Below are 220601 nucleotides of genomic sequence, written 5' to 3' on the forward strand. Positions count from 1 at the left end.
GGACGGAGACACCAGGGCTTGGCACAATAGCTTGGGGGGGGGACGAGGGGCGAGAGGCTTTTTTTGTTTGAGCAGAGGGACTTTTGTATGGTCACAGAACTGAGCATGCTCGGTAACATCTGCTGAAGCGGCTGCCCTTATCAGCCCTGGAACTCTGCTGCCTGCTATTTACTGGGGCTAAAAGGGGGCGGATCGGAGCAGGCCCTGCCCTGGGGCGGAAATTGACAGGTCTGGGGGGTCAGGCAGCTGGAGGCAGCATTAGGAGAGGGGCTGGGGGGAGGAGCAGGAGTTAAGCCCAGGAGGGAGGTGTTTGCAGAGGGCAAAACCCAGCACAGGCTGGGGCACAGGGGGTAGCAGTTAAGCCAGTGGCACTGAGACACCAGTGTTTGCTTTTTTATTTCCCCTCTCACAGCCAGCACCTCTCAGCATCCTCTTCCCAGGGCTGGGTTCTTAAAGACACAGGCATCCCAATGTCTAGTCACTGCATCTACTCTTTGTCTGATCTAACCTACTGCGGTTATGTCTACACTACAAATCTCAAAGCGTAGTCGTGGGTGCTAGTGCTCCTGGTAATCCACTGCAACAAGGGGATTAGCTCTGAGCACTGGGAGCCGAGCCTGTCCACACTAATGCTTTAAAGCACTCAAACTTGCTGCGCTGTGGCAGGAGGGGGGGGGGGGATTTTTCACACCCCTGAGTCGGCAAGTTAGAGCACTGTAACTTGCCAATGCCAGTGTAGATAATCCCTGAGGGTTTGGCTACTCTTGCAGGTGTGCAGCGCTGGGAGTTAAAGCTCTCTTCGTACAGCTGTGTAGGGAAAGCGCTGGAGTGTGGCCACACTGACAGCTACCAGCGCTGCAGTGTGGCCACATTTGCAGCATTTGCAGTGGTGTTGGGAGTGGTGCATTATGGGCAGCTATCCCACGGAGCACTTCAACCCATTTTGGCGCCATTTTGGCACCGTGGGTTGTGGGAAGGGTGCAGAGGGTGCGGGTCATTCTGCTTCCTGTCCCAACGCCCCATGATGCATCGCTTCACATCCCAGCAATCCCTGTTTTTCCGTCCACGTTTAGCACCATCTTGACTCTCTCAACGGTTTCTAGTATCAGAGGGGTAGCCGTGTTAGTCTGGATCTGTAAAAGCAGCAAAGAATCCTGTGGCACCTTATAGACTAACAGACGTTTTGGAGCATGAGCTTTCATGGATAAATACCCACTTCATCAGAGACATGTAGTGGAAATTTCCAGGGGCAGGTATATATATGCAGACAAGCTAGAGATAATGAGATAGTTCAATCAGGGAGGATGAGGCCCTGTTCTAGCAGTTGAGGTGTGAAAACCAAGGGAGGAGAAACTGGTTCTGTAATTGGCAAGCCATTCACAGTCTTTGTTTAATCCTGAGCTGATGGTGTCAAATTTGCAGATGAACTGAAGCTCAGCAGTTTCTCTTTGAAGTCTGGTCCTGAAGTTTTTTTGCTGCAGGATGGCCACCTTAAGGTCTGCTATAGAGTGGCCAGGGAGGTTGAAGTGTTCTCCTACAGGTTTTTGTATATTGCCATTCCTAATATCTGATTTGTGTCCGTTTATCCTTTTCCGTAGTGACTGTCCAGTTTGGCCGATGTACATAGCAGAGGGGCATTGCTGGCATATGATGGCGTATATTACATTGGTGGACGTGCAGGTGAATGAACCGGTGATGGTGTGGCTGATCTGGTTAGGTCCTGTGATGATGTCGCTGGTGTAGATATGTGGGCAGAGTTGGCACCGAGGTTTGTTGCATGGATTGGTTCCTGAGCTAGAGTTACTATGGTGCGGTGTGCAGTTACTGGTGAGAATATGTTTCAGGTTGGCAGGTTGCCTGTGGGCAAGGACTGGCCTGCCACCCAAGACCTGTGAAAGTGTGGGATCATTGTCCAGGATAGGTTGTAGGTCCCTGATGATGCCTTGGAGAGGTTTTAGCTGGGGACTGTATGTGATGGCAAGTGGAGTCCTGTTGGTTTCTTTCTTGGGTTTGTCTTGCAGTAGGAGGCTTCTGGGTACACGTCTGGCTCTGTTGATCTGTTTCCTTATTTCCTCGTGCGGATATTGTAGTTTTGAGAATGCTTGGTGGAGATTTTGTAGGTGTTGGTCTCTGGCTGAGGGGTTAGAGCAGATGCGGTTGTACCTCAGTGCTTGGCTGTAGACAATGGATCGTGTGATGTGCCCAGGATGGAAGCTGGAGGCATGAAGGTAGGCATAGCGGTCGATAGGCTTTCGGTATAGGGTGGTGGTAATGTGACCATCACTTATTTGCACCGTGATATCTAGGAAGTAGACCTCCCATGTAGATTGGTCCAGGCTGAGGTTGATGGCAGGGTGGAAACTGTTGAAATCGTGGTGGAATTTTTCCAGAGTCTCCTTCCCATGGGTCCAGATGATGAAGATGTCATCAATGTAGTGTAGGTAGAGAAGGGGCGTGAGTGGACGAGAGCTGAGGAAGCGTTGTTCCAGGTCAGTCATAAAAATATTGGCATATTGTGGGGCCATGCGGGTGCCCATAGTGGTGCCACTGATCTGGAGATATATATTGTCATCAAATTGGAAATAGTTGTGTGTGAGGATAAAGGCACAGAGCTCAGCAGCCAGTTGTGCTGTGGCATCATCAGGGATACTGTTCCTGACAGCTTGTATTCCATCTGTGTGTGGGATGTTCGTGTAGAGAGCCTCTACATCCATGGTGGCTAGGATGGTGTTTTCTGGAAGGTCACCAGTGCATTGTAGTTTCCTCAGGAAATCAGTGGTGTCACGGAGATAGCTAGGAGTGCTGGTGGCACAGGGTCTGAGTAGAGAGTCTACATATCCAGACAGTCCTTCAGTGAGAGTGCCAATGCCCGAGATGATGGGGCATCCAGGATTTCCGGGTTTGTGGATCTTGGGTAGTAGATAGAATAACCCTGGTTGGGGCTCTAAAGGTATGTTGATTTGTTCTGGTGTTAGTGTAGGGAGTGTCCTGAGTAGATGTTGCAGTTTCTTAGTGTATTCCTCAGTGGGATCAGAGGCAAGTGGTCTGTAGAATTTGGTGTTGGAGAGTTGTCTGGCAGCCTCCTTTTGGTAGTCAGACCTGTTCATGATGACAACAGCACCTCCTTTATCAGCCGCTTTGATGAGGATAAACGGATTTTGCTACGGAAAAGGATAAACGGACACAAATCAGATACTAAGAATGGCAATATACAAAAACCTGTGGGAGAACACTTCAACCTCCCTGGCCACACTATAGCAGACCTTAAGATGGCCATCTTGCAGCAAAAAAACTTCAGGACCAGACTTCATAGAGAAACTGCTGACCTTCAGTTCATCTGCCATTTTGACACCATCAACTCAGGATTAAACAAAGACTGTGAATGGCTTGCCAATTACAAAACCAGTTTCTCCTCCCTTGGTTTTCACACCTCAGCTGCTAGAACAGGGCCTCATCCTCCCTGATTGAACTACCTCATTATCTCTAGCTTGCCTGCATATATATACCTGCCCCTGGAAATTTCCACTACATGCATCTGACGAAGTGGGTATTCACCCACGAAAGCTCATGCTCCAAAACGTCTGTTAGTCTATAAGGTGCCACAGGATTCAACAGTTTCTGTGCAGCAACATTTCTGTGGGAAATGGAGCCCAAACTGCTGAGGAATATGCTGACGAGTCTCACCAGCACATCACATTTGGCAGTTGAGCTATTCCTTAAGGTACAAAGTGATGAGGAGTCTGACGATGATAGCGAGTCGCCTGACGCGTATGACACTAAATTGCTTCTGGCATTCACGGAAATGCTCAGCACTGTGGAATGCCGCTTTTGGGCTCAGGAAACAAGCACTGAGTGGTGGAATCACATCATCATGGAATTCTGAGATGACGAGCAGTGGCTGCAGAACTTTCGGATGAGAAAAGCCACTTTCATGGGACTGTGTGCTGAGTCGCCCCCACCCTGCAGCGCAAGGACACGAGATTGAGAGCTGCCCTGCCGGTGGAGAAGCGGGTAGCTATTGCAGTCTGGACAACTCCAGACAGCTACCGATCGGTTGGGAACCAGTTTGGAGTGGGAAAGTCGACTGTTGGAATCGTGTTGATGCAAGTTTGCAGGGCCACTAATTGCATCCTGCTAAGAAGAACCATGACTCTGGGGAACGTGCAGGACATTGTGGATGGCTTTGCACAAATGGGTTTCCCCTAACTGTGAAGGGGCGATAGATGGGCCGCATATTCCTATTCTGGCACCACCCCACCTAGCATCCGAGTACGTTAATCGGAAGGAGTATTTCTCTATGGTTCTCCAGGCGCTTGTGGATCACCGTGGGCGTTTCATTGACATTAACGCAGGCTGGCCTGGAAAGGTGCATGATGCACGCATCTTTCGGAACACTGGACTGTTCAGGAAGCTGCAGGCAGTGACTTTTTTCCCAGACTGGAAGATCACAGTAGGGGACGTTGAAATGCCCATTGTGATCCTTGGGGACCCCGCTTACCCATTAATGCCTTGGCTCATGATACCGTATTCAGGGAAGCTTGACAGGAGCAAGGACTGGTTCAACTACAGGCTGAGCCGGTGCCGAATGACTGTGGAGTGTGCTTTTGGCCGTTTAAAGGGGCGCTGGTGATCTCTGTATGGGAAGCTAGACTTGGGGGAAAGCAGCATCCCCACAGTTATATCCACGTGCTGTACCCTCCATAATATTTGTGAAGGGAAGGGTGAAAGATTCAGTCAGGCATGGACCTCCGAGGTGCAACGCCTGAAGGCTGAAGTTGCACAGCCAGAGAGCAGGGCTACTAGAGAGGCCCAGCACAGGGCTACAAGGATCAGGGATGCCTTGAGGGAGGAATTTGAGGCTGAAAACCAACAGTAATGTTTGGTGCCTTGCATGGGAGTGAAGTGCAGTGGTTACAATGTTAGTAGGAATCTGTTTTTCCTAAGCTGATTTATAGTGCCTGTTTCTTTCCTGGGCTAAGGTATCTTTGACTTTCTGCAATAATAAAGACTGTTTTCAAGGCCAAGAATTCATTTACTGAAAAGAAAATAACTTTATTGACAGACTCCTAACATTTTGGGAACCTAAAAGGGCAGGGGGGTGGGGTGGGGAACTGTACAGTCACAGGTTTGAATATGTCCTGTCTGGAGTGCTGTGCAATGACTGCTGCACTTCAGGATGCCTCTACTGCATGGTGATGGGGGTTGAGTGCAGAGGGTAAGGGTCGTAGTTCTCAGGGCTGGTTGGTGAACGTACAGGTGTTGGGGGCAGCTGGTGGAGATAAGAACCAGGATCCTGGGGAAGGGGGTTCTGAGCTGACATTGGGGCAGAAGGGAAAGAGCTTTGGGACGGGGAGGGGGGCGGCACGGTAGTGCTCTGCCTGCATGGCTACAAGCGCCTGGATAGAGTCCGCTTGGCGTGCCAGGATGCTTATCAGCTGCTTTGTGCTTTTCTTCCTGGCCGCTACGTTTTTCTGATGGATCCTGCCTTCCCTTTCCCTCCAGTCCTGTACTTTTTGATTCTCTCTGGCAGAGTGATCCATAACTGCTTGCAGCAGGTCGTCTTTGCTTTTTTGCAGCTTCTTCCGGAGGTTTTGGAGTCTTTGAGCTGTTAATAACACAGGCAGCCGAGAACTCAAGGTTGCTTGTGGAAAGGCAAAAAAGGCAACACTTAACAGAGGCAGCATTGTTTATATCAGACAGTTATTCCCACACAGTGAAGGAGTAACATTCTTCACAATAGCATAATTTTCCTATACCAAAAAGAGCGCACATAACCCACAGGAGCCCCGAAATGGTGAGTAAGGGGGACTGATTGCTTCAGGGCTGTACTGTCCTTGAGGTTTCTGTGCATTGGGGAAAGCAAACTGCTGCAGGGGGCACCTATACTGAACACTCTCCCAACATTTTCCACAGGAGTTAATCCTGGAAGATATCTCGCTGCTGCGGGTCACCTGGGAAGAGCAGGACGGTCTTCTACAGCAATGCGGATTCCGCCTTGGCCCCTATGCAGCTTGCCTGTGTGCAGCAATGATCCCCCCACCCCTCACTATTCCACATCTAGGCATGCATGCATGCAGAACCCTCCCTCCTCTCCCGAAAAATTTCCATCCTGAAAATAAAAGCTGCTTACCGGGAACTCGTTCCTCTGTTTGTCCTCCACCAAGTACCGGCTGCTGTACCTGGCTACCTTCCTCCTGCTTGAGAAGAGCTCCTGCCTGCATGTCTCCAGGAACTCTGGGGTGTCTCCCCCCACCCCAGGACCCTCAGTCTCGGTTTCCTCCTCCCCCCCTCCTCCTCCTCACCCCCCCCCGCTCTGAAGTCTCCATCATGGTCCTCAGATTGGCAGTGGGGTCACCCCCAAGTATTGCACCCAGCTCTTTGTAAAAACGGCAGGTCGTGGGAGCAGCGCCGGAGCGGCGGTTTCCCTCACGGGCTTTGCAATAGGCACTCTGCGGCTCCTTCACTTTAACCCTGCACTGCAGCGTGTCCCGGTCATGGCCCCTTTCCAGAATGGCCTTTGATACCTGCCCAAAGGTATTGTAATTCCTACAGCTGGAGCGCAGCTGTGACTGCACAGCTTCCTCTCCCCAAACACTGATGAGGTCCAGCAACTTGCCATTGCTCCATGCTGGGGCTCGTTTGACACGTGGAGGCATGGTCACCTAGAAGGATTCACTGATTGCACTCCACACCTGGCTGAGCAAACAGGAAGGGGATTTTTAAAATTCCCAGGGCATTTAAAGGGCGGGTCACCTGAGGCCAGGGAAGTAGAGTTCGAACTGATGAGCAGAGTGGCTGAAAAGGCATTCTGGGATACCTCTGAATACCTCTGGAGGCCAATAACAGCGCTTTTGGTGGCCACACTGGCGGAGCAGCACTGCATCACCAGCGCTGCAGTCGTTATTCCCCAGGCCGAGGTGGAGTACAGCCAGCGCTGTAGCCGGGGAGATACAGCGCTGTATGTGCCTTGCAAGTGTGGATGGTGAGTGAGTTGTAGCACTGTAAAGCCACCACCAGCGCTGCAACTCTCCAGTGTAGCCAAGCCCTGAGACTTAATTCAGTGAAACATTTACATCTATCCCCTCAGAAACAAAGAATCCCCCATCACTGTATCTGAGTGCATAGAGTCTCCGAACACTTTCCCAAGTTGTCTTATCTGCTGCTGGGATTCCCTGAATTTTTAATTCTATTTTTTTCTTCTCATTTTTAGAGCAGATGTTTATTCTGTTGGATCATCTGACTTCCACTCTGACTGAATTTCTGGCCTATTGTTTTGAGTCAATCCACCACTGGTGTAAATATTGGTGATCAGACCAATAGGCTGCCTAATCTAGTATCCTGTCTTGTGACAGTGGCCAATGCCAAATGCTTCTAAGGGAATGATCAGACCAGGCAATGACTCACTGAACCATCCCATTGTCCACTCCCAGCATCCCTGAATATCTTGGCTAATAGCCAATCTACTAATCCTGAGGGACTGATCTAATTCTTTGTTCAACCCATTCATAGTTTTTCCTTTCAAAATATAATGAAACACATCTACAACCCCGAGATACCTTTACAACCACAAGAATTCTAAAATCATGAGTTACACACCCTCGAGCCAAGTAATTTTAATAAATAAATGAGATCTTTTTTGTGCCTCTTTGTTCCTGAGCCTGTAGGGTGGGTGCAATAAGGCCAGATCCAATGCCTTGAGCCTAAACACCTGAATGAATCTTAGTCTGCCCTCATACTCCCAAACATTTAATATACCTAAGGCCATATCTACAGTTTGAGTGTGGGTTAACTCAAGTTATGTCAGCATGGAGTCACTACAGTTACTATGTCACTGCTGTACATGCCTCCTGGACTCCTTGCCTTAGCAGTCAAGGTACTCACCAGAAGCACTTGTATCAATTCAGAGTGAGGTACACCATGAATAGATATCCCACTGTATTTTGGGAAGCTTTGGTTTGGCAGTATATGCTGGGTACCAAGCAGGTCAGAAAGGGGTGGTTTTGGACATGGGATCAAACTTCTTATAATGCATTGTTAACCATCCACTGAACTAAGTGAGGTTACAGCAGGATTTTGCAAAATGGAGTAAGCATTTTAAAATGGGGTTTTAGTTACAATATAGAATCTTATTAAAACAAGTGTAATGAACAATTTAAAATGTTGGGAGGCAAACAGGAGTTACAATGTTAGAGCAGTGAAGTTTGGTTTGTTCATTTGATTCAAACTAAAGTAATATTAATAATAGTAATTAAAGAAAAGAAATAATTTCATTCTTCAGCTCTACATTGACTTACGAATGACCCTTCAATCCAGAGGTGTTGAATGGGTCACACTTCATGTAATTGTCTCAAGGCTATAGAATTTTTTTGAAACAATCTGAGCTGGTGGTTTCAGCATCCAACAGAACATACCACACATTACAATTAACATTAAACTTATCAGAATAAAGAAAAGAATAATTGGGGCCCATCCTTTAAGAATAGCTTACCAATGGTGTGTTATAATTTGTTCTGCTTGTGCAGATATTCTTTACATTTCTGATCCCTGATGTAAAATAGCCAAACTGCGTGTCTGAACCTGGGCCTGTGTGATTTCAGTCAGTTGGATAATTTGGTTATTTTGTACAGACTTGTCCAATTGACCCACAAAAAAAAGTTAAAGTGTAGAATATTACCGGTATCCAGTGCGTTAGTTCTTTTATCCTCATGAGTTGGGAAGTAAGAGGTTAAGGTAGGAGTTTTTAACATACAGTAACTCTTCACTTAACGTTGTAGTTATGTTCCTGAAAAATGCGATTTTAAGTGAAACGATGTTAAGCGAATCCAATTTCCCCATAAGAATTAATGTAAATGGGGGGGGTTAGGTTCCAGGGCAGCTTCCCCTACTCTGCAAGCACCAGAGGCAGGGGTTCAACCTTCAGCCCGCTCACTCCACTCCTTCCCCCAAGCTCCCACCCTTGATCTGCCTCTTCTCGCCCCCACCTCCTCCCCCTTTACTTCGCTTGCTGTATCCTGGCCCCTCCCTTCTCCCTCCCCTCCTTTCTAAATGCCAAGCCAGCTGATTGCCAGGTAGGGAAGGAAGAGAGAGCCTACACCCCGAGTCCTCGCTCCTCCCCGCTCCCTCCTGCCCCGGAGCAATCAGCTGGCTTGCCCGTTCGGGAGGCAGGGGAGGGAGGGGGAGACTGTGCGCTGAGTTCTCGCTCCTCCCCCCTCCCTTCTGCCTCCAAAACACCACAAGCCAGCTGATTGCCGCAGGCAGGAGGCGGGGGGAGGAGGGGAAAGGAACTGATCTGCAGAATCTGCTGGCAGGCGGGAGGCACTGGGGGGAGGGGACTGTAGGGAGGCTGCCAGCTGTGGAGAAAGCAGGCAGCCAAACAACGTAAGAGCGGAGCATTGCACAACTTTAAATGAGCATGTTCCCTAATTGTTCAGCAACGTTAAGCGGGACAACTTTAAATGAGGAGTTACTGTACATTGCTCTACTGGTGGTTCTTGCCACAAAAGCTCCTTTAATCCAATGGCACTGTAGCAAGGCTGAGACTCACCAGCGCAGTGCCTCCTGCTGTTCATCTCAGGAATTAGTTCTCCAGTGTACAGAGTGCCTCCTACTGGCCAGTGTCTCACCTGCCGCTGAACTCGTGCCCCTGCCAGACCCCCGTGGCCTTTACCTTGGGGTGCAGCCTCCACAGTAACCCCTTATTCTGGGTTTCCCCTCCCAAGGGAACCACTAACCCTCTAAACCCACCTTGCCTCAGTGGCTACTGCCAGTCATCTTCTTGCCCCCGCTCACTGGAGCAGACTGTGGTGTAATGGCCACTCATCATTGGCAAGGGGTTAGGACCTGCTGCCATTGTAGCAGTCTCACATACCAGTGGAGTGAAAAACTATGCCTGTGGGAATTAGCTTAATTATGTTGCAGTTTTACAGGGAGCACATCCCTATAGTTTGAAGTTTCATACACATACGTGTTGTGAAAATGCTCCCTGTAGGACTGTGCTGCCCACAGCAGCGAAAGGTCCAACTTTGCTAAAAAAAGGTATTTCAAGCAGTCTCACATGTAAAACCAACCTGATCGCTTTCTTTAACAGTGTAACAAGCCTACAAGCAGTACATGTGGCATATCTTGCCCTTAGTAAGGCTTTTGACCTTCCATGACCTTCTCATAAACAAACTATGGAAATGAAACCTAGATGGGCATAACAAGTGGGGTTCTCCAGGGATCAGTTCTGGATATGTTTCTATTCAAAATCTTAATGATTGAGATCATGGCAGAAATATAACCGTTTTCAAGCATGTACAAATAAAGTAGCATCTTTTTACAGAAGCTGTTTCTCACCATCTATACGTATCACTAACTGCTGCAGATAGCACATTTCTACACGTAGCATGTCTCATATACTATAGTACAAGAAACTGCTGCCTATAGGCATTTGCTACGTCAGGTAGCAGTTTAATACAATAGCCCCTTCGAACAATCTATAAATATCAGAAAGTGCTACTGGTAGCACATTCCTACGAGGAGCAGTATCCTTCACTACACGCAACCCAGGCTTGCTCCCCTGGGTGTCCTGCCCACTGCCCCACCCAGCACACTCCCCTGGGTCCTGCCCAGGCTCACTCCTCTGAGTGTCCTGCCCATGGCCCCATCCCACCCAGGCTCGCTCTGCTGAGTCCTGCCCATGGCCCCATCCCACCCAGGCTCGCTCTGCTGAGTCCTGACCATGGCCGGGCCTGGGCTCGCTCCCCTGGGTGTCCTGCCCACCGCCCACCCTTCCTCCCCCGCACCCAGCAGCCACCAACAGGACCTGGAGAGAGCACACAGGCAGACAAGGTAGATAACGTCATCCAGCTCCTCAAGCCGCTCTCACAGTTCTGATCTGTAGTTGCTCAACCTGCGGAAGTGGGAACACTGCAGCGTCTCCAGCTGGACACAGAAACTTTCGCCAGGCACCATCCCAGTGTATTGGGAGAACAATGCAAATCTTTAGACCCACGTAAAAACCCAGCAGATTAAATTGTTGGTTTTTGGCAACTGGCAAATCCCTGAATAAACTGGCCAGACTGGTCAAATCCCAGCCAGGTGGGAACCCTGCGGCTCCCAGGCCTATCATCGCCATGTTACCACTGAACACAAGCTTGGAAAGCAGCTTTCCCAGCTCTAAGGCCCGGGTGTATTGTTGTTCCTTGCAGTGCCTGAGTGACATGATTTTAAATCTTTAGCTGTTTACGCCAAATGAGTGAGATTAGTTTAGGAATGTGTGTGAGTGAGACAGCGTGCTAAGGTGTGAGTCTCCCACCCTCTGAGTGCCACTTGACACGTCTGCACTCACCTGGGGGGGTCTGTGCAGCCCCATTAGGCCCTATCTTGCTCTTGCTCATCTGGGAGGAAAGTGGGATCCCGCTGAGTCTGATTCCACTCCCGCTTGCTTGGAGCGTCCATGTGGCCCTGCTGGCCTGAGCCTGCTCTCACTTGCCCAGGGTGTCTGTGCAGCCTGGCTGGGTCTGATCCCGCTCTCACTTGCCCAGGGTGTCTGTGCAGCCTGGCTGGGTCTGATCTCACTTTTGCTCACCTGGGACATACATGGGGCTCCACTGCTCCTGATCCCGCTCTTGCTCTCTTGGGTCATCCCTGGGGCCCTGCTGGGCCTGATCCCGCTCTCACTTGCCCAGGGTGTTTGTGCTGCCTTGCTGGGCCTGATCCTGCTCTCATTCACCAGAGCGTTTGTGCCAAGCCAATGGTCCTGCCTTTCCACTCTGATCTGGTGAGTCAGATTAGGTCCCTGCAGTGCCCAGCTGGCATGGCAGCGTGCAGAGACCAGCCCAATGGGGCCAGATGGCTGTGACACTAGGATGTGATTGCAGTATCTGGCTGCTTGTGAGAGAGATGAATGGGCACAAAGGGACAAAGTCCCTCACAGTCTTGTCAACCCTTAGAATATCGGGGTTAATACAGACTGGCCCAGCCAGCTCAGCCAAAGCTGGGGAGCGTCACCACGGAACACAATAAGCACCCTGTACTAGTACAGAGCTAGCAGTAGTTCATAGCACATTCAATAGCCTAGTGACTCTGTTGGCCTGTAAGTAAACACAGAGAATTTGATATTAACTGTTGTATGCATCTGTTGGGTGCTGACTATTCAACACTGAAGCATGCAAGTTTATTTCCCAGGCAGTACAAATTAGATTTGTATAGACAAGGAACCATCAATGAGAATACAAAATGTTTGAGATTCTGAGTGGGGAGTTCCCTGCATCCCTACATTACACTGGTATTGGGAGGTTTAACTTGAGTTTGTAGAGCATTCAAAGATCCTTAGGTGAACAGTGCTATCAAAATGCACAATGACATGTCTCCATTCTCCCCGAAATGGCTGGAGATAGAACAGAGCTGCTAAGAAGGCACACAAATGAAAGTTACACAGCTACTTACAGGGACCGCTTCCATTCTGGCCTGGTTACTTTAGTGGATTGAAACCCACAACTGGAAGTATCAGAGGGGTAGCCGTGTTAGTCTTGATCTGTAAAAGCAGCAAAGAATCCTGTGGCACCTTATAGACTAACAGATGTTTTGGAGCATGAGCTTTCGTGGGTGAATACCCACTTCGTCAGATGCATGTAGTGGAAATTTCCAGGGGCAGGTATATATATGCAGGCAAGCTAGAGATAATGAGGTAGTTCAGTCAGAGAGGATGAGGCCCTGTTCTAGCAGTTGAGGTGTGAAAACCAAGGGAGAAGAAACTGCCAATTACAAAACCAATTTCTCCTCCCTTGGTTTTCAAACCTCAACTGCTAGAACAAGGCCTCATCCTCCCTGATTGAACTAACCTCATTATCTCTAGCTTGCCTGCATATATATACCTGCCCCTGGAAATTTCCACTACATGCATCTGAGGAAGTGGGTATTCACCCACGAAAGCTCATGCTCCAAAACGTCTGTTAGTCTAGAAGGTGCCACAGGACTCTTTGCTGCTTCCACAACTGGAAGAAATTCTAGGCCAGATCCTCAGTTGGTGTAGATCAACATAGCTCCATTGAAGTCAACTGAGTGACCCTAGCTGAAGCTCTAGCCCTAGAATTCTTATAACCGAGTACAAAACAGCTGCCACACCTCTACCCATTCCTGCTGTGATGCCTGTGTAATGACACAAACAGCTCCCACTCCCGATTCCCTACTTTGGGTGACTCTGGGTGCACTGAGCATTCTCACCCGAATTGCGCATGCCCAGTAACCTTTGCTGTTGCCGCTGCCCTCTCTCTGCCCTCACTTCTACTTACGATTTGCTGCCTCCTCTTTGGAGGGGTTTAAAAGCATTAAGGGGGCAAATCGCGGGGGGGGGGGGCTGTCAGGGCCTGAGCAGGGGGCAGAAATTTACTGGCCAGGGGGGATCAAGCAACTGTAGGTAGCAGCAGGAGAGGGGCTGAAGGGGAAAAATTGGGGGTGGGGGGTGGGAGCCAGGGTTAAACCCAGGGGGGCAGACACTGCCAGACTCCGTGCGGGGACAAAACCCCTGTTTAGGGAGGGGGAGAGGGGGGAACAGTGACCCCATGGGCTGAACCACCTGCTGTGCTTGCAAATCTGGGGGAGTGGGGGCAGAGGCTGTTTTCATTCTGCTCACAGGACACTGCATGTCAGCCCCGGAGCAGGGGGCGGGTTCCTGGGGCTGGGGTCTTAGAGGCACTCGCAGCCCAGCTCCTAGACTGTCAACGCTTAGACATCGCAGCTCCTCTCTATCCTATACAAGTGTTTCAGGGCTGTTACTGCTCCAGCCAGGAGACTGAATGCGGTGAAATATTGTACAGATGCCCTCTTCCTCCCTCAAACTCTGCCTCTCACATTTTGAATATGTAAAAGTGTCTTCTATCAGTTTCTATGTCTATATGAAACCACTGCAGCCTCTTTCTCTTATATAACGTGCTCAGTTGCTAACTCCGTCCCAGATCCCACGTCTGCACCCCCTCCTGTACCCCAATCCCCTGCCCCAGGGTCAGAGCCTGCACCCCTCACCCAAACTCCCCATAGCCTGCACCCTCCTGCACCCTAACTCCATCCCTGAGCCTGCACCCCAAAAAGGGCCGGATTAACCTTTTGTGGGCCCTCATGGGGGAAATGGGCACATGGGGCAGGAGGGCAGAGTCCTCAGAGCTAGGGGCTGGCCGGGGGCAATGGGAGATCGGTCATGGCACGGCAGGGACAGCCCCGCTTCACCCAGCCCAGTACAAGGGCACTGTTTACAACCCGGGAGCTGCCAGACACACACTGTCCAGCCCAGCCCTGCGCTGCCATCGTGCTTCCCGCCCCCCGGGGGTGGGCCCATGCTGCACCATGCTATCCCCCCTGCCCAGCACCCCTCTGACTCCTTACGTCCAGTGACACACTACCCAGAGACCCCCACAAACCTCAATGCCCTCCCAGACCACTCCCCCACCCACTCAAAACCCCCCACAGATCCTCTCACTGCCCAGTGCCCCCCTAGCTGAAGACCTCCCCACAGCCCTCCCACAACTGCACAGTGCCCTGCACCTCCCCACCCAGAGCCTCCCCACAGATCCCCTCACTGCCCAGTGCCTCCCACCACCTCAACTACACAGTGCCCCACACAGACCGCCCCACACTTCCCAGCGCCCCGACACACACAGATCTCCCCCACTGCACAGCCCCCCAACACACAGGAACTTTTCCACAGTTCATTGCAGTTAGGAAGTGTGATTATTATACCTTGTCTTACAAACCCCAAACACTATTACATATGCACAAGGTCAATAACCCCCCTGAGCCCCATATACAGAGTTGTGCTTCTGCACATAGTATCTATCTGAGATGAATATGGAGCTCCGAGCTCTTCAGGAAGCAGTAATGAGTCAGCAGCCAAGCCACATGTTGAATCTTATTGCAAACGGTATGGGTGATGCACGAGGCATTCTGAAGCAAGAGATGACTGGAAAACTTTAAATAAGACACAGAAAAACAAAGTTCCCTAGGTTTTGTTTCTGTCAGATTTATTGTATTATGTATAGTAAGTGTTTAATATAAAAATCAGGTAGTGGGGTTTACAATGTTATAACAAAAGATTAGGCTATTACCATTATCCAGTCAACTTGCACCCTACTATTTTGAATTAGTGATAATTCACAGAGCGAGAAAGAAGAAAGCTGAATTTAGAGAACAATTATTAACCAGATTCTTGGTTATTCACCAGCCACTTTGCTCCAGTCCATAGCACAAAGCACCATAAACCCAGTACAATCTGGTCAAGAGACTATTCTCCTCAAATTGGCATCTGCTACACTCCCTCCCCACCCACCCCCTGCCCCTCCCCACCCCCCGTTCCCTGGATATAGCTAAGTGAAAAGGTGGCATGGCTGAAGCATTTAGCAGGCAGCTGAAAACTAGTATAGAGCACTGTACAGTCCCTGAGAAGACTGCTTAATTCTGAGCACTGGGTCTGCAGCTAGTCAGCAGGGATACTGAGGAGACATAACTGGTACCTTAAAGCACCTTTACCCCTCCTTCCTTCACATGCTGAACTAAGCACAGTTTAGATGCAGCCCTGTATCTGATCCACCTTTTATCCTTTGTGTATAAAAGAGTGCACTAAAGTATTTCCCTCTTTAAAAAAAAAACGTCTTTAACATTCTGTCCTAAATTTTTGCACAAAACCAGTGATGTCCATGACAGTTCTACATATGGGTCAATACCAGTATACTGTAGCCTCCAACTTTTTTACAGCTTTCCAGTGTTCTGTAGTGAGACATTCTCTCGCCTAGACCAGTTTCATAATTCTCTACAGATTTGTCACCAAGCTCAAGGACTGCAGTGAAAAGACAGCAAGGCCTGTGTGCTGGACTGCCCCAGACGAAGGGCCAGACCTGGCTATGTAAATGGGTTAGAGGGATCTGTAATGGGTCCCTTCCCGGGGTGGGCCTGGTGCCACGGCGCCATTGGCACCATTGTACACCCGGCACTGATCCCAAGCTCCCTCCCACAGCAAAACTCCCTTGGACTTTTTCTGGATGCCACCAAAAAATATAAAACCCTGCTCCCCCGGTGCTACTTTACTGCTACAGGAGACTTGATGCAGTGAAATAATTTCCCCACATTCCCTCAAACTCTGCATCACACATTTTGAGTATTTAAAAGAGTCTCTCATAACTATTTGTCTATGTGAAGTCTCATAACAGTTCACAAATTTTAGGATTGCCTTTTGCTGCATTTATCTTGCCTGTGAATCCAGCCCTTACAGTCCCATGTTCATATGTCACTGCTTGTGTGTAGCAGCTGATTCACAAATATTCAGTAAGTGTGTTATATGGTGTCATCTTACATCCTTCCCAATGGCAAAAATCTTCTGCAACAATGAAGGCTTGGGCTCATGACCAGTGACTGCAGAATTTATGGATGGTCCACATTTCTGCATCTTTGTGCAAAACTCACCAAAATAAAAGCTGCACTGACAATGGAGAAGAAAAAATAATTGCACTATGGGGATCTGCAACACCAGATTATTATTGGTCAATCAGGGGTCTCTCTCCTAAACCAAGGTGGAATGGATTTCTTTAATGTAAGTAGTCACAACATATGATTAAAGTCACAGATAATACCTGTCTTCTTGGGAAACCAAGGCACAGTATCCAGTCACACACACACACACCCCCCCAAAACTGATCAGAGAAAAAACTTGCATAGAGCAGTTAATGGAGGTGTGAGACTCACCTGGATCCCTGGTGACAAGTTTCAGGCAACTCTCCTATCCCATCCACACCCAGTTTAGCAGTTAGACAAATTCTAGTAGTGAAACTCTGATTGATATCTGATTGCTATCCAAAATACTGAAGCAGACGAATGTCATTGTCAGCCCCCTGAAGGAACATCAGCCATAGTAAGAAGTGATCAGCTCCTATTGTGTAGCCTAAAGAAATTCCTTGAGTCATCAGTTTACCCGTAAACAAATCTAGTGTCTTCCCTTCAGCCAATTGCATATTTTCTCTACAAAACCATTTACTCACTCTCTAGTAAGAATTCTTATGCATGCATAGACCCAAATTCTGCCTGAGTTCCGCTGAGGTTTCATCTACTCCTGACTGATCCAAGATCATCTGTGAAGCCTCACGTGGGTGAGATCCCTCATTTTCCCTCTCTGTTTCCTTTTCTACCTCAGGTATTAACCTTTAATAATGTAACTCATTTTGTTTAGGTTGTCCTTGAGGAGTTATCACTATCAGTCCATAAATAACTTTACTCTTGTGTTTGCATCTTTCACATTTATTCTGCAGCAATGCTTCTTTTACCTAAGCTACAGATCCTTGTAGCACCCCAAAATACTCTGGAGTTTGCTCATCCAGTGGGTTACTACCAGTACAATTGTGATGTAAGAGTGGGGATAGGGACATGCTAAATCTGGGACAAATAAGGATGTCAACTTGAAAGTGCTGTTTGACTCATTCCACTGGGCACACAAGCAGTACATTGACAGACCATTATCCAGTGATGAGCTGCTAAAATCTTAACTGGTTCCCTATAAAAAGTTCTGATTTAAGGGATGTGCCACAGTATGTGGTTTTTTGTACCAATAGGGTTACCATACGTCCGTATTTTCCCAGACAGTGATTTAAGAACCTAAAAGCCAGACATCTCCGGGACAATACAGATGTATGTTAACCCTACCTGAAGTTCTTTTTTAAAAAGATAGGTCTGAACTAGAACTGAGCTCCGTTTCACATGTGTGGGTCCCCGCCACTCCCTGGGGTTGTACTAGGGTGACCAGATGTCCCGATTTTATAAGGACAGTCTCGATTTTTGGGTCTTTTTCTTACATAGGCTCCTATTACCCCCCACCCCGTCTCGATTTTTCATACTTGCTGTCTGGTTACCCTAGGGTGTGCACATGTGTGGGTCCCAGCTGCTCCCTGCCCCCCCATTGAAGCAGGTGTGCAAGGTTACTGCCCTGGGAACTGCAGGGCACCAGTGGATCTGGGGCTGGCTGCAGACAGGAGCGTGGGGCAGGGCTAGCTGGAGGCAGGGGGTGTGACATGGGCTGGCTGCAGCAGGGGTGGCTGTGGGTAGGGGCTGACTGTGGACAGGGGTGTGTGGCAGAAGGCGGCTGGGGCAGACGGTGGCTGAGGCAGGGGTTGGCTGCAACGGGGGGCGCAGGGGATGCAGGCAGGGAGGCTGTGGGGAGGGGTTGAGGACGGGCAGGGGCTGGCTGCAAAGGGGGGCAGGGGGTGGCTGCAGGGGGGCAGGCAGGGAGGCTGTGGGCAGGCGGGTGAAGACAGAGAGGTGAAGATGGGCAGGGGCTGGCTGGGGCAGGGGGGTGCGGTAGAAAGTGGCTAGGGCAGACGGTGGCTGAGGCAGGGGCTGGCTGCAACGGGGGGCGCAGGGGATGCAGGCAGGGAGGCTGTGGGGAGGGGTTGAGGACGGGCAGGGGCTGGCTGCAACGGGGGGCAGGGGGTGGCTGCAGGGGGGCAGGCAGGGAGGCTGTGGGCAGGCGGGTGAAGACGGAGGGGTGAAGATGGGCAGGGGCTGGCTGGGGCAGGGGCTGGCTGTGGGGAGGGGCTGGCTGGAATGGGGGGCAGGGGGTGGCTGCAGGGGGGGCAGGCAGGAAGGCTGTGGGCAGGGGGTGAAGAAGGGGGTGAAGATGGGCAGGGGCTGGCTGGGGCAGGGGGGTGCGGTAGAAAGTGGCTAGGGCAGACAGTGGCTGAGGCAGGGGCTGGCTGCGGGGAGGGGCTGGCTGCAGCGGGGGGCGCAGGGGCTGGCTGCAGGGAGGAGCTGGCTGTGACGGGGGGGCAGAGGGTGGCTGAAGGGGGGGCAGGCAGGGCGGCTGTGGGCAGGGGGCTGAAGACGGGCAGGGGCTGACTGTGGGCAGGGGGGATGCGGCAGACGGTGACTGAGGCAGGGGCTGGCTGCAGCGGGGGGCACAGGGGATGCAGGCAGGGTGGCTGTGGGGAGGGGGTGAAGATGGGCATGGAGGTGCAGGCAGACAGGGGCTGGCTGCAGGCAGGGGGATACAGCAGACAGTGGCTGGGGCAGGGGCTCGTTGTGGGGAGGGGCTGGCTGCAGCAGGGGGCTCAGGGGGGGCAGGCAGGGCGGCTGTGGGGAGGGGGTGAAGACAGGCAGAAGGGTGCTGCAGGGAGGTGCAGGCAGGGGGTGAAGACGGGCAGGGGCTGACTGCGGGCAGGGGGTAAAGACAGGCAGGGAGTGGCTGCAGCGGGGGGTTGGGGGTGGCAGGGGCTGCAAGCAGGGGGATGGGGCAGGGGGTGAAGACGGGCAGGGGCTGACTGCGGGCAGGGGGTAAAGACAGGCAGGGAGTGGCTGCAGCGGGGGGTTGGGGGTGGCAGGGGCTGCAAGCAGGGGGATGGGGCAGGGGGTGAAGACGGGCAGGGGCTGACTGCGGGCAGGGGATGTAACATGGGCTGGCTGCAGCAGGGGCTGGCTGGGGCAGTGGGGTGTGGCAGGGGGTGAAGCTGGCTGCGACGGGCAGTGGCAGGGGCTGGCTCGGGCAGGGGGTTGCAGCAGACGGTGGCTGGGGTAGGGGCTGGCTGTGGGGAGGGACTCAGGGGATGCAGGCAGGGGCTGGCTGTGGGGGAGGTGGTGAAGATGGGCAGGGAGGTGCAGGCAGGCAGGGGCTGGCTGGGGCAGGGGGGTGCGGCAGACGATGGCTGGGGCATACGGTGGCTGGGGCATACGATGGCTGGGGCAGAGGCTGGCTGCGGGGAGGGGCTGGCTGCGATGGGGGGCACAGGGGGTGGCTGCAGGGAGGGGGTGAACTCAGGAGGGGAGTGCGGCAGACGGTGGCTGGGGCAGGGGCTGGCTGTGGGGAGGCGCTGGCTGCAGCGGGGGGCGCAGGGGATGCAGGCAGGGCGGTTGTGGGGAGGGGGTGAAAATAGGCAGGGAGGTGCAGGCAGGGAGGGGCTGGCTGGGGCTGGGAGGTGCAGCAGACGGTGCCTGGGGCAGGGGCTGGCTGAGGCAGGGGCTGGGTGCGACAAGGGGCAGGGGGTGGCTGCAGGGGGGGCATGCAGAGCAGCTGTGGGGAGGGGGTGAAGATGGGCAGGGGGTGAAGACGGGCAGGGGCTGGCTGGGGCGGGGGTGAAGCAGGGATGGGGGGTGCGGCAGACTGTGGCTGGGGCAGGGGCTGGCTGTGGGGAGGGGCTGGCTGCAGCACTTTTCATGTACACATGGCATTCAGTGTGTCTTCATTTTACAAATACAAGCCCTTCTCCATTTGTTTACAAAGATCCCAGATCTGACTACAGTCGGGGAAGATTTCTGCAAAGAGTACAGCATAAATATGAAATTGAGACATGACGCTGACATTGCACTGGCCCTAAGTAACGTTTCTAAAGCACAAGAAAAACAACAAAGACATTATGCTAAAAGGAAGAATTCTAAATATGGGGAAATAACATTTGAAGTTGGGGACTGTAAGGAGGCGCCCTGGCTCCCTGCCGAGCCTGAGAGGGACGAGCCAGAGCAGGTGTCTCAGTGGACGGAGTCAGCACTGCCTGTCTCCGCCCCCCGGAAGTCAAGGGGCGGGACAGGAAGTATAAAAGCCCAGCCCCAGCGCTCAGTTGGCAGCAGGCTGCCGGAGAGGACAGGCGCTGGTGCCTGGGCTCCTGCTGGGCCCAGCCTGCCCCACGCCCGCTACCCGGAGGAGCGCCGGCCGGACCTGCCCCGCGCCCGGTACCCGGAGGAGCGCCGGCTGGACCTGCCCCAGACCCGGTACCCGGAGGAACGTCGGCCTGACCTGCCGTGTGCCCGATACCCCGAGGAGCGGCCTGAGCTTCCCCATGACCAGTACCCGGAGGAGCCCATGGTCTGGGACCCCCCAGACGACGCCGGCAAGGACCAGGTACCCAGAGAGGGGGAGGTTGGAAGTGGCCCGGGGGTAGCCGACCCTGGTTCGGCTCCTGAAGAGCCCGAACCCATGTCAGTGTGTTGCGGCCAGGATCCCCACTGACCGCAGCGTGCCTTTGCCGCTGCTAGGGCCCCGGGCTGGAACGCAGTGGAGTGGGAGGGCCTGCGTTCCCCCTGCCACCCGTAACCGGGTGGCAGACTCCCCCTCTTCCTGCCTATTGCCACTGCTCTGTCCTGATCCAGAGGGCCAGAGCTAACTATACTTGTGTTTGGTGCCCCGCCCAAACCAAGGGCTGGGCCCCTTTGACTTTGCCACTGCTCTGCCCTGATCCAGAAGGCCAGAGCTAACTAGACTGGTGTTTGGTGCCCCGCCCGAACCAAGGGCTGGGGCTTATTTACTTTGAGAGCCCCGGCTAGAGGGCCGGGGCTCTACCTTGTTTGCAGACCCTGTACCCCCCTCAACACCTGCGGAGGGGCTAAGCCTACCCGGACTGCGGCGTGCTAGGAGGCGCCCTGGCTCCCCGCCGCGCCTGAGAGGGACGAGTCTTGACACGACCAGCTTACAGGGACTCTGTTCTGTTACTGAAAGCTAGAAGGAGAACAAGAAAAGGAGGAGTAATGGAATCTAACTATCGGGGACCATACAAAATTACGACTGTTGAGAGTAAGAGTGAAATTACAAACCATCTCAGGGGAAACAGTTAGGAACCATGTACAGTATCGCACACTTAAAACCATTACAAGAGCCACTAACATTAGCTGCTGAAAGCGCATCAGAGGGAAAAATCGCAACTGAAATTGGAGTTGGTGACACTGAGCCAAAAACACCCACAGAAGAGATTAGAAAAGTGGGTGACAGTGTATCTCACGACAGCACAGTGAAAAACATAGAGGTCACAGCAATGGAAGAAGAGAGTATATAGGGCAAGATGTGTCAAACAATGGTACAAGTGATGCTGATGACAATTTTGATGACATGGTTACGGAGGAGGTGGAAGACAAGCAGTGGATTCTGAAAGGTAATTGGTTACTGCACCTTTCTTAGACAGACTAACATACATCATAAATGGAACCATGTTAAAGATTTTCATGTACAAAGTGGCGGCATTCACAGTAGTAAAACAGAGAAAAAGGAAACTGTATTACCATGCATGTAATATGTGTTAATATTTTTTTCCTAGTCAAATTTCTAATGATCGGCAAACACACAGAGACTGGAGGCCAAAGTGAGAAACATAAAGTTGTATGGCTCTTCATTTCATTGCCTGAAACCGAGAAGCTGGATAAGTGATGAGGTACATGTAAGTACAACTAAACATGTATTTGTTAATGGGATTGATTCATCAAATATTGAAAGTGTGCCTTTTCTTTCATTATGTGTTGTAGGTTATTGGTGCGTATTTGAGCTGTGTGGTCGAGAAAGCAGATGGAAAGGTAGGCTAGTTCCTGTGATGGTACATGACACAATACATTGATTCAATAAGTAAACAATCACGTGAACATGTGGCACAACATATTTAAGTCCAAATACCCTTGAAATATCAACATAAACCTGAAATTGCAACATTTCTGTGTATTTACTGCTGCCGAACGTTTACTGAAATGTATTTGGAGGTGCATATCGGACATACAATAGAGGGCCATGTTAGTTTTGCTGTACAGTTCAGTGGGTCCATTAATTGAATACAAGTATGCGAACAGCTTAGTCAGTTTTTACGTTAAGTAAGATAGCAAAGAGTCCTGTGGCACCTTATAGACTAACAGACGTATTGGAGCATGAGCTTTCGTGGGTGAATACCCACTTCGTCGAATGCCTGTTTTTACAGATCCAGACTAACACGGGTACCCCTCTGATACCATTAAGTAAGACAGAGCACATTGATTACAAATCATTTTGTTTTTGTAGGACTCTTACATATACATATCTGATTTGTAACACTAAGGATCCCTTGCATGTCTGTCTATATTAAATTCATTATGTTCTTGACGTGCCACAATTATTAAAGCATTAATAACTTTGTTGACTGTTAACAGGTACAAGCCATCTCATCAGTAGTTTCCACTGTCATTCTCTCAGGCAGAGCTCTACAAATGAAAGTGAAGGTAAATGCTAACACACTTTCATGCATAGCATGAGAAAAGCACAATTTCATTCAGTGAGTTAAACAGTGTGAAACAGCAAATACAATGGTATGTTTGTGGAGGAGTACTGTAACAGTAATACATGTAATGAAATTGGGAAATACAGTATAATGTACATTTCATGGTTTGCTTCACTGGAAACTGCAATTCTAATTCTAATTTTATTTTAAATACAGAGTGAATTACTTCAAACTGATTATTGCTTCCTTACCACACACCAGGTCATTGGGTTCTTGCGGTAAGATGTCTTGTATTGTACTGCTGGATTATGGGCAATAAATGTGGTAATAAATAAGACTTGTAACACAACTATGGCAGTGATGATATAATTTCCCGTGTTGTGGGTTTTCAATGAGTTCAGTGCATGCAAAGGAAAGTGGAATGTGAATGTTAAAAATAAAATGCTACTGTCAAGTTACGTTATTAATGTAACTTGGAAGAATCCATTCTGTAATGAATTGATCAGTGATTTCACAATATGCTTTTCCCTTGTGTGTTACTGAGACATTACAAATGAGAATGTTAATTGCATAACAATTGTTGATAAATCATATAAAATGTTTGAAATACATTACCAATATCATTTGTGAATATATTTAAACTTACAGATAGCCTTGTTGGGAAAAAAAAGGAACTGTTAATAATTGACCCCTTGTGTGATGAGATGAGATATGAAAGAACATGCCTGAGGAATTGGAGGTGGTTTATTAGATACTTACTTTTACAGTGGACATTAACTGTTCCACTGACATTTTCTTAAAGGGAATGTAACAATAGTGAGACTAATGTCTTCCTGTTAGCTACAAATAAAAATTGAAACAGCATGTACTTGTGCTGAATGTGTGCTTAATAATGGACTTTGAGTGAACTTGTGTAACGTGATTCTGGGGAATGACTTCACGGAATGTGGACACGAAACAGTAGCGTGTTGCATGATTGAGAATGTGTCATTATCAACATGGGGCACAGCAACTCAGGTGACACACTGTGTAAGTGTGAGACAATAATATGAAAACAAGTGTGTCTATGTGAGCAATGAGTCATTTCAATCATTAACTAAAAAGAGAGAATGGATTTTTATCTATGTCCAGAAACCAGAGTGGGGAAAAAAAGGAAAGCAAAGCTCATTTATGCAGGCAGCTAATGTACTCTCTAAATTTCAGAATCTTCATCAAACGATTAACTAGCAAATCCTCATCTGATTGGAACAGTAAAATTGTTCAGCATCCCAGACAAAGTGATGGCCACAACTGTGGACCACTCATCTTAAAGGTACTGAATACCAAATTGCCATTATTATTTATGTATGTGTAATTATCCAGGCTGAAAGTAAATGCCAGCGATTACCAGTGGCACTGCCACCGGTGTCCTTGCCAAGGTGTGCAGGGTGGGCTTGTGACCCCAAGAAGGGATGGGATCTCTGGCGGAAGGTGCGGTGCTGGGGGGCCAGATTCCACCAGCCAGCCCTTCCTGACAGCTGCTGCTGCTGCAGTGCCCAGGAGCACCAGGCCTTTGTAAATCACTGTAACCCAGAGCCCCTTTCAGTCCCCCACTGTCGGCAGCCTTGCCAGGAGCATCCAACAGCATTGCCGAATCCTATGGCAGGGCAGCTGGTGTGTGTGTGTGTGTGGGGGGGGGAGTGGGATAAAGGGGGCAGCAATGTTAAAGCATAAAGCACTGCCACAGCAGAAGTGTAACGTCAGCCATGTATGGGCCGGAACCAGTGGCCGGTTCTTACCAGTATGCTGAACCAGCCCACTTTCACCTCTAGTAATTATTATGCTTATTCTAAATATCAGTGTTTTGCAGAAATGTATTTGCAGCACAGACTCAGTATGGTAGAAACAACACAAGAGGCTAATACTGCATTTAGAAGACATATAGCAATTCTTCTAATGAAGGAGTCAGGTAATTTCTTTCTACTATGTACTGTGGACTCATTAGACACATGTGAAGATAACATGAAGAGTGGAATTATGTCACATAACAGACAGTTATCTTAATACCCCTAAAGTGGGATATCTCACAGGTTTGGTTCTGTAATGGAGACTATGAATCAATAATATCTTTAAGTACACAAAAATTTGAATGGGGTGAATGATTGCTATTGATTGACCAGTTAAATGAAATTGGCATTTTTAGATACAGGTGCAATAAAGTAAATTGAGAAAATATGACTCACAAAAAAGAAAAAGATGTTCAAACCATTGACTGGATTAAAATATTGACAATTAATAAAGATTTGCCTTTTCAGTGTTGGTCGTAACGTATTCATCATTTCATAACGCTATATTTATTTTTAAGAAAGCATGGAGGACTACTGCATATACTGCAACCTTGTCAACTGTGAAAAGGAAAGTGAGGATTGCATGATGGTAAGAAACATAGAATTGTATGAGAAATAAATGCCATAAACTGCTTAAGGATCATGATTCTTGTAAAAATTCCACATCAGTAAACATTTTCTTCATACTGATAGGCATATGTTAGGTAATGCTCACATGTGGAAGGAATAGCATGAGTGAATGCAAAGTATGTGTAACATTATAACTTCTATGATTTCATTTCTTAATTGTTACTTATCAAAGGTCCAGTGTGATTCTTGCAAGAGGTGGGCACATATGCCCTGCATTACAGAAGGAACCAATCAAGAAAACCTGACAGATGAGAAGAGAGCACAACTGCAAAAAATGTGCATAGGTCACTTCTTTACCAAAAAAAAAAAACTATAAAAAGTTGTTTAAATGCCTCTTGTTCAAAACATAATGCAACCAAAGAAATTTATTTATGTATATTTTTTTATTTGAAAAAAATTTCTCTGTATGTGTGTCTATGTATATAATGCAAATTATAAAATTATAACAGTAAATTTAAAAAATGTAAATGGAATCGTCATAGTGTGACAAAGTTCCTCCTCCACCATGGTGGGTCCTGCACTTATTGGCGGATTTGTTCACCTCAGTGATCCTCCCCTCTTGTGGAACCCACAGTCTGGGTCAACTCCTCCTGTGTCTGATCAGGAGTTGGGCCCACCCTCTGCTCTGGGTTCCAGCCCAGGGCCCTGTGGATTGCAACTGTCTATAGTGCCTCCTGTAACAGCTGCATGACAGCTACAACTCCCTGAGCTACTTCCTCATGGCCTCCTCCAAACACCTTTATCCTCACCACGGAACCTTCCTCCTGGTGTCTGATAACGCTTGTACTCCTCAATCCTCCAGCAGCACACCCTCTCACTCTCTCTCACTCTCAGCTCCTTGCACCTCTTGCTCCCAGCTCCTCACACGTGCACCTCACTGACTAACTGGGAGGCTTTTAACTAGTTCCAACCAGCCCTTGATTGGCTTCAGGTGTCACAATCAATGTAGCTATCTCCACTGCCTTCTAGAAAGATCTTAATTGGCCCCAGCTGTCTTGATTAACCTGGAGCAACTGCCATTTGGTTACCATGGTACCAGGGATTTGTGTAGCCTGGGGCTAACAAACCCATTCCTCACTACTTTACTGTAGCCATCTGGCCTTGCCCTATCACAATGGGCCTGCTCCGTACCCCCTATCTTTACTTCGCTTTTCACGTAATCACATGCAAAAAAGTGAAAGAGAGCGCCTCCATCATCCAATAGATCAGTTTGGCACATTAGCCAGGAGGAAAAAGATTGTGAGTGTTTTCGACCACAAACCCCATCCCTCCCGATTCACAACCCCATGGACAAGGCAGCAGCAAGTCCAGCCCAGATGGTCACACTGCGTGGCAGAAACTGCACCTAGTTGCAAAACAAGAGAGTTGCTAAACCTGTCGTCACACCTGCAAGGTACTGCAGTGAAAGAAGAACATCTAATACAGGCCCCAGAGCCCAGGGGGCAAACTGAGCCATGGGGCTAGGTTGTGAGGCCATTTCAGCTCTCATGGAGGACAGGGCTTTGGGATGCAGAGACATTCAGATACCATGAGGGATGAGCATGGCAGAGAAAGCCAGAGAACAGACTGATAGGGATGATAACCTCACAGAGAGACCATTTCAAAATGAGAGCCAGCATGCAATTCATGGCACATGATAGGATTGCATCAAGGCCTGGTGCTCCTTCTAATAAGCCTAGATTAGTAGCTGGCAGCTTCTAAATGATAAACATGCCAACATCGAAATGAAATTTCTTCCCTTTCAATGGAAGTGGCCCTCTCATCGAAAACCCTGTGCTGTGGGTTCATAAGCAATACTGACATGATCCATCATGCAGAACGGATTGTTTGCATTTCTCTGGATCACCTGGGAATTTGAAGCTGAAGGTCTGTGTTTAAACATGCTACCCTCAGCTAGGGTCTCCTGCCTTATTTGGGGACATGCACACTGGGTTCATAACCAATGTCAGGAGCTGGACAGACACTGGGCTGGCCTACCGGGCTTGAACCCCAGTGGTGTGCATGGGTGCTGCCTCCTGGAGTTTCATGCAGAGTGTGATGGCACTTTGCCATCCCTTGAGTGCTGGGATCCCACCACTGTGCCTCTCTGCTCACACAGCAACAGTGTGCATTTGCCATGGGGACAGGCATGTGTAACGCAATCCTCTGGACATCAGCCTCAGTCTAGAGGTTCCCATTTGGAATGAGCACCTAGAAATGTTTGTTTTTCCCAGGCAATTGTTCGAATGGCAGCTCTTGCTCCCTGGATTGCCCAGGAAGGGGTCCCTACACCAGGCTTCTGGCCTGAGGGGTTGATTTAGTGCAGGGGTTCTCAAACTTAACTGCACTGTGACCCCTTTCTGACAACAAAAATTACTTCATGACCCCAGGAGGGGAGGCCAAAGCCTGAGCCCGCCCGAGTCCCACTACCCTGGATGGGGAGGCCAAATCCTGAGCCTCACCACTATGGGCAGGGTGGGCCAGAGCTGTAGCTCAAGGGCTTCATCCCCAGGCAGGGGGGCCTGCAACCTGACCCCTGCCCCCAGGCTCAGGCCCTGGGCAGAGGTCCTCAGGCTGGAGCCCTGATCCCCAGCAAATGTCAGCCAGTTCCAGCGACCCATTCAAAGGGACCCTCCTACCCACTTTGGGGTCCCAACTGAGTTTGAGATCTGCTGATTTAGTGCTATAAATGTGAGACTGCCATGTTTTGGAGGGTGAGGCAATGGAGTCATTTTGGGGGCTAGTTAGCAGGAACATAACTCAGTTTATTCAGTGCAGTCTGTAAATCACTGCAGAGAATTCATATATATGCTAATGGCATCCATCTAAGAAGCATGACAAAGAGCTGAAGGATGCCTGCAAGGCCCAAACTTCAAGTATTCCGAGAAACACTACATCTGCCAGCAAAGCCGTGTTACAAGGATAATTGGTCATGCATATTATAGGTCAGGGCAGCTGGACAGCTTTCCAAATAGCCCTGTTATCATCAGAAACATGTACAGGTCTGGATTCCCTCATTGGCATGTCTGAGTCTATACTCATTAGCCAAAGTGCCTTTCCTGGCACTTTTTAAGAATGATGTTGTCTGCAGTTTTCTTCTGTGTCTCCAGTGAACATCGACAGCACAGGACATTCAGCACAAAGCATGTGCCCCAGTTGGGGGGCACCATTTAACTAGGCCCCCAAGAACTAGCAGAGATTACTGTTCTGATTTAATCCCTGCTTCTGCGATTGCATCCGCTAGCACAGCCCCCTGCAGCTGTGTGGAGCTCATTAACGCCAATGGGGTTCGGCACAGGCTTACTGGTCTGTGCGCGATGTTCCCACTTAGGACGGCTGCGTCTTTGGGACACAATCTGGCCCTAAATGCACACAGCAGCAGAGACTGTAGTGAGGACAGGCAGATTGTCTTTTTCTGAGTTCTCATCTTTTCTATTTCTTTGTTCTGTTCCCTCCCTGAAGGTGGCTGAATAAGGCAGCAAGCAGCAGAGGACTGGTATGTGCCATCCATGTCCATGCAGCCGCCTTTGGATACACAGAGAAGCGTACCCTGCCCCAAACATACAGCTGATTCCAACCAAAACCTTCCTCTGAGTATTGCCTGGGCAGGGGCGTTTCCTCTAGTGTGTCTCAGTCAGCAGGCTGAGTGAGCTGTAATTAATTAATAATTACTCATAAATGTGCAGCATTTAACTCCCTCATGGGCACCCTCTGAAAAGAGCGGCGACAGCAGCCATTGAGTGAGGGGAATATCGTTAGTTAGGTTACAGAGTAGCAGCTTGTCAGTCTGTATCTGCAAAAAGAACAGGAGTACTTGTGGCACCTTAGAGACTAACAAAATCTCTCAGTGCAGGAAGAGGCTAGATCCCACTCCCTGCACACACCCACAACACCATACCGGAGTGTGTTCTCCAACCCTACGGCAGGACAAATAGCAATGCTCAGTGATCCATGGCAAGTGGAGAGAAGCATCTTATTAGCTGCACCCAGGGTCTCATTTAATACTACCTCTCCCACTGGCTCTTGGTTGTTTTGGCAACATTATTTGCAAGTAGCGAAGTCCACATGGAGAAGTGAATGATTAATGCATGGTAGCAGGACTGGTGTGCTCCCTGTTGAGGAACTATCAGCTTCATAGCCTTGGGTCCAGGAGTGTCTGGGCGTGACCTTCCTCTCACCCCTAGGCAGGTCAGGAGAAAGGACACACAAATCACTGAGATGACTCTGATGTAAAGCTGGTGCAAGGGGGAGGAGAAGCAGGGCCTTTGTGCAGGGTTACAAATCAAAGTAAAAATATGCTTTCCAATGGCTAGGACTGAGTAACAAGTGACAGTGCTTGTTCAAGGTAATTTCCTTCCCCATCTCCCTTTTCCAGCAGTGGCTGACTAGCTTAGAGTCCAAGGGTGACGTTGCACTCTATATGATTTTATGAAAGATGCTAATGAGTGTGAATACAATGTAACTGGAAAAGGCTTCATGCAAAAGATCTGTTGTGAAGGATCGTTACAAAGTTTATAATCTACTGAGTGTGTTCATCTGAGGGTGTGTCTGCACTACGAAATTAGGTTGAATTTATAGAAGTAGCCTTTTTAGAAATCGTTTTTATACAGTCGATTGTGTGTGTCCCCATACAAAACGCTCAAAGAGCATTAACTCGGTGGACAGTACCAAGGCTAACGTTAACATCCGAAGCCTTGCACTGTGAGTACCTATCCCACAGTTCCTGCAGTCTCCACCACTCATTGGAATTCTGGGTTGAGATCCCAATGCCTGATGGGGCAAAAACAGTGTCATGGGTGGTTCCGGGTACATGTCGTCAGGCCCCCCTCTCCCTCCCTCTGTGAAAGAAACGGCAGACAATCATTTTGTGCCTTTTTTCCTGGGTTACCTGTGCGGACGCCATACCATGGCAAGTCTGGAGCCCGCTCAGCTCACCGTCACCGTACGTCTGCTGGGTGCCGGCAGCCGTGGGACCGTTGCTACACAGCAGCAGCTCATTGCCTTTTGGCAGCAGACAGTGCATTATGATTGGTAGCCATCATCATTGTTTTCCTGGGTGCTCTTTTACCTGACCTCAGTGAGGTTGGTCAGTGGTACCTGGGCAGACATGGGAGTGACTCAGCCAGGTCATTCCCCAGTCATACTGCACTGTCTTCTGACAAGCACCCAGGAGATGACGATGGTGAGCAGTCATACTGCACTGTCTGCTGCCAGCCTAAAGATGTATAAGATAGATGGAGTGGCTCAAAACAAGAAATAGACCAGATTTGTTTTGTATTCATTTGCTCCCCTCTCCCTCCATGAAATCAACAGCCTGCTAAATCCAGGGTTTTGAGTTCAGTCCTTGAGGGGGCCATTCTGTGTGATAGTTGTTTGTGTTTCTCCTTGATGTAAAGTCACCCCCTTTGTTGATTTTAATTCCGTGTAAGCCATGCCATCAGTCGCCCCTCCCTCTGTCAGAGCAACGGCAGATCGCGCCTTTTTTCAGCGCAGACACCAAAGCACTGGGAACATGGAGCCCGCTCAGATCACCGTGGCAATTATAAGCACTGTAAACACCACGTGCATTATCCTGAAGTATATGCAGAACCAGAACCTGCAAAAGTGAAACCAGGCGAGGAGGCGAAGGCAGCGCGGTGACGAGAATGATGAGGACATAGACGTGGACATAGACTTCTCACAAAGTAAGGGCCCTGGCAATGTGCACATCATGATGTTAATGGGGAAGGTTCATGGCATGGAACGCTGATTCTGGGCCCGGGAAACAAGCACAGACTGGTGGGACCGCTTAGTGTTGCAGGTCTGGGACAATTCCCAGTGGCTGTGAAACTTTTGCATGCGTAAGGGCACTTCCATGGAACTTTGTGACTTGCTTTCCCCTGCCCTGAAGCACCAGAATACCAAGATGAGAGCAGCCCTCACAGTTGAGAAGCGAGTGGTAATAGGCCTGTGGAAGCTTGCATTGCCAGACAGCTACCGGTCAGTAGGGCATCAATTTGGAGTGGGCAAATCTACTGTGGGGGCTGCTGTGATCCAAGTAGCCAATGCAATCAGAGAGTTGCTGATATCAAGGGTCGTGACTCTGGGAAATGTGCAGGTCATAGTGGATGGCTTTGCTGCAATGGGATTCCCTAACTGTGGTGGGGCGATAGACAGAACCCATATCCCTATCTTGGCACCGGAGCACCAAGCCAGAGAGTACATAAACTGCAAGGGGTACTTTTCAATGCTGCAGCAAGCACTGGTGGATCACAAGGGACATTTCACAAACATCAACGTGGGATGGCCAGGAAAGGTACATGACGCTTGCATCTTCAGGAACTCTGGTCTGTTTCAAAAGCTGCAGGAAGGAAGGGACTTTCTTCCCAGACCAGAAAATAACCACTGGGAATGTTGAAATGCCTATAGTTATCCTTGGGGACCCAGCCTACCCCTTAATGCCATGACTCATGAAGCCATACACAGGCAGCCTGGACAGTAGGTAGCAGCTGTTCAACTCTAGGCTGAGCAAGTGCAGAATGGTAGTAGAATGTGCATTTGGACATTTAAAAGTGCGCTGGTGCAGTTTACTAACTCGGTTAGACCTCAGTGAAACCAATATTCCCATTGTTATTACTGCTTGCTGTGCGCTCCACAATAGCTGTGAGAGTAAGGAGAAGACGTTTATGGCAGGGTGGGAGGTTGAGGCAAATTGCTTGGCCACTGATTACACACAGCCAGACACCGGGGCAGTTAGAAGAGTACGGGAGGGTGCGGTGCGCATCAGAGAAGCTTTGAAAACCAGTTTCAGACTGGCCAGGCTACAGTGTGAAAGTTGTTTGCTTCTCCTTGATAAACCTCCCCACCTTGGTTCACTCTACTTCCCTGTAAGCTAGCCACTCTCCCTTGCCCCCTTTGATCACTGCTTGCAGAGGCAACAAAGTCATTGTTGCTTCACATTCATGCATTCTTTATTAATTCATAACACAAATAGAGGGATAATTGCCCAGATAGCCTGGGAGGGGTGGGGAAGGAGGGAAGCACTGGGTGGGGGAGGAGGGAAGGACAAGGCCACACTGTACTTTAAAACTTATTGAATGCCATCCTTCTGTTGCTTGGGCAATCATCTGGGGTGGAGTGGCTGGGTGGCTGGAGGTTCCCCCACTGCGTTCTTGGGCATCTGGGTGAGGAGGCTATGGAACTTGGGGAGAAGGGTGGTTGGTTACACAGAGGCTTCAGCGGCAGTCTGTGCTCCTGCTGCCTTTCCTGCAGCTCAACCATATGCTGGAGCATATGAGTTTGATCTTCCAGCAGCCTGAGCATTGACTCCTGCCTTCTGTCAGCAAGATGACGCCACCGATCATCTTCAGCCTGCCACTTACTCTCTTCAGCCTGCCACACTCCTCGCGTTCATATTGTGCTTTTCTGCACTCTGACATTGTCTGCCTCCACACATTCTGCTGTGCTCTGTCAGTGTGGGAGGACAGCAGGATCTCAGAGAACATTTCATCCTGAGTGCATTTCTTTTGCCTTCTAATCTTCGCTAGCCTCTGCGAAGGAGAAACATATGCAGCTGGTGGAGGGAAAAAAGTGAGAGTGGTAGTTAGACACATTTTATAGAACAATGGGTACACTCTTTCATGGTAAATCTTGCTGTTAACATTACATAGTACAAGTGCTTTCGTTACAAGGTCACATTTTGATGGCTTCACCCATGTGGCTAACAGCGGGGAACATTTCTGTTCAGCCACAGGCAAACAGCCCAGTAGGAACGGGCACCTCTGAAAGTCCATTTAATAAAACCACCCTATTTCAACCAGGTGACGATGAATGATATCACTCTCCTGAGGATAACACAGAGAGATAAAGAACGGATGTTGTTTGAATGCCAGCAAACACCAGGACCATACGCTGCCATGCTTTATTATGCAATGATTCCTGACTACGTGCTACTGGTCTGGCGTAGTAAAGTGTCCTACTATGAAGGACGGAATAAGGCTTCCCTCCCCAGAAACCTTTTGCTAAGGCTTTGGGAGTACATCCAGGAAAGCTTCATGGAGATGTCCCTGGAGGATTTTCACTCCATCCCCAGACATGTTAACAGACTTTTCCAGTAGCTGTACTGGCTGTGAATGCCAGGGCAAATTAATCATTAAACACGCTTGCTTTTAAACCATATTTAATATTTACCAAGGTACACTCACCAGAGGTCCCTTCTCCGCCTTCAGGGTCCGGAAGCCCACCTTAGGTGGGTTTGGGGATTACTGGCTCCAGGTCCAGGGTGAGAAACAGATCCTGGCTGTTGGGAAAACCAGTTTCTCCGCTTCCTTGCTGTGAGCTATCTTCAACCTCCTCCTCATTCCCAAAACCCGCTTCCGTGCTACATCCTACTCTATTGACGCACAGGGTTGGGGTACTGGTGGCTGCACCCCCTAGAATGGCATGCAGCTCATCATAGAAGCGGCATGTTTGGGTCCTTGACCCAGAGCGGCCATTTGCCTCTCTCGTTTTTTGGTAGGCTTGCCTGAGCTCCTTCAGTTTCACATGGCACTGCTGTGGATCCCTGTTATAGCCTCTGTCCTTCTTGCCCTTGGACATTTTTTCAAATGTTTTGGCATTTCGTTTACTGGAACAGAGTTCAGCTAGCAAGGATTCGTCTCCCCATACAGCGATCAGATCCCATATCTCCCCTTCAGTCCAAGCTGGAGCTTTTTGCCATTCTGGGACTCCATGGTCACCTCTGCTGATGAGCTCTGCATGGTCACCTGTGCTGATCTGCTCGCAACGCTGGCCAAATAGGAAACAAAATTCGAAAGTTTGCGGGACTTTTCCTGTCTACCTGGCCAGTGCATCTGAGTTGAGAGCCCTGTCCAGAGCAGTCACAATGGAGCACTGTGACGCGGCTCAGCCGCTGTTTGTCCCTCAGTGGGGCTGTGGGGTATTTCACCGCTCGCTACCAATATTCTTAAGCCCGGCCCTAGGTCAGGGCGGGGCAACAAACGCTGAGTCCAAATGCTCAGGCCCTCAGGCAGGGCTGAGCAGCAGTAGTAGGTTTCGGCCTCCTCAGGCCAGGGAAAGGTGGAGTCTGCCACCCTTGGACGGGTGGCAGGGGGGACGCAGGCCCTCCCACTCCACTGCATCCCAGCCCAGGGCCCTAGCAGTGGCAGGGAGTCGCTGCTGTCAGTGGGATCCTGGCCACAACACACTGACATTGGCTCTGGCAGTGCTGCAGCCAGACTGGGATCGGCTGCCCCCGGGCTACTTCCACTCTCCCTCTCGTCAGGTATCTGAGTCCTCATAGCGTCACCAGAGGTCTCGAATACCATCAGTTCCTCTGGGTAAGTGTGCGAGGGTGGGCTCAACGGCTCCTTGGAGTAGCTGGCGCGGGGCAGCCTCGGCCCTTCCTCGGGGTAGCGGGCGCGGGGCAGGCTCAGCCAGTTGTCGTCGGGGTAGCGAGCATGGGGCAGGCTCAGCTGGCCGGGTGTGAGCTCCAGCTGGCAGTGGCCACAGACGTCTGGTCCCAGCGGTGGCTGGGCTCCTACTGAGCTCTGCAGGTCAGCTTTTATACTTCCGGGTCTGCACCATGACCTCTGAGGGGTGGGCGCAGGACCCGGCGGCTCCGCCCACCGCTGGGCTGGGGGAGGGTTGTCCCTCAGCGGGGCTGTGGAGTATCCCACCGCCTCGCTACAAGCACTCTGAGATAACTCCCGGAGGCCAATACCGTTGAATTGCGTCCACACTACCCCAAATTCGACCCATCAAGACTGATTTGAGCACTAATCCCCTCGTCAGAGGTGAAGTAAAGAAATCGATTTTAAGAACCCTTCAAGTTGAAAAAAAGGGCTTCATCGTGTGGACAGGCACAGGGTTAAGTCAAGGTAACACTGCTAAATTTCACCTAAAATCATAGTGTAGACCAGGCCTTATTTGTATCTATGTATCATTCTTGTATCTGAAACTAGAAATAGGAAATATAACTCTGAGGGCCTATTGTAAGTATGCAAAATGGGGGCCATTAATGGTGGTTTGGAATCTTGATGGCTCCCATCAATCAGAACAATGAACTGTGGATGGCTCTGTTTGCTTGCAGGCCTTCCTGTGAGTTAGTCTGGGAGCAGGGCTGGCTCTAGGCACCAGCCCTCCAAGCATGTGCTTGGGGCTGCACTTTCTAAGGGGCAGCACTCCACCCCCCCCCTTTTTTTTTTTTGCTTGGGGTGGCATTGCCGGGAGCCGGCCCTGGCTCAGCCACTCGCCAGAGCCAGGATCCACACCCCCTGCCCAGCCCGGCGGCGGCCTGCACAGCCCACTCCGGCAGGGAAATGCAGCGCCACCCCGGGGAGACTCGGAGCAGCAGCAGCAGCAGGACCCCTCCTCCCTCCCTGCATCCCGGGCCCCACTTCCCTCCCTCCCTGGATCCTCACACTTTCCGGGAGCTCCTCTCGCAGCCGCCCAGAGTGTGCGAGGAGCTGGGGAGGGAGGGAGGCGGGGTCCCCTGGAGCCGAGCCCGGGCTGCAGCAGCAGCAAGAAGGGCTCCCAGAGTCAGCGCCGCCCAGGGGTGGAAAGAGGGACAATTTTCCCCAGGCCCTGGGCCCCGCAGGGGCCCCCACCGAGTATGTCAGAGGCTCCCCCCGCCTCCGGCTTCCCCCATCCCCCGGTGTCTCAGCTGGTAAGGGAGCGGGGCTGCGAGCTGCAGCCAAGCGGCAGGAACTCAGGCCCTGCTGGAGACACCTCACGGCTGCAGCGCTGTCCGGGAGAGGGGGCTGACTCGACTCCATCTCCCCAGCCCTGACCCCCAGCTCCGAGCCCAGACCCGCTGAGCCGGGCACCCCCAGACCCCATCCCCCCGAGCCCTGAACCCCAGCTCTGAGCCCAGCCCCTCTGAGCTGGACACCCCCAGACCCCATCCCCATGCCCCCCAGCCCTGACCCCCAGCTCCGAGCCCAGCCCTTCTGAGCTGGGCACCCCTAGTCCCCATCCCCAACAGCTCTGAGCCCAGCCCCTCTGAGCCGGGCACCCCCCCAACCCCATCCCCCCGACCCCATCCCTGACCCCCAGGTCTGAGCCCAGCCCCTCTGAGCTGGGCACCCCCGACCCCATCCCCCCCAGCCCTTACCCCCAGCTCCAAGCCCAGCCACTCTGAGCCGGGCACCCCCAGACCCCATCCCCCTCAGCCCTGACCCCCAGCTCCGAGCACAGCCCCTCTGAGTCAGACACGCCCTAACCCCATCCCCCCCAGCCGTGACCCCCAGCTCTGAGCCCAGCCCCTCTGAGCTGGACACCCCCAGACCCCATCCCCATGCCCCCCAGCTCTGACCCCCAGCTCCGAGCCCAGCCCCTCTGAGCTGGGCACCCCTAGTCCCCATCCCCAACAGCTCTGAGCCCAGCCCCTCTGAGCCGGGCACCCCCCCAACCCCATCCCCCCGACCCCATCCCTGACCCCCAGGTCTGAGCCCAGCCCCTCTGAGCCGGGCACCCCCCCGACCCCATCCCCCCGACCCCATCCCTGACCCCCAGGTCTGAGCCCAGCCCCTCTGAGCTGGGCACCCCTAGTCCCCATCCCCCCCAGCCCTGACCCCCAGGTCTAAGCCCAGCCCCTCTGAGCCGGGCACCCCCGACCCCATCCCCCCCAGCCCTTACCCCCAGCTCCAAGCCCAGCCACTCTGAGCCGGGCACCCCCAGACCCCATCCCCCCCAGCCCTGACCCCCAGCTCCGAGCACAGCCCCTCTGAGTCAGACACGCCCTAACCCCATCCCCCCCAGCCGTGACCCCCAGCTCTGAGCCCAGCCCCTCTGAGGTGGGCACTCCGCCGACCCCATCCCCCCCAGCCCTGACCCCCAGCTCTGAGCCCAGCCCCTCTGAGCCGGGCACCCCCAGACCCCATCCCCCCGAGCCCTGACCCCCAGCTCTGAGCCCAGCCCCTCTGAGCCGGACACCCCTTGACCCCATCCCCATCCCCCTCAGCCCTGACCCCCAGCTCTGAGACCAGCCCCTCTGAGCCGGACACCCCCCCAAAGCCCATCTCCCCACAGTCCTGAGGCCAGCCTTTGTGAGCTAGGCACCCCCTAACCCAGAGCCCAGCTCCCCACCCAGCCCTGGGCAACAGCAGCACCACCTCCAGGCAGCGACAGCTCATTGGCACCAACCATCACCATCACCCAGCAACAGCCCATTATGTAATTGCAAATGTAGACATACCAGTAAAGCATTTAATGTTTTTAAATAATGTATTTGGTGTATTTTCAAATTATTACAAATTAATTTTTGAATGTATTTCACTAGTTATTTTTTACATTTCCAAATACATGTTATTATTGTATTGCAACTTTTTTTAGGGAAGGGGCCTCCGAAATTGCTTTGCCCCAGGCCCCCGGAATCCTCTGGGCGGCCCTGCCCAGAGTGTGTGAGTAGCTGGGCAGGGAGGGAAGTGGGGTCCCCTGGAGCCGAGCCCTGGCTGCGGCTGCAGCGAGAGGGGCTCCCAGAGTGTGTGAGGAGGTGAGCGGCCGGCTGGGCTCATCACTGCTGAGCAGGTAGCCCTGCAGCCGAAGATCCTTGCCTTCCCGCCCGCCAGGGCTGGGCCAGGGCACCATGAGGCTGAAAAGCAGCAGGTCCGGCGGACTCTCCAGGTCCTCGGCTGCCAACATGTCGGGGGTGAGGGCAGTGAGCACGAACTGATCCACCTCAGCCACCAGCAGTGCCGCGAAGCCCAGGGAGGGGGCCGTGTTCTCCACTCCGCTCCGCAGCCGCACTGCCACCTGGAAGTACTCTCGCTCCACTCCACCCGCATGGGGACAGAGTCAGCTGCCATGTGCTGGTAGCGGATCCCATGTTTGCGGGGGAGCCCAGTGCTAGGGCGGCAGGGGGTGTGAGTGGGTGGACACTGGTGGTGGTGGGGGAGCTCAGGTTGCGGGGGTGGGGAAGGCAAAATTTTTTTTGCTTGGGGTGGCAAAAAACCTAGAGTCGGCCCTGTCTGGGAGGAATGAAGGCTTGGGGTCTCACAGTACATGTGACCATGTCACCTGGTACTAAAATCCATCTTAAACCTGATGCTTTTCCATTTATAAGGAGGGGTGGGGTGTGATGTTGCAGTCTATATGATTTTATTAAAATTTGATAATGAGTAAATATAATGTAACTGGAATATGCTCCATGTAAAAGGTCTATTGTAAGGTATTATTACAAAGCTTATTATCTACTGAGTGTGATCATCCTATTTGTATAAATGTACCACTCTTGTATCTGAAACTAGAAATATGAACTATAACTCTGAGGTTCTACTGTAATTATGCAAAATGTGGGCCATTAATGGTGGTTTGGAATCTTGAAGACTCCCATTGACCAGGACAATTGTCTGCAGATGGATGTGTTTTACCTGTAAGTCTTCCTGTACACGTGTGTGCTGGCAAGTGGGCAATGAAGTCTTGCAGTGACATGTGATCATGTCACCTGAACTGGAATCCACCTTTAACCTGGTGCCTTTTCATTGAGAAAGAGGAGTAGGAACCCAGAGAGGGACAAAGGATTCCAGCCTTATGCAAAAGCCATATGAAGGGGTGGAACAGAACAAAGAGTGGAGAGACCCATCATGAAGAATCCCCTAGCTACTACCTAAGCTGGAACAAGGGCTGTGCTAGGGGAAAGAATTGTGCCCAGGCCTGGAAGGTGTCCAGTCTGAGGAAAAAAACTTACTGAAGCATCTCTGAGGGTGAGATTATCTATATTCCGTTTGATTAGACATAGATTTGCACATTTTATTTTATTTTGCTTGGTGACTTACTTTGTTCTGTCTGTTACTACTTGGAACCACTTAAATCCTACTTTCTGTATTTAATAAAATCACTTTTTACTTATTAATTGACCCAGAGTATGCATTAATACCTGGGGGAGCAAACAACTGTGCATATCTCTCTATCACTGTTATAGAGGGTGAACAATTTATGAGTTTACCCTGCATAAGCTTTATACAGGGTAAAATGGATTTATTTGTGTTTAGATCCCATTGGGAGTTGGGCATCTAAGTGTTAAAAACAGGAACACTTCTGTGAGCTGCTTTCAGGTAAACCTGCAGCTTTGGGGCAAGTAATTCAGACCCTGGGTCTTTGTTGGAGCAGATGGGAGTGCCTGGCTCAGCATATGAACATAAGAACATAAGAACAGTCGTACTGGGTCAGACCAAGGGTCCATCCAGCCCAGCATCTGTCCACTGACAGTGGCCAATGTCAGGCGCTCCAGAGGGAGTGAACCCAACAGGCAATGATCAAGTGATCACTCTCCTGCCATCCATCTCCATCCTCTGACAAACAGAGGCTAGGGACACAATTCCTTACCCATCCTGGCTAATAGCCATTTATGGACTTAGCCACCATGAATTTATCCAGTTTTCTTTTAAACACTGTTATAGTCCTAGTCTTCACAACCTCCTCAGGTAAGGAGTTCCACAGGTTGACTGTGCGCTGTGTGAAGAAGAACTTCCTTTTATTTGTTTTAAACCTGCTGCCTATTAATTTCATTTGGTGACCCTTAGTTCTTGTATTATGGGAATAAGTAAATATCTTTTTCTTATCCCTTTCTCAACATCACTCATGATTTTATATACCTCTATCATATCCCCCCTTAGTCTCCTCTTTTCCAAGCTGAAGAGTCCTAGCCTCTTTAATCTTTCCTCATATGGGACCCTCTCCAAACCCCTGATCATTTTAGTTGCCCTATTCTGAACCTTTTCTAATGCCAGTATATCTTTTTTGAGATGAGGAGACCACATCTGTACACAGTATTCAAGATGTGGGTGTACCATGGATTTATATAAGGGAAATAAAATATTCTGTCTCTTATTCTCTGTCCCTTTTTAAATGATTCCTAACATCCTGTTGGCTTTTTTGACTGCTGCTGCACACTGTGTGGACGTTTTCAGAGAACTATCCACGATGACTCCAAGATCTCTTTCCTGATTAGTTGTAGCTAAATTAATCCCCATCATATTGTATGTATAGTTGGGGTTATTTTTTCCAATGTGCATTACTTTACATTTATCCACATTAAATTTCATTTGCCATTTTGTTGCCCAATCACTTAGTTTTGTGAGATCTTTTTGAAGTTCTTCACAGTCTGCTTTGGTCTTAACTATCTTGAGCAGTTTAGTATCGTCTGTGAACTTTGCCACCTCACTGTTTACCCCTTTCTCCAGATCACTTATGAATAAATTGAATGGGATAAGTCCTAGGACTGACCCCTGGGGAACACCACTAGTTACCCCTCTCCATTCTGAGAATTTACTATTAATTCCTACCCTTTGTTCCCTGTCTTTTAACCAGTTCTCAATCCATGAAAGGACCTTCCCTTTTATCCCATGACAGCTTAATTTACATAACAGCCTTTGGTGAGGGACCTTGTCAAAGACTTTCTGGAAATCTAAGTACACTATGTCCACTGGATCCCCCTTGTCCACATGTTTGTTGACCCCTTCAAAGAACTCTAATAGATTAGTAAGACATGATTTCCCTTTACAGAAACCATGTTGACTATTGCTCAACAGTTTACGTTTTTCTATGTGTCTGACAATTTTATTCTTTACTATTGTTTCGACTAATTTGCCCGGTACCGACGTTAGACTTACCTGTCTGTAATTGCCTGGATCACCTCTAGAGCCCTTTTTAAATACTGGTGTTACATTAGCTATCTTCCAGTCATTGGGTACCGAAGCTGATTTAAAGGACAGGTTACAAACCTTAGTTAATAGTTCCGCAACTTCACATTTGAGTTCTTTCAGAACTCTTGGGTGAATGCCATCTGGTCCCAGTGACTTCTTACTGTTGAGTTTATCAATTAATTCCAAAACCTCCTCTAGTGACACTTCAATCTGTGACAGTTCCTCAGATTTGTCATCTACAAAAGCCAGCTCAGGTTTGGGAATCTCCCTAACATCCTCAGCCGTGAAGACTGAAGCAAAGAATCCATTTAGTTTCTCCGCAAAGACTTTATTGTCTTTAAGAGCTCCTTTCGTATCTCTGTCATCAAGGGGCCCCATTGATTGTTTAGCAGGCTTCCTGCTTCTGATGTACTTAAAAAACATTTTGTTATTACCTTTGGAGTTTTTGGCTAGCCGTTCTTCAAACTCCTCTTTGTCTTTTCTTATTATACTCTTGCACTTAATTTGGTAGTGTTTATGCTCCTTTCTATTTGCCTCACTAGGATTTGACTTCCACTTTTTAAAGGAAGTCTTTTTATCTTCTATCACAGGGTACTGGAGTCCTGAGCTGGCAGGAGTAGAAGTAGTCTTAGCATATCAAGCAGCAGCTCCCAAGGGGGTTTCTGTGATCCAACCCATCACATGGGGACCCAAAGAGACAAAGGGTTCACACCTTGTGCCAAAGCCATATAAGGGGATGGAACAGAACAAAGGGGGCTGCAGTCATGAGAAATCCCCTAGCTACCAACTGAGCTGGAACAAGGGCTGTACTGGGGAAAGGATTGGGCCCTGACTAGGAAGGTATCCAGTCTGTGATAGCTTATTGGAACATCTGCGGGTGAGATTTCATCTGTAATCACTTTCTTGCTGTATTAGGTTTAGGCTTGCATGTTTTATTTTATTTTGCTTGGTAATTCGCTTTGTTCTATCTGTTATTATTTGGAACCACTTAAATCCTACTTTCTGTATTTAATAAAATCACTTTTTACTTATTAATTAACCCAGAGTATGTATTAATGCCCCCCCGGGGGGGGGCAAACAGCTGTGCATACCCCTCTATCAGAGTTATAGAGGGAGAACAAATTGATGAGTTTAGTCTGTATAAGTTGGTACATCTATTTTTTTATTTGGGGTTTGGACCCATTGGGAACTGGGTATCTGAGTGTTGGAGACAGGAACACGTCTCAAGATGTTTTCAGTTAAGCCTGCAGCATTTAGGGGATGTAACTCAGATCTGGGTTTTCAGTTAAGCCTGCAGCATTTAGGGGATGTAACTCAGACCTGGGTCTGGGGTTGTAGTAGGCAAGCATGTCTGGCTCAAACAAGGCAGGGTTCTGGAGTCCCAAGTAGGGAAAACAGGCTCAGAGGTAGTCTCAGCACATCAGTTGACAGTCCCAAGGGGATTTCTGTAATCCAACCCGTCACACAAGGCACTGGTTTTCCTTTTCCCCTCAGAAGAAGGGTAACTTAGGGGGTGTGATGAAGCGGGGACATTCCCTTGTTATGTTGTATGTGAGCCTATGTGAGTCTTACTGTTGAGCCTATGTGAGTTTTACTGTTTTGCATGAATACTATGTGTGCCTCTGTTTCCCTGTGTGCTGTACCAGTGCCTAGTTTGTGGGAATAGAGGTACGTGAATTTGACTGAGACCCTCGAGCAGGTGAGGGTGCTCCAGCTGCCTGCACATATGCTATGGCCGGTGCCCTTCGTAACCCAAGACCCAGGAGGGGATCAGCCAGGTGATGACCAGGTGACACTTTGCCTGGGAAGCGAGACAAAGACCAGGAGAAGGAGCACTGGGCGTGTTGGAGGTCGGGTCGCTGGAAGCTGGGCAATCTATGGTAGGGGACTGAAAGAGGGAGAGTCCAGGGCGTCTTGGCTGAAGGTCACTGATTTCTGTGCTAACAAGTTCTGTTCTATGCTGTGTCCTGTTGACTACTGAACCTTCCGTTTTATGCTGGCTGAGTCACGTCTGACTGCGGAGTTGGGGTGCAGGGCCCTCTGGCTTCCCCAGGAGCCCTGCATGGATGGACTCGCTGTGGGAAGTGCATGGTGGGGCAGGGGATGCTGAATGCCCTGAGGTCAGACCCAGGAAGGTCAAAGCTGTGCAGCTTCTTGCCCTGGCAACAGTCTGCTCAGAGCGAGGAGGCTCCCCCAGAGTCCCTGACTGGCCTCATATGGAGTAGTTCCAGAGCATCGCCCCGGTGACTCCATGACAGGGGGTCGCTGCACCTCTCCTGATAGTCCAGTATAATCCTTTGTGGGTTGACCCTACAAAGAGAGGCGCTGACTTTCTAATGTGTGGAGGGTTGCTTGACCCCTGCTCTGCCCCAGGCCCTGCCCCCACCCCGCCTCTTCCTGACCCGTTCCGCCCCCTCTCCCAGCGTGCTCTGCCCTCACGCCTCCCTTTCCCCCAGAGCTTCCTGCATGCCGCTGAACAGCTGATCACTGGTGTGGAGGAGGTGCTGAGAGGAGGAGATGCTGATCGGCGGGGCTGCTGGGGGATGAGAGATGCTGGGGGGAGGAGGAGGAGCTGATCGGAGGGGGCGGGGGGAGCTGCTGGTGGGTGAGAACCTACCATATTTTTTCCATGTGTGCTCCACCCCTGGAGCACCCAGAGAGTTGGCACCAATGCATACAAACATCATGCCAGAATATCAAATGATCAGGTTTTGGTTTTCCAGTGGCATATGACACGACACTTTTTAGATACAGAATATATCCATCGTGAGTTGGGTTACATGGAGCAGTCAAGCCAGCTGAAACTCACTGCTAGGTACCAGGGACCCCTTGAGTTCTGCATAGGGATGCTCTTAGGGTCACAATTGCCAACACCAGAAGTTCAAAATTCAAGATTTCAATCCCTCCACAATCTTGAGATTTAATCAATTTTTTTGTTTTGATTCAACTGCTGAAAACTGAAAAATTTTCAATATTTCAAAATTTGGGGGATTGGCTTTTTCCTATTTCTCCCAATTTTTCCTTTTTTTGCTTGAGTGCAATAGATGAACATCTACATTTATTCTGTTGCCCTTTCCTCTCTCTTTTTTTGACTAACTTTTCAAAATTTCTCCACAATTTCTCCCACTTTGAGAAATTGGCATTACAGTGCTCCAATCTTCTTTTTACTGTACTGTCACTTTTTCAAAGTTGGAAAAGTTAGAGGGCAAAAAAGAAGAAGTATGTGAGAGCAGGGGAACATTGTACATCATTCATTTTTTGCATTTAGTGGTAAAAGAGGAGAAGAGACAAAAAGGGGGCTAATGAAGATTTAAAATGTTGAAAATTTGCCAGTTTGAAAAAAAAAAAGGTTTTTCTTTCATTTGAATGTTTCCATTGAAAAAATGGTGCCAAAGCAACAATCTCCCATGAAAAAATTCATTTTTAAGAAAATCTCATTTTTTGACAGAAAATGTTTCTGGTGAAAACATTTTGACCAGTTCTTTTGAGTATATAGAGCCAAGTGTCTGAAAAGGTTGCCTCACACTGCTTGGAAAGCATGCAAAAAACTCAAAGGGAAAACTGCCATCCTGGCTTATGCAGATACATAATGAACTTGCTAAAGAATTAGTTTTGAAATGAAAATTCAGGTAAAAAGCAAATAAAATACTGACCAAGCTGCCAGGATTTCAGAAGCAGGTGTGAGGCTATTGTCAGGCCACGGTGGTGCAAGCGGAATTAGTTAATACAAACACTCAACACACTCTGACATAGCTTTGATGTTATTTGAATTCTCTCTGGAAATTAGGCAAGGTGCCATTACAGCTGTTTGGGTGAATGTCCATTAGCCAGGCCCTGCTGCTACCAGGCAGAACTCTTCCTTTTGGTTACTGACATATTTTCCTTTTTCAAAAACCACATTCTTTGGTAAGTTTGAGGTGTAAAAAAGCCAACTCCACACTCAAGTGTAGCCTAGTGGTTGGAGCGCTGGCTGGGAACTCAGGAGACCTGGGTTCTAGTTTTGCCACTGTCTTGCTGGATGACCTTGGGCAAGTCACTGTGCTGTAGCTCAGAGGCGAAGTCCAACTCATGGATCTCTGCCTGTCTCTCTGTATGACCTGCTGAGGCCATGGTCCAGAGCCTGAGGTTGATATCACAGCCACCATTCTAGGAACGCCAGTCTCAGTTGCAGCTGGAATACCACGGCGGGTGGGGCTGGGAACCCCACTCTGGCGGATGCCTTAGCTCAGGCTGGCCAGATGCTGGGATGGAGGGGTTTCGCTGTTACCCAACATCAAAGCAGGGCTTTTCCTAAACCCTGGGGAGAAATGGCTTTATTGAAAAGCTGTTCTGGCCCCTAACCTGGGCAAGCCCCTCTCCCGCTGGGCTAACTCAGCCCTGGATAAGGGCCAGTGTGGAGCCCCACAGCCAGAGAGGACCTTGGGAGGGACTGTGCTGTGGGGATGGTGCAGTCTGCTTCCCCTTATGGGCTGGGGCGGAGGAAGCAGCACCATGGTCCACCACCACCCCACCCCCTATGGGGCTGTGTGTGCCCCAGGGGGGCTTGGAAAGGGTAGACCTTGCAGCCCCCCTACTCCGCAGCCAGTGTCTGCCCCTTGGCTCACTGCACCTTCCCATCAGCTCTCCGAGTATACAGCAACAGGGATCAGATGTGGAGGAGGGAGAGGGAGAGAAAGGTCCGAGTTATTTAAGGACCTGATCCTGCAGTCCTTACTCCCATGCACAATGATGAGGTCCATATTAGCTGTTACCACTCAAGGAAGAGATCTTGGAGTCATTGTGGATAGTTCTCTGAAAACATCCACTCAATGTGCAGCGACAGTCAAAGTGAACAGATTGTTAGGAACCACTAGGAAAGGGATAGATAATAAGATAGAAAATAATCCTAATGCCACCCTATAAATCCAGGGTATGGTTACACCTTGAAGAGTGCCTGCAGTTCTGGTCATCCCAGCTGAAAAAAGATAGATTAGCATTGGAAAAGGTACAGAGAAGGGCAACAAAAATGAAGAGTATGAGAAAGCTTCCATATGAGGAGAGATTAAAAAGACTGGGACTTGCCAGCTTCGAAGAGAGACGACTAAGCAGGGATATGATAGATGTCTATAAAGTTATGAATGGTGTGGAGAAAGTGAATAAGGAAATGTTATTTAATCTTTCACATAACACAAGAAAGGGGGGGGCATCACCCAATGAAATTGATAGGCAGCAGGTTTAAAACAAACCAAAGGAAGTATTTATTCACCCAATGCACAGTCCACCTGTGGAACTCATTGCCAGAGGATGTTGTGAAGGCCAAGACTATAGCAGGGTTCAAAAAAGAACTAGATAAGTTCATGGAGGACAAGTCCATCAATGGCTATTAGCCAAGATGGTCCGGGCTGGACTACAGCTGGCAGCCACAGGCTCTGAGGCCCACACCCAAGGACTAATCAGCTGATAGTGTCAGTCCCCCCTTACCTTTGCTCTGGGTGTCCCTAGCCTCTGATTGCCAGAAGCTGGGACTGGACAGCAGGGGATGGATCACTCAATTATTGCCATGTTCTATTCATTCCCTCTGAAGCACCTGGCACTGGCCACTGTTGGCTAGATGAACCCAGTATGGCCGTTCTTATGTTCTTGTCACTGGAGTCGGCATGAGCCCAGCGCTGGAGGCGTCATGCAGGTGAGAGGCCCATTGGTTTAGATACCGTCCAGCACCGTCCCCGTCCCCATACTGCTCTGCATTCCAGCCTTTGCACTTGTGGATGCTGTCTGAGGGTGGATGGCCATGGCACTGGGCAGAAGGGGCACCCAGCTGTCCAATCACCACGCAGCTCCTTTCCCCAGCAGTTAGATTTTACTAAGAAGCCAGCAGCACCCACAAGTGGTTCTAGCTATTCCTTTCTCGTTGCAATGCCTGTCATTTGTCTGGGCTGTCACGTTGTGCACTGCCCCGGCTGGGTTAAGTACGGTACAATCTTCTGTGGTCTTGCCTCACCTCTGTCCTTTTGTGCCATCTGTACATTTTACCACCGCCTGCTCATTAATGGATGTATTCAGCCCCAGTCCCAGTCCAGACTCTACTTGTAACCATCTGCTGTGATTATTACATCAGCTCTATTATTATCTACAGCAGAATGGGAACTCACTAAGCAGAGGGTAACAATTCGTCTGCAAGGAAGTGCCCACTGACCAGCTCAGTAAGTAGGAGGTCAGCTCTGGCCTCAGGGGTATCACTGCACAGCCCCAGGGAGCATAGTTTAATTGGGTTAACCCCGAGCATGCTTAAACATCAAACATGTGACCTCCTGGCAAACTACTGTAACTCCTCGCTTAACGTTGTAGTTATGTTCCTGAAAAATGTGACTTTAAGTGAAACAATGTTAAGCAAATCCAATTTCCCCATAAGAATTAATGTAAATAGGGGGGTTAGGTTCCAGGGAAATTTTTTTCACCAGACAAAAGAGAGAGAGAGAGAGAGAGAGAGAGAGACACACACACACACACACACACACACACACACACACACACACACTATAAGTTTAAACAAACAATTTAATATTGTACACAGCAATGATGACTGTGAAGCTTGGTTGAGGTGGAGGAGTCAGAGGGTGGGATATTTCCCAAGGAATACCTCACTGCTAAATGATGAACTAGAACAGCTGAGCCCTCACGGGTAAACACGTTGTTAATGTAGCCTCACACTCTACAAGGCAGCACAAATGGAGGGAGGGGAGACAGCATGGCAGACAGAGACAGAGAGAGACATCCTGTGTGTGTGTGTGAGAGAGAGATGTGCATTGCCCCTTTAAGTACACTACCTTTTTAAGTAGATCAGCAAGTTGAGACAGCCCCTGCTGCCAGCAAGCTCCCTCCGTCCTGAGCCCTGTCATGTCCCCGTTCCCTCCACTCTATGGAAATGGGGTAAGCGAGGGGCAGGAGCAGGGGGACACCCTGACATTAGCCCTCCCTTGCCCCCCCCCCAGCACAGGAAGCAGGAGGCTCCTGGGAGCAGCTCCAAGGCAGAGGGCAGAAGCAGCACATGGCAGTGGGGCGAGGGACACCTGAACTGCTGGAAATTGAAAGCCTGATGGGCAGCTGCCGCACAGGGAACTCAGGAGAGCGGGGAGCTGATAGGGAGAGCTGATGAGGGGGTGCCGGTCCACCCTGGTTCCAAGCCCCCACCAGCTAGCTCTAAGGGGCTGCTCTTCCTACAAGCAGTGGACAAAGCAGGTGGCTACCAAACAACGTTATAAGGGAGCATTGGGCAACTTTAAAAGAGCAGTTTCCTAATTGATCAGCAACATAACAATGTTAACCGGGATGATGTTAAGTGAGGAGTTACTGGAGCTGCAGAAAGATGCCATGGTAGCTTCAAGAGTTCCATCAGGCCTCTCTCCTTCACTAACTCAGGGGCTTCACACGCTAACTCTCAAACAAGTACTTTTGTCTTAATACTTGCTATGATTATACACCCCCCACTTTACATTGCCAGCAGAGCACACTCAAAGACACCGGAAGGCTTTCTGGATCACATGTGCCTCATCAGCCTCCGATACGGTGCATACAATTAAAGTCACCTGTGATCAATCAACAAGCATCCCGTGACACTCGCTTTCCCAACCTTATTACACAGAAGGGCCACATGAACCTAAGCACGACCTGGAGAGGGCCAAACAGAGTCTGTTTTGTAGGTGTTTAGATAGGTTAGTATCTACAGTATTGTCTATTTAAAAAGAAATAAAGAAATCAGTGCATAAAATGTGAATAAGAATTATAGAAAACAAAAAAAACCCCATACAGAACTCATAACTAAACTAAACTGATATAAACATGATGACAAAACGCTAATGAATCGGCTGTTAGTATATTGTGTTGAAGCTGCTGCGGGCCTTACGAAATGCTCTGGTGGGCTGTGTACAGCCTGCGGGCCATAGGCTGGGCACCTCATTTAGTGCGGCTGCAGCAAGATGGTGGGGAGGAATGGACAGGATGGTTCAGAGAGAGAGACAGGACCTGTGTTGGCCCTGAGCCCGCAGCTGTGTGCTGAGCGGACAGTGAGCCAGGAGGTCTGGGCAGGACACAGTCCTCCCAGCTAAGCACCTCCAAAACGCTGTGCCTATCCTCTGCGCTGGCCCTGCTGGCCTCAGCATTGTCCATCTCTCTTAGAAAGGAGAGTGATGCTGTTGCAGAGCTCCAGGGCCAGGGATGCAGGCGCAGGACGCAGCCACTTCTCTGGCTACATCTCCTCCTCCTCTTCGCTAACGGCTCCGTCCAGGTGCCAGGCCACCTGCTCTGCTTGCTCTTTCACGTACTGCACCTTGATCCGCTCCAGCTCACTCAGCTCCGCCTCCAGCTCCTCCCGGTGTGTCGCTCGCCGGTTCCGCAGCACCTTCATTGGGAAGGGATTCATGTCATTGAAAGCGATGCTCATCAGCTTCCTACCGGGAGAAGACAGGGTGCACGGGTGAGCTAATCAGCTGAACACCCTGGTCCTAGTGTGTGAGTGCTGTCCCCTCCTGCCGGGGCAGCACTGCCCTTGCATTGTAACAAAGTGACCAACTTGTAGCCAGGGCTGGACTACAGCTGGCAGCCACAGGCTCTGAGGCCCACACCCAAGGACTAATCAGCTGATAGTGTCAGTCCCCCCTTACCCCAGTGTAAAGTGGTTCAGCTTCAGCAGCCAACCTTTCTCTGCCCCAGCCCAGAAAAGAAGCCTCTAAGCTTGGCAGGGCAAGCCATCAACACCCAGGGGGACCTTCCTCCAGGCAGACACATGCTCCTCATCTACTGCTAGGATGGATCCTGCTCCTGTGAGAGGCTGGGCCCTTGTCCCCTTAGCAGGCTCAGTGGTATGTCCCAGGACTCCCTTGCGGTGGGATTAGTCTGAGGGGCTATGTTTCCCAGGGAAGAGATTCGCTGGCCAAATCTTGCCTTTCATCCCATGCCCACGGTGCACATTCAACTTTGAGAAGAGCAGGATCCTTCTTCTCCAGCAGAACAAAAGCAAACCCCAGCCCCAGCGCAGCTGTCCCATCAATGGCCTTAGTGGCTGTGAATCCTGGATGTGTCAACCTAACTGCTTGTTCTGTTTTGGGCACAAACTCAATTGCACAGGCAACAATTTCTAGGCTTAACCAGAGATCAGTGACCATCACTGAACAAAGGCACACGGCCAACTCTTGTTCCTTCCCCAAACTGCAAGCACAAGTCCTAGGCCTTGTCATTATTTCATCTAGTTTACATGCCTGCACAAGGGACTGGCCAAAGAAGAAGCTGAGAGCAGCTCTTCTCTCACCTGCCGTCTCCAATCATGTGGGTGAAAAAGCGAAGGTACTGATAAACCTCCAGGCTGTCATGGATCCGCAGAATCTCCTCTTCGTTATACTTAAAGATGGCAAGAGCATAGCGGAAAATCACCTAGGACAAGTTAAAATGTGTTTAGAGGGCACAGGGCCCCCAGAATCTCCCCACGGAAAGCTCAGGGTGTGGAGCACTCTGGCATTGGTGCACTATGGGACGAGGTGGGACAGCAGGTGTCTGTGCTGCACACCAGAGGGGCCTTCAGAAGCCAACGCACGTCTCCTCTCACTCTTTGTCAATTTGCATTGTTCATTCTCTGCGCTCCCCTTGGAGAGTGAATGCGCTACAAGAGCAGATGCTAAAGTGGGAGTTAAATGCACAGCGCTAATGAAAACACTGTAAGAGGCTCTCCCTCCCTGAGGGGGTAGGGAATGGAGAACAGAGTTCAGGACTGGCCCGCTCCCCAAGCAGTGGTACCTGGCACCAAGGAACAGGCACTGGTGGCTGCCCACATCCTCATGCTCTCTCCTGGCCACTTCATGGTCCAGCAGCAGCTGCAGTGGCATCCATTGTGTCTGCCCAGCTCCAACTGCTCTGAGATCTCCCTACCGAGGGCCAAGACTGTACCCTCCTCAACTCTGGCTGGCTGAAGCCAGGCCCAGAACATGCCTGGTCTGCTGCCCTCCAGCCAGCTCTCCAGGCTGAGGAAGGAGAAGAGAAGATCCCCTCCCAGCTCCTTTCCCCAAGCCGAGAACGTCCCAAGACCCCTGCAGCTCCAGCACCCCCTCTAGAAGCAGGAGAAGAGATGCAGCAGGTCCCCAGGCCTTCCTCAGGGCAGTGATGTAGGGCTGCAGTGGGAGAAGCTGGGAAGGCCAGGAGAGGGCGTGAGGCCCAGCTGAGGGAGGTCTGGGCCCGGCTGCCCCACCACTAACAAGCTGATGCCAGGGTAGTAGAACGGGAGGCAGAGGAGGGACCTGATGAGCTGGGGTATGTGTCCTCAAGCCAGGGAGGTGAGAAATGGCTGTGTGGTGTGTGTGTGCCTGGTAATGGGGTGAATGCTGCCCTGTCTACGCATGTGGGGGCCATTTGTGTGAGAGAAACAGGATGGGGGTGTCTGTCAGGTCAATGTGTGTATGTGGGCACACGTGTGCCGGGGGGAGGGAGGGAGGTTGTGCTAAGGGTGGATCAGTAGATTTTGATGGAGCTTGTCAGTTTTCTAACTGTTTTTGTGGGGCACAGTGAGGGAGGGGGAGCTGCTCCTCAGGGCATAGCTGGGGTGGTATTCCCATCTCAGAGAGGCGTTCGCAGGAGCGCTCATTGAGTTAGCATGCTTGGAATAGGACGGAGCCGTGGCAACGTGAACAGCGGGAGAACTAGCCGCCGCAAGCGTTTGCCTGTTCGAGAGCCTAGATACGTGCTTGTGTGGCTAGCCCTGTGCCCGCTCTGGGTAGCACGCTAGCTCTGTGAGAGTTAGTGTGGGTTTGTCTCCCCGGGCTGGGCTCAATCCTTCCATTCCAGCCCCATTACAGACAGAGCTGGAAGCCACAGGCCCACCATCATTGCCAGAGACATGCAGAGAGGCTGAGCAGCTCATCCAGGAGTTGTGGGACCAAAATGACGACGACACCGGTCTGCTGCCCAGCTCAGGGTGGAGTGTGTCCCCCTTGGGTCCGAGTGTCCAAGAACACACAGCTCTGAGAGCCTGGCACAGCTAGGGCCAGGGGTGGCTCCCTACCTTTGTTCCTTCGTACAGGAAGGCGTCCCAGACCCGGAGGAGGATGTCGCTGACCAGGCTGTCTACAAAGGCCACCAGGAACCAGTTGAAGGTATCAGTGAGACGTCAATCCTGTGCTGCTCAAAGTGAGCTGTAAGCCTGGGGAGCTTTTCTGACAAGAAGTCTTTAAAGACTCTTTGATCCACCTGGGTTTGACAAAGCGGGAATCCATGAGATACAAAGGCAGGTGCACATGAAATGATGAGCTCTAAATTAGCTGTTACCACTCAAGAAAGAGTCATTGTGGATAGTTCTCTGAAAACATCCAATCAATGTGTAGTAGCAGTCACAAAAGCAAGCAATGTTGGGAATCATTAAGAAAGGGATAGATAATAAGACAGAAAATATCATATTGCCTCTAAATAAATCCATGGTACGCTCACATCTTTATATATATATATATATATATATATATATATATAGGAATTGGACAAGGTTCAGAAAAGGGCAACAAAAATGATTAGGGATATGGAAAGGTTCCGTATGAGGAGAGATTAATAAGACTGGGACTTTTAAGCTTGGAAAAGAATGACTAAGGGGGGATATGATCGAGGTCTATAAAATCATGACTGGTGTGGAGAAAGTAAATAAGGAAGTGTTATTTACTCCTTCTCATAACACAAGAACTAGGGACAACCAAATGAAATTAACAGGCAGCAGATTTAAAACAAACAAAAGGAAGCATTTCTTCAAACAACACAGAGTTAATCTGTGGAACTCCTTGCCAGAGGATGTTGTGAAGGCCAAGACTCTAACAGAGTTCAAAAAAGAACTAGATACATTCATGGAGGATAGGTCCATCAATGGCTATTAGCCAGGCTGGGCAGGAATGGTGTCCCTAGCTTCTGTTTGCCAGAAGCAGGGAATGGGCGACAGGGGATGGATCACTTGATGATTCCCTGTTCTGTTCATTCCCTCTGGGGAACCTGGCATTGGCCACTGTTGGAAGAAAGGACACTGGGCTAGATCGACCTTTGGTCTGACCCAGTGTGGTCATTCTTATGTTCTCCCTAGTTAACTGGAAGAAGAGTGCTGCAGTGCGAAGGCTGGTACTGCAGCAGCATGTGCCTGGAAAGTCAGTGCTATATTAGAGGTGGGGTGGGGGTATGGCCTGGGACAGAGCTGGGGGGCTGAGCACCCTCCTGCAGATTAGAAAGTCAGCGCCACTAGGCCAAGAGAGCACATTCTGTAACATATACCCCTGCCCTGACTGTGACACACACACAACAGCTCTTCCTCCTCCTGCTGGCTGCCCATCAACAACAAATGCAATGGAATGGCACCAGCAGCTGTGATTTCTGCTGCAAGCATGCTGCAGGATCAGAAAGTCTGGCAGACCTGCCCTAGACTCCGATGAACCAGACAGACAGAGGAACCCTGTGTCCATGGGGGAGATTTTAAGAGTCTACACACTCTTACTGAGTTGCAACTGGGCTCCAACTCAGACGAGTCTTGGCGGTCTCTCTTTTTGGAGCAGGGGAGACATATATGATGGGCCTAACTCTCCCACACCTACCAGTATCACAGCAAGGTCAGGCCCTTCCTGTGTGATTTGACTGTTTCAGGCTCGGCTGTGCCACTGAGGCCCAGTCCTGGGCAAGGTGCTCTGTGGGTTTGCCCCACCCTAGCAGAAGCATTGGACGATGGTGATTTCTGTGAAGTTACTCCAGCTTACACTGTGTAACCGAGGCCCCATGATGGTCTGTTTGCAGGACATCTGGGTGCAGGCAAAACATGTGACAGGTTGAAGCAAAATTTCTACTGGTCTTATCTTTTTGAAACAGTGAGAGATTATTCCAGGCACTGTGATTTGTGCCAGAAGTGCAAAGCGTTCAAGGGACCTAGTGAGGCACCCTTCCAGCCTTTAACCCATTATTGGGAAGGCATTTGCCAAAGCATCTGTGGATATTGTAGGACCGCTCCCTAAACCTTCCAGGAATGGGAAGAAGTATATTTCTGTGTTGGTAGATTTTGCTACCAGCATTGTCTAATATTGAGGCAGAGATAGTGGCAACAGGTCGTTTGCTATTTTTAGCAGAGTGGGTTTTCCCAGAGCAATATTGTCAGACCATGGGTCTAATTTTATGTCTTGTTTTTAAGCAGTTATGGGAAATGTATGGAGTAAAACACCTAAAAGCTGCTCCCTACCACCCACCAATGGTCTGCTGGAAAGGTTCAATGGGACCTTGAAATGTGTGATGAAAATGTATGTGGACAGGTGGCAGAATGATGGGGATGTTCGGCTGCCATATCTGTTGTATGTGTACAGGAGTGTACCCTAAGAATCTACTAGGTTTGCTCCCTTTGAACTGCTCCATGTAAGGCAGGTTAGGGGACCCCTAGATCTGATTCATGACTCTTGGGAAGGTAATGTTGAGGAGACAGAGTAGCCAGTGATGGAGTATGTGTCTCATTTTAATGAAAAATTGCAAGGTATGATGGAGTTGTTTCAGCAAAATCTAAAGAAAAGCCAGGAGGTTTGAAAGGCGTGGCATGATAGACATGCCGAAGAAAGAGCATTTGAAATAGGAGATATGGTGCTTGTGCTGGATCCTGTGAGAAAGAATAAAATGCAAGACATTTAGAATGTACACTTTGAAGTAGTGGAAAGAGTTAATGAAATTACCTATGATGTGAGGAAACCCCCTGGATTCAGACAATGCTGAGTGATTGTGCAGTTAATAAAAGTGTCTCCTCTCCAACCTGCCTGACTTCCGAGGACTGGCTGGACAGCATGGGCCTGATTCTCATGGGCCCTGCTCCGGGCCCTGCAAAGTAATCCTAAAATTGGCTTATGCAGAAGGGCTGCACAGAGTCCAGAGGCTGGGCTGCAGGAGTCGACCATGTCCCTTTAACATCTCTGTGCAGCAGGTACCCTGCTGTCTTTCACCCCTGTGACGGAGCCGGATTCTCGTGCTCACCTGTGATGCTATTAACGTGTTGCTGTAGTAATCCGCCGGCATCAGGTTTTCCACAATGTGAACCAGACACCAGAATGCGCTTTCCTCCTCTTCTAGGACCAGGAGAGCAATGGCCGCCAACCTGCAATGGGCAGGACACCATGAAACAAAGCAGACACTCTCTATTACCTGCTGAGCAGACACTGACCTGCAAGAGCACTGGTGGGAAATCAGAGATTCTGGTTGGCATTGGTCTTCTAGTTTCAGGTTTTACATTAAATCTTTGTGTGTCTCTGGTGTAGGCAGCACAGGCTGCTGGGCAGTGACAGGTCAGCCAACGAGTGCGCTTTGCCAGGGCCTCAAAGATCTCCCTGTATCTCCAGGAGTAACCAGGCTGGCTGGAGCTCATTGCCATGTCTGGCAGCACTGCCAGAGCACTAGAGAGTAGGCAGGACTAAGCAATGAAGTTAGACTCATGGGGCCAACGCCCCAGCTTGGGTACTTGGGTGGGGCTCTATTGAAGCCAGTGGAGGTGTGCTGATTTACACCACCAGGGAGCCAGCCTCACGGCACTCTGAGATGGAGGCGGCTCTACCCTGATAGATCCATGTGACACAGATTACTTCCCTTCCCCCCGCAGCCAGTCATCCATTCATCACCATAGTCCTGAGCCCCTCCGCTGTGATCAGCTCAGAGGAGCAGAGGGTGCCTTGTGCTGGACAGGATGAGCTCTCTGGGCCAGGGAACTTGTCTGCAGAGCCCCAGGCATGTCCTAGGTGCCAGATAATATACACAACATCCCAGCCTGCTCCCAGAACCGGATGGGAGGGAGGGTCCTAGGCAGCCTTTGGGTAACCTCACACAAACAGCTGGGGAGAAAAAGGGCCCACGTGGCTGCCAGGTGACTCTGCATAGAGCAGAAGGCACTGGGGGGCAGAGGGGCCCACATGGCTGCTGGGCAATGCCCCGCAGAGAGCTGGGCAGGGACAGGGGACCACGTAGCTGCTGGGTGACACCATGCAGAGAGCAGGCTCTGAAGAGTAAAGGCGGCTTCCCAATATCTACATCAAGTCTTCTCCACTAAGTGGAGTGTCACTAGGACAGTCGTGTGCTATGCGCGCCAAACCTCAATTACTGCACACCAATTCAGACCTTGCCTTTTCCCATTGCTTAGAAAGCAGAGGCTGACAGGCAGCAGCACGCACATCGTTCTGCTTGGGCAGCTCCCGGAAAAGCGACGTGCTTGTTACTGCCAGCAAGCCAATTCCAGAGGCTGCTGCACTCACACGCCCAAGTGCTTCTGGAGCGACTGAGGGTGCCGAGCAGCTCCCAGGATTTGGCCAATGTGATACAAGTGACTGAGGTACATGTCACGTTAATATACATCAGAGCAATGCTCCAGGCGTCCTAAATCACGGCATGAGGGCTAAGAATAGTGAGTGAGGATACAAGAAGTCTTTTGAAAAAGTCACTTTATTCTGCCTCTCTACTATTCCCTGAATCTGATCCCATTGTTCTTTAGATGCTCAACAGTCACTGATGAGCTATAATGATAATATAATATCTGGAGATGTACCTATCTCATAGAACTGGAAGGGACCCTGAAAGGTCATTGAGTCCAGTCCCCTGCCTTCACTAGCAGGGCCAAGTACTGATTTTACCCCAGAACCCTCAGTAGCCCCCTCAAGGATTGAACTCACAACCCTGGGATTAGCAGGCTAATGCTCAAACCACTGAGCTATCCCTCCCCTGCCCCAGAGGAAAGTGCCTGTTTGGGAGATGGCTGTGTACCTTTCCCTCAGCGGAGGAGTGACAGCATTTCTCTTGTCACGGGACCGATCACCTGACTTTGGAAGTTTGTTCCTGGCTGGAGGTTAGTAGGTGGGTTTGCAGCCCATGAACGAAGGGCATGGTGAATGCTGGGCACCCTGCCTCTCTTAGCTCTGAACAGGGGACAGGGAAAGCACAGGGCTGGCGGAGGAAGAGGTGTCAGACTCTCAAAACACAAACAAGTCTTCATTCAGGACATTGATCGCCAGTGTGTGCGGGCCACAGGGCATTTGCCTCCTTGCCAACTCTGCTATGAGCAGCATTGTGACAAATGGGCCTACAAATCCACCCAACTTGGGAGCGCAGCTGTAAAAAGCATGTAAAAATTACAAGTTGTTCCAGTAACCTATAACAACAAACGCTGATGGGAACAGGCACGGAAGGGAGACAACTGAAGGGAGACTAACTGAATTACTCTGAGAAAAAAAAGCCCAAGTCACTATGACTCAAGGACTGCAGTGAAATTACGCTCGTTAAAAAGAGGAAATGTGGCGCTGAAAGTTCATGAGCCAAAACTGGTGTGTTGGATAATAGGCCTTTTTGGTGGACATAATAATGAGGGGATGGGCTATTCCACCCACCACTCCCTATTGGGGTCCTTAAAGAGAGATTTTGTGGGGAAAGATTGAAAGAACAAACAAAAAGAATAGATAGAATAGGCAGAGGCTACTGGAGTGAGCTTCACCATCATGGTTGCCAAGCCCGCCATTTCCTGTCACCTCCGGCTTTCACCACCCTCATCCTGAGAGGTGTTGTGTGACCAGAACGGGCCAGAGAGGGACCCAGATGACATTGCCACTCCTGCTGGCTGCAACTGAATGTCAACTGCCACCTGGGACGACAATTACTACCACCTTTGGTACCATCTAAGGCGGGATGGGCAAACTATGGCCCAGAGGCCGCATCCGGCCCTTCAGACATTTTAATCCGGCCCTTGAGCTCCCGCCGGGGAGCAGAGTCCGTGGGCTTACCCTGCTCCGTGCGTATCGTGGCTCTGCGTGGCTCCTGAAAGCAGCAGCATGTCCCCCCTCTGGCTCCTACATGCAGGGGCGGCCAAGGGGCTCCACATGCTGCCCTGACCCCACATGCTGCCCCCGCAGCTCCCATTGGCTGAGAACCAGTGGCCAGCGGGGGCAGCGCCCGTGGACAGGGCAGCGTGCAGAGCTGCCTGGCCGTGCCTCTGCATAGGAGCCAGAGGAGGGACATGCCGCTGCTTCTGGGAGCTGCTTGAGGTAAGCGCCACCTGGAGCTTGTACCCCCCCCCATACCCCAACCCCCTGCCCTAGCCCTGATCCCCATCCTGCCCTCTGATCCCCTTGGTCCCAGCCCAGAGCACCCTCCTGCACCTCAAACCCTCACCCTAGCCCCACCCCAGAGCCCACCCCCCCAGCCAGAGGCCTCACCTCCCCCACACCCCACACCCCAATTTCATGAGCATTCATGGCCTGTCACACAATTTCCATATCTGATGTGGCCCTCAGTTCCAGAAAGTTTGCCCACTCTGATCTAAGGCCTGTCAAACAAGGGAGATTTTCCTTCTAAAACACTCTCCAGCTGAGAAGGGATGTTGTATAAGGAAGCCTTAGTTAATACTTTACATTTCAAAGGCTTTCGCTGTTTTTCCTTCTTTTCTGTATCTCTAATAAAAGTTTAAAAGGCTCTTTAATGGTGTGTTTGTCATGGCATTAAAACAAGCCGAGGTCTCTGTACGCCAAGCCCTGGCCCTTGTTTAACACCGTTTAATGTTGAAAAGTGACTGGGTGATGTGAACACCTTTAACTCACACATTCCATCTAAATTACTGCAAAAGCGGCCATCCCAGCTCCCCCACCGGGGGAATCCTGAAGAACCGACACCATCACTCTAATAGGAAATGTCCACTTGTTTCCCTCTCCTTGCGGTACTCCTCTGCCCCCTCGCTGGAGTATCTGAGCACCTTGTTCTGCGACTGATTCTCCAGGAGCCCCCAGGACTCAGGGGCAGCTCTTATCCCCTGGTACAGAGACAGCCTAGCAGTGAGCGGCCTTCCCTGCTGTTCTGACAGTGGCACCTCCGTGTCTCACCTGTTTAGCCCCTGGCAGTAGCCGATGGCAGGATTCTGCCAGGAGAAGGCCAGCAGCACCCTTCGGAGCTTGGGGACCAGCTGGGAGGTGGGAGATGTGAAATGCCTGTTGTTGGTCAGGGTGCGGGGCAGGTCCAGCTCGATCTGCCGGGAGGCGGGGTGCTCCGTGCGCTCACACTGCTGCAGCAGGCTCTCGTAGTGGTTGGCGGCATGGTGGTGGGACAGGCGCTGGGTCACTATCCATTTCCAGACCCTTTGGCGGTGCTCCACAGGGATGCCGCAACGGATCAAGCCTTTCAGCTCTGCAGAGGGGCTCAACTCAGCCACGCTGGCCCATCTCTCACCAAGAGGCTTCTCTACCGCTGTGTGGCTCAGCAGGTTGTTGGACTTGATCTCTAGGGCTTGGATTTTAGCCAGAAGCTTCCAGTCCTCAACCTCGTATTTGGGAATGGTCATAAACCCGTAGTCATCATACTCTCTGGAGAAGGCAGAGCAGAGCAGGGGCTGAAACCCAGGTGCTAGGTGCTGGACAGTTTGCCCAGCGAGATACTGGTACGCAGGGTAAACTGAGTCAGAGGCAGCTACGGTGCCCAGCCCCACTCCTGCTGCTCTAGGCACAGCGTCTGTTTCCCTGCACACGCGGTCCTACCCCAGCCGCTGACAAGCTGAACAACCAGACAGACCTTTGCCAGAGGTATGGTACAGATTTCCCTCGCCTGACTCCAGGGTTTGTCTTCTCTGCAGCTACCCACCCCCCACACCCCCAGTATTGTCCTAACCCCTCCCATCCACACCCATAACCCTCTCACCCCACTGCGCTGGTGCTTGACACCCGGGTGGGCTAGAGTGCAGGAGTCGCTTTCACTCAGGCTGGTAACCTGTTCACTCTGCAGTATCAGAGGGGTAGCCGTGTTAGTCTGGATCTGTAAAAGCAGCAAAGAGTCTTGTGGTACCTTATAGAGCATGCTCCAAAACGTCTGTTAGTCTATAAGGTGCCACAGGACTCTTTGCCACTTTGCAGTGAGGTTGCAGACAAATCCATCCAAGTGCTGATGGCTTTCCCATGCCTTCCCACAATTTCCCTGTGCTCTCAGGACAGACAAGTTCTGCCACAGTTCACTGAGACTCTCAGAGCCGCTCGGCTCATTGCAGCACCAAGCCCCAGAAGTCTGAGTGATACACCTGGCCCCAGTGAGGTCCCAGTAACTCGAGTGTGGGTTTGCAATGCAGTTGATCACACCCAGGTTAGGCTAACCCGCTGCTCACCTCCAGGTGACCCTGAAGAGAAGACAGACCAGCCTCACACTTCCTCCCGTCTCTGCTTATCCCCAGTATCCCGTCCGCTGTGGAAAACACTTAGCTCCAGCTCATGGGAGATGTGTGCACAGAAACCCCAAACTGCCTGCATGTGACGGCTGCTCAGTCACTTCCCCTTCCCTGTGCTCACCCTAGGCTGACTGCACCGCCTGGCTAAGCAGAGCGCCCCAGCTCAGGGAGGGCAAGGAACAGCAAATTCAGCAGTGAGGTGTGTACTGAAAACGTTATTGCTGATGGCACCTTGTCTGGCTAAATGCACAGAACAGGCTCCATCGCAGGGGCCAGGGAGTGCTTCGTTTTAGGGATGCATCTTCCCATTCCAGAATCTGTAACCCACGCGTGACTGGGCTGTGGGAGACATGCAGATCCATCCCCCAGGTTGCTGGCAGAGATCCTGGAGTTGGGCTACGCACACTCTGTGCAGGACAGCAAGCCTGTCCGCCTCAGCACGGCACAGCTGGGAACCTGGCAGACAGAGCTGCCCCAGGACTGTTCTGAGCCGAGGGCCCATCCTGTGACAGAGAGCCCTTCTGCACTTGCCACATCCCTGCCACAAAGCAGTGATGCACGCTCCTCGCCCACATGCCCCTTACCTGACAGGGTTCAGCTGAAGAGCCTCTGCTGCTTCCTCCTTCACATCCCACTGCAGCGCCTCCTGGATCAGGCTCTTCACCAGCTCGGCCTCACCGCTGGCCAGGTCAGGGGAGGCCTCCTGCAGCCTCCGCAGCATCATCAGGTATTTGCTCTCCACCTGGCAGCTGCGGGCTTGCAGGCGGGCACACTGGAAGAGAGTGTTGGGGGTGCCGTCAGAGTGACTGTGCTGCAGATGCACAAGACTGACAGCCCCCGACACGTGTGTCAGCCATAAGCAAAGCCCAGATTACCTGCTCTTGCCCCTGGAAACTCCCACACAGAGGCACCCAGAGCCAGGTGTCTGCCCCAGCAGCTGCCTGCATCTCTCGTGTTCATGGGCAAGCAATTACTGAGTCAACCGCACGCCATGGAGCGCAATGGAGGGTGGAAGGAGCAGCCACAGCAAGGCTGCTGCAGCAGGAAAGAGCCAGAGCAATGCAGGGGCAAGGAGAGCAGCTCGGGTGCTGGCAGTGGGTCACTGCTGTGCAGCAAGGAGGGTGTTAGAGGGTAAAGCAGGAATCCACGGGAGTGTGTGTGTGTGTGTGTGTGTACAGGACACTGCATGGGGAATTTTCTTGCGGGGCGGGAGGGGGTCAGAATTGCCCAGAGTGAAATTTGGCAAGGACACCTGGGTTCATACCTTGACCATTTTGAAGAGGCATCTAAAGCCTTACCCTGTCTCATCTATTCCAACTGCTCCTCTGCGGCTTCCCAGCCAGGCAGTGCTACTCCTCTACTGGCCAGGAACAGTACTAGTGACCAGCAGAAGACTCAGCTGAGTCTGAGACTGGCCACTGCCCAGACCAATAGTGAGAGACAGGCCTGCCCCAGAAAGCTCAGGGCCAGGCCAAAGAAGGGGTGGGAGAAAGGAAGCGTTGTTCTCCCAGATACACAGGTGGAGAACTGAGGCCCTGAGAGGCTGAGGGACTCGCTCAAGGACATGCCACGCTAGGAGCTCACTGGAGACATCTGCACATCGGCTGCCGCAGTTAGGAAAGCAAACAAGGTGTTAGGGTGCATTGGGATGGAGAACAACATGGAACTAAAACGGTGCCATTATACACAGCCCTGCCTCGCCTCTGTCTGATTCGTGTGGGCAGGACTGCACCCCACTTCAGCAGAGTCACTGCAGAACTAGAGGGGACCATAGCGGGGGAGGAGGAGAACGAAGGGCTCTGAAGACAGATTAACAGACTAACTGGGACTGTTTACTGTAAAGAGGAGATGAATAGGAGGGAGCATGACAAGAGTACAATCATGAATGGAACAGCAAAGATAGGACCAAGGGCAGTGCCCGCTCCATCCCACAATACAATAACATGGAGAAACTCAGTCAAATCAAATGGTGCCAAATTCTGACAAAACAGAGAGGGAAACACTTTTTCATACAGCACACCATTAGTCTGCAGAACTCACTGCCACATGAGGTGTTGAGACCAAGAGCTGAGCATCACACAAAAAAGGACTGAATGTTTCTGTGGCTGAGTATCCGGAGTTATGATAGCAGAGATTAAAATGCAAACAAGTGCTTCAGAAGGGACAAACTACAAGTGTTGAGTGTCAGCCGACCTCTGACTCCTCGGGGCTGAAGGGAACTTGCCCTGTGGGCATCTTAGCTTCAGTGCTGCATCCTTCTGGCACTGGCCCTTGTCGGCGACAGGCTACTGAACCAGATGAGCCTGTTCCTATGTAAACCCCGGAGCCTCACGTGGCTCTAAGTTTGTGTCTGGCCTGGAGCTGAAATTCGTAGAGAAGCAGAAACTTGATTTTGCAAGACCCCAACTCTACTAATGCTTCATCATCCCTTGAGACCTGAACAAAAATTAGAGTTTGCCTGTATGTTATTTGGGAAACTCTTGAGGGAAGATGATCAGAGATCCCACATCAGGGTCACCAAAATACAGAGTGAAGGGGTGGATGGGAGTCTACTGGGAGCAAGACCCTTGTTGGTTTACTGTGCATCTGGGACCGGGGCTGGGTAGAAAGGGAAACTTCTGCATTGGTGCTCACTTCACAATGGCTAAATGAACAGCTGCCATCTCTCTCCACAGCTCAGCTCACCTTCATCAGCAGGAATTTCTCCTTCTCGGCAACGCTTCTCCAGAGCTTCGTGACCTGGTCGATCTCTGAATTGAGGAACCGGTTCTGAGTTCTGTAGGCATCTAGATCATCCTGCCAGAAAGCAGAGCAGGTGCTCACACCAGGCAGCCAGCAGGCAGCCAGCAGGCAGGCTTTTGCTATTCTCCTCTCTGTTTTAAATCCTCACAGAGAAACTAAGGAATGAGAGGATGACTCCATAATTTAAGGTAAAATACATTACAGGGAGGGCATAATTCTCCCAAACAACATCAGAGACACAGGAAATTTAGACATAAGGCTCAATTTAAAAGAAATTCAGGCATGTTCAGGTCTAGAATATACAGGTAGGGCACCCAAACCACCTTACCTCTGCCCTGTAATAGTGCATAATGCTTGGGAGATGCTGCAAGGAGACAGACAGAGAGATCTGGATTTGGTTCATTTTTAAAATCCAGGCCTGAGGCATTCCAGGCACCAAGAAACCCCACCTCACTGCAGACAACAAAACCCCACTGTGCCTGCAGCGCTTCTCTGCTGAGAGACACAAATGTCCATTCTAACTGCACAGAGGAGGCTGGGAACGGCACGTTGGGCAGGTTGTCTGAGGGGAAATGTGGTTTACACAGAGGACACACCTGGACAGACTGAGTGAAGGCAGCAACAGAGGAGGAGCTAAGGGTTGAATGGTGGATGACTCAGCTGAGTCTGGCAAAACAAGCTCTAGGCTACCACTTCCCCATTCAAACCCTTCAAAGCACAGGACTGATATCAGCCCAGCCCTCGGCAAGTGCCTGCACTTTGGACAGCAAAGGAGCGGCACAAACCAGTCCCAGGCTCCTGCTGTACCATATACTAACGAGCCCTCCAGCTGCTGTTTTGGCTGTGCCTGCCTCACAGACCTTCAAATGCTCAATCTCCTCCTGCTGCTTGTACAAGGTATCCGCGGCAACAGCATCAGCCTCTTGCACCGGCTCAGAGAGATCCAGGGCAATCTGCTCCGTGAGCTTCAGGATGACTTGCTGCTTGGCCTGGTTCTTGTCCATCAGGAGCTGCACGTGCTTCTGCAGCTCCTCCACACGGCTGTCCCTCAGAGCCAGGCTCTGCTCCAGCTCCCTCCTGTCACTCTCCAGGGCTTCCACCCGATTGCTGAGCTCCACAATTTGCCTCACTTTGTGCCGCACCAGCTCCAGCCGGTCTCTGTCTTCTGCAGCTGTCAGGTACGTGCTGGATGCTCTCTTCTCCTGCTGCGCAGCCTCCAGAGCCTTGTGAAGAAGCTTAACCAGCTCCTGCGGGGACATGGAGTGATGGTCACAGCACACGAACCACAGGCAATACAGCACCGCCTCTGAATGAGGGCGCAGCAGGCCTGGGGGTTCTAGTTATGGACAGGGCACTATCTAAGGGGATCTGGGGGAGACATCCCCTGGGCAGGACACCCCATAGCTGCCTTTTGCTGAGATGTGGGCACTAGCCAGTCGGAGAACGACTACAACAGCAGAGCTGTGCTGCCAGCCTGCCCTGGGAGCACCCAGCACGGAGGGGTCTCCATGCTCCATAGCCTGTGCCACCCAGAGGTGCTGTGCTGTTTGCAAGGGGATGCTGTGCATCCCACCTGGCCCCGGGCTGTCCACAAGCACCTTCCTGAGGGCTGATTGGATGCAGAGAGCCAGGGCAGGGGCGGTGCGCGCTGGCTCCAGGAATCCCCTTGTCCTGACAACACTTTCCCGGTCACCTCCCCTCCCTGGAGCAGGCTTGGACTCATGGCCACAGAGGAAACTTGCACGGACTGGGAGAAGGCCATCGCCTGCAGGAAGTAAACTAAGGACGGAACCAACTGCTCATCATGGGCCTGCTTCCTCTCCTACTGACATGGGTGCGAGCCCAGTGACCCCACCCCCCGACCTGAGCGGGGTCAAACCGTTGTGAGCCCACTGATCCCCCCGCCCCTAGTCACACCAGTGTGAGCCCACTGACCCCCCCAGCCCCAGCGGGAGTGGGGCGCTCAATGGGCTCACACCAGTGTGACTATGGGCGGGGGGGGGTGAGTGGGCTCACACCGGAGTGAGCCCATTGACTGCCCCTCTCCAGCCCCGAGTCACACCAGCGTAAGCCCACTGACTCCCCTGCCCCTACTCACACCAGCGTGAGCCCGACTCCCCTACTCCAATTCACACCGGTGTGAGCCCACTGACCCCCCCGCCACAAGTCACACCAGCGTGAGCCCACTGACCCCTCCGCCCCTAGTCACACTGGTATGAGCCCACTGACCCTCCCACCCCGAGTCACACTGGTGTGAGCCCACTGACTGCCCCCCCCACCCCGAGTCACACCGGTGTGAGCCCACTGACCCCTCCGCCCCTAGTCACACCGGTGTGAGCCCACTGACTGCCCCCCCCCACCCCGAGTCACACCGGTGTGAGCCCACTGACCCCTCCGCCCCTAGTCACACCAGTGTGAGCCCACTGACCCCCCTGCACTGAGTCACACCAGTGTGAGCCCACTGACCCGCCCGCCCCTAGTCACACCGGTGTGAGCCCACTGACCCCTCCGCCCCTAGTCACACCGGTGTGAGCCCACTGACTGCCCCCCCCACCCCGAGTCACACCGGTGTGAGCCCACTGACTGCCCCCCCCACCCCGAGTCACACCGGTGTGAGCCCACTGACCCCTCCGCCCCTAGTCACACCGGTGTGAGCCCACTGGCCCCCCTCACCCCGAGTCACACCGGTGTGAGACCACTGACTGCCCCCCCCACCCCGAGTCACACCGGTGTGAGCCCACTGACTGCCCCCCCCACCCCGAGTCACACCGGTGTGAGCCCACTGACCCCACCCGTCCCTGCCCCGAGTCACACCGGTGTGAGCCCACTGACCGCCCCACTCCCGTCCCGAGTCACACCTGTGTGAGCTCACTGACCCGCCCGCCCCTAGTCACACCAGTGAGCCCACTGACCGCCCTGCCCCGAGTCACACCGGTGTGAGCCCACTGACCCCCCCCAACTCCTAGTCACACCAGTGTGAGCTCACTGACCCTGTTATAAGCAGATTGTTAAGGGTTAATGTCTCTTCTACCTGTAAAGGGTTACAAGCAGGGAAATGGACACCTGACCAGAAGACCAATCAGGAGACAAGATACTTTTAAATTTGGGCGGAGGGAAGCTTTTGTGTGTGTTCTTTGTCCGTTGTGTGTTCTTCTCTCGGAGGGTCTGAGAGAGACCAGACATTACTACAGGCTCTCTAAGTTTCTTTTCAAATAGTAAGTAAAAACAGGCTGTTTAGGCTTTTTGATTGTTTTACTCTATTTGCAATTGTGGATCTGGCTGGTTAACTTTTATATGTGTAGTTGCTGGGAATATTTTCATTTGTATTGGTAGTGGGGGGAAAGTCTCTTTCTGGTGTCTGTAAGCTACAGGACCCTGTAATACTTACATCTTGAAGTTACAGAGATAATTCTTTACTTTTTCCTTTCTTTTATTAAAAGATTTCTTTTTAGAGAACCTGATTGATTTTTTTTTCTTGTTTCTCTTGTTTTATTCCAGGGGATTGGGATAACTCACCAGGACGGGTGGGGGAGACGGGAGGGGGGAGAGAGAGAGAATCTTTCTCTGTTTTCCTTGCATCTGTTTGCCTCTTTGTGGAAGGGAAGGGAGATGCTTCTCTGTATGGTGATTTAAGAGGTTGGATCAGTATCTCTCAGGATAGCCCAGGGAGGGAAATTCTGGGAGGGGGAAAGGTGGGGGAATGGTTTATTTCTCCTTGTTTTAAGAACCCAAGGGATCTGGGTTCTTGAGGTCCCCAGGGAAGGTTGGGGAAGTCAGAGTGCCCCAAAACACTATATTTTTGGGTAGTGGCAGTGCTATCAGATCTAAGCTGGTAATTAAGCTTAGAGGATTCAGGTGCTAGTATCTCATTTTTTGAACTCTAAGGTTCAGATCTGAGAGGGAATGCTATAACAGACCCCCCTGCACCGAGTCACACCAATGTGAGCCCACTGACCCCCCCACCCCGAGTCACACCGCTTTGTGAGCCCAGTGACCCCCCCGCCCCGAGTCACACCAGTGTGAGCCCACTGACTGTCCCACTCCCGTCCCAAGTCACACCAGTGTGAGCCCATTGACCCCCCTGCACCGAATCACATCGGTGTGAGCCCACTGACCCCTCTGCACCGAATCACACCAGTGTGAGCCCACTGACCTCCTTGCCCCGAGTCACACCGGTGTGAGCCCACTGACCCCCCTGCACCGAATCACACCAGTGTGAGCCCACTGACCCCCTTGCCCCTAGTCACACCGGTGTGAGCCCACTGACCCCCCTGCCCCGAGTCACACCAGTGTGAGCCCACTGACCCCCTGCACTGAGTCACACCAGTGTGAGCCCACTGACCCCCCTGCACTGAGTCACACCGGTGTGAGCCCACTGACCGCCCTGCCCCTGCCCCGAGTCACGCTGGCATAAGCCCAGTGACCCCTCTCCTGCCCCAATTGAGAACAGCTCCAAGAACATCATTGGAGAACCAAGCACTACACACTAGCAAATGGTACGCCAAGTTGTGCTCATGCTAGCACCTAGGGGCTTGATCCAAAGCTCTCTGTGGTCTTTAGAACCACCCCAATGGCTTTGCTGGGCTCTGGAGCAATGGTCCGCAGAGCAGCCTTACCTTCTGAGACTTGACTTCCTCTGTCAGCGTGAGGACCTGCTGCTGCAGAACAGCCAAATTGTCAGGGGAGCTTCTCTCACGTGCCAACCCTTCAGTGAAGGCAGGGAAACTGCTGGTCAGCCACTTCGCTTTCCTAGGCCAGTGTGACTTGGGCCCAGCCCGTGTCTCCTCTCGGGCCTGCTCCCTGCCTGAGGGAGACAAGTGAGAGGAGAGGAGTCACTTCTCCTGTGGGAAACCAGCCCCAAACTGAATGAGCAGCTGGAGAATGACGGGGACACAGTGCCAGCTGAAGTGCTGTATCTAATGTAGATACACAGGGCCCGGCCCCAGCCGAGCTCCATTGGCTGGAGCTCCGCTGGAGTCAATGGGGCTATGCTGAGTTGCGCCACTTGAGGAGCGCCAGTAATGGCCATTTGGAGGGAAGACTGGCTGCCAAGTGAAGCCTGACCGCTCTGGTGGAAGGATTTGCTGCTCAGAACAGAGAACAAAGAGGCAGGAGTGGCTGCTCTAAACTCCAGCCATTGGGAAAGTGCTGTCAAAGCCCATGCACGCTGCCAAGGTACCCCACTGCTGCAGGCACCAAAACAAAAACAGGGCCAGGTCCCCAGCTTCTGCAAAGTGGTTTCAAGGAAGCTACGCCAATCAGTGCCAGCTGGGGAAGCAGCCCTGCGATGTTCCATAGCAATGAGAGGGAGCTTCTCCGGAGCCCTGGAGAGCAGAGCACTAGGGTTCAATGTCCCCAGAGGACATCGCAACCCTCCCTAAGGCCTTGGCTACACTTGTGAGTTACAGCGCAATAAAGCAGCCCCGGGCGCCCTAGCTCAATCCCCATCCACGCTGGCAAGGCACGTAGAGCGCTCTGACTCCGCAACTATAGTGCTGCTGGTTCTCCACCTGGGCGAGTAGAATAGCGTTTGCTGCACCCTCGCTGGAGCGCCGTGGCGCCAGTGTGAACGAGATGTTGCATTACTGTGCTCTGATCAGTCTCCGGGAACATCACATAATCCCCTTAAGTCAAGTGGCCAGTCTTGTCATTGTTGTGAAATTGGCTGCAGGAATGTGGAAATGCCCTTTCAAAGCTCTGTTTCGGAGAAGCTGGGTGCTTATCAGCTCCAAGAAAAAGCAAACATTTACTGTTTGCTTTGAGTGAGTAAGAGAGAGGTGTATGTGTGTGGGGGGTGTTCTGAACTTACAAGACAGCATGCTGACACTCCCAGCACCCCAAAAACCCACTCCCTCTCCCCCTACATACACACAACATACTCCCTGTCACACTTCACTCCACTCCCACTCATCTGAAAAGCACACTGCAGTCACTTGCATGCTGGGATAGCTGCCCATAATGCACCGCTCCCAATGCCACTGCAAGTGCTGCAAATGTGGCCACGCCAGCATGCTTGAAGCTGTCAGTGTGGACAGACTGCAGCGCTTTCCCTACCGCGCTCTCTGAAGGCGGGTTTAACTCACAGTGCTCTACATCTGCCAGTGTAGCCAAGCTCAGAGAAACCCCCGTCTCCTTCAACAGGCGGTAGGGCTGCTGCACAGTGATTTCAAGATACCAGGCTGGGATACAGGCCACAAAGGGCAGTGAGGAGAAAGTACCTGGACATTCTGCCTCCCCTTCCACCTCTTGTTCTTCTGCTGGAGTCCCAGGGTGCTCCAGGAATCCCTCAACACCCGAGATGCTTCTGCCATTCCCTGGGAGCTGCCTGGTGCCACAGATATTGTAGATTGTATTTCTGAAAAGACAAAGAAACCCAGGGAGCCCAAGAGCCAGGAGTGCCGTGGTCACTGAGGCCAGCCTGATCACTGGCTCCCCTGAATCGCCACGCAGGAGTGCTGCTCCTCACTTTGTTATGCAGGAAGGAAAAAGTAAGGCAGAGGGGAGGAGTTGCGAGAGGGGTCATTGGGAGGTACCATCGCTTGGCATAAGAAAATCCAGAAAAACATCCATCATAAGAACATAAGAACGGCCATACTGGGTCAGACCAAAGGTCCATCTAGCTCAGTATCCTGTCTTCTGAATGTAGCCAATGCCAGGTGCCCCAGAGGGAATAAACAGAACAGGTAATCACTGAGTGAGCCATCTCCTGTCAGTGATCATTGGTCCATTTTGGTCAATTTCATGGTCATAGGATTTTAAACGTTGTAAGTTTCTTGATTTCAGCTATTTAAATGTGAATTGTCACAGTGTTGGGTCCAGACCCAAAAAGGAGTTGTTGAGGGTTTGCAAGGTTATTGTGTAGGGGGCTGTGGGACTGCTACCTTTACTTCTGAGGAGCTGGAGAGCAGTGGCTGCTGGCCGGGAGCCCAGCGCTGAAGGCAGAGTCGCTGCCAGCTGCAGTGCAGAAGGAAGGATGGCCTGGTCTGGCATTGCCACCCTGACTTCTGCACTGCAGCCTGCAGAGCTGGTGCCTGGCCAACAGCTGCCGCTCTCTGGACGCCCAGCTCTGAAGTCAGCATCACAGAAGTAAGGGTGGCAATACCGTGGCCACCCTAAAATAACCTTGTGACCCCCCCTGCAACTCTCTTTTCGGTCAGGACCTCAATTTGAGAAACGCTGGTCTCCTCTGTGAAATCTGTACAGTACACGGTAAAAGCACACAAAAGACCAGATTTCATGGTGGGAGATCGGATGTCCCAGTTCGTGACGCATTTTTCATGACCCTGAATTTGGTAGGGCCCTACTCATCACTGATCACTAAAAAACAGATAAAAAACAGATAAAAAACAGGCCAGATCCCAGCTGGTGTCAATCAGCCATAGCTCCACTGGTGTCAGTGGGGCCAGTTCTCAGCTGGTGTCAATCGGCCGTAGCTCCACTGGTGTCAGTGGGGCCAGATCCCAGCTGGTGTCAATGGGCCGTAGCTCCACTGGCGTCAGTGGGGCCAGATCCCAGCTGGTGTCAATCAGCCATAGCTCCACTGGTGTCAGTGGGGCCAGATCCCAGCTGGTGGAATTAAGCAGAGCGCCCCATAAGCTCTGACCATTCACCACAGCTGAGGATCTGGCCCCAAGTCCTTCCTGTAGGTGAACGTTGTGCTAGTGATGGTGGCAGAAGAGACTGGTACAGCATACACAGTAGGCAAAGCCAGCTCTTTCTTTCTTTGTCTCTCTTGCATCGCACTTGCACGTTCCCTTATTTGCGTCAATTTGTCTTGGTTACAGTAAGTACAATCTACAGGGTCCGCTGGACATAGCCAAACTAGACTCCTAACAAAACCGGTACCTGGCTATGACAGAGATAGGTGCTTTGGAAATACTGAGAGGAGAGAAACAAACCACGCAGCAGAGGCTGGATCTGAAGATAGGGGATGCAAGGACACGCTTATATCCTCAGGCTCCTAACAGAGTGTCTGTTTCTGCTGCCCACCTGACCCACAGATAAGAGCCCTAGCTAAACTACCATGCTGTGGGAAACAATTCAGCCTGTCCTACCCCACCCGAGATGTTCTCCAGTCCCCACGGAGCCTGAATTTGTGGCATTTTCCTCCTAGGAAAACACAGCGTGTGGTCCCAATGGGCTGGCTGGCAGTGTTAGCCACCAGGACTGTCAACAGAGTTAGCTGTCGACATTAGTAGCTTTTCCCCTGACTAGTATTAGAGGCTCTAGTTTCCATGATCTGGTGCTTGTGCCAACGGTGAATGCTAGGGCTCCAATCTCCAAAGCACTTACATACAGCCAAAATTTGGGCACGCACAGGCTTAGGCACTCTGCTGGATCAGAACTCGAGAGGTCAGGGCCTGATCCGGCTCCCACCTTAGTCAGTGAGAGCTTTCCATTGACTTTGATGGGAGCTGCATCAGGCCCTTGGAGAGGCTGGAAGTCCATGTGCATGTGGGGCCTGATCCTGCAAAGGGCTGAGCACTCTGTCCTTGATCCACTTCAGCATAAGCTTAACTTTAAGCACTGAGCAGTGCCACTGACGGCAACGGAACTGCTCACACGCTGGGAGTTAAGCACTTGCTGAATCGGTTCTAGAGCGCTCAGCGCCTTGCAAGGTCAGCTGCTTTGGGCCAACACCACATGACTACTTCTGTGCCTGCCCAATGCACCTGATCAACACCCACTGGAATCAGCAGCAAGAGTCCCATTGACTTCAGTGGGCTGTGGCTCACGCTCTACTGCGTGAACTCAGACCCGACTGTGAGCACACTTACGAGATTGTGCACATCACCAAAAGTGCTCGTGCAAACGGTGTATGGACACCGGCATTTAAAAAAATCCAGGCTGTAGATCTGCTGCTGAGATTTACTGGTCAGAGAGCCAGAGAGGGGACAAGGAAACACTGCAGAGAGCTTGCATTTCCTCCTGTGTGGTATTCACTCTATTGCGCTTGAATTCCCACGTCTGCATGAAGGGCTTACCCGCACGACACATTTCTTGTCTTGTGCTATAGTAATGCTCAAGAACGCCACAAGGCAGCAACCCAACGCACCAGCCACACCTCCACCGCCACTTACTGTATTTCAGTCCAAGGGTGTTTGAGGGAGATGTTCTGGAGGGCAGCAGACAGCTGGGGAGCGGGCAGAGAGGCTGCCTTTAAACCTACCACATCTGTAGGGGTTTTCACAGGGGGCAAGAACCCCTCGCCTTCAGTGTGCACTAGAAAACCAGGAGAGAAATTAGATGAGCTCCCAAACCTTTGATTAAACTCTACCTCTTTACATTAGGCATTAAGCCTTGTCATATTCTTTCAGCTCAGTCTGTGTATCTGTTCAAGGTAGACCAGAGGAAGCCATCCAACCTTCCATGTAGTTTTCTAGTGAGACAAGGTAGGTGAGGTATGCGAGAGACCCGCTTTCGAGCTACACAGAGCTCTTCTTCAGGTCTGGGCAAGGTATTACCAGTGTCACAGCTAAATATGAGATTGAACAGATAGTTTAGCACAGAGATGGATTAGGGGTTTGTGGGGCCCTGGCCAGAGCAAGTAGGGGCCCTTTCCCACCTCTTCTGCCTGCCGTCCCCCCCGCATGAGGCCTGACCTCGCTCCCTGGCTGGAGAGCTGGGGGGTGGGAGGAGTCGGTCAGGGTATGGGGTGCCCATTTTTCCTCGGGGCCCCAATTGGCCAGGGCCCCTGGGCAGAGGCCCCATTGGCCCAGTGGCTAATCCACCACTGGTTTAGCATAAGTAAGTAGCACATAATCTATCTGTTTGATCTCATATTTAGCTGTGACACTTGTAGCACCTTTCCCAGACCTGAAGAGCAACTCCGTGTGGCTCAAAAGCTTGTCTCTCTCACCAGCAGAAGCTGGCCTAGTAAAGATATTGCCTCACCCACCTTGTCTCTCTAATAGCCTGGGCTACAACACTCCATCCAACAATTGTAGTTTGCTACACAGATAAGAGCCCAGAGGCCTGCAGATGCAAAAATCTTTATATTCATCCACTGCTAAGGTAATCTAAATTGACTTTAACTGTTTACATTTTAAAGTGTACAATGCAGTAACCCTGAGTAAGGTCCACATAGAAGCCAAACAAGGGAAAAACAGAACTGTGCTGGCATCATTTTCCCCCGCAGACGGTATCATTTGTATGTATTTATACTCATAATGAACTGATGCAACAGAGCCTGGGTTACTGGAAAAGACAGTAATAGCTGTCAAGTAAAAAAGAGACCAGCACACATCTATGCCTCTTTTAAACAGAGCTACAGCATTTGCTGCCAAATGTTACCTTTTTTTTTTTTTTTAAAGCAGGAAAGTCTGCACTTGGTGACAGCTAAGCAACAGACTAGCCCCGAGCAGCACCCTGCACCAGTCACATGGGTGTAACTGTGTGATCATGTCCTGACACAGATTGCAAATGGAACAAAAGGTAGGCCCTTCGCTGCAGGCCCTAGAGCCCCCTCAGGAGTTCCTAAGAACCGTACGGGATTCACTCCAGGGAAAAAACAAGAGCAACTGTAGACATAACTCTGAATGCCTTTGACCCCACCAACCCGGCTGCCCCCAGACAGCCCCAGCTAGACACAGAGCCCTGGCTGTGTATGAAAGTCAGTCCTTTTACTGCAGATGAGCTAGCATTGCTCTCATGACAAAGGCCAAACGTTTCAAGCTTGGGGCCCTCCACGTTGGCACTTCAGTACCACCTTGAAGTCAGTGGGAGCTCCAGGAGCTCAGCACCTCTGAGACCTGGCACTTGTTTAGATGCCTTGTTTGAAAATGCTGGCCCAAAATCTCTGTACACAGATCAGATAAGGTGGAAATAGTTAACTCTTTAATACCTACTGGTTTCATTTGCAGGCAGGGCTGCCATGGTGACGCTGTCCACAGGAAGCCCAGTCTGGGTATTGCAAAATGCCCAACGCTTCATCTGCAGCTGCTGCAGCCAGTACATCATGGCCTCTCTGCTGACTGCCTAACATTACAAAAAACAGTTTGACGTGGCTCTCTGAAGAGCCAGTTGCAGTCTGCTGTGAGGTCCCTGAAGAGCTGATCACCACCCCCCTGCTCCAATCCAGCTGACGTTGGCCAGGCAGGAGACACCTGCTCCCAGTTGTAACCCTGATTCAAGAGGCATGGGGTAAATCCCGAACCCTGGTCTCCCAGCATACTGCCAATTGCCTACTACATTAGACGGCTGGTCTCCTTGTTCTAAAGGAAAAGCCTGTCACAGCTGGAGATTTCTGGCCCTGCTGCATTGGGCAGAGAGTGATACAGAGGGAGTCGAAAGCTGTAGGAGCTAGTTTGCAAAGGCTCCATCCTCAGTAGCTCTCGTTGCTAGTGATCCTTTGCTCTTTGCCAGAGGAGTCCCACAGAGATTGGGATTTGACCACAGGGCTCTGCAGGTGAGTCAGGTCAGGCTTGGTGTCCTCAAGTCCCCAAGCACCAAGGAATCCTTTACTAAATCTAGGTGGGGAAAGAGAGGCTTGCGACCGCTGCATCTGACTGTAACTAGAGGTAAATGTATATGTTTTACAGGGGAAGTTCTAGGCACTTTGGGCAAAATTCAGGCAGACATAAACCCCAGCCAGTGCTACTGACTTTAACGGTACTGAATAGGGCTTTTAATTAGTAACCACATGCCTCTCTCCCACCCAAATCACCCCAGTGAGCTTCCAAGTTCACCCAGCACTCGTCCCCAAGCCAGGAAAGCTCAGCATTGTATTAGAACGGTTACATCCTGGAGCTCAACTGCTCCTGACTTAACTTGCCTTTTAAACTCCATGTCTGATTCTGCTCCCATTGAAGCCAGTGGAGTTATCCTGGTTTTACAACAGCATCAATCAGTGAGAGAATCAGGCCCAAAAGGTGAAGGCCTGCATGCTGTCATGGTAGTGCTTAAACCTTGCTATTGAACTTTTACCTGGACCATTTTAATGCTGGCCCATTCATACTGACAGCTGCAATACTAGCTCCTACATTTCACAATAGCCAGCAGCAGCAGTTGCCTAGAAGACATTGTGCTCACCTTAAGGATAAACACTCTGCTTGGAGTTCTGATTTCAAAAACCCCTTCATCTGCTTCCACCTTGCAATCAAAACCAGCGCTGGAGAGATCAATGCTCCCCAAAGGGTTAACATCTTGAGCTGTCCTGCAGTACAGCAAGTGACATTTATTTTCATCATAAAAGAACCAACGAGACTTCCAGGCCTTGATTGGCCCCTTGACCCCAAGTTTATTTAAATAGCCACAGAGTTTTTTCCTGGGTTCTTCTCTGCTGGGATTGAGCTGTGCATTTCCCAAGTTCCTATGAGGCGACGACACAGCTCCCTCTTTCGCTGAGCCTGTATTACCGCTGTTATCATCTGAATTTGACTCAACTGGCTTGCCTGGAATCTCTCCACTTTCAGGTCTCTTTTCCATCTCTTCCAGGGAAGATCTCCTAACCCTGGAATTAGAATTGCAACAGGAAACTTACTAGGTAAAGTATAATGGCAACTCATAAATACTGTTGAGAATTCATTTGTAATGGCCCAATATGTTCAAAACAATGTGTTAAAGTTTGGCTCTTACGTCCATACGCCTAAAGTAGCATAAGAACGGGCATACTGGGTCATACCCAAGGTCCATCTAGCCCAGTATCCTGTCTTCCAACAATGGCCAATGCCAGGTGCTTCAGAGGGAATGAACAGAACAGGTAATTATCAAGTGACTCATTCCCTGTTGCCCATTCCCAGCTTCTGGCAAAACCAAGGATAGGGACACCATTTCTGTCCATCCTGGCTAACAGCCACTGATAGACCTATCCTCCATGAATTTATCTTGTTATTTTTTTAGCCTTGTTATAGTCTTGGCGTTCACAACATCCTTTGGCAAACGGTTCCACAGGTTGACGGTGCTGTGTGAAGAAATACTTCTTTTTGTTTGGTTTAAACCTGCTGCCTATTCATTTCATTGGGTGACCCCTGGGTCTTGTGTTAGGAGAAGGAGTAAATAACACTTCCTTATTTGCTTTCTGCACACCAGTCATGATTTTATAGAGGTCGATCACATCCCCCCTTAGTCGTCTCTTTCCAAAGCTAAAAAGTCCCCATCTTATTAATCTCTCCTCACATGGAAGCTGTTCCGTGCTCCTAATCATTTGTCTGACTTCCAAAGGTGCTGACCTTAACCTGACTTCCCTGACATAGCTCTCACCTTCCCCATGCCTTTCCTCTAGCATCCATTCATCTTGCCATTCCCTTTTCCATTCTGAAGTCAGAGTGGGCTGACAGGAGAGAAGTGACATCACGACACTGTGCGCTTTAGAAGTGAACATGCTAGACATAGTATCTTGGCAAGTCAAAGCAGAAATGTGGCAGATGTGGCAATTTCCTGTCATATTCTTGACAAACCTTACTAGGTTCAGTTTAAGAATCTCTGACAGTGTGAATTGCCTAAAGGCCAACAACAGGGTTCATTGTTGTATAACAGCAATTCCTAACAGGCCTGACAAACTCACTACATCTAGCACACCACTTTTGCGAAAACAAAAGCAAGTACTGTAAAAGGGAGAAGCACCGAGTAAAATCTCTCTGCAGAGTAGGCAGCTAAACATCAAGAACTGGTCAGAGACACAGCTAGTAGATCTGCTGTATTCTCAGGAACAGAAAGGGAATGATGGTTCAGGTTTGCAGGGAACATCCAGCCCACTGGAAGACAGTCCAGCAGGCAGGGGAAATTGTGAAGCCAATTCCATGGAAGGAGGCTGACAAAAGCAGTAATCATGTTCCATCCAGCCCAATTGCATCACTGCAGGTGGGACAGTCAACAGGTGGACTGTGACCCTAAAAATTCCCCAATGCCAACCATCAAAGGGTTCACTGTTGTATTACAGCAACTCCTAACAGGCCTGACAAACTCACTACATCTAAAACACCACTTCTGTGGAATTTATCCGTAAATGAGGTCAAGTAGAGGTCTCTAAAAAAGCTTATATCATACTGCTCCTCAAATCATTGTGAGATGCATATACAAATTACATTTAAGGCCTTGGTATATATACTGAAAATATGTTTTAAAATTAGTCTCCAACCAAAGAGAAAAACAGGTTTCGTCCAGACAGGAGGTAAGATATGTATCTCTCCAAATGTAAACTAAGCATTGTAAGCCAACCCAATGGAAGCCTGATTTACACACTGAGTCACCAGGAATTAGCTATAGGAGTAGCTTAGGTACAAGCGATCATGACTTGATTACATTTATAATGTGCAAGCAGAATAAAATCCAGATCACTAATATATATAGTTGGTGCTTTAATAGGACCTATTTCACAAAACTAAAAACAATTATGAACCAAAGCAGGTGGGAGGAAGAATTTAAACAGAAAAATGTGAATGACAATTGGTAACTATTTAAGAATACCTTCCTAGATGCCCAAAAAGCCAAAACTGAGGAAAGAGACCATAAAACCAACCTGCATTAGAGGGGAAGTTAATGCACAAGGCAGCTATATATATGAAAGGAACAGTAGAAAATTCATAAAAGAAGCAAAGGGACACAAGGAGAAATCTATGGCCAGCAAAGTTAACGGCAATAAGGAGTTTTTTTAAATATACTAGGAACAGAAAGAATTCTGACAATGGTATTGGTCCATTAGTATACGGAAATGGTAGAATTAACAATAATCATACTGAAAACGCAGAAGCATTCAATAACTATTTCTGTTCTGTATTTGGAGAAAAGCAGATGATATAGTCTCATCAAATGGTGATAACGCTCTTTCCATTCCACCAGTATCTTGGGAGGATGTTAAACAGAAGCCATTTAAGTTAGGCATTTTTAAATTAGAATGTTTTAAGAAGAGCTGGCTGACAAGCTTACTGGACCATTAATGTTAATTTTCAATGAGTCTTGGAGCATTGGGGAAGTTCCAGAAGATCGGAAGCTAATGTTGTGTCAAATTTTTAAAAAGGGTAAATGTGATGACCTGGATAATTAGAGGCCTGTCAGCCTGACATTGATCCTGGGCAAGATAACGGAGTGGCTGATATGGAACATCATTAATAAAGAATTAAAGAATTAATTTAGTTAATGGAAATCAACATGGATTTATGGAAAACAGATCATGCCAAACTAACTTGATATCTTATTTTTATGAAATTACAAGTTGCATTGATAAAGGTAATAGTACTGAAGTAATAAAGACTTCTATGTGATTAAAAACCAGAATATAAAATTAACATGCTACGCATTAAATGGATTAAAATTTATTAACAGATAGATCTCAAAATGTAACTGTAAATGGGGAATCATTACCAAGTGGGTGTGCTTCAAATGGGGACCAGCAGGGATTGGTTGTTGGCCCTACACTGTTTTACATTTTTATCAATGACCTTGATGGAAGAAAGCATACAATCATCACTGATAAAGTTAGCAGATGTCACAAAAATTGGGGGAATGGTAAATAATGAGGAGGACAGGTTACTGATTCACAATGATCTACATTTCTTGGTAAACTGGGTGCAGGCAAACAATATGCATTTTAATATGGCTAAATGTCAATGTATATGTATACATCTAGGAACAAAGAATGCAGGTCATACTTACAGGATGGGGGACTCTATCCTGGGAAGCAGTGACTCTGGAAAAGATTTGGGGGTCATGGTGGATAACCAGCTGAACATGAGTTCCTAGTGGGACCTTGACCAAAAGGGATAATGTGATCCTGGGATGCATAAACAGGGGAATCTCAAGTAAGAGAATAGAGATTATTTTACCTCTGTATTTGGCACTGGTTCAACCATTGCTCCAATACTGTGTCCACTCTGGTGCTCACAATTCAAGAAGGATGTTGATAAATTGGGAGAGGTTCAGAGCAGAGCCATGAGAACGATTAAAGGATTAGAAGACATGCTATCTAGTGAGAGACACAAAGAGCTCCAGCTATTTAGCCTAAAAAAGAGAAGGTTAAGAGTAACTTGATTACAGTCCATCAGTATCTAAATGGAAAACAAATATTTAATAAGGGGCTCTTCAATCTAGCAGAGAAAGGTGTATGATGACAATAGATTGAACCTGAAGCTAGATAAATTCAGAGAGAAATAAGGGTGTACCTTTTCAATGGTGAGAGGGATCCACCTGTGACAGATGGCAATATCCTGGGCATATTTTAGGAGCGCCCATTGTATTAAAAATGCAAGTGCCTATTGTGACGATGTACCCCATAATGCTTTATGGGAATATGACGTAACTGGAATATATTTTGTGCTGCCTGTGCCATGTAACATATCTCTGTAAAGGTTATGGTCTACTATATCTATTCACCCTATTTGTACACATATATCATTTTGTACTTGAGGTTAAGAATATTGGCGGTAAACTTGCTTGATTTCTAAGTAAGTTTTGTGAAGCATTGGTCAGTTTCTTGAGGAAGGAATTTGCAAGGTTAAGTACCCGATCAGGAAGCACATGGGGGACAAATGCATCTTGGAATGCTCTAGTCCACATCAGAAGTCTTCCTGGAGACATGCAAGATACCATGTGGACAATGGCTTCTGCCTGTAAAGACTGAGTCATGCATGGACATGACTTGCCCAGGTGACTCCAGAACTCCATCTTGGAGCTGGACTATGCATAGGAGAGAGGAGGGGGTCTCCACCCACAAGAGAAAGTCTATTTAATCCCCTGGGAGACCCCTTCGTTTTGTCTTCAGCTGGCTAAAGAGGGAGCCTCTCCACCCCCCAGGATACTTGGAAGAAACTGGAACAAAGGGGTGTGAGTGATTGCAGGACCCAGGCTAAAAGGAGATTAGCCTGTAACAGGGAGCATTCTGGAACCGGTGAGGATCTTACCTGTATTCAGTTTGATTAGACAGAGATTTGCGCATTTTATTTTATTTTGCTTGGTGACTTACTTTTTTCTGTCTGTTACTACTTGGAACCACTTAAATCCTACTTTCTGTATTTAATAAAATCACTTTTTACTTATTAATCGACTCAGAGTACGTATTAATACCTGGGGGAGCAAACAACTGTCCATATCTCTCTATCACTGTTATAGAGGGTGAACAATTTATGAGTTTACCCTGCATAAGCTTTATACAGGGGAAAATGGATTTATTTGGGTTCAGACTCCATTGGGAGTTGGGCATCTGAGTGCTAAAGACAAGAACACTTCTGTGAGCTGCTTTCAGGTAAACCTGGAGCTTTGGGGCAAGTAATTCAGACCCTGGGTCTGTGTTGGAGCAGATGGGAGCATCTGGCTCAGCAAGACAGGGTGCTGGGGTCCTGAGCTGGCAGGGAAAGCAGGGGGAGTAGTAGTCTTGGCACATCAGGTGGCAGCTCCCAAGGGGGTTTCTGTGATCCATCCCATCACACCTATGTAATATTGTAGGATTTTTCTGGAATTTCTTCAGCGGGAAGACAGGATTACAGCAATACTGGGGAAAAGGGAATTGCAAATGCCCACCTAAGGACTCAGCTTTTCAAGGTTTGCCCTGCAGGGGGATCTTTTGTCTGCTGATCCCTTGTTACCTGAGGACAGCTCGGAGTGCATTCTCCAGGGACAAAACAGGCAGAGAAAGGACTTGTGAATAAATAGCCTGAGTTTAAGCTGACTCAGGGCCTTCTGTCTGATTCAGCAAACAGACTGGCCCTCTGGTTCTTATAACTGGGCAGCTACACTGTGATCGGTCTCTGAAGAGAACGTCAGCAGGCCTTCTCGGGCAAGCTGTGTTTTGCTGGCAATGACTGAGGGCTGGTCTACACTAGGGGAGGGGATCGATCTAAGACACGCAGCTGAAGTCGAAGTATCTTAGATCGAGTTACCTCCCATCCTCATGGTGCAGGATCAATGTCCGCAGCTCCCCGTTGACTCCACTACCACCACTTGCTCCAGTGGAGTTGCGGAGTCGACAGGAGCGCGTTTGGGGAATCGATATATCGTGTCTAGATGAGACACAATATATCGATCTCGAGAAATCGATTGCTACCCGCCAGTACGGCCGGTAGTGAAGATGTAGCCTAAGTGTGGGCAAGGAACTGTGCAGCCTGGAAATACCTTGGTCAGGTGGGAGAGAGACAGGTGTCTCGTCACCTAAGAGACACTGGCTGGGGAGCCAGAAGCCTGGGAGTGGATGCCCTTGCTGGATCACTGAGGGGAAAAGCCAGGTGTGGTTGCCATGAACTGGGATACAATCTACTGTTGAATATTCCATTTGCCGACATGAACATGTAGATTTCACGAAGGCAGGTGCTGTATGGAATTTCACACCATCAGTAAACGTTAGCTCCTGGACTACTTTTTCCTCTGTAACAAAGTCACACAGGCAGGTCTAGCACATTCTAGTGAGTAGGGAGCCACACTCAGATCCGCTGACACCAAATGGTACCGCATGCCACAAGTGGTGACTTTGATAGAACCGCTTGTGGAGCAAGGTGCTATTTAGTATGAGCAAGTGGATTGGAATCTGCTCTTACATTACAGGCAATTTTCTCTCTTTGCCCAGTGTCCATGGAGCTTTAAGTCTATCGGGTCCATCAGCAGGCTCCATTCATTCAGTTCTCACCTTTATGCTGTCACTCCATTTCCCACATTAGGGGTGTAACACTGGCAGGCCAGACCCACTGCTGCCCAGGCTGCAGGCATTAGACAAAGCATTGACACACTTATAATTGGAAACCCCAGATCAGTTCATCAGAATGTTAGTATTGCTCAGAAAAGGTATTAGTCTCATAAGAATATATTTAGCGTTTAGACTCTATGAAATGCTTGTAAATTGCTGCATGCATTAATCTCATTTACAATGTCTGTATTCCATGCTATAAGGAAATATGTAAATTTTACTTTATAATTTTGAAAATGTTTGCTCTGAATTTGTAAGCTCAGGCATGGGAACCACACATCCCCCTGCCCATCCAAACGGATTATCAAAATCAGATGTGCCATCAAGGAACATCACAATGCAAAGGGCTGGTTAATGGCACTATCTCATCTGGGCAATGCTACATGCAAGAAAGCTCATCCTGTGGGCTTAGAGGCCAAGTGAAGGAAATAAAACAAAGCTACAGGACAGTGTGACACTGCACCCCATATTTTTCACAGTGGTATTATTATGATATGGTTAAGATATAATCATAATGTATTTTATGTAAGATAAGTCATGTGAGGTGTCATTGGAAAGGTTATGATTTACTGAATATGATTACCCTATTTGTATGCATGTATCATTTTTATATCTGAAGTTAGGAAGATTGACTATATATCTGTATTACAAATGTGTTTACACCTGGGGAATGCCCACTAGGCAAAAGGCACTCAGTCTAGATGGCTGTCTGAGAAGGATCCATTCAGGTTGAAGAGCCATTAGGGGGAAACAATAGGCTTTAGAAGCAGCTTATTTCCCACCTTGGGGCCTTCCTGAGGACGCTGCAGACAGCCTCCGACTCATGGCTGCTGTGACACTACACTAGGTCACCTGGTGCTGGACGCCATCTTGGGATACCAGTGTTTTTCCACTGACTGGGTAGGAACCAAGCTTTGAAACAAAGGGTTCCAGCCATATGCAAAAGCTATTTAAGGCAGGGGAGTGACATCATTGTGGTTCTCCTCTCACTCCCCGCTCAAAAAGACTCCTGAAAACACCTGAGGAACAAAGATTGAACTGGAGGAAGTGCTGGACCCATGCTAGAGGGATTTTTAGCATGTGAATGGAACACCTGGGGATTCCAAGCTGTGAGCTAGTGCAGCTTGTCCCTTAAGAATCCGCAGCCTGCTTGCATCATCATTTAGGGTGAGAATTTGCTATTCGTACCCAATCTATGTAGTATATTAAATTTAGTTGACGGTTTTGTTTATTTGCTAGGTAATCTGCTTTGATCTGTTTGCTATCCCTTATAATCACTTAAAATCTGTCTTTTGTAGTTAATAAACTTGTTTTTGCTTTGTCTAAAACCAGTGTGTGGGAGTCCTAACTTGGGGCAGAAAGCCATTGTATATTCTTTTCCACATTGAGGGGGTGAATTTCATGAGCTTATGCTGTACAGTTCCCTGTGCAGCCCAAAATGGTATAATGTTGGGTTTGCACTCCAGAGGGGAGTGTGTGCCTGAGTAGCTGGGAAGTTCCTCAGCTGGAGACTTCTCAGGCAGAGCTGACTACAGTGTCTGCATGTAACTGCAGCTGGGTGTGTCCCTATCTGTATGTGTGCTGGTGAAAGTGCAGGCTGGACACAGCAGTGCAGTGTAAAGGGAGCCCAGGCTGGTGGGTCAAGGAGGCTCAGTGGTACCCCAGTTCCAGGTGGCACCCTGGGGGGAAACCTGTCAGAGACATTTTTTCATCTTTTTGACAGTTTGAACTCTAAAGTGCCAGAGACTCTAAACTGAAGCCCGAGATTCCCAGGGACTGCCTTCTGGGTCTGCCTGCAGAGTTTGAATTGACAGATCACCACAACTCTATCACTTTTAGGATTTACATGGTAACTTGTTTGTGTGTATGTGTTTGTTTGCTTTAACCTGTAAACAGCTCTCATTTCTTTTTTCTAGTTAATAAACCTTTAGATAGTTTATTACATGATTGGCTATAAAGGTTGTCTTTGTTGTCAGATCTAGGCTACCACTTGATCTAGGGTAAGCGACTGGTCTCTTGGGACTGGAAGCAACCTGGATGTGGAGTGATTTTTGGTGTAAGTGACCATTTATCACTAAGTCCAGTTTGTCTAAGTGGTCAGATAGACTAAGAGGACTGTCTTTGATTCCACAGTAAGACTATTACAGTGATCCGGGAGTTCACATTTGTTATTGGCTTGGAGAAATCTAATGATAAAACACATCACCAGTTTGGGCTGTCTGCACGGTTTTTGACAGTCTGCCCTCAGGCAGGCACTCACTGTCGTAAGCCACTCCAGACAGCGTGACAATGGGTGTAGTCGTAGCAGGATTCACATGCCACAGGTCAACTGGGTTTATAGATCATGACCCCAGTGCTGTCAAAAGTGTAATGTAATACCGAGAGTTTTTACAGATTAGTCACAATGAGTGACTCACAGTCATAGGAAGGTCTTCACAAAAAGACCGTGAAAAATTACACAGAAATAGGAGAACAGCCCATAAAAAGAGAGCCTCAGATCAGGAACAGAGCGCTTTGCTGATAGACTTTGACCAAGGAGCAGGGTTTGAGCATTCCCTTACACGCCAGATGCCAGAGAGACCGCTGCAGCAGAACTGTTCGGCTGAAGCTCCTGGAAGCCCAGAAAGAACGTGAGCACCAGATGGTGGAACTCCGAGGCAGGGAGAAGAAAGAAACTAACGAGGCCGAGGAGAGAGCCTACCAAAGATGCAAAGCCTCTCACTGAAATCAAGGAGGAAGATCATCAGAGACACCTAGAGCAACCAGAAGGCGAGGAAAAAGCACATCAAAAACAGATGGAAGCTCACACACTGCATCTCGAAGTCCTGCAGCACAAAAGCAGTAGGCTCAATCTCTGAGTACATCCCCTCCCAACAACAGGGAGTGGGAGAAAGCCTGCCCAATTTACCCAGAGACTGACTGCACCGAGGAGTTCCTGTCGACCTTTGAGAGACTGTGTGGGATCCATAAGAATTCAGAGGCTAAGTGGACGCCTATCCTCTTAACCAGATTAACGGGGAAAGAAAGACAAGTTTTAAATGACGGAGGGTGATGCTACGGTGTATAAGGGTAGCGATCGATGTATCGGGGACTGATTTACCGCATCTAGTGTAGACACGATATATTGATCACCGATCGCTCTGCCATGGACTCTGGAACTCCACCAGGGCGAGAGGCAGAAGTGGAGTCGATAAGGGAGTGGTGGCCATCGATCCCACGCCGCGAGGACGCGAAGTGATTCTAAATTGATCTAAGATACATCGACTTCAGCTACGCTATTCTCGTAGCTGAAGTTGCTTATCTTAGAACGATCTCTCCCTCATCCCCCTGTGTAGACCAGGCCTGAGATTTAAAGAAAATGTATTGAAAAAGTTTAAGATCACTCCTGAGTCCAATCGATTAAAGTAAAATCTTAAAATGTTTGACAATATCATCCACGTGGAATAGGTGCGTAAGATGTGTAATTATATGAAAAAATGGGTTGAACTGCTGCTAGCCATGAGGCTTCTCTAGCTGTGAGCAAGCTAAAGGACACTGCTCAAATACCATGGTTTTGCCATGTATCTTTAACCTGGGAGTTGCCAATATAAGTTTTAAGTCTGATTCAGAAAGAAAAACTGAAGAAAGGCCAGGAAGACACACATCTCACCCTGATTGTTTGGGCAGGGCAGACACACACCTCGCCCCGACTGTATGTTATATCACACTCACTTTTACAGGAGGAAGTTCCTGTTACACTGACACCAGGTAACCCTCACATTGGAAGTTACCTCAGAAGCTGCAGGAGAGCCATGGAACATGGAGCCTAACTATATATTTCTATGTTAAATGCAGGAAAAGGTAGATGTGGCAAGAAGAAAATGCTGGATTAGGGCAAGGACCAAAGTGACTGTACCCACTACCTTAATCTTGCCTGTGTTAGAGAGGGAGCTCCTCCTGCCTTGGCAAATGCCCACCATACGCAGGTATTTAACATGTGGACTTGGAACCAGAGGTGAAAGTAAGCCAGTCCAGTCCAGTATGGTGTACTGGCAAGAGCCAGTACGCCGTGCTGGACCGCATCGACTTCCACGGCAGGAATTGAAAGGGCTCTGGGCTGCCCGCGGCTGCGGGCAGCCCAGAGCCCTTTAAATCCTGGCCACAGCTCTAGCAGCCAGGCTGGGGCTGGGATTGAAAGGGCTCAGAGCTCCCCGTGGCTGCAGGCAGCCCAGAGCCCTTTCAATCCCGGCCGCGGCTCCGGCAGCAGGGCTGGGGCCGGGATTTAAAGGGCTCAGCGCTCCCCATGGCTGCGGGCAGCCCAGAGCTCTTTGAAACCTGGCCACGGCTCTGGCGGCCGGGCTGGGGCCAGGATTTAAAGGGCTCCGAGCTTCCCTCAGTGGCAGGAGCTCTGGGCCCTTTAAATCCCTGCCCCAGCCCTGCAAAGCTCGGGATTCCCCCTGGTGGCCAGAGCCCCGAGCCCTTTAATTTTCCCCGAGGGGCTCCTGCCACCTCTGCAGCTGAGAGCCCCTGGTTGATTTAAAGGCTCTGGGTCTCCTAGCCACAGCTGGTTCCCCAGGGCCTTTAAATCTTGAGAGCCCAGGTCTCTTCTGGATGAGGCCACACCCCCCTCAGGACTCCAGCAGTACCGGTAAGTCCTGTAAGTTACTTTCACCCCTGCTTGGAACACTGACAACACTGTAAGGCCTGCCGAATAGTGACTGAAAAAATCAAACCCAGGCCGCAATCACCCAGGGGCACCATTCAGCCCACCCATTACCAGGGATAAACAACTGGAGGCTGAGAAAACTAGAAATCTTCCTGGCTGCAGGAGCCAAGTCTGCCTGTCACTGAGGGGCCAGAGGGAATTTACCTCCCCCTTGGACTGGTTATTCCACAACTGTCCACTATGGGGTCTCTGCCATCTTCCTTGAAGCAGCTGGCGCTGGCCACTGCCAAGCTATAGCTACACTACACACCACGTTCAGCAGCATGTTGTGTACGTGTACCTATACATTGCAGTGAAAAGCAGGTTGTGTCCACACTACAGTGTCTAGCTTCACATATCAGTGAAAGGCTCTGGTGGGGGACAGACAATGGGGAGAAACTTCAGCAGCTTCCCACTGTCAGCGCATTTTCCCACTGTCTCCTCATTGCCAGAGACTCTCCCTGTGGCAGGGCAGGGCAGGGCAGGGCTCCAGCAGGATGGAGCCTTTCTACATGGCCAGAGCCCTTCCCAGCTGCAGGAAAGACATGGGCAGCAGGACACTGCACTGCTAGAAATAGCAGTATAGATAGGGAGGTATGGCTTGGGCGAGTAGAGAGCATGCAGGGTATGTACTCAGCGGCATACCCACACCCTTCTGGCATCTTTGCTTCCCTAAAACATGCCTCACCAGCTACACTGCTATTTATACCTGTGCTCTGGGTACGTGTGTATGTATGGGACAAGCCACCAAAGCAGCGGGTACTGTCAACGTAGCTCCAGAGACAGGGATCTGGGCTGAGCAGACCTGAGCTGACCCGGGGCAGTTCCAGGGTCCTGTGAGTGACAGATAAGAAGCTACATTGACAGTGGGGAAGGGGTCACTCAGCGGGGAACAGAGCATGCAGGGGTCAGCAGCAGCCCCTTGATGACATCGAACTGACTCAGGACAAGTTCCTGGCAAGGCTGTACCCTGTCTGGGCTCAAGGACCCACAGTGGGAGCTGGGAAAGCCTTGGCGGAGTTGTGCCAATTGCAGAGATCAACTCGCTGTGGGGCACATCGGCCAGAGGAGGTCCACAGTCCAGGCCTGCTGCCCCCTCTGGCCCGTGGTGCGGTGTGTGTGTGGGGGGTAACCCCAGGATACTCGCTGCCCCATCTGCCCTGTGTGCCGGAGACACCACACTGCCAGGGTGGGGGGTAACCCCAGGACGCTGCTGCCGCCCCCTGTGCCCCATGGGACGGTGTGCGTGGGGAGTAATCCCAGGAGATCGCAACTGCCCCCTGTGGCGGTGCGGGGTAACCCCAAAACACTCACTGCCCCGTCTGCTGGAGGCAGCGCACTGCCGGGGTGGGGGGTAACCCCAGGACACTCACTGCCCCTGGTGCCCATGGCACTGCACTGCTGGGGTTGGGGGCAACCCCAGGACGCCGCTGCCCCGTCTGTTGGAGGCAGCGCACTGCCGGGGTGGCGGGTAACCCCAGGACACCGCTGCCCTGTGTGCCGGAGGCAGCACACTGCCGGGTGGGGGGGGGGACCCCAGGACACCGCTGCCCCGTGTGCCAAGACACCGCACTGCCGGGTAGGGGGGGACCCCAGGACACCGCTGCCCCGTGTTCCGGACGCACCGCACTGCCAGGTGGGGGGGGACCCCAGGAGACCGCTGCCCCGTGTGCCAAGGCACCGCACTGCCGGGTGGGGGGGGGACCCCAGGACACCGCTGCCCCGTGTTCTGGACGCACCGCACTGCCGGGTGGGGGGGTAACCCCAGGACAGCGCTGCCCCATGTGCCAAGGCACCGCACTGCCGGGTGGGGGGGACCCCAGGACACCGCTGCCCCGTGTGCCAAGGCACCGCACTGCCGGGTGGGGGGGGACCCCAGGACACCGCTGCCCCGTGTTCCGGACGCACCGCACTGCCGGGTGGGGGGGGGACCCCAGGACACCGCTGCCCCATGTGCCAAGGCACCGCACTGCCGGGTGGGGGGGGACCCCAGGACACCGCTGCCCCGTGTTCCGGATGCACCGCACTGCCGGGTGGGGGGGGACGCCAGGACACCGCTGCCCCGTGTGCCAAGGCACCGCACTGCCGGGTGGGGGGGGGGGAGCCCAGGACACCGCTGCCCCGTGTGCCAAGGCACCGCACTGCCGGGTGGGGGGGACCCCAGGACAGCGCTGCCCCGTGTGCCAAGGCACCGCACTGCCGGGTGGGGGGGACCCCAGGACAGCGCTGCCCCGTGTGCCAAGGCACCGCACTGCCGGGTGGGGGGGGGACCCCAGGACACCGCTGCTGCCCCCACGGCGAGCCTCCTGCCATGCTCGCGGCGCAGCGCCGGAGGGTTGCGGGGAGCCCAGGGCGGGCTGAGCCGCTCCCGCCGGGATCCGCACGCTCTGGGTGCGGCCCTGCACCCCCTGTCCGCCCGGGCCCGCGCTGCCCTTACCCGGCTCGCAGCGCCCGGCCGGTCTCCCCGCCGCTTGCTGCGCACGGGCCGTGCCAGCCGGGGTGCAGCGCGTCCGCCTGCTGGGGGATTGGCCGGGAGCGGCGAGACCGACGGCAGCCGGCGGTGAGAGGCGGGGTGCGCAGCGCCCTCCGCCGGCCCGAGCGGCCCCTTCCCGGCACTGGCCGCTGGCTCTGGGCAGCTGAAGTCCGCAGCACCGGCACACGCAGACACTGCTCCGCCCTGCCCCGTGCCAGCGCCTCCCCCGCTGCAGCGGGCTGGGGCGGGAGAGGCGACACGTCCCGCCGGGGCTCGCTAGCTCCAGCCACCCCGGCACGCGGGTCCCCCCCCCCCCCCCGCTGGGCGGGAGAAGAACATTTTTGCCGGTATAACCGGGAGTTAAATTCAGCCGGAGCCGCCCGGGGCGCAGCGCTGGGAAACGTTTCCAATCCCACAGGGCCAAAGCCCCCACCCTGGGCAGACCCAGCGCCTCCGCAGCGGGGAAGGCCGGTTCCCCGAGCCCCGGCGGGATGTGGGGGGTGCCCGGGAAATCCGGCCTCGCTGGGTGGCAGGAGCAAGGTGCCGCAGCCCGAGCCCGGACCCAGCGGCTCGCGGGTGTGGCCGCACTGACAGCCAGGCCTTGGGTGCTTCCGGCCGGCAGCCCCGTCCCGGGACCGCAAAGTGACAGTGGGACGGAGCCGCTTGCACCCGCGGAGCACGCGCCCCGCGCCAGGGTCTCTACTGCGCATGCTCCTCCCGTGACTGGCGGTTTCAATATGGCCGCGCCCGTCTCCTGAGTCGTGGGGCAGGCGCGCGGTGAGGGGCGCCCCGGGCCCGGGCGGGGAGGAGGGAGGGTCTGGGCGGCGGCGGCGGCTCGCGGCCCCGCGTGTGTCTGCCCGGGGTCTCTCCCCTTGTCCGGCCCGGGCCTCTCGCCGCTTGTTCCCAGGCAGAGTTTGAACCCGGGGCGGGGGGGCTGTTCACACCCCCCCGAGAGCCGCAGCGGCTCTGCCCCGCCCCCCGTGGGGCTCCCCTGACAGGCGGGGCCCTCTAGTGACCCTGCCTCCACCAGCGGCGCGGCCCTGCTCGGAGCGGCCGGTCTCCGTGCTACTCTCGGGACAGCGAGTGCCCACCTGAGACAAACAGGAGATGAACAAAACTCCTTCTCTTGGCTGTAATCTGGTCCCTTTTCAGGGTCCCGGCGAGCCCCTTTCTCGTGTCAGCCTCAGGGTGAATAGGAGTGGCTGCCTTGCCTTCCTGAGCCCATTCATCATTTTGTGAGCTTTCCTCAGTTTCCCCCCTGCTCACCTTCTCTGTGGAGTAAGTAGTCCCCATCCTTCCTCGGACGCTCTCTTTCCTCTCAAGGCAGTCACATACCTCTTTTCTCAGGTTCAGTTTACAGCTCCCTCTATGCAGTTGTTTAATAACTCTTTGGGGGATTGTATTTCTCCAGTTCCTGTGTTGCTGATACAATGAGAAATTTGAAGTTACTGCACAGTCGAGAGCATGGGCCTGTCCAGGCTTTGGGGAGTCCTCAGTGTTTCTGCCTCCGTGCAGACCAAGGGACGCTGCTCATTGGTTCAGAATATGGGATCCTGGAGCTCGACCCAGCCATTCGAGGGGTGAGTTACTGGTGGAAGTTCCAAAACTTTGTTTAGGGCTGTTTTCCTGATGCTAATTCTGGGTTCATGCTTGCAGGATGGTAAATGTTTTCATGCCCATTGACTTTACTGGTCATTCAGAGCACTCTGAGTGTTACGGGGTTGGACCTGGTGACAATACTTTGTGATCAATCTCTCTCTCTCACTCTCATGCACACGCGCACAGTAGGTTGGCTGTGCATAGCTGGAAATGCGTTTTACTGCCAATAGTCGTGTTGTGGTGCGGCTGCAGTGTCTTGTGTTCTATCCACCTATAAAGATCATATAATCTCTTTGGATTGTAAACTCCTTAGTTTGTCATTGTCCCCACTGGGTTCTATATAGCAGTAAGCATGCTCTAGGCCCTTCACGTGGATTTTGTTTAGTGCCAGCATTATGTCTGCAGCACTGTAGGGTACACCTGCAAAAGTCTCTGCTCTGAAGAAAGCTTGCAGTCTGGAAGGCAGACAAATCTACATTTTAATTATTCTGGTCATGTCCTGGTAAAGTTACATGCCCTGTCCAATTCAGTTCTTTCTGCTACTGCATTCTGAAGGTGCTAAAACAGGAAAGCCAGAGAACTCTCACTGAATTAATAATGGAGGCCTTTAGATTGGTGTCTGGTGAAGTTCCCTTCTACTGTACAGGAATAATAGGAGTCAACCGAGCTGAATAGACATCAATGCAAAGCATGTTATGAGCCATTATTTTTAACTGTTTAACTGAGGTTCCTAAGCAAAGAACTGCCATAGACATGAGCTTATCCATGAGTGAACTCTGTAGCCTTGTTCTGCAGTGCGCAGGAGCTCCTCAAAAGCTCCACTCTAACCCTGCACAGCTCAGTTGCTCCTCAGAAGGCTGGATCTTCATTAAAAAGGGGCTATACTAAGAGTCTGTAACGGGGGCCCAGAGAGACCAAGTACCTTGCCCACAGACACAGTGAGTCAGTGCAAGAGCTGAGGTCAGACCCAGAATTCTAACTGTAACCATTAGACACGTTGTCTTGTAACTAGCGCACCAAGTTCTCTTGGCTTTTAAAGCTCTCAGATGCCTAAGGGGTAAAGCATCTGAGGTGTGTTATCAGGTTCAGTCAGGCTTTATTTGACTGCTGCTTCATTCTCGCCCCTTGTTTCCGACACTCGTGCTCAGCTTCTTGGCTCTGCCACAGGCAGATATGCCTTCCCTCTCCCATTTTTTTCATAGCTTTCAAGGACAAGAGGAGCCTTAATTATATAAAGGGACATAGCTGAGTACTTAAATTCTGACACTGAATCTAGTTTGGGACTATTTCATTATGGAGGTGTGATGGAGTGTACTTGCCCTGCACTGGACAAGGAGGCATTACCCATGACTCTGGGCAGAGGAAGCCACACACCCCTTCACCCCTGCTGTCCATTTTCCAACTGGAGTATCAATATAAAAGGGAGCAGCCCAGCTCAGTCAGGGTGGACCACAGAGGAGAGAGGACGCACATTGCAGGCTCCTGCCCGAGAGCCCCAGATTGGGGAGGCCAGCCATGCTGAGACACTGGTGGATACTTGTCTACCTGCAGTCGCCCGAGAGACGTTGGAACTGTCGGGAACTTCACAGGCCTAAGACCTCAGACACCCATGGACCAAGTCACTGGAAGACTGAGTAGGAAGCAGCCCAGAGAGACTAGCTGTTGATCCAATTGTAGAACCGAGCAATAAGTCAGTGTGTTTCAGTCGGATCCCTACTGACCCAGTGATGAGTGCACTCGCCGCTGACAAGGGCCTGAGCTGGGACCTCATGGACTAGGGAGGCCTGGGTCCCCCTACCACTAGCCACCATCTCCAGCTATCAGGCCACACTGCCTGGCTAATGAGAACAGCCATATTAGCACTGGCCTGGCTAATGAGGACAGCCATATTGACTCTGTATCTGGCCCATGCAACCCTGTGAGGAAGGGCAGTTGTGTTGACTCTGGCCACTAGGCCACACAGCCTTCGAGTGAGGGCCACCATATTGATTCTGGTCACTAGGCTAAGGGTGGGCAGGTGGACTCAATTATGGGGCTATAACACCCGTTTCCCTGCTTCAAAGGGGGACGGAGGGGGGGCAGATTATCTCAGGTACAGGTCTCTCGCAACTTACGTGCATTTAACATGTGCGATTTCAACTTTATGCGTAAGGCAGGAGTGCGGGCGGGGGAGTGTCAAGATTTAAAGGTCCTGGGGCACCAGCTGTGGCTGGGAGTCCCAGGGCCTTTAAACTACACAGGGGGCTCCCAGCTGCAGAGGTGGCTGGTAGCCCCTGTGGCAAACTAAAGGGCCTGAGACTCCAGCCACCATGGAGCTCCGAGCTGTTTAAATGCCAGCCCCAGCCCGGCTGCCAAAGCTGCGGGCGGGATTTAAAGGGCTTCACCGGGTTCCCCACCGTGTGGTTTTACCCAGGGATGTGTTTGGCCAGTGTTTTGCAAAACTTGTACAAGCAATGTTGCGTGCTCTTCCTTCTGGCTGCAGCAGCCATGAACTCATAGGTAGGGTTTCAAAAGGTACAGAAGTTGCCTTCCAGATGAAGATGTAACCCGAATATGGTGTAAATTTCAGTTCCACTCAGAACACAAGGGAAGAGAAGTTTTTCTGTCTTCCTTCCTTACCAGCCCTTGCTTTGTGGCAGTGCTTCCTCTGGGTGGGTCTGGGCCCTGTTGTCTGTGGAATCTGTTAGTACTGCACAGATTTGTCTGGGAGGCACGCTGCAGAGCAGCATGAGGCACTTCTCTCCCTTGCCGAGTGCACTCTGTCTGCAGCAGTCCCAGAAGAATTCTCTTAGTTTGTGATGAGGAAAGACACTTCTATAGAATCTCCATACTGATTCTAGTGACACCGTCAACTTGAAATCTAGTGAATTACAAAAATTGAGTTGTCATTAAATATTCTCACCCTGCCCCCGACATGCACATGCATACCACTAGCCAGTGTGTATGGTTTTACAATCACAGCTTTGGGTTTTATAATTGCTTTTCTCTCCTCAGTTGCTGTGTGAAAGGGCCACACAGGTGGGGGAAACTGATGTATTTGTACAGGAAAAATAGTCAAACTGGCTCTAAAAAATGTGCTCTCCAGCATACCTAGTAAAGAAGCTAAAGGAGAGAAGAGACAAATTTTCTCTAAACTTCTAGCTGTAGTATTCTGATGTGTAGTTTGTAAAACCAGCATATGAAAACATTTCAGTCGTGTATTTAAGGTGATGCTATCCCTCTACTGTCTACATGCTCCTTCAGAAATATTGGAGCAAATTCAGCAGGAACTTGCACCTTCTTATAGTCCCTTTGAGGTGGGGGGCATAGGGGCCATAAAATGATACTTAATGGGACACATTCTGTTAAGGAGCATTGCTATTTGTGAATTGATCTTTCACTTAAAAAATAATCAGTTTGAAAAGCAATGAAATATTTAATGTAACTGAGAATAAAGACAGGTATTTCCCTGTCTGATGTCTGAGTTGCCTGGCTCAGTGGTGGTGAGTTCCGTTATTCTTACTGCTCCATGTGAGGTAATATTTGTGCTGTATTTTTTGGAGGTGTTGGGTGCCTAGAGTGTATAGATAGTTGCCCCCTCTGGATTCGCATAAATCTAAACAAAGTAATACATAGTCATTTTCTGATTGTTCTCTCTGTCTAGGTGATGAATGACATTTCCTTGACTGTGGATGGTTTTCTGCCAGAAGATGGAAGTGGCCACATTGTGGGCATTGAAGATCTGCCAGATCAGGAGTCTGTGTGTATTGCTACGGCAGCTGGAGATGTTATACTGTGCAACCTCAGCACAAAGCAGGTAAGCTGGAAGGTAAAAGGAGAAGTCATAGCCTGCCTCCATTCTTACCCATGCAGCCTTACTGACTTCTCTGGGGTTTCTTGGGTGTAACTGAGGGCAGAATGTATATAACTTGTAAGTGTTGGTCATCTGCTTAATTCCTGGACAATGAAAAGTAATGAAACATTGGGAACTATGCCCTCCCTCCACCCCACTTCAGTACCTGCACCAGAAGTCCTACTGAAATCAGTTAATTTGTTAACCTCAAAGCAAAATAGGTTCATAATTCAGCTTTGTTTTTAAATAACAAGATACTTACCAGTTAGTGCAGGACGTCTTCAGAGAAAACTAATGTATATTAGAAACATGTTTCTGATGTATAGATCTCATTTAAAGAATAGAAGCTTTACATTCCATGATTAAAGGTCATGAAGCATAACTGCCAGGCAACATTAATGAGAAACCAGAACCATTTAGCCCAGGGAATAGTGTAGGGGACTGGGACTTCAGACTTTGTTTGGGGTGGAGCTCTAGTCCTTGCTCTGCTATGGATTTGTGTGCTATCTTGGGCAAGTTGCTTAAATTCACTAGGGTCCTATCTACAATGACGCTTCCTGAAGATCTGCTGTTGTACTCCAACTGGTGCAACTGCAAAGGAAGTAGCAGCGAAGGGGAGTTCTAGAGTAGGCAGGGCATGGTCCAGAGTTAGGTGACACCCTGGCAGCCAGTCTGTGCTGACACTTGGGGTATGTCTACACTACAAAATTAGGTAGATTTTTATAGAAGTTAATCTTTAGAAATAGATTTTATACAGTCGATTGTGTATGTCCCCAGTAAGCGCATTAAGTCGGCAGAGTGTGTCCTCAGTACCGTGGCTAGCATCGACACACAGAGCAGTGCACTGTGGGCAGCTATCCCACAGTTCCCGCAGTCTCTGTTGCCTACTGGAATTCTGAGTTAAGCTCTCAATGTCCCATGGGGCAAAAACATTGTCGTGGGTGGTTTTGGGTACACGTTGTAAGTCTCCCCTCCCTCCTGTTATGCTATACAAAACACACAGATTCTTTTCAGGGGGAAAAGGCACATACGCCGCATTTATAGAAAATACAACAGTTAGCATGGGCTTTTCAGTCAGTCACTCACTCACGCCAGTTGATGTTAATAGTTACCAGTCTGTTGTAGCTCGAGTCAATCTAATGGTCAGTTAGATTGAGCACGAGTGAGTAGCTGGGCTCTGTCCGTTGCGATCTGATGCTCCGAGGCTTTGCAGGACTGAACCAAGAGTTCCATGGCAAATCACCCCAGCTTTATAGTTGTAAATTCCCATTTGAGTCCATGCATTTTGCAATGTCATCCTGTCCTTAAGTGATGTTAATCTTGGGGTTTTGTGCTGTTATCATTTGATGGTTATTGGGCTTCCCATAATTTATCTCCTATTTGTTGTCTCGCCTTCGGGGGTGCCTGCCTCACCTCTCAGGTTGTCAATGCTGCTAATATGTTTAGCTTGGGATACAGTGGATGTTTTCTGATTGTCTCCTGGTCTTTCCAAGTCTCTCACTTTTTCTTGACCATCTGGACGTTTGTGATGGCTTTCACACCTTATTTTTCATGATGCATGTATTCCTCATTCACACAAACCATCTCTTACAGAAACCTTCAAAGGTATACAGACAGCAGTATTTTATATTCAGCAGAATACATTGTAAATCAAACCTTGTTAAATCTTATAACTAAAACAATTCACATTGGGGCTTCAGGCCCTCAATGTTCCTCTAATCTCCTTAACATAGACGCAATACAAGATCCTGTAAAAGCAGCAAAGAGTCCTGTGCACCTTATAAACTAACAGACGTTTTGGAGCATGAGCTTTCGTGGGTGAATACCCACTTCGTCAGATGCATGTGTGGAAATATCCAGGGGCAGGTATATATATGCAGGCAAGCTAGAGATAATGGGGTAGTTCAATCAGGGAGGATGAGGCCCTATTCTAGCAGTTGAGGTGTGAAAACCAAGGGAGGAGAAATTGGTTCTGTAATTGGCAAGCCATTCACAGTCTTTGTTTAATCCTGAGCTGATGGTGTCAAATTTGCAGATGAACTGAAGCTCAGCAGTTTGTCTTTGAAGTCTGGTCCTGAAGTTTTTTTGCTGCAGGATGGTCACCTTGAGGTCTGCTATAGTGTGGCCAGGCAGGTTGAAGTGTTCTCCTACAGGTTTTTGTATATTGCCATTCCTAATATCTGATTTGTGTCCGTTTATCCTTTTCCGTAGCGACTGTCCAGTTTGGCCGATGTACATAGCAGAGGGGCATTGCTGGCATATGATGGCGTATATTACATTGGTGGACGAGCAGGTGAATGAACCGGTGATGGTGTGGCTGATCTGGTTAGGTCCTGTGATGGTGTCGCTGGTGTAGATATGCGGGCAGAGTTGGCATCGAGGTTTGTTGCATGGATTGGTTCCTGAGCTAGAGTTACTATGGTGCGGTGTGCAGTTACTGGTGAGAATATGTTTCAGGTTGGCAGGTTGCCTGTGGGCGAGGACTGGCCTGCCACCCAAGACCTGTGAAAGTGTGGGATCATTGTCCAGGATGGGTTGTAGGTCCCTGATGATGCGTTGGAGAGGTTTTAGCTGGGGACTGTATGTGATGGCCAGTGGAGTCCTGTTGGTTTCTTTCTTGGGTTTGTCTTGCAGTAGGAGGCTTCTGGGTACATGTCTGGCTCTGTTGATCTGTTTCCTTATTTCCTCTTGCGGGTATTGTAGTTTTGAGAATGCTTGGTGGAGATTTTGTAGGTGTTGGTCTCTGTCTGAGGGGTTAGAGCAGATGCGGTTGTACCTCAGTGCTTGGCTGTAGACAATGGATCATGTGATGTGCCCGGGATGGAAGCTGGAGGCATGAAGGTAGGCATAGTGGTCGGTAGGTTTTGGGTATAGGGTGGTGGTAATGTGACCATCACTTATTTGCACCGTGGTGTCTAGGAAGTGGACCTCCCGTGTAGATTGGTCCAGGCTGAGGTTGATGGTGGGGTAGAAGCTGTTGAAATCATGGTGGAATTTTTCCAGAGACTCCTTCCCATGGGTCCAGATGATGAAGATGTCATCAATGTAGCGTAGGTAGAGAAGGGGCGTGAGTGGACGAGAGCTGAGGAAGCGTTGTTCCAGGTCGGCCATAAAAATATTGGCATGTTGTGGGGCCATGCGGGTGCCCATAGCTGTGCCACTGACCTGGAGATATATATTGTCATCAAATTTGAAATAGTTGTGTGTGAGGATGAAGGCACAGAGCTCAGCAGCTAGTTGTGCTGTGGCATCATCAGGGATACTGTTTCTGACAGCTTGTATTCCATCTGTGTGTGGGATGTTTGTGTAGAGAGCCTCTACATCCATGGTGGCTAGGATGGTGTTTTCTGGAAGGTCACCAATGCATTGTAGTTTCCTCAGGAAATCAGTGGTGTCACGGAGCTAGCTGGGAGTGCTGGTGGCATAGGGTCTGAGTAGAGAGTCCACATATCCAGACAGTCCTTCAGTGAGAGTGCCAATGCCCGAGATGATGGGGCGTCCAGGATTTCCGGGTTTGTGGATCTTGGGTAGTAGATAGAATAACCCTGGTCAGCGCTCTAAGGGTATGTTGATTTGTTCCGGTGTTAGTGTAGGGAGTGTCCTGAGCAGATGTTGCAGTTTCTTAGTGTATTCCTCAGTGGGATCTGAGGGAAGTGGCCTGTAGAATTTGGTGTTGGAGAGTTGTCTGGCAGCCTCCTTTTGGTAGTCAGACCTGTTCATGATGACAACCGCACCTCCTTTATCAGCCTCTTTGATGATAATGTCTGGGTGGTTTCTGAGGCTGTGGATGGCATTGCGTTCTGCACGACTTAGGTTAATGAGGCAAGCGATGTTGTTTTTCCACAATTTCTGCCTGTGCACGTCAGCAGAAGCATTCAGTGTTGAGGTCCAGACTGTCATTTCAATCCTCAGGAGGAGTCCATGTGGAGTTCTTCTTCTTGTGCTGTTGGTGGGAGGGTACCTGTGTATCAGTGCGCTGTTCAGTGTTATCCTGAAAGTATTCTTTGAGTCAGAGACGGCAGAAGTAGGCTTCCAGATCGCCGCAGAACTGTATCATGTTGGTGGGGGTGGCAGGGCAGAAAGAGAGTCCCCGAGATAGGACAGACTTTTCTTCTGGGCTGAGTGTGTAGTTGGATAGATTGACAATATTGCTGGGTGGGTTGGGGGTACCACGGTTGTGGCCCCATGAGGCAGATAGGAGTTTAGACGGCTTACAGTCCTTTTTCCTTTGTAGAGAGGTGAAGTGAGTAATGTAGATCTCCTGTCTTATTTTAGTGAAGTCGGTTTGTATGGAAGTTTGGTTATTAATGACGGTCTCCAGGTTGGAGAGCTCTTTTTTGATGTTTTCCTGTTTGTTGTATAGGATACTGATCAGGTGGTTCCTCAGTTTCTTTGATAGAGTATGGCATAATCTCTCACTGTGGTCTGTGTAGTATGTAGATAGCAGTGGATTTTTTACCTTTAGTCCATTTGGTATGATGTCCATTCGTTTGCATTTGGAAAGGAAGATGATATCTGTCTGTATTTGTGCAAGTTTCTTCATGAGGTTGATGGATTTCCACTCCATACGGCTAAATACAGTGCCTTGCATGGTGTCAAGTATCAGAAGGGTAGCCGTGTTAGTCTGGATCTGTAAAAGCAGCAAAGAGTCCTGTGGCACCTTATAAACTAACAGACGTTTTGGAGCATGAGCTTTCGTGGATGAACACCCACTTCATCAGATGCATGTAGTGGAAATATCCAGGGGCAGGTATATATATGCAGGCAAGCTAGAGATAGTGAGGTAGTTCAATCAGGGAGGATGCGGGTATTGTAGTTTTGAGACCAGCCTGGACCAATCTACACGGCAGGTCCACTTCCTAGACACCACGGTGCAAATAAGTGATGGTCACATTACCACCACCCTATACCCAAAACCTACCGACCACTATGCCTACCTTCATGCCTCCAGCTTCCATCCCGGGCACATCACACGATCCATTGTCTACAGCCAAGCACTGAGGTACAACCGCATCTGCTCTAACCCCTCAGACAGAGACCAACACCTACAAAATCTCCACCAAGCATTCTCAAAACTACAATACCCGCAAGAGGAAATAAGGAAACAGATCAACAGAGCCAGACGTGTACCCAGAAGCCTCCTACTGCAAGACAAACCCAAGAAAGAAACCAACAGGACTCCACTGGCCATCACATACAGTCCCCAGCTAAAACCTCTCCAACGCATCATCAGGGACCTACAACCCATCCTGGACAATGATCCCACACTTTCACAAGTCTTGGGTGGCAGGCCAGTCCTCACCCACAGGCAACCTGCCAACCTGAAACATATTCTCACCAGTAACTGCACACCGCACCATAGTAACTCTAGCTCAGGAACCAATCCATGCAACAAACCTCGATGCCAACTCTGCCCGCATATCTACACCAGCGACACCATCACAGGACCTAACCAGATCAGCCACACCATCACCGGTTCATTCACCTGCTCGTCCACCAATGTAATATACGCCATCATATGCCAGCAATGCCCCTCTGCTATGTACATCGGCCAAACTGGACAGTCGCTACGGAAAAGGATAAACGGACACAAATCAGATATTAGGAATGGCAATATACAAAAACCTGTAGGAGAACACTTCAACCTGCCTGGCCACACTATAGCAGACCTTAAGGTGACCATCCTGCAGCAAAAAAACTTCAGGACCAGACTTCAAAGACAAACTGCTGAGCTTCAGTTCATCTGCAAATTTGACACCATCAGCTCAGGATTAAACAAAGACTGTGAATGGTTTGCCAATTACAGAACCAGTTTCTCCTCCCTTGGTTTTCACACCTCAACTGCTAGAATAGGGCCTCATCCTCCCTGATTGAACTACCTCATTATCTCTAGCTTGCCTGCATATATATACCTGCCCCTGGATATTTCCACTACATGCATCTGACGAAGTGGGTGTTCATCCACGAAAGCTCATGCTCCAAAACGTCTGTTAGTTTATAAGGTGCCACAGGACTCTTTGCTGCTTTTACAGATCCAGACTAACGCAGCTATCCCTCTGATACTATACAAGATCCTGTCTCTTACATTTCTTTGTTTTAAGGTTTAGAAAGTATATGTAACTAGAGTGCCTAATTTGTAATAGATATAGGAAACCATAGTAGACATTATAACTTATCCTAAAACAAAAGGGTGACCATAATCAGTCAGAAGGATTGTTCTGATCTGTCATTCCTTTCTGCTATTCCAAAATGGTGGCTGGCAGGATGAAATCAAATCATACATTAATTCTCATAATACAATTATAAAATCCTGCTCCTACACTCCCTCCCTCCCTCTGTGAAAGCAGCTGCAGACAATCATTTCAAACCTTCTTTCCTGGGTTACCCATGCAGACGCCATAGCACAGCAAGCATGGAGCCTGCTCAGCTCACCGCTGCTGTTGTGAGCAATCGTAAACACCTTGCGCATTATACTGCAGTATATGCAGAACCTGGCTAAGAGACGGCAGCATGAGGACGATTGTGAGGAGTACATGGACACAGACGTTCCTGAAAGCACGGGATGTGGCAATTGGGACATCATGGTGGCAGTGGAGCTGGTTGATACAGTGGAACGCCAATTCTGGGCGCAGCCAACACGCACAGAATGGTGGGACCGCATAGTGTTTCAGGTCTGGGATGATTCCTAGTGGCTGCGAAACTTTCGCATGCATAAGGCCACTTTCCTGGAACTCTGTGAGTTGCTTTCCCCTGCCCTGAAGCACAGGAATACCAAGATGAGAGCTGCCCCGACAGTTGAGAAGCGAGTGCGATAGCCTTGTGGAAACTTGCAACGTCTGACTGCTACCGGTCAGTCGGGAATTAGTTTGGAGTGGGCAAATCTACTGTAGAGACTGCTGTGATTCAAGTAGCCAATGCAATCACTGACATTCCGCTATCAAGGGTAGTGACTCTGGGAAATGTGCAGGTTATAGTGGATGGCTTTGCTGCAATGGGTTTTCCTAACTGTGGTGGGTTGATAGATGGAACGCGTATCCCTATCTCGGCACCGGGCCACTTTGCCAACCAGTACATAAACCGCAAGGGGTACTTTTCAATGGTGCTGCAAGCACTGGTGGATCACAAGGGACATTTCACCGACATCAACGTGGGATGGCCGGGAAAGGTGCATGATGCTCTCATCTTTAGGAGCTCCAGGCTGTTTGAACAGCTGCAAAAAGGGACTTATTTCTCAGGCCAGAAAATTACTGTTGGGGATGTTGAAATGCCTATAGTTATCCTGGGAGACCCAGCCTCCCCTTTGCTCCCGTAGCTCATGAAGCCATATACAGGCAGCCTGGACAGTAGTAAGGAGCAGTTCAGCTATAGGTTGAGCAAGTGCAGAATGGTGGTAGAATGTGCCTTTGGACGTTTAAAAGCTCGCTGGAGCTGTTTGCTGACTAGGTTAGACCTCAGCACAACCAATATTCCCACTGTTATTGCTGCTTGCTGTGTGCTCCATAATATCTGTGAGCGTGAGGGGGAGATGTTTATGGCTGGGTGGGAGGTTGAGGCATATTGCCTGGCAGCTGATTTTGAGCAGCCAGACACCAGGGCGATTAGAAGAGTACAGCTATGCACACTGCACATCAGAGAGGCTTTGAAAACCAGTTTCATGACTAGCCAGGCTACCATGTGAGAGTTGTGTATGTTTCTCCTTGATGCAAACCCATCCCCTTTGTTGATTTTAATTCCCTGTAAGCCAACCACCCTCCTCCCTTCAATCACAGCTGGCAAAGGAAATAATGTCACTATTGTTTTGAAACTATGCATTCTTTCTTTATTAAAAAAAAAGTGAGATAACTGACAAGGTAGCCCAGGTGGGGTGGGGGAGGAAGGAAGGACAAGGCCACATTGCTTATTGTAGCCATACTACAAATCAGAACTGTTTGAATGACAGCCTTCTGTTGCTTGGGCCATCCTCTGGAGTGGAGTGGCTGGGTGCCCGGAGCCTTCCCCCATGCGTTTTTGGGCTTCTGGGTGAGGAGAATATGGAACGTGGACAGGAGGGCAGGCAGTGGTACAATGGGTGTAGCAGCAGTCTGTGCTCTTGTTGGCTTTCCTGCAGCTCCACCAGACACCTGAGCATGTCCACTTGTGCCCCCATTAGCCTCAGCATCGCTGCCTCTTCTCATCACTTAATGCATTCCTGGACTCTGCCACTGAATGCCTCCATGCATTCAGCTGTGCCCTGTCAGTGCAGGAGGACTACATGAGCTCGGAAAACATGTTATCGCACGTCGTTTTTTCGCCTTCTAATCTGCGATAACCTCAGGGATGGAGATGGTAGGGGGAGCATAGAAACATTTGCAACTGCGGGGGGATAAAAAGGGAGAGTAAAATTTAAGATGATACATTTCTGAGAACAAAAGGGAGACTCTTTCACAGTGAATCAAGCAATTCACAGAAGACAGAACGTGTGCTTTAGGTACAAGGTCAATTTAGCCTTTTATACTGAGTGCCTGCCGGTACGGTGACACATCACACACAGCTGGGCAACAGAATTCAGTTTTCAGGCAGCCATGGTAAGCCAAAGGGTATGTGGTGTTTGGCTTCTAATGCCTTCATAACATGTGGGAATGGTTTCAAACTGCAGCATCCTACTTTCCCATAGCAAGCAATGCCGGTTGGGTTTGCCATTTAAAAGGAGGGGCAGCGGTTTTTGGGTGGATGTGCAGCACACACCTCCCCCTACCCCACTGCGTGGCTATTCTCAGGGATGAGCCCTTTTAGCCAAGTGCAAACAGCCCAGCATGACTGGGATCCTTTTACTGTTCCCTTACAAAAATTCCCCTATTTCAACCAGGTGACCATGGATAATATCACTCTCCTGAGGCTAACATAGAAAGATATAGACCAAATGTTGCTTGAATGCGACCAAAACCCAGGACCATTCGCTGCCATGCTTTGTGCTGCAGTGATTCCAGACTACTTGCTACTGCCTTGGCGTGGTAAAGTGTCCTACCGTGGAGGATGAAATAAGGCAGCCCTCCCCAGTAACCTTCTGCAAAGGCTTCCAAAGTATCTCCAGGAGAGCTTCATGAAGATGTCTCTGAAGGATTCCTGCTCCATCCCCAGACAAGTTAACAGACTTTTCCAGTAGCTGTACTGGCTGCAGATGCATCCCAAGTCTTCATGGCAAATCAGACATTAAACTTTTAATTTTAAACCCTGTACTGTAGTTACAAATGTGCACTCACCAGAGGTGCCTTCTTCACCTTCAGGATCGGGGATCCCACCTTAGGAGAGTATTGGCTCCAGGGTGATGAAAAGGTCCTGGCTGCCGGGGAGAACGGATTCACCGCTTGCCTGCTGTGCATTCTTCTCCTCCTCCTCTTCCTCATCCACAAAATCATCCTCCTCCCCGTTGCATGAGATGCCCCCATTGCAGGTATCCACGGACAGTGGTGGGGTAGTGATAGGGTCCCCCTCTAGAATGTAATGCAGCAGATCATAGAAGCAGCATGTATGGGGCTCTGACCCGAAGCGACCGTTTGCATCCTTTGTCTTTTGATAGACTTGCCCGAGCTCCTTAACTTTCACGCAGCACTGCCGTGTAGCCTTTGTCTATCATGCCCTGTGCAATTTTTGGCATATATATTATCATTTCTTCTTTTTGATTGGAGTTTTGTCTGCACAGATTTTTCTCCCCATACAGCAATCAGATCCAGTGTCTCCCGTTCAGTCCATGCTGGAGCTCATTTGCGATTCTGGGACCAGTGCTGCTGAGCTTGCCACACTGATCAAACAGGAAATGAAATTCAAAATTTCCCGGGGCTTTTCCTGTGTACCTGGCTAGTGCATCGGAGTTGAAAGTGCTGTCCGGAGCGGTCACATTGGAGCACTCTGGGATAGCTCCCGGAGGCCAATACCGTTGGATTGTGTCTGCACTACCCCAAATTCGACGCAGCAAGGTCGATTTTAGCGCTACTCCCCTTGCCGAGGAGGAGTACACACGTTGAATTTAAGAGCCCTTTAGGTCGACGGAACTGGGTTTTTTGTGTAGAAGCATAATAAAATCGACCTAATGCAGCTAAATTCAACCTAATCCCATAGTGTAGACCAGGGGTTGGATAGCTGCTATTGCCATCTCAGCCAACTTTGTTCGCATGTGGCATTTTTGCAAATGTCACTCAGACTGGAAAAAAATAAAAATAAAAATCAAGCTTAGTCTGAAGACTGCGTGAAGTATTGTCATTTAGTGTATGAAAGATCATGTCCTATAGTATGTATTAACAACTTGTCTAATGAGTCAGAGATGATACTTTCTGGCACGAGCACTAGGGTCAGAGTTAAGGTTTAGCTTCTAATCTTATATGTCTTGGCTTTACAAATTGATTTCTCAGGCTTAACATTGTTTTAATGCTTACTGGTTTTGCTTGGAATGTGTTTTGGTGTCTTGAAATTCACTGTGTGGGTACTGAGACTCCTTCTGTGTAAGACTGAGTCATTTTGTAGGTATCTGGAGTTTCCCTTCTCTTCACCAAAAGGGGTTGTGGCCTGTTACTAGAGCACAGCTCTGGCAATCGTGAGTAGCCAAAGCTGGTGCAATTGTCATCTCCCCTAGCTCCTCGTAAATCAGAACAATAGATTGGAGAGACAGTCAGCCTTTCTTGCTGTTGTATATGTATCATCTGTACATACACAAATACCTCACACTGCTCATATTTCTCTTACAGCTTGAATGCGTTGGGAGTGTGGACAGTGGTCTGACCACCATGAGCTGGAGTCCTGACCAGGAGCTTGTCCTGCTGGTTACAGGTACAGATTATAGTCTGTTTGTAAACTCTGTTGAGCAAATACAAGATAGTTTAGTACAGCCTTGTATCAGTTTTCATAGGGCCGAATTCTGCCCCTTTGCTCGTCCTGAACCATGCTTGCGTAATCCAGTTACCCGGCCCTGAACAATTATGACACACACACGTTCTGATTCAGCAGCTTTACAGATCTCTCTCAAGGAAATAAAATCTGGTGCTGCATTCAAAAAAACTAGGATAGTTGTGTTAAATTCCTCGTGACATTCTTCATAGCAGAAATTGCTTCTAATCCTTTGTATCAGAAGCAACAGCAAAAGAGTCATAAAGCTGAAGACCAGAAGGGATCACCAGATTTAGTTTGTCCTCCTATATAGCACAGGCCATTAACATCATCCAGCACCCGCACACAAAACCCGACAACTGAAATTAGTCTCCTGAGGGCTGTAATATATTTGTCTAAACTAGGGCCATCAAGCAATTAAAAAAATTAATTGTGATAAGTTGCACTATTAAACAATAATCGAATACCATTTACTTAAATATTTGTGGATGTTTTCTACATTTTCAAATACATTGATTTCAATTATCACACAGATACAAAGTGCACAGTGCTCACTTTATTTTTATTACACGTATTTGTACTGTAAAAAAACCAAAAGGAATAGTATTTTTCAATGCACTACAGTACTTAAGTGAAATCTCTTTATCCTAAAAGTTGAACTTACAAATGTAGAATTATGTACAACCCTCCTACCCCCGCATTCAAAAATAAAAGAATGTGAAAATTGTAGAGCCTGCAAGTCCACTCAGTCTTACTTCAGCCAAACAAGTTTGTTTACATTTGCAGGACATACTGCTGCCTGCTTCTTGTTTACAATGTCACTTGAAAATGAGAACAGGCATTCTCATGGCACTGTTGTAGCTGGCGTCACAAGATATTAACGTGCCAGATGTGAATCTTTAGCACATGCCCCTTCATGTTTCAACCACCATTCCAGGGGACATGAGTCCATACTGATGACGGGTTCTGCTCGATAACAATCCAAAGCAGTATGGACCGCCACATGTTCATTTTCGTTATCTGAGTCAGATACCACCAGCAGAAGGTTAATTTTCTTTTTTGGTGGTTCATGTTCTGTAGTTTCCGCATCGAAGTGTTGCTCTTTTAAGACTTCTCAAAGCATGCTCCACACCTCATCCCTCTCCAATTTTGGAAGGCACTTCAGATTCTTAAACCTTGGGTCGAGTGCTGTAGTTATCTTTAGAAATCTTGCATTCGTACCTTCTTTTTGTTTTGTGAAATCTGCAGCGAAAGTGTTCTTAAAATGAACATGTGCTGGGTCATCATCCGAGACTGCTATAACATGAAATATATGGCAGAACGTGGTAAAACAGAGCTGGGGACATACAATTCTTCCACAAGGAGATCAGTCACAAATTTAATTAACCTATATATATTTTTTTTAACGAGGGTCATCAGCATGGAAACTTGTCCTCTGGAATGGTGACTGAAGCACGAAGGGGCATACGAATGTTTAGCATATCCTATATGTAAATACCTTGGAATGCCAGCTACGAAAGTGCTATGCAAATGCCTGTTCGCACTTTCTGGTGACATTTTAAATAAGAAGAGGGCAGCATTATCTCCTGTAAATATAAACAAACTTGTTTGTCTTAGCATTTGGCTGAAGAAGTAGGACTGAATGGACTTGTAGGCTCTGAAGTTTCCATCGTTTTGGTTTTGAGTGCAGTTATGTAACAAAAAAAAATTCTAAATTTGTAAGTTGCACCTTCACAATGAAGAGTTTGCACTACAGTACTTGTATGAGGTGAAGTGAAAAATACTATGTCCTTATTTTTACAGTACATATATTTGTAATAAAAATAAACACTTTGATTTCAATTACAACACAGAATACAATGTACATGAAATACAATACAATGTACACGAAAATGCAGAAAAACATCCAAAATATTTAATACATTTCAATTGCTATTCTATTGTTTAAGAATGCGATTAAAACTGTGATTAATTTTTTGAGCTAATTGTGTGAGTTAACAGCCATTAATCAACAGCCTTAGTCTAATTTATTGTGTTCCACAGACAGAACAGGAGGGCCTGAGGTGCCCCAGTGCCCAAGGTCCCTGGAATGGTAGGGAATTGTTTAGTGACATACACCAAGATAACCCTGGCAAGTGATCAGCATCCCAGGCTGCAGAGGAAGGCAAAAAATCCCAAGGTCACTGCCAATCTGATCTGAGGGAAAATGTCTTCTTCACCCCACATATGGCCTGTTAGACCCTGAGCATGTGAGCAAGAACCAGCCACCCAAGCACCTGAGAAAGAGAGTGCTTAGTGCCACCTCAAAGCATTGGCCCACCCCAGCCAATTTTCTATCTGTAGCCATGGCATCTCAGATGCTTCAGAGGAAGTAGATTGGAAAAAAAACCCAGAATAATTTGTGAGGGGAATATCCTTTCCTGACCCCTGCAGGTGACCAGCTGAAGCCCTGAAGCATGAGATTTTTTAAGAGTATCTGACATGGACCAGGAGTGACTCTAAGAACTGCCAGGCCCTGCCATGCAATTCCACTTGTACTTATGTCCAGCTTTCTCTCAAAATTAAGTTGTTTGCCTGCACAACTCCTCCTGGGAGACTTCCAGAACCTCATCCCTCTGATGATTAGAAACCTTCAGATTTCCAGCCTGAATTTGTTCATGGCCAGTTCATATCTTTTTGTTGTTTTTTGTCAATATTGTCCTTTATCTTCGATCACTCTTCTCCCTCCCTGTTATCTCTGCCCCCTCCGCCCTGATATATTTAGAGAGAGCAGTCACGTCCCCTCTTGACCTTTGTTTTGCTAGGCTTAGCAAGCCAAACTCTTCCAGTCTCCCCTCATAAGATAGGCCCTCCATTCCCCCGATCACTTATTTGCACCAGTTCCAGTTTGAATTCATCTCTCTTGAATGTGGGTGATCAGAATTGTACAGGCTCCAGATGAGGTCTTACCAGTACCTTGTAAAATGTCATTACTACTTTTCTCTCTCTCTCTACTGGATATGTCCTTCCTGATGCATCATAGGATCATATTTGCCTCTTTCTCAACTGCATCACATTGGTGCTCATTGTCATCCTGTTATTGATCAAGGCACCCAGGCCTCTTTCCTTTTCTGTCACTTCCAGCTGATGAGCCCCCACTTGATAGCAGATGTTTGTTTAGACCCTAAATGCATGACTTTGCGCTTCCCACTATTAAATTTCATCCCGTTTCTGTACGCCAGTTCTCAAGGTCATCCAGGTCTTCCTATGTAATATTCCTGTCCTCCTCCATGTTGACGATACCTCCCAACTTTGTATTGGAGAATCATAGAAATGCAGGGCTGGAAGGAACATCAAGAGGTCATCCAGTCCAGCTCCCTGTGCAGAGGCGGGGCCAAGTAAACCTAGACCATCCCTGATAAGTGTTTGTGCAACCTGTTGTTAAAAACCTCCAGTGATGGGGATTCTACAGTTCCCTTAGAAACCTATTCCAGAACTTAACTGCTCTTAGAGTTTGGCTTGTACGGATATCTAACCACAGTCTCCCTTGCTTCAGATTTAAGCCCATTACTTTTTGTCCTTCCTTCAGTGGACATGGGGAGCAATTGATCAGTCTTCTTTATAACAGCCCTTAACATATTTGAAGACTGTTATCAAGTCTCCCGCAGTCATCTTTAGTCCTCTAACTTATCTGTTCCTTCCCTGTTTTGTCTTGTGTTCCTTCTGCCTTGTAAGTATTAATTGTGTCGAGCAGGAGTGGGCAAACTTTTTGTTCCGACAGCCACATCGGAGAATAGAAATTTTATGACTGACCATGAATGCTCACAAAATTGGGATTGGGGTAGGAGAGGAGGGGAGAGCTCTGATTGGGGGTGTGGGCTTTGGGGTGGGGCTGGGGATGAGGAGTTTGGTGTGTAGGAGGGTGGTCCAGGCTGGATCGAGGGGTTTGGAGAGCAGGAGGGGGATCAGGGCTGGGGCAGAGGGTCGGGGCCTGGTGAGAGGCTCAGGTGTGCAGACTCCGAGCGGCGCTTACCTCAAGCAGCTTCCAGAAGCAATGGCATGTCCCTTCTCTGGCTCCTATGCAGAGGCGTCGCCAGGTGGCTCTGCACACTGCCCCGTCCACAGGCACTGCCCCTGCAACTTCCGTTGGAGTGTGTGGGAGCCAGAGCGGGACCATGTCACAGCTTCCGGACCAGCGTGGTGCGGCCCCAGCCCTGCGCCGGGCCCGGCTGGAGCACTGGAGCAGCCCCCGACCCAGCGCCAAAGCCGAAGCAGGCTGAGCTGCATGGTGTGGTCCCCCGTTCCACAGTGGGAGTTCGTGGGCCGGCCTAAAACGGATCCGGCCCGCGGGCTGTAGTTTGCTCACCCCTAGTGTTGACTTTCTGGTCACCATTAACCTTTTTAAAGAAGACTGAAGCAAAATAGCATTAAATACCTCAGCCTTCTTGATGTCATCAGTTAATAGCTCTCCTTCCCCACTAAATGGAGGACTAACACTTTCCTTTTCTTTCTCTTGTTCTATAAATATGTTAGGAACCTTTTCTTATTGTCTCTTATCCCTTTGCTAGTTGTAATTTATTTTGCACCTTAACCTTTATGATTTTTGTCCCTCTGTGCTTGAGCTATTGTTGTGTACCCCTTCCTGCAATTTGTCCATGCTTCCACTTCTTGTAGGTTTCTGTTTTGATTTTCAGGTAATTAGAGAGTTCCTGATGGCTCCATATAGGCCTCTTAGTATTTTTCCTATCTTTTCTTCACATCAGGATGGTTTGCAATTGTACCTTTTAATATTGTCTCCTTGAGAAACTGCCAGTTCTCCTGAACTCCTTTTTTGTTTTGATTTTCTTCCTCTGGAATCATCAGCAAATTTCATTAGCACACTTTTACTTCTTACACCAAGGTCATGAATAAAAATATTGTGTAAAATTGGACCTAGGGCTGATCCTTGAGGAGCTCCACTAGTAACCTTCCTCCAGTTGTTCACCTTTGAGCACAACCTGTTGCCTTTTTCTTCTTGAGCCAGTTCTTTACTCACCTTACAAGTCATGTATTAACTGTAACATTCTGGGGTGCTAGCCAGACCAGTGAGGAGCTACGTCACCCCTGCCCTGCAAATGTGGGTGCCTCCAATTGGTTTGCTGCTGTTACTCCCACCTGGGCCGCTCACAGTCAAATAGCATGCAGGTCACACTCTGAGTGTCTGTGTATAGCTGCGGCCTGCAAGCCACACATCAGTCACGCTCTGGCTTCCACCAGCCTTGGTTACCCACTTGCAGGGTGACCCCAACACACTCTCAGTCCCAGATTTTCTCCCAGAACATGTGTTCTGCTCTGTCCTGCCCTCTCCTGAGCAGTCCAGATATATTAGATCCATTGTCTCTCTAAGGAGATCAGTATACAACAGTCTGCTACTTTAAATGGAGTTCCCCCATTAGCCCAGTTTAACCACAACACGGATTAGTTTTGATTAAAAAATAAAACAAGTTTCTTTATCTACAGAGAGAGATTGTTAAATGTGTACAAGTACAAGGCTTTAATGTCATAAATGGTCACAAGAGAAATAAAGATAAAACACTTCCTAGTACTAAGCAAACTAGACTTGATTCAAGATAAAAATTCTTAACCACATGCTCCTAGGAACAGGGCTGACCAAATTTCAGATCAAGCTCTTTTCCAAAGTCAGATGAGCTGGTTTTAGTTGTCATCTTAGGTGAAAGAGCAAGAGATGTATAAGGAGAGAGAACTTGGGTTGTTTTTATAGTTCAGTCACCTTTTGAAATGCATTTTCCTGAGGGCTCCCTCTAGTTCCTTCCCACTGTGAGGAAGGAGACAAGGAATCCAGCTGTGAAATAAGTTCCATGCTGTTGTTTGCAAAGGTGCAGATCTATTTGTTCCTGCCCCACACTCCTTCGTTGCCAAAGAATGTGACCAGTGATGGCCTATCATGGCTAGAGGCGTCAGCTTGTCCTTTATCTTTGAGAAACAGGTTTGTTTACCCCCTCCTCAGACTTGTCTAGTAAACACACTTCAGTCATGATTTCAGCTTACGTTTGTAACTTTACATATAACATTGCTACACACGTTTCATCATGGTATTACTGACCATTAAGTTATTAGTTTTCAAGTGATACGTCACAAGGCCTATTGTGTACAAAGATTTGTTTAGGTGTGAATACAGGGGTGCATTCAGTCACAGTCGTAAACAAAAGTATTGAGTAAAATTGTTCTCAAGGTTGATGCTTGGGGAACTCCACTAGTAACATCCCTCCTGTCCAGTAGTTCATCTCTGAGCACAATTGTTTTCCTTTTCCCCTTGAGCCAGTTCCTTATGCACCTTACAGTTCTTGTATTAATCCCCATGTTCTGTCATGTGGTCCCATTTCAGATGCTTTACTGAAGTCCAAGTATATTAGACAAAGCAAAAGGCTTGGTGGTTTAAAGGTGCGCATGAGAGACCAAAATAAGTGGACAAGTTTTACTCTCCTTTTCTTATGAACCTCAATGATGAATTAAGGGGAGCTCTCTGGCTCTTCTGAAACATCTGGAGGTCTTAAATGCAAGAAAAAATTATCAGCTTCTTGCTGTATTCTCCCTGGTATAGTCTTTATATTGAGGTCTCAGTACGATTATTGAAGGAAGTTCTGCTGGGCAAAGAGGCTGCAAACTCTTCTTGTTATCCGACAGTTTGGAGATGTCAGACTGTAGTTGAAGAGCAGAACTAGGGCTCTGATCTGGGGAAAGATCCTGTTTCCTGTCTAATGATGATAACGGAGAGAGAAACAGTTCTGTTTTTTTTATGCTGCTTATAACTAATGTGGCATGTTAGCAGTTTAAATGATTCGGTTATGTGCAAACAGAAAATATGTTACTATAAACATAGAAGTCAGGGTGATAAAGAATCCGATGGCTCTTCTCATAGGAGTTGGGGTTTGCTGACTTTGCCTGAAACTTCTTTTCCTTTTTTTTACCCCCGTTTTCGTGCAGCGTGCTTATTGGCCTTTACTCCAGAAGTGTCTGCATTGCAATGGTGCTGTGCATATGAAGACCCAATCCTACAAGGTGCTAAACATTACCTGCAAAGCACTAAATGTCCTCAACTCCAACTAATTTGAGTAGTAGCACTGTGTTCTTTGTAAAATACTTATAGCACCTGTTCTCCCATAGGAAATTGTGACCCTCTCTACTTATAGGAATTACTGTCAACTTAAAATCTAGTCCAGGGATTGGCAACCTATGGCACGTGTGCCAATTTTTAATGGCACTCTGCTACCTGCTGGGACTCCACGTGCAATTAAAAATCCTGCCAACGCGGCATGCGGGGTCCGCAGTCCTGGGCCGGAGTGCCAGCCCGAGCGCAGCAAGCCGTTGCCCCCTCCCCCACCTTCTCCTAGAGCCCTGCTGCCGTGCGTTTAGCGCTCTGGGGGCTGGGACTAGGCACCCCTGCGGGGCAGCGTTTGGCTCTATGGGGAGGGAAAGACGCTCCCTGCTCATCTGGAGCCCTGCTGCCGCGCACACAGCACTCTGAGGGGTGGGATGGAGCAAGGCTGCGCGTGCAGGGGCAGCAGTGGCAGGGCTCCGGATGAGTGAGGAGCCTCATGGTAAGGGGGCCGGCTCTGGGGCCGGGGGGGGGTCGCATTTGGGTAAAGGGTGAGGGCAGTCAAGGGACAGGGAGCAGGGTGGGTTGGATGGGGGGGTGGTTGGGGCGGGGGACTCTGGAGGGGGCAGTCAGGGAGCAGTGGGGGTTGGATGGGGCATGGGAGTCCTGAGGTCTGTTTGGGGGGTGGATAGGGGTCAGGACAATCAGGGGACACGAAGCAAAGAGGGTCCTGGGGGAGCAGTTAGGGTGTTGGGGGGGTCTCTGGAGGTGGTGGTCAGGAGACAAGGAGCTGGGGGGGTTGGATGAGTCGAGAGTTCTGCGGGGGTGTCAGGAGGTAGAGGTGTGGAGAGGGATTGGGGCAGGCAGGGAGCAGGGGAGGCGTTGTATGGGTCCAGAGTTCTGGGGATCCTGTCAGGGGGCGGGGAGCGGTTAGATAGGCATGGGAGTCCAGGGGGTCTGTCTGAGTGCGGGGGTGTGGGGAAGGGCAGGGGACAGGTAGGGAATTGTAGGGCAGCAGTCAGGGGATAAGGGGCAGGGAGGCTTAGATAGGGGTTGGAGTCCCAGGAGGGGATAGATGGGACAGGGGGGGGGAGTTCTTGGGGGGGCAGTCACTCAGCCCTCTGCCCTAAGCCCTGTACCACCCAACCCTCTGTTGACTCCTTCACCCCCCCATGACCCTAGCCCTGACTAGTATCAGAGGGGTAGCCATGTTAGTCTGGATCTGTAAAAGCAGCAAAGAATCCTGTGGCACCTTATAGACTAACACGTTTTGGAGCATGAGCTTTTGTGGGTGAATACCCACTTCGTCGGATGCATGCCCTGACTGGCACCCCCACACATACCCAGCCCCCCTACCCTGACACCTGCACCCCCGTCACATGCCCCCAGCCCTCTGCCCTGACTCTTGCACCCGCAACATCCCCAGCCACCCCCACATCCCATGCACCCTGCACATCCCCACCCCCACCCTGAGCACTAAACGGGAGCCCCTGCACCCCTACTCACATTCCCACCTGCACCCATCACACCACATGGGAGCTGCCCAGGTAAGTGCCCCCACACCCAAACCTCCTGCCCCAACCCTGAGCTCCTTCCCTCATTCTAGCTCCTGGCCAGACCCTTCACCCCCAGCTCTGTGCTCGGTCCACTCCCACCCTCAGCTCAGTGCAGAGAGAGGAGGAGAATGGGCCAGAACCAGGGAGAAGGTAGGTACCCACTGTATGTGGGCAGGGCCGGGACCCCAGACTAGTAGTGGGCTGAGCGGGTCTGGCAGCTGGGATCCCGGCTGGCAGGAGCCGGAGGATGGAACCCCTGAGCAGCAGTGGGCTGAGCCACTCAGCCCACTGCTGGTCTGGGGTCCTGGCTGCTGGCCCCGAACAGCCCACTAGGGTCCTGGCCACCAGCCCCACACAGCCTGCTGCCGGTCTGGGGTTCTGGCTGCCAGACCCTTCCCAGCTGGGGTCCCGGCTGCAGGCACCACTCAGCGCACTGCCGGCCTAGGTGAACAGAACCCCAGACCAGCAGCAGGCTGAGTGGGTCGGTGGCGTGAGATCAACATTTTAATTTAATTTTAAATGACGCTTCTTAAACATTTTGAAAATCTTGTTTATTTTACAATACAACACTAGTTTACTTATATAATATATAGACTTGTAGAGAGAGACCTTCTAAAAAAACATTAAAATGTATGACCAGCACGCGAAACCTTAAATTAGAATGAATAAATGAAGACTCGGCACACCACTTCTGAAAGGTTACCGACCCCTGATCTAGTCAGTTTCAAAGTTGCATATGAGGTAGTGTTCAAGAACTTCTTTCCTCTGAGGGTACGTATGCACTACGGGATTATTCCGATTTTACATAAACTGGTTTTGTAAAACAGATTGTATAAAGTCGAGAGCACGCGGCCACACTAAGCACATTCATTCGGTGGTGTGCGTCTGTGTATTGAGGCTAGCGTCGATTTTCGAAGTGTTGCACTGTGGGTAGCTATCCCATAGTTCCCACAGGCTCTCCCGCCCATTGGAATTCTGGGTTGAGATCCCAATGCAAAAACAGTGTCGCGGGTGATTCTGGGTAAATGTCGTCACTCATTCCTTCCTCCATGAAAGCAATGACAGACAATCATTTCGCCCCTTTTTTCCCTGGATTGTCCTGGCAGATGCCATAGCATGGCAACCATGGAGCCTGTTTTGCCTTTTGTCACTGTCACCGTATGTGTATTGGATGCTGCTGACAGAGGCGGTACTGCAGTGCTACACAGCAGCATTCATTTGCCTTTGCAAGGTAGCAGAGATGGTTACCATCCCTATTGCACTGCCTGCCATTGTAAATTGGTGATGAGATGACTGTTATCAATCATTTTGTACTATCTGCTGCTGTCATGGGTGTTCCTGGCTGGCCTCGCTGAGGTCGGCCGGGGGCGCATGGACAAAAATGGGAATGACTCCCCAGGTCATTCCCTTCCTTATGTTTTGTCTAAAAATAGAGTCAGTCTTACCTAGAATATGGGGCAAGTCTACTAGAGAGCCAGAGAGCACAGCTGCTCCGGGTCAGAGCCCCAGAGATCCTGCAGAAATGATGAGCTGCATGCCATTCTAGAGGGTGCCCCTGCAACAACCCCACCCTTTGCTTCCCTCCTCCCCCAACCCTCCTGGGCTACCATGGCAGTGTCCCCCCATTTGTGTGATGAAGTAATAAAGAGTGCAGGAATAAGAAACACTGACTTTTCAGCGAGATAAAATGAGGGGGAGGCAGCCTCCAGCTGGTATGATAGTCCAGGCAGGACATTAAAGGATGGGGGTGAGAGGAACACAGCCTCCCACTGCTAGATATTCCAGGGAGTACAGAATCTTTTCTTTAGACATGAAAGGGGGGCGGGGGGGCTGATGGAGCTCAGGCTCTGCTATGATGAGGACGGTTACCCAGCATTTTGTACCATCTGCCAGGAATGACAGGGAGTCATTCCCATTTTTACCCACACGCTCCCGGCCGACCTCACCAAGGCCAGCACTCATGGGATGATGACGGTTTTCCACCATTTTGTACCATCTGCTATCAGGGAAGGAAGGGGAGGGGATGCTGCTGTTCTGCGTTGCAGCACTGCGTCTACCAGCAGCATGCAGTAGACATAGGGTGACATTGAAAAATGGCAAGAAACGATTTTTTTCCCTTTTCTTTCACGGGGGAGAAGGGGTGGTAAATTGACGACATATACCCTGAACCACCCGGGACAATGTGTTTGATCCTACAGGCGTTGGGAGCTCAGCCAAGAATGCAAATGTTTTTCAGAGACTGCGGGGACTGTGGGATAGCTGGAGTCCTCAGTCCCCCCTCCCTCCCTCCATGAGCGTCCCTTTGATTCTTTGGGTTTCCGTTATGTTTGTCACGCAGCGCTGTGTTGAGTCCCTGCTGTGGCCTCTGTTTATCATAGCCTGGAGATTTTTTCAAATTTGTAACGGAGCTGTGATAGAACAGATTTGTCTCCCCATACAGCGATCAGATCCAGTATCTCCCATACGGTCCATGCTGGAGCTCTTTTTGGATTTGGGACTGCATGGCCACCCGTGCTGATCAGAGCTCCACGCTGGGCAAACAGGAAATGAAATTCAAATGTTCAAGGGGCTTTTCCTATCTACCTGGCCAGTGCATCCGAGTTCAGATTGCTTTCCAGAGCGGTCACAATGTGCACTGTGGAATACCGCCCGGAGGCCAATATCGTCGATTTGCGGCCACACTAACCCTAATCCGACATGGCAATACCAATTTCAGCGCTATTCCTCTCGTCGGGGAGGAGTACAGAAACTGGTTTAAAGAGCCTTTTATATCGATATAAAAGGCCTCGTGGTGTGGACGGTTGCAGGGTTAAATCGGTTTAACGCTGCTAAATTCGGTATAAACGCGTAGTGTAGACCAGGCCTGAGTCTCCCTGCCAATTTTTGTGGCTTTACAATCATATTTTCTTGTTATTGATAGTGATTTTTTTCCCCTCTGCTTTTGCTACGTGACAAACAGGGGAGCTGAATTCAACCTTCTCTCTGACACTGGGGAATACCACACACGTAATTTTTAATCCTGGCTTGTATGTTTACCATGCAGGTCAGCGAACTCTTATAATGATGACAAAGGACTTTGAACCAATTACTGAAAGGGAGATCCACCAGGATGACTTTGGGGAAGGTGAGTTGTTGCAGTGAACACAGACATTCAAAAGTATTTCATTGTTATCTCATAAAAATGAATGAAATGAACAAACAGACCTGCATGAACTCTGCCCAGGAGGCAGCAGGATACTACTATCAGGTTAGTAGATTGCAGCTGAGTGTCAATATTTTTCTTGGCAGCAGAGGTTCTAAATATGTCAAACGTGCTGCAAAGTTACCCAGCTGCTGCAGTGCTGTTAGCGACATGTATTGCTAGGAAATGCATCCCACAGAATAGCTCTAAGAGCTTGTCCTGTAAAAAGCCTGCACCATAGGCCAGGCAGGCAATGCTGCCTTGGGGTTCTATTTGTCTGTCAAACTGCATGGTGTCATTTTGTAAGTCTTCAGATACTGCAATTGTCTCTCCTGCAGGAAAGTTTATCACTGTTGGTTGGGGCAAAAAGGAGACACAGTTCCATGGATCAGAGGGCAAACAGGCAGCTCATCGCAAGCAAACGGTACTGCACTGACATATGAGGTCTCCATGCTGCCCGGATGGGACAGCTGTACAGAGAGAGCTATCGTCTTTCCCTCCGTGCTATGCGGACGCTCCTGCTTCTTCCCTGGCATTCTGTCCTTATTTCTACCCGTTTCATCACCTAATTTGTTCACTGTTCACTTGATTTAAGTCAAATACTTTTTCCTTCTCTCTACTTCAGTAATGCAGTGTTGAATGCCTGTAATGCTCACTTAGCATCTGACAGGTTAGGAGTGGTTTTCAAACACAGTAGGCAGTGTGGATAGTGCTGCCTGGAGTTCCGCTTGCCCAATGCTTCCCATTATAAGACCCTGTTTTCAGTTGCTTATATCTTTGCCAAACTTTAACTGTTTGTGCTGAAACTTCCATGCCAGGTGTCTGCCACAGGATTTTTTTTTAAAGTTTCACCTAAAATGGTTCAACTGTTTTTCTGAGAACGAGATTGGGAAGAGTATTTTGTTTTACCCAAGTTTTTTAAAAAATATTTACTGCTGTTTCATTGACAAACGATAGCACCCCAAACCTTGGGGCACAAACTTGAAATTTGGCAAGGCATTTGTGTCCGGGATGTGCCTTTTGCTGTTTCCATGAAAATTCCCCAAGACTTCGGGAAGTCTTATTTCACGCTCGTTAAAGTGCAGCAGCTAAATTCTCTGGAGATGCTGTTTGCACTGAGCATTCTCTGTCCCCTCATATCTCCTACATGACAACTAGGCTGCACATACACCATTCCAGGCTTCAGGGTCTGAGCAGGACTTTCCCTACATTTGCTGTCCCTGGCTGAATGGGGCTGCTATGGCACCAGAGCTGAGAGCAGGGATATTGTGTCCTTTGCGCTCAGTGACCCTTTGTGGGGGCCCAGAGAGTGTGGAGCAGGAAGCAACCTGACTTGAGCGCAGAGGGACAAGAGTTGGGTGGGGAGGGGGTAGATTGGTGCAAGAAGTCAATGCGAGGCTGGGGAGATGGGGGAGACTGATATAGGACAAGGAGTTGGGAGTGCTTTAAGCAGTCTGGGCAAGGAGACTGAGACAAGGTGCCTGGGGGAATAGACTGGAGCTAGCGTGGCTGGTTTGGGGTGCCCCCAGGGGGAGGTGAGGGCTGGCTAGGCAAGGAGACTGGGCCTGGAATGTGGAAAGTGGAGAGCAGTGGAGACTAGCACTGGGAGACAAATTGGGACAGATTGGAGAGTACAGGGCAGGAGAGGGGTCAGGCTTTGGGGGAAATGGGCAGAAAGGTCTTTGCCCACTAGAGCATGCTCCCCTCCTGAGCCCGGAATGGAGCTCAGGGTCCCTGAGTCTCATCATTTCTGTGTCAGCAATTATCTGAAACCCACTGGCAAAGTGTCTCCTCCCCCTCTGGTGGCTGGTCCCAGTTGAAGCTCATAGTTATGAACACCTCAGGAATGGAGGTGGTTTGTAATTCCGAACAAAAGTTTATGGTGGTTCTTTTAAGAGTTTAACACTGAACATTAACTTAATACAGCTTTAAAAGTTTACTATGCAGAAGAAAAATGCTGCTTTCCCTTTATTTTTTTAGTAGTTTATGTTTAACACAATACTATACTGTATTTGTGTGCGCGCGTGTGTGTGTGTTTGTCTGCTGCTGTCTGATTGTGTAATTCTGGTTCAAAATGAAGTGTGTGTGGTTGAGTGGTCAGTTCGTAACTCTGAGGTTGTCCTCTACTGCTAACAGTTACTCAGCTTATGTGGTAGAGGTCTATGCTGTGGGTCTACGGTTCCAGCCCTGCTAATGGCCTGTGTGGGTGTCAAATTCAGTGTGATGTCACATGGTGGAATTTTTTTTTTCTCTTTCCTTTTTTAAGTCCTAGGAAATAACACAAACAAAACTAAGTTAAAGAAACACTAAGATGGTCAAGTCAAGCACTCAAAAGTTATGAAAAGCCAGAATGAAGGATACCTGTACAGCCTTAACTCTGCTCCCTTGTGTGTTTACATTATGATACTGTCTTTAATTACATGATCGCATACAGTTTTTTCCACAGGACCCCTGCCTTGTTCAGCGTACAGGATGGACAGTGGTGACTTAATGAGAGCTAGTCAATATTTTATTTTAGCCGCATAATTCAATGTGTGTCCCATGCCTTATTTTTTTTCACATTGTTTGAACTCTGCTATGAAGATGAAATTCTGAATTTCCTCCTGGGCTCTTCTTTGGCACTTCATCACCAAAGTGAGTGTTTCCCAAACATTAATAAATGTATCTTCACATCACCACTGTGAGATGTGCAGTGTTATTGGGAATTGAGGCACAGATTAAAGCCAAAAGATTTCACTAATTTTGGATGCCCAGTTTGAGACACTTGGGACATGATTTTTCAGCGTACATACTATTGTATATTTCTTCATATGTTCACAGCACAGCTCCCGTTAACCTGAGTTACAGCTGTGAGAGCTCAGCACTTCTGCAGATCAGACCCCAGGGTCTCAAGTTCAGGGTCCCAGAAAATGAGGAGCACACAGTTAGTGATTGATCACCTCTTAATGTTTTGGTGTCAGTGCTTTGCCCGGCATCACACAAGAACCCTGTGGCAGACGGAGGGATAGAATCCTCTTCTCCAGAGTGGCATTCAACTGTTCTAACCAGAAGAGCAGCCTTTCTCTTTCTGCAGTTCCCCGCCTCATTCGCTGCACACCTTCAAACTTCTGCAACCCATCAGACAGGGTCCCATAGACAACAGCCCCCTTCACTACACAGCCCTGGTTCATCCCTAGAGCACAGTCTGTCCTGTGCACTGAAAAAGTGAGGAGACCTGTGGCTAAAATGGATTTGATTGTCATTAAAAGCTGTATCATAATGCAGGCGCACAAGGGGGCCAAATTAAGGTTGCGTGGACAGTCTTCAGATGCATCTGAAGAAGTGAGTTTTTTAACCTACGAAAGCTTATGCCCAGATAAATCTGGTAGTCTTTAAGATGCCACTGGACTCGTCGTTGTTTTTGTGGATACAGACTAACACGGCTACCCCCTGAGTTTTATTACTGGCATTTCCTAACTGTTGAGTGCTTAACTTTGCCACCTTAACATTCTTTTAACGCCTGTTTTTGTTGTTGTTGATGTAATAAACTACATAATGGACTTGCAAAGGGCAGGGGCAGCCAATAGCTTTCTGTAGCCAAAGGCCATTTCAGCAGCAGCCATTTCAGGCTTGCACCTGATCCTTTGTTTTTTCTTGTATAACTTCAGGAAGTGCCGCCTGCTTCATCTTCTGATGATGGCCGACCCCGAGTCACCTGGAGAGGAGATGGGCAGTTTGTAGCAGTGAGCGCTATTTGTCCACAGACAGGTATGGGATTAACTGATCTAGAAAACCTGCCCAGCCCCAAATTGAAGTATTTACCTGTGCTGGTGTGGGAAGCTGTTCCCAGTTTATCAAGATGGCCAAAGCCGCCTTACTTTGTCATATTTAGTAACTGGCAATTAAAGAAAAAAGCTGAAGGCTTTTCCTTCCATTTTTGGGCCTAGTGTTCATTATAGATGGGTCTGAGTCAAACTCTCGACCTGAAACACCACTGTGCAGGAAATGGGGGCCCAGATTCCGACTTCACAGCTCTGCTCTTTCTCACTTTCCATGGACCTAATTTTCTGTCTCAGAGATTAGCCAAGGTCAGAATTGGTGTGATGGCTATTGCACAAGAGGGGTGTTATTTTATGCTGCATCCTGGAAAGCAAAGCAGTGGCTAGAATTGCTGGTGTGGTTTTTTTCACCCTCTCACTCCTCCCTGTCACAGGCTAGGAGCAAACTTTTGAAACCATGCTCTTCTGAAAGCAAACCTTCCCAAACTGCTCCTCTTGCCCGGTAGAAACACCCAGTTTATGTGGCTTTTGGCTTGGTTTCCAAGCATACTGGAGAGTATCACGACTTGCTATCACTAACTGATACTTGTTTGGATCAAAACCTCAGGTGCTGGGTGCTGGCTGATAACACTGAGTTACAGCTGTGTCCCTACACAGTTCTGATGCCAACGGAACATCCTAGCTTATACAACCAAAGTGTGCAAGTTAGGCTGCCTTCTGCAGGGCCAGACCTCAGCCTCCCCCGTCTGTTATCGGGAGCAGGGTTGTGCGTTCTGTTACCAGAGAAGCTGGTCTTCCAAACCGTTTGGATTTTGACCCTCATTTATTTCAAAAGTCAGCTGGCCCCTGGTCTCATTCGAGACCACGTACACAAGGAGTTAATGTTGCATATCAAGCTTTCTTTTAATTGTGACTGGACCAAAACTGTTCAGTGCATCTCAGAATGCAGAAGAAGTCATTTTTGGAATTGGAACTCTCAGAAATGCAAGGAAATGTGAAACTCCGAGTTATTTGGGAAGTTTGAGTATAGAATGCACATGACAAACTCCAAGCAGAAAGGAGTTATTGTGTGGTGCTTTAAGCAGGAGAATGGTCACAATCAGAATGTCCAACCTTGTGCATAGTCACTCACAGCTGTGTCATAATTGTAAGCTGCACAGCAATTCCAGTGAGCCTGTCTGCAGCTGCCATTATCTGTGAGGGTGCCAATACTTCACATTTGTGCTCTGGGTCTTCAGGAGGAGGTTGTCCCTTTCCACCCCCACCTCACCCCACCAAAAGCAGAGGACACTTCTCCTGAGTTTCCTGTTCCCCCCCCCCCCCACCCCCTTACCCTTGTCTCGTGTAGGGGCCCGTAAGATCAGAGTGTGGAGCAGAGAGCTGGTCTTACAGTCGACGAGTGAGCCTATCCCAGGACTAGAACAAGCACTGGCCTGGAAGTGAGTAATGAGCAGCCTGTGTTCCTGGTGGATGGGGTTGGGTTTTGTTCACTGGCTGTGGGGTTTCCTCAGTGTCTGTCAGAGCCTGAAGGATCCTTTCCCTCCTTTGTTTTCCTGCTTTGAGCTGCCCTCCTTATGGTCAAACATGTAAGGAGGAAGAGCCGTTTAGAGCCAGTCATTCCTGTTTCCCAGGACCTCTCCTTCCCCTCTCCCCCCCCCACACCCTCCACTCAGGAGGTGAGACCAGAGCTGGTAGGAGAGCTTAGGCCCTGTGTATAGTCTTATAGCAACACCATCCCAGGCTGGCTCAGCTTTGGGAGGGAGAGCAGCACTTATCCTCTCCTGTGCTAATATTATTTCTACAGTGATGTTGTGAACCCTGAGTAAGGTCTGCGTGGCGGTGCCAGAGCCTTGGCTGGGGGCCTGATAAGAGCACATGCTCTGCTGCTCGTTGGGTTTGTGTGCTTCTGGGCAAGGGCAAGCAGCTAGATGTGTTCCTTACCTTAAATCTGCAATCAGTTGTGGTCGCTCATGCTTTACCCCTGCATTTGTTTTAAGGCCCTCTGGAAGCCTGATAGCCTCCACACAGGAGAAGCCCAATAAACATGATGTTGTCTTCTTTGAGAAAAATGGTCTCCTTCACGGGGAATTCACCCTCCCGTTTCAGAAAGGCAAAGCCAAGGTAGGTGAGGGGTCTAGGTTTTTGCGCTTCTGTGTATACAGTGCTTGCTGCTCCTTGGTGTGGAGACCTGTCTGCTGAACATGAAGGGTTGTGGTCAGTAGTTATGGGCCCAGATCTGAGTAACCCCAAATCTAGAGTAGTCCGGATCCAGATTTCAAATTAGCTGCTCGTTCCCATCTTGGTAGTGAGCTGAATCTAAACTGCAGATCCAAATTTGTATCTAGCTCTGATCTCTGCAGACTGGGCCCTTCATTGCCTTTAGTCACTGACAGATTTGCCCCGAATCTACAGAAAGAGAGGGGAGGTAGGAAGCACCAATTTGTGACTCTTTACAAGAGAGATTATGTGAAAGAGTCCTTTGCAGTACGTATGGGTGGCCTTGTTGACTCCAGCTGGGCACTCAGCACCCTGGGAAATTCAGACTTCTGTAAAATCAGGCTCTTATCTCTCTCTTGGTCACAAACTGCCTAGGAGCAAGAACAGAACAATGGGCTCAACCCATCTCCCACTGAAGACAGTGGAAGGCTTCCAGTGGCAGCACTGGAAGCTGAACCAGGCCCTGTATTTTTAAGTGCTCTCTCTACTGAGAAGACAGCGGCCTCTCCAGAGACTCTAGCATTTGATCACCAAGATCTCCTGGAGACAGTGCTTCCAGCCTCTGGACAGCCTCGCCCCAGATGGGGAGGAGGCTCTGTTTCAGCCTCACCACTGTGTCTTGAAGCTGGGGTGAGGTTGCAGGTGATGCGTGGGAAAGAGTAAGATCTAAAATAGGGCAAAGCACGACTGTTGTGTGAATGGAGAGTGTGAGGCTCCTCACTGGGCTTGCTTAAGCTGTTCCCTCCCTCAGGCACTGTGTAGAGTGTATAAGAGGTTCTACTTAATGCTCCCCTTAGTTTCTTAAGACAGGGCTGTGGTCTACCATCTTAAATTCATTCCTGGGGGATTTCCTGGCATACGCTTTGTAATATGTTACTGCCTTCTATTACCTGTAATGGTGTGCTCCCTTGTATGCTGTCTGGGCGAGGAGGGAGCCAACCACCATTTTTTAAGCTTGAGTAGATGATTCTGACATGGTGGTCTGCCTTGTGTATGGACAGAAACACCAATGAGAGACTCTGTCCCATCAGGTTAACGAGCTGCTTTGGAACTTAGACTCTACGATCCTGGCAGTTTGGTTGGAAGATGTTAAGAAAGAAAAGAACTCTGAGACAAACACCTATGGTAAGAATACTTTCAGTGCCCTGGCTGCCCCCAAGTGCACGTTAATTAGGAGGTGTGGAGAGGCAATATGTCAGAAGACGTGGAGAGATTCTGCTCAGTGGTCTGAGATGCCTGTGCAAGGTCAGGAGAAACTGCACTAGTTCCCTAGATTTTGCTCAGGCATTGTCCAGGCCAGCTGCTTTGGAAGCAATGCCAAAGCTCACTGCCCATCGTTGGGCTTCTGAAACAGCTGCGCCAGTGCCTGAAGAGCCCAGCTCTTAATGCTAATGTCCCCTTGGGGAACAGTCTTTTGTGAGGAAGAGGAGGGGCACAGATGTTTTAGGTTCTTTTTAGCAAATGTTGAGGTCATGGTCGCTTTGTGCTGGATGCTACACAGAAACAGTAAGAGAAAGCTCCTGGCCCAAGGAGCTCACCATCTTAATAGGCAAGGTAGAGGTTGGGAGGCAGGAAGGGTAGTTATCCCGCCTGTACAGATAGCAAAGTGACTGGGCCCTGGTCACATAGAGAGTCTGGTGGAACAAGGATTGAACCTGGATCTCTTGTGTCCAGAGTAATGTGTTAACCCCAAAGCTAGTCTTCCTCTCTGGAGCACAGGGTGACTGAAGGTTAGACAGTCTGAAGGGCTGCTGAAATAATCTTTGGCGGTGGCCATGACAGAGATAGGGCCTGAGCCACGGCATTCAGCTAAAACTGTAGGATCCTCGCAAGCTGGATGGGAAGGTGCGGCTGGGTGCTAGGTGTGACCTTACTGCCCCAGCCCCCATGCAGTGTGTAATGACTACATTTCTCTGTCTAGTTCAGCTCTGGACAGTAGGGAACTATCACTGGTACCTGAAGCAGAGCCTGCATTTTGGCAGCGCTGAGAAAAGCCGTCTTGTGTCACTGCTGTGGGACCCTGAGATCCCATATCGACTGCACGCGCTCTGCAGGGGATGGCACGCCCTCTGCTACGACTGGCACTGGAGCACGGACTGCAGCACTGGGGAGGAGAGCCACCTTGTGGCCAACGTGGCCGTTATTGATGGAGGTGATTGTTGGAGGCCAAGTCAATGAGTGGGGGATGGAGGGGGAATATGTTAGACGTTTGTGTATCTGGTGTTTAGCAGGTGTCTGTCTGGGGCATTGCAATGCTTGAGTGCTGCTTCTCTCACTTAGGGACGTGATAAAAGACACTAGTGTGTGGGAGAGCTCCCTCCTTCAGGGCTAAATCCAAAGCCCCTCAGAGTCCACAGGAGTTGAATTAATGGGCTTTCAATCAGGGCCTCAGTGAGCAGAGCAGCCCTTCTTTGTACCCTTCCACACCCTCCAAGCCTCCTCTTGCTCTGGCAGTGTTGCTGAGTCAGAGCTGGAGTTGCAGTTGGGGGATGGTGCATAGCCTGATTTTTCTGTTTCCTCAGATAAGGTGCTGGTAACCGCCTTCCAGCATTCTGTGGTGCCTCCTCCCATGTGTACCTTCCAGCTCCAGCTCCAGCAGGCAGTGAACCAGGTCGCATTCCACACAGACCCCACAAAGAGCGCAGACCTTGCTGTCCTCGACGCCAGCAACAGGATCTCGGTTTACAGAGTTGGTATGTGTTTTCTTTTTCTCTCAGTTCCTATGTTTGCTTCACCTCTGCTCCCTCCATGGTCTTCTCAAGGGTGTCCTTTCAGGTCTCAGACCTCCAAGTGACATGTCTGTATGAGCAGGGACCTATGTTCCTCTCCCGTCAGATAAAGGATCTAGGCTTGTTGTCACCTGCAGTTCACTCTACTGTCCCAGCAAGTCTGACATGAGTGCAGCATCTGTGGTTCACTCTCTCTCGGCACAGTGAGCAACCAGCTTTCACAGAGCATTTATTGTATGTAGAACAGAAGAATTACAGAGAAAACAATCCTAAAGAAACGTTCAGTTTACCCACACACTGAGGGACACTCAGTTAGTTCAGCACAAGCTCTTTTACAGCACAAGCTCTTTCTTTGTCATCTGGGCTTCTTGATCCGGGTCTGATCCAGCCTATGCAGTTCCTTCCAGGGAGTGATACTTCTCTGGAGTTGTTTGCTTGTCCCAGGATTTTAGTCTGGGAATTGAGTGTAGCAAAACCTCATGCTGTGAATGAGTCAGTAACAGAGGGGTCAGGGAGGAGTCATTTGATTTGTAAAAACCTACAGAATCATAATTTCAGTGGTGTCTACCTCTGTGGTGTGGTAGAGGAGACTTGCTGACATCCCACCTACCCCCACTCCCAGCTTCATGTCTTGCAGTTGGAAGTTTTGATAATAGTGTCATTGGATATGGGTCAAGTTGGGTATCTTTCGAAAGCTTTCTCCCACAAATACAGTGGTACCAAGCATGACAAACCTTGAACAATCATGAAGATATATATTTCAGAATATGTTTACAAATAAACTTATTTTAGTTCTACTTTACCACAAGGATGCATTGCTTATGTTTAAGAAAAAACAACCCTTAGTAATTCTAGGGAATTTAACCTTTATTCATCAGTCTTCATCCGTGTTGTCTCCTCTAGGGCACCACTGCTAGACACATTGTCACACTGATCCTCATCTGCGCTGCGCTGTGCTTGCATGTGTCCGTGTAAAGCGGTTTGCTCTTCAAACATTTGTAGGGTGGTGAGCATCTGGTCTTTGCACACAAACATTTGATTAGCTAAAGGATTGATATAGGAGTGTGCGCTATTTCACACACAACTGGTGTAATGAGTCCATCCTCAAAGATCCATCCAGGCCTGACTGGGGAGGGTAGTTCTGGATTTGCTCAGTCATCCTGGAGTTTGCTCTCTTGATAACAGGTATAAATGTACCCTCTTGTCTGGGGCAATTTTTTTCTGTTTGTCTGTTTCTTGGAAAACATCTACCATTGTAGCTCTGCAAGTGTCATAATGGTGATCCTCAAATGTTAAGCTCAGCATACGAACTTCTCCAGTGCATTTATGACCTCATCAGCAACAGTCTTAGCTGTACAGAGCACCTTCAAAGTGAGGAAAGAGTCTTCAGATACTGAATCAGATGGCTTCCAGTAAGATAATTTGGTCTTTCCAGCGAATCTTCTAGTAGTGTCACTAGAAATCTTGGCATAGAAACCTTGCAGTGTAGCAGGGTTTAACAGTCTGGGTGATAGGAACATGTCTTTGAGCGATATACAGCAATTCTGTCCCCCAGCAGCAGGCACAAAACCAGAATCTTGTGGAAGTCTTGAGTAGCATCTCAGAGAGAGTACTACAACATCTGTGTCTTGTGCAAAAGTATGGAGTTTGGCACTGATGGCATGCAAGAAACTCTGTGAGCCTCCTCATGGGAACTATGAAGAAACTCCACTGAACAGTGTGAGGCAAGGCAGCAGCTTCGTTATGCCACGTGACAACAAAATTCTTGGAACCATTCTTCACATGCTAAAGCATTTTTCCTGCAAGGTATGCTGTTAACTCATCTCATCCTTCTTGTGGGTATGAAATGGTACATTGTGACATTGGAGATGTTCTTGGAGTCAGTAATTTTGCATTGGACAGGTGCAATGCCACGGAATCTTCTTTCTGGTGATATTTGTAATTAATTCCTTTGCATATTCATCAAACACGAGATGGACTTCATTATAGGTCCAGTATTTTCCCTGTCATCTCATAATGAAGTGTTCAGCCAAATCTTGGCAAGTGTTAAGTTTCTAGTTTGCAAGTTTTTACCTCAGCCACACATCTATGTTTGCTATGTTGTAAAGTCTCTGTTGGCATAAGGTTCCGGTCCCCTTGTCAGTAGGTGCTAGATTAGGAAGACCATGCAAAATGGCCATGAGTTTGCTTTTTGTCTGACACACATGCATTGTTCTGTCGCATTCGAATATTGGGGAACTCAGACTTTCCCAAAGACTCACGTAGATCAGCATCATACTGAGATCTGGACACAACCAGGAGATGAACAAACAATGATCTGCCTGAGATTAGCTCTGTACTGATCCCTGCCACTTCACCCTGACTTTTCTTTGCATTCGAGCACAGGTTTCATCTGTTCTTCTTGTTTGGAATCCATAGATTGATGGAGCTTGGGATAATTCTTTTGGTTTTGAAGGCTTCATACAAGTCATGGCTAAGGCTAAGATTTTGTCACAGATGCTTTTAGTAAAAATCATGGACAAATCACGTGCAATAAACAAAAATTCACGAAAGCCCATGACCTGTGTCTGACTTTCACTAAAAATAGCCCTGATAAAATGGGGAGGTGGGTTCAGCTCAGCACCCACTGCTGCTGGGGCTCTGGTGTCTCTTGTTGAGTCGGAGCTCCAGGGTCTCCCCCGCACGTCAGCTGAGCAACTCGGGGGGGGGGGGCACCACCCGTGGCAGCAGAGAGCTCTGGGGGTTCCCTCCCACCTGCAGCAATTGGGAGCTCCGGGGTCCCCCATCACCTATGGAAGCTGGGCTACTGCAGAGTGCCTTTGCCCCCCAACGGCATCTGGGTGCTCTGGGGGTCCCCCAGCTGTGGCTGGGCAGTTGTGGGGTCCCCCACCAGAGTGGAGGGTGGGGGACTGGGTTGGAGCTCCAGCCCCAGGGCAGACAATGTCACTGAGGTCAATGGAAGTCACAGATTCTGTGACTTGCGTGATCTCTGACATAATCATTGTCTTAGTCATGTCCCAGAGTATCCATTCAGCTGACATCTTTAACAACCTCATCACTGAGGACTGTTTTCGTCATGATATTAATGAGCTCCTGTAGGTCATCCATTGCGTATCCATGAAACTCCCATGTACTGCAAGACAAAATGCTTTTCTGTAAAAATTTAGCAATTGCAAACAGTCTTCATATTACTGTTGGCATCAGTGCTTTTTTCTTTTGATAGCGCCACAACTTTTGCAGCTTTTAAGGATCTGTGCTATTATTCACGTCTTTGGGTAGGATTACTACAAACTATGTCCATATCCCACAGTTCATCTTCAATAAGTGCTTCCAGAGCCTTTCGACTAAGCATTTGTTCCTCTTCAGTCCCATTCAGAGCAACTATTTCTCTGTACTTAGGCTCTAGATTGGCCATCGCCGCTGCTTTCTTACCCATTGCAGCTTCTGCAAGGCAATTGATGAACAATTTGAATTGCACGGTTTGCAGGAGTAAAATCAGTATTTGTTTCTGTTGCTATTACCTTTAGATGCAGCACATTACATATATTCTTGATGCATCACTCGATGTGATATGCAATGTCATGTGTGGGTGTCTTTTGGGTCATTGCACTCATTTAACTTTACTTTCCATGGAACTTTCTTGCTGACTGCTTCATACAGATTCTCACCTATCTCACATATTAGAACTGTGCTTAATGGATGCTTTCAGGCTTATGGCAGAAATAGCAAGGGTTTTTCTCAAAGCACATTCCATGGCTTGTATAAGGCAAATCTCACCTACAGTTTGCCCTTGTCCTGGGATCTTCAACTTTTTTCTGATCCTTGATGTACTTCCTCTCCAGTCTTGCCAAATTCAGTTTTGTGCACTTCCAGTAGCGTGTATGGTCCCTGCAAGCATTGTGTTTAGGTATTCACCAAAGATTCAGCTACTCTCCCCATTGATGCCTAAAAATGATCAAGACCAAAGTAAAAAGAAGTATTTTGAAATAGATTGCTTTGAGATTGTAATTAATTACATGATGTAACTATGTGGGTACTGTTTGCATAGAATATCAGGATTGGAAGGGACTTCAGGAGATCATCTAGTCCAACCTCCTGCTTAAAGCAGGACCAATCCTCAAGTAAATCATCCAACAGATTTTTGCCCCATATCCCTACATGGCCCCCTCAAAGATTGAACTCTCAACTCTGGGTTTAGCAGGCCACTGCTCAAACCACTGAGCTATCCCTACCCCCTAGATGCCAATGCAGTCCAGTCCAGTAATTATTGCCTGGATACTGACATCTTAACCAATGCCTCATTGCCATTCATAATAGATAAACAAAACTGATAATCAGTACCACTGACCTGCCTCATTTTTGGTGATGATGGCAAATCAGCCTGAAGCACTCCTTTCATTTACAGTAATCTGTAACATTAAGAACTCAGGTATCATGTTCTGAGCATTTAGCTGATAACACAGTACTGTCAGTCGAGGACCATAATCTAGCTTTGAGTGCTGTGTTAGGCCTGTGTTTAAAAATCCAATTTTTAATTATTATTTAACGGTTTCATGCATATATATCTGCATAATTGTTCTAGGTTTGTCGTGTTTATTACCGTAGTATATGAGCGAGAAAGGGCTTTTGAATGATACCAAGTCAACCCATTTCTGATTACACTGTGTTATGAAAATTTCCACCAATCCAAGGACCCTGGAGCTGGGAGCCAGGCGTCACTAAGTCCCTGGTGCCATACTGCGGAGGATGAAACCATTGGAATTATGATTCTGTAGATTTTTATGAATCAAATGACACCTCCCTTACCTTTCTATCACTAACTCACCCACAGAATTACACATGTTCCCAATAATTACTCTCCCACTGATTTATGGCTCCTGGAGGAAGCTTGGCAATGCTGCCTCATGTAGCTAGAATACAATCCCCAGCTCACAAGAATACAGATCACATTTCTAGATAAACAAGATAATGATTATCTCCTATGCCCATAGCATCCAGCACATCTCACAATAATAGTCTTTTGAAGTTTCCATACTTCCAGGGTCTCTCATCTGCCACCTTCTGCACATCATACTCCACGCCTGTCCCTAGGTGTGCTCCTCCCTCTGAGCTATGCTGAGTGACGCTGATGCTTGCAGATCAGCCTGGTTCACAGAACTTTCACTCTCAAATGCCCAGGTCTCAGACTCCTCCCCAGCCTTGTATCTATGGCCTTGTAGTTGATGGGAGGCTTGCATGACAAGCAAACACTGTGTTTAACGCCATTCTAGCTGGATGTCATCTCAAGTGACTCCTTGCTGAAGCAATGGCATCTGCACGTGAGTTTGTTGTGTGGCCTGTTCCCCCTTTTCCTGCAGAATGCTGTGAGGCATAATGTATAGACTGCCAGGATTGGTTTGGCATCCTTGTCCTGAAGATGACTGGGATCCCAGAGTGTAGAGATGGCAAAGGCCCCTCAGCCCTAGTTCAATGCAGGATCGGTCCCTCATGGACAACCCATTGAACAGCACAGCTGTCAGTCTGCTGAGCGATAGGAGGGCTCCCCACACTCCTCCAGGAAGGCTATCACCTGTTTTTGGTTTCATGCTGCACACTTAAGAGTATGACTCTTGCTGTGCACAACGGAGGCAGTTGACGTAGAAGAAAGCATCATGAAAAGGCCACTGCACATTGAATTGCTCTCAGTAATGATTCGATTGGGAGCAGTGTATTTTGCAAGTCTTTGGTGGTTGTGTTTGAAGGGTGCTCTAACATGCCTGTATGCTCCATTTGCCAGGTGACAGCACAGTGAAAGACCCCACTGTTACACTGGGAGGAAGTGGATTTAAAGCTTCTGTGGAAACACCTCATCTGGAAAAAACCTACAGGTACTGCAGGCCCATCGTGAGTTCTGGGAAACAGGGCCCGGGGCTGTATATAGGCAGTGGCTGACTGCTGGGTGAGAGATGCCTCCTGCTTAGCTTAAGGGCCCTTGTTCCTGCTGTACAGGGACTCTGACCTCAACTGACACTAAGGAAGCACAAACGAAGCCCCTGGCCGGGCAGCGTGGCACCCTCTCTCCCAGGGTGGCTGGTTTGGGACTGAGTTCTGCCGGCTAGCAGGGGCTGTGACCATCTCCAGGGTCTTGGCTTTTAGCACGGGAAGAAACACCACGTTCTGGCACCCCTAGGAACAGATTTTGTCATGCCGTAGGCCGTGCTTGCCTCCCCAGGGACGGAGGCAGTGGAGGAATAAGGTGCACTAGTGAAAGGCTGTTTGTGCTGGAAGGGCCAGTGAGTGCTTCAGCCCCTCCCCTCTCTGTGCTCTCACACATCAAGCCTAGCTGACCAGGCAGTTGTCTCCCACTTTGGGGACGCAGATGGCTCCCTAGGCACATGGCATGGCGTGCCAGATTCACCACTTTGGGCTAAAAGTGTGTGCTACAGATCAGTCGGCCTGGAGTGTGACTATGCCCTTTACTCTGATCGTCTGCATGTGCCATTCTTCGAGTGACTGCATGTGTCCATTCCACTTCTGGTGCGTGTGCACTCAGGACACCAGTGTCAGAGATTTGTCCTTTAGCAGTAACCATTGAGGTGATGCATATGCCCTCTGCTGCCTTCTGCTGCTGTGCAGTCATATAAAAGGTGGACCTGATTCCCCTCAGTTCCTTCTTACTGTCCATGGTTGGTAGTCTGCACATGTTAGCTGCTTCTTAAGAACATAAGAACGGCCGTACCGGGTCAGACCAAAGGTCCATCTAGCCCAGTATCTGTCTACCAACAGAGGCCAATGCCAGGTGCCCCAGAGGGAATGAACCTAACAGGCAATGATCAAGTGATCACTCTCCTGCTATCCATCTCCATCCTCTGACAAACAGAGGCTAGGGACACCATTCTTTACCCATCCTGGCTAATAGCCATTTATGGACTTAGCCACCAGGAATTTATCCAGTTTTCTTTTAAACTCTGTTATAGTCCCAGCCTTCACAACCTCCTCAGGTAAGGAGTTCCACAGGTTGACTGTGCGCTGTGTGAAGAAGAACTTCCTTTTATTTGTTTTAAACCTGCTGCCTATTAATTTCATTTGGTGACCCCTAGTGCTTGTATTATGGGAATAAGTAAATAACTTTTCCTTATCCACTTTCTCCACATCACTCATGATTTTATATACCTCTATCATATCCCCCCTTAGTCTCCTCTTTTCCAAGCTGAAGAGGCCTAGCCTCTTTAATCTTTCCTCATATGGGACCCTCTCCAAACCCCTAATCATTTTAGTTGCCTTTTTCTGAACCTTTTCTAGTGCTAGAATATCTTTTTTGAGGTGAGGAGACCGCATCTGTACACAGTATTCAAGATGTGGGCATACCATGGATTTATATAAGGGCAATAATATATTCTCTGTCTTATTCTCTATCCCCTTTTTAATGATTCCTAACATCCTGTTTGCTTTTTTGACCGCCTCTGCACACTGCGTGGACAGCTTCAGAGAACTGTCCACGATGACTCCCAAGATCTTTTTCGTGACTTCTTGTAGCTAAATTAGCCCCCATCATATTGTATGTATAGTTGGGGTTATTTTTTCCAATGTGCGTTACTTTACATTTATCCACATTAAATTTCATTTGCCATTTTGTTGCCCAATCACTTAGTTTCGTGAGAAAACTTCAAGTGTTTGTTCATGTCCATTCCAACTAGGTGTGTGTGCGCGCATGTGCAGGGTAGCCGGAAGATTTTTCCCATAGCAGCCTCCGTCGGGTCAGCCTGGGCACCCCCTGAAGTCGTGCCCACAGGGCGTCCAATCTAGAGCCCTGCCAACCTGCCACCCCCTCGGTTCCTTCTTACCACCAGTGACGGTTAGCTGGAACTGTGACATTGCGCTCCATAAGTTTTATGGAAATATGTTTATAAGTGTGAATATGATGTAACTGGAATATGCTTTATGCAAAAGGTCTCTTGTAAGGTATAATTGCAAAGCTTAGAATCTACTGAGTGTGTTCATCCCGTTTATTTGCAAGTATTATTTCCATGTCTGGAGTTAGGAGAATAAGATATATACCCTTGTATTACTGAGGTAAACATATTAAGTGGAAGTCATTAAGGGTGCTTCAAAATCAATCACCTGTAAATGGTTCTGGGTGGTGGAGACAGGTGACTTGCTGATCAGTTTTTGGTCTGCAGCTTTGCGGGCATGGACCAGTCCTGGGTCTGTTTCATCAGGCTAGTGTGTCTGGCTCAACAGGACAGGGTTCCGGAGTCCCAAGTTGGCAGGGAAACGGGCTCAGAGATAATTTCAGCACATCAGGTGACAGTCCCAAGGGGGTCTCTGTGACCGAACCCATCGCAGGAACGTCCCTTAGCCTTTGCTTAACAAGCCGGTGGTGATGTCTCGGTGCTCCACGGCACTCTCCGGCACCAACACCTCTGGAGAGAGAACTCAGTCGGTCTCTGAGCTCCTGGTGCTCGGTGCCCCAAAGCACAGCTCCTCCATGATCTTCATGTTCAGAGACATCAGAGTCAGACTCTTAACATTCCAATAAGAGCAGGAGGTTCAGGTCACGGCAGGAGAGACGTACTTACCTTGCCTCTTGGCCACCACAGTGGCAGAACCCTTCTCAGTGGTCCTTCTGGACTCCATGGGATTTTCACCAGAGCCAGGGAAGGAGCCAAGAGTCCTGCTAAGTGGCGACTTTGGTGGCTTTGACCACCTTTATCCCACTGGCTGAGTGACCAGCCACTGAACCACTGACACCATTGTCTGCAGCACCAGCACTGGCACTGGCTTCAGGTCCAGCTTCGGCACCAGCTGCAGCTCCAGCGCTGACATTGGCACCAGCTTTGATAGTGGTTCCAGTGGCACCAGTGGTGACCCCAGTACCGACAGTGGCTCCGGAACCAATAGTGCTGTCACCGCAGTCTGGTGCCCACAGCCCCCACCCCAAGCACGACACCGTCCGTGTCTGCTCCTGCACAGGACCCCCAAGAGTCACGGGATCCCTTGGGTGCTGATGGCATGGAGCAGCTGCTGTTATTTGGAGCTTCCTCCTCTTTGTCGCCGAACAGGGCACTGGCTGATACCACCGTAGCCCCAGCGCTCGAGAACGATTGGGTGTTGCAGCAGTTGCTGCACTGGGTTGCCCAGGGTCTGGGTATCAAGGCAGAGGAGGTAGTAGAGGACTCTGATCCCATGGTGGATATCCTTGTGCCCTCTGGATCTTCCCATATTGCCCTGCTACTCATAAAAACTATCATGGACACGAACAAAACCCTGTGGCAGACCCCAGCCACGTTGCCACCCACTGTCAAGCACAGTGAACAGCAATAGAACATCTTTATTCCCACCCGCAACCTGATTCCCTTGTTGTGCATGCAGCTAACCAGCATGAGCGGCAAGGTTTTCAAGGTCCCTCCCCCAAAAACAGGGAAGCTAAAACACTTGACCTTTTCGGGAGGAAGGTCTGTTTCAAAGGTGGATTGCAGCTCCATATTTCCAACCAACAGGCCATGGTCATCCAGTTCTCTTTGAGTACCTCTCCTGCAATGGTGTACTTTGAAGAGCTGCTCCTCCTAGACTCCCATGCTGAGTTTTCTGCCTTGATTGAGGGGGGCAAGCTAATCTCCCGAGCTTCCCTCCAGGCGGCGCTAAACATTGCTGATGCCACCATGAGAATCATGGCTGCAGGAGTGGCCGTGAGAAGGGGCTCCTGGCTCCACATCTCTGGTCTCCTGTATGAGGTCCAGCAGACCATATAGGACTTCCCTTTGAGGATGTGACTCTGTTTTCCGCTGTCGGAGAAAAACTCAGTTCTCACTTTTTGTTTGGGTGCAGCAGAGTCAGATACTTTATTATTTTTTAAGCAATTGCAATTGAAGGAGGGAGTGCTCTAGGATACAGGGTCGCCCCAGTCCCGGACAGGTCTCTCAACAGGTAAACAGTTACAGCAAGCATTTATACTTTTCCTCCGACTGTCCCCTTTCTACCGTGCATGGTCCCATATCACTTTGGACCACTGGGTGCTCCGCACAGTAGAGAGGGGATACTCCATCAAATTCTGTGCCCTTCCACCCCTCTTCCTCATCCCTCTTCAGGAACCCCTTGTGATGGGTTTGGTCACAGAGGTCCCCTTGGGACTGTCACCTGATGTGCTGGGACTACCTCTGTGCCCATTTTCTCTGCAAGTTTGGGCCTCCAGAACCCTGCCTTGTTGAGACAGACACGCCAGTCTGAACCACACGCCCCCAAAGCTGCAGATTTAACTGAAAACAGCTTAAAAAGCGCTCCTGTCTCTATCACCCAGACACTCTGCTCCCAACGGGATCCAGACCCCAGATAAATCCATTTTACTCTGTATAAAACTTATACAGGGTAAACTCATAAATTGTCCACCCTTTATAACGCTGATCGAGAGAAGCTGTTTGCTCCCCCAGGTATTAATTACTTACTGTGAGTTAATTAATAAACAAAAGTGATTTTATTAAGTATAAAAAGTAGGATTTAAGTGGTTCCAAGTAATAACAGACAGAACAAAGTAAGTTACCAAGCAAAATAAAACAAAACACGCACACCTCAGCCTAATATATTAAGAAACCGATTACAGATAAACTCTCACCCTCAGAGATGTTCCAATAAGCTTCTTTCACAGACTGGACACCTTCCTAGCCTAGGCCCAATCCTTTCCTCTGGTACAGTTCTTGTTAACTCCAGCTCAGGTGGTAACTAGGGGATTTCTCATGACTATAACTTCCTTTGTTCTGTTCCACCTCCTTATATAGCTTTTACACAAGGTGGGAATCCTTTGTCTTTCTGGGTCCCCACCCCTCCTTCTGAATGGAAAAACAGCAAGTTTAAGATGGGTTCCAGTACCAGGTGACATGGTCACGTGTCCTGTGAGACCCCAAGCCTTCATTTTTCTTGGCCTGACTGACAGGAAGGCTTGCAAGTAAACAGAGCCATTTACAACTAATTATCCTAGTTGATGGGAGCCATCGAGATTTGAAACCACCACTAATGGCCCACACTTTGCATTATTACAATAGAACCTCAGAGTTGTATTTCATTTTTCTATTTTCAGATACAAGAATGATACATTTATACAAATAGGATGACCACACTCAGTAGATTATAAGCTTTGTAATACCTTACAAGAGACCTTTAGCATGAAGCATATTCCAGTTACATTATATTCACACTCATTAGCATATTTTCATAAAATCATATGGAGTGCAACGTCACACCCCTTTCACAAGCAACTCCTTATACAGCTGGTGCACTAACTTCTTTCACTAGGAGTAGTGAAAGAGGTTCCTCAGGAGCAGAAGGGCAAGGGTTTCTATTCTTGGTATTTCCTCATATCAAAAGCCAAGGGCAGGCTCAGGCCCATACTAGACCTACAAGAACTCAACAAATTTGTGAAGAAGCTCAAGTTCCGTATGGTCTCTTTGGCCTCCATCATCCCTTCATTGGATCCAGGAGATTGGTGTGCTTCACTCGACTTGAAGGACGTGTACTTTCACATAGCAATAACTGTGCCACAGAAAATACCTCAGGTCTGTGGTGAACAGCACCCACTACCAGTTCACAGTCCTCCCATTCAGCCTGTCAATGGCGCCTCGTGTTTTTACCAAGTGCATGGCAGTCATCACTGCGTTCCTGCTCAGATGGCAGGTATAGGTGTTCCTGTACCTCGACAACTGGCTCATCAAGGGCTGCTCCAGGTCTCAAGTGTCGACTTCATAACAGCAGTGTTCGATGAACTGAACCTTCTTCTCAACGAGGGGAAATCAACGCTGTCCCTGGTTCAGAGGATAGAGTTTACAGGGGCAGTACTGGGCTCGACACCAGCCAGGGCATATCTCCCGGAAGCAAGGTTCGGTCCCTGGGCAAGGACGTACAAAGTCTCAGGCAGTTCCCCACCACCACAGCAAAGAATTGCCTGAAACTCCTGGAACACACTGTGGCTTGTACCTGCATAGTGCAGCATGCAAGACTAAGACTTCAACCTCTTCAGTCATGGCTAGCATCAATGTATCGGCCAGTCTGGGATAGCTTGGACAGGATCGTAACCCTCCCTTGCACAGTCCTCGACTCCTTCCTGTGGTGGCTCAACCCACAGATAGTATATGTAGGGCCTCTTTCACCAGCCCTCAGCTGTCTCTTTTGCTAGTGACGGATGCGTCAGCTCTGGGCTGGGGAGCACATCTGGGAGAGCTCAGAACACAAGGCCTCTGATGTCAGGCAGAACTCGCTCTCCACATCAAGAGTGATGCACCAGGCATGCCTGACTTTCCGAGCCCACCTAGCAGGGAGATGTGTATCAATCATGACAAACAACACTACAGTGATGTTCTATATCAGGGATCAGCTACCTTTGACATGCAGCCCATCAAGGTAAGCCCTGTGGCCAGCCGGTCCGGGCCAGTTTGTTTACCTGCCACATCCGCAGTTTCAGCCGATCGTGGCTCCCACTGACAGCTATTTACTGTTCCAGGCCAATGGGGACTGCAGGAAGCAGTGTGGGCCAAGGGATATGCTGGCTGCTGTTTTGCCGCAGCCCCCATTGGAGTGGAGTGACGAACTGCAGCCAGTGGGAGCTGCGATCCGCCGAATCTGCGGACACGGCAGGTAAACAAACTGGTCTGGGCCACCAGGGGGCTTACCGTGGCGGGCCGCATGCCAAAGGTTGCCGATCCTTGTTCTATATCAACAAACGGGGTGGGGGGGTGCACGTTCCTTTCCCCTGTACCAGGAAGCCCTCATGTTGTGGGACTTCTGTGTAGAGCACTTGATACATACACCAGCATTGTACCTCCCTGGAGTACAGAACGAGTTGGCAGACTATCTCAACAGGTTGTTCCACAGCCGTGAGTGGTCCCTTTGCTCAGACGTGGTGACCTCAACTTTCCATTGGTGAGAATTTCTCCAGATAGACCTGTTTGCCACGCGATGCAGCTGGAAGTGCCAGCAGTTTTGCTCCTTCCTGAATCACAGCCCAGGCTCCATTGTGGACGCGTTCCTCCTCCTATGGGGAGGCCGTCTCCTATACGCGTTCCCACCCATCCCTCTCGTTCACAAGGTGCTCCTCAAGAGATGGAGGGAAGCAGCTTTGGTGATATTGATAGCTCCAGCCTGGCCCTGCCAGCACTGGTACACATCACTCCGGGAAATCTCAGTGGAAGCTCCAGTCATCTTGCCGCTCTTCCTCGATTTACTAACTCAGGATCGCAGCCCTCTCCAACACCTGAACCTCGAGTCGCTGCACCTCATGGCGCGGAAGCTCCATGGCTGAACCCAATGGAGTTTTCTTGCTCGGATCAGGTTAGACAACTCCTCCTTGGCAGTAGGAAACCCTCAACGAGAGCCACTTACCTTGCCAAGTGGAAGAGATTTTCAGTCTGGTCGGTGCAGCACCGTTCATCCCCGACACTCACCTCTGTGCCATTTATTAGACCATCTTCTCCATCTCAAGCAGCAGGGGCTGTCCATGTCATCAATAAGGGTTCACTTGGCCAACATCTCTGCCTTCCACCCAGGTGTAGAGGGCCGCTCAGTCTTTACTAACCTTGTGATCAGACACTTCCTTAAAGGTCTCGACAGCCTATCTTGGCTTGGGACCGCAATCTATTCCTTTCCAGACTTATGGGACTCCACTTTGAGCCTTTGGCGACATGCTCTCTGCTCTATCTTTCATACAAGGTAGTGTTTCTGGTAGCAATAACCTCAGCCAGGAGGGTGTCTGAGCTCAAGGCACTGACATCAGAGTACCCTTACATGGTGCTCTATAAGGACAAGGTTCAGCTCAGGCCTCACCCAGCCTTCCTCCCAGAGTTGTCTCCCAGTTTCACATCAACCAGGACATCTTCCTCCCAGTGTTCTATCCTAAGCCACACTCAGGCGGCAGAGAGCACAGGCTTCACTCATTGGTTGGCCGCAGGGCACTAGTCTTCCACATCCAGAGAATGAAGCCATTCTGAAAGTCTGTCCAGTGGCAGTGGCGGACAGAATGAAAGGTCTTCCTGTCTCCTCTCAATGTATCTCGTCATGGATCACGCCCTGCATCCATGAGTGCTACAACCTGACGAAGGTGCCCACTCCTCTGATCAATATGCATCAGGGCTCAGGCCTCTTCAACAGTGTTCCTGACTCAGGTTTCCACCCAGGAAATCTGCAGAGCAGTGACATGGTTCTCCACACACACTTTCACTGCGCACTATGCAATCACCAAGCAGGCTAGAGACGATGCGGCCTTTGGAAGGGCAATGCTCCAATCGGTGGATGACTCCGAACCCACCTTCTGAACTTGGGCTTGTGAGTCACATGTTTGGAATGGACCGTGTCCTTCTGGTCACGTGACTTGGGCTCATTTTCAGAATCACATTAGCTCATATGTGTCTTGATCTAGAGAGAGATGACGTCACTCTCCATCCAGGCGTTTTCACCCTTGGTATACAACAGAGATTCCACATTGGTCGAGGGACTTGGATCTTTGGTCTGGAAGAGATGGGGGTCTAATGCCCTACCAGTGGCCATACTGGAGTCTCTGAGGGTTTCCTCTCATTGCCAGCTCCTCCCTCCAGGTCCCCAAATAGACATCAGGATAGTCTGTGAGATGGCATGTGAGGTCACCCTCAGTATGGGGTTGGGTGCTGAGCACAGCCCCAGCAGGATGGGTGCCCCAGCAGGATCTCTATCAGAGAAGTTAAGGAAGGTTCCACCTCAACTTGCTCTGTGTTCTTCCTCCTCCTCCTCCCTGGTGTGTCCAGTGTGTCCTCACCTCTTCAGGATGATTACAGGGCATATCGGGACCTGTTGCAGAAGGTGGCTTCCTCTCTGGACATACAAGTGGAGGTAGTTTAGGAGAGCTCACATTTGGGTTCAATAGAGCCCTCTTGAGGAGCCCTCCTCATTAACGAGGCCATTCTGGAGTCCACAGAGGTTTTGTGGCAAACACTGCCTTCTCTACCACCGACGGCCCAAAGGACTGAGGAGGAGGTATCATGTCCCTTCATGGGATTTGGAGTGTTTGTACAACTCCAACACCCCCTTAGGGTTTTTGATGGTCTCAGCTGTGATGGAGAGCACATCGGGCAACCTGTTTCTACCACAAAGTCGAGAGAGGCAAATAAACTCTCTCTTTTCACTAGGAAAAATTATTCTGTTGCTAGGCTGCAGTTTCATATTTCAATTCAGCAAGCCTTGCTGGGAAGATAAGATTTCTTCCACGGGGGCAATGTTCTCAAGTTTGTAGACAAGTTACTTGAAATGCCAGACGAGTGTCTGGCAGTAGTGGACAAGGGAAAACTGTTTGCTTGGACCTTTCTCCAGGCTGCTTTGCATGGTACAGACTGCAGCCAGGGCCATGAGCCTCTGCTGTCACAATGTATACGTGTTCATGGCTTCAGCCGTCAGGTCTTCCTCTGGAGGTCCAGCAGACTATTGAGTATCTCTCCATTGAGGGACTGACCCTGTTTTCCCAGCAGACTGATAAGCATCACAGTTGCAAGGACTCCAAGGCTATGCTGAAGTTTGTGGGGTTTGTACTCCACTCTCTAAAAAACAATTCTGCCATCAGTCATTCCACTGTTTCGAGCCCTTTACGCCGTAGCAACCTGTCCAGACTAGGAGGAAAAGGAAGAGTCATCGGAGGAGACCACCACCTCCTCACTTCTCATGCAGTGAGCTTGTCCAGACAGCCCGGAAATGCAAAGCAGTCTGATTCTTTTGTTGAAGATAGCTTACCAGTTTGCCTTACACCAGCTTCTGTTCCTGTTTTTTCCAATAGGTTTTTTACTTAAGTGCTTGGACCCATACTAACACAGACAGGAGGGTCCTAAACACTGTGGAATTGAGACAGTCTTCAGTTTATTTCTATTCCCCGCCCCCAGTCCCCTTCATCCATCCCTTTACAGAGGCCACTCTCACAGGAGGTCCTCCTTTGGGAAGTCGAGTCTCTCCTGCTATTGGGAACCATAGAGAAGATCCCTTATCTCCACAGAAGGAAAGGATTTTATTCATGCTGCTTTCTAATTCCAAAGGCAAAATGAAGGCTCAAACCCACCTGAGAAAGCTAAACAAATATGCAAGGAATTTTGCATGGTCATCATAGCATCCATTATTCCCTCCTTGGATCCCAGTGACTAGTATGCCGCCCTTGACTTGAGGGATTCGTATTTCCGTGTGTCAATCCATCAGAGCCACAGGAGATTCCTCAGATTTATGGTCAGTTTACATTCCTGACTGTTGGCCTATCCCCAGCCCTGTGAGTGTTCACAAAATGCATGGTGGTCTCCGTTCTTAAGAAAAACAGTTCTGCTGTTTTCCATACCTGGACCACTGGTTGGTGAGAGGTCAGTCCAAGAGCCAAGTGGAATGCAGTGTGGTCAAGTTTATATTCAGAGTGCTGGGGCCTTTGATCAATGAGGAAAAGTCAGTCTTCTCCCTGCTCAGAGAATAGAGTTTATAGGTGTGGTCCTGTATCCTATTGTAGCCGGGGCTTTCTTCCTGTAAACCAGAGTCCAGACTGTCATCCATCTCATTAGACGTAAAAGCCCATCCAACCATGGCTGTAAGGAACTGCCTCAGACTTCTGTATGTGGTCTCGTGTATTATGTGGTTCAGCATGCCAGTCTTCATCTAAGGAAGTTGCAGGGCTGACTGAGCTCAGTGTACTCCCTGATATGTGACTGGACATGTGGGTCTGAGTGCCCACGGCAGTCTTAGCCTCTTTGGACTCATGGATGGACCCAGCCAACATATGTGTGGGAGTTCACCTTCATTCTCCCACCACCCATACTGACTCTGGTTACAGATGCTCCTGCCCTAGATTGGGGAGCCCACCTGGGGAATCTACAGACTAACAGTCCCTGGGATGGCCAAGATTTAGCTCTCTACATAAACATGAGGGAGCTGAGAGCCATTCATCTAGCTCAGGGGTGAGCAAACATCTGGGTATGGAAATTGTATGGTGGGCCATGAATGCTCACAAAATTGAGGGTTGGGGTGTGGGAGGGGGTGAGAGCTCTGGCTGAGGGTGTGGGCCCTAGGGTGGAACTAGGCATGAGTGTTTGGGGATGCAGGAGGATGCTCTGGGCTGGGACCGAGGGATTCAGAGGGCAGAAGGGGGAATCAGGGCTGGGGGGTGTCAGGGCTGCAGGCTCTGGGAGGCTCCTAGAAGCAGCGGCATGTCCTCCCTCCGGCTTCTACATGGAGGCACGGCCAGGCAGTTCTGCGCGCCGCCCCATCTGCAGGTGCCGTCCCTGCAGCTCCCATTGGCTGTGGTTCCTGGCCAATGGGAGCTGCAGGGGTGGCGCTTGGGACAGGGGCAGTGTATGGAGCACCCTGGCTGCCCCTACGCGTAGGAGCTGGAGGGGGGACATGCTGCTGCTTGCAGGAGCCGTGCAGAGTGGGAAAAGCCCTCAATGCTGCTTCCCGGCTGGAGTGCCGGAGCGGGGCAAGCCCTGGACCCTGCTCCCCAACAGGAGCTCGAGGGCCAGATTAAAACGTCTGAAGGGCCAGATGCGGCCCCTGGGCCGTAGTTTGCCCACCCCTGATCTAGGTTGTCACACTTTCCTGCCCCACATCAAGGGAAGGAATTTTCTGTGTTATCTGTAAGAACTAGTAGAAATGTTCTACATGAACAGACAGGAAGGGGCCATATCGTATCTTTTATGCCGAGAGGAGATGCACCTTTGGGTGTTTGGAACACAGAGATTCACCTCAGTGTTTCCTGCCATCCGGTTGTCTGGAACATTCCAGCAGACCGCTTGAGCAGGTCTTTGCTAGTCATCACAAGTGGTCTCTCCGGCCTGATACAGTCAGACACCTAGCCTTGGGTTTCCCCACATAGACCTCTTTGTAACTCAATTCATAAAGCATCAGCAGTTTTGTTCAAGAGCAGGTCACAATCCAGTGTCTCTGACAGAGGCTTTCCTGTTGCCTTGGAAAGACAAAATTCATTTATGGTTCCCCTCTGGTTCCACTCCTCCCCAGGGTGCTAAAAGTCAAGCAGCATTATACTTGCATGATTCTCCTAGCACTGGTGTGGCTTTGCCAGGATTGGTTTTCCGCTCTGCTGAGTCTCTCAGTCAGAACTCCATTGACATTGCCTCCAGAAGCAGACCTGTTTCACAGGATCATGGTCACCTTCTTCATCCCATGCCAGTTGCTCTTCATAACCATGGAGTGTGCAGGCTGTAACACCCTAGGAGGAAGTCTCTTCAAGGGATGTGCAAAACAACCTCTTGAATTGCCAAAAATGATCTTCTTGGTATATTTACCTGTTAAAGTTGAAATGATTCTCCCTGTGGTCTCAACAAAAGGGGTTTCTCCAGGCCAAGTTCCTATACAGCAGTGGTCCCCAACACGGTGCCCGTGGGCGCCATGGCGCCTGCGGGGGCATCTTAATGCGCCCGCGTCCTGGCCCCCGGGAGAGCAGCCGCCGGCATTTCAGCAGGGACGCCTCTCGATGACGTCGCTTGTCACTGACAAGTGATGTCATCGAGAGGCGTCACCCCCGAATTTCAGCAGCAACGCCTCTTGCTGATGCCGCTTGCTGTCGACAAGTGACGTCATCGAGAGGCGTCACTCCTGAATTTCGGCGGGGACGCCTCTCGATGACATCGCTTGTCGACGGCAAGCGACGTCATCGAGAGGCGTTGCTGCCTAAATGCTGGCGCCCGCCTGCCAAAAAGGTTGGGGACCACTGCTATACAGCATATTCTGGAGTATTTCTTCTACCTGAAACAACAAAGTCTTCCTGTTAGTTCCATCAGGTGTCACCTAACAGCTATCTCTGCTTTCTACCCTCCAGTTGCTAATCACTGAGTTTTTTCTAGTCTGATGTCACTCAAATTCTTGAAGAGTCTGGCCTGGTTATCATTCCCAAGTAGAGGATTGTATTGCTCCTTTAGATTTAAATCTGATGTTGACAATGCTGATGGGTCTGCCCTTTGAACCACTGGCTACCTGTTCGTTGCTTCATCTTTCATTTAAAGTAGCCTTTTCTGGTGGCAATTACCTCTGCAAGACAAGTAGGAAAATTGCAAGCCGTGGTATCTGACCCACTGTATACATTTTTAAAGGACACTTTTAAAAGTATGCTTATGCCCCATCTTAAGTTTCTGACCAAAGTGACATCAAGTGAGAAACTAATCGGGCAGTGTAACTACCAGCCTTCTTTCCTAAGCCTTGTACCCATATATTGGATGTCAGGAGAGTATTAGCTTTTCACTTGGACAGAACTAGATCATTCTCATAGCTGTTTATGGCAGTCATGGACAGGATGAAGGGTACTCCAGTCTCGACTCAGAGAATCTTGTCATGGATTTCCTGTTTGTGTTAGCTCATTGCCAATGTGACTCTGCCAAGTAGCATGGTAGCACACTTGATGAGATGGCACACAGCTTCTGACGCTTATCTAACTCAAGTGCTTATACAGGACATTTGTAGAACTGCACTTGGTCATCAGTACATACATTTGCATCTTATTATGCCATATCTCAACATTCTAGAGACAATGCCAGGTTTGGACATGTAATTGTACAATCACTGTTCAGAGAAACTCCAATCCCACCTCTGAATTCATCACTTGAATTCACCAAGTGTGCATCACTTGAAGTGGCGTGGTTATGCACAATCACTCGGAGAAGAAAAATGGTTGTTAAACTGTTCTGTAACCCTTGTTTGAGATGTATTGCACATGTCCATTCCATGTCCCATCTCCCTACCCCTGTATAGCACCATCTGTCAACTAAGAAGGTGCTGTGGGGAGTTGGGAGTGACTCTGCCCTTTATACCATTGCTCAGCAGCACAAGGTGGCAGAGAGCACATGCATTGTTCCAACAGGTACTAGTAAGGGAAAAATCTCCGACGATGCATGCTGGGTGCACCAAAACCTGAAGCAGAATGAACATGTGCAACATGTCTGGAAAAACAACAGTTACAGGACAGGTTAGTAACCTTTTCTATCCCCTTGCTGACTGGCATGCCAGGGATGGCTCTCTTCTCCAGGTAGTGATGGTGGGTGTGACTGGCACATTGACATGACTCTCAATCTCTCTCTTTCAATCGTACAGAGTCGAGGTGTGCTGCGGCGAGGGCAAGCAGGTGAATCCTCTGACATTCCGACTTTTCACCTGGCTGCAGGATGACACCTTCTTGGCAGTCAGCCAGGGGCAGCTTGCCACGCACTCCATCATCCACCATCTGACTGGAGGTCCTGAGGCAGAGGGAGGATGCCTACATCTCCGGTACTGGAAAGGAGCTTTATGCTCCTTGTGCTGCTTATGAAAACTTGCAAGTGATTCTAGAAATGAATAAAGGCCTCTAAGCTGTCATGGGATAAGAGGGAAAGTCCTCTCATGGACTGGTAACTGGTAAAAAGGTAGGAAACAAAGGGTAGGAATAAATTTAGTTTTCAGACTGGAGAGAGGTAAATAATGGTGTCCCCCAGGGATCTGGATTGGCACCAGTCCTATTCAACATATTCATAAATGATCTTGAAAAAGGGGTAACAGTGAAGTGGCAAAATTTGCAGATGATACAAAACTACTCAAGATAGTTAAATCCCAAGCAGACTGCAAAGAGCTACAAAAAGATCTCACAAATCTGGGTGACTGGACAACAAAATAGCAGATGAAATTCAGTGTTGATAAATGCAAAGGAGTGCACATTGGAAAACATAATCCCAACTATACATCTACAGTCCAAATTGGCTCTTACCACTCAAGGAAGAGATCTTGGAGTCATTGTGGATACTTCTCTGAAAACCTCCACTCAATGTGCACCAGCAGTCTTGAATACTGTGTAAAGATATGTTCAACCCAACTCAAAAAAGATATATTGGAATTGGAAAAGTTTCAGAAAAGGGCAACAAAAATAATTAGGGGTATGAAATGGCTGCCATATGAGGAGAGAGTAATAAGACTAGGACTTTTCAGCTTCGAAAAGAGATGACTAAGAGGGGATATGATAGAGGTCTATAAAATCATGACTCGTTAGAGAAAGTAAATAAGGAAGTGTTATTTACTCCTTCTCATAACACAAGAAATAGGGGTCACCAAATGAAATTAACAGGCAGCAGGTTTAAAACAAACACAAGGAAGTATTTTTTCATACAACGCACAGACAACCTGTTGAACACCTTGCCAGAGGATGTTGTGAAGGCCAAAACTATAACAAGGTTCAAAAAAAACCTAGATAAGTCCATGGAGAATAGGTCCATCAATGGTTATTAGCCAGGATAGGCAGGGATGGTGTCCCTAGCTTCTGTTTGCCAGAAGCTGGGAATGGGCAACAGGGGATGGAGCACTTGATGATTCCCTGTTCTGGTCACTCCCTCTGGGGCACCTGGCATTGACCACTGTTGGAAGACCGGGTACTGGGCTAGATGTACCTTTAGTCTGACCCAGTATGGCCATTCTTTGTATTCTTATGCTCCAGGGGCCTGGGATGGGCTTTTGGTACAGGTGCTGGCTGGCTTCTGTTGGTGAGGCAGTGCACCTCCTAAACTCTGGGTGCTACCAGGCTCCTCCCTACTGTTGACATGTTGTGGCTCATCGTGGGGATTTCTTGGCAAAAGGTATCGCATCAGATTGGATACCTGTGTGCTGCAGTGACGAGGATGCTAGAAATGGCTCTGTAATACAAGAGTCCATGTGCCCCTAGGTTCAGCACATTACTGGGGTCTTGGCAGAGATGCTGTTGAATGAGTATGGAGCACAAGCGGTGTCATGCTTCTCCCAGGGGAGCTCCCACTGGGTCAGGGCCAGACACGTTCAGGGCACGGAGACAAGAAGCTAAATAGAGGATTTGGCTCTTCAGGGATGCCAATCCAGCATTTCCTCTCAGCCCTGAGCTTCATCCCACTCTGGGAATAGCCAAGAATCTTCCCCTGCTGCCACACCCAGCTGGTAGTTTGTAATGGATTCAGTGGCCTGTCCAAGCAACTTGAGGATCCCCACTGCTCATGCCAGGGGGGGCAGCTGAGCCACCAGAATTAACTTTACCACTTGGGGGTAGTAAAATTGAATGGGCGCTTGATCAGAATATCTGCTTCTCTTCTGAGTATCTGCACCTATGGGTGCTGCACCATAGGAGTACCTGTGCACACTCAACCAGACAATGCAGAGCAGTGTGTCTGGGCCTATGCTTGCACAAAGCAGCACCTCGTGCCTCCTAACAAGGGCATGTAAGGACCAGCCGCCATGCAGTTCCTTCTCAAGTGCCCGCAGCTCAAGACAGAGCGATTGTGCATCCAGCTGATTCTACGTCCTTCAGTTTCTCCATTTCTTAGTTATTTTGTTCTACTTAGTTTATTTTATAGCTGTAATTAGAAGGAAGCTAATCCCTTCTCTCCTCTTTTACTTGGGCTTGCCACCTCCTGGGTTATGCCAAAGACCTTGGGGTTTAAGCCCCGCCAGACCTGCCACAGGTCTTTTCCCCATAGTGGCATGCATTCGAATTGCCTCTGCTGCCTTGGAGGCACCCACACCCTGTCTGCAGGTAAGGTGTGTACAAGCAGATCATGGAATAATAGAGGAGCTACATTCAAGGTCCTTCTAATGCAGCAATCTCTAGCCCCAGTGGGGTCTGCTTCCTCCTGTTACATTTGCTAAAAATCTTGGCCTGACCAGAGAGACTGGGATGCAATCCCCCTGCATTGTGACAGCATATTCCACCACAGCTCTGTCTACTTCTATAGCTCTACTAAAGGGTATTCCTATATAAGAAATTTGTAGTGCTGAGACTTGGTCTTCCATCCATATCTTTGCCAAGCATTATGCTGCTGTTCCTCCTTCCAGGGGCGATACTGCCTTTGGTGACACAGTCCTCCAAACCACCTTAGACTTACCTCCTGAGCACCATCTCTCACTGGATTACTTCTTGGGAGTCTCTGACAGGGTAGCACTCATAGGGACATATACACAGAGAGCTTACTTAACTTACAGTAACTTGAGTTTTTCAAGGTGTTTTGTCCCTGTGAGTGCTCCACCTCCTGTCATCTTCCCCCTCAGCTGTGCTTCACAGTCAAGAAGGAACCAATTGGTAGCAGGTTAAATGTCCTCCTTACGTGCCCTTGTGCAGGGACACAAGGTACTGCTTTCCACAAGCGCGGGACTGTGGACACTGCTTTGCATTCTCAATTTGAGTGCACACAAGTGCATGCATCCTATGGTTCAGCACCTGTAGGGACAAAACATCTCAAAAAACTCATGTTACTATAAAAGTTAGTAATGGCTCCTTTTGACCAATGAGAGGACTATAGCTGCAACCCCCTCTGCCTTCCCAGCATGCTCCAGGCACCTCTCAGTGAGCCCCACAGCCAGGTATCTTGCTGGGAAAGCTCCATGTTTTGTAGTGGTGCCCATTGTCTACTGATAGGTTTAGCCTGAGTTCTCTTTCTTCTAAAGCTCCTAGATTCAAAGCGTGTTGGATTGAAACATGGGCAGACGTACCCATGTATGTTGTAGAAATCCATTTCTTTGAGGACCCACTGAAACCTAGCAGTGCCCAACGTTGCGGGCCTGTGATGTAGGCAGGTCAGAACCATGTTTGAGTTGTGTCCGAATGTGCAACAGCTGTGTGCTAGGAAGGGGGGTTAAAACATGCCCATCTGTACATCCCAAGACTCGTGATGAGAGTGAGTAGTTAGTGCCCCATGATCAGTGAAGTGTTGCTGGCAGGCACATGTTCCAAGCCAGTGGAGGCCAGTGAGGGCTGGGGCCAGGACTTTTACTCTTCTTCATAGTATTAATTGAATTGATGCAAGTTTAACATCACTCTGCAGAGAGCTGTTATGGAGACTAATGTGTTATCTATCCATTCACTCCAACTAGTACTACCAGAAACAGTGCCTGCTAGCCGCTCCCTTCCCACCCCATTAAATGTAGAGGCATGTCCGGTGCACTGGATGCATATACACTGTAGCATTGTAACATTCTCTCTTGTGTACTTTTTCTAGTTTGTCTATGCCTGTGGATGGGGATGTGATCAGCCTGTGTTGTAATCCGAAGACCCGAGCAATAGCTCTGCAGCTGGCTGATGGGCAGATACTGAAGTACCTTTGGGGTGAGTGTACGATACCCATCAAGATGGCTGGCTTAGGAACTGATGGCTGTCACGGATCTGTTCTGCAGTTTAACTAGCCAGCTGAAGTATAAGAATGTGCATGGACCTTGCAAGTTGATGATGTTGCTTTTCACATTACTTGGCTCTTTGGACTTTGTTAAAGTACTGATTTGTATCTTAACGTATCTAATTTTTAAAGAAAAGAAAGGCCGTAGCTGTGTTTTGAAATGAAAGGCCAAGCTCAGTGGCTTTCAAAAGACAGAAGTGGTATTGGCGGCTCACTGACTTTTGCTCCTTTATCCCTAATGGAACAAATGTTCAGCTGAGCCCATAGACCCCACCACCCTCTTGCAGCTGCTATCATGGATCTGCAGGAATTATGCTGTGCCCCAGCTGTTAAATAGTCCCTTGGAGGAACCCCTTCTTTCAGTGTGCCAGACCCCCAAAGGGTCCCACTCTTCCTTCAAGGTAGGCCCGGGAGCATCACCACCTCTGAGACTGAGCCCTTGGGCTCCAGCACACTTGTTTGCATTATGAGTTCTGCCCAGAGAGTCCACCTGAGAGAGCCTCCTGGTAGAGACTTGTACACCCTTCAGGGATCAATGACCCTCCTCAAGTATTTGCAGTGTCTCCAGGCAGTCTTTTCCAAACAGATATGCCGGCCTGAGGGCTGGGCAAATGGGCCCACGCCCAGGGTGCCGTAGCCAGAGAGGCACCACAAGGGGTTCAGGCTTTCCCTGGCTGGCTGTGGCCAGACTCCTCTTTTCTCCAGCTCCACCTCCGTGTGGGACCGGCAGGCTTCTCCCCACCCCTCCGGCCCCTCACTCTTCAGCTGGGCAGCTGAGGGCTCTGGCTCTGCCCCAGCCCCAGGAAGCCCAGAGCGGCGCGGCTTGCTGCCGGGAGCAGAGCCGAGTCCCTACCTGCCTGAGGCCTTGCATCACTTGGTCTCCGGCAGAGGCCAGGAGGAGCAAAACTTTCATGTGAGTGAGGGGAGGGGGGCGAGAGCCAGGCCGGGCAGGGAGGTAGGGGGGACTTAAAGTGACAGTGCGCTCACTGTCTCTCAAACTCCCCCCCCACCCCACACACTTGTATTATTATTATTGTTGTTGTTGTTATTACTGCTTGGTACTTCCTGTCAAAATGCTTGTGGTGAGCCAGGGGTGGCTAGGGGCTGCAGGAGGGCCGTCGGCTGTGGCAAGATGCAGCCCCCATGTGACAGCGTGAAGCCAGCCTTGATGCGCAGGCCAGGCACCACAAGCCACCGCAGCAGTACAGAAGTAAGTATGGCGATACACCATATATTATGCCACCCTTTCTTCTGCGCTGCTGCTGACATAATGACGGGTTTCAGAGTGACAGACTGACAGTGGCCTGGGAATTTGCTAGTTGTAGCAGTTACTCATTGTGACCTTATCTGATTAAAACATATTTGCAACAGATCTGTACAAAATGTAGCATGTAAGATATCTATGAAAAGGCTATGATTTGCTGAACATGTTTATGCTATTTGTATGCATGTATCATTTTTGTATTTGAAGTTATGAGTATTGGCTCTATACCTGTATTTCAAATGTTTGCTCCTGGGGTAACGCCCACAAGGTAGTTAGCCAATACATTTTGAAGGGACTAGTCAAAGTAAGTGGCTCATCAAGGGACACTTAAATCACAATGGACCATGGGAGATGCCCATCTACATTGAATGGACTTTCCTATGGACACTCCATATGAAGTATAGGTAATGGCCCGGAGGCGATGGGGTGGGGGTGAGAGGAGCCCCTAGGAGCCAGTGGTGATGATGGGAGAGATGGCACCAAAATACAAGTTCGCCCAGGGCACCATTTTCACCAAAGCCAGCCCTACAAATGGAGTAGTGTTTGGTATTCAACTGATACAGGGCATCAAAAGTCCTTAGATTAGAAAAGAGAAATAAAAGTTAAAACATAGTCCATCTGGCTAAGACAGTGCGATCAGCCAGCCAAGCTGCTATGGCCTCCATTCCAGGCTTACTCATGCACTTTCGCCCTCTCTCTCTCTGCCCCTTTCTCAGTCCCAGGTGAGAGCTCTGTGTCTCTTCAAAGGGAGCACTTAACTCCGCCATCCGGCACCTTTCCCATTGTTCTAAAGTTGGGGCCTTGGCTTGGCTTCCCTGCTGAGAGGTGAGGGAAAATCTCCTTTCTGCTCGTTAGTGAGGTGTGAACATTCTGGTAGTTGGGGCTTCCCACTGTCTCTTGGATTCTCCATTGATGTGGGTCAGTTTCAGCAGGTTCCAGGCAGTTATTTGATGACCCATTCATTGAACCCCAGATGGCAAGGTGACGTGTACACCTCATGTCTACTGTTCTTCGCCAAGAGGAGAGACAAGCTTTTCACCCCCAGTGGATAGCAGTGCAAAGTACAGAGGGAAACTGAGGCATACATAGGATTCATATACATATTACTGAAAATTACCATTTTGTTACATTTGCTATATGCTGGACTCAAATGGTCTCCAAGCTCAGTTCTGTTTCATATCATGTGCTGGTACTCTTACAACAGAAAGTACTCGTATAACACACCTCTGTTGTTTTTATGAGGCATGTGTGGCAAAGGGTGTAGGTGTAATGTTTGTTTTATTTGCTGACTTGGAAAATAGCCTTAATCTTCTCTGTCAATCTTCAGAGGCTCCCACTCCAGCCCTTGAACCGTGGAGGAGCAGCACTGGCTCTGCTGTTCAGTTCCCTTCTCCGTGTGTGCAGACTGCACTGGCCATGATTGGTGGAGAAGTAAGTGAACAGCTGGTGGGTTCAGCGCCTAGTTCTGGAAAATTAGCCCCAAACACCTACCATGTGTTCATATGGGCCAGTAGGACTGAGCATCAGGAGGACAAGATCTAGAAACGTTCCTTAACATTGCTGTCTCCTCATTAGTGCCTGCAGGGTGAGCTGTGCGTGACCAGCGTAGCCACCTACACATGCCTTGCCCAGAGAATGTCTGGTGATTTATAATTCACAAAATCCAGCATTATTATGGAAAACCCTGCATTAATTTGGAGACGTAAATGTAGGAATGTTTAGATGGTAGGTCCCCATGGCAACTGGAGCTCTGCACTGTGTGCACATGCAGTACTTGTCAATATTTTATATGGCATTAAACACTTAATACAGCTGAACAGTATAGCCAAATTACGTTGTTGTGGAATCTTGTTACACTTCCTGTATGCAGTGTAGTTGTGTCAGTCCCTGGATATTAGACAGACAAGGTGGATGAGGTCATACCTCTTTATTGGACAAGACAAACTGTCAAGCCACAAAGAGCTATTCTTCAGGTCTGGGAAAGGTACTCCGAGGGTCACAGCTAAATGCCAGGTGGAACAGGTTGTTTAACATAAGTAGTTAGCACAAATTCTAAGGGACCATTCAAGGTAGAGTGGCCCATTAACACCTCTGCAGCCAGAGGAGAAAAAGATGGGGGTAGTGAGTTACAGGTTATTGTAATAAACCATAAATCCAGTGTCTGTGTTCAGGCCATGATTTTTAGTGTCTAGCAGAATTATGAATTTAAGCTTCCAGGCTCATCTTTTGAAAGTGGTGTGCAGGTGCCCTGTTAGGATGAGGACTGATAGGTCAGATATAGAGTGATTACTTGGTGAAAAGTGTTCACCCACAGGTGATAGGGTGGTTTATCACTTTCCTGTGAGAGTTTATTCCAGTCTGTCTGGTTTCACCAACATAGTTTTTACTGGGGCATTTAGTGCACTAGATGAGGTACAGCACATTTTGACTTGTGATAGGCATGTGTAGGATCTATGGATCTTGAAAGATGTGTTGTGGGACGCGTTGATCATAGTAACAGTGCAAATATGTCGGCAGGTTTTGCACCTGTTCTGGCAGAGTGTGGTGGTGTTGTGTCTTGGTCTGTGAGGAGCATACTTCCATTGGTGAGCTTGGAGAGGCTGAGGAGTTGTTTGAAGGCCAGAAGTGGGGTATCCAGAAAGATTTCTCTCCGGATGGGGTCCCAATTAAGTATGGGTTGTAGTTGTTCGATGATACCGATATGGGTTCCAGCATATGATGGTAGGTGACAATTAAGGGCTGGCAGTCAGAGAGGTTTTTATTTCTGTATTGAAACAGGTTCTCTCAGGGTATTTGGGTGGCCCATTTCATGATGCAATCTACTTCTCTGGTGGAGTGTCTTTGTTTGGTGAAGGCGATATTAAGGTGTATATTCTGAACTTTCTCCCTGGAGCATATTCTGCAGAATCTAAATGGCTGGCTATAGATAACAGATTTCTTGGCATATTGGCCTGGATATATGAAGACGTGTGTTGATCCAGGGTTTCTTGCATATTGTTGTCTGTAGGGTTCCATTGTTGAAGCTGATCATGGTGTCCAGGAAGCTGTTGCTGGTGTGGGGGTGTTCCAAAGAGAGTTTAATGGATACGGGGTGATTGTTGCACTTGTGGTGGAAATGTATGGAGAGTTTAAGCCATCTGTCCAGTGGATGAAAATATCATGGATGTATCTCAGGTATATCATTGGTTTAGTGATGCATTTATCCAGAAAATCTTCTTCAAGGTGGCCATGAAGAGGATATTGGCATATTGGGGAGCCATCCTAATACCCATGGCTGCTCCCATGGTTTGGACAAAGTGTTTGTTTTTGTGGATGAGGATGAAATGGATTTGGTTGGGGTGGATATCTGAGAGTTGTCCGTTGTCTTGTAAATATTTGAGGCAGGCAGCTATGTTGTCATTGTAAGGGATATTGGTATATTGGGAGGTGATATCTGTGGTGTTGAGGATGGTGTTCTGAAGGAGGTTGTTAATATTGCAGAGTTTGTGGAGGAAGTCAGTTGTGTCTTGGAGGAAGCTGGCCCTTTGTGTGATGAGTGGTTTGAGGATGGTTTCTAGGAGTCCCGACATTCATTCAGTAAGAGAGCTGTGGTCAGATATGATGGGACTGGCTGGGTTCCTTTGTTTGTGTAGCTTGGGAAGCATGTAGAAGGTCCCTGGTGTGGGTTCGTGGAGGATGGGTATGTAAAGTTTCTCTTGGAGTTGTTTGGGGAAGGATTTGATGATATCCTTGAGTTCCAAGGTAAATTTGTGATGTGGGCTGGTCTTTGAGTTCTTTATAGTACTGTAGGTGATGTTGGAGAGCTGTCGGTTTGCCTTGTTAAGTTGAACCCAACCCAGCCCAAAATACACGAACAAAAGCACCCAGACAGACCCTTCATATTAGGCCACAGCACTCTTACTGAAGGAATATTGGAATAGAAAGCAATCACTCTTATCTGATTTACCAACCCTCATCCTCAAAGGAAACCTGCACACTTTCTAAAGACAAGCCTGGGAGCTTAAATTCATTACTTTGCTAGACATTATAAAAATCATGGCCTGAAGAGAGAGCCTGGATTAATGGTTTCTTACAGGGGTAGACAACCTATGGCATGGGTGCTGAAGGCGACACGTGAGCTGATTTTCAGTGGCACTCACACTGCCCAGGTCCTGGCCACAGGTGCGGGGGGCTCTGCATTTTAATTTAATTTTCAGTGAAGCTTCTTAAACATTTAAAAAACCTTATTTACTTTGCCTACAATAGTTTAAATATATATTATAGAAAGAGACCGTCTAAAAACATTAAAATGTATTACTGGCACGTGAAACGTTAAATTAGAGTGAATAAATGAAGACTCGGCACAGTGCTTCTGAAAGGTTGCCGACCTCTGGTTTATTACAATAATGCACTGGTACCACTCTTTTTGTCTTATGACTTCAGAGGTGTTAGTGGGTCACTTCACCTTGAATGGTGCCTTAGAACATGTGCTACCTACTAATGCTAAACAATCTGTTTTGCCTTGCATTTAGGTGTGATGTTCAGGGTACCTTTCCCTGACTTGAAGAAGAGCTCTATGTGGCTCAAAAGCTTCTCTGTCTCTCTCACCAACAGAAGTTGGTCCAATAAAAGATATTCTTCGAGTGATTGCTCATATCCATTCCAGTTAGGTGTGTGCGCACTGCATGCACGTTCGTCGGAAGACTTTTTACTCTAGCAACACTCGGTGGGTTGGCTGGGTGCCCCCTGGAGTGGCGCCGCTATGGCACTGGATATATACCCCAGCCAACCCAGTCACCCTTCAGTTCCTTCTTACCGCCCGTGTCGGTCGTTGGAACAGTGGAGCGCGGCTTAACTGACCTCCACTTCCCTAGCTACTCGTAGTTCTCGTTCGTTATCGTGTACATAGTTATATAGTTACAATCCTTTTATATATATATATATATATATATATATATATACACTAACTATGTTAGTAAATAAAAAACATATAACTATATATGTTATAAACATAGTTAGTTTAGTAATAGTTAGCGGGGTTCGGGGACTAGCCCCTTCCCCGCACCCGGTGCCGGAGCCCATGCCCAGCTCACCGGGTTTCAAACCGTGCTCGGCCTGCCACAAGCCGATGCCGACAGGAGATCTGCACGACTCCTGTTTGAAGTGCCTCAAGGAATCGCACTTGACAGCTAAGTGCCCCATTTGCAAGGCTTTCAAGCTGAGAACAAAAAAGGAGCGGGACATCAGACTTAAGCAGCTCCTCATGGAGGCGGCCCTCACCCCTCCACTTTCGGCACCGAGCGCTGGTCAGTCGGTGAGCAGAAGCGCCTCCGCGGCACCGGACCGCACCAGTACGCCCAAGGACTCACGGCACCGAACGTCACCGGCACCGAAGTCGGCCAGACGACGCTCCCTCTCCCCGAGGTTGAGAAAGGCCAAGACTCCTGCTGCTTCGGCACTGACTGCACCGCAGCCAGAGAGTACGCCTAAGTCGGATCGCCCGACGCCAACAGCCGCTGCAGCACCGACTAAATCAGCACTGTCGATTCCAGTCCCACAAGGGCCGTTGAGTCCGGCACCTGTTAGCTCCCCGGGGCATGCCACGGTGGAGCTCACTATGCCGTCCACGCCAGAGGCGTTCTCAGCTGCGAGGGACCTGATCACCCTGACAGACTCGGCACTGCCTCTACCCCCGGCACCACCGGTGAGGGTAATCCAATCCATAGGCAAGCCGTCCTTGATTAGACCACCCTCTGTCGGCACAGCTGGCCGGCACTGCTCACGATCGCGGTCCTGCAGACGCTCCAGGTCCAGACGGCGCTCCCGTTCTCGACGCCGTTTGCAGTCCCGGCACCGTTCTACTACATGACACCGGTCAGACTCACGGCACTGGTTGGACTCTTGTTCACCGGCTCATTACCTGCGGCACCGCTCCAGTTCATGGCACCGCTCCAGGCACCGTGCCTCCCGAAGCCATTCACAATGCCAGAATTCGAGATCTCGGTTGACCTCCCAGCACCGATCTGGTCACAGGTCCCGCTCTCGATCCCGGTACCGATATGCATCCCGGCACCGGTCCCCCATACCGAGGGGAGCCAGGTCCGTTGGAACATCTGCACAGGGCTTCTCCGTTCCTCCATGGCCATCCAGGCATACGTTGGTGTCCTCCCATGTGGACAGCTACTATGGCCAAGACCGCAATTCCGATGTGCCCACCGGAGTGTTTCAAGAAGCCCTGTCTCAGGACCCAGGACCTCACCAATGGTCCTTTTGGACACCTTGGGCGTCCCACCAGGCCCAAGGTGCTCCGCTAGTTCCGGCCTGCTCCGCTCCATCAGAGCACGGAGCACCAGAGGCCACAGTTATTCGTCCTCCTCCACCCGGGACAGAGGAACCACTACTCCACCCACCGGGTTCCCCGGTGCCACTGGAGCAGGAACCGCTGCAGGAGCAAGAGGCCATACAAGACCCGTTCATCCCCGGCGTTTCATCTTCTTCCTCTCCATATGAGGCAGTGGCAGGGACTTCCTCCTCGGGGCCGCCTCCAAAAGACCTAAGAGCCCATCAGGACCTCCTCTGGAGAGTGGCGCTCAACACGAAGCTCCAGGTGGAGTAGGTCCTGGAGGTCGAGGACCCTGTAGTGAGCATCCTGTCAGCAGATACCCCCACTAGGGTGGCTTTGCCCTTTATCAGGACCATCCAAGCTAATGCAGACAACTTATGGCAGTCCCCAGCCTCCATCCCCCCTACGGCAAAGGGGATCAAGCGTAAATACATGGTACCCTCTCGGGGGTACGAGTATCTATATGTCCACCCTTCTCGCTGGTTGTCCAATCGGTCAATGACAGGGATCGCCATGGCCAACAGGCGCCAACCCCAAAGTCAAAGGAGGCAAGGCGATTGGACCGACTCGGTCACAAGGTGTATTCGGCAGTCGCCCTACAGCTCTGGGTGGCAAATCAGCAGGCTCTACTGAGCCGTGATAGCTACAACACCTGGGCAGAGATGGGTAGATATACAGAGCTACTCCCCCCGGACTCCCGACAGGAATTCGCTGCATTCCTAGAGGAGGGGAAAAAGGTGGCCAAAACCTCCCTCCAGGCCTCTCTAAATGCGGCCGACTCGGCAGCCAGAACTCTGGCCTCCGGTATCACCATGAGATGCATCTCATGGCTACAGGTGTCCAACCTACCGCCTGAATTACAATATACCATCCAGGACTTACCCTTCGACGGTAAGGGTCTGTTCTCGGAGAAGACTGACCCCCAGCTACAAAGCTTGAAAGACAACAGGGTCATCATGCGCTCCTTGGGCATGCATACACCTGTGACCCAACGCAGACCTTTCTGTCCCCAGACTCACCGCCCGTACTTTGTGCCCAGACACAGGCAAGACTTTAGTAGACGGTGCGGGCGGGGTGGCCGTAGACGCCAGTCTGGACCCCAAGGGGCCCAAAACCACGGCTCCTCAAAACCACCAGTGGGGCCTAAGTCTACCTTTTGAAGGTACACCCGAGGACAGCGTACCAGTTTCAGGACAGGATCCTTTTCCTCCCTTCTCCAACCGCCTCTCCTACTTCCTCCCGGCGTGGTTCCAATTGACCTCAGACCTATGGGTCCTACTCACTGTGAAACAAGGATACCAACTCCAATTTGTTTCATCCCCGCCTTCCCACCCTCCCACCCGGTCCCTCTTCAGGAACCCCTCTCACGAGCAGTTCCTCCTACAAGAGGTGCAGACGCTCCTCACCGTAGGAGCAATAGAGGAGGTGCTGCAAAACGAGAAGGGCAAAGGGTTTTACTCCCAGTACTTTCTGATTCCCAAGTCGAAAGGAGGCCTCAGGCCCATCCTAGACCTGCGAGGCCTCAACAAGTTCATGATAAAGTTGAAGTTCCGCATGGTCTCCCTAGGGACCATTATCCCGTCCTTGGATCCTGGAAACTGGTATGCTGCCCTCCATATGAAGGACACGTACTTTCACATCGCCATTTTTCCTCCACACAGGAGGTACCTTCGCTTTGTAGCCAACCACCAGCACTTCCAGTTCACGGTCCTCCCCTTTGGCCTCTCCACGGCCCCAAGGGTGTTTACAAAGTGCATGGCCGTAGTCACCGCACACCTCCTCCGACTTTGGATACATGTATTCCCGTATCTGGACGACTGGCTCATCAGAGGGACCTCCGAGACACAGGTCAGACAGCATATAGACATTGTCAGGGACCTATTCACACGCTTAGGCCTGATGCTCAATGTGGAGAAATCCACACTGGTCCTCACACAAAGGCTAGACTTCACAGGAGCTACCCTGGACTCCAATCTAGCCAAGGCCTGCCTACCTACCCCAGCCGCGATTCCAGGCAATGGCAACGATCATTCGATGTCTGCAGAACTTCCCGACGACCTCGGCTCGCACCTGTCTCGGTCTCCTAGGTTATATGGCTGCCTGTACTTATGTGACCAAATATGCCAGGCTCCGCCTCCAACCCCTCCAAACGTGGCTCAACTCGGTCTACTGTCTGGGCAGGGACCTGATAGACACAATAGTCACCATTCCCCCGAGCACCCTATGCTCCCTCGACTGGTGGCTAACACCCTCCCTGGTATGTGCAAGGTTACCGTTCCATCTGCCACAACCCTCACTGTCCCTGACGACGGACGCGTCATCTCTCGGATGGGGGGCTCACCCCGGACACCTTCGTACCCAGGGCCTTTGGTCACCACAGGAGCTGACGCTTCACATAAATGTCCGAGAGCTGAGAGCGGTCCGCCTGGCATGCCAGACATTCCAAAAGCATCTACACGGCTGTCGTGTCTCAGTGTTTACAGACAACACAACAGCCATGTATTATATCAACAAACAGAGAAGGACTCGATCTTCCCCCCTCTGTCAGGAGACCATCCGACTCTGGGACTTCTGCATAGCCCACTCGATAGACCTGGTAGCGTCCTTTCTCCCAGGGGTTCGGAACACTCTAGCGGATCAGCTGAGCAGATCCTTCCTCTGCCACGAATGGTCGATAAGACCAGATGTTATTCATTCGGTTTTCCAGAAGTGGGGCTTTCCCCGCATAGACCTGTTCACCTCTTGCACGAACAGGAAATGCCAAGCGTTCTGCTCCTTCCAGGGTCTTTCACCGGGATCAATCTCGGACACATTCCTCATGTCGTGGAAGCACCGGCTGCTCTATGCCTTCCCTCCGTTCCCGCTGGTTCACAAGGTCCTGATAAAACTCCGCAGGGACAGAGCGCACCTAATCATGATCGCGCCAGCATGGCCCAGACAGCACTGGTACACCACACTGCTCAACCTGTCTATAGCCAGCCCAATTACTCTGCCTCTCCAGCCGGACCTCATAACGCAGGACCATGGCGGTCTTCGCCACCCGGACCTGCAGGCCCTCCACCTCACGGTGTGGCTCCTGCATGGCTAAACAGGTCGGAGTTATGCTGCTCCGCTCCAGTACAACATATACTCCTGAGTAGCAGAAAGCCTTCCACTCGGTCAACATATCTGGCCAAGTGGAAATGTTTCTCCTGCTGGTATGAAACGCAGAATACTACTCCCTCTCAGGTCTTGATCCCCACTATCTTGGACTACCTCTGGTCCCTTAAGCAGCAGGGCCTGGCGATATCGTCTCTGAGGGTGCACTTGGCGGCCATCTCCACATTCCATCCAGGGGAGAGTGGACACTCCGTGTTTTCCCATCCTTTAGTTACTAGATTTCTCAAGGGCCTGGTGCGCTTCTACCCCCAAGTACGCCGCCCTGCCCCTACCTGGGACCTCAGTCTAGTCCTAAGCAGGCTTATGCTTCCACCATTCGAGCCGTTGGCAACTTGCTTGCTGCTATACCTGTCCTGGAAGACAGTTTTCTTAGTAGCCATTACATCGGCCAGACGAGTTTCTGAGCTTCGAGCGCTAACGGTGGACCGACCATATACTGTCTTTCACAAGGACAAGGTACAGTTGCGACTGCATCTGGTGTTCCTCCCTAAGGTGGTGTCGGCCTTCCATACCAATCAGGACATCTTCCTTCCGGTCTTCTTCCCGAAGCCTCATTCATCTCAGTGGGAACAGCAGTTACGCTCCTTAGATGTCCGTAGGGCGCTTGCTTTTTAAATTGATCGGACGAAGCTCTTCCGGAAATCACCCCAACTCTTCGTTGCTGTGACTGACCGGATGAAAGGCCTACCTGTCTCCTCCCAGAGGATCTCCTCTTGGGTGACAGTGTGCATCCGCACATGCTGTGACCTGTCTCATGTTCCTTCGGGCCATCTCACTGCACATTCTACCAGATCTCAGGCTTCATCAGCCGCCTTCCTGGCCCATGTACCAATCCAGGAGATATGTCGCGCAGCTACCTGGTTCTCGGTCCACACTTTTGCTTCTCACTATGCTCTGGTCCAACAATCTAGAGATGATGCAGCCTTTGGCTCAGCGGTTTTACACTCTGCCACATCTCACTCCGATCCCACCGCCTAGGTAAGGCTTGGGAATCACCTAACTGGAATGGATATGAGCAATCACTCGAAGAAGAAAAAACGGTTACTCACCTTTGTAACTGTTGTTCTTCAAGATGTGTTGCTCATATCCATTCCAAACCCACCCTCCTTCCCCACTGTCGGAGTAGCCGGCAAGAAGGAACTGAAGGGTGGCTGGGTCGGCTGGGGTATATATCCAGTGCCATAGCGGCGCCACTCCAGGAGGCGCCCAGCCGACCAACCGAGTGCTGCTAGGGTAAAAATCTTCCAAAGAACGTGCACGCGGCGCGCGCACACCTAACTGGAATGGATATGAGCAACACATCTCAAAGAACAACAGTTTCAAAGGTGAGTAACCATCTTTTACCTCATCCAACTTGTCTTTCTTACACTTCCTGTCAGGGCTGTCACTAATCATTGCATTAAATCATTATTATGGTTTGGTTTTATTTTTCCAGTTCACTTCCTTTTTAGAAACTGGATGTTAATCACATATCCAAATCCACACACTGGCCTCTATTATAGTGGGTTCCCAGTGTCCTGTTTCCATGCTGCCACATGGAGAGCCTTGGGGTGCTTACAAGCTAAGCAAAACAACGCGCACTGCACAGCTGGATCTGATGGCTTTCAAGCCATTAGCTCTTGTTGCCCGACCAGAGTTATTCAGAGATGGCAAGTGTGCTGTTCCTTATCAAGGATGCTACCTAGGTCAAGTTTGAAGCTTTCAGTAGAAAGACATTATTGAGTTTCCAACCACAAGGGTCTGGAGACCCTTTATTTTATTATTTATTTTTTTTAAGCAAGTAAACACTTTTTATATTGAGACCTCGGTGATCAAACAAATTCCTATCCAACTTCCTTCAGTACTTCACTGCTATGTTGAAAATATGCATGAGGCATTCCAGTCCACTTGGAAATCTGACAATCTAAAGGTAATGGGCATATAGCAAAGGCCCATTTCAGTTATAACAATGGTGCTGCTAAACCAATGCTGTAACATATTGTAATTGTCCATCCTTTTCATTATAGGAGGCCATCCTGGGTCTGACTGATAGATGCCGTTTTTTCATTAATGATGTGGAGGTACCAAAGCTTGTTTTGATGCGGTTTCACTTATCTGTGTGTAATTATTAGATTTCATCTGCTGCTGCTTGTGCTCATAGATTTAATTGGATTCACTTTCCACAGGTGGCTTCCAATATTACCTCATTTGCCAGATATGATGAGTTTCTGCTGGTGACCACCCACTCCCACACCTGCCAGTGTGTATCTTTGAGGGACACATCATTGAAAGGTAAACGTTCAGATACAGCCTTTGGTATGTAATAGGCCTTACTATTTGCTTCCTGGGCCCTTTGCCCTCATGATGAAACGTAGACAAGCTCGCTTCCAAGGCCCCATGTCGTGGCCATGGTGCCGCTTCTTCATTGTCCAGACTGGCTGCTCCTGATTGATGCCAGTGAGTTCCCTATATCCTCTCTTGGCTGTTACTGGGAAGACTCTTCATCCACTTCTGGGAGCTCCCTCCCTCACTTCCCAGCTCTCCCTAGCGCAGGGAGGAGTAGCTTACTCTCCACAAACCGTCGTTGATCTGTGATACAACAGGAGGGACCAAAGGACACTTGAAATCACTGTGCCTTGGTCTGCAGAGAGGGGGGAGTAGCTGGGGGCAAGCCTGAGCATGCAGGCCACCTGCCTACCTGGCCCCCAGGAGGAGAAGTGGCTGGGGACAGCACTGGCCGTGCAGGCCACCTGCCTGCCTGGCCCCAGGAGGAGATGTGGTTGGAGACGGGACTGGCTGTGCAGACCACCTGCCTACCTGGCTCCCAGGAGGAGAAGCAGATGGGGACAGGACTGGCTGTGTGGGCGAGCTGTCTGCCTGCCACCCATGAGGAGAAGTGGCTGGGGGAAGGACTGGTGACCTGCATGGTCAGTCTTGTCCTCAGCCGCTTCTCCTCCTGGGGTGCTCCTCTCCCCCTCCCCCAGTAGGAGAAGCAAGTGGGGACAGGACTGGCTGTCCAGGGTGCCCCCAGGAGGCGAAGCAGCTGGGGATGCCTGCTGAACCATGTTGGGCAGCATCTAACTGGCACCTGGACATGGGAAGCTTGGGGGTGTCATGGAGGGGCAAAAAGATGAGGAGGAAAGGCAACGTACATATTCTGTGCTTCAGGCAGCTGCTTGTATGTGTGTATCTGCCTGGTGTCTAGACTCAGCTCCTCAGGCATTGGCTGTCTCCTCTAGTCTGTGTGTGATGGGGCTTGGCACAATGGGACTGTGAACCTGACTGATGCCCGGGGGCACTACTAGAACGTCGCTAACAATGGGTGGGTTCCCAGCAGGAACTCAGCAGACACCTGTGGCTGGACTGGGGAAGTTGCACTGTGTGTAGGGACTTATCATACCCTTGCTGAGACCTCTGCCATTCTCAGTTCTGCAGGCAGGCTTCAGCAGTTCCTCTACTCCCAACGAGACACTGCGCAAGGTGGAGCGTGGCTCCCGCATCGTTACTGTTGTACCCCAGGACACCAAGCTCATCCTGCAGGTCAGCTCTCATGATATTGCTGCAGCACCATGTGTTAGCCCATGCTAGGGAAGCCCCACCATAATGCAGCACTCAGCTGTTTGGAGAGGGTAGTAGCTAGCTGAGCTATATATTATCATGTACTGTGTAACAGCTGCTCTTGCTTTCCAGGCTATGGGATCACCACTCACAAACTGCTGAACTGTAGATCCTGATCCTACTGGATCCTAATTATTACAGCTCATGCTGCCTCTCTGGGAGCCCCTGGCAGGAGAGGGATTTTCAAATAAATAAGTCTTCAGTGGCTGCTCTTGGTGATACTGAAGCATCTCAGTAAATTACAGGGTCAGAGGGTGATCTCTTGGTGCTTATTGTCTGTAGTAAAGGCCCTGCTTCAGGAGGGCTGAACATCCGCACTTAGGGCTAGATTTTCCCCCACTGAGGATGGTGAATTTCTCCCCTCCTCCTCCCAAACCTCTGACAAGCCCTCTTGAACTCCAGCCCCATGGGAATGGGAGGTAAATGGCCTCTTGGCTTCATTTGCATGAAAAGGAAACTGTCATGTGTGCTTCATGCTCTGACCCTGCCCACCTGCTTTGATACCATCTGTTGTGTGTTTCAAGCGCACCTGCCCCCACCCACTTGCTCTGATACCCGCTATCATGTGCGCTTCGTAGGCTCTTGCCCCGCCCATCTGTTTTCATACTTCAAAAAGGGGAAGTACACACAAACATTAGAAGGCCGGTTATACAGAAATGAAAGGGAACAGTCACGAGTGGAATGCCTGCAAACTGCAGGGAAACTTTTATAAAAAACACCATAACAGAGGTTCAGACTATACTTATACCCCAAATAAAAAAGAGTCGAGGACCAACAAAGCTGCCATGGATAAACTGGATAAATGCAGTGGTTAGAGACAAAAAGGCATCTTTCAAAAACTGGAAGTCAAATCCTACTGAGGAAAATAGAAAGGAGCATAAACTCTGGCAAGTCAAGTGTAAAAGTATAATTAGGGAGGCCACAAAAGAATTCAAAGAACAACTTGCAAAAGACACAAAAACTAATAGGAACTTTTTTTTAAGTACATCAGAAGCAGGAAGCCTGCCAAACAATCCGCTAGGGCCACTGGCTGATAAAGATGCTAAAGGAGCACTCAAGGAAGCCAAAAGACAAAATGAATTCTTTGCATCCATCTTCACTGCAGAAAATGCAAGAAAGAGTCTCAACCTGAGCCATTCTTCTTATGTGTCAAATTTGAGGAACTTTTTCAGATTGAGGTGTCAGTAGAGAAAGTTTTGGAACAAATCGATTAAAAAGTAACATTCACCCAAGAGTTCTGAAGGAACTCAAATATAAAATTGCAGAACTACTAAGTGTGATATGTAACCTATTGCTTAAATCAGCTTCTGTACCGGTTGACTGGAGGATAGCTCATGTAACACTGATTTTTAAAAGAAGCTCCAGTGGCAATACTAGCAATTACAGGACAGTAAGCCTGACTTCGGTATTGGGCAATTACTTGAAACTATAGTAAAGAATGGAATTATCAGACACATAGATGAACACAGTATGTTGTGGAAGCGTCAGAGCTGCTATTGTAAAGGGAAATCATGCCTCACCGATGTATTAGAATTCTTTGAGAAGGTTAACAAATGTGGACAAGGGTGATGCAGTGGGCATAGTGTACTTGGACTTTCAGAAAGCCTTTGACAAGATCCTGCACCAAGAGTTCTTAAGTGAAGTAGGTAGTCATGGGGTAAGAGGTAAGTTCTTTGAGTGCTGGTCCTGCATGGGGGATGCATGCATGCCATGCACCTGAGTCCAGGAATTCTTTCAAGCAGTGTCCGTTGGCACACACACACATCTCTTCGTGCTTCTGCCAAGATATGAGGCACTGTTCAGACCGATGCCTCTCCAGGTCTTTCTTATGGCTGCATGATCGGAATTTAAATAGTCTGTCCTCTTCTCCCTCAACTATTTGTAGCACCTTTAAAGGCAATTGTAAATAGTTTTTATTCTTCCTAGCTTACTGGTTAGTTAAAGTTCATAGTATAGTGTGTTTTTTCCTTGGTTGGGGATTCCCTCCTTGAGTCTTGGATTATGTCTAGAGACCCAGGTTTCAAGAATTGCATCTCTTGCTCTCGCTCCTTCTCTGTCAGCGATGAACATCAGCACTGCTTCTATTGTCTGGGCAAGACAATATCTCTGTGAAGTGCAGTATTTGTCGCTCATTCCCACCCAGAACTCTGACAGCTCACGAGCTCTGCCTACAAGAAATACCTGATGGAGAAGGCTATGAGGTCCCTCTCCAATCTATTCCAGGGAGACCCCTTCTACATTGGCCCCTCCAAGCACATGCTTGGTAGCAGAGTTTTTAGTACCTAAGCCCAAGGATTCTTCCTCTAGGGCTTCCCATGAGAGCAGAGAGCACTCATTGGGGGTAAGAGCAGATCCCTATCAAGGATGGTCCATAAGAGATGCAGTGCCTCCCCGAGCCTGTCGAAATTGGGTGAGACTTCGTGTGTGGAATCTAAAGATCTGGATCCACTGAAAACCCCTAGAGTGGAGGGGAAAGCATGTAAAAAGAAAGATCTGCTGATTCTATGATCACCCCAGTATCAAAGCATAAGGAATGACATCCGGCGGTTCTGTCTATGAGCTGTGTCAGTGCTATGGTGCGGTGCTGGTGCTGCAGAGTTGTTAATGCTGCTAGTGCTGCTATTCTTGGGGCTCTGCTGTTTGCTGCGTTAGGAGAAATGCAGCCTGTAGATTCAGTAGGCCTCAATGTTTTCATAAAGAGACCACAGGCTTGGTTCGGTGTCAAAGGTGCTCATCTAGGTTCATTGTCAGCAAAACACAGTGCTAGTGTCCTGACCAACAGGTCACAGGGACACTGACAAATGTATGCCCACAACAAGCTCAGGCTCAGCATAACAGGATGCTGTCCCCTCGGCCAATACAAAGATGCCCCTCCTATGACTTCTTCTTTTATACATTGATACAAGGTCTGTATCACACTCCAGATGTTATTAGTTGCCATCCTTATTCTTGTACCTGCTAGTTTGAACAAAAGATCCTCTTCCATTATCCTGTCATCCCATCCTTATCATAAGAGGAGTCGGTGTGTTCCTGTACCATCTCTTAGGAATGTGTTTACACAGTTACTTGAGAGCTATGGATGTTCTTGTACCATCCTCTCAGGAATGTGCTTACTTAGTTTTAGATAATACCTAGTATGTTGCGATTCTGCTAAGGCCAAGGATACTCTGGTTCACAGCCTTTGGCCCATACTATTAGTTGCACTTACGGCTCCGGCAAGGCCTACACTTATCGTTGATATCATCTAATTTGTCCGATGACCACTGGGCTTCCAGGTATGCACTGGTTCCATCAGACTTGACTGCTGGAACTTCACTGACACTGGAGCATATGGAGACTTACACAACACTAGAGAATATAGTCCTACCTCATCCTCAGTCTCCCTGCTTCTCCAGCCTAGCCCTCTTCAGGGATATTACTACACTAGAGAAGGATGCTACTATGGTGTTTCAGGAGCCATCCCACTTACAGCCCTTCGGCAGGAGTGCTGCAGTACAGATGACCTCGCTACTACTGGAGAAGCAATTTTCAGACTCAGCTGAGTTGGAGGTGCTAGCCGCTCCAATATCTCCAGGGAGACAGTTGAGTCCTGACAGACATTCAAGGAGTCACGCTCAGTATCCCTCCGGATACGGCTTCCTCAGGAACTGCTGGTACTGATTTCTTTGGGTACCCTACAGCTGACTGACCCCTCCTTCTGGCTTCGTTGGGGTCCATAGGCAGGCGTCCAGGTCCTTCTTAGGGATCCATCAGTATATGTGGAGGAAGACATTGATCAGGACCTGCAGGTCCTCTCCATCTCTGCTGGATGACCATAGGAAGTACCAGGAACTACTGCAAAGAGTTGCTGATGACATCCAGATCCCACTGGAGGAGGTCCAGGACCCTCAACACTGGCTCCCGGATCTCCTGCAACCAGAGGGACCAACTAAGGTGGCCCGCCCAGTTAATGAGGCTGTCCCGGAACCATCCAGAGCTATACAGCATCTTGTGCCCCCACACCAAAAAGAGCTGACAGAAGATATTTCATCCCCACCAAAGAAGCTGAATTTGTTCTGCCATCCCAGCCCCAACTCACCGGTGGTACAGGAAGCGAAGGAAAGGGCCAGGTTGCACTATCAAAGGGACGTACTGACTGACAAGGGTTCAAAGAGATTGGACCTCCTGTGGAGAAAGGTCATCCTCTCTGCAGGCCTGCAATTTTGTATTGCTAACTACTAAGCCCTGTTAGTGAAATATGATTTTAATAACTGTTCATAGAATATCAGGTTTGAAAGAGCCCTCAGGAGGTCATCTAGTCCAACCCCCTTCTCAGAGCAGGAGCAACCCCAACTAAATCATCCCAGCCAGGGCTTTGTCAAGCCTGACCTTAAAAACCTCTAAGGAAAGAGATTCCACCACCTCCCTAGGTAACCCATTCCAGTGTTTCACCCCCTCCTAGTGAAAAAGTTTTTCCTAATATCCAACCTAAACCTCCCCCACTGCAACTTGAGACCATTACTCCTTGTTCTGTCATCTGCTACAAGTGAGAACAGCCTAGATCCATCCTCTTTGGAACCCCCTTTCAGGTAGCTGAAAGCAGCTATCAAATCCCTCCTCATTCTTCTCTTCTGCAGATTAAACAATCCCAGTTCCCTCAGTCTCTTCTCATAAGTTATGTGCTCCAGGCCCCTAATCATTTTTGTTGCCCTCCACTGGACTCTTTCCAATTTTTCCACATCCTTCTTGTAGTGTGGGGCCCAAAACTGGACGCAGTGCTACAGATGAGGCCTCACCAATGCCGAAGAGAGGGGAGTGATCACATCCCTCAATCTGCTGGCAGTGCCCCTACTTATACAGCCCAAAATGCCATTAGCCTTCTTGGCAACAAGGACACACTGCTGACTCATATCCAGCTTCTCATCCACTGTAACCCTTAGGTCCTTTTCTGCAGAACTGCTGCCTAGCCATTCAGTCCCTAGTCTGTAGCAGCGCATGGGATTCTTCCATCCTAAGTGCAGGACTTGGGACTTAGTGCAAGCCTGCAGACTTTATGGGCAGGCTTCCCATGGAGGACAGAGCCCAATTTAAGACCTTCAAAGAGGAGGGCAAGCTAGTGGCAAGAAACGATCTCCAGGCACAGCTTGCAGGACCTCATGAGAAGGGATTCTTGGCTACAATTGTCAGGATTTCCTGGGGAGGTCCAGAACACCTCCAGGGTCTCTGCTCTGAAGAGTCGAATCGTTTTAATGAAAGAACAGACGAGTTCATGTATTCAGTAAAGGACTCGACATTGACTGGGGATTTAGACTCCAGACCCCAAGAGGAAACACCAGAGACCGTCCTGTAGACCAAGGTTATCTTATTACCAGCACTCAGCTGAGTCTCCACAAAAATGGCAGGGCATTCAGAGACCTCGCTTCTTGGCTTCCTCTTCTGCCATGACTTCTGCCCATTCCCAGGCACTTGCTAAGGGCCACTTTCAACATACTGGTCAAGACCAACCTGCCACCACTGATGCCACCCACCTCTTCTCCCATCGTTTTTGGGGGCCGTCTCATGCTGTTCGCTCACAGATGGAGGATGATCACAACAGGCAAGTTGGGTCTTGGAGATTATTCATCAGGGATACTCCATAGTGTTCCCCTCCTTCCTTCCTCTCACGCCCCCCTTCCAGTCCCCTTTAAGGGACCACTCTCATGATTCTTCAACAGGCAGCAGAATCCCTCCTACACAGAACATGTCCCACCTCAATATTATGAGAAGGGGTTCTACTCTCCATATTTCCTAATTCCCAGAAGAGATGGAGGATGGAGACCCATCCTGGACTTTCGGCAACTCAACATCTTTATTCAAAAGTCAAAATTCCACATGATTACATTGGCATCAGTAATTCTCTGCCTTCAGAAGGAGATGTGGTTTGCAGTTCTTGACATGAAGGATGGATGCTTCCGCATAGACATTTACTCCTCATACAGGAGAGCCCTGTGTTTTATGGTAGGCCAGGAACATTTCCAGTTTCAGATCCCCCCTTTTGGACTAGTGACAGCACCAAGAGTATTCACAAAAGTCCTCTCTGTGGTGGCAGCCCAGATGAGACACCAGGGCTACACAGTTTCCCCATATCTAGACAACTGGCTCCTGGTAGGCCGCTCCCACTAGGAGGTCAGGTTGACAACAGAGTTTCTCATACAGCTCCTTTCTGCCCGAGGTATTTGCATAAATAGAGAGAAGTCTGTTTTGTCACCCATAAGGATGATAAACTTTATTGGAGTGATATTGGACTCTCTTTCTGCAAGAGCATTGCTCCCTGCAGACAGATTTCAGATAACGAACATCCTGGTTGCATGCATTACCCACAGAGCAAGAACTACAGTGCAAAGGTGCCTTACACTGTTAAGCCATAGGGCACCTACACGATGCTGTTTGCCAGGCTTTATTTGCGATGTTTGCAGGCCTGGGTCTGCTCAATCTGCCTACCGGAAAAGGACCACATCAACTGCATGGTGACCATTCCCACCAGAGTGATTGGCACCCTTGCCCGGTGGTTGAACCTGGAAAAGGTAAGGGTGGGCTTTGGCTTCAGTACTCCCACCCCTAGTGCCATTGTTGTGATGGACCCCTCTCTCCTGGGGTAGGGTGCTCACCTGAACAACCACACTGCGCAAGGTCTCTGAACCCCACAAGAGGCCAGACTACACATCAACATACTAGAACTGAGAGCAGTCCATCTCACATGCAATCCAATCATATGCTCACTCCATGTCCAGGTGATGTCTGACAATATCACCACCGTGGCTTACATAAACCAGCAGGGCAGAGCGAGAGCTTGTCCCCTCTGCCTGGGAGCAGCCAGACTCTGGAATGGGTGTGTCAGGAACCACATCACCGTCCAGGCTGCTTACCTCTCAGGAACCTATAACTCCCTAGCAGACAAACTAAACAGACGCTTTTCGGCAGACCATGAATAGGAGATCCACAATTTCGTCCTAAGTGAGATAGCCATACAATGGAGTTCATCTCAATGGGACCTCTTTGTGTCCCAAATGAATGGAAAATTTCCACTGTATTGCTCCAGGGTAGTAGTGGTTCATGGTTCCCAGGGTGACGCCCTCCTGCTGTCGTGGAAAAATTACCTCAGATGGGGGTTTTTTTGCCTGTTCCTCGGCTTCCACAGATGATATGGAAAATATGTCAGTGTATGGGGCCAGTGTCATTCTTCTAGCACCTTACTGGCTCAGGCAGTTCTGGTTCCTGGAGTTTTCTGCCAATATCTGCCTGCCCCCCAATCAAGATCAGCCCCTTCCTGAACCTCCTGACCCCGGACAAAGGAAGAATCAAGCACCCTAATCCATGGTCACTCCATCTCATGGCCTGGTGTTGGGATGGATGTCAGAAATAGAACATTCCTGCTTGGCTCCTGTTCAGGCTATCATTACCCAAAATAGGAAGGATGTGACTAGAACTTGCTATGTGGCCAAATGGAGGCATGTCTCGGCCTGGGCACAGCTCAGTCAACATTCTCCAGCTGCTGCAAATATTCCCATCATTTTAGGTTATCGCCTGTCCTTGAAGACCTCAGGTCTTGCCATTAGTTCATTGCTAGCCTACCTTGTAGCGGTTAGTGTCTGCCTTCCCTCTGGTGGACAGACGTTCTGTCTTCACGAATCCAGCTACAGTACAATTTATGAAAGGCCTAGTCAGGTCCTTTCCACCGGTAATCAAACCTGCAGCTCAATGGGACCTTAATTCCATTTTGTCAACACTTATCAAACCAACCTTTGAGCCCTTGGTAACGTGTTCCATGACCCTCCTGTCCATGAAGGTTGCATTTTTAGTGGCTATCGCTTCAGCCAGAAGGGTCAGCAAGTTCAGAGCCATCACAGCAGCCCTCTGTATACAGTTTTTCCACAAGGAAAAGATTTCCCTTCATCTACATCCCATGTTTCTACCCAAGATTGTTTCTGAATTCCACGTCAAAGTATTCATTTACTTGTATTTTTTCCAAAATCCCACACTTCTGCTGAAGACAGGAGACTTCACTCTTGATGTCTGGCATGTCCTGATACTCCATCTGCAGCAAACCAAACCAATGAGAGAGTCACCAAGTCTTTTTATCCCCATGGCAGAGAGATTGCATAAGTAAGCCATATTCTCCCAAAGGATTTCTAAGTGAGTTTGGGGATTCATCCTAGAGTGCTACAGGTTAGCACACATCCCTTCCCCTGGAGGGTGTCACAGTTCACTCCACGAGAGCCCATGCCACCTTCACAGCATCTCCATATGACATCCTGTTACAAGACCTTTTCAGGGCAACCACCTGGAGATCTATCCACATGTTCGCTACATGTTACACTTTACTTCATGCCTCAGCTGCAAATGCAGCTGTGGAATCAGCAGTATTGCAAGCATCTTTGCTGATGGCTTCTTTGCACCACCTGCAGTCAGAGCACTGCTTGCTAATCGCCCATGTGTGGAATACACATATGGACGAGCACTCGAAGTAGTAGTGGTTACTTCCAGTAACTGAAAGTTGTTTGAGGTGTGTGGTCCCTGTCTGTATTCCACTACCTGTCCTCTATCTCTTCTGCTCTGGATCCTGTTGTATTTATGGTAAGAGGAGGAACTGAAGAGGTGTCGTCCTGCACCCTCTGGCTCTCTGTCAGGAGCACGAGGAGCTCTACTGCACACGTGTGGGCCAACGGACACTGCTTGAAAGAATTTCCAGACTCAGACTCATGGCATGTATGCGTACCCACATGTGGAATACAGACAGGATACTGGGTTAGAGGGACCATTGGTCTGACCCAGTATGGCTGTTCTTATGATGCTTTGTCCCAAAGGCTTCTGTTAATGTCCAGTAAGAGGAACACTAAAGACCAGACTAGCAGCAATGGGAATGAGCTGCAGGAACCCAGGGCTCGGGAAAGTTGCTCCCCTAAGCGGTTCCTGGTTTGATTAGAATGTGTCGCGTTTCCCCCTTAAATCTCGTCTCAGTTTTATGGAAAAGCCATGCAGCTGTGGACCGTGCCTCAGACATATGATAAAGCCTTCTGTAAAGTCGAGGGAACTTGCTTGCTCAAATGCCTGTGCAGCTTGCCCCTTCCTGGGGCTTGGTTTCATTGCCAGTAGGAGAACAAAGGTAGCCCAGGCCTTCTCCCTAGGCTGGGCTGCTGGAGGATTCCTGTCTCAAACCCTGCTCAGCCCACACCCTAGATATTCTCATTACAGGCTCACTCCCAGCTCCTGTCTGTCTGAGCAGAGTAAGGAACTGCCTGCTTCACAGAGTTGGCAGAGCCTGCTCCAGCCTTTGCCAACAGTAGTGTGGAATGTTCCAGGAAAACACTGTGTGCCTGTTGTAGTCCTGTTGTTAGTGTAGATAGCACTTTACGTTGTAAACATCGAACCCTTCAGAGGTTGGACTCCCTCCTGGCCATTGATACTGTCTGCTTCTTGCATTTCTCTGCTTGCACTGAGTCTTCTCTTGGAATTCAGCCTCCTTTTGGGGTTGCTTTTCTTCTGGGGGTCTCTTGCACTAGCACAGCACTGTGATGTTTGACTCCATCACATTCCTTCTCCCTCTGCAGCCATTGTGGGGAGGGGGTTGTCTTACTGAACTGTAAAGACATTGAAACCATCTCTTGCATTGAGTAAAACTGTTTCTTCAAAGTGAAGGTCCTGCCTCCCCTTCACAGCAGTCAAAGTGAAGCCCCCGTTTCCTCTGGGGGGGTGACGGGGAGTTGGGGATTGCTGGTCTGGCCATGGCTGACCAGGATTTGAGGTGCAGAGCTCTTAGCATACTTAGAAGAAATTTATTGTTGGAATTAATTTTTTAGATGCCAAGAGGGAACTTGGAGACTGTTCACCACCGAGCCCTCGTTCTGGCCCAGATTCGGAAGTGGCTGAACAGGTGAGTGTCACTAATCTGTATCAGCCTGCGTCCCCCAGGCTCTTATGGGGTGAGCAGCTGGAGAAGGGTCACACTGTCCTGGTGTGATATTGACTGGGGCCTGCAGAATGAGGGCATTAAGCTAGAGTGAAAGGGGGACTGCTTTGGGAGAGTTCACGAAGAGTTCTGACTTAGGAAGTGGAAACAAACCAATCCTGGCAGCTGGGCCCTCCAAGTAACTGCCACCTGCAAGCAGAGGCATCTCAACATTTCTCTTATGTATGTACAGCTTGTGCTACGTGCTTTAGTCCCTGCTGCAAGGAGCTTGTTAATCCAAAGGACAGACAAGTAGGTGGAGGTTAGGGGACAGGAACAACCATAGGCAAATTACATGTAGGTCATCTGGATTCACTGAGCAGCACTGCAGAACAAGCTGGGAGAAATGCCATCTCTCCCCCGCCCCCCATAATTATAACTCATTCTCGAAGACAAGACTATCTCATGGACTAAAACCTTGAAAAATGTCACTGTTCTAATGGAATAGAAAAGTGCCTGAGACTAGAGCTGAATTGATAGTTGTTTTTTCAGCCATTGAACCAAAAAATCGGGGCGGGGGGGATGATTTTGGGTTAAACCTGGAACTGAAATTTTTCACTTTTTCCTTTCCAAAATGAATTGATTTAATTTTTTTATTATGCTTTTGGGTGTGTTTTACTTCTTTAAATTTTTTAACAACTCCTGGCCAAATTTCAATGTGAAATATAGTTTTGAGAAGTTTCACTTCAAGAATGTCAATGAACTGTTTGGACTTTTTCTAATTTTTTTCATTTAGGTGTCTGAAACTGCTGGATTTGTGAAAATATTTTTTTCATCTGAAAAATGAATTTTGGGGCAAATAAACTATTCACAGAAGAAAAATCTGCCCAGCTCTATCCGTGACCAATACACTGTTATCTTTAAACCCAAAACAGGCCCACACCTGGTTAAATGCTACCCCAGTGTCATGTCCGGCTGGGCCAAGACAGGAACTGGGCATGGGCACGGGCACAACCAGCTTTCTTTGCAGAGGGAAGGCAATGAAAATTAAGCCATAGAGGTTTATTTATAGTTTGGCAACTGTTCCCCTCTCTCCCTGTGTGTATTAGATTGTAGTGCACATGCCTCTCTAAAAAACTGCTGTATTTGACCCATTCCAACAGGCTTATGTTTAAAGAAGCATTTGAATGTATGAGGAAACTGAGAATCAACCTCAACCTTCTTTATGATCACAATCCCAAGGCAAGTTTGAGTCGTGTTTGTTTCCCCCCCTTGCATGTTTTTCTGCCTCCCAGGGAGTGTGGGATTTGCCAGAGGATGTTGAGAAGGCCAAGACTGTAACAAGGTTCAAAAAAGAACTAGATAAGTTCATGGAGGATAGGTCCATCAACGGCTACGATAGGTCTATCAAAAGCAGTGGATGTATTATTCCTTGACTTCAGCAAACCTTTTGATACGGTCTCCCACAGTATTCTTGCCAGCAAGTTAAAGAAGTATGGTCTGGATGAATGGATTATAAGGTGGTGTGACAGACCCAGGCCAGTGTGGTACAGGAGTCTGGTAGAGGGCAAATATACTAGTCACTGGCTGAATAGTTTTCTGTTCCCTGAGTGACTAGAGCAGGGGCTGCACTAGAGTAATCGGGAACCTGCTAGAACCAATTAAGGCAGACAGGCTGATTGGAACACCTGCAGCCAATCAAGGCAGGCTAATCACGGCACCTGGGTTTAAAAAGGAGCTCACTCCAGTCAGGTGAGGAGGAGCCAGAGGAGAGGAAGTGCGTGTGAAGAGCTGGGAGCAAGAGGCACAAGGAGCTGAGAGTGAGTGCTGCTGGAGGACTAAGGAGTACAAGTGTTACCAGACACCAGGAGGAAGGTCCTGTGGTGAGGATAAAGAAGGTGTTTGGAGGAGGCCATGGGGAAGTAGCCCAAGGAGTTGTAACTGTCATGCAGCTGTTACAAGAGGCACTATAGACAGCTGCAATCCACAGGGCCGTGGGCTGGAACTCAGAGTAGAGGGCAGGCCCGGGTTCCCCCTAAACCTCCCAATTCCTGATCAGACACAGGAGAAGTTGATCCAGACTGTGGGGAAGATCACTGAGGTGAACAAATCTGCCAATAAGCGCAGGACCCACCAAGGTAGAGGAGGAACTTTGTCACAGTGGATAGAAAGCTGGCTAGATCGTCGGGCTAAACGGGTAGTGATCAACGGCTCCATGTCTAGTTGGCAGCCGGTATCAAGCGGAGTGCCCCAAGGGTCAGCCCTGGGGCCAGTTTTGTTCAATATCTTCATTAATGATCTGGAGGATGGCGTGGATTGCACTCTCAGCAAGTTTGCAGAAGATGCTAAACTGGGAGGAGGGGTAGATATGCTGGAGGGTAGAGATAGGATACAGAGGGACCTAGACAGGTTAGAGGATTGGGCTAAAAGATACCTAATGAGGTTCAGCAAGGACATGTGCAGAGTCCTGCACTTAGGACGAAAGAATCCCATGCACTGCTACACACTAGGGACCTAATGGCTAGACAGCAATTCTGCAGAAAAGGACCTAGGGGTTACAGTGGATGAGAAGCTGGATATGAGTCAACAGTGTGCCCTTGTTGCCAAGAAGGCTAATGGCATTTTGGGCTGTATAAGTAGGGGCATTGCCAGCAAATCAAGGGACATGATCATTCCCCTCTATTCGGCATTGGTGAGGCCTCAGCTGGAGTACTGTGTCCAGTTTTGGGCCCCACACTACAAGAAGGATGTGGAAAAATTGGAAAGAGTCCAGCGGAGGGCAACAAAAATAATTAGGGGGCTGGAGCACATAGAATCGTAGATTATTAGGGTTGGAAGGAACCTCAGTAGATCATCTAGTCCAACCCCCTGCTCAGAGCGGGACCAATCCCCAAATCCCTAAATGGTCCCCTCAAAGACTGAACTCACAACCCTGGGTTTAGCAGGCCAATGCTCAAACCACTGTGCTATCCCTCCCCCTCATGACTTATGAGGAGAGGCTGAGGGAATTGGGATTGTTTAGTCTGCAAAAGAGAAGAATGAGGGATTGGAAGGGACTGATAGCTGCTTTCAACTACCTGAAAGGGAGTTCCAAAGAGGATGGATCTAGACTGTTCTCAGTGGTAGCAGATGACAGAAGAAGGAGTAATGGTCTCAAGTTGCAGTGGGGGAGGTTTAGGTTGGATATTAGGAAAAACTTTTTCACTAGGAGGGGGTGAAGCACTGGAATGGGTTACCTTGGTAGGTGGTGGAATCTCCTTCCTTAGAGGTTTTCAAGGTCAGGCTTGACAAAGCCCTTTCTGGGATTATTTAGTTGGGAATTGGTCCTGCTTTGTGCAGGGGTTTGGACTAGAGGTCCTGAGGTCCTTCCAACCCTGACATTCTATGATTAGCCAGGATGGGCAGGGATGGTGTCCCTAGCCTGTCTGCCAGAAGCTGGGAATGGGCGACAGGGGATAGATCACTTGATGATTCCTTGTTCTGTTCATTCCCTCTGGGGCACCTGACATTGGCCGCTGCTGGAACATAAGAACGGCTGTACCGGGTCAGACCAAAGGTCCATCTAGCCCAGTATCTGTCTACTGACAGTGGCCAATGCCAGGTGCTCCAGAGAGAGTGAACTTCACAGGCAATGATCAAGTGATCTCTCTCCTGCCATCCATCTCCATCCTCTGACAAACAGAGGCTAGGGACACCATTCTTTACCCATCCTGGCTAATAGCCATTTATGGACTTAGCCACCATGAATTTATCCAGTTCCCTTTTAAACACTGTTATAGTCCTAGGCTTCACAATCTCCTCAGGCAAGGAGTTCCACAAGTTGACTGTGCGCTGTGTGAAGAAGAACTTCCTTTTATTTGTTTTAAACCTGCTGCCTATTAATTTCATTTGGTGACCCCTAGTTCTTGTATTCTGGGAAGACAAGATACTGGGCTAGATGGACCATTGGTCTGACACAGCATGGCCATTCTTATGTAATCAGTGTTTATAAAGCTCTGTCAACACCACATCAGAATCCCACTGGCCAATTAGGGGAGGAAGCTTTTCCTGGCAACTGAGGAGTTCCGAAGGCAGCAATGCTGGTGGAACCTGTGCTGCTTGTATCTACTAAGGCCTTAATTCTGCAAGTGGATCCATGTGGATGGATTCTCAGCAGAGCGGCACAGATCTGAGTGAAAAATACTGTTTGCATGCAAAGAACTATAGCGTGTGCAAATGGCAAGAGTAGGGTAACTCGGCTTTAGAGTTGGATATGCCCATGTGCAAATTTAAATGACCCTTTGAAGTCACTCTGTGTGTTTTGTGTTAATGTGCCTGTAAGTAACAGCATCAGCACTGAAAGGGTTTTGTTCACTTCAGGTTTTTCTGGAAAATGTGGAAACCTTCATAAAACAAATAGATTCTGTGAACTACATCAACTTATTTTTCACCGAGTTGAAGTAAGTATTGGTCTTCTGATAAAAGAACACCTGGTAAATAAAGCCGCAGTATCATTGTTCTGGAAGCAGGAGAATGGGGGCTGGGTCTCAGAGAACCAGAGGATTCAGTCTGACCAAGTGGATTGTGACTGCTTCCAACTGCCAGGCTAGCTGGCTGTGGGCCTGGTCCATCTAGGCAGAGGGATTCAGCAAGATGGACTCACTTGTGGCTATTGGTTTGATTTGGCCATTTGGGGACTTACATTTTGGCTGTAGCAGTTTGTAGTAGGGCTGTTGATTAATAAGAGTTAACTCAAGCCATTAACTCAAAAAAATTAACCATGATTCATTGCCGTTTTAATCGCACTGTTAAATAATAGAATACCAATTGAAATTTATTAAATATTTTGGATGTTTTTCTACATTTTCATACACATTGTATTCTGTGTTGTAATTGAAATCAAAGTGTATATTATTTTTGATTACAGATATTTGCACTGTAAAAATGATAAACAAAATAGAATTTTTCAATTCACCGCATACAATTGCTATAGTGCAATCTCTTTATCATGAAAGTGCAACTTACAAAAACTTGTAGATTTTTTTGATTACATAATTGCACTCAAAACCAAAACAATGTAAAACTTCAGAGCCTACAGTTCCACTCAGTCCTACTTCTTCTTCTGCCAATTGCTAAGACAAACAAGTTTGTTTACATTTACAGGAGATAATGCTGCCCTCTTCTTATTTACAGTGTCACCAGATACTGTGAACAAGTATTTACATGGCACATTAATAGCTGGCATTGCAAGGCATTTACATGCCAAATATGCGAAACATTCGTATGCCCCTTCATGCGTTGGCCACCATTCCAGAAGACACGTTTTCATGTTGATGACACTTGTTAAAAAAAAAAATGTTAATTAAATTTGTGACTGAACTCTTTGGGGAGAATTGTATGTCTCCTGCTCTGTTTTACCCACATTCTGCCATATATTTCATGTTATAGCAGTCTCAGATGATGACCCAGCACATGTTCATTTTAAGAACAATTTCACTGCAGGTTTGACAAAATGCAAAGAAGGTACCAATATGAGATTTCTAAAGATAGCTACAGCACTCAACCCAAGGATTAAGAATCTGAAGTGCCTTCTAAAATCTGAGAGGGATGAGGTGTGGAGCATGCTTTCAGAAGTCTTAAAAGAGCAATACTCCGATGCAGAAACTACAGAACCCAAACCACCAAAAAAGAAGATCAGCCTTCTGCTGGTGGCATTTGACTCAGATAATGAAAATGAACGTGTCGGTCCGCTCTGCTTTGGCTTGTTGTCGAGCAGAACCCATCATCAGCATGGACACATGCCCCTTGGAATGGTGGTTGAGGCATGAAGGGACATATTAATCTTTAGCGCATCTGGCACATAAATATCTTGCGACGCCAGCTACAACAGTGCCATGACAACGCCTGCTCTCACTTTCAGGTTACATGGTAAACAAGAAGTGGGCAGCATTATCTCCTGCAAATGTAAACAAACTTGTTTGTACATAATTCTACATTTGTAAGTTCAACTTTTATGATAAACAGATTGCAGTATAGTACTTGTATGAGGTGATTTGGATCACTATTTCTTTTGGGGTTTTTTTTACAGTGCAAATACTTGTAATCACAAATAAATATAAAGTGAGCACTGTATGCTTTATATTCTGTGTTGTCATTGAAATCAATATATTTGAATACGTAGAAAACATCCAAATATTTAAATAAATGGTATTCGATTATTATTTAACAATGTGATTAATTGCACTGTTTTTCATCACTTGACAGCCCTAGTTTATATTTTTTCTGGTTTGCCGTGTGAATGTGAATGTTTGAGAAAATCTCACCAGTTGCTTCAGTAGTTGACAGCCTCTGATTTCGGGGTCTCCTGTGGGGAACTGCAGAGGGGAATAAGGAAACCCTTTTTTCTAAGGTTTTAGATTATTGTTCAGGCTCCTGACCAAGTGATTTTTCAAAAGGCTGAGTATGATTTGCTCCCTTTAAAGTCACTAGGAGCTGCTGGTTTGCTCCGCACTTCTGAGAATCAGACCACTTCTTTAGATGCCTAAACAGAGTGTGGAGTCTCATTTTGAAAATCTCAGCCTTAAATCTTTGTTTGGGAACCTAAACAAACGGCTTAATTTTCAAAAGTGCCAATCATCTTCATGTCAGAAATGTCTGAGCCCGCCTCCTGCCTGAGGCGTTCAGTTGTCTGAGAAAGAAAAAATCACCTTGAAATGGAGTCTGCCTATTGCCCTGTATCAAGTTTTATGTTTCCCTGGGGACAGGATAAGAGAACAAACCATGCATGATGGATATTAATCCATTTCATGAGTCCTTTCCAGTTGTGCCAGATAATGACAGAATAAGGAACTACATAGAAGAGAGAGTACTAGTAATCTTAAAGTGTATTGTACAGTACTCCTCATTTAACGTTGTCCCGGTTAACGTTTCATTGTTACATTGCTGATCTTTTGGGGAACAAGCTCGTTTAAAGTTGTGCAATGCTCCATTATAACATCGTTTGGCAGCTGCCTGCTTTGTCCACTGCTTGAAGGATTCTCTGGAAGAGCACCCCTCCTTGGGGGGAGGCTCCCCTCAATTCTCCGTAAGGTATGTGGCTTGGCTGGGCAGCTGCCCAGCAGCAGTTCAGCTGTCCCTCCCTCCCTGCCCTCTGCCTTGGAGCTGTTCCAGGAGCTTCCTGCTTGGTGGGGGAGAGGGGTGCTGATATCAGGATGTCCCCCTGCTCCCGCTCCCCGACTCTGTACCCCTTCTCCACAAAGCAGAGGAGGGGGACAGGGCTCAGGGACAGAAAGTAGGGAGCTTGCTGGAAGCTGTTGCTTCCTGTCTGAACTGGCTGATCTGCTTAAAAGGGCAGCGTACTTGAAGTGAGGTCAGTGTACTTAAAGGGTCAGTGTACTTAAAGGGGCAATGCACGTTGCTTTCTCTCCGTCATGTGCGCACCCCCTCAGTACTTCGGAAAGTCTGCAGCTGTGCATGTGCTCTCAGGAGGAGGGAGTGGTGCGTTCCAGCTGGATAGTGTGGGCTCAACATCATGTTCAGTTTTCGCAGGGAAGTGTTTGCAGCTACTACCCTGCATCTATTGTGTTTCCTCCCTCCTGCCTCAGTCCATGCTGCTTGTAGAGTGTGAGGCTACATTAACAACAGCGTATTAACCCTTGAGGGCTCAGCCGAGTGCTAGTTCATCATTTACCAGCAAAGAATTTCCTGGGAAATATCCTACCCTCTTACTCGACCACCTCAACCAAGCTTCACAGTCATTCATTGCCGTGTACAATATTAAACTGTTTATTTAAAATTGTTTAAAGCTTATACTGTATATGTATATAATATCTTTTGTCTGGTGAAAAACTTTCCCCGAAACGTAACCCCCCCATTTACATTAATTCTTGGATTTGCTTAACATCGTTTCTCATAAAGTTGCATTTTTCAGGAACATTCCTACAATGTTAAGTGAGGAGTTACTGTATATGTCTTCTGGCATGAGTATTTGTGCTGGGCTGTGACTTGGGGCCCAGCTGGTATTTATAGTGCATATTTCTTCTTAGAGAAGAAGACTTCACAAAGACTATGTACCCATCTCCAGTTAGCAGCAACGTCCAGCTACAACAGTGTCCTGATCAGAAAAAAGTAGACCTTATCTGTGATGCAATGAGAGCTGCCATGGAAAACATCAATCCTCAAAAGTAAGTGAAATGCCATCTGCAGTTTAGAACAGAACAGTAATAGAAAGTCATTTTTTAGAGCTGGCTAAAAAGTAAGAAAAAATTTAATTTCAGAGGGTTTGAAGTGAAGCCCTATTTTTCTTTTTTCTTTTTTTAAATCTGAAAATGTAAGACTCTTTTCACTTATTGACAATTAGCTTTTGATACGTGAAAAACTGATTTTTTTTTAGAAATTTTATTTAAAACTTTTAACAAAAAGTCAAAATTTTTGACAGTGGGGAAAATGTTTTGGTGAAAAATTTTACTTAAGAAAAAAGGCCATTTTTCAACAATAAACTTTGTTTTAAAAAAGAAAAAGTTGACTAGTTTTAGTAACTTGCTCTCAGTTCTGTCGTCCAAAGGTAAAGGCTGATGTGGTGAGGAAGCTAGTTCTCTGTTTTAATTAAGGCATATCGTCAGAGTTTATACATGTACTATATCCCAGGGATCATCCCAGGCAAAATGTTCCTCCTTGATTTGTTCTTCACCCTTTATTCTTTTCAAATAAAAAACAAAATCCCCAAATCCCAACCCTTCCATTAAAGCAAAGACTACAATAAAATATTCAATAACAGAACTTAAAAAATACACATGTATCCGACGAAGTGGGTATTCACCCATGAAAGCTCATGCTCCAATATGTCTGTTAGTCTATAAGGTGCCACAGGACTCTTTGCTGCTTTTAAAAAATACAGTAGAACCTCAGAGTTAAGAACAGCTTGGGAATTGAAGTTGTTTGTAACTCTGAACAAAACGTTATGGTTGCTCTTTCAAATGTTGAACATTGAATTAGTAGAGCTTTGAAACTTTACTATGCAGAAGAAAAGTGGTGCTTTTAACCATCTTACTTTAAATGAAACAAGCACAGAAACAGTTTCCTTAATGAAAAGATTTGACAAGGTTAAACTTTCCCTTTATTTTTTTAGTAGCTTATGTTTAACATACTAATGTACTGTATTTGCCTCTCCCTCTCCACCCTCTTTGTCTTTGCTGCTGCCCAACTGTGTTCTTCCAATTTCAAATGAGGTGTGTGGTTGACTGGTAATTCTGGTGTTCGTAACTCTGAGGTTCTACTGTAGATTGTTGATCTTCTCCTTCTGATTGGTTTCTTGTTTTGTTTCTTGTTGTCTGTTTCCCTCAGATACTGTCTTTCAATACTGACATCCCATGTGAAGAAAAGCACCCCAGAACTGGAAATTGCCCTTCAAAAAGTGCACGAGCTGCGAGGTACAGTGCTCCTAGTTCAGATGGCAAGTAAAGGGCTGCACACCTGGGGAGAGTTCACAGTAGCTCTGATTATTAGCATTATTTACCCCTGGGTTTTGACTCTGAATAACAGAAATTTGTCCTCACAAAGTTCAGTTCAGAGTCTATGAAGTTAGCTGTCACAATGAAATAGCACTGGATAGCACGGAAGAGACGGAGTCACATATGTGGTTACTGTTGCCTGGTGGTGTGATCATTATTCTGTAGTCAGGGATTGGTTAATCATATCCGTGAATGAGTATGGGTGTTTTAGCTGCCTCCATGATCCCGGTTTTTTACATGGGTGTTCTGTGTTCCCCTGCCTGTCGCTGGTCCCTCAGCGTGGCACACGTGATGTCATTCTGCAGTGATATAAGCAGGATGCAAGTTGTTATCCCTTGCCTCAGGCCAGGCCCTGAAGACTGCCATGCTGCTGTTCAGGTTACTACGTGAATAGCTGAGGCAGGCATCCCCAGCATCCCCTCTTTCAAGCACAAGACTGAACGGGATGATTTAGTTGGGGTTGGTCCTGCTTTGAGCAAGGGGTTGGACTGGATGACCTCCTGAGGTCCCTTCCAACCCTGATATTCTATGATTCTATGAATCGTTAGAGCAGGGGGACTGCCAGTCTGTCTCTGAAATCAGACCGTGCTGTTTCTAGTGAGCTAAGTGAGCATGCGTTCTCGTGGTGTGCCTGGAGCTCACAGGAACAGCCTTTGATTGGTGCAAGGTACAAGTGATTTTTGATGGCTCTGTTTCCCACAATTACAGAGACTGTTTCACCAGCAGCTGAGGGGGTGACTGCAGAAGCAGCGTTGAAGTATCTGCTCTTTCTGGTTGACGTCAATGAAATGTATGATCACTCCCTGGGCACATACGACTTTGATTTGGTTGTCATGGTGGCAGAGAAGTCTCAGAAGGTCACTACTGTTCTTACCGCTTTCTAATTTTCAAAGCAAAATTACCAAAGTTTCAAAGGTGGATCAGTTGACATGTTGTTTCTGAACCATAACTCTGTACCAGTCCAAACACCCGTCTTCCAGCCCTGAAGTCCGAGCGCCCTCACAGGCCAGCCTCCCGGCTCCTGACTGTCTCCTCAGCGCTGTTTGGGAAATCACCTGCTCAGGTTTGGGGAATACACCCTCCCTGGGGCAAGGGTGCTTTGTCCTTGGAGTGCAGAGTTAATGGGGTGCTGACTTTGTGCCATTAGTGAGGGGTGCGTCTCTGGAGGGAGGTGTAGAAATCTTGGCTTTCCACTTCTGTGCTTTTGAGATGATCAGGTACGTGGTGTACAGTGACCTCAGCTGAGTGACAGATTGTGTGCTTGTGAATTTTCCAGTTGGGTTTCGTTTAGGAGAGGCTCTCCATGACACTTTGTTTCTGAACTGGCTGGTACTTCACAGAGATCCCCAACTTCAGGGAAGGAGCTGCCGCTGGCCCTCAAGTAAAAACACCCTTTATAGTGTTAGGGGTTTCTTCCCAACCGTTAAGGCAGGAAACACTTTTTTAAAATGAAATGTGAGATTCTGGAATATCCACTCTCTGGCAGAAAGTCAGACAAGGCAGAGAAGGAAACAGTTTTAATGAATATTGTCAGGATGTCACAAATTAACACAATCATAAACTGAAAATAGAGCCGTCCATTGTCTGCCCATGACATGCTGCGGAGTTAATTTTCAAATCTCAAAGCCAGTAATGAACTAGCTAGAAGGGCCTAAAACCATAAACCAGTGGTTCCGAACCAGGGGTACATCAACTCATCTAGATATTTGCCTAGTTTTACAACAGGCTACATAAAAAGCATTAGCAAAGTCAATACAAACTAACATTTCATGCAGACAATGACTTGTTTATATTGCTCTATATTCCGAAATGTAAGTACAGTATTTATATTCCAATTGATTTATTTTATAATGATATGGTAAAATGAGAGAGTCAGCAATTTTTCAGTACTGGTGTGCTGTGACACTTTTGTATTTTATGTCTGATTTTGTAAGCAAGTAGTTTTTAAGTTGAGCTGAAACTTGGGGGCATGCATGACATATCCAACTCCTATAAAAAAAAATTGTAATTGTAAATATACCTATCTCCTAGAACTGGAAGGGACCTTGAAAGGTCATCAAGTCCAGCCCCCTGCCTTCACTAGCAGGACCAAGTACTGATTTTTGCCCCAGATCCTTAAGTGGCCTCCTCAAGGATTGAACTCAGAACCCTAGCTTTAGCAGGCCAATGCTCAAACCACTGAACTATCCCTCCTCCTTCCCTCCCGAAAGGAGTATAGTAGTCTGGGAAGGTTGAGAGTCACTGCCATAAACCATCCAGAGGGAGTGATATTTAGTAACTCTCAAGCTAGCAGATTTGATTGATAGTTCCAGCTTTCCTTGCTGATTATGGGCTGCATGTTGGGGGAGATGCAGTTGCCAGGGTAATATTTGACTGAGCAGTTTGACATATAAGAAGCAATGCAGTTATCTGATGTGCCTTGCAGGACCCTAAGGAGTACCTGCCATTCTTAAACACCCTCCGGAAAATGGAAACCAACTATCAACGCTATACTATCGACAAATACCTGAAAAGGTACAAGAAGGCACTCTGTCACCTCAGCAAATGTGGTAGGTGCCCTGCATGTATTGTGTCTCTGGGACATGGTTCTCTGTTACAGCATTTCACATTTCACCACCTTCTACAAAATAGGGTAAAAAGAAAATGAGTTTCACAGGAAGCCAGTGTGGGATCCTTGTTTAGCTTTGTTGCTGTTGCACAGATTAACTTCATTACTTGATTTTATACCTTGCTTTGGAAAGACACTTTTTATGGACGGCTCTTTTGCTGAAGCACAAGTTCTGTTGTAAATGTGGCTCGTAAAGGAAGCAAGTTGATCATTAGGTTCTGTTTGTTGTGGGCGTGCAGAGATGGCGTTGTGTGGCTGAAATAATGGCACAGTCATTAGTTCCTGTGTCCTGAATGGCTCAGATCATCTCATTGTTGTTCAGGTTGTGGCCAGGAAACAATCCTGGCTCCTACGACAAAGCTCCTATGGGCTGTGGTGGCGCCAGGCCTGCATCCCATGTCCTACAGAAGGTGAGGTGTAGCTCGGTGATACTCAGATCTCAGTGGTTCAGGAGCCAAATTAATGATCACACAGGAGTGTGAAGTCGTTGTTTCATTTACTGTAGTACTATAGATTCATATTTAAACAGTATGACAGAGGACATATTTAACTTACACACGCGCACACACACACAAAATTCTTACAGCAAAATGACTGATGAAGTATTATTTCATCAGCTACAATTGGTTAATACTAGGGCGCAGTTAACTCACAAAATTAATTCAAAAAAATTAATCGCGATTAAAAAAATCGTGCTGTTAAACAATAGAATACCAATTGAAATGTATTAAATAGTTTGGATTTTTTCTACATTTTCTTATATACATTGTATTCTGTGTTATAATTGAAATCACAGTGTATATTATTTTTATTACAAATATTTGCACTGCAAAAATTATAAAAGAAATAGTATTTTTCAGTTCACCTCATAAAAGCACTGGAGTGCAAGCTCTTTGTTGTAAAAGTGCAACTTACAAATATAGATTTTTTTTTTTTTTGTTACAGAACTGCACTCAAACAAAACAATGTACAGCTTCAAAGCCTACAAGTCCACTCAGTCCTATTTCTTCTTCAGCCAATCACTAAGACAAACAAGTTTGTTTGCATTGACAGGAGATAATGCTGCCCTCTTATTTACAATGTCCCCAGAAAATGAGAACAGGCATTTGCATGGCATTTTTGTAACTGGCACTGCAAGGTGTTTACGTGCCAGATATGCTAAACATTTGTATGCCCCTTCATGCTTTGGCCATCATTCCAGAGGACATGTTTCCATGCTGATGAAGCTCATTAAAACAATGTGTTAATTAAATCTGAGGCTGAATATCTTGAGAGAGAATTGTATGTCCCCTGCTCTGTTTTACCTGCATTCTGCCATATATTTCATGTTATAGCAGTCTCGGATGATGACGCAGCACATGTTCATTTTAAGAACAAATTCACTGCAGATTCACAAAACGCAAAGAAGGTACCAATATGAGATTTCTAATGATAGCTACAGAACTCAACCCAAGGTTTAAGAATCTGAAGTGCCTTCCAAAATCTGAGAGGGACGAGGTGTGGAGCATGCTTTCAGAAATCTTAAAAGAGCAACACTCCAATGCGGAAACTGCAGGGCCCGAACCACCAACAAAGAAAAAAAAGATGCTGGTGGCATCTGACTCGGATAATGAAAATGAACATATGTCAGTCCACACTGCTTTGGATCGTTATCGAGCAGAACCCGTCATCAGCATGGACTCATATCCCCTGGAATAGTGGTTGAAGCATGAAAGGATATATGAATCTTTAGCACATCTGGCACATAAATATCTTGTGACGCTGGCTGCAACAGTGCCATGAGAATGCGTGTTCACTTCAAGTGATGTTGTAAACAAGAAGCAGGTAGCATTATCTCCTGCAAATTGTAACAAAACTTGTTTGGCTGACCAAGAAGTAGGACTGAGTGGACTTGTAGGCGCTAAAGTTTTACATTGTTTTATTTTCTGAATGCAGGTTTTTTTGTACACAATTCTACATTTATAAGTTCAACTTTCATGATAAAGAGATTGCACTACAGTACTTGTATGAGGTGAACTGAATCACTATTTCTTTTGGTTTTTTACAGTGTTAATACTTGTAATCAAAAATAAACATAAAGTGAATACCGTGCACTTTGTATTCTGTGTTGTCATTGAAATCAGTATAGTTGAATATGTAGAAAACATCCAAAAATATTTAAATACATAGTATTCTATTATTGTTTAACAGTGTGATTAATCGTGCAATTAATGTTTTTAGTAGCTTGACAGCCCTAGTTAATACCATAGTAAAAGCATCCTGATTGGTTACTAATTAAATCACAGTGTTTTAATATCATGTGCTGCAAAGAGCCTCTTGTGGCCCGTGAGCCGCAGGCTGAGTATCACTGGTGTAGCTGGTAAGTTGTGCTATGGCCCAAAGCTCAACCAGCCAGCCTTTCCTGCAGCGGAGGTGAACTGGTGAGAGTTGTGTAGCCTGCCGTGCTGTGTCTGTACCACTGGAGGACAGTCAATTGTTTCCTCAGGTACAGAGCACTTCTCTGAATTTCTCAGCTTGGTGAAGGATCAGAATCTGTATAACGAAGCCCTGAAGTTGTATCCACCTGATACTCCAGAACACAAGGTGCGTGACCTGTGATGTGTACTTGGGGAGTGGTTCTGCTGTGCTCATGGAAAGCTGGCCCCTGTTGGCTGCAAGGGGTTAATATGGAATGCTTGAAACCAGGAACTCCTATTCTCTGCACTGCACCTCCAAACTGTTTTATTTTGTTTAATGGTGAGCAGCAGCTGCTCTTACTGCCCCTCGGTGGGTGGGGAAGGGGATGTTAATAATGAGAAGTGTCTGCAGTGCTCCCTGTCCCCCTCATTTGGGGGGCTGCTGCTCAGATCCCAATCCTTTGCAGCATTGCTGTTCCTGCCCCCCCCCATGTGTTCCCTGAGAGATCTGCCACCCACCCATTGGCCTTCTGAAGTCACCCTGCAGCCTGTGCAATAACTGACCTGTTATGGGCAGGAATCCTGAGCAGCAAGAGAACAACTGACCTGCAGCCAAACGAAGGCTTTGGCCTCATGGGATCTTGCCATGGTGGGTTTCACACTGCCTGCATGACAGCTGCCCTGAGAACACCCAGCCCCAGGAGGCGCAGAGCGATATGCACATGTGCATGCCTGTGTGCTCTTGTCACGTGTGAGAGAGAGCGCGTGTGCATTCTTGTGCCCTGGGACGTTGGCCAGGGCAAGCTCTGAGCCTGAGCCAGCTGGCTGCTGTGAGCTAAACCAGGACCAATTTCCTTGGCTCCTCTTTCTTCGGGCCTGCGGGTGATTCTGTTCTCACTGCTTGTCTGACTCTCGCAGGCTGTCGGCAGTGCCTTCGGGGAGCACTTGAAGCAGAAGCATCTGTATGAGCAGGCTGGGCTGATCTTTGCCCGCTGCGGTGCATTTGAGAGAGCCCTCGATGCTTTTCTGAGCAGTGGCAGCTGGCAGCAGGCCCTCTGCATGGCCTCTCAGCTTGGTTACACGGCGGATCAGTTGGCTGGGCTTGCAAGGAGCCTGGCAGGTAAGAGTTGTTGGCTGCACAGAGCACAGGTGGCCATTTGGAGTCACTGGTTCAGTGTGGAACTTTCTGACACTTCACTGGGAATGTCAGATTCTTTTTGCAGCAGAAGGGTAGGTTTTTCAGAGGCCAAGACCCTCAGGGAAAAAGGGCAGAGCATAGAGCTGATATATTGCTAAGAGGTGTGACATGCCATCTCACAGCATTCCTACCCAGGCTTGATGTGCTTAGCTGCTGGGGAGGCATGTCATTCATTGCAGGAGCCAGGACCAGCATGGGAGGGATACCCTTGGATGCACCACTAGCCTGGAGCAAACAATCCCAGTCAGCTGTCTTTTGCATCCTTCTCTGGTGGAGGTGTGTTGAATTCTCTTCTGATGCACTTTGCCAAAACCACTTAGTTTTCTCACAGTTCTGGAGCAGCGAAGCCCCATGTCTCGTCCAGGCCTAGTGAGAACGGGCAGAGCTCTTGCACGGCTCAGTGCTATCCCCACATACAGGACTGCTTGTGAGAGGGAAGGCTGTGGAAGGAAGTGTATTCGCTTGTTCTAGAACAGAGGTCCCCAAAGTGTGGGGCATGCCCCCCTAGCCGGATGCAGAACACCACCTGGGCCAGTCCCATGGAGGGGGGTGGGGAGAATGGACGGAGCTCTGGTCCTGCCCCCAGCTGCCTCCCCAGCTCCTAGCCCCATTCCCAGCCTCGGCACAACTCCACTCCCAGCCCCACACCAGCCCCCAGCCTGTGCCACTCTGTTCCTGGCCTAGAGCTGAAGCTGGGGGCAAGGTTGGGAGAGGAGCCGCACCTGGCCGCGGCCCTGGCTACTGGCCCCCACCCCAACCATGGCCACACCCCAGCTGTGGCCTCATTCTCGGCCCTTTACCCCTGTCCATGTCCCTGCCCACAGCTGTGGCCCTGTTCCTGGCTTGGCATGTTGGGGGGCGGGGGTGGACAGGGGTAAGGGGGGTGTGACCCTCAAAAGTTTTCGGACTACAGTTCTAGAAATTGCCCCAATAACACATCAGTGGGTCTAATGGTCCTTGTACAATCTGCTCCCCCATTCCCCACTCACAATGTGACCAAAATGACTCTTTTGCAGACCCCACCCTCCTCCAGGCCCGGTAAATGTAACTGTGTGTTGTCATACAGTGGGGTTGGCCCCAGCAGGGTGGCATGGCTCTGGGGCACCCTCCTCCCTGCTGGTTTGCCGGAAGCCCTTGGCTCCTGTGTGCCTGCTCTCTCATTGGTGGTTATTCCTGTGACTTAATGCAGCTCCCTGCGTAGGGAACGGGATTGTGACAGTGGCGGACTGCTCCGTCCAGCAGACAGAGGTCTGACAGATCCAGTGGCGGGAAGTAAGGCGTAAATTGTGAGCCATGAGGGGAATTCACCACTGGAACAATTTTTTTTCATAGATTCAGTGCCAAACAGGACCATTGTCATCATCTAATTTGACCTCCTTAACAAGAGTCACGCTGAGTGTTCCATCACCAGCAGCTTTAAACCAAGAGCTTTTCTAAAGAGATGCTCCAGCTGAGCTGGGAGTTAATTCAAGGAAGTCCTATGGCTGCGTTGCATGGAAGGGCAGGCGAGATGATCAAAGTGGCCTCTTCAGACTTTTAAAAATTTGACTCTTATTAGAAGCTGTGGGTTTTAAAACAGCTTTCTAAAAAGCTTAACTGGATAGTGCAGCACTGGGACCCAGGGGGCAGGGCAGAGGGCTGAGAGTCAGGAGACCTGGGTTCTGGTCCCTGCCCTGCCCCTCACTTGTTGGGTGAGCCTGGGGAAGTCATTTCTCATCTCTTCCATTTCCTTTCCCCCTCTTTGTGTGCAGACCGCAGGCTGCTTGTGACGCACTAGGCATCATGGGGCCCCAGTGTCAGTTGGGATCTCTGGGTACTCCTGTCATGTATGTGATTATTACTGATGAGGATTAGATGGCAAAGCTGCTGGGGAATTTTCACGGCACAGCTGCCTTTCTTCTCTCTCCTTTACGCCCACTTCTGGTCTGAGAGATGAGCGCTCATTGAACAGAGAAGGGATGACTGTCCCTGCAGACCTCATGCTGGCCGTGAGAAGGCTGGGGCAAGTTCTGCATGAGCAAGATCTGTAAGGTCTAGATCAAGTTAATAAAGGAAACCTCCATAGCTATTACTTACACGGACACATGTTCATTCTCTCTCTCCCCTGGGCACAGGGAAGATGGATGCAAACAGGCTTCCTTCAGCCAGCCAGTAGAATTAGTATTAGTGGGCTCATGGATGCTACACACTGACACTGCAGGTTCATTAGCCCCAGTGGTGGGCACCCTTCACTTTTAGATCAGGTCTCTTGTCTGGACCCAAACTCCAGCTATTCCTGAAATGCTTAATTCTGTCCTTCTTTTCTAGGAAAACTAGTTGAACAGAGGAGACATGCTGAGGCAGCCATACTCCTGGAGCAGTATGCACAGGTACTGTGCACCCTGGTGACACCTTCCCTTCTGCCTGCCCTTGTACTGATCTCTCGACCCAAGGCTTATGTCCCCTCACTGTCATATAGACTCTCTCTGTTTGGGCACCTCTGACAAAAAGACTAACCAGCCTGGGGCTGAATAGAAGCTATAGGACAGGACAACAAAGCCTGTGGTGTGCTCCCAAGTGTTTATGGGGGGACTTACCAGGGGTATGGTTGAGCTGGGTTTAATACATTTCAGTTGGCTGCCAAGAGTCCTGAAAGGAACACGTCAGTGTCTGCTGCTGCAATAGCTATTGAAGAATACTGGCACTGGATGTGTTCCAGTTTAAATCACACTTGTGCAGACACTTAAGTAGCCTTGATTTTTGCCGTCTGGTGTAAGGAACTTGAAGCCAGTCTCTCTTCTCACGTGCCTGTGGAGTGAGCGACTGCCCAGGAGTGATGCTAACCCTGGCATGGCCGGGTTAGGTTTTGGGATGGCAGGGGGGATAGTGGAGGAGAAAATCAACAGAACTTGGAGTTAAGATGTCCTTATGCTGAAAATATGTAGATGGCTTCAGGCAGGATTTCCTGGCACTGACTGCAATACAGTTGTGATGGGAGCTGTGCTTGAGCGGTTGTAATCCAGGAGCCCAATGCCCCATGCCAGAGGTAACACCTGATTGTAGGACAGTAACCACTGCGTCCTTGGTCTCCTTTCCCCAGGACTACGAAGAGGCTGTGCTCCTGCTCTTGGAAGGGACCGTCTGGGAAGAAGCCTTAAGACTAGTAAGGACATTCCAAAGTACTAACTCCTAGAGAGTTCCTAGTGTGAGACTGTGTGTGTCTGTCTCCTGAGAGAACTCTCCACTTCCTCACCTTGCTCTCTCCCCAGATTCACAAATACAGCAGACTAGACATTCTGGAGACCAACTTCAAACCTGCTATCCTAGAAGGTGAGTCTCTTATTGTGAGGAGTCCTCCATGCAGGGGGCTCTCTGCTTGTTTGTAATGGAGTCCTAGGAAATGTGGTGAGACCTGGCATCGAAAGGTGTTTCATTGGCTCTGCCTAGTTACAGGTGGATGGCTATTTGTAACACCGACAGTGGGCAGGATTGAACCGGGGACCTCTGGAGCTAAACACATGAGCCTCTACTGCATGAGCTAAAAGCCTTCAGCCAAGGCTGTAGAGCAGACGCATTAATATCTCTTTCTAAGTGGTCTTGGTGCCACTAGATGAGACAGAGCACCACGCCCAGGTGTGTGGGTTACATACTTCCCCTAGCTAAGGAAGCATGTCCCAAACTTCAGAGACTTCCCAGCTGAAATCCCGGATGAGCCCCCACATGTAACACCGACAGACCCCGTTCGTCGGCGGACAGGATTGAATCTGGGACCTCTGGAGTTAAATACATGAACCTCTACTGCCAGAGCTAAAAGCCACATGACCGCTAGCTAAGGCTGTAGCAGACTCAGTAATCTCTCTCTCAGTGGTCTCGGTACCACTAGATAGGACCTTTGTCCAGACAGGACACACCAGCCCCAGGAGGTGTATGGGTTACATGTTTACATCTGACTCTGCTCAGCACAGATTAGCATGCAGCAACGTGACAAGCATTTTTGACTCAGTCTTGCCCTCCTTGAGATCAGTGGCAAAATTCGCCCAGACATCAATGCTGTGTGATGGGATTTATGTGAATGGGGGAGAGTCACGTTGGAAACATAGGAATATTGTTGGTTAGTAAAGGAAGTGCACTGACAGAGCTGTGTGCAAGGAAAGTGTATGTATATGGAGCTCCTCTGTGGAGGAGTTTCAGAGTGGCTTAGCCTTCCCTCTGCTACTTCGAGGGCTAAAGGAAGGCCGGGCTGATATTGCTGGAGAATTCTCCTTCTCTTGGTGTTGAGGCTGGGAGCTGGGTGCTCTGTTCTCCTGAACCATCTTAATGACGGGGGAATAGAAGAAGAGTCAGTACTACTGTGGCCATGAGCCTTAAAACAGGAGCCTCAAGTTAGGCTTCTAAACGCCAGGCTAGGCACACGGATGCCTTTGGCACTCTGAGTTTAGCAAACTACCTTCAAGCTCCTGCTGGCTTTTTTTAAGCTTGGAATTTCAATCTATCCTATGTGATTCCTGAACAGTTCTGCCCCCACTGTGCTGGGCTTCTAGGCTTCAGAAAACTAACACAGCACATGTTAACAATACGAACATGTGTTGACTCTAGCACTGCTTCCAAAGGGAATTGAAAAAGGGTTTAAAAGTATAGAATGTGCTTATTTATCTTTGGCCTGAACCTAACACCATCTGCTCTCTCTGCAGCCCAGAGAAATTATTTGGTGTTTCTGGATTCTCAGAAAACAACATTCACTCGCCACAGAAAGCGCCTCCTGGTGGTTCGAGAGCTGAATGAGCAAGCCCGCCAAGAGCTACTGGGTATGTTTTTGAACTAATGCAGGTGCTCTAGTGTCAATAACTAGCGATGTCTTAATGAATTCCTGAAAACACCAATGATGTGGTTTCCTCATAGGCGCATAAGAACGGCTATAGTGGGTCAGACCAATGGTCCCTCTAGCCCAGTATCCCATCTTCTGACAGTGGCCTGTGCCAGGTGCTTCAGAGGGAGTGAACAGAACAGGGCAATCATCGATTCCCGGCTTCTGGCAGTCAGAGGCTTAGGCACCCAGAACAAGGGGCTGTGTCCTTGTCCATTTTGGCTAATAGCCATTGATGGACTTATCCTCCATGACCTTATTTAATTCTTTTTTAACCTAGTTTTTTGGCCTTCACAACACCCCCTGGCAACAAGTTCACACGTCGACTGTGCATTGTGTGATGAAATGCTTCCTTTTGTTTTAAACCTGCTGCCTATTAATGTCATCGGGTGACTCCTGACTCTTGTGTTACCTGAAGGAGTAAATAACGCTTCCTTGTTCACTTTGTCCTCATCATTCATGATTTTGTAGACCTCTATTATATCCCCCCTTAATCATCTCTTTTCTAAGCCAAACAGTCTTCTTGTGCTCTCCTTATGCCCTAATGTAAATGGCTGTCGCTGGGGTCTGCTGTGGCTTGTGAGTGGCCTTCTGGCAGGGGCAGCTCTAGGCATTTTATCGCCCCAAGCACGGCAGGCAGGCTGCCTTCCTCCGAAGCTGCGGGACCAGCGGACCCTCCGCAGGCACGCTGCCGAAGGCAGCCTGCCTGCCGCCCTCACGGCGACCAGTAGAGCGCCCCCCACGGCTTGCTGCCCCAAGCTCCTGCCTTCTGGTTTTATATTTCTTATAAAGAAGATTTTTTACAAGAGTCAGAGAATTAGAATGTGACCTGTTGATTTTATTCACTTTGAAATCTTTGCATTTCCTGCTTTACAATTTAATTTTTTTCTTCTACAGAGCTGTCAATGCGGCAGCTTTCCTGAGTTATATACTTCCACATACATGTAAGAGCCCCACAGGAAAGGACCATAATTTCCTTTCCACGCTGGTCAGTTGGGGTTTAGTCATGATCTGGACACACGTTGCATTGTAGAGCACCTGTTAGAGGTCAGGTTTCTGGTTCGCTCCTCTTTTACCAGTTCAGGGAAGCCCATGGTGATTATTTTAAAAGAAAGCTACTCCTCTTTCTTGGAGACTGTGTCCCTATGTGCACACACCTATGAACTGGAGACTGTAAAGTGGTGTCCACTGGCCCACATCAGTGCAGTGCAGCTCCTAGTGCTCCCAGACGAGGGCAGATAAGGAAATGTGGCCCAGCTACCTCTTAATACCTTTTCAAAGATAGAGGCAGAGCGATTGTATGTCCATTTATTCTTCTTCGAGTGCTTGCTTATGTCAGTTCCACGTTAGGTGTGTGTGTGCATGGCTGCCAGAGATTTTTTGCCTTAAAGACTCCGTAGGGCCAACTCTGGCGCCCCCTGGGGTCCCGTGCTCGTGCCGTTATATGAGGCTCCCCCAGTTCCTTCTTACTATCCGTGCGCACTCTCAGTTCCTTCTTACTGCCCATGACGGTTGCTGGAACGCCTTTCTCCTTTATGTGTGCCTAGTGGTTTTTCTTCTACAGTTCTTGTACATAGTTATTTCTTAGTGTTAGTAGTTAGTTAAGTTCAGATAGTTAGTAGTCCCTTCAGGGACATTTTGTGCTCTGTTCTCCTGGCTTCAAACTGTGTTCCACCTATCACAAACCTATGCCAGTCAGCAACCCCCACACAAGCTGTTTAAAGTGTCTGGGGAAGATGCACCTCAAAGACAAGTGCAGAATTTGTAAGGGCTTCAGGTCAAGGACACAGAGATCCATCCAAAAGCCTTGCTGATGAAGGCAGCAATTAGAGCATCCTCAGAACCATCCCACTCTGATGTCGGTACAGAGTGCTCCACTGGCACCAGGCTCACCTCGGCACCATTCACCATCACTATTGTCGAGCAAGTCACGCAGGAAGCAGCACACAGATCGAGGGCCCTTCCCTATGCTAAAGAAAGACAACGAAGGGGTGCAGGCAAAGGACCCATGTCGGGCCATTTGCTCTCTTTAGAGTGGCAAGAGGCAGCCTCTCCACCAGGGCTCCAAGCCCAGTAAGGGAACCACCTCTGAAACCCAGGAGCGGTAGGGAACTCTTACACCTGGTGGTGCTTTCAACGTCAGAGGTGTTTCAGGTGGCCAGGGACTTCTTGGCTCTATCAGTGCCACCCACACCGCAGGTCTTGTCTCCAGCTGCAGAGTCAGTGAAGGCACCCCCCTTCCAAAGGGAAGCCCACCATGGGCCCACCGCAACGGTGACTGGGCCAACGCCAGTCCCCAGAGGCCTGGCACCGGTTGACAACACCGCAGCCCCAGTGACATCCGTCTCAGTCTCTCCAATACTGGTCGTCCTCTCAGCACCAGTTGCTGATGCTGCAGCGCCAATCACCAACCCTTCGGCACCAGTCTCCGACGCCTTGATCGCTGACTCCATGTCACTCTCCACTGTCTCGGCACTGATCTCTTCCACTCGGCACTGCTCCCCGGCCCCCCATCATAGCCAACAGTGAGAGGCTCTGACTTAAGTTCCCTCTAAGCTGCATGGCCATGCAGCTGCCTATTAAGCTCTGCACAGGGGCTCAGGGCTGCGGTGGGGACCTGTCTTGGCCAGGGGAGAGGAGTCCCTCTCTTGGCCCAGCCCACCCCCAGTGGAGCTGCCGCGGCAAGGGAGAGGCGCCTCTCCCCTGGCCCCAAGCTGCTGTGGTCAGAGAGGGCTGTGGGGGTCCTCTTTCCCCACTGCAGCCCTGCGGCAGCCTGCACCAGAAACCCATCATCCCTGGCCCCACCCCAGAGCCTGCATCCCCAGGTAGAGCCCTCACCTTCTGCGCCCAACCCTCTGCCCCAGCCCTGAGCCCCCTCCCACACTCCAAACCCCTCGTCCCCACCCCTGCCACATGAATTTTGTTATGTGCACCAAGGTGGAGGTGATGCCCGGGGCCCCTGCCACCACTGCTGGTCCCGGATTGCTGCTCTGGGGCAGTGCCAGGGACCAGCTGCCTGGGGCTGCCAAAGCAGCTGCTGGGCTGGTCCTGGGGTCAGCATTGCAAGATTCATGGAGGTCACGGAAAGTCATGGAAGCCGTGACTTTCCGTGATCTCCGTGAATGATTCGCAGCCTTAATTATAATATCTGGGACTCCATGGCTAAATTTAAGGACTCTCTGCCACAGGAGCTCAGACAAGAGTTTGCATCCATCTTGGAGGAGAGCAAACCAGTGGCCAGAGCCCCTCTCCAGGTAGCGTTGAATGTGGCCAATTCAGCGGCCAGATCTATGTCCTCCACAGTGTCCATGCGATGCAGTTCAGGGCAGCCATCCTCAGGGCCATCTCAGAAGGTGCAGCAATCTATTTAGGACCTCCTATTTGAGGGCACTGCTCTGCTTTCAGAGCAGACATACCAGGCTGCATGGCCTGAAAGATTCCTGTGCCACACTTTGCTTTTTGAGCCTTACCCACCGAAGGCCTCTAGGAAACATTTCCGGCTACTTCCACCACCTAGATTTTTGGGTCCGCCTCTTCTTGTGGCAGAGCTCCTACAAGAGACGGGCTTTAAACCCTACTGACCCACCCCGTCCTCCTCAGCTACCCTGTCAGGCCCCATGCATCATCCAGAGGGCCCATGGCAGGTATTTTGAGGGTATGCCCGAGGACAGTGTTCCAGTCTGGCCTCAGGATCCATTCCCCCATTCGTTTCTGAACCATTTCCTCAGTGCATGGACCCAGGTGACCTTGGATCGTTGGGCGCTCAACACTGTAACACTGGTTACACTCTGCAGTTTTCCTCACTTCCTCCTTCCCTCCCACTCCCTTCCCTCTACAGGGACCCTTCTCATGAGCATCTCATCCAGGAGGTGGAAACCCTTCTACGCGTAGGGGCCATAGGGGAAGCTCAAGATATGAGAGGAAAAGGGTTTTATTCCTAATATTTCCTATCCTGAAGGCCAAAGAGGGCCTCAGATCCATCCTAGACCAGTGTGGCCTCAATAAATATCTCAAGAAGTTGAAGTTCCACGTGGTCTCCTTGGCCTCCATCTGCTCTCTGGATCCAGGAGACTGGTACGCTGCCGTCGACTTACAGGATGCCTACTTCCATATTTCTGTTGCCCGGGGTCCATTGGGCACAGGAGATTCCTCTGATTTGTAGTGGGCCAGCACCATTAACAATTCACAGCGCTGCCCTTCAGCCTTTCGTATGCTCCGAGGGGCTTCATGAAGTGTATGGCAGTAGTGGCGCTTTCCTGAGACGTTGAGGCAGATCTACCTGTACCTCAATGGCTGGCTTGTTAGAGGCAGATCACAAGCCCAGGTTCAGCACAGCCTCTATTTAGTGCGGTCCACCTATCGGGATCTGGGCCTGCTTATAAACAAGCAGAAATGAACTCTGACCCCTGTTCAGCGGATAGAGTTTAGAGGAGCAGTACTCGACTCCACCCAGGCCAGGGCCTTCCTGCCAGAGTTCCAATTCTGAGCCGTGTTGGACCTCATTGTGCACGTCAGGGCAAACCCACCTCACAACCGCCTGGGTATGCCTCAAGCTGCTAGGCCACATTGTGGCATGTACTGACGTGGTCCAGCACACACATCTGCCCCTCAAACCCCTGCAGACGTGGCTGGCATCTGTTTACACTCCGAGCAGACAGTACTAGTCATAGCCCTGTTGAAGACCTTCCATTAGAACAGCCCAAGCTCTTCAGCGTGGATACAGACTCCTCACTGCATACCCTTAAGGATTCAAGTCACTGGGAATTTGACAAAAAGACATTGTAGCAGATTCCAAACACACAGCCTTCCTGATGGTTCCAATATCATCCACAGCAGGCCTCTTCTAGGCCTTCGGAGCCTTTCAGGGGGAGATCCAAACCTCACAAAAGGGGACCACCCTTCTACCACTACCTAGTCAGCTCCTCCTTCTAACAGACAGTTTTGACAATGTGGTCAAGAGAACTGAGCAACCTATTTCCCCAGATCCTCTGCTGTCTACCATCCATCCTCTTTTCGGGGACTGATTTATCCCACTTCTTGTCTGCCTGGAAGCACATCACTTCAGAAAAACGGAATCTAGAGGTGGTTGATGTGGAATATTCAATCCACTACCCTGTCCCTTTTCAGGAACCCTTCTCATGAGGAGTTCTTAGAGCAGGAGGTCCAATCTCTCCTGTTCTTGGGGGCAATCAAGCCAGTTCCCCCTGAGGTTCAGTTCTATTCCAACTATTTCCTAGTTGTGTATGTATAATGGAGATATACCCATTTCCTAGAACTGGAAGGGACCCTGAAGGGTCATTGAGTCCAGCCCCCTGCCTCCACTAGCAAGACCAAGTACTGATTTTGCCCCAGATCCCTAAGTGGCCCCCTCAAGGATTGAACTCACAACCCTGGATTTAGCAGGCCAGTGCTCAAACCACTGAGCTATCCCTCCCCCAATGGGGCAGATGGTCAAGACTAATACTTGATCTCAGAAAATTGAATACCCATGTCCTTTCATAATACTTCAGGGTCATGACATGAGCCACCATAATTCTATCCCTAGATCTGGAGGACTGGTTCGTCATCCTCAATCTCTAGGACACCTACTTTCTTGTAGTGATCTTCCCTTTCCACAAGTGTTTTCTGCATTTCCAAATAGGCTCAGATCAGTAATGAGTCCTCCCCTTTGGTCCTCTCGATGGCAGCAGCCCATCTACATCAGGGGATCGCCACAGAAATCCCATACTTGGATGACTCGCTCCTCGGGGTCTATCAGTGCTAGAGGGCCAGTCAGCAACCTCAAAGGCACTAGCCCTATTTCATTCTCTGGATCTTTGCATCCATCTGAAGATATCTACACCGACTCCAGTCTAGAGGATACACTGCATTGGAGCCAGACTCCCTAACTGCCAGAGCCTACCTATCCAAAGAGAGGTTCTCCACCATGTCCAGGTTTAAACTGTACACTACAAGGCAGTCTGCAAACAACTGTAAGTACCTCCTTACAACTCCTAGGCCACGTGTTGGCATCCATGTTTTGTCGCATCTCATGCAAGACCGTGCCTCACCTGCCTTCAGATGTGGACAGGCACAGTCTCTCCACATGCTTAACAGTACCCCTGAATCCTGGGCTTTCAGCTGGTGGAAGGACCCATTGCCAGGCTGCAAGGGAACCCCATTTTCACACTCTCCACCATCAAAAATCCTCACAATGGACTCCTCTCTTTTGGGTTGGGGGGCCACCTTCAGGGCCCACAACTCAGGGCCGGTGGTCCTCACAGGATTATGCTTCACATCAACACCCTTTGAACCGAGAGCCATCTGCTATGCTTATGAACACTTCCGTCACGACATACAGGGCCACTCTGTCAGGATAAGGCTGGACAGTAGGGCAGAAATGTGTCATATCAACCAACAAAGCAAGAGGAAGTTCCCATTCCTTATGTGTAGACTTGCTAAAATTGGAACTGGTGCTTTTCCCATCAGATAGATAAGCCATCGAGAGTTCTACTAGGCCTCCAGAATACAATTGCAGACTCCCTAAGCAGGAACTTGCGTCATTCTGTCTTCCAGAGCATCTACCAAAAGAGAGGTCTCCCCGGAGCAGACATCTTTGCTCCCCCAACCAGCTTTGCTCCAAGGGAGGACACAACTGCAATTAATTGGGAGATGCCCTGATAACACCATGGAGCCATATTCTGCTGTACATTTACTTGCCTCCACCTATAATACTCAAAACCTTGATCAAACTGCGACAGGAAAGAGCAAGGCTTGTTCTCATAGCATCGTCATAGCTGCGCCAAGTCTGGTTCTCGAATTTCCTTCACCTCTCTGCCTTCCCCTCAAAAAGGGTGTCCTGTAAACCTACTACTTGCAAAACTTACCTGCAGAATCAGAAACATTTCCATCCCTGATGTTCTCTTAACTCTTGTCAAGCCTCAGAAGTTCTTCTCTCCTAGATCCTAGACTACCTGTTGGACTTGGACACCAGTTTTGTCAGTGAGCTCAGTCAGATTCATCCTTCCACTTGGCCATCGAGGGCTTTTCAGTGTTTGCCCTTCCTATTACGACCAGGTTCCTTAAGGGCTTCCCTCTGTATGGAACCTGCTACCCCATAGGACCTTAATTTCATACTCAGCACTTTAAGGAAACAAGTAACTATCTGTACTCTCCTGCACCTCATTCCTTATAGCTATCACTTTAGCTAGACGAATGGGAGAACTTGGTGCACTCATGGCAGACACACCTTTGACTACTTTCTACAAGGATATGGCTACACTATGTCCTATCCTCATTTCTCCCTAAGGTTTCTTTGGAATACCATGTTAATCAGGAAATTAGTCTACCAGTGTTTATCCAAAGCCTCATGCCTCCAGACAGGAATCTAACCTGCACACGCTACATGTCAGAAGGACTTTTGCCTTCTACTTACACAGACCCAAGGCCTTCAGTACCTCTCCCAGACTCTTTGTATCCTTTGCTGAAAGGATGAAAGGGCAGCCCATTTCAATGCAAAGATTATCAACGTGGGTCTCGGGTTGCATTTTAACATGCTATGAGACTGCCAGAATACAGCCCCCTCATGAAGTGACAGCACACTCCCCTATAGCTCAGTCCACATTTATAGCCTCTCTGAAAGATGTTGCAGTTGAGGAAATCTGCAGGATTGCAACTTGGTCCTCATCCATACATTTGCCAAGCATTGCACTATTTTACCAGCTTTCAGAGCTGATGTGTCACTTGGTGAGTCCTCCAGTCTGCCTTGGATTTGCCTCCTCACCACTCACCTCCATGTTGAGTTACTGTTTGGGAGTCTGCTACGATGGAGCACCCAGAAGGACACACACTCGGAGAGATTATTTACATGCACGGGAATGAGTTCTCCAAGATGTTTTATCCCAGTGGGTGCTTCGCCTGCTGCCCTCCTTCCCCTCTGCCGTGGTGTGTCTGACTTGGTGATTGAGAGGGAACAGAGTGGCAATGGGTCTGCACCTCCCTATGTGTGCCCTTGTATGGGACCACAAGGAGCTGCTCTGCCAGGCCCACAGACACTGCTTTACAGTCTCCTGTCAAGAGTGTATAGGTGCGCGCATCCTTCTGGGGAACACTCATATCAGCAAAACGTTTTGAATTCAAAGTATTGTACAGGTAACTAACCTCCTCATCCTGCTGCAGGGGTAAACAGCCCAGCTAAGTCTCTGTTCTCTCTGACTTCGCTGTTGAAAGATCATGATCACCACCAAAGGTAGGAGGATGAGGGCCATATTTTACAGCTGCCTTCTACCATGTCCTGGGGGAGCCTGACTGGGACAGGGGCTCTCCCAGTGCCACCAGGGGACTGGTCCAACAGTAGAGGTCCCATGTAAGACTGTTTCTTGTGGAGGGAAAGTTGGAGATGAATGAGGAATGGTCCCATTCTCCGTATTTCCATGGTACTTCGACTTCTCCAGACAGACCCTGCTTGGAGCTAGGATGTCCTGTGTCCCACCCCTGGACTACCCATTGGCATCTGCTGCTCTCAGTGTAACCATGTGCTGTTGTTTTTTCCTCTGGTGCTTGTAAAATAACCTCCACCTTCGTTGGGATCGGGGGAAGGTCTAACTTGTTGCTAATTTGTTTTGCAGACGATGAGACACCAAACTGTCTGGAGGCAGACCTTATTTCTGAAACCAGCAGCATCGTGACAGCCAGTGACATGAGTGGCAAATACTCGCACAGTAACTCGAGGATATCTGCGTATGTCCCTGCCCTCAAACCAGATTGCAGCTGTTCATGGTGGAATGTGTGGCTGGATCTAACTCCATCTGCACACTTACGCAGCGATGGAATCTCGCTACTGCAGGGCTATGGGTGCAGACGTGAGAGTGCACCAGCAGTTTTAGAACTTGGTTTAAAAAGAAGAAATGTGCTGCAGGCAAAGCTGGTCCTGCAGGCTGGGTCAGAGTTTCTGCTGCAGTCCAGCCCCTTAGTGCCATTCCAGTGACACAAGCAGCGAGATCTGTCCAGCTGCCATAGAAGCTGGTACAGCAGCTGCTTGGCTACTCTAGGGAGCACCAAAGCAAACAGACCCGTCCTTAGGACCAGCTCCTTGGCAGCCACACCCAGCAGGCAGTGGGTGCAGCTGGGAAGCCAGTGCTCAGTCTGTGCCTTGGCTGGCAGCCCACCTGTCTTTTGCATGTTTTAGCAAGAGGTGTACGTACCCTGTTAAGATGCATTTGTTTGCAGGCTTTATTGGGGGAGACAGAGACTGGGGGGCGGCAGGGAATTATGACTTCCTCTTGTAAGAGGAAAAAGAAATGCTGGTTGTTCTGTCCCATTCTGTTGCCCATCGTGATATTGGACATTCCTTTCTTCTAGCCGATCCTCCAAGAACCGTCGCAAGGCAGAGCGCAAGCGTCACAGTCTGAAGGAAGGGAGCCCTCTGGAGGACCTGGCCCTTCTAGAGGCCTTGGGAGAAAATATCCGCACTACTGAGAACATGAAGGGTAAGGCCCCCTGGCTGAGCCAAGCCAGCATCCGGCTGTCTGAGGCCAGATGCCACCTTCTGATCTTGAAGGATGGGATGCAGAGAGTAGCTACTGCCCAAGGCTCGAGAGTGGGGGAGGGGGTCCCTGAAGAGAGCAGCCTCTTCCCCAGAGACACCTTGGCAAGGAGCCAGGATCAGGACTATTGCTTGGCTTTGCTAGTCCAAACCTCTGCAGCTGTCACTGCTGAGTACAAAAATAGTTCCAGCCCCCAGGTGTAAAGTATCAGAGTGAGATGAGCTGGGCTGTGCTAATGTGAAGAGAGCTCCCCTCATGCTGAGCCCACCTGGCAGCAGGGGTAACAGCAGGAAAACAGCAGCTATGTTCCGCTGCTCCTTTCCCTCCGTCCCCAGTGCTAGAACAGCACCGCGCCTTGCTTAGTGAACCTGGTTGATTGCTGTGATGGAGCTTGCTCTCATCTCTTCTCGCAGGTGAAGTGCACAGCTTATTAAAGGGGCTTGTGCTCTTTGGTTACGATGAGCCAGCCAGGGAGCTGCAGCAGGCCCTGGAAGAAACTTTGCAGTTGATAGAGAGGTCACTCCCGGAGATCTGGACCACAGACCTGCAACAGAATCCTGCTAACCCAGTAGGTGCTTGTTCCCTGATGGTTGTGACCTGAGTCGCTGTTTGCAACTTACAGATTTGTGGTGCTGTGGTATCGTTTGGAGAGACAAACCCTGGAGTCTTGAACTCAGATAAACTGACTGAAGTCGGTCGCATGTAGGTCTCCAGATCTGCTCCTTGTTGCAGTATGTCAGATAAACCTCCTAGATGAAGTGAGCTGTAGCCCACGAAAGCTTATGCTACAATAAATTTGTTAGTCTCTAAGGTGCCGCAAGTACTCCTGTTCTTTCTCCTAGACAGTGTATTTCTATAGGAGTGCTGCACCTTCCCACTGCTCAGACCCTTGGCTGCCAGCCAGCATGTGCACTGCCTGCTGTCTCCGGTGCTGGTTAGGAGTGATCTGACTGGATCGAGAGAGCTAGGAGACTTTGATGGCTTGTGTGTTCCTTCCATATTCAAGCACTGACTTCATATTAGAACTTTGTGTTAAGTGAAGCAATTGGCAGTCAGTGCAATATACTCTTTGTTTATATGTTTATAATTGAGCAAAGAAATCTTTATAATGGTTGAACTGTTAACATCCTGAATTAACCGCTAACATGTCTTACCTCCACTGGACTTCAAATATTAACATTACCAATACAATCACTTTAGTCTCCGTAGTGCCCTTGCTCTTGTACAATATATACATGCCCCATGATGAATGGGACAGAAAAGGAGGAGATGGAGACTTCCTACAGTATTGGCAGCCCCAAGTGGTCAATATCGTGACAAGCTTAAAAAAATCACTAAACTCTTTAAAAATATGAAAATGTGAGAGGTTTTTTTCCATGCTTTCTGGTTTCCCAGCCTTTAGGGTTAACTCAGGTCACATTTTGAAACTTTTCTCCCTAAGTACCAGGGCTAGAAACATATTTTTAATGCAAGTTGAGGTTCTCCTGCAGTCACCTGGGGTCTTTAAGACAGACACACATATCACAAGACTTGTGATTAAAATCTCAAGAATTGGCAACACTGCCACAGCAAAGGAGGCTGGCACATGGGTGTGGAAAAGATCTCACGTGTGGTCCTGAAGTCCAGGTGCTCCAATGATGCCATTCCTGCCAGCCCCAACTGCTATCTTTGCACAGGGCTTCAGTAGGCTCTTTCAATGTTAACCACCAGCTCTTACAGATCACTGATAGAGTGGCTGCCAGGGTGCTCTGTCTCCTCTGGTGGTGCCCTCAGATTGCAGCAGTGTTGTGCAGCTTTACCTCCCTGGACTAGCCTCTATGCAACAGTCTCATCACACAGTTTGTCACAGAGCCCTGCACTGGTTCTAAATTTGATAACAGCTGTCTGGGCAGCCATGAGTTCAGCTGCAGATGGATGGATATGTGCTGTTAGCATCATCTGCCGAAAGGGCCAAGCATTGTCATGGGGAGAGGGGCAGGAGTGCAGATCTCCCTTTGAAGCCAATGCCCGTATCAAGCAAGCTCCCATCCTGCAAAGGGAGCACTAGCTACTTCAGTGGCAACAGGCAGAACTGCCAGTTGGGTGGATCTTGGTTTTGGAATCTTCTGCTTCATTGTTATAAGGACTTGAGTATTGCTGATGTGCCAATATTACCTATTCCACAGGTCCTGGGCCCCAATTCAACGGCAAATAGCATTATGGCCGCCTATCGACAGCAAAGAATTGCAGGTCCTGCAGTACAAGGTTAGTTAAAGCATACGGCATACTAATCGTAGGTGCAGGATATCTCCACTGGTGACGTCATTAGGGCGAGCTATGTTACGGAGCTGTGGCCTAGCGATGCAGTTTGGAGATTGATTTGGTAGGTCAGTCCTGTTTCTGGCATTAAACAGATGTATCTCTTGTAAGGGTTACACTTCTCCTTTCATGAATTCCTGTGGCAATGTTGTTGTACTAGGAGTGCATGGCACTTACACCTGATTAGACAGACAAGGTTCCTGCTTCACAGGAGCTGCAAATCCTAAGGAGAAGGGAGATTATTTAGGTGGTCTGACTTAAATCATCAATCATTTATACCTGCACTTTTTCACTAATAAAAACTCACCTGGTTGAGTTCCCCCCCGCCCCCTACAACTTGTCTAATGTTGTTTTAAGATAAAATGCAACCAAGTTAAAGAAACCCAAAAGTAGCTTGTGAAATGCTGAAAAAGGAAGTCATTGCCCATGCACTCCTGGGTGAATGTTTACCAGTGATGGCCATTGCTGGGTCAGGACCTTGAGAAATCAGAGCTAGAGGCTTCCTGGGCACAGCTAGGTGATGTTTTTTTGACACACAAGATTTTTAGTCAAAAAATGCATTTTTGGTGCCCCAAAGCTATCTGTAAATTTGGGCTGATGAATAATCGTTTTGGTCAAGAAAAAACACAATTTAAAAGTCTAAATGTTTTGTGTCAAATTCAAATGTGGCCCATTTAAAAAAGAGTCGGAAAACACCCATAAGTGATCAAATCAAAACAAAAAGGTTGGGGGGGGATTATTTTTAGTCATCTAAAATGTTTTGGTTGACTTGAAACAAACTAACTGAAATACCCTACTCCCCCAAATCTAGTTTCCAATTGACCCAAAACATTTCAGTCGATTCAAAACAAAATTTGAGTCTTTCATTTGATGGGGGAAAAAAACTGAAAAAGTTGGTTTGGTGTCATATTAAACTGGATTTTTTTTTTTATTTGATCCCTGCACCAAAAAATTCATTATTCACTCAACTTTATTCTTAAGCCTTCTGCCGCCAGGGGAGATCTCTCAGCTAGAATCAGCATTGGCTCAAAAGAACCCAGCCCATTCCACTGCATCATTCTGCTCCTTCAGAACATTGTCCAAATGATCATCAGTGCTATGGAAGGTGTTAGATGATGATCAGTGGAATCCTATGCCTATAGGGCAGCCATAGCATCCCCTCCATGCTGCCCTGCCAGCTGCCCACCCCTCTTCTGGAAGGGCTTCAGGTTTGAGGATAGCTACGTCTTCATGCCAACTAGGTGCATGACATCCTCACTGTAGACTTCCAACAAGAAGCTGGTTGTGTTAACGTGTGCAATGATGTGTTGCCTGTCCACTGAGAATTGGACTGAGACAACTACCTTATCTCTCATAGCTAGAGTAATAGGCCTGTAAAGACCACTAGCCAGGACCCCTTTCCTCATTACTCGCACGGAAAGGGTGTGTACTGCTTTTCCTACTCCTCTGCTGGGTGTTAGCATTGCAGAACCCACACAATGGAGGAGGGTGAGCTGGGTTCTTCCATCCTCCCCCTACTGGTTACACCTGTATTAACCTGTTGCAGTGTTGGTGTGCACTGGGGTCCTGAAGAATTTGCTTTGGCCTGAAGAGCATGTATTGCTAGCGAGATCTACAAGAAGGAAAGAATCCAACTTGACTAGGTCCCACATGGGTTTGCAGGCTTACTGTCAACAGAAATGTTTTCCTTGTGTGAGTGGACATGTTTGAGGTGGAATAATTGAGTTGGTGAACTTAGAACTCCACAATGCCATGTTTGGCTTTCCTCTTCAGAGCAGCAGTGCACTTTTAAGAGGAAAATGAAAAACTAAAATGTCAGGAGCAGGGATAGTTTATGGGCTTTGTCAGAAAGCATTTCTTTGCCTTGCAACAGAGGGAGTTTACTGGTGGCGATGGTTGTCAGACTGTCTGGAGCTGTTCATGACTGTGTGCGGCTATTCGGGGGAGACTGTCAAAAGCAGGGCAGACACCCCAAACTGGTGGTATGTTCTAGAATTAGGTTTCACCAACCATCCAGTAACAAATGTGAACTCCTGAAGCACTACAGTACTCTTACCATGGAGTCACAGAGGGTCCTCTTGGGCACTCCAGTCTACCTTGCTGCCCAGGCAAGCTGGGACTAAGTGATAAATGGTCACTTACACCAAGAATTACAAAAGATTCAAGTTGCTCCCAGTCTCAAGAGACCAGTCACTTACCCCCAGGTCTGTTTGTATCTCACACCAAGGACAACATTCATAGCCAACTCTATAGTAAACTAACTAAGGGTTTATTAACTAGGAAAAAGAAATGAGTTAGTTACAGATTAAAGAAGGCAACAGATATACACAAATGAGTTAGACTGTGGTTCCAAAAGGTGACAAGTTGCAGTAATCAGTCAGCACTGATTGTCTTTTAGGACTAACCCAGGTTGAGCCTGGAGATCTCTGCTTTTGTTTCCTAGCTCTAGCCCTGTGACAGTCCATACAGCAGAGATGAAGAATTTTCATGTTGGCTATCTTCCCTTCCCCCCGCCCCCCTTCCAGAATTGAAGCTGATGGGATGAGTTTTCTTACACGTAGCACCTTCATGGGTGTAAGAGGGCCATCAACCCAGTCTTTGTTTCACAGGGGCCCATTATCTTGGTAGTCATCCTTGAGGGGTTGGGGAGCCACTCCTCCTGCCTCGGTTCAGAAGTTCAGAGCAGGCACTTTTACAGTTATAAAGCAAAACTTACATATTACCTTATAGCATGGGTTACAAGCATTACAAGTTGTCTGCAGCACCTTACAAGCATTTTATAGTCTAACACCTGTCTTGAACAATACTAACAGGTGATCTGGTCTGGTTTCAGTGCTCAGCTGGCACCTGGTCTACTAGTGTCACAATGGTATCTGTAGAAATGCTTTTGCTTGGGGTGAAATCTGGCAAACCCATCTCAGTCCCAAAATAGTTAGATTGGCCAGGTTGTAAATCGATATGTGTCACATGCCCCTTGAGGCCCTCTAACTGGAGTGGTCCTGCTGAGCCCCACTTAGACATACTTCCCTTCAACCCCCTTAGGCCAGTCTCCTAAAAGAGAAACTCTCATCTGTTTGAAAACTTGTCAGCAGCCATTGATGGGCAGCGAAAGAGGAGTCATGGTGGCTTTCCAGTGTTCAGCTCCTAAGGGAACTTCAGGTAACCTTACCTTACCTTCTCTTCTCTTGCCTTTCAGATGCAGAACTTCTTATTCCTCCAAAACTCAATAAAAACATCCAGTGGAAACTGAATCTCTTACAGTAACCTGAGGCCAAGAAATCCTGCTGGACGGACGGACGGACAGACGCACACACGCACACACACACATGATCATCGCCAACCCTGGAGAACAGGAAGAGAGGTAGTCCCCATAGAGGAGCCCTTACTGGTGCTGTCTGAGTTAGACATCTGCCAACTCTCTTCCTCTCTCCTTTGGCAGCTCTGCTGCATTGTCCCTAAGACAGCTTACAAGCCAGCCTTCCTGCCTGCAGTACCTCACTGCTGCCATGACCGTTCAGACACTTGTCATTGTAAATAGTTCAGTTTTACCCTTTTGATCCTGTATCCCTAATACTCCAGCTGATGCATTTTTAAAGAATGTTAAACAGAGTAACAGTCTCCCTGCTGCCCTGAGCTTTGTTCTACTGTTTAAAGTTGGATGGCTGTTACAAGACATTAGCCAAATGCTGTCTTGTCACACCATTGACTGCAGTACAGCTACTGTACTCTAGGCAACTAGGTCCTCAGTGCATCTATGCCAGTTTACACCAGCAGCAAATATGGCCCTAGGCTTACACTGCTGTACGTTAGCCCAATGTGCCATAGTCTGCTCTGTGTCAGTGATTATTGTACACAACCTCTCCTCTTACCAAAACAGAGCATAATAAAGAGATTGCTTAAACTGTGTCCCCAAACTGCCCCAAGTCTGTTTGTTGGACAAATGTTGTTTTGCATGAGCACTTCAAATCAGACTGTCCACAGCCTCCTGGATACAGACATGAGCTTTCACATAGCTGGGGTCTATGAATGTTCTCCCTGGCATCCTGGGGAAAGGGTGGCGCACACAAGCCAGGTACAGGTGACTTACCATTTTCATCAGGCTGACAGAATAAATCTACAGCTAGCAAATCTCCTGTGCAGAATTCCACTGGGACTCCACAGCCTGAGGGTGACAGACATTGCAATTGCATGTAGGTTATGAATGGTTTATGGACTACAGGGCCAGGGCTTGTGTGCAGCTCCACAGGGAAGGGTTGCCCCAGCTCTACAACTGGGCGGGTGATTAGCGTGACTCACTCAAGCCACACCACCCCCGGTAACTGACGGCTTGCAGCTACTGGGTTTTCCTGAGAGCAGCAGACAAAGAAAAGGGCTTTTGGTGTAAAAGGGCTGCATCTAAACTGCCACAGGGCCTTCTTTCTAATCCAGCAAATGAACAAGACCTTCTCTCCAAGGGGGCCTCAACCCTTGTGGAAGGGTTGGAAAGACTTCAGCATACTAGGGCCCTATAGAGTGTGTTTAAATCCAGCTATTGTGTTTTTATGATGTTTCAGCTGTAATTGTTTTACCTTGAGAATAAATGTGCTTGCTTCAAAGGATCTGTGTGGTAACTTGTAAGTATGCACTGTTCATAGGCCTCAAAGAAAGCAATGCGCAGGTGCAGACCCTTAGGCAGACTGGCTTGTTGAGGATATCACAACATAAGGCAGGGGCTGTGCACCCTGAAGCCCCCCTGCCCCCCAAAAAAAGAGTAGGACAAAGGTCCCTGCCCAGAGCCAGGTGATTGTTGGAGACCTGGTTAGCACACCTAGAGTAGACCATGGAGCTACACGTTCAGTGAATTTGAAACTCTAGTCTACAAGCCCAGACCCATTTTGGGCACTAAGGGGTAACCTATTAGAAAAATTTCATTGCGACCATAGCTGGTGGTCAGCAGCGGACTCACTGTAGATGCTGAAAGTGGTGCTGTTTTTCTATATCACTTAATCAGGGCTTTAACCTTTTTTCCATGCAGATCCATAAAAAAATTCAAATGGAGGTGGGGAGCCCTTTGAAAATCTTAGACAGTCTGTGTCCCCGGACCACAGGCTGAAAACCACTGCAATAGACAATGGGTCTGAACCAGCTGCTCTATCCCTTTTACAGTCAAATAGGCTACTGTGAAAATTCTTATGAAACAGTGAGATAAAAGCTGTTAATGTACAACACAGAATGCTATGAACATTTAATACAGCCACAGTGAAACACAGATCCAAACTTCAGTTAAGCAGCTTGGTTTGTTACCAGTATCTGAGAAAGAAACAGAGGTTCTCAGACATCTACAGTCCCCTCTGGGTGGCAGTATTGATTTTAAGCTCAATCCTGTCCACTCTGTACTCAAAAGCATTTCCTGTAGATGAAGAAAGGACCCTGTTCTTCATATTCTCTTCTGTAAACCCAGAGCTGCTGAAAGGCCTTGAGTGATGCCAAAATTGACCCTCCAGTCCAGACAGAAGACTTTCTGTCAGGGGATGCTGCTGCAATGGGGTTATCATTGGGCCACATCTTGGTCAGGTCGCTCTGGAAGCGGTCAGGGAAACCCCTCAGCATGGTACAACCTCCGCACAGCAAGATATTGCCCATCAGCTTCTTCTTGAGATCAACATCACATTTACTGAGGCAGGTCATTGTCAGCAGTGGAAGCGCTGGCTGCTGTGATCCTATCAAGGATGGTTTAAAGAGCATTTCAGCACACATGAATCTCTCTTTGCCAATGGGAATTAGGTGCCCATCTGGAAGTTCGTAATCAACCTGCTGTTTCCGGAGAGGCAAACTCATGTCATGCTGAAGGTCCAGAGACGTATAGCAACACTTTTCCTTGATGTCTTCTATCACACTTAGTTGTTCCCCAGTAAATGTTTTCCCCGCCTCATTTAATAACTTCATGAGGTACTGGGTAAGGTCTGATCCAGCATAGTCTACGCGTCCAGTAATGCTTGGCATAGTATAACCTTCGTAGATAGGGACCACATATGAAACGCCATGGCCACTTTCTACCACAAGAGCAGAGGTCTTTCCGTATGAATACATAGATAATCTGGACTGGTAGGCGATATGCATGGCAGGAGTGCAGAACGTTTCAAACAGCATCTCAGCATATTTCTCCCTGTTGGTGGTGGGACTCAGTGGAGGGTCTGATACCAGCACCGCATGCTCCTCTGGCTGAATCTTCATCTCTTTGTGGAAAATGTATTCCCAAATGTCTTGGACACAATCCCAGTCAACCACTATGCCGTGTCTCAAGGGGTTGACCAGTTTTAGGGGTATTTTCACATCCTGAAGTTCTTTTCCAACAAAGCTTTCTTTGCGATTGTCCCCAGTTTTAGCAGTCTCCTGGAAATGCTTGCCCACTGTAGATGAAATAACATGGGAGGGACGAGGCTCTCCAGCAAATCCACACTTACAGTAACCTGTGCCAATGTCTATGATCACTGCTCTAGTCTCCTTCACAATCTTGGGGCTTCCCTGAGTTGATGATGCGCTATCCTCTTTAGGCTTTTTACTGGCCCTAACCAGTACCGCCCGTTTTGCAGGACCTTCCTGGATTGTTGCTGCTGCTACAGAACTGGTGCTTCCTTTGACTGACATTTCCTTTCCTTTTGTCACGGATGTGGATTCCCTGTGACAGTGCTGGCAGAAGCCATGGCAAGCCGAGAAATACCAGGGGTAATTTTGGAACTTTCATGCCACTGACCTCACTGATTGTGACATCAGCTGCCTGCTGCCCTTTGGGCTACAGCTTAGTATTTCAGAACTCTTCTCTACTTGAGGCCTTTTGGGGGAAATACACTGCTTGTGTAGCATACCAGAGAGCTACTGGGGTTTGCCTGCAGCTGTTTCTACCACCATATAGCCTAAACCGGCTCTGAGTAGGTGACAAGGGGGCTGGTCTGTGCCAACATTCCCCCCTGCTGCTACTGGCTGTGGAGCTGCAATGGGTGCAGATACAGCAAGCAGGCATGTCTGCAACGCATGTAAAATGGATTGTGCTAGGACATGTCTAGCACTAGCGTCAGCTACATTTTTTTCAAGGAAACAAACTGCCTCCTCCCCAGCCTCCTGAGAAGGTCTAGATCTTTTTAAAAGTCATTTACTAACAAATATTCCTTTGGGGCCTGATTTGTTTAATATTCAACAGGTTTCCATCTCTCAAACTGTGAGATTGTGGTAATTTAAAAAAAACAACAACGAGAGACAGCCCATGTGTTGCTGGACCCTGTCACAGTGATTTGCTTAAGAACATGCTGAAATACAGAAAGTCAGACTTGTGCTGTATAGCCCTTTTTAGCCTTATCACCCCATTCCTGCCATCCACGTGTTTGCCACTAAGAAATACAGAGCCATAACAGTCCGTTAATGAAGAGGTTTGGCATGCAGTGAGGTACAACAGGGACACTGTTGTAAACCACCAAAATGAGGCTGCCTCCTACTGAACAGCACCATTGTCCATCACAACATCAATATGAAACACCTTCAGCAAGGTCCAGTACTGGTTTCTACCCCATCTAAGAGGGGAAGGCGACATGGAACTGCTGTCTAAGGGGGATGGGGCTCTCTTCAGATCCATTAGTGCCAGGGGTTGGCTAGAGCAGTCCTTGTTGAGATGTGAACGAATATCTGTCCCTTGGGCTGGATGATTCCTCTGCAGTGTTCACAAGGAGCAGAACAGTATCTTAGTCTTCGCTTAAAATAACACTAGCGATCTTTTGCTGTGAATGGCAAAGCCAATAGTGTCACCAATTCATCCTGCTCAGTCTAATGTAGACAAGTTCCATACGGGGCTCACAGCAGCAGTCCTGCAAGGGTGAAGGCCCTGGATTCTGACAAAGTACTGCAGCACTGAGCACCTCAGAGGAAGAGACCAGACACCCTTAGTACAATTTGATTTACATCAGAGGTATGCCTTCTTAAACAACTGGGTTATGAACTACATCAAAAGCAAGACAGGCAGATTTTAAAGCCTAGCAGTGTGGGTGCTCAACATCTCTCAGAATCAGGTCTTGTGTCTAGAGACCTCTGCAGAGGTTAGACTCTCAGGCCTGCTGCTCAGCTAAGTGTGAGAATTAAGCATCCACAATCTCAGTGAGCTACACTAGGCATTGTGTATGGTGGCACAGAGGCTTTTTAGCAGAGATTCCCTTTGATTGGACATCACTTTGACAATATTTTGGCAATCACCATGCCAGACCCAGTCAGAGGAACACAGCCGAGAGAGAAGTCAACTTACACGTCACTGGGAGCCACACGGAAGTGTCCTTCCCCCATACTCACAACACTGTAAATACCAACCTGGGACCTGTAACAGGGTTCTGATCAAAGCTCTATGGAAGCCAGCACCCTGATCACCACCACCACCACCTAGGGCACTGCGTGCAGCTGAAACAGACGAGCGCACTTACACCTGCTGGTAGCCTGACGAGTTAATGAGTAATGAGCCCACTGGCTGAAGAACCCGGGATGGAAAGCAGACAGTATAAAAGGCTAATCCAGGGAGCAGGAAAGGGCTTCTTAGAACTGCTGCTATGTAGTTGAAATGTACCTGGAGCGTAAGAGGAGGCAAACACACACACATGGTGAAGGTACCTTGGTGGACCTGTGCACTGCTTCATTCACAAAGTGGGCTGACCAGCCAGGGATTTCTTGGAGAGGAAGGGGGAAGCCCATTCACAAGTTTGGGCTTGTCCAGGATCCATCTGTCAGCCACAACCAGGAAGGCTTGAGAGGTGGCTTGTGACAGGACAGGCTGAATCTGGAAAAGATGGAGGAGTTCATGCTCAGAAGGGGATGCGGAGGACATTCCAGCAGACCAAGTGACAATCTGCTGGGATGGCAGGCAGAGCAACAGCATGTGTTTTAGGAATTCATGGAGGAGCAGACCCAGGTACAGCAGCAGTTATTACAAAACTTAATTCCTGCCAAGGGGGAGCAGGCCTTGAACTCTAAAATGAGCCCTGGGGATAATCCAGTGTTCCTATGGATGTTCAAGAGAATTGCTGCTAGCACAAGCTGGGATAAAGTATTATGGGAGTTAGCCTCTTACCTGGCATGAGAAACGCAATCTGCGTACATGGCATTGAGTGAAGAGCAGGCCACGAATCACCATGTGTTAAAGGCAGCTATACTGGACTATGTAGGCTTGTGGCTGAAAGGTACAGACAGAAATTTAGGGAAGCCACATGGACTTACGGGGTTGGGCCCAAAGCTTTCGTACAGAAGTCGAGAGATTGGGCCTACCAATGGCTGAGTTCAAAGAGGCAAGATTTGGAAGAGGTCATGGATACCATTATATTAGAACAATTTATGCAGAGCCTCCCAGATACCACTAAGGTCTGGATGAGGAGGCCAACCAGAGACAATGGATGCAGCAGTAAAACTGGCCAAGCGTGTTGAAGCAGAATTTGCCAGGAAAGTGGCTCGTCCCCCACAAGCAGGGAATGCGAGGGGGGGGAAAGAGACTAGATCCCTCAAGCAGGAAGGTCTGGGTGTGAGAGACAGGAGGAGAAAAAGGCTGTGTCAAGCAGCTGGGATATTACTTGCTGCCAGTGCTGGGGGGAAATGCTACATTAAGTGGGACTGCCCATATATGTAACGTGGACTGGGGGAATTTTGCAGTTAGACTGGGGTGATGGAGACATCTAGGAAGAGTGCGAAAACAATCCCTCTAAGGGTGGGCCATAGGCCAGAGGATATTGAACTAGCAGCTGGTTGTTCACTCGTCTGGAATAGGCTGATGAAACCACAGTGATTTTGGGAGGGGAAAACCCCTGTATGTGGAATGCATACACAGGGAGAAAAAACTAATATCCAGTGGCAGTAGTCCCATTGAAGGTATACAGGTTCCAATAGAAAGGGGTCAGGGTAGCGGAAACCTTGCCCCATCCTGTGGTCATGGGGACTCTGTGGAACACATTCCCTTTAAGGAGAAGAAAGGAGGCCTGGGGAAAAGCAACCTCAATGGGGAGTGAGGGAAAGACGGGCTGGGATTAAACATGGACCCAGAGCCCACAAGGTGCGATATGAGAAAACCCTAAACAGAAACAATCCAAGGAAGTGGGTCAGAAAAGCTGGGCCAAGGAGAAGCAGGAAAGCAAAAACCCTAGAAAAATACCAACAAGCTAAGAAAGCAAGGCCTAGGTGGGGAATACCATGTAAAGAAGCTGCAGAAGGGGATGAAAGAGCAGGGATCACCCACATAAAGGACAATCTGAAGAAAGGGCAGGAGGTGAACGCAGATATCCCAGTTAGGGGGACTATAGGAGGGAGTGACCCCCCCAGAGCCTCAAAAGGATTTTGGTGTCTCTGGCCAGGAGGGATTTTATAATATTGTACACAGGCGGTTTGTTACCCTCCCCTTTATAGTTATGACAGGAGTAAATGTGGCTTATGCTTATGCAAAATTCTGCTAAGCACCTGATACATATTTAATAGATTCCAATGCAGAAGAGACCATTGGAATCATCTAGGCTGACCTCCTGTATAGCATGGGCCAGAGACCTGTCCCACAATAATGCCTAGAGCTAAGCGGTTAGAAAAAACATCCCACTTTGATTGAGAAATTGTCAGTGATGAAGAATCCACCACAACCCTTGGTAGGTTGTTCCAATAGTTCGTTATGCTCACCATTAAAAATGTGTGCCTTACTGCCTGTCTGAATTTGTCTAGCTTCAACTTCCAGCCTTTGGATCGTGTTATAAGTAGGGCTGCCAAGCGATTAAAACAATAATCATGATTAAACAACAATAGAATACCATTTATTTTAAATATTTTTGGATGCTTACCACATTTTCAAATATATTAATTTCAGTTACAACACAGAATACAAAGTGTACAGTGCTCATTTTATATTTTTCATTACAAATATTTGTACTGTAAAAAAACAAAATGTATTTTTCAGTTCACCTCATACAAGTACTGTAGTGCAATCTCTTTATCATGAAAGTTGAACTTATAAATGTAGAATTTTGTACAAAAAAAACCTGCATTCAAAAAATAAAACAATGTAAAACTTTAGCGCCTACAAGTCCACTCAGTCCTACTTCTTGGTCAGCTAGTCACTCAGACAAACAAGTTTGGTTACAATTTGCAGGAGATAATGCTGCCTGCTTCTTGTTTACTATGTCACCTGAAAGTGAGGAAAGGCGTTCTCATGGCACTGTTGTAGCCAGTGTTGCAAGATATTTACGTGCCAGATGCACTGAAGATTCATATGTCCCTTCATGCTTCAACCAGCATTCCAGAGGACATGCGTCCATGCTGATGATGGGTTCTGCTTGATAATGATCCAAAGCAGTGCGGACTGACGCATGTTCATTTTCATCATCTGAGTCAGATGCCACAAGCAGACTGATTTTCTTTTTTGGTGGTTCGGGTTCTGTAGTTTCTGCATCAGAGTATTGCTCTTTTAAGACTTCTAAAAGCATGCTCCACACCTCGTCCCTCTCAGATTTTAGAAGGCACTTCAGATTCTTAATCCTTGGGTCCAGTGCTGTAGCTATTTTTAGAAATCTCACATCGGTACCTTCTTTGCGTTTTGTCAAACCTGCTGTGAAAGTGTTCCTAAAATGAACATGTGCTGGGTCATCATCTGAGACTGCTATAACATGAAATATATGGCAGAACATGGGTAAAACAGAGCAGGGGACCTACACTTCTCCCCAAAGGAGTACAATCACAAATTTAATTGACACATTTTTTTAAATGAGCATCATCAGCATGGAAGCTTGTCCTCTGGAATGATGACTGAAGCATGAAAAGGCGCATGAATTATTAGCACATCTGGCAGGTAAATCTCTTGCGATGCCGGCTACAACAGTGCCACGAGAACGCTTGCTCTAACTTTCAGGTGACATTGTAAATAAGAGGCAGGCACCGTTATCTCCCGTCAATGTCGTAGCGATTGGCAGAATAAGAAGTGGGACTGAGTGGACTTGAAGGCTCTAAAATTTTACAGTTTTGTTTTTGAGTGCAGTTATGTAACTAAAAGAATCAATCTGCATTTATAAGTTACACTTTCATAATAAAGAGACTGCACTTCAGTACTTGTATCAGGTGAATTGAAAAATACTATTTCTTCTCTTTATCATTTTTACAGTGCATATATTTGTAATAAAAATTGAAGTGAGCACTGTGCACTTTCTAGCTTGTGTTGTAATTGAAATCAATATTGAAAGTACAGAAAAACATTCAAAAATATGTTACACATTTCAACTGGTATCTCTTGTTATAAATGCAATTAATTGCAATTAAATTTGAGTTAATCTTGTGAGTTAACTGTGATTAATTGACAGCCCTAGATTGAAGAGCCCATTAAGTATTTGTTCCTGAGAACGGACTCCCCTTTCCTCTCCAGGGAGACCTTGTGTGGTAAGGCCGCTTGGTGAAGTAAGCAGCATGCACATCCCCCCAAGGTACCTTTGTCTCCCGGTAAGTTCCAGGTACAATACAGCCATAGGGCAGCAGTAATGAGAAGCCTCTTCCTGCTCACTAGGTTAGCCTTTTATACTGCTTGGGTTCTTCAGTGGCTGCGCTAATTACTTGTGAACGTGTCAGGCTGTTAACAGTGCCCTGTCATCCACCGCCTTCATTTCCTCAGCTCGGTTAGGGCCCATTTTCCACTAGGACTCAATTTTCTGCCTGACCGAGCTCTACCTTCCTTATGGAGGCAGTGATCTCTCACTGCCCCTGCAGTTTTCTTGTCTGCTTTTTCATGGGCCACCCATGGGGGCTTCCATCCTCGTCACAGAATAAGCACTGCTTAGGTGAGGGTTACCCTACAACTCAATTTCCTCCCATGGGTCAGCCTACAGATGCTGGCTCTGGATTTGCCTGTTCCTTTGTAGAGCACACGGGGGTTTCTTCCCCAACAGACCCCTCCCACTCCAAGGGTCTCTGAGCCCCCTTAAACCTGTAATGGGTTAAGAAGCCCACGTAACTTGGCTGACATCTGACCCAAAGGACCAATAAGTGGACAAGAGACTTTCAAATCTTGGTGCGGGGAAGCCTTTTGTTTGTGCCCTTTCTTTTGGGGCTTGTTCGCTCTTGGGACTAAGGGCTTGGCTACACTGGAGAGTTACAGCGCTGGTGGTGGCTTTAAAGCGCAGCAACTCACACACCATCCACACTTGCCAGGCACATCCAGCGCTGTATCTCCCTGGATAAAGCGCTGGCTGTACTCCACCTCTGCCTGGGGAATAACGATTGCAGCGCTGGTGCTGCAGCGCTGCTCTGCCAGTGTGGCCACCAAAAGCGCTGTTATTGGCCTCCAGAGGTATTCGGAGGTATCCCAGAATGCCTGTTCAGTCACTCTGCTCATCAGTTCGCACTCTACTTCCCTGACCTCAGGTGACCCGCCCTTTAAATGCCCCAGGAATTTTAAAAATCCCCTTCCTGTTTGCTCAGCCAGGTGTGGAGTGCAATCAGTGAATCTTTCCAGGTGACCATGCCTCCACGCTCCAAACGAGCCCCAGCATGGAGCAATGGCGAGTTGCTGGACCTCATCAGTGTTTGGGGGGAGGAAGCTGTGCAGTCACAGCTGCGCTCCAGCCGTAGGAATTACGATATCTTTGGGCAGATATCAAGGGCCATGATGGAAAGGGGCCATGACTGGGACACGCTGCAGTGCAGGGTTAAAGTGAAGGAACTGCGGCGTGCCTACTGCAAAGCCCGTGAGGGAAACCGGCACTGCTCCCACGACCTGCCATTTTTACAAAGAGCTGGACGCGATACTTGGGGGTGACCCCACCGCCAGTCCGAGGACCACGATAGACACTTCAGAGCGTGGGGGGGAGGAGGAGGAGGGGGAAACCGAGAGTGAGGGTACTGGGGTGGGGGGAGACACCCCAGAGTCCCAGGAAGCATGCAGCCAGGAGCTCTTCTCAAGCCAGGAGGAAGGCAGAGTCTCGCAGCAGCCGGTACTTGGTGAACGACAAGCAGAGGAGCGGGGTCCTGGTAAGCAGCTTTTATTTTCAGTACGGAAATGTTTTGGGAGAGGAGGGAGGGCCAGGGCTACACGAATGCCTAGATGTGGAATAGCCCATTGATGTGGTGTATCACGTCGCGGTAATTGGCCTCGGTAATCTCTTCAAAAGTTTCAGCCAGAGCGTGGGCAATGCGCTTGCACAAGTTTATTGGGAGAGCCACTGCGGTCCTTGTCCCAGTCTGGCTAATGCGTCCGCGCCCCTGTGCCGCGAGGGGTGGGGGGACCATTGCTGCACACAGGCAAGCTGCATAGGGGTCAGGGCAGAATCCGCATTGCTGTAGAAGACCCTCCCGCTCTTCCCAGGCGACCCGCAGCAGCGAGATATCTTCCAGGATCAACTCCTGTGGAAAATGTTGGGAGACTGTTCAGTGTAGGT

The 220601-nt window shown here is 49.0% G+C and overlaps 3 protein-coding genes across 8 annotated transcripts; 1 reads left to right on the forward strand and 2 right to left on the reverse strand.

Moving 5' to 3' along the window:
- Positions 1-47526: 47526 nt before the first annotated feature.
- Positions 47527-88760, reverse strand: TBC1D2 (TBC1 domain family member 2). Its single transcript, XM_050948236.1, is given in 15 exon segments — positions 47527-49433; positions 50291-50412; positions 52031-52125; positions 52128-52215; positions 54991-55111; positions 58863-59339; positions 60772-60959; positions 62873-62983; positions 63790-64176; positions 67546-67733; positions 69148-69284; positions 72010-72151; positions 73777-73906; positions 74960-75380; positions 88658-88760. Coding segments are annotated over 14 exon segments (2784 nt in total). The 5' UTR covers positions 75356-75380; positions 88658-88760; the 3' UTR covers positions 47527-49231.
- Positions 88761-89016: 256 nt separating this feature from the next.
- Positions 89017-210803, forward strand: ELP1 (elongator acetyltransferase complex subunit 1). Of its 6 annotated transcripts, none has more exons than XM_050948203.1 (38): positions 89017-89040; positions 90105-90273; positions 93936-94088; positions 104843-104924; positions 111945-112019; positions 116656-116736; positions 117132-117217; positions 120441-120540; positions 121900-121990; positions 122549-122672; positions 123800-123893; positions 124690-124920; positions 125291-125461; positions 131274-131364; positions 145547-145720; positions 149434-149540; positions 152199-152302; positions 162359-162412; positions 162518-162623; positions 163759-163871; positions 173765-173838; positions 175017-175095; positions 178213-178292; positions 181878-182015; positions 183175-183260; positions 184050-184198; positions 185767-185890; positions 188435-188532; positions 189264-189465; positions 191851-191912; positions 192623-192685; positions 192792-192852; positions 194214-194327; positions 202993-203104; positions 203726-203853; positions 204324-204478; positions 206076-206154; positions 209405-210803. In XM_050948203.1, exons 2-38 carry the CDS (start codon positions 90124-90126, stop codon positions 209470-209472), a joined length of 4059 nt encoding a protein of 1352 aa, XP_050804160.1. In that variant the 5' UTR covers positions 89017-89040; positions 90105-90123; the 3' UTR covers positions 209473-210803. The 6 variants fall into 6 exon arrangements, 5 of the variants coding, with proteins under 5 accessions (XP_050804160.1, XP_050804158.1, XP_050804157.1 ...); XM_050948201.1 differs by lacking the exon at positions 89017-89040 and adding an exon at positions 89387-89470; XM_050948200.1 differs by lacking the exon at positions 89017-89040 and adding an exon at positions 89647-89971.
- An 85-nt stretch (positions 210804-210888) lies between these two features.
- Positions 210889-217029, reverse strand: ACTL7A (actin like 7A). Its single transcript, XM_050948289.1, has one exon. The coding sequence runs from the start codon at positions 212833-212835 to the stop codon at positions 211585-211587; it is 1251 nt and encodes a 416-aa protein (XP_050804246.1). The 5' UTR covers positions 212836-217029; the 3' UTR covers positions 210889-211584.
- Positions 217030-220601: the final 3572 nt, after the last annotated feature.

Source organism: Gopherus flavomarginatus, chromosome 3 (assembly GCF_025201925.1).
Source record: "Gopherus flavomarginatus isolate rGopFla2 chromosome 3, rGopFla2.mat.asm, whole genome shotgun sequence".
NCBI classification, from domain to species: Eukaryota; Metazoa; Chordata; order Testudines; family Testudinidae; genus Gopherus; species Gopherus flavomarginatus.

Coding starts and splice junctions, on each gene's coding strand:
- ELP1 (XM_050948203.1), top strand. CDS start 90,124: ATGAGAAATTTGAAGTTACTGCACAGTCGAGAGCATGGGCCTGTCCAG. Junction 145,721..149,433: donor GGAGGATGCCTACATCTCCG/GTACTGGAAAGG, acceptor TACTTTTTCTAG/TTTGTCTATGCCTGTGGATG. Junction 183,261..184,049: donor AAAAGTGCACGAGCTGCGAG/GTACAGTGCTCC, acceptor CCACAATTACAG/AGACTGTTTCACCAGCAGCT.
- ACTL7A (XM_050948289.1), bottom strand. CDS start 212,835: ATGTCAGTCAAAGGAAGCACCAGTTCTGTAGCAGCAGCAACAATCCAG.